The sequence below is a fragment of the Anabrus simplex genome, chromosome 1 (assembly GCF_040414725.1).
Source record: "Anabrus simplex isolate iqAnaSimp1 chromosome 1, ASM4041472v1, whole genome shotgun sequence".
NCBI classification, from domain to species: Eukaryota; Metazoa; Arthropoda; class Insecta; order Orthoptera; family Tettigoniidae; genus Anabrus; species Anabrus simplex.
The window spans coordinates 561182620-561467153 of record NC_090265.1 but is presented as its reverse complement, the minus strand read 5'-3'; the positions used below and the strand labels follow the sequence as shown (position 1 = coordinate 561467153).

Genomic DNA, 284534 nt, shown 5'->3' with positions numbered 1-284534 from the left:
TCTGACTTAAGGACATTCTGAGAAATATGATGAAAATTAAGTAAGACGACGTACTAAATTTAGTATCTGTAGTCCACCTCTGTGGTGTAGTGGTTGGTGTGATTAGCTACCAATCCCCGGAGGCCCGGGTTCGATTTCCATCTCTGCCACGAAATTTGAAAAGTAGTACGAGGACTGGAACAGTGTCGGGTCCACTGACCCTCGGGAGGTCAACTGAGTAGAGGGGGTTCGATTCCCAGCTCAGCCATCCTCCAAGTGGTTTTCCGTGGTTTTCCCACTTCTCCTCCAGGCAAATGCCGGTATGGTACCTAACTTAAGGCCACCACCGCTTCCTTCTTATTTGTCTATCCCCTCTAATTTCCCATCCCCCCACAAGACCCCTGTTCAGCATTGCAGGTGAGGCCGCTTGGGCGAGGTACTGGTCCTCCTTACCAGTTGTAACCCCGACCCAAAATCTCACGCTCCAGGACACATGACATGAAGCGCAACTATCCGTAGACTATCCAACCATTCGCGATGACCTAATCTAAGAGTGGATACGAATAGGTTCTAAAAGAGATTCTCAACTTCTAGCCACCAAATTGAACAGCTTTAAGCGTTTGCATCTCCTGCTCTAGGTTGTGATATTCAATCATGGAACAGTCGGCTGTCATTTTAGAGTGCTTAAACTTGGATACGTCTATAATTAATTTTAAACCAAGCGAGTAGGCTGTGCTGTTAGCTGTGAGCTGGCATTAGGGAGATAGTGGGTTCGAACCCCACTATCGGCAGCCTCGAAAATGATTTTCCGTGGTTTCCAATTTTCACACCAGGCTGTACCTATTAAGGCCACTGCCGCTTCCTTCCAACTCCTAGCCCATCATAGCCATAACACCTGTGTCTGTGCGACGTAAGACAAATTGTGAAAGAAAAACATCTTTCCTATCTCAAAAATCGCATGGCGTCAAGAAGGGCATCCGGCCTTAAACCCCCGGCTAAAACCAAAATGAGCTTGGATGACTCCAGAGACCCAAGAAATAACTCGGCTAAGGTGAAAAGAGTTTGGGGGGGAGGGGGGCGTGATTAGCTCAGTTGCTAAGCTGTTGGCTAGCTGCCTCTGTGGATCGGCGGTAGAGCGTCGGCCTCCGTTTCCCAAGATAGCGAGTTCAAACCCGGCAGAGGTTGTTGGATTTTCGAAGGATGGAAAAACATCCGTTCCACGCTCCATATGTCAACGGCCGCAGCCGTGTTGAAACACCGGATCCCGTGAGATCTCCGAAGTTAAGCAACATTGGGCGTGGTCAAGATTTGGATGGGTTGCCACGCGCTGTTGGTGGGGATAGGGGAATGGAGGAGCGAAAATGAACTGACCACCCTACCGTACGTAAACTCTGGCTCAGGCACACCTCTGTGGAGGTTCGGACCTGCCTTCGGGCAGAATAGACCCTTACTTATCTACCGCTCCATGTCGTACGATGTCGGCATATAAAAGATATCTGGAGACACATTTCCTGTTTATCCGAAAAATAAATTAAAACCCAGAAGTGTTCGTTTATAGGAAGAGGAATTGGAATAATTTACCAAGGGAGATGTTCGATGAATTTCCAACTTCTTTGAAAGCATAGGCTAATTAAGAAAAGATAGGTAAACAACTCATAGAGAAGCTGCCATCTGGGTGACAGCCCTAAATGCAGGTCAGTGGTGGTTAATTGATGATTGAGCCATCGTTGACGGAGGAGTTTTTCTAGTCGAAGTAATGCCATGTAACGGAGATACATGGCAGCAGAAAGGAAAAATCACACCTCAACCAACAACTATAATCAGACGTGTAATGTTATTGTCGATTAGTTTTAGGGACCGAGTAGAGTAGACTTCGACTTAACAGCAGCTAGGTTTCGGCTAGCCTTGCAGCTCCACAATCGTTCCCCACCGTCGGCAGTCCTGAGAATGGTTTCCCGTGGTTTCCCATTCTCCTGCACTAAGGCAAACTAAGCTGTATCAGTGAGGGCGCGGATTACCTTAATTAAATCCCAGTACCGGTTTCGCTAGTGCGATTCTCACCTGGGCTGTTTAGGAACATAAGAATAAAAATAATACATATAAGTGGAGTGATAGTAATAATGATAATCTATATAATATAAAACAAGAATTCTGTCTGTACATTGCTCAGAATTTAAAAAGGACGGTATTTCTGTATCGGTCGTATCTACAGTAACAAGGGAATGCACTTTTTAATTTTACGTAATTTATGTCTGTCTGTCTATCTGTCGGTCTGTCTGTATTGTGCCCTGTAGCATCTGATTCCTGTCAAGCTTTCGCTGAGAACAAACCAGAAATACTATAGTGGGCCAATTTACTCACTTAACAGTGCGTAAACCCTGGCACATAGCTTACCTGAACTCCTGATTTCCTCTTCCACAGCTCAAGGTAACTCAGCCGGTAGATGATGTGGGTTAAATAAGGGCGTCGAATAATTAAATTGAAGAGGAACAGGATAATTCGGGTTTAAACTACCTCAAACTTACAGAACACTGTGAGTTGCGAACAAATTTATACCATAATCAAATAACAAATTTTATTTTAAAAAATTGAGAGATGACATTCCAATAATATTTAACTGGCGATATAATCATGTGAATTTATATTGAATCTTCAACATACAGAAGGCCAAGAAGTGGCATCTTCGATCATCGTCAGCTTTCCATCAAAGGAAGTCCTATGTATTCTTCTTTAGAGCCGTTTGCTGAATATGTTCTCATTCTGCTTTCACATGGTGCAGACAGATCCTACGAGGGTTTTTCGTATCTTAAATTCAACATTAAAATATGAGTTAGAGGTGAATAACTTCGCGCAAATTAACCTAACAATTCCCTATATTTAGAGGTATTTACATTAAGCTACTGGACATTTTCAACTATAAATAAGAATTTATCACTATACATGCAAATCTCGTCGCTTCACGTCCGAGACATGAACCTACGACTCATCATAGAGACAGGCAATACCTCAAAATAAATCACAATGCTGAGCCAATATAATGACAACATGCAGAGTAGTTCAGGTATCTCCACATTCCTGTAAATTAATATACAAAGAGAAAGACGTTTTATTTCAACATTTAAAGAGTGCAGAAACCAGGATAAACTGTTGGGAGGCAACGACCTTCTTATCTGCTCGGTGAAAGAAACAGCGAACCCAAACAAATGACGTTAGAACTCACCCCTCGACTTCTCCGTACGAGTGGCAGGGGGTTTTAGCGACCATCATGCATTTCTGAGGTGATTTACGAGTCTAACTCGCTGGTAGGTTAGCAGTCCCGACTAAAGGCAAAATTTCTTTCATACAACACAGGCCCGTACAATAATAATTAGATGAGCTAGCCCTTTCATAACAATGATTCGCGTGAAACTATCACTCTTATTTTCAAAATACAAGCCATTATACGTCACATTAACGCGCTTATTCTCACGTTCCTTACCACATTAGGGCTCATTTTAGCATCATTGGGCTGATTAAATACATTCATCTCGCCTGGGCCTTACTTTTCTGCATGCATGTTCTGCCGTTCGACTCCCGCTTATCGTCTGAAGATGCGTTAAAGGGCTATTGTGAGGATCTTACAGCTCGTACAGCTGGCAACCAAAGGAAATTTTTCTCTAACATGCTCATGTACTTGTCTAACTAATGCCTAAGACATCCGGAGTGTCATTATTCACCTCAGCGACCTCGAAAACTATGGACTGTACATGAATGTTGTTATCTATTTGTTATATTTCACCCGTCTTTCTGTGTTTTTTATAAGTCACCCTCGCCCCTAGGGGTGCTAGGTGTATTTGACCCCCATAGTAATGTTTTCCATATAGTAAGTCATGTGTATACTAAGTTTGGTTGAGTGGTATGCTAGAACATACACACATTCGTCTTTAAACTGTGTCCCTTTGGACATTTTCTTTTCTTTACCGGTTCTCACCCGCCTGCCGATTAGGACTGAACTTTACCTTAAACGGCATCCAGAGTGTCACAGTTCATCTCAGCGATCCCGTAAGCTATGGATTAGACACAGATATCGGTCGTTTTCGGTTGATGTTTACATTTCACCCCTACTTTAGAGGCTAGGGGTCTCTTACCTCAAAGGTATTGTTTCCAGACAGTAGGTCCAATTTTCGTTGAGAGTTATGTTGGACTATACACATATACGTCCATTATCTCGGTCATTTTGGAAATTTTGTTTTTCACTTCTTTTCACCGCTAGGCGAAAGGGGGCAGAACTTGGACTTCTAAAGAATTCTGAGCGTTATTATTCATCTCAGCGACCCCGAAAAGAATGGATTCGACACTATTTTCGATTATTTCTACATCTCATCCCCTCGTAGGTGTGCTAGGGTTGTTATATCTCCACGCACTTTGTCTCCTGATAATAAGTCATAAGTGACAAAGTTTGTTTGAAATCGCTCTCGTAGTCCCGAAAAGTATGGATTCATTAGTCATAATTATATTTCGCCCCCTTATATAAGGCTTCTAGGGGTGTCTTTCCCACAGATAGTAGTTAATATTTGTACCAAGTTCAGCTGACAGTTATATTGGAACATACACACAAACATCCTTAATCTCGGTCATTTGGATATTTTCTTTTCTTCACTCCTTCTCACCCGCCTGCCAATTGGGGATCAACTTGGACTTAACGACAAACGGAATGTCACTATTCATTTCAGCGACTCCGAAAACTTTGGATGTGACCCTATTTTAGATTATATTTATATCTCACCCTCTCCAACACCTGCCTCTAGGGGTGCTAATTTGTTATAACCCCAAGCAGGTTATCTCCTGATAGTAAGGCATAAGTATTAGTCCGACCCCGCGGTGTAGGGAGCAACGCGTCCGCCTATCACCCGGCGGCACCGGGTTCGATTCCCGGCCGGGTCAGCCGTTTTTAATTGTGATTAATATCCCTCACATGGAGACTGGGTGTTTGTGTCGTCCCTAACGTACCTTTCCTCACATTCACTTCCGCCATTTCCACATACACGCAGGTTCACACTTACGGTGCAATGTAGGGACAAAAGATCTCCTTAGGTCGACGTCTCGAATAAATAGCATTTAAAAAAGTCATAAGTGTACCAGGTTTTGTTTGAATTGCTCCAGTAGTCCGGAAAACTATTATTGTTCGCTTTTAGTTACGTATATAAATTACCCCTCCTCTAGAGGTTCCAGGGGTGTCTTATCCTAAACAGTACTTTCTCCAGATAGTAAGTCATACTTCTATCAATTTTGGTTGAAAGCTACGCTGTAACACACATAGGCTACGTCCATCATTTCGGTCATTTTTTACTATTTCTGGGCCGATGACCTAGATGTTAGGCCCCTTAAAACGACAAGCATCATCATCATCTTGACAATTTCTGTTTTATCCCTTCTCCCCCTATGCGAAAGGGCGATGAAATAGTAGTCTATTTATAAAAAATCCGGAGTGTCATGATTAACTCAGCGACCCCGAAATTATGGATTCGACACTGTTTTCGATTATTTTTATTTATCACTTCCCCCGTGCCCTCCACCCCAAAGGGGACTGAACTTGGACTTTAAAAAATCCGGAGTGTCAGTATTCACCTCAGTGACCCCAAAAATTATGGATTCGACAATATTTTCGATTAATTTTTATATCTCACCCCCTTCAACCCCCACCACAAAGGGGCCTGAACTTGTATTTTAAAAAATTCGGAGTGTTACTATTCATCTCAACGACCCAAAAAACTATGGATTCGACACTATTTTCGATCATCTCACTCACCCCTAACCCCCACCATATAGGGGGATGAACATGGGCTTATGAAAAATTCGGAGTGTCACAATTCACCTCAGCAACCCCGAAAACTATGGATTCGATACTATTTTCGGTTAATTTTATATCTCTAACCCCCTCATCCCCCCATAAAGGGGCGTGAATTTGTACTGAATAAACCGAACTGCCGCTAATCATCTGAGCGACCCCGAAAGTGTGAATTCGACACTATTTTCGACTATTTTTATGTATCACTCCTCCCTCACCCCCACACCAAAGGGGGCTGAACTTGGACTAATAAAAAAATCCGGAGTCTCACTATTCATCTCAGCCACCCCGAAAACTATGGATTCGACACTATTTTCGATTATTTTATATGTATCTCCCCCACCGCCCCCACCCCGAAGGAGGGTAAACTTAGACTTTAAATATTCTGGAGTGCCACTATTCATCTCAGCGACCCCGAAAAGTATGGATTCGACAATACTTTCGATTATTTTTATATCTCACCCCCTCGCCCCACCACCCCTAAGGGTACCTCGGGTGTCTTAACCCCACATGGTTTGTCTCATAATAATAAAAACCTCAGCGACCCCGAAAACTGTGGTTTCAGCACTATTTTCGACTATTTTATATATCACTCCTCCCTCGCCCTCCACTTCAAAGGGGGCTGAACTTGGACTTATAAAAAGTCCGCAGTCTCACTATTCATCTCAGCCATCCCGAAAACTATGGATTCGATACTGTTTTCAATTATATATATATATATATATTTATCTCCCCCAACACCCCCACCCCGAAGGGGGCTATACTTGGACTTTAAAAATTCTGGAGTGTCACAATTCATCTCAGCGACCCCGAAAAGGGTGGATTCGGCACTATTTTAGGTTATTTTCATATATCTTCCCCCTCGCCCCCACCCCCAAAGGGGGCTGAACTTGGATTTTAAAAATCCGGAGTGTCGCTATTAATCTTAGCGACCCTGAAAAGTATGGATTCGACACTATTTTCGAATATTTTATATGTCACCCCTCTCGCCCGCCGCCCCAATGGGTACATGGGGTGTCTTAACCGCACCCGGTTTGTCAAAAGAAATCCGGAGTGTCACTATTCATCTCAGCGACCCCGAGAAGGATGAATTCGACACTATTTTCGGTTATTTTGATATATCATTACCCCCCTCGCCCCCACCCGAAAGGGGCTGAACGTGGACTTGAAAAAATCCGGAGTGTCACTATTAGCGACCCCGAAAAGTATGGATCCGACACTATTTTCGATAATTTTGTTATATCACTCCCCCCTCGCCCCCCCCCCCAAAGTAGGCTGAACTTGGACTTTAAAAATTTCCAGAGTGTCACTATTCGTCTCAGCGATCACGAAAAGTATGGATTCGACACTATTTTCGAATATTTTACTCCATTTACCCCCACGCGGTATGCCAAAAGAAATCCGGAGTGTCACTATTCATCTCAGCGACCCTGAAAGGATAGATTCGACACTATTTTTGGTTATTTTGATATATCACTCCCTCTTCGCCCCCACCCCAAAGGGGGCTGAACTTGGACTTTAAAAAATTCTGGAGTGTCACTATTCATCTCAGCGACTATAAAAAGTACGGATTCGACACTATTTTCGAATATTTTATAGTTCACCCCTCGCCACCCCAACCCCGCTGTGGGTACATGGGGTGTCTTACCCCCACGCGGTTTGTCAAAATAAATCCGGAGTGTCACTATTCATCTCAGCGACCCCGAAAAGGATGGATTCGGCACTATTTTTTGTTATTTTGATATATCACTCCCCCCTCGCTCCCCTCCCAAAAGGGGCTGAATTTGGACTTTAAAAAATTCCGGAGTATCACTATTCACCTCAGCGAATCCGAAAAGTATGGATTCGACACTATTTTCGAATATTTTTATATGTCACTCCCTCGCCCCCCGCCCCTAAGGGTACTTGGGGTGTCTTACCCCCACGCGGTTTGTCTCCTGATACTAAGTCGTAAGTGTACCAAGTTTGGTTGAAATCGCTGCAGTGGTTTAGGAGATGAAATGAAATGTCGTATGGCTTTTCGTGCCGGGATATCCCAGGACGGGTTCGGCTCGCCAGGTGCAGGTCTTTCTATTTGACACCCGTAGGTGACCTGCGCGTCGTGATGAGGATGAAATGATTATGAAGACGACACATACACCCAGTCCCCGTGCCATTGGAATTAACCAATTAAGGTTAAAATCCCCGACCCGGCCGGGGATCGAACCCGGGACCCTCTGAACCGAAGGCTAGTACGCTGACCATTTAGCCAACGAGTCGGACGTTTAGGAGATGTAATACATACATACATACATACATACAATGACATTTATAGATATATAGATTTGCTAAGCTATTCTACTCTATCCCATGCTTATAAGTTAGAATCTGTCTGACCTTCATTAGTTGCTAGAGTCAACGATCCTCCATAGCGGACGGCCGGTTTATAACACATGTTACTGACGTGGGCACTGGGCAGCAGTCCTCGGCTCGATACCAGCAACATCACCATGGTCTTCTTTCTTCTAACGGGAACCTCGTACTGGTGACTCGTACGGGCGTGATGATCAAACGCTGCTCAGTAATGGATCTTCTTCTCCCAGCTGCTTAATGTTGTCTCGATCGGACATGATGACAAACGCCGCTCAGTACTGGATCTTCCTCCTCCAGCTGCTTAATGATGTCCACTTTCAGCTTCTCGTTCTACAGGCACGCTCCGTGATAGATTTGCACTGGTGGGCGATTGTGTGTGATCTAAGGCAACTGTAAGGAAATGCAGTGCTATCATACATAACTGATTCAACTGATTAAACACAGACTTCACTCACAAATAAAGTTCTGGCTTCCTGCTTTCTTACACTTATGCCACACAAATTAACATTTTTACAGTTATGGCATTTATTCAAGTTAAGCGCCTAATGTTTCCGCAACTAACTTTCTGCCCACTTGAAATAGTTCATTCTAAAGCAATTGAGTATATTCTGTACACTCCGAGCCTACACCTACTTAGAACAAATTAGCGTCAGGCTACCACGGATTTACTTATTACCGAGCTCGAATGCTGCAGTCGCTTAAGTGCGGCCAGTATCCAGTATTCGGGAGATAGTAGGTTCGAAGCCCACTGTCGGCAGCCCTGAAAATGGTTTTCCGTGGTTTCCCATTTTCACACCAGGAAAATGCTGGGGCTGTACCTTAATTAAGGCCACGGCCGCTTCCTTCGCACTCCTAGCCCTTCCCTGTCCCATCGTCGCCACAAGACCTATCTGTGTCGGTGCAACGTAAAGCAAAAAAAAAAAAAAATTACTTATTCGAAGAACCATTGTGACAAAAAAATTCTCACTGGTGTTATTTTAATCAGCTCAGTGTTCAAATTTAAGACACACGGTTACCATAATATCTGCTGTTCGCTTGACGCACAGACAAAGGAAGTTCTCTAACTTCGAATCATTAGTATGAATGCTTTGTTCTATCAAAGAGCAACTGATACACAAGACGCACCTCACGGACTGAGTTGATCGTAAAGAATGATCTCTGCGTCCCCTCAGCTCAGTATTTATTGGAGTGAGTATCCTAAGCGACGCGATGTTTTTCTCCACGTTAGCCACTTGAGTTCCTCCCCTGGACTGGAATTCTTCTCCCGGTACTTGAAATAAATGCCAATTAATTCGAATCACTTGGAAAATTGCTTTTATTAATCCTATCGTTTTATAATTCTTATATTCAATCTGTGGATGGAGATACCTCTCAAGTTATATTTCCTTCAGGCCTGGTTTCTCCCGCTATTTCTTGCAGAGATACTGGCATCAAAAACCCCGAAGTGAAGAGGTTGGCTTGGCTTTATCTCCCTGTCTGGCTGAGAACTACACCACAAACTGACGCTATGATGTTTCAAAAACGCGCAATGTTGCGTCATTTTGCACCATATTAGCCAACATTATATCATCTTTGTGGTCTCATCTGCATATCGCAATTACCTTAATATCGCTTCTAATGGGCCATGAACGGAACGGTTCAGTACGTATGTATACGCATCACGAGAAAATGGCTGAAAAGAATTTGATGAAAGTCGGTATGCAAAGTCGGAGAATATGTTGCTACAATCTAGGACATAATTTTATTCACGCTGAGAAAAATTGTAGTTTAGGGGAAGGCCTAAAATTTAATTCTCGAATATTTATGTTATTAGTGGTCCTATCTTCCGTGGTGTAGGGGTAGCGTGCCTGCCTCTTACCCGGAGGCCCCGGATTCGATTCCCGGTCAGGTCAGGGATTTTTACCTGTACCTGAGGGCTGGTTCGAGGTCCACTCAGCCTACGTGATTAGAATTGAGGAGCTGTCAGACTGTGAGATAGCGGCCCCGGTTTAGAAAGCCAAGAATAACGGCCGAGAGGATTCGTCGCGCTGACCACACGACACCTCGTAATCTGCAGGCATTCGGGCTGAGCAGCGGTCGCTTGGTAGGCCAAGGCCCTTCAAGGGCTGTAGTGCCATGAGGTGGTGTGTGTGAGTGGTCCTATTTAATAACAATCGGTATGCAAAGTTGGGAAATAAGTCGCTACAATCTAGGCCATAAATAATTTTATTCATGCTTAGTGAAGTGGTAGTTTAAGGGAAGGCCTAACATTTAATTCTCAAATACCGGGTCTTTATTTATGTTTGGCGCGGACTTTCTCGTTCGACCTTGGCCGCCAGTGACGGTTCAGTTGCCGGCTACCGCGCGTGTGTATGTACGGCAGAATACGGTGCTCAAAATCATTATCATGCATTTTATTCACCATGTTTACAGTTTATACTCAAAATCATTATCATGCATTATCATGCATTTTACTCACCATTTTTACAGTTTATGCTGAAAATGTTCCCCATGCGCTGCCAAACATAATCGGCATCTCCTAATGAAGTTTTCGGTTACTCTACCAAGTTCTTCAGCACTGATGGACGCAACTGCAGATCTTATATTGTCTTTAAGTTTATCTAGTGTGCGAGGCTTCTTCCCATAAACTACATTTTTTAACATTCCCCACAAATAAAAATCACATGCCGTTAAATCTGGGCTACGAGGGGGCCACAGATTTTTACTTATGATCCTCGTACCAAACACACTTCAGTAAGGAGATAACGACCTTGAGGCCTACGTCTATTTTTATTGTTTACTGAACCTGTACGTTTGAATCTCTTGGCCAGTTGTTTTCTTGTCCGATTGATAGGAATGGGTCTCCCTGGAAATTTCGCTCGAAACTTTTGTCTTGTCCTAGCGCACGATTCTCTGTACTTAATATAAGTATTGTGCAGATATACATGTTCACGTAACGAACATTTCACATGCATTACAGAACTATACACAATCACAATAAAACACTATACAGTACGACATACAGTACGCAGTAGCTTCACTGAACACCCTACTATCTCGGAGCTCAGCTCTCAGCAAATGCAGAAGTGCCGGAAACCGCGCGCGCCAGCGGCCGATAGCGGCCTGTCATCGGTGGTCAAGGTCGAGCGAGAAAGTCCTTGCCAAGCATAAATAAAGACCCTGTATTTATGTTATTAGTGGCCGTATCAATAAATACTACATAATTAAAAAAGTTATATAGTATTAAAATTCCGATCATTTATGTCGTAAACATTTTTACCGTACCGACTATGATCACAGAGATATTAATGAATTTGAATTTTTGTTTGTGAGTCCATATCAGCGCCGAGTCAGGAGAAAATGGGTAAACAGAATTTAATGAAAACGGGTATGTAAAGTCAGAGATTAAGGAACTACAGTCTACGATATAAATAATGTTACAACACGCCCTAATACCACAGAATCGAAAGAAAACTAAATGTGAAGGCCTACATTAGAGAAAGGTCATAAATTTGATGAACAATAACGTTCTATTGACCATTATTTGTTGTGATGTACTTTGTGTCTTCTGTTACCACTCATCCCCGATAGATAGGATTACTGCTGCAAACCGAGTTTTTTAAAAATTCGCTTTACGTCGCTCCGACACAGATAGGTCTTATGGCGACGATGGGATAGGAAAGGGCTAGGATTGTAAAGGAAGGTTTCCGAATCCACTATCTCCCTGATGCAAGCTCACAGCTGCGCGCCCCTAACCGCAAGGCCAACTCGCCCGGTGCTACCGAGTGTAACAGCCTGCCTGAATATTGGCGGCAAGTAGATGGGGAGTTGGATAACTTTCTTCTTTAGCATGCCATTCCTCAGTTTCATAAATTTTCTGATACTACTGGTACGTAACACTCTGGTTCATCATAGCATTCGAGCTATTCAATCCCTACTCTGAAGCACTGAGTGGAATGAGCAGCGTGCATATTTAACGTGCCAGACAAGTGTTCACGGCTGTCTGCGGCCTGGTCACTCGAGCTCTGGAACTTTGGACTATTAGATTTTTTTTTTTTGCTTGTTGCTTTACGTCGCACCGACACAGTATGGCGACGATGGGACACGGAAGGTCTAGGAGTGGGAGGGAAGAGGCCGTGGCCTTAATTAAGGTACAGCCCCAGCATTTTCCTGGTGTGAAAATGGAAAACCACGGAAACCATCTTCAGGGCTGCCGACAGTGGGGTACGAACCTACTATCTACCGAATACTGGATACTGGGCGCACTTAAGCGACTGCAGCTATCGAGCTCGGTACACAATTAGATCGACACCGTAGTACTGTTCGTTAAAAGAGAGAAAATGTGCGGTTTTTCATTTGATCGAGTATTTTATATGATACCGGTAACATTGCTTTTAATCGCTACATTTTTACTGACATTTTTGTAACGATCTATGTTGACTTCAGTTAGGAAAACCACAAAAACAGTCTTTCTGAGAATACCGTAGCGAAGCACGGGTACATTGGCTAGTAATAAAAACATAATTTAGTATCTGTATTAGTGGGTATCTGTCTTAGAGTTCATTTGGTTCATGTCGCGCACACACAGTGTATTTGACCATGGCTGGGGTGTTAAGGTAGCTTAATGTGTGTTCCAGCAGCATGTGTTAGACATGTATGGTGACCCATCCAGTTACTGACCGCGCTCAGTGCTGTCTTCGGTTTTGCAGTACTGGACCTTGCCGGTGGATTTCGTAGCAAGATTACATAGTTAGTCTTGTGTATCGGTTGTTGTGTACACGTAATGTAAATTTTGAATAAGCATCGTGTTGTTACAGCTTTTAGTACAGCATCGCCTCGGCGTTTGCTGACTTCTAGTGCTTCGGTAGTGATGGTGGTGATTACTGTTTGTAGGAAGTGGCATTTCAGTTGAGATTTTGGTGGTGGTGATTGTTGTTTGTTCGGTGGTGGTGTTATCAGTTTAGGTTTTTTTAGGATAGTGAGAGGTTGTTGGGCGGTGTACTTGGTGGGGAAGCCTGGCAGTTAAGGAAGTGAGAATAATTTAGGGGAGGAGGGATTTGATTGGTGATTTCTGGTAGAGCCTTGGTGAGTAGAGCTTAGGAAGTAGTAGCTTGTCGGGGATTTGTTGGTTTGATGGGGGAGAGGGGGTATTAGAGGTGGGGGGAGGGAAATGTGTTGTTGTATTGCATAGGGGCTGGTTGACTTGGGAGGGCCTGGGTTGTGAGAAGATTTAAGAGAATGAGCTTGAGGAGGTTGTTGGTATCTTGATTGGGGGTGGGTTAGGGGTGTGAGGGTCGGTGAGGGTAGTTAGTTTGGGTGTCGGGGTCCTGGGTTCGGGCGGGGGTAGGTTGGGATGTTGAGGAAAGGGGGGAGGGGAAGGTGTGTGTGTGTGTGTGTGTGTGTGTGTGTGTGTGTGTGTGTGTGTGTGTGTGTGTGTGTGTGTGCGCGCGCGCGCGCGAGAGAGAGAGAGGTAATGTGATCGTTTATAGTGTACCTGAATTGACATTTTTATGAATGGGCAGCCAGAGAACGAAGCGGTGTGGCAGTTGGCGAACTTCACCTGGTCCCGAGGCACCTTGCAATCAATGTGGCGGTGTGGACCGACACATCTATTGCAGAGGGTGGCTTGTGTGCATATAGCAACATAATGATGCAGTTGATGGCAATTATAGCACTGGGTGACTATGCGTGGTGTAGTGTGATGTCTGGGGGCGGGGGGTTTAGGTCCGCCTCCATCTCTATGTTGTATGGGTGGGTGTGGGCTCTTGGCAGATTTTTTAGGCCTGGTCTGGGAAGTGTGGGATCGTGGCATAATAGAGTGGGTTGCCGGACAGTTTCTTTTAAAGTGCACGGCCACAACCCCCTCATCTTCTCCGCACCTCATCTCATTGGCCTGATAGAGGACAGTCGTAAGCCTAACCCTTCAGGGTACGAAATAAAAGCTTGCTAAAGAAACAGTTTTAGGTTGGCTACTTAGACATTGTAGGCCATCAGATTTTGTTTCCTTCCTGCTTAGTGATATTTAAACATTCGAGGCCTGGGCTTCCATTCCCCTCTTTTATGATCCCTCCCCCCCCCCCCTCATTCATCGAGTAATCTTCTCATTTCGGTAGCCTTCGTCGTTATCTTCCTGATCAATACGGGATTATAACCATGCTGTTCTTCAGCTTACATAAAACTATTACAACAAGCACTGGTATTGCCAGCTTGTTCGTTACTATTACGGCTGTACAATATTTCTACGTCAGCGATGCTCGCCGTTGATAGACTTGGCAAAAAGAAATCAAATTAAAATTAAATTCGCGAATATCTCCATTGTTGCAGCTAAAACGATACAAACTAAGGAGACATAAAAGGTAAAACTTCCGTACCCGGCGGGCGAAAGTTAGCTTAGAGCTCTAACATGGCGCGGTTCGGACGACGCTGCATAACACTTAGGAGGCTTGCCAACATCGGCGTGCAAGTTATATAATATGAAGTATAATCAGAGCCATCTACAGTTAAATCCGGAAGGTACACTTGGCAACGCTGTGCCTATCTGTCAAGCGGAGGCCGAGAGAAAATGGGGCGTGTCCGACTTTGAATTACTTCACCCATATTCACCATATTTAGACCAACACGATGATTATGATAAATGTACACTCTTCGTAAAATGGTACTAAGAAACACACACATCAGTAAATGCATTCACTGAAGTTTAAAATACACATTTTATATGAATAAAAACAAAACACTTAAGAACAGTACTCTCAAGCTCCGTTATTGTGGAGCGTTGACGGCTCCCTCCGGTTAATGTTTTTATCCTCACTGCTGACATAACTCGTGTTCTTCATCTGCTTTCAACACTTATTTAACACGACATTGGAAAATGTAGACAATACACAATCTGTCGCACCATTATTGGCATGCCCACAATGACGGCGTTCAAACCAGAACTGTTGATTGCCATCTCTTCCTAAAACAGCTCAGGATAGAGAGAACAGAAATTCTTTATAATTTTCACAATCCAGGTAGTCTTCATATACCACTGTTCTGCAGACACACACAATACAATGTGATGGCACCACTAACCCGCCTCTCTGAAATACTTCAAAATAGGGATTACCTGTTTCATTACACTGCAGGAGACCTGAACAAGTGCACGGCTTATCCTTCTGGTTATTGTCCTCAGTGTATACCCAGAAATGTACAGCATATCCACCCCTGACATCTCAAAATGCCCACACACAAAAAAAAATCATATGATAAAAGTGAGTCTAGCTTGTTTATTACTTCCGTATTGAGCCCAATCGCATCTGTCTTGATGGAATCAGACATTTCTAATTGGCTACAGCCGAACCTCATTTTTCCATACCATCACCAAAACCACCGCAACCCTAGAACACCCTTAACCCTAATTTTCATCTCACTTTCTAGAACTTGAAGTGCAGCAACATTGTAGTTACAACTAATAAGCCATAAGTACTGGCTAAACCTTCTTTCTAAGTTATCACTTTGAAACTTTATTGACAGTAAATAATTTGCTTTCACAGTTCCAAGCGAAACTTTTTTGAGTAACTCTTCTTCCTTTTAGTGCAAATAATAATAATAATAATAATAATAATAATAATAATAATAATAATAATAATAATAATAATAATAATAATAATAATAATAATAATAATATTTGCTTTACGTCCCACTAACTACTTTTACGGTTTCTGGAGACACCGAGGTGCCTGAATTTAGTCCCTCAGGAGTTATTTTACGTGCCAGTAAATCTACCGACACGAGACTGACGTGCACCTTCAAATACCACCGGACTGAGCCAGGATCGAACCTGCCAAGTTAGGGTCGGAAGCCCAGCGCCTCAACCGTCTGAGCCAGTCATTGTTCCCCTAAAAATATGAGGTAATTTTTTTTTTGCTAGTTGCTTTACGTCGCACCGACACAGATAGGTCTTATGGCGACGATGGGATAGGAAAGGGCTAGGAGTGGGAAGGAACCGGCCGTGGCCTTAATTAAGGTACAGTCCCAGCATTTTCCTGGTGTGAAAATGGGAAACCACGGAAAACCATTTTCAGGGCTACCGACAGTGGGTTTCGAACCTACTATCTCCCGAATACTGGATACTGGCCGCACTTAAGCGACTGAAGCTATCGAGCTCGGTAGAATATGAGGTAAGACAAAGAGTGTGATTTCACTGCTTACCTCACGATACTGTACGAGATTGTGAAGCATTTTAATAGATTTGTTTGTACACATTTAACACTAACACTACAAGAAGTAGTTCCTACATAATTTAATAAATATGCATTTAGTTGAGACCACTTAGATATTTTACCGTCTGTTAAAAATGTCATTTCTTTTACCAACACCTGATAACTATTAACATATACAGTGGCATTCATATCTTGGTAAATTTTGAGTAAATGGGTTACATTTGGATTTTCATCCATCTTCTTGTTTACCCTACTCTACATTTCCAGGCTCCTACCATCAGGATCTTTTCTTTTAATACTTTTCGATGACAAATATTTTGGCAAATTTTGGAAAATAATAGGACATGCATCAGGGAGAAGCTCATTCTTAGGTGGTAGTATGGTTACGTTGACTTTACTATCGCAAATCTTATCCCGCGTTCAAAAACTTTCGTGTGTGACATGCATACGACTGAATCCTTCTCAGGTTCCCAATCATCCCGTTTAAAATGACAAATCCATTCTTGTTTTAATTCGTCGTCTGGAGGAAACCTAAACGAGGTCACAAAACCTTTTTTAATGCTATAGTTGTTACGATACATGGGAACACAACATTTTTTAGGCATCTGCAAATACCGTACACAAAACGTTTTATTAATAAGTCAAATTCAGTCTGCAACTTCAAAAATAATAACGTAATTGATTTAACGTCCCACTAGCTACTTTTACGGTTTTTGGGAGACGCCGAGATGCCCGATTTTTTTCGGAGGAGTTCTTTAACGTGCCAGTAAATCTACCCCCACGAGGCTGACGTATTTGAGCACCTTCAAATACCACCGGACTGAGTTGGACTTAGAAAGCCAGCTCTACAGTCAAAGCTACTCAGCCCTGCTTAGCTTTCACATTATTTCGATAATAGGCTCTACGTATGCTTGTTCTATCACTTATCTTCTCATATATACTCGAACATATCCGTGAAAAATTAAACGAAACACGAGACGAAGTTCACTAGACATCAACATGCACGGATAGATCCCGCACTTTCACCTTGGCCTCCACTGGACGTTGCCAAACTTACATGACTACGACTTGTAACTGTAGTCGGCTATGAGTATAATACAATGAAGATGATGGTGATGACGAAATGGCTCAATAAACAAACTACAGCCCACAGCAGTTTTCAAATATGGATGAACATGCTTAGTGCTCTCAACAAAACAAGTGTAGCCTACAGATGCTTTCCACAGAATGGCACATCTTCTCACGAATGATGACGAACATGGATTCACCTGACCCCTTATAAATGCCCAAAATGGGTACCTTAAACATTAGTAAAGCTGAATTTTCTCGAAAACCGTTTGGGTTGCGAAGAAAATGAAATTTTAGTTGATTTAGAACAAAAATTGCCCAAATTTGGGACATGCCCCTCTAAAAGCTTTCACTAGTTCGAAACGGTGAGATATGTCAAAGTCAAAAGTATCCCTTGCAAGACTCGGGATATCAAGCTATACTGCAACCTTTTCACCCCACGCCATTTGCCGCATAGAACTAAATGACTGCATGATAATCCCTAAAATGTCGGGATACCGCCATATAGCACCATACGCCAATGCTCTTGATGGAAAGGGACCTTTTTAGTCTAGAGTAAAATGCCACCTCATCAGGAAGGAACGAAAAAGAAAAATTTTCAGAATGATGGGTGAGCAAAAGCTCTTCCCACCGTGCAAGGGTCTACTGCACCCTTCCGTTCCATAGAATCAAACCACCGACCTCCCAGGGCCATAGTGCGTTCGCGGCAAAATATCAAAGAAAATAACACATAACTAGCTTAAAGGCATAAATGAACGGAAGGAAACTTGGGATACAATGTTATTCGGCAAAATGACAGGCAGACAAAAGTTTAAATACCTATTTATTGAGCCTTGATAAATCAAATTAATTAAAAGTTGACCCTGAATATTTATAGTTTATCATAGTTGAATATGCAATGTCCAATGGACTAAATACAAATTGTAAAATGTCAAAATTTTATTTCTCCTTTACCTCTTTCTTCTTCCCGACATGATGATAAATATTACATTATAATTTGTATAACATACTCTTTTAAAAATCAGAAATATCCTTATAAATGCGACGGTTATCATTAAGAACTTTCTTCACTATCAGAAGAAACAATTATTTATACAACAACAACAAAAATTGAAGATAACTTGAAGTGGTCACCTAGCTAAATTAATTATATTACAAAAGTAAACAAAGAATAAGTTAATACTAGTCGATAAAATCCTAATCAAAATAAAATGACTGATGTCGGGTACAGAAATCGAACCCACATCCCAAAGAATCCATTGACAATAATTAAGAAAATAAAACTCGATTTGTCATCCACATAAAGAGTGAAACATGACTAAAAGAACGTATAAAAGAGGAAAATATGTACACATAATATGAAAAGAAACAATAAACAACATACACATGCAATTGGCTGTATTAAAAAAGTGACAACAAAAATCCATGGTTGCCTCAGAACTCGAACCGATGATATCCAGGATGGCATCGACAAACGGGTCTATAAAAACTCCCTTTCTTAATTAATCATAGGGTCAACCAATAAATAATAATACTGGCGTTCCAGTTAGTTAAATATTATTATAAAATCTTACATGGAAAAGTAAAAGAATCCTTTAAACTATAATCGGCGTCGCGCTGCCTTCATTCTAAGTGGAATAGCTCGAACAATACAGCTTACAATAATCCTCTACAAGGGGCAAGCCCTCTTCCGTCTCCCCTCAGGTTGTAAATCTCTGGACGTCAATGCCCTAGCAAATAATGGCCCGGTGTGGCAGAAATATCCTTTCAACATCTCAAGGCGAAACCAAATCGTTTCCCTTGGAACACATATTTGTTAAATAATCTCATTCATTACGTATTCTCATATCATATTTCCAAAGCTCCACTGGCTTATTACTTCACTGCCTTATCACAATTCTTTAACTCAATATCAGGCCACCTTTTATCTTATCATATTCACATCCTCAGAATTAGAATGACCAGGTTCGCTTCCATCCGATTACAGAATGCAGCCTAGGTTATATCTACATTTTAAACTCAAACCAATAAAATCAAATATGGATTTTAAACATATCCATAATGTTATTGTCATATATAGAAAGGGAAAATATTCGACATTAAAGGAAAACGCTAATCTCAATAGGAGGGCGTTTGTTCGATGTCCAGGCATGTCACAAGTTACGCAAATAATTAATACAGCCATCTACAAATATTATCATGCAAATTACGTGAAAATAAGAGTGCCTTCCTATCCTGATGTTAACAGCCGATAGTCCATATTTGCAAGCATAATCACCATGCATTATCATAATAAGCTTGGATATCACGTAAATAAATTATACAAAATTACGGTTTGGCTCAGTGCCAAAACAAATCTACATTCTATTACTTTTATCTAATCTAAGCACTCTCAGACTAACTAATATTTTATCGCCACATCAAATACATGCATTACGTTAATTATATATATTTAAGCCCATGGAGTAGACTATTAATACCATGAAATGAATATAAATGAATATGAAGACCACTCACAAGTTCTCTCTCTAAATCAAAAATACATGCAATTTACATGTCTAACCTAATTTATGTGATCTGCATAATGAATAACAGCGCATTTATTTTTTTAAAAATCATTTTAGTACTTATCATCATGTCGTAACAATCCAAGGTTCGGGTCCTGGGAAAGACCCTCATTTTTCCTTTTTAAGCTTCCATGGTGTTGACGTTGGTCACGGGTTCATGTCCGTTGCTACTCCCGCTGAGCGCGTTCATAATCCAATGGTTATCTTCTACACTTATAACAGCTTTTATGAGATTAACACTTGTTGCGTCACTTTAACACAAAAAATACAATTATAACACTTTAATGAAATTAACACTTGTTGCATCACTTTTAAAAAAATACAATTATACCGTTCTTGCGGTCACATAACTTCAACTTTTTTAAATACTATTGTTTGTAGACAATTATATATTCTCGAAGATGTAAACTGTATATTTGCAGTCTGAAACACTAAATAAATCAGAACACCATCAAACCGTAGTTCTGCCTTGGATCCTTCACGTCAAGTGGATACTGTGTCATCACCGCCCTTCCTTTTATAAACTTTCCCCCACTCATGCAAGAGACAGTGGCAAATCCCCACTACTTTTTTAAATTAATAGTTCCACGTGTCGTATGACATCGGTAATACACTCAAACGTGTGACTCAGATTCTTAAGTAGTCTGGTTATGTGCGGAACCTGGATTGTTCGGCCATTTATTTAAAATTAATTATCAAAATAATGCCCCTACAATGTCCTCCATGAGGGTGCTGCGTACAAAGGAAGCGTCCTGACGCTTAGCGTGTTATATAATGTAACGATCGCGTATTTTTTCACACGTTAATATATTATAAAGAATTGGAATTTTGGCAGATGTCTATAATGAAATCATATAACATCCCGAGGTTTCCCATATTAAATATTATGCATGTCTCGAAATCTCATCATACAAATGCAACTTGCGAGCTGGCGACATTGTGTTTCGGCCATTTTTTTCAACGGGTGAAGGTATCATTATCGATTTTTCTGGCTTGACATTTTCTTCTCTCTCTCTCTCTCTATCTGTGTATTCTTTTAGTTAAGACGGAGTGGTGTTTAGCAGGCTAAAAAGGTTGTGTAAGCAGGTGCAACCTAATGCAACTTTTTGTAACAAGTACGAGGGAGCTTTACAAAGGTTTTTCACTGCCAAATAAGTAATAAATAAATATGTACATGAACGGTAAAGGTCACAATACCATTACCAAATTTCAACCCAATCGGTCCAGTAGCTTTCGAGCCTATCCGGAACAATCAATCAATCAATCAATCAATCAATCAATCAATCAATCAATCAATCAATCAATCAATCAATCAATCAATCAATCAATCAATCAATCAATCAATCAATCAATCAATCAATCAATCAATCAATCAATCAATCAATCAATCAATCAATCAATCAATCAATCAATCAATCAATCACCATCTCATTTTATTAATAGTATATATAGTATAGGTGGATTTTCTAGTGTTATTTTATACGCGTTTTAGAAAGAACTAATATTTTCGGAGATATCTGACAGTTTGTCAAAATGTAATAATCACGAATATATTCGTTATTATTATTATTATTATTATTATTATTATTATTATTATTATTATTATTATTATTATTATTATTATTATTATTATTACCGTGTTTTCCGTGGTACGCAGAGGGAAGGAAGCTTGTGGGGTAAATGGCTGGTCAAAGGATTAACCAAACTTTAAGTATTGCTAACAAAAACCAAATTTTAAACTTTATTTCCTTATTTTCTAGTATTCGCATATTTAAAACTCAAAAAACTCAACCACACCTGAAAATACCATGAACGCTTTACCAAGGAGTTCAGAAGCTCGAGAAATTACAATTGAGAATCTCGTAAACTCAGAAAAGTATACAATATCAGGAGCTCGTAGGCTCAGAAAATCTTTCAAATCTTGTTGAGCTTAAGTTTCGAGTGGAACCATCAAAACCTTTGACCCGCAGGTCTCCAGAATTTTACACTGTGAGAAAAGGTGAGGCTAGCTTTTGTACATTCGGCACTGTACATATTAGTGAAAGAAGCCTTGGTTTCCAGAAAGTTTTACAAGACACGAGTCTCGAACACTGGAGCTTAATTTAGATTAATTTTACAAAGTGCCCCTTTGTGGGCCATAAAGTTACACACGTGACCACACCAGTCACCTAAAAATACTTGAAGCAGTAAATACACTGCTGTGCACTTTACCCCTTAAATACCTTTGCTACCCTCGAAAGTGAATATTCAGAGGCACAAGGCCCGCACTACGCGGCCATGAAAAAGAAAAAAAAGGAAAGTTACATTTTTCAAAGGCCGAAAACCAAAATGAAATGGAGGCGGAAATTCAAGCATTCTAAAATTAATTTAAATGGCAAACACCTAAATGAACGTAAGGCCCAGTGATTCACTGGCTAAGTCCACACTACCAGGTGACAAAGTTAAACAAAAGTAAAGCCGAAAAGGGTGAGATAAACTAGAAGATAGAAAACCTTGGTAACTCAAAATTAACTTGGAGGAAGGTTACGAGGGTAACGACTGCTTCCTTACATTTTAATAAGTTCCCATTATGGAAGAAAAATTTGAAAGTCCGAAGACTGGCAGAAGAAACCTACATTTAATTAAAGTGAAAAAAATAAAAACCTACATTTACATTTAAGGAAAGTTGGACGACCTAGCAGTTACATGTTAATGGGACGTAGGACTTTTCCCTAGCTTCACACGCAGTAGTTTCACGTAGATTAAAATTCTGCCATACCTTTTTCATTTAACGCCTCATGATGGCGCGCCCCCGCCTCACATCTCCCAGAGGAGATCTCCTCTATCCTCGTCAAGTAGAACACGCAATAATGCTGCCGCAAGATCAGACAGCTTGTGCTCAAAATTCTCTCCTTACATAGGGGGTTGGCAGAATAATATAGATGTTTTAGTAACCACCAATTTGATTGTGCCAAAGGATTTTAATATCAATATTTATGATAGGTAGATCAATTTAATAACAAGCCTTTGATAGGCGGATTAGTTTAATGACAGGTTTGATAACCTCGGAGAATAAAAAGATAACAGAATGTAGATAGGTTGCCCAACATCCAAAAACAATTTTCTCAATGACTAGTAATGACGTTGAACCCCAGATAGCATTAGGAAGAAGATGTCAGAGACATCTAGTCTCCAATGGATAAACTTCGAGTATTTCACATAGTTCCTCAGTTTTTATTAGAGACGGATTCACAGGAGGAGAAGGCGCTAATTTGAATTGACGGGGAGGCCTTACTCACAGTACAATTATTATTCGTAAGCCCACCTCATGGCCATGATCGTTAAGGCGCCAAGTCTCTATGGTCTGATACCGTGCTTAGCCAGTTCGAATCCCATTCATGAAAAAAGCCACCATCAGAATGCTGGCTGGAAGGGTAGGGGAGGCGCTGTTATTTTCGTCCGTCAGAGGGAAACGTTAAGCACTTAGCATAACGTATCCACAAGGACGCACACGAGATGCTGTCAGTTGGTACAATTATTTTATTTTCACATATTTACAAATTAAACACACACATAACCTTGATCACTGCTGTCACAACAAAACACTCACATCACCAAGGCGCCATTTTGACAAAAGCCAATGGCTGCACATGGAGAATACAACCTTGGAACACGAATAAAACAGTTGACCAGTTGACTGCTTAACAACATGTCCACACACACGTAGTCACAAGTATAATCTTGCTACACCATAATTCTACTGAACAATACCTCACTTAACAGTAACTAACTTCACCGTCAAGATCGTCTCTTTATATATATCCTGGCCATGCTTCCAGAAAGATACGTTACAAGCAATACCTTCCTGAAAATTCTAGAGTGCCTAATACAAAGATTTTAATGTGCAGAATATTCTCAGTCGTTCTCGTGCCTGTTACCATTCTGAAAGTTACAGTGTGTTTCACAATTATGGATTACATTTTATATATACAGGTAAGAATAAATTATAATATTAATTTACAGATATTTACATTAACTGAACTGATATGAATTTTTATATATAGTACATGTTTCATAACATAACCTCACAAACAGCGCGATCATATCATATGTACATATGATGTAATAATAATAGGCCTACTAAATGGATGTGACCCGTCATAGCCATACATACAAGTACAGTAATAATAATAATAATAATAATAATAATAATAATAATAATAATAATAATAATAATAATAATAATAATAATAATTCGAGCTCGATATTTGCACTAGTTACCCATGGGTGAGGGAACATTGTTTTCAAGTTATACCTGTTATCGCACTTGCGGCAAGCAGACCCAGTGGTTTTCACCTCCCTATCTTATCATCATCATCATAATCATAATCAACTTCTTCTTCTCCTTCTACGACTTTTCATACCTAGATGAGGAGGTCACTCATGATCGTGAATTAGAAAGACCGAGCTCGATAGCTACAGTCGCTTAAGTGCGGCCAGTATTCAGTATTCGGGAGACAGTAGGTTCGAACCCCACTGTCGGCAGCTCTGAAGATGGTTTTCCGTGGTTTCCCATTTTCACACCAGGCAAATGCTGGGGCTGTACCTTAATTAAGGCCATGGCCGCTTCCTTCCCACTCCTAGCCCTTCCCTGTCCCATCGTCGCCATAAGACCTATCTGTGTCGGTGCGACGTAAAGCAAATAGCAATTAGAAAGTCCTACACTAGGCCTCTCCCGAGGCCATATATCATCAATCAATATATGAGAAACGTTGTTAAGTTGGAAGCGGGGGAGATGGGGTGTAATAAGAGAAAATGTGAAGGAAACCAAAGAAAATACACTTCAGAGGCCCTTAAAAGCGAACATGCTGCTGATCTGTTATAAGTATAATATACTTATATATTATTATATTACTAATATTACCTACAGCTGTGGGAAATGATGCACTAATTGCTGGGGTCTTTGGCCGCGTGGAAAGGTAAACAAGTCGCGGCGCTGCACGCCGCGCTGTAATCCTGCCATGGTAAGAGCCTGCTACTGCCAAACGGGAAACATTGTCTGAGTATCACAAGCAACACACTATACAGCTGCCCACTCTCCAATAGGACTTCTTCGGAGCTGTCCGTAGTCACGCAAGGAAGTAAAATGCCCCTCTCTCCCCAGGAGAGATTCTATGGCATCATCAGCCATCAACCAATCGTCAACGATCTGCACTTAGGGTTGTCACTCAAGTGGCAGATTCTCTATCCGAGTATTACCTAATTTTTTCTTAAATAACTTCAAAGAAGTTGGATATTTATCGAAGATTCCCGTGGTAAATTATTTCAACCCCTCTTTCTTTTCCTATAAACGAATATTTGCCCAAATGTGTCCTCTTGAATTCATACAAGCCGTAGTAATCGTCGTTGACTGGACAATCATATATCATGTGCAAAGTTATCTAACTCCCCAGCTACATTCCGCCAATATTCAGGCAGACTGTTTTACTCGGGACGCAGCAGTAATCCCATCTGTCGGAGATGAGTGGCAGCTGAAGAGATAAATCACGAATCAATGGTCAATGTAATGTTATTGTTGATCAGTTTTATGAGCTTTCGATATTGTAGGCCTTCACATTTAGTTTTCTTCCGGTTCTGTGATATTAGAGCATCTAATGTAAAGGGAGTCCTACATTCTTTCATCACTCCCTCTGGTATTAATCTTTAGGAGATCGTTCCTTCACCATTTTCTCTCATTTTTACAATCATCTTCATAATTTTCCTTGTCGATACGGACAGATGAACATGCGGTTTTACACCTTAAGATAAAACTTTCTTCATCTATTTCTGAGGTCGCTGGAGCCACCTAGGCTCATTTTGGTTTTGGCCGGGGGTTTAAGACCGGATGCCCTTCCTGCCGTGACAAAAACCATCGCCAGTTAACACGATTGAACCATATTTCCATGTTAGCAATGCTCGGCGTTGATATGGACTAAGCAAAAAAAAAAAAAAATCTAAATTCGTGAATTATATTATCGTATGTTGCCACTGATGCTTTCACGGCCCGTACTTAAAGACATGATACTGTGTAGGCTTTTGGGGTTATGCCGTTTCAAGAAAATAAGGTGAAATTCTTTACGTTTCGCAGAGAACTGTGCTCTGCGTTATCAGAACAAAATCTCGACTGTCCACAAGAATTGCTTCTTAAACAATGACTTCTTGAAATTTAGACGTTATAATGGAAGTGGAAATGGTACGTTCATTCGTCACCAGATGGCTCCCCGGACGTGGTACAGTGCTAGAGTTCGAAGCGGCCCAAAAGCCTATACAGTATCATGTCTATATTATCATAGTCGGTACGGTAAATCTGTATAAGACATAAATTAGTAACTTGTATTCTCTATAACTTTTGTTAAGTAATTCGGTATTTTTCGGTAGGACAAACATAGGTATTTAAAAAATTACAATTTAGGCCCCTTCCCCTAAAGTACTATTTTATCCAGCGTGAATAAAAGTTATTTATAGCCTATACTGTAGTACCTTATTCTCACACATTTTTCATACGGACTCTCATTAAATTCTGTTCACCCATTTTCTCGTGGTTCGGTGTTGATATGGACTTAACAACAAAAATCGGAATTCATGAATATCTCTGTTATCACAGCCGTTACGGTAAAAGTGTATAAACCGGGCGAGTTGACCGTGTGGTTAGGGGCGCGCAGCTGTGAGATTGAATAGGGGAGGCAGTGGGTTCGAACCCCACTGTCGGCAGCCCTGAAGATGATTTTCCGTGATTTCCCATTTTCACACCAGGCAAATGCTGGGGGTGTACGGCCGCTTCCTTCCCACTCCTAGGCATTTTCCGTCCCATCGTCACCATACGACCTATCTGTGTCGGTGTGACGTAAAACAAATTGTGTAAAAAAAGTGTAAAAGGCATAAATGATCGGAAATTTAAAGTCATATACTGTAGTATATATCGATAGGACCACTAGTAACATAGATATTTGAGAATTATATATTAGGCCTTCCCCTAAACTGCCATTTCACTCAGCGTGAAAAAATGTAGTGCCTCTTTCTGCGACATTACGTACCGATTTTCATTAAATTCACTTCAGCCATTTTCTCGTGATGATCGTACAGACAGACAGACAGACAGACAGACAGACAGACAGACAGACAGACAGACAGACAGACAGACAGACAGACAGACAGACAGACAGACATGACGGAAATTTGAAAAGTACATTTCTTCATTACTATCGACACGACTGATGCAGAAATACGATTATTTTTAAATTCTGCGCAATGCACAGACAAAACTCTTGTTTTTATTGCACCCATATCCCTTGATAGACCTTACATGGGACAATATACAGTGGTGGTCAAAATAATAGAGCCACCTGGCAAAGGTTTAGAATAAAGTGCAAATTTATTACTAGACATGTTTGTACTATGATGGAAACAAAATTTTACGTTGTACAGGAACCATTACAACAGAGTCACATTGTACCACAGTCAGTTATATAGATAACACAGCTGAAACTAATCAATAATATTCAAAATAATACCAGACCACAGGGTCAAAAAAATACAGCCAATTGACACAAATATTTCGTACTTGATCTAAGTCTTATGAAATTAACAGGAACAGTCGTTTTTGCATAGGAGTGCATTAGTACTTCGTGGTGTAACCCTTACTTTTTAGGATTTCCCTGCACCTCTTACCCATAGAGTCGACTAAACGCCTGCATTCGTCGCTGCTGATCGCATACAAGGCTCTCTGGATTTCTTCCCAAAGTTTATCTAAAGACGTAGCTTTTGAGCGGTCAATTCTCTTGTCTACGATCTCCCATAAGTTCTCGATGGATGATGTGTCAGGGGATTGAGGTGGCCACTCTAATACTTCGATATGGTGATATTGAAAAAACTGCCTTATGATCCTTGCAGTATGCTTTGGATCGTTATCGTGCTAAAATTTCCATTTCAGCGGCATTTCCTCTTCAGCATAAGGCAGCATCACATTTGCTAAGATGTCGTTGTACATTTCTGCGTTCATTATGCCGTTGATACCGTGTATTGGACCAAGGCCATACCATGAAAAACATCCCCATACCGTAACACTTCCGCCACCGTATTTCACAGTTTTTAAAGTGTACTTGGGATTAAATTCCTGGTTTGGTGGGCGGCGCACATAGACTTTTCCGTCTGAAGCAAACCTATTATACTTGGATTCATCGGACCAAAGGATGTTCCTCCACCAAATATTGGGTTTGTGTTCATTTCTCCGGGCGAAGGCCAACCTTTTCCGAACATTAGCTTTTGAAACATGTGGCTCCTGTCTCGCAATGCGCCCATTCAGTTTTGCGGATCTCAGTCGTCTTTGAATCGTTGTAGTTGATGGTTGAACATCATTTTTGTCGCTAAACAAAATGGCTTTCAGTCGTGGTGGTGACAAAAATGGGTTTCTTTACTTCCCTAGTGATGAGTCTGTCTACGCGAGGAGTAGTTACACGAGGTCGCCCCCTGTTCCCCACCTGCGGCTTTGTTTGTTTTGCCAGTCTAATGGCGTTCTGGACTCGTTTTCGCAAAACGTGTAAATCTTTGGCTATTTGATTCATGGATATCCCACTTTTGAACATCCGGAACATTACTATACGACCATCATCACTTGTATGTTCTGCTCTGCCCATCTAGAAGAATGTAAACAAAACCAAACGTCAGTTTACATACAAAATAATATTGAGTGGAGGTTTGTTGACAAATAATATCGCTAGCCCCCAAAACAACTGCAAAAAATCAATTTGAACGGGACTTCTGTAAAACGGCTCTATTATTTTGACCCATAAGATTCTTACCTTTCTGCCTCTTTTCGAACGTCTAGCTCAAACGTTCCTTTCGCACGACTACAGACAGCAGCGACGTCTTCCCTGATATTGTCTAAAAGGGACTGACAACACGGCATTCGTGGAGATTTTGCGAACTAATAGATATCCTAGTTCTTAATCTCGTCAATATAGGTGACTCTATTATTTTGACCGCCACTGTATATATATATATATATATATATATATATATATATATATGTTTGCGTGTAAAGTGTCCTTAAGTCGGATTTTTCATTTTTTTGTGGTTCTGGAATTGGTATAAGGTACCGAACATTAAAAAAAAAGAGTTCGTACTTCTAGGTGCAATACTTCAGAAGATAATAATTATTGACTGTTGCAATTAAGAAAACTGAATTTTGAGAAAACGCAATTACAACTTTCACTAATTTTTTTACCAATGGCAATGAATCAAGGTGCAGTAAAACTAATACAGTGAGCTCCCAGTTGCGATCAACAGTATTCTGTAAGAAAGAAGTCAGCTGCCGGACAAAACTATCTTTACATCGGTCTATTTTCAGACCAACTTCGCTTTACGGGAGCGAAAACTGGGTGAACTCAGGATATTTTATTCATAATTCGTAAGTTAGAAGTAACAGACATGAAAGTAGCGAGAATGATTGCTGGTACAAACAGGTGGGAACAATGGCAGGAGGGTACTCGGAATGAGGAGATAAAGGCTAAGTTAGGAATGAACTCGATGGATGAAGCTGTACGCATAAACCAGCTTCGGAGGTGGGGTCATGTGAGGCGAATGGAGGGGGATAGGTTACCTAGGAGAATAATGGACTCTGTTATGGAGGGTAAGAGAAGTAGAGGGAGACGAAGACGACGATGGTTAGACTCATTTTCTAAGGATTTAAATATAAGAGGTATAGAACTAAATGAGGCCACAGCACTAGTTGCAAATAGAGAATTTTGGCGACGTTTAGTAAATTCACAGAAGCTTACAGACTGAACGTTGAAAGGCACAACGGTCTATAGTACAAAATTTTCGTGACATCGAGTGGCGAAGACTCGAACTGTTGCGTAACTTAGTTTGTTAAGGAGACCAATCGGCAGCGCAAGAAGTAAAATGAAATGCAATTTTTACACCAAGGACACTTTTGTTCAGCTCTGCTGTAAAATTTCCATTGTCGACTTCGGATCTCTTTCCACGCAACGGGTCACATATTGTTATCTTTCCTACTTAAAAACTCCACTCAACTCTATTCGTTTACTGATGTCATTCCACGCCATCTCTCCATTGACAGTTCGGAACATACTCCTCCTAGCCCTTTCCTATCCCATAAGACCTATCTGTGTCGATGCGACGTAAAGCGAATAAAATAATGAACATACTGCTTGGTCGAACAGTTCGATTTCTCATTCCCAAGTCTTTCCAGACCAAAATTTGCAACATTTTCATAACTGTCCTTCTGTGGGCTATCACCCAGAACAAATCGTGCTGCTTTCCTTTGGATATTTTCCAGTTCCCGAATCAAGTAATCCTCACACACTGGAATGACTTCTCCCCTTGGTGAAACTTACAACCTCACTTTTCACCCCGTTTACCATCATACCATTGTCTGCTGTCTGAGGTCTCTTTACAGTCGCTCACAATAAAATATCCACAGTCTGTTTCAAATCATCGACCGGGCCAAGAATGAAATGAATGAAGCCTCATCTAGCGATGAGGATAGGAATTGTGCCGGCTGCCGAGGCCTATCGCACTCCTCTGGGGCAATCATTAATGACTGACTGAAAGATGAAATGTAACTGGAGAGTCTTGCTGGAAGGAAAGATAACAGGGAAAACCGAAGTACCCGGAGAAAAACCTGTCCCGCCTCTGCTTTGTCCAGCACAAATCTCACATGTAGCTACGTGGATTTGAACCACGGAATGCAGCGGTGAATTGGAGAGCGCGCTGCCGCGTAAGCCACGGAGGCTCCCTTCGCTCACCGTCCTGTAACTTATTTATTACTCTATACATCAGTGGCGTGCGGTGAACATATTCATCACCCCTGCTGCAAAAAAGGTTTTTAAATATAAACAATCGTTGCCCCACTACACTCTCTAGAGTCAACATTACCATTTTATTAGGTTGCATTTTTCGTGGAAAGGTCCACTTGAGAAAGATCTTTCAATATTTTCAACCACACGCTCGCACATACTTCCAAATTGATATTCACGGCAGAGACGACACCATCCTAACTTAATCTATAGCAGATTTTAAACAATTAGTACTTTTACATGCAGAATTCAGATCGATCTGAGTACACTTCCCGTATTGAAAACGCCATTTAAACGGGGACTCAGTTCGGAATGAGTCTCAAGGTCGACACGGTAAAATCTGGGATCGAATCGTACTCGGTCCGAATTGAGTTCCATGTAAACGCGGATCGTACTGAGATCGTATTGAAAACGACTGCGCACACACACCATGTTTGTTCTGACAAAATCATCATCATTAAAGTTCTGTCGAAATAACAAATATAATCAGCCAGTAAATATATTTAACTGTATAAATGATCAGCAACTGCAATCATGTTATAAGACGCCCAGCCCTGATTATTAAGGAAATCGCGATAACCTTCTGTTGGAGGTAAAATTGGAATGTGCGTGCCATCTATTGCACCATTTACATTTGGAATACCACACATACTTTCAAAACTGAAAGTTATCTCCTGGGCTTCTGCTTCTACTTCATTTGGCGTTTTTAAATTCTAAGAGGTGATATCGATTTTACTACAATTCTGCATCGTCTGTATACGTCGACGTTGCCTGGCGGATTCAATACTGAACCCATGACCTTTGTGCCCTAAGAATATTATGCATAAATTGTCAATTTAATAAGAAGTTCGATTCTTGATAGCATGGAATTGACACGTGGCAAGGGGGTGATTACCTTCGGTCCCATGCTCTGGGATACGTGACGTCAGTCGCATGTGTCAACGGCGGAAGAATCAAGTCATTTTTGTGAACTATTTCAAAGCGCGTGTATATGGCGTGCCCAAGCCAAGTCGAAAATATAGTGCCTATCAAATGAGGTCATTTAACCAACTAATTGAACATGTATAAATTTTAAATGTCCATGAACACTACCGCCGTCACCTTCAGAACTCTTGTAATTACAGTTTAGTTAAATCAGAAAAGTTACAGAAATTTTCTTGGCGGCAAAGGGAGATGCCCGAAGAGAGGGGGTAACTGCTATAAATATGAAGGGACGCCATGACGAAGTCTCCTTCCCCTGCATTTTGTGTTACGAAGAAGACGACAGAGGGTTGAGCTGCTCTGTGAAAATCAAACAACAAAAGTAGACTAAGTTCAACCAACATATTTCGGCCGATGTGGCTGGGGTCTTGACTCCATGTGGAGATAGTTTTCTTGAGTGGAAATAGTTGTACCAGATAGGACGGTCAAAGTACCGAATACAATTTGATGTGATAAAGAAAGTAATTCGTGTGCGGAAAGAAATTACAGTCCATCGTGTGCGCTCAACAAAAACAAGTGAAGGGCATTTTTAATGATTTATTTCCAGGAAACCTGAAGAAATATAATGATCCGTAAAGCCAGAAATGTAAAAATGGCTAAATAAAAATGCCAGGGTCGCTGGTGAGCCCAATGATGACCGATGGCGTAACATAAGGTATGTGACTTACCATCTTACTACCTATTATATCTTGTTTCATGATCTCTTGAATGTGTATTTGAATAGGGTGTATACGACGCAGCTGGTCACCCTTATGAGGTTTTTTTTTTGTAAATGTTAGAATACGACTAAAAAAGGGTCATTTGTTTTATTTTCCACTTGGATAAATTTTGAAGTCTTGCGAGTGCCGTATGATGTTGTAAAAAAGTTATTAAATAGGGTTTCGAAGTGATATCACGTCCAATGTAGATCGTCATTTACGTGTGTTTACTGCCTGTATTTTGTGATGTCAAATTAAGATGTTCATCCGACGTAAAATTTTTCTGTCTGAAATTTTGACGTAAATAATATAAGAAATCCATAGTTACCCATTTCAATCGAGTGGAAGCGCACTGTCGGGTGAGAGTATAGTGTGATGAATTTGGTCACGGAGTGAAATGTTTTGTAGGCCCATTTAAACTGTGTCTGACTGACAATAAAAGGATCTAGTAGAAATTTTCAGTAATTTCGTGAAAATCCAGTTATTAAAGTACGATATCATTTTATGCGAAGTTATTCATTATTAATGCATTGTGCGTTATTAGGCGTCATTGATTCTAGTAAGGATTTTATTCCAGTTCCTTTGTCGGTGATAGTTGTGAGTTGGGAAACAGAGGTTAGTTTTGTCGTGTGAGTCGAGATGAGATTTGTGAATCAGGTTAGAGCCCTGTCAATGAAGCCGGAGTATTCGGGAGATAGTAGGTTCGAACCCCACTGTCGGCAGCCCTGAAAATGGTTTTCCGTAGTTTCCCATTTTCACACCAGGCAAATGCTGGGGCTGTACCTTAATTAAGGCCACGGCCGCTTCCTTCCCACTCCCAGCCCTTCCCTGTTCCATCGTCGCCATAAGACCTATCTGTGTCGGCGCGACGTAAAGCAACTAGCAAAAAAAAAAAAAAAAAATGAAGCCGGGACTTGTGGAAGCCCGAGGAAGATTTTATAATGTTAGGAATGGAAAGCAATATACAAGGAATCCGCGCTGGTATTAATTTGCGACGTGTATAATTATTGTGGGCATTTTGAAGTATAATCTACGTGCATTTTGTTGGTTAGAATATCGTATTTGTTTAATTATGTCGGCGGAGTTTAAAAGGGAGCATTCAGAAGCCAGTCAGGTAGAATGGACCAGGTGTCTCATGTAACTGCCAAGCGAACTTGGGGGCGAGATGCCGTCAGCTGATAGGGGAACACAGCGGGGATATAACGGGACACGCGTGGAATTGAGATTGTATTTTTCGGCCGGGGAGAACGTTAAATGTTGGATTTAGTTGAAATTTTCATCCGGTAATAACCTGAGTATTATTAGATACTGTAAAATTTGTTTAATTGGGGACGTAGTGTGCATTTGATACGACGGACTTGGAGTATAATGAACAAGACAAGCCAAATTCAGGGCTGTCCAAAATGTAGAGCGATGGTAGTGAAGATTGTTTGTCAGTGAGGGGTGCGCAAACTTTATAAAATGTTATGACGAGATATGACATCGTAATTATATGGCGAGTTGCTTTTGGTTTGTACGTAGATTATTAGGGTATCCACGTGTTAATTATGGCTAGAGTTAGATTAGACTTAAAGTGTGAGGTCATGAAACAAGATATATAAACTGGACATGAATGATATAATATTCTTTTCCAGCCATAGGAATGGACAGATAAACATCACAGGATTTTAAAATTGTGAGAACACAGTTGCGTAGGAATTTGTGAAGAAACCAGAGTCCGCGGAGATAGAATTTGTTGTCCTTTAAGATTTCATTAAATCATTTAAATTTATTTAATTATTAAATACAGTGAAACCGCATTTTGAAATAACTTTAAATCAAGCGAATAACTTGGAGATGCATTCTGGAAATCTTAGTTTGTTTTCTGGGGAATGTGTAAATATTAATGTAACGATTAAGGGGACATATCCGAAGGTAATGGATTTTACTGCCACAAAGTATTGTAAGCATTGCTATTGTTGTATTATTTAACTTTGATTGATTGAGCAGTGAATGTGCTGGGAATAGTAAAGTGGAAACTTTGGTCATCAACCGATGTAACTTAATTGTGTTTAGCCTTCAGCCTAGAAACTTGGATGGTCAGGGGTTCATCAACCTCAGTGACTTAGATTAGGGCCATATGCCACTCTAGCGTCATTTTCCTTGCGGTCATCATCCACAATGACTTTAAAGTAACTCAGAAGTTTAGATGTCGGTCCATGACATAGACGCAGGTCACATCGATTCAATTAAGGGCCCATGTCGTATAACCACTGTGTGGCACACACCGATTGGACTGCCTTAATTATACCCAGAGTCCAGAGTTCGTGTTACGAGGGCTGGACCAAACGAATCACTATGATGGTACATGTGGTCTCACATGGAAGCCGAATTTAAGGATTTCCAGACTTTCCTTTCTTTAATAAAAAAATGAGACAATGGTTTCTAGTAAGAATGCCCATCAGGCAGTTACGTCAAAGGCTCACACCAGTGTTCTGACCTTATATGTAATACAAATGATTGTGGTGTCCAGTGGACACGATTAATTTCAATGATACCGTTGACAAATCAGAATGCTTCACAATTTCATGAATAAATAGGAATCTTTTAAACAGACCTTTCATTTAGTAGATAGATTAGAATTACTGAACCCTACATTTACCTCAGCAAGTGACGAAGAACCCGATACGACCCAAGAGACAGATCTCATGAACTTTGCTGATAGGTAAGAAAGGTAGGTATCCCTCAATATGGACCAAAAGGATTCAATACGATACTCAAATACTACATTAAACGGGGATCGTATTCAATACGGTAAGTATACTCAAATCTATCTCAATCCCCGTGTAAGCGTACTAAATGTACTTACAGTTTCATCCGGTGACGCTTCGTGCTGGTACGATCATGGTTTTCACAAAAATGCACTGGGACTATTTTTTTTAACTTAAAAAGTCTAACCCAAACTCATCATCATCATCATCATCATCTGTTTAGCCTTCAGGTTCGGTTTTTCCCTCGGACTCAGCGAGGGATCCCACCTCTATCGCCTCAAGGGCAGTGTCCTGGAGCTTCAGACTCTTGGTCGTGGGATACAACTGGGGAGAATGACCAGTACCTCGCCCAGGCGGCCTCACCTGCTATGCTGAACAGGGGCCTTGTGACGGGATGGGAAGATCGGATGGGATAGGCAAGGAAGAGGAAAGGAAGCGGCCGTGGCCTTAAGTTAGGTACCATCCCGGCATTCGCCTGGAGGAGAAGTGGGAAACCACGGAAAACCACTTCGAGGATGGCTGAGGTGGGAATCGAACCCACCTCTACTCAGTTGACCTCCCGAGGTTGAGTGAACCCCGTTCCAGCCCTCGTACCACTTTTCAAATTTCGTGGCAGAGCCGGGAATCGAACCCGGACCTCCGGGGGTGGCAGCTAATCACGCTAACCACTACACCACACAGGCGGACTAACCCAAACTAATCAGCAAAATTTAACTGGTATTTTACCTTCGCTGAAGTTTTATAGTTTCACTCGCATACTAAGTGTTCGTGCACCAACGAAAAACGAGGGAAAATATTTGTCACAACGTACAGCACACGTTATATTCATTAAGAATGCCACAGAACTCGCGAAACCTTCACCTATAATCCAAGAGGAACACTACATAAATTCACTATATACCATCATCACAGACAACCATTCGCGCTTAACTCTGTGTTCATGCTGGGCAACCTAATTTTTTTTTCTGCTGCTATTGGAACACATACTCTACACGCGACATCAATGAATTGCCCGAAAAAACTGTATACATGCCAAAATCCAAGACTACAATATATTCTTATATATTACAATTGGTTTCATAAAATGGCTCTATTTTTATTAGCAAGACGATGTGCTGTACTGTTAAGATGTTGATATTTTTCTTGCAGTCTCTAGTGTGTGGTGCTGAAGACTTCGAGTGTCAAGTATTCAAACCAACATTACCTTACCTAAGCTAGCTGCCCTGTCGCCGTAAATTGCTGTCGGGGGAGGGCCTACAGCTCCGCCCAGCTCCCAGGACAAGGAAGCTTCAAGTGCATGCGTCACCCAAGCGACCTTAAATTTCGCTAGGCTAGATGGAGTTCAGTGCACGCCACTGCTATAGTACACCACCACTCGCGAAAATGGTTATCTGTAATTCCAGTTCTTTACTCGTATCATTTATACTGTGCAAATGCACATATAGTACGGCCACATAGCCCAGCAATTGACAGTAGAGGATAACGGGAGGGATACACATTATATTTTGCAATTTGCTTGACGTCGCACCGAGCGCGATAGCTGCAGTCCCTTAAGTGCGGCCTGTGTCCAGTATTCGGGAGACAGTGGGTTCGAACCCCACTGTCGTTAGCCCTGAAGATGGTTTTCCGTAGTTTCTCATTTTCAAATCGGGCAAATACTGGGGCTGTACCTTAATTAAGGCCACTTCCTTCCTACTCATAGCCGTTTCCGTTTCCGTTTTTTTACAAGTTGCTTTGCGCCGCACCGACACAGATAGGTCTTATGGCGACGATGGGACAGGAATTGGAAGAAAGCAGGCGTGGCCTTAATTAAGGTACCAAAAACCAAATCAAACCCCATGGCGCAACAGCCAAAGCCTGCAGATTTTGGGGTTTTCTATATACCGGGGCCGCTATCTCACCGTCAGTTAGCTCCTCAATTGTAACTCTTGGAACTCTAACCAACCCTCAGATCCAAGTAAAAATCCCTGACACGGCCGGGAATGGAACCCGGGGCTTCCGGGTAAGAGGCAGGCACGCTACCTCTACACCGCGGGGTACAGCCCTAGTATTTCTCTGAGTGAAAATGGGAAACCACGGAAAACGACCTTTAGGACTGCCGACAGTGAGGCTCGAACCAAATCTCCCGGATGTAAGCTGAGAGTTACGGGACTCAAACCGCGCAGCCACTCTCTAGATCTTCTTCTTCTTTTTTCTGTTTACCCTCCAGGGTCGGTTTTTCCTCGGACTCAGAGAGAGAGATCTCATCTCTACCGCCTCAAGGGCAGTGTCCTGGAGCTTCAGACTCTGGGTCGGGGGATATAACTGGGGAGGATGACCAGTACCTCGCCCAGGCGGCCTCACCTGCTATGCTGAACAGGTGCCTTGCGGGGGATGGAAAGATTGGAAGGGATAGACAAGGAAGAGGGAAGGAAGCGGCCGTGGCCTTAAGTTAGGTACCATCCCGGCATTTTCCTGGAGGAGAAGTGGGAACCACGTAAAACCAATTCTAGGATGGCTGAGGTGGGAATCGAACCCACCTCTACTCATTTGACCTCCCGAGGCTGAGTGGACCCCGTTCCAGCCCTCGTACCACTTTTCAAATTTCGTGGCAGAGTCGGGAATCGAACCCGGGCCTCCGGAGGTGGCAGCTAATCACACTAACCACTAGCCTACACCACAGAGGCGGACCACTAGCTTGATGAGAGATGAAATGTGGCAGAGATTGATCAGATATCTGTTATTATTGGACTGTTTACAATTATTTCAATCAGTGTTGAAATCCTATTTCTAATTCCGACGTCAAAGTCGGCAGATCTACAGTTGTTGCTAGTCTTATACAATAGAAATAGTTTAATTTGAATTCGTGAATAATCCTACTTTTCTGGCGGTACCTTGGTACTCTGCCCGCTTCTGTGGTGTAGTGGTTAGTGTGCTTAGCTGCCATCCCCCGAGGCCCTGGTTAGATTTCCGGCTCTGCTACGAAATTCGAAAAGTGGTACGAGGGCCGGGACGGGGTCCACTCAGCCTCGCGAAGTCAACTGAGTAGAGGGGGCTTCGATTCCTTCCTCAGCCATCCTCGAAGTGGCTCTCCGTGGTTTCCCACTTCTCCTCCAGACAATTGCCGGGATGGTACCTACTTAAGGACACGGCCGCTTCCTATCCTCTTCCTCGCCTATCCTTTCCGATCTTCCCATTCCCTACAAGGCCGAGGAGCGGCCGCCTGGACGAGGTACTGGTCCTCCTCTCCAGTTGTATCCCCCGTCCCAAAGTCTCACGCTCCAGGACACTGACTGCCCTTGAGGTGGTAGAGGTGCGATCCCTCGCTGAGTCCGAGGGAAGAAACAACCCTGGAGGGTAAAGGATTTAGGAGGAAAGAAAGGAAGAAAGAAAGAAAGAAAGAAAGAAAGGCCTTGATATATACAACACAGTGTTAATAATTCGTGGTGGTAGCGCGCTTGCCCCTTATCAGAATATCCTCGATACAATTCCCGACCAGTCCAGGGATTTTAATTCTGGACGGAGAGCTGAAACGTGGTTCACTCAGCCTCGCAAGGCCAACTGAGATTTTATCAGATACAGGATATCGTCACGCTGCCCAGGTGCCACTCTGCAGCTTTATGATCTGTTATTGTTTCGCCATATTGTACTGTCATTGCAACTGGAGGAATTACTGAAAAACGGGGGATCGTTTTGTATTCGAGATTTGGATAAGTACGGTGTGTCATACTGTTTAATTCGAATTCATGGTTAATGCGATTTTGTTCTAAACCCCGAAGTTCTACTGGTAATGTACAGATAGGATGTAACCAAGATACAGGGCTGTTGACATAAACGAAATATTCAAAATATCCACTCCTTGCCTGAATATATACAGTATGTATAAAGGCCTCAGCTCATCGTCCTATCGAATGCTGAGGACACTCTAACATTCCTGGCGTAGTGCATACAGTATTATCTGAACTGCCTGACCACAGTTCGCCCAGGGAGTGTTGCTGCTAATTCGTTCATTTCAGCCAAGACATTATGACATACCAACGTATCGGATTAAACCAGCCCCGTGGTGTAGGGGCAGCGGGGTAGCGTGCCTGCCCTCTACCCAGAGGCTCCGGGTTAGATTCCCGGCTAGGTCAGGGATTTTTACCTGGATCTGAGATTAAAATTGACCTGAAGTGAGTGGTTCAGACGGTTGAGGTGCTGGCGTTCTGACTCAAAATTGGCAGGTTCGATCCTGGCTTAGTCCGGTGGTATTTGAAGGTGCTCAAATACGTCAGTCTTGTGTCGGTAGATTTACTGACACGTAAAAGAATCATGCGGGACTAAATCCCGGCACCTCGGCGTCTCCGAAAACCATTGAAGTAGTTAGTGGGACGTAAAGCCAATAACATTATTATTAGATTCAAACTGAGGTGGTTTCTGATGGTGAGATAGCGGCCCCGGTCTAGAAAGCCAACAATAACGGCCAAGAGTATTTGTCGTGGCGACCTCGTGTCACCTCGTAATCTGCAGGCCTTCGGAATTAGCAGCGGTCGCTTGGTAGGCCAAGATCCTTCGAGGCTGTTGCGCTATGGGGTTTGTTTTTGGGCTTCAAGATCATATCTGGCAGTCGAATAACTCAGAAACTGAACATTTCCATATCCAAGTCCATCTCTTTTGTTTCATTTCCCAATACGTAAGTGATTTCTTTTCTCCTCCAATTTTTACACACCTCCTGGTAGGGCTGCAGGTGCTGTCTGTGTCACACAAGCGGATTTGGTCCTGTTTAGTGGGCGGATGCCCTTCTTGACTCCGACCCTACGTGGAAGGATGTATTCAACGTTTACTATGTTTTTGTGGTGGTTTTCAGTTCGGTGTGTATTGACGAAAATTAAGATGTACAGTCTGCGAGCCAGAGGAATTAATTTGACGCAACAAAATCACGAGTCCGGTCAGAAACTGCACCCGGACCTACTGAATCGATGGCCGCTAAACTGACAATCTAGTCAAGGAATACATTCTTGCTATCTGTCCGGGATTTTTGTTACATAGACAGGGTGCGTTGGATATTTGAGGACACACTGAAGGTAGAATGGGAAACATCCATATGGGTTCGGAACCAGTGATGCCAAATCATGAATACAAGATGTAGCTAAACTATATTAAAAATATAGTTAAAATGGCTAAAATTACCGACTAACATAGCTTTTTTTTTTTTTACAAGTTGCTTTACGTCGCACCGACTCAGATAGGTCTTATGGCGACGATGGGACAGGAAGGGGTTAGGAGTGGGAAGGAATTGACCGTAGCCTTAATTAAGGTACAGCCCCAGCATTTGCCTGGTGTGAAAATGGGAAACCACGGAAAACCATCTTCACGGCTGCCGACAGTGGGGTTAGAACCCACTATCTCCCGAATACTGGATAGGATAGTGGCCGCACTTAAGCGACTGCAGCTATCGAGCTCGGTAACGTAGCTTAAAAAAGGCTAGATGAACTCACCGAGCTCCGACAAGTGGTCACTAGCGCGTAGAGCACAATGTTCGGAGACACACATTGCTATTGTATTTTACTCTCTGCCTCACGTACGCCCTTATGAGCTTGTAGTGTGGAAGACTATTGTTCGCTGACGCTGACAGGTGAAGCGACTGGCGCTTTTTTATGTTTATCGCGTTGTGCACGTGACCTTAAATCAAACAACTTTGATTTTATTTCATACAGCATTTTCTGTATACTTTACTTTTATCATTAGAAACAGGTTGAAGCCATCCTTTAAATTACGCCAAAGATTCGCAATCTTTTCTATAAGCTGTTGCATATACTTAGGAGCATTTTCACTATTTATTAAAATACACTACTCAGTATTGTTAATGATGAGATCGATTTGGCTGAATTTGACAAGAAGAAGGGATAGAATGATAGGACACGTATTAAGACACCCAGGACTCGTTCAGTTGGTTTTTGAAGGAAGTGTAGGTGGTAAGAATGGTACGGGTAGACCAAGGTATGAATATGATAAGCAGATTGGAGCAGATGTAGGATGAAATAGTTACGTAGGAATGAAAAAGTTAGCACAGGATAGGATGACATGGAGGGCTGCATCAAACCAGTCTATGGACTTATGACTCAAAACAACACTTGAGAGAGAAAAGGAGGATCTTGAAAGTATTCCTAGCATTGTAGGGGGTACGTATCTACATATAAATTAAATATGAATTTATATATTAATAAATGTTACCTTTGCTTACATTTTACAAAATAACCTGTAGGAACTGAATGTCCTAGTCGAGTGCATTTGGCGGAACGGCTTCTTGTAGGAATACTTTGAGAAGAGTGCTTCAATATGAATTTATCTTTTAATAGCTGGCATATAACGCTGTATGAAATTTCCGTACATCCTGCATTGTCAGATCACCACAACCATAAATACACAGTTTTTTATTACAACTTGGAAGATTAGCGAGAGAAGTAGGCGTATATCTGGAAAGTAATAGCTGAGATGAGTGGCTTAGACGGTTGAGTTGCTAACTTTCTGACCCCAACATGGCAGGTTCGATCCTGGCTCAGTCCGATGGTATTTGAAGGTGCTCAGATACGTCAACCTCGTGTCGGTAGATTTACTGGCATTAAAATAACTCCTGCGGGACTAAATTCCGGCACCTCGGCGTCTCCGAAAACAGTAAAATGTAGTGGTACGTAAAACCAGTAACATTGTTATTATTATTATTATTATTATTATTATTATTATTGAAAATAAATAAATTAAGAGTAATTAATACTGACATTATTTTGTATTATTTATACCAACTATTCAATTTACTCGAAATTGTTTAAAGCATTAGGACTCGCACCCTCGCACTTAAAAATTATAGGTACACTTACCTCTTATATTTCTCTTTCTTTTTCCTCCATTTTGACGGATCATTCAGTTTCTTTCGTCCTCTACCAGGAGGTGATAGCAATATAGTTATACAGTGTTATTGTCCGGCTCCATGGCTAAATGGTTAGCGTGCTGGCCTCTGCTCACAGGGGTCCCGGGTTCGATTCCCGGCAGGGTCGGGAATTTTAACCATCATTGGTGTATGTGTTGACTTCATCATCATTTCATCCTCATCACGACGCGCAGGTCGCCTACGGGTGTCAAATCGAAAGACCTGCACCTGGCGAGCCGAACTTGTCCTCGGACACTCCCGGTACTAAAAGCCATACGCCATTTCATTTACAGTGTTATTAATTGTTGAAAACATGAAGTTACATTGGCCTGGTACAAAAAATTAAAAGAAGGATGTAGAGAGTTTTGGAACCCAAACAACAAATAATAGTAATCTTGCTGATGGATTTAAGAAGTTCTAAAAATAATGTAGGGAAAGAGATATTTTTGGAGCATTACACATGGTGGAAGGAGAAAGGTTTGAAAAATTACAGCAACTTTGAAGGTAAGTTATGCAGGGAAGAAACACGTTTCATGAAATATGTAACAGATTTGTTAGAAGAGTTTGTTGAGAGATTTATCGTGTCATTACCTCATTACTTAAATAAAGTGGAAGGAAGCAGTTATGGAAGAGAAGTCATCTTATTAAGAAATATCTTCATTGGGGTAATCACATAAACGGGTTTGTAAATAAAGGTTACAGATCTACTCCCATGGTTTATGAGGTTATTCAGGAGTTGTAGTAAGTATGTAAAAGAGAGGGTGTATAAGTCTCCGGTAAGACAATAATTAGTTTAGTTTAGGATTAATTCATTCGAGAAATGACACAAAAATCTGAAGAAAAGCAGCTCGATTTGTTGCGGGTGATTTCCAATAAAATAGTGTTACGAAAATTTTTCAAAGTTTGGGCCGGGAAGACTCGGATAAAGGAGACGAGTTGCTGGACTAAGTGGTACATTCCGAGCTGTCAGTGAAGAGATAGGGTGGAATGACATTAGTAGACAAATACGTTTGAGTAGTGTTTTCAAAACTAGAATAGATAACAATATGAAGATAAAGTTGGAATTCAAGATGACAAATTAGTTTATAGAAAGTGGAGTTAGGTATTTAAATTATTTATCAAGGGTGATGTTAGATAAATTTCCAAATTCTTTGCAATTCTTTAAGAAAAGGCTAGATAAACAACTGCTAGGGAATATGCCACCTATATGCCTGCTCTAAATGCAGATCAGTGGTAACTGATTGTATATAGTTTACATGGATGATTTGCTGCAAGGTATTCAAAGTCTGGAAGGGGTTCAGTTATATGGAAATGTAGTAAGTAGTTTGGCCTATTCCGATGAATTGTTGTAAATGGCAGACTGTGATAAAAGCCTGTAAAATAATATATTGGAACTTGAAATTAGATGCAGTGAGTATGATGGGAAAATTAGTACTCGTATTTTCAATACTAAAGTGATGCCAGTAGGAAAGAAACCCAAGAGGATTGAATTTCAGGTCGTTAATGCAAATCTGGAACAGGTAGATCATTTTAAAGTATTTAGGAAATGTATTCTCCAGGATGGTAGTATAGTAAGTGAGATTGAGTCAAGGTGGAGTAAAGCTAATGCCGTGAGCTCTCAGTTGCATTCAACGTAAGAAAGAAGTCAGCTCCCGAACGAAACTACGTATCTGTACGCCGGTCTGTTTTCATGCCGACTTTGCTTTTGGGGAACGAAAGGTGGGTGTACTCTGGTTATGTTATTCATAAGCAGGTCCCGGATTCTGATGACACGTCATCTTTTAAATGGTTCACCACAGACATTGCTAACTTATATACAAATCCTGTTCATGGCCCCATATTACAGAAATGCATTATTATTATTATTATTATTCGTCATTTTTAAGTATTTTTAGGTAATTTCCTCTCTTTTCGCGTCATTATTGTATCATTTTATGGAATTTATTAGAATATTTTATACCTCTTGAGTCATTTTCCCACATTCTTAATGGTTTATACTGCATTTTTTTGCACATGGTTCTGGATATTAATGAAACTGAAAGTGAGGATGAGTACGAAGACAGGAGAATCTTCACAAATTTGTTCAACCCTTATTTCTTGGAATATTCGTATTCCAGGAGCTAATCCGGAAGTGATGTTGAAATCGACGGGGTAGGAAGACAGACAACAGTAGGCCCACTAATGCTAGTCTGGTGAAGTGCCTCAGTGCAACCATACGTGTGTTAAGTGGATTTGTGTTATAGGCCGCGATTGTTTTTCGAGTGTATTTAAAATGCCGAAGTTAAAGCCATCTAGGGCTATTTATTTCAAACAAATCATTTCGGAATTCGGCGAGGATATTTTTGCCACAGATGGTGAAATTCTTCCTGCAAAATATGTGAAGTGAAGGTGGGAGGAGATTGGATATATACCGTTCAGTAACATATCGGTCGAGAGAAGCATATACGTGGAGTCCAAAATAGAAGCAAACGAAAAGTTTCTCAACTTTTACTCTCATAGTCATCCTGCGATGGCGGAACTTCCTCTGTGTTTTGTAAAGACTTGTGTGAACCGTTGATTTCTTCGAACATTCCACTCTGTAAATTGAACAATATTAAACTGAGAGATTTCTTACAAACGTATACGGACCGGATGAGTCTACTCTGAGAAAGAACTATGTATCCCAATGCTATGACGCCAAAATACGGAATATCAGAAAATAAATCTGCGGAAACAAAATATTCGTTTCAAACGATGAAACCAATGATGTAGAGGGCCGTTACATTGCCAATGTTACCGTGGATACGTTAGAATTAAGAGGGCAGATCAAAAAATAAGTTGCACTTCCCAGTTATGGCCATTTATTACACCACCTATACAACAGCGACACGACTATAACGACATACACTGTAACGTCACTTTTCCACATAGTTTCCAAGAGACCCCAAACATTTCTGCGAACGCACAACCAACTTGTCGATGCCGGATGCATAGAAATTTCCTCCAGCGTTCTGCAACCACTCGGAGACAGCGGCCTTCACCTCTTCATCGGTTTGGAAACGTCGACCACCGAGCTTCGTTTTGAGCTTAACGAACAGATGAAAGTCACATGGCGCTAGGTCGGGACTGTAGGGTGGATGATGCCAGACCTCCCACTTGAAACGCTGCAGCAGTTCTCTCGTTTGGCGGGCCTTGTGAGGTGTTGCATTATCGTGCAACAAAATCACACCGGCACTCAATTTCCCCCGGCCCTTCTCTTTAATCGCTTTACGCAACCGGTGCAACGTTTGACAATACGACGCCGTGTTGATCGTCGTTCCTTTCGGCATGAATTCTACGTGCAACAAACCCTCCATGTCAAAGAACACTGTCGCCATAACCTTACCGGCTGAAGGTTGAACCTTGGCCTTCTTTCATTGTGGTGATGAGGGGTGCACCCATTCCATTTGCGTGCAAATAATTCGTATTTTTCAAATAATAATTAAATTATATTAGGTACCTATTAAAATCATTTCAACATACAATGACGTAGTCGGTTTGCATTTTTGTGTGATGAAATTATGTCAGTTTCATTCAATTTTTTTTTTCTTTTCAGTTTTCGGGTCATTGTATGGGATATTTGCATTCATTTTATAGGTCATTTAAAAATAATTTGGTCATCAAAATCCGGGCCCTGTTCATAAGGCATGAAAGTAACGAGAAATATTGCTGGTACAAACAGATAAACAATTGCAAGAGGGTATTCGGAATTAGGAGACAAAGGCTAAGGTAGGAATGAATGCGATTTTAAAACTATACGCATAAACCGGCTTCAATGGTGGCTGGAACTTCCTGGGGAGCGGATGGAAACACATTAAGGACAACATCTCTGGCCTTAGTCTATTCTGCAGCAGAATACTGCTCTGGTGTTTGGCTTAACAGTGCTCACACACAGCTAGTAGATTCACAACTTCGTCAAACCATGCGAATCATAACTGGTACACTTCGTGCTACACCGACCCAATGGTTACCGGTTCTCAGCAATATACTACCTCCACATATCAGGAGACAGAAGGCCCTTTTTCAGCTATGGACCAGAATGCTAAAGAATGAACGTCTACCTGTTCATGAGGATATCAGACAGAAATGCACACGCCTGAAGTCTCGCCAGCCTGCTTGGAAGACAGCCGTGAAGATAACATCTAGTGAATTCAACCCCACCTCTAAATGGTTAACAGAGTGGTCTTTATCCCCAGCTCGGGCAATAGTGGATATTAATAACCCATCCACAAAGCTGGCAGGCTTTGATCTGCCACGTTGCACCTGTAGTAGACTAAACCGCATGAGATGTGGAGTAGGTAGAACAGCATCTACTTTACACACCTGGGGCTGGTCAGTTTCTCCATACTGTGATTGTGGGGAGGTTCGACAAACAATGAAACATGTAGTGCAGGAATGTCCACTCCGTGCTTTCACTGGCACCATGGAAGACCTCAACACAGCAACACCCGAAGCAGTGAAGTGGGTGGCGGGTTTGGACATTCACATTTAGTGACATGTACATCACTCGCACTCAGTGTGTATATATGAACTGTCACAGTTGATAGGTGGATAGCGATGTAAATATATTGTGTTTTCTTCTTGTACTTTCAAACTTTGTAAATTGCTTTCTTTGACTGTATAGATATGATAATTTGTATTTACTTTGTACTCATCTTTCACTGGTTGTGTAAATAGTTTATGGGTTGTCATTATTCATCATACGCCAAATAAATAAATGGTGGGGTCATGTGAAACGAATGGAAAAGGCTACGTTACGTAGGAGAATAATGAACTCAGTCATGAAAGGCTAGAGAAGGCCACGTTGACAGTGATTAAACTCAGTTTAGAGCGATTTAAAGATAAGAGTTGTGGAACTAAATGAGGCCAAAGAACTAGTTACAAATTGAGGACTGTGAAAATGTGTATCTGATTCGCAGAGGCTTGTAGACTGAACGCTGAAAGGCACAGTCGCCCATAATAAATATGCATCTATTATTATTGTTATTACTGATATGTGGTTTCCGTGATTTACAGAGGGATAAGAAGCGCCAGGGGTGAATGGGTGGACAAGGAATCAACTAGAACAAAAGTTAACACAATATATTTTGAAATGATATTTATTTGCTTTTTGAATTTAAAATGTGATAGGTAGAAGATCTGAATAAACAATAACAATCATATAATGAGCTCGTCAGCTCCAACAACATAGTGGACTTAGAAATCCGAATATCAGACACAAAACTTGAGAAAATTACAAATGAAAAATTACACAGAAGAGAGCTGAATTGCTCTTGGCAGGTACAAGATTTACAAGAGCACAATTTTCTCCTATCCTTCACACAACAGGGGAGTCTGCGCTCCAATTATATCATCGTCCAGCCTCACGGAGGCATAAGTTTCTAATTCCGTACTTGCAACCTATCGGTACACAGGGCAGCCCCGAGATGGGCTTGTCTATTGCTCAACAGTTTATAACTTTCTGTCCCTCAAGGGACTTCACACCAGACTCAATTCTACACACTACAATAGATTTATAGGGGCATTTTTGCCCATAAAAATGGCCTTAACGTAAAGGGAAAAGGTTGGACAAGATTGGCCATGAACAAAAGGCTAGGAGGCGAAACACCTGCACTCCTTCTAGAAATATGTAAAACCCTAAGTGGGCTTACGGCCCAATGATACAGAGGCTAAGCCTATTCTACATGGGGTGACTAAATGAGAACCATTATGATGATGATGCTTGTTGTTTAAAGGGGCCTAACATCGAGGAAATCGGTCCCTAATGGTACGAAATGAGACGAAATGGAATGACAAATTAAAAGTCTAAAATCCTCCACTGACCAGAATTCAAAACGTGAGGACGAAGAATGAATGGATGGATATGAATTTAAAACAATCAGTGATGCGACCTGCAATGCCTTACATCCACAGAAACTGACGTAAAAACTACAGTATTACTGACCAAGGGACTGATGCTATAGCATAACACTGAATCGATGATGCTTGCACTCTAAAGGGGTCCAATATCCAAGCCATCGGCCCTCATAATGGTACTTATCGCTAGGAAAGTAGAACCATGGTATTTGTCATGTTGTGGTACTAATCTAAAGTAGCGTAGACTCGCGGCATTCCACACAGTATGATACTACTCACAGGTAATGAAATTCGCATATGGAATAGAGACCTATGGTGTTTCGTACATTGCGGCGCCATTTACAGGTAACGCAACCCTATGGTGTTCATCACATAAGAGTACTAACCACAGGGACCCGCACTATCCCGTGGTGTTCCTCATATACTGGGTACTAATCATAGGCAAGCCAGAACCATGGTGTCGCTCCTAAAGTGGTACTAATCACAGGTACTGTAAAAATTAAATGGCGTATGGCTTTTTGTGCCGGGAGATCCAAAGACGGGTTCGGCTCGCCAGGTGCAGGTCTTTTGATTTGACTCCCGTAGGCGACCTGCGCGTCGTGATGAGTATGAAATGATGATGAAGACAACACATACACCCAGCCCCCGTGCCAGGGAAATTAACCAATGATGATTAAAATTCCCGATCCTGCCTGGAATCGAACCCGGGACCCTTGTGACCAGAGGCCAGTACGCTAACCATTTAGCCATGGGGTCGTACACAGGTACTGTAGAAGCTGGCAACGCACTCTGTCGCTACTAATCAGAAATTTAGTTTGTACATAACATAGTGGTACTACGCGCAAGTAAAAGCGACACATGGTGTTCCCCACGTGGTGGTACTAATCACAAGTAGTTTCATGGTCCTAATACAATCATCCCTTAGTCACCCCTTTTAGTCGCCTCTTACGGCAGGTAGGGGATACCGTTGGTGTATTCTTTGTCTGCGTCCCCCACCCACATGGGATTGTGTGTTTGGTCCGCGAGAGGTATTTTATTTCCCTCAAGTCCACCGGCAAGACGGTTAGGACCCCCTATCCGCCACCTGGGACGCGCCACGTGGGATTATCACCTCTCCCCCTGCTTCGCCAGCGTAGTAGGTTCGTGGGAGAAATATTAAATACCAAACTAAAGTTAAGAATATTAGAGGTTTATACACTTTAGTCACCCCATACCAGTTGAATGGGAATCAACAGAGGGTAATCACTCTTTGTTCCCTTTCATTACATATTTCCCAGTAGGGAATAGAACAAAGTCCTCAGACTGCCCGAAAATTCTAAATTTAAACCTCAAATTTAGAAATGTACATGAAATAAAAAACGTTGAAACCTTCCCCTCAAGCTATCTGCAGGAGCTGAAAATCATTAACTTGCTTCGCTGGGCCTTCCGAGCGCTGCCCGCGGCCCCTGCCTCCGTTAGAACACGTCGCGCTCAATTAACTGGAACAAGAAGAAGACGAGACGTCCCTAAAGCGCCCATCTTTTATAGTATTTTTGAGAGGAACATTCCAGAACTATTTATTGATAGGCTGCATTCCTGTACACACACCCGATTTTAATTGGCTATCGAAAAATATTTACAAAATTCTGATAGGTTGATTGCTATTTAAGAAGGCGCGGTATCAGCTCCGACACTTTGTCAGAAGTAGTTGTCAGTCCTTGTCCACGACCTCATATTTATACTTGTATCCCTTCTCTTCCGAGTTCAGGGGAGTTCATCCTGGGACGCGCAGTCCCGATATCTTCATACGACAATTTGCGGTTCGGCCCGTGGCTTAAATATGATATCCAATGATGTAATTATGTTCTCAAAGGCTCTATACCAATTCTCAACTATTATCGTTCGCTGGTAATGGATATATTTGCGAATTTAGCTGCCGTATCCCGGCCTGGGATTTCGCGCTCTATTGTGGCGTCCTTTGCCTCCAGCCAATCATCGGATAGCATTCATGAATTCTCAGAATTACACCATGCAATCTCCCGCAATTATTAACTTTTTATAAGTTTTATAATATAGTAAGGCTCCTAAATTCCACCTTATTCTGAATTGATAACTCACTCCCTTCTATCAGTTTAATCCGCGGAGTTAGCCACGCTAGTGCTTCTTACAATACGAAGTTGTCGCCTTGCTTTGGTCAAGTGAATTTTTCCATTGGTCCACCTAAACCACGTGACCGGGAAGGCTCATATTTTTTCTTCCAGTGCCAACCCCGCGTTCAACTCCCGCTAGTACATGGAGATACCCTGCCTCATTTCTTAGAAATCTGCACCCGGCACTCTGCGCTGTTGCCACTACCTATTCTGCCCGGGGCTATGAAAACTTTCCGCAACTTGTCAACAACTCGTGCCTTTCTCTTTCCCCCTTTCGTCACAATTTCTGAGAATTCTAATTCTGCCGTTCATTGTGTTTGTTAATTTCAGTGGAGACAATAGTCTGTGCATGTTTCACCATACCATCTCGGACTGGCCTGCTCTTACTGTATGTACAGTACGATCTTCTCGCTTCTGAAAATGAAATATATATTCCTCCATAAATAATTACAATTGCATGACGCTTATCACACCCCCACCAGGGCGCACTTCTCCAAGATGCGCAATGATTTCGCCTATAGAAACTAAACGGAACTGAACTCACCATATATATATATATATATATACATGCTCAGAATACTGTAAATAAATAAATAAATAAATAAATAAATAAATAAATAAATAAATAAATAAATAAATAAATAAATAAATAAATAAATAAATAAACTAGTAAATAAACATTAACTCACCAGTATTTACAGAAGTTGTTGAAAGTGATCTCCTTGAGCTGCAATGCAAGCTTCACATCTTGTATAGTGTATCGGGGTAAGATGGTAATCGGGGTATGATGCCTATTTGCTCCTGTTGCTTCACTGTGTCGAGTGAGCTCAGCACTGATCAGTCCACTACTTCCTTGAGTCAGTGTCTCGAACGGCAAGCGTTCAGTGCAGTTGTGACAGTCATTTTCCGCCTTTGTAAGCTTAAAATCGGTGGCAAGTATTAAAATTTACGCTGTGAAATATTTGCAGATGCATTTAAAAACAATAATAGTGATTTCTGTACCCCTGTACCAGTTGTAACTATGTGTTTATCATGTACTGTATATCTTGAAGTGTATGTGTGTCAAGTTACTACCTGTTTGCTGCCATATTGGATCACATATTTCAACTGGCATCTCACCCCGATCCCTGGGAAAGACGCCATATTTTCTTCGGGGCAAGATGGACACTCATAATAATTTACCATATGTATATTAATTTGCCTAGAAATTATGTAACAACACAAATAGAGGTCAGTGGAGTGAAAAGAGTCTCCATTGAGCAATGGACCGTGTAGAATCTGGTGGCATGAACTTTTTTTGAGCTTCTCAAGAGTATGACATTCCATATCGGACCGTGAAAAGGCGGATAGGGAAAAACAATGGCAAAAAACGAGGAATGGGACCTCAAAGTAAGACATTTAAACATATTTATTTGAGTTTCAAACCATAAATAAAAAAAATTAAAAAAATAAAAATAAATAAACAAATAAATAATAAAATAAAAGTCATAACTAATGACAATAATAATAATTATCATAAAACAATATTACTTTTTAGCAATAAATATTGTGTGTTGTTTCGTAGCCAATGAGCAGAAAATGAGAAACAGCTTACACTGTACAGTAAGAGACTACAGACTTCCGGATTTCCTGCTACTGGAGACGGTTTGCGAAGACTAGCATTTCAATTTGACGAAGCGAATAATATTCCTTATCACTTCAACAAAGGATGCTTGCACGGCAGGCTAGGATTGGTTGCAGTCATTCTTGAGACGTTTTCATGATCTTATGAAGAGGAAACCCCAAGTTCTTTCCATCGATAGGGTAATGGGACCCAACAGAGAAGACATTGGAAATTATTTCAAATTATTAGAGGATGTTCTCTTGCAGAATAACGGCTCTCAACAGCCTGCTCGGGAACTGAAACTAGTACAAGTGTTGCAGCTAAACCAGGGACCTCGTTTGAGAAGATTGCACCGATACCAATTTTGGAACCACTCGAAAAACGAAGGAAAACTAGATCTGTGTTGACAAACCAGAAAAAGCTAAAATGTTCGAAAGAAGCACAACACAGAACGACCGGCCCGAAAAAACTCCTCCTACCAGTAAACAAGAGAGAAAAGGAAAATCCACTGCTGAAGACAATAACTGTGTTGTGTGCAAAAGAAACTATTACGAAAGAAACGAACCACAAGTGGTCTGAATTCAGTACATTCACTGTAAGAAATAGCTTCATGAAACATGCACAGATGAAGCAGATATGTGTAAAGACTGCGGTAAAAACAGTAAACATCAACCGTAGAAGGGTTGGTAATTACAATGTATTATTGTTATTTTGTATTATTTGACCATAAATCACAAACTAAAATGGGTAACATTCATATATTTGTATCCAATTTATTTTGCCATCTTACCCCAATCTTCGGGGTGAGATGCCTAGTACGCTAACCTGTAAAAAATATTATACTACAGGATACAGATATTATGCTTTTAACATATACAGTGGTTTTCAGTTTGAAAAAACCTTGCCAACCATGTGGGATAAATCTCGTTTTGAAAATCGCAGTATTTCCCCTCCTAATTTCATGTGGAAACAAAAAGTATGGCATCTTCCCCCGATGTACTCTAATAAGATTTCCAAACACAGTTTGCAGTTCATGGGCACGGATGGAACGCACGTTGTTCCAAATTACGATTTTAAATTATTCTGCAGTTCGAGGATTATTCCTGTAAACTTTTCCTTTCCCCATACAGAAAAGTCGCAGGTACTTAAATCAGGAGAGCGAGGGGGCCATAAGCCTTTTCTGATAATCTTCCTGCCGGGCTGAGTGGCTCAGACGGTTAAGGCGCTGGCCTTCTAACTCCAACTTGGCAGGTTCGATCCTGGCTCAGTCCGGTGGTATTTGAAGGTGCTCAAATACGACAGCCCCGTGTCGGTAGATTTACTGGCACGTAAAAGAACTCCTGCGGGTCTAAATTCCGGCACCTCGGCGTCTCCGAAGACCTTAAAAAGTAGTTAGTGGCACGTAAAGCAAATAACATTATTATTATTATTATTATTATTATTATTATTATTATTATTATTATTATTATTATTATTATTATTATTATTATTATTATTATTATAATCTTCCCGCAACCGTCGCAAAGAGCAACGCGCCGTATGAGCCGTCGCACCATCCTGCTGGAAATAGCCGTACCGTTCTTCTTCAGTCAGTTCAGCAAAAAATGGCTCGAGAATGTTGAGACTATAATGATCGGAAGTAATTGTGTCCTGAAAAAAATATTGGACCGATAATTCGCCGGGCACTTTCACGTCGTACAGAGGTCTCGGCTGTAAAATGTGCGGGTTCTCTGTATCTCATATCCTATTATTCTGTGAATTGGCGTATCCACTCAGATGAAACCATGCTTCGTCACAAGTGAAAAGAAAGTTTGAATCCACGATACCATCGTGGACGCTGAAAAGCAAAGTCATCTCCGTACAGGCCCCTAGGAATTAACGTGGTACTCATTTTTCGTGTAGGCTGAGTGAACCTCAGGGCCATATGCACCTCATCGTGGACACTACTCATTGACAACCAAACGAAACCCCATGGCGCAACAGCCCCAAAGGGCCATGGCCTACCAAGCGACCGCTGCTCAGCCCGAAGGCCTGCAGATTACGAGGTGTCGTGTGGTTAGCGCGACGGATCCTCTCGGCCATTATTCTTGGCTTTCTAGACCGAGGCAGCAATCTCACCGTCAGATAGCTCCTCAATTGTAATCTCGTAGGCTCGGTGGACCTCGAACCCGCCCTCAGATGCAGGTAAAAATCCCTGACCTGGCCGGGAATTGAACCCGGGGCCTCCGGGTAAGAGGCAGGCACGTTACCCCTACAGCACGGGGCCGGCTACACTACTCATTAGCCAATTGCAAAATCTTAGCAATGAAATCTTAAGGCTGTATGTAATAGAGTGAATGAATCTGGTATGATCGTAAATATAATAATTTTGTTGCTTTACGTACTGATGAATGTGAAATACCCGTTTCCTGAGCTACTGTCCGAAGCCACTTATGTGGACTGACTTGCAGTCTTGGCTGTATATCTTCTAACCTCTCTTGTGTGAGACCTGTTCTCCTTCACTGTTCTTTCGTATTAGTTACGGAGCCAGTACTACGCCACTTGTGAACCAGTTGATGCGCGTAACGTTTTGAAGGTACTATAGAACTGGGAAACTGTCAACACGGAATTTTTGAAGGCACCATTTAACTGGTTTCTTCTTCTTGTGCAAATAACATTCGATCAAATGTATTCTCTGCGCTGTAGTGTACTTAACCATTGTAACCTTACAACACGTCTTAAAAGTCCAATCGTTACTGGGAGTTTACTCAGAAGACAGCAACACAAGCACTTGCGAACTTCGAAAACGAATTCACAATTTCTTAGAGGAAGCGAACATGATATATTTTACACGCACACACTTTAGGCACTATCATAAAACCATTCACAAAGTAGGGGAGTTTATTTACAAGACAACATCACTAAATTTTATGAACTTTGAAGTCGACACACACACAATGTGCCCGTTCGCATCTCGTAGACCATTTACAAAATTGGCGGCGTAGGAAGGTATGGCCCATGCGATCTATTAAGGCAATGAACTTCTTATTAATACAGCATATAGGAGACCATGCACGTCACGGAACGGACTGATTTGGAAGACACTGCAGGACAGTAGAGGCTCATTTTGAATTGTTTTGAAAAAAATATAGCAGCGGACTGATTGTTTAAAGATATACTCTAAAAATTTCAACTGCAGAAGTAAGACGCAAATACAAGCGAAGCTTTACATCTGAAGATTATCCTAAACTCCTGACGAAGATATTAACTCTTTACAATCGGCGATAACATCCGATAAAATAATTCACCTACGTATGTTATAAAGAGACGAGATATCATAGAAATAAATTATTTGTGGTGAGATACGTCTGGCTTGGGTCCGGTGAGCAACCACTCTGCGATTGAAGAATAAGGACTCACCATATTGCAGAACCGACAATTTCGTATGAGAAGAAAGTTACCCTTGTGGTTATAAACTTAATATCTATATACGGAGAACTTATTCCAATCGAAGAAAACTTCGTCGTTTAGAATAGCAGTAGAACTATGGAATATATCATGACTGATTGCTCCGCAAAAGGAATTTTCTACGCTGTCTGCAGATTTGGAATGATGACTGTTTGCTAAATCTACATGATGGACTGAACTGGGGATATGCACCGGCGAGCCAGAGGACCAGCTGATGATGATTGGACCGGCCAGCCAGAGGACAGGATGATGAGGATGAGCATCGGCGCTCCAGAGGACCAGCTGATGATGATTGGACCGGCGAGCCATGTGACCAGCTGATGACCAGGAAGACGTTATCCAACCAGAGATCCAGATCCTAACAGAGGGTCTAACCACAACCAAGGAATGGAGCGACAACCAGACCAAACGTAGCATCTGACGAGCTAAGTCCATACATTTTTTTAGTAGAGTAGTTTCTTGCAATCTACACCCTCAATCTAACTTCGGCATGTGCTGAATAATTGGTGATATTTATGAATTAATTAAGAACGTGTGTGAAACATAAAGTGAAGTGTGAGATATTTAAGGCTATAAGATAAGATGGCAGTGTAGAATTAGAATTCTATTATATCATATACAGGCTACCGCACTTGCATACATACAGTAGAAACTAGCATGAGTAAATGAAAGAAGTGTTACTTGTGAAGACCTAATAGCAATGAGTCTATATAACTAGTGAAATTTCGATTAATCTCGTTTACCTGTACAAAGATTACGTCACGAATTTACCTGCGCGACACAGATGAATATAGTTAAGTTACGTATTCCTTTCTTCATAGAAAGAGGGCATTGAACTCAAACTGCTGTTTTTAAGATAAAAGGTTATTAAAATGCGTTTATTACAAGGCAATTCTAAAATGTTTGGCATATAGTTTTGGGTGTATTCGGCTATATGCGTACGTCAATATGTATGCCGGTGGTATGATAATGTATATTTGAATGGTGTTGAAATGTGGTTATTTCTTGGAGCATATTAAGGAATACTTGAAATATAGATGTTTGTTTATATTCTGCGGTAAGAGAAAGAATTGCTATTCGCCGAGGAAACGTTGTGTTAGATTTACATGAGGTGAGTTTCTGTGTCAAATGGAAAGAATATGTCAAAGTGTGAAAATCGCGCAGATGACCATTTTAAGGTAAGATTGACATGTATTATGGTAGAATTGTGAATCGTGACAGTTTTTTATCTGACATTGGTAAATGGCATGTACCGAGTATAAGAGAGTTCTTTAATATACGGTTTACTAGGCTCATGACTAAGTATACATGTGATATTCTTTGGTGTGGTGATGTTTCAATATAATACGTATTAATTTCATTCTGTACTGTCCATACGAGTTGAGTAGCTCGTACACATAAGAGATATTGAGTAAGAGCAGTTAGCTAAAGCACATTGAGCCGTTGGTGGAGGAGTGTGTGGATCGGAAACTACTTGAATAGTTAAATAGATGTTCATTTCTTTTCACGCAGATATGATTTCAGTTGAAGTGTTTTAAATATAAAGAATAGGATAATGGTTAGTTAGGAGCCATATGTCGTAGGCTCTAGGGAGGTATTGTCTTAGCCCGTAAGTTGTTATTTATGCGTATTCAAGATAAGTGACCAAATAATCAGAGTTCAGATTTATGAATGGAAAATTTGGAGAGCAGTTTTACGATTTCACACTCACGCAAGAGTTTGTTTGGGAGATACATACGTAAAGATATGATCAGATTTACATTCGCAATCTGACTTTATCCCATTTAATTTTTATTACGTTTCAATTTAGCAAACCATCCATTTTTATCACAGTGAGATGACTTAAATGTGGTGAGAATAATTTATATAATTAGCGTGACAGTATTCACAACGAGTATTTATATGGAGACCGTGATTGCTCAGTGATCTCTTGAATATAATTAGAGAAAATCAAATACACTTCGGAACATGGCTACGAATATAGAAGTAAATAACTAATATGAACTTGAACATTAAATGAGAAAGAATGTAAATAATTTAAAGCTTAATTATTTTACTTTTGTTTGAGCCAGCGCTGACTCTAATCCTTTATGCTTAAATATTATTAAGATAATACTACCCAGAATTCACATTAACTTACATTGAACATGATTTATTCAATAAATTTTCTTATATTTTTCTTTTAGAAAGTGCCTGTGTTTTGAATTCCTTTTGGGTAACGGCTAGTTTGTAAGTTAGCTAATAAGTTTTGTAGATATAAGTAATTGATGAGTTTGACAAAAAGAAAGAGATTCTTTTTGAGGTTTTCGGCCACAGGTCCTTACTTGAGCGTATAGGTATTCCCGCGATGTGCATCTCAACAGACCGAGTCTCTTGCGAAACCACGTAAAAAAACTAACCATATAAAATCACAGATTTTATGAGCGATAGATGGAATACCCTGAGAAGAAATCGAGTTACCGGGAGAACTTTGCACTGACCGCTCGATAGGCGGGTGCAACAATGTCTTTAAGAAAGTGAACATTAATAGTTTAAGCGCACATTTATCTACGTACGTGTATGTTATATATTCTTACAAATACAACGTTAACTAAGGACATGCACATGAATCTTGGGCAACACCATAACTTGCATATGTCTTCCAGCATTCATCACGGTTCTACTTAGGCCTACTCTGAATAATAATGCTCGCTGCAATTTTCTGGGTCTCAGCTGGGGTTGGTTTTGTCAATAAATCAATCAATCTATCAATCAATCAATCAATCAATCAATCAATCACTACTGATCTGCATTTAGGGCAGTCGCCCAGGTGGCAGATTCCCTATCTGTTGTTTTCCTAGCCTTTTCTTAAATGATTGCAAAGAAATTGGAAATTTATTGAACATCTCCCTTGGTAAGTTATTCCAATCCCTAACTCCTCTTCCTATAAACGAATATTCTGTTTTCTAGTAGAAAACAGTCACTGCCGTGGTATGTTTTTGTTTGCTGGAGAGACATTGTCGGACGGCACTAATTTCATGCTTGGGTCCTTGGTTTGTCGAAGTGCGTTTAGAACAGCAGGCAAAGGAGCAATGTGTTTTGCTAGTGCATTCAGTTCTTCTTCCGTCTCAATGGAATCAATAATTTCTGTCACTTTCGATATCAAGGACGATTTCTTCGTTGCCAAAATCTGCATTTATGACCCCTTTTCATTTGCTTAGCTCAGCTGTAATTACTTCCGTTTCTGCTGTGCTCTCATTGCAGTCAATAACTAGAGAAGGGGACGGGCCACTCACTGAAGTTGACAGTCGTGTAGAAGGCTTAAAACCGTGCTCGATAGCTGCAGTCGCTTAAGTGCGGCCAGTATCCAGTATTCGGGAGATAGTAGGTTCGAACCCCACTGTCGGCGGCCCTGAAAATGGTTTTCCGTGGTTTTCCATTTTCACACCAGGCAAATGCTGGGGCTGTACCACTGATCTCTATACCTGGATGGCTGGTAGCTTGGGTAGCAGTAAGCCGAATAGAAGATGACTGGCGTAGTAAGATGGCAGCGAGCGCATGGTGCAGTAGACGACGAGGAGCGCGCTTGCTTTGTTTATACTTAGTTCAGTGACGCCAGGCCTCTTGATTGTAGTTCCACGAGTGTTCTGTGCAGTGTTATTGCAAAGTAAAAGGTAGTGTATTTTACGAATCTAGGTTCGTTGCCTTGTAGTATACTTGTGGATTACAAGATTCAATTTAGATATGTACGTGTTTATCTGAAATATGAATGAAGAAACATTCTACGGGGTATTAACATACCGCAGTGTTCAGCTTATGGATGTACAAACAGAACCGATCAGGAGAAGGAGAAATCATTTCATCGGGGACTTTTATACTGTACATAAGAATCTTCCTAGGGTAGTGTTTTGAGTTTTAGGTTTATTGTATCTTATTTCGCATATTCTGGGAGCAAAATGGCAATTAATTTTTGTAGGTTTCCTTTCTCGAGACCCGAACATCTAAGATCATCGAATAGGAGTATCAGGCGGGAGAATTGGGAGCCTTCTGAAACAGCTGTTCTCTGCTCGTATCACTTAGAGGAAGACTGTTTTGATAAAAATGGACAAATTGTACACCTTAGAAGTGTTGTACAGCCAACTGTTTTCAATTTTACTGAACATTAACTGCAAGTAAAGATTTACTTATATTTTTTTATTTCTCATAATTAAACTGACTGTTTCGATGAAATAATTGACGTGACCTTATAACAATCTTAGAAAATTAAGTCTGGAGGAATTCTAGACTTATTTACATCAGTAATAATTATGGGTTTCAGACACTAGAGTGGTGGGAGAAGGGGAAGTGTGGTGGGTGTTTGGGGCTATCCCATTATACTATTCGTGGTATTTGGGACTCTTTTAACTGGTGTTACATATTTCTGATGATGACTATCAATATCGCTTTGCTAGCTGAATTTAATTAAAGAGGTCTGTAATAGTAAATTAAGCTGCAGGTAATGTGATATATTGACAAGTTTTGAATATTTGCTGGTTTTATAAATGTGTACATTTGCTTCAATGATATTTTAATTTGATAATATGCGCGTTATTTCATGGAAACAGGAAACAGAAATTCATTATCAAGCACCGATTACGATATATCGAATCTAGGCCTGTATAGTGAGCTACGTTTATAGGTAGCCTACATAATTTTAACCGGGCGAGTTGGCCGTGCGCGTAGAGGCGCGCGGCTGTGAGCTTGCATCCGGGAGACAGTAGGTTCGAATCCCACTATCGGCAGCCCTGTAAATGGTTTTCCGTGGTTTCCCATTTTCACACCAGGCAAATGCTGGGGATGTACCTTAATTAAGGCCACGGCCGCTTCCTTGCAACTCCTAGGCCTTTCCCATCCCACCGTCGCCAACAGACCTATCTGTGTCGGTGCGACGTAAAGCCCATAGCAAAAAAAAACCATCATTTTAAGAATGCATAATTTCGTGGCATACACGTATACAATGTACAGCAATGTTTCCAGAAACTGATTTTCACTCGTATTGTGTTACCGATCGCTAATTGCATGTATTCAGCACCTAAGTTAATATTTGTCGGCCGTTACTATACACTCATGTTTATTGCTATCCCGGAGATTTACTGAGCTCGGAATGACGTGTCAGTGATCCCAATGTCCTTATGCTTTGAGTGAACATGTCTCTATATTTTTAATTATTCCAATGCGCCATTAATTGCGACTTAAAATTGACTATATTATCATTGCTTGACCATAAGGATAGCTCTAGGTTGGGTACGCCAACATGGCGAACCGCGCGCTCAACTTGGCGTACTTTCTCCTGCAGCGGAGACCTGCCATCAGCGATCCATGTATAGAGATCAGTGGGCTGTACCTTAATTAAGGCCACGGCCGCTTCCTTCCCACTCCTAGTCCTTCCCTGTCCCCATCGTCGCCGTAAGACCTATCTGTGTCAGTGCAACGTAAAGCAACTAGCAAAAAAAAAAAAAGAAGGCTTAAAAGTACGACACAGCAAATGAATATGTTTGCACATGTTCCATTTAATAGCAGAATCATAACAACTGCATGCAAATATGTGAATGCAAGCGTTGCACTCTACACACATACTTTTGCAGTCACACTGAGAGAGTACCTGCCTGATCTCATACAGTTCCTTCACTTGCGAGCAGGAAATGATTTGCCAGTACCCATCTTGCTGAGTGATGGTGTCAGCCTCCAACTGTAAACTTGTCCTGTGACGCTTTCTCAAGTCAGCAATTTTCGAAGTTATTTTACCCTTGTGTAAGACAGTTAATCTGTCAATGAGTTTATCTCGCACAAAACTCATAATTGCGTGAATTGACTTGTCTAAGCGTTTTACATTCTTCCCTTTTAGATAAATGTATTTAATCGTCCTATGCATTCTCTCAATATGCATATTGGTGTTTAAGCCGCAATGCAGTCTATAACAGTACGCCCACATTTCTTTACACGGCACATAATGCTGAAGAAAATACTTTCCGTAGTCAGAGGTATTCACACATCATTTTCACCCCTGACTCTAACAGAAGTGAGAAAGACTCGGGATCTCGTTCCTCCAGTATAGTCCTTTGTCTTTATTTTTGTTAAATTTTTCCTCCAAGCTCTGTCCACGACGCCATTTTAGCCCAATGCTAGAGACAATGAATAGTAACAGCAAAGTATTACTCTCTAATGGTTCTGATTATAGGTAGCCATGATTCACTGAGGTTGTAACCTGTATCGCGGTTGAAATTATCTGGTTGTTTACGTATTTCAACCGCCTCCCTGATAATTCTTGGACGATATTGCTTTATACGAGCAAGAACATCCACTTCTTGGAACAAGACGTCATGACCAGGTGTTAGGGCATGATCAGCAACAGCTGATTTATCAGGTTGGTTGAGTCTGATACATCTGGTATGTTCCTTGATGCGAGTACACACCGTTCTCGAAGTCTGCCCAATATAAACCTTGCCACAAGTACAGGGAACTCTGTAGATACCAGGTTGTTGTAATTTAGGCAAATTATCCTTAGTTGGTCGCAGGAGTTGCCTAATCTTAACTGATGTTCCAAAAACAGTTCGTACATGGTACCTACGTAAGATTTTAGCAATACGATCCGTCGTGTTATGTATGTAAGGTAGGTAAGCAGTTCCTTTTACATCTTTTTTCTTAACAGACGTCCGATTATGTGCCGATTTCAGAACCCTTGAGATCAAAGCTCTGCTGTAACCGTTGCTCTCAAAGGTGGTTCTCAAGGTGTTAATTTCCTCTTGTAGATCTGACGCTTCACAAATCCTCGGTGAATCATGGCTACCTATAATCAGAACCATTAGAGAGTAATACTTTGCTGTTACTATTCATTGTCTCTAGCATTGGGCTAAAATGGCGTCCCCTATACATCTTTGGGCACCATTTGAAGCTTCCTTGTTGCTTTCTCCTAGCAGCCATCAATACGTCGTTTCTTTTCTCTTTTGTCTCCTGATGAAGAAAGGCAAGGTTCCTTTTGAAACGTTGAGTGTGTTTACAATTATTTACACGGCATAAGCCCAAAAATACAACTCATGAATAGTTACACGAGCCGTGAAAGTCTAAATGATAATATTTTCATTCCATCTCGGCATATTTTTACCCCCACATTCCTGACGTAAGAAGAACTGGTCCCTAGTTCATTTTCTTCTTTCCAAGCCACAAAATCAGAATATGTATTAAATTCTTTCCTCTCACGGTGAATTTGAATATCATGGGACGATTGGAAATGATCAAGAATAGCATTTCTTACTGGTGAAGTATAATCACACATAGTACACTTAAATGAACACCTTCCTCTCTCGCTTTCACCACCAACAGTATCAGAGTGCTGGTTACGCTGATGTCGCTTCAGGCACGATTGCTGAGCAAATGTTTTATTACATACGTTACACGTATGAATCCCACTGCCCTGTGGTTTCTGTGAGTTTGGCGCTATCTCTTCCAGTTTCAGAGGATGTTTCTGTTTTGCATGCCTCCACAAAGTAGTTCTTGCTTCGTACACACTACCACACTCAGAGCAAGTAAACATACTGAACTTATAGAGTAGGCGTATTGCCTATCTCCCTATCTGCTTATTCACAAAACCACACGAAATGAAGAAAACAGAACAATAACAACAACGAAAGAAAAGAAAAAGGAAAGATCAAAACGAAATAAAACCACCGAATAACGATAGCCACCTTACAATAATAGCACTTGTTAACTCCCACAGGTACATTAGCGCGGTCTCGTTCAGCTAGTGGTACAGCATGGAAGCGCGCATGCGTGTCTCGTGTTTGGTTCATATTACGATCCTGTCACTAGACGCTTGTGGTGCGGAACACTCGCCCAGCGCGTCATGGGACGGTTGCTAAATCACAGGTTTCCCGCATGGTAAGAAAGGCTGTAATTGTCATCCCGCACGTCGTGTAAGTCCAGTGTACTAGCCTTCGAGCATACAAATAGATAGAGGGGGCGCTGCCAGCAGAACGTGGCGCCAAGATACAAATCAGCTGATGTTGGGCACCTATCGTAAATTGCGCGGGCCATCGGCGTAAGCGGAGCGATTTCAAGGATTCATTGTCGACAAACCAGGCTTTTTCTATGCAATTTTAATGTGTTACAAACATAAAAAACACGTATTTTCGTTTATGTGATAAGTGAAATGCACCAGTCTGAAAGAATATAGCAAAAATTGTCATATCTTGCTCTGCTTACCATTGCAGTCAGAGACTTGCAAAGGGGAGTAAGATATCTTTTCACGGGCAAGGATTAAAATCTGTAACTCAAAATACACTCCCTTGATTTCATACAGTATCTAGGCTGCCAAGGAAAACGAATATAAGGTAGAAAATGACTTGTACTCTTTTCGCATAGATGTTGTTAACATGTTTACCTGTACCGTTGGGACCAAATGAAATATTAGGCCAAGTAGGCCTACATATAGTTTAGTTCTGACTTATAACTACATCGTGGACTTATCTTACTTAGAACTTTTTTGACATACTCGTTTTTCCTGGTAGCATAAATTTATTTCTGGACCTCACAGCATAGCCGTAAGTCGCGCACCATGACCACGCGGCTGAGCCGGATGTCCGGGTTTTCCAATACTCCTTCCAGGAAAATGCCGGGATGGTACCTTGTTTAAAGCAACCCCCCTCCCCTACTTGAATCCTAGACCTTAAAAACTAGTTACATACACAAGGTTACCAGACAAATTCAACAAACACCTGAGCATAAGGAGATGATGGTCAATATGTCCCAAGCCACTCAAATGAAGTAACATCATAATTTATTTAATGTAAGATATAAATGTTGGAGGAGGGGGTTAACAATGGGTTATTGTGGGATCAATTGGTGGATATCACCCTCTAAGCATAACTGATTATGTTATTCACTTATTTAAGTTTCCCTTCGGATCCCGAATTGCTGAAGAAATGGGCCATAAATATGAAGAGAGAGGGTTTTCAGCCATCAAAATTCAGTAAACTTTGTTCAAAACATTTTGAACCGAACTGCTTCGACAAAGAGAGGTTTAGCCATCCAGTTCCTCTGAAAGGATCAGTTCCGACTGTTTTTGAATTTCCAAGACACCTCAACAAATATTCCAGGCATCGTAAGCCACCTAAAAGTCGAAACAGCCCTTGCACTTCATCTTGCCTGGTATGAAAATGGGAAACCACGGAAAACCATCTTCAGGGCTGCCGACAGTGGGGTTTGAACCCACTATCTCCCGAATATTGGATACTGGCCGCACTTAAGTGACTGCAGCTATCGAGCTCGGTAAAAAAGAAGCTCTAAAGCTTAAAGTGGAAGAAGGTAATGCCACAGGTAAACCTGTCCTTTGTAGCCTTATCACTGATGAAATGTCCATCAGGAAAAGATAGAATGGGATAGAAAGGCCACATGTGGTTATGTGGACATGGGGGCTGATGTTGATGATGGTTCACTCCCAGAAGCAAAGGAGGCCCTTGTGTTTCTGGTAAATGCCATCAATGACCATTGGAAGGTTCCCATAGCTTATTTTTTAATTGATAGCTTGTCAGGAGAAGATAAGGCAAATTTACTAACCACTGCTCTGACCATATTGCATGACACTGGTATTCATGTAGTCAGTTTAAAGTTTGATGGGGCAGCCAGCAACTTGTAAATGGTAAAATTTCTGGGCCTGGATATTCACCAAGCCAATGAGAAAACCTAATTTGAGCACCCAGTGATGAAAGAGCCAGTGTTTATTTTTCTAGATGTGTGCCACATGCTGAAATTGGTGAGAAATTCTTTGGCTTTTTTGGGCACAATTTTTAACAGTGAAGGTAGTGCCATATTATGGACATATGTAGAAAAACTAGTGGACATACAACTAGAAGAGGGATTAACGCTTGCTACTAAGATTCATAAGTGCCATATTAATTGGGAATCGGAAAAGGTGAAAGTCAGATTAGCAGCCCCAACTTTGAGTAACAGTGTGGCTCAGGCACTCAGGTGTTTGAAAAATTCAGGGTATGATTTATTTAAAGATTGTGAAGCTACAGCTGAATTTGTAGAAATTTTTAATAACATATTTGACAGTTTGAACAAAAGGGATATAAGTGCACATTCTCTCCCACAACAGAGGTTTTTATAAAGGATTTCCTCAGCAAGGCAGAATCATACTTATGCAGCTATTAACATCAAGTTCATTACTCTTCTGTTCTCCACTCAAGAAAGAAGATTGGATTTCTTGTATTTTGGTGTGCATAAGAAGTTGCCTTGGCCTCTATAAGTATTTAGTAGGCCTACTCAGTGAGCAGCATAAACTGAAATACTTGTTATTGTACAAATTATGTCAGGACTACTTGGAGGTACCGTATTGTTCTCTGTCATTAGGAGAGGTGGTGATAATAACAATAACCCTACTGCTGCTCAGTTTAAAGCTGCATACAAAAGATTACTGGTTCAACATGAGGTAAAAGGAGCATATTCAAGTAACTTATCACATAAACGAAAATACGTGTTTTTTATGTTTGTAACACATTAAAATTGCATAGAAAAAGCCTGGTTTGTCCCCATTTGTGAGTGATTTTGAGACGTATATTGCTGGATTTGTGGTGTGGAAGGTGGAATGCCTTATCAAATGTGCAGTATGCTTGAGAGCTCTGAGGAGTGCCAGAGAGAACTACACAGACTACACTTTAATCAAAGAGAAGATGTACTCTGGAGATGAGGGATTAATCGTGCCCTCCTAAGATGTGATAGTGTTGTGTACGTTGACTGAAAGTGCACTCAGAAATATCAATGTACTAAGGAGCAAAGAAGTTTGTTGAGGTCAGTGAATGGAACGTTGTTTTATTGTATGAAGGACCATTTACTTGAGCAAGAACCATCGCAGAGCCATGAAATGGACTTGGTTAAGTTAACTGTGAAGTGTTATGTCAATTCCCAGAATGCGACATGAATGTGCTAAGGTAGATGAGGAAAGAGACAGAAAGAAAGTAAGAAGTGTATTGAACAAGTACATATTGTTCAATCATCAGTGATTTAGGACAGTACTGTGAAGACATACAGTTCTCTGGTTTTCAAAACATTCCTGATCTTCAAGCTGGAGAAGAGTGGTGAATAAATTACATGTAAATATTTGTTTCCTGTGTTCTATCATACATTTGTGTATTAACTGGCTGCAGCTGTTTTGGTGAGTTGTAGCCTACATGGCTTCCTGTCTTTCATCATATTGTAAATTATGTTATTGTACATTTTTAAGGATGCTTTTGTGAATGTTACATCTCATTAGGCTTAACTAACTCAGTTATAGTTTGATATAGCCTGAGTATTTAGAACAGTTGAACAACTTTTGATGTGTGTGTACTTATTCATATCTGATAGTGGCTGCTAACCTAGATGGTAGGTTGTTCTTTGTGCGTTCATGCATGATAGTGGCTGATAACCTAGATGTTAGGCCCTGTAAAACAATAGCTATCATCATGCCTAAATGTACATCTGTAAACTAAATCTGAAGGTCTGTGAATAAGTGTGATGATGGTGACAGCTGTTCTTTAATAACAGAACCTTGAGGTTATCACCTGCATTAAGTATTGGTAAATTCAAACTTTCTTTGGCCGTAATTATTATAGGTGTAGTGGAGACGATTGCGTTATTATAGGTCACGTTTCTTGATTTATAAGGCTTAACCAGCATAAAATCGGCATTATTAGAAATGCAGGTTATTGACATGTTTTGTTGAATTTATTATTTACAGCACTGTGAAAATATTTTAAAAATAACTATTTCAGACGAATATTACGGAGAAAAATTAAACTTGTGAAATTAGGAGAACTAAAATAAGTTAACAACGTGTGAGACCTATTCACGTCACCGCACCGCTTAACTGATACATAAACACATCAGAATATCACACATATAAAATGATACTTAACATTTTTCATACAAAAAGGAACAGAAATATTCCTAGGGAATTGCATTTATCACCATCTTCGATAGTTTAAATAAATTAATCATAAGGAGCACGCTTAAATCAGGATTTAAAAACACTCCGCAATGCTGTTCTTATGGAAGACCGCCTTGTTTTGCCCTACATCAGCTGATCGCTCAGAGCTTGATGTTGGTGACACGCTTGGCCGGTAGAAACATACGGAGCGCCCTCTCTATCTATTTCTATGCTCGAAGGTACTAGCAGATTCATCCGTAGCCATATTTGCGCATGCGTATTCCGTTTCCCGCGCATTTCCTCTCCAGAGTTGTCGTCATACGTCATCATTCATTTACGGGATCTTTGAGCAGCACGACCACTTCAATGCGAGCTAAGACACTGCATTTTATGTTTATTAATTCTTCAGGAGAATTGAATCGCTAATTGCAGAAACCACCTTAGTGCACTTTCTCAAACTGTTGGGAAAATGAATAAAACTGTGTGGAAGTATAAGTTGAAGTCTGATCTCCTTCCAAATTTGTAAAATTAAACTTTAATATGCTAGAAAATTGTAGTAAACAAGAAATAAGTTTTTAAAAATTGTAAATGCCATAAACAAAGTTTTTAAAACATTGCACTTAGGTTTTTTCTGAAATAAACAACTTTTCCTGTTAATTTTTGTAGCAATTATTAAGAAAAACAGCTAATTGATTAATATGTGCAAGTTTTAAGATGAAAGGTTACGTAAAAACACCGTTCTATTCATACAAAATTTAACAGACATCAGTTAATGAACCACAAAATACAAATTAGAACAGTAAAACCCTGTCTGGGTTTACTCAGCCTCTGACATATACTCAGCAGGTTCTCTCTCGGTTGTTGGCCACTGAATGATGCTGTCATAAATGTCTTCATAACCAACGGTGTAGTCCATTAATTTTTTCAAGTCTTCTACTTTTTTTTTTTTGATTGGAACCTAAAATCAAAAATTGCGTTGTGCAGAACCCATTAAAAGTTTATAAAGTTATTATAGACTACAAAATGTTTTTACTTGCTCAATAATTGTATATCCCTTTAATAATACTATTGTAATCAACTTACCTTTCCCAAAGGATAAGGCTTCTCGGAAGGTAGCTCAGGAGGGCAGTCAGTTTTCAGTTGTGCGAAAGTAGATGAAAATCCTCCAATAAACGCCTTTGTCACAACTTGTCCTGAAGTATCTTTATAGTACAGAAACTGTTTGTAGCTAGAAACCTTGAATGGCTTCTTACGTCCTCTTGGTACTTCCCTGCCCGATGTTTCATTAGAGTTTGTTATTCTCCTGTATGATATAGGCCACCAATGTTTAAAACTTAAGACATCGTCCGAGGTAAGATGATAAACGGTAAAACGTCCTGACACACTTGCCTTGCTCAGCATACTCATCTAGAGTATAAATTCTGACCGCCTTCCTCAAGAGCCGTTTAATACTTCCAAAATCCCTGTCACAAGGCAAAAAAGAGTGGCCACGGGCAGGGAAGTTATGCGTAATCGTCACAAACTGACCTCTGTCACAGAGATTCAATAAGAAAACGCACAACTGTGTGATTTTGTGTGAGTTACAAAACAGGTTATCCTAACAGGGCCACCAACCGTCATGAGTGGAGGAATGAATTTACCGCAGAAAGAACCTAAGCGACGGTTCTTTCTGAAATAAACACATTATTTACACAGCTGCCTAACAGCATTGCTTGTATGGAATAGTACAATCCCGTCAAAAACTCAATTTTGATAAAAGCGTCACTTAGGTGGTTTCTGAAATAAACGATTCAATTACGAGTAGTTCCGCTTTTGAAATAAATAAATTCCACTATTGCAATATGTTCAGTAAAAGAACTGAACTTGTAATTGTCGTTTATTCTTGCATAATATATGTGTATAACACGAAATAACTTCTAATTGTTATTTATTCCTCATCACATTTATAAGTAGAAAGAAAGTGCAGTAATCACTTTTGACTGCGTCGTGATGCTTATGTTATAATTTTATTTATATTTTTTCTGATGGCCGACAATGTGGTTCCTTCAACATCACGCGACCCACCCAATTAGCCAAAGTATTTCATTTTTGTTTGTCAAATTCTGTAATAGAGAAGTGTAAATATGAAGATATTTATGTCTGTAACATACTTTATGCATTTGCTTGCTATCCGCGGTAAATAATGCACAGCAATCTACCAATGCGCGTGGCGCGTGATCCGTTTGGTGACCAGTATTACTTCTCGATTTCAACCACCGTGCGGGTCATGCACCAGGCGCGTGAGTGGGATATGTCCACAAGTTCGATAATTACAACTTTTAAAGAGTCCCACACAAATATTTTGCTCAGGTTGGTGGGTGTGTCACGCTCTGCTAATACGCAGTGAACGTGTTAAGTGCGGCCAGTATCCAGTAATCGGGAGATAGTGGGCTCGAGCCCCACTGTCGGCAGCCCTGAAGATGGTTTTCCGTGGTTTCCCATTTCCATATCAGGCAAATGCCGGGGCTGTACCTTAATTAAGGCCACGGCCGCTTCCTTCCAATTCCTAGGCCTTTCCTATCCCATCGTCGCCATAAGACCTATCTGTGTCGGTGCGACGTAAAACAAATAGCAAAAAAAAAAAAAAAAAAAAATTGCAGTAGAGTTCCGCTCATCCGACGTAAACGTACCGGTGGACCGTTGGATTACCGGGAATGTCGGTTAATATGTAAAGAGAAAAAATAATATCGTGAATGCTTACAAATATCTTATTAATGATACAGTTGACATTTACATTCACTCTACAATACGATTAAACATTTGAGCATAAGATGGCATTGAGACAAATTAAAATTTGTTTAAGCAAGTTTGTGAAAGTGTTTTGCTTGCTTTCTCTCGTTACCATGTCACGCATTCTGTGAAGAAATGTCATTGCTGGAGATTATTTCTTCTTCTTCTTGCTGTTCGTATTTCAATGCTCTTTCGAAGGGTTTGATCTGCTTTATATTTGCACCACCTTCATAAACTACGTTCTCGCTTTCTATTTCATTTTTCACCGTTGTTAACAATGCCGACAATGTCTTCCTTACTCACTTCAAACTGGTCATCAAGGGCAAACCACTCAATGAGGTCTTCACCATTCCAATCTGGGAATAACTTCCGTGCTAATTTCTGCATTCTCAGATTTTTTTTATTTTGTGTGAATTCTAGCCGATTTTTCTTCCGAACGTGTCGAATAAAACGGATTGTTGTATAAAGCATAGGTTTCCAACTGGTGCTCCGTGGCACCCTGGGGTGACCTTGAATGACTTCCAGGGGCGCCGTGGAGATTTCCGTATTAGCGGTGAAGAAACCAGCTGTATCAAGTCACAAAGAAAATTGAAAAGAAAAAAGTATTTTGTTTTTGTGAATTGGGTCGCGCGTGTGCTTGCCTCGGAAATCTGCACAGTGTTGATTGAATGACTTCCTGCAGGGTGGCAGTTATCACAAGTTTTAGTTTTTAACTGTCAAAATAGGGCCGATGACCTTAGATGTTAGGCATCATCAGCATTATCATCATCATAACTTTCAAAATAGCTTATTAGGAGAAGAAGATTATCTGTTCTGTTTCTTAAAACTTAGGCTAGTAAAGGTTTTTCATACCGACTTTGTGTGTACGCGTGTTTTTTCTTGTAAGTTGGTTAGTGCCCGCCTCTGTGATGTAGTGGTTAGTGTGATTAGCTGCCACCCCCGGAGGTCCTGGTTCGATTCCAGACTCTGCCACAAAATTTGGAAAGTGGTACGAGGGCTGCAACAGGGTCCATTCAGCCTCGGGAGGTCAACTCAGTAGAGAAAGGTTCGATTCCAACCTCAGCCATCCTCGAAGTGGTTTTCCATGGTTCCCCACTTCTCTTCCAGGCAAATTCCAGGATAGTACTTAAGGATAAAACCTCTTCCTTTTCTATCTCTTCCGATCTTCCTATCCCTCCCGACAAGGCCCCTGTTCAGCATAGCAGGTGAGGCCACTTGGGCGAGGTACTTGTCATTCTCCCCAGTTGTATCCCCGATCCAAAGTCTTGCACTCTAGGACACTGTCCTTAGAGGTGGGATCCCTCGCTGAGTCTGAGGGTAAAACTAGCCCCGGAGGGTAAACGGATTAAGAAAGAAAGAAAAAAGAAAGAAAGAAAGAAAGAAAGTTGGTTAGTATACTTTTTCATAGATTCTTATAATAAATGTCAAAATATCAATAGTTTTTACTGGACATCCCACAGAGAAGCCTCGGAAAGATTGTTGTTGGTCAGGAAGCCTTAGGTTCAAGAAAGTTGAGAACCTCTGGCATGAGGAAAGGGCGATTAATTGGAACTCTGCTGTCTTATATACAGGATTATTCAACAACGTTGTCCACCTCAAATAGCTTTGGATCCGTTAAAGATAGAGACATTCTGTTCTCAAATTCTTAAATTGTATTAAGGAACTGATAAAACACTGTCCAATTCGTCCCCATCACGTACGTAATTACCGAGAAACCTGTAGCAACATTTTAAAATGGGACCGAACTAATTTCACCCGTTAGAACAACTAAGAATCTTTTTTTTTTTTTTTTTTTTTTGCTATGGGCTTTACGTCGCACCGACACAGACAGGTCTTATGGCGACGATGGGATAGGGAAGGCCTAGGAGTTGGAAGGAAGCGGCCGTGGCCTTAATTAAGGTACAGCCCCAGCATTTGCCTGGTGTGAAAATGGGAAACCACGGAAAACCATCTTCAGGGCTGCCGATAGTGGGATTCGAACCTACTATCTCCCGGATGCAAGCTCACAACCGCGCGCCTCTACGCGCACGGCCCAACTAAGAATCGAGCGACAAATTCTGAGATGTACTTATTTGGAAAAATCCGACGAGTACTTTTAGAGATATTAAGGGTAAATGTGTAGGCATTAGATAGAAAGTGGGATGTCTTGCGTGACTCACGCCTTGTTGATAAATACAAATGCCTCGTCCTTATCTCGAGCGGGCCTGGAGAAACAACAGTTATAATGTGCAGCATTTCGGAGTTACGAAGCTTTCGTATCCTTCACGTTGAGTGGGAAGGAGACGAGATTATTCAAATGCTGTGTTGTTCTTCTCATGAGTACTGTACACAGTATGTGAAATGAAATCAATAACTTAAAAATTCCTCTATGGCTGGGGCCGGTAGAACAACATCCACGGTATTCCCTGCCTGTCGTAAGAAGCGACTAAAAGGGGCACCAGAGGCTCTTATCTTGGGATCGGTTGGTGACCGCGGGGCCCTTATCTGAATCTTGGCATTGCTTCCGCTTACTTGTGCCAGGCTCCTCAATTTCATTGGGCCTATTAGACCCCTCTTGGTCAACTCTTCCTCTTAAAGCAATAATATCCACCACCACCTCAAAATCCAAGGAATGACACGGTCATTAGAAAGAATGGATGCAAAAATTAACGGAGAGGGTTATTGTTGGACTCTTTGGTCTTCCTTAAAGCCAAAATTTCAGACGATGTACCTTAACAGGTAGTGGCCAAGTAGGGAATAAATTATCGTGGTGGTGGTGGTGATTATTGTTTTAAAAGGAAGTACAACTAGGCAACCATCCTCTATATAACACTAATCAGAGAGAAAACAATGAAGGGGTCCGACACTTCGAAAAATGAAGATATCGGCCAAAGGAAGACAAGGGCAACGAAGGGCGTGAAAATGAAAGACTCCCTAGCATTCGCAAACCCAATACCGTCGAGGTCGGAAAAGAAGAAGAGTTGATCGAGGGAGGTCGGATAGAACAGACGAAAGTGAGGAGCCTGGCACAAGTAAGTGGAAACTCAGCTGAGGGCGTCGTGGTCGCCAACCCACGCTCCCAAGTTGAGAGCCCCTGGAACCCATTTTAGGCGCCTCTTACGACAGGCAGGGGATACCGTGGGTGTTATTCTAGAGCCCCCACCCACAGGGAGAGACTAAATTGCCGCTGGTCACTTGTGTGCTAGCATACTCCGCTGTTTAGAAAAATGGTTCAGGTATATTCATTTTTAGTTCATTCTCCCTCTTTCCAACCACTTCTATCGCGCAGAGAAATTTACAATCGCTACAAAAAAGTGGAGCACATCTAAGCTTGTGTTAAACCATCTCGCTCGGTTTATTCGACTATGTGTTATTTTTCACGAACATGTCAATCAAGCGAAGTACTTTTTGCCTAGAAGAGACTTAAATAATACCATGCACTCAACCACTTACTGAGCGACTATACATTTCCCTACGCGATGGAAGTTGTTGAAAAGAGAGAGAGCATGAAACCATGTTCACAAAAATTAAATTACTCGAACCGTTTTATCAAAACACCGATGTATGCTAAAATACCCGCGGTAATTTATTCTCTACTCGACCACTGCCTGCTGTTGCTAAGGCACGTCGATCTACATGTTGGCTTTAAGGCCTTTTTTTTTTTTTTTTTTTTGCTAGTTGCTTTACGTCGCACCGACACAGATAGGTCTTCTGGCGACGGATCTTTAAGGACTAAAGAGTCCAACAGTAACATTCTCCGTTAATTTTTGAATCAAATCTTTCTGATGACCATATCGTTCATGGGATTTTGAAGTTATTGATTTCATTTCATGTACTTGGATACTCATGAGAAGGACAAGACAGCACATAAAGTATTAAATTCCACTGTGTTAACTCGTCTAGAAAGGGAATTGGGGCCGATGACTTTAGATGTTAGGCCCCTTTAAACAACAAGCGTCATCATCAGAAAGGGAATCACAATCCAAGGAGAGGAAATCAAAACCCTGAGATTTGCCGATGATAATGTTATTTTATCTGAGATTGCAGAAGAACTGGATAAATTGCTGAATGGTATTGGTGGAGTCTTGGGTAAGGAGTACAAGATGAACATAAATAAGTCCAAAACAAAAGTAATGGATTGCAGTCGTACGAAGTGATGTGATGCAAGTAACATTAGATTAGGAAAGTAAATCTTAAAGGAAGTAGAGGAATATTGTTACTTGGGTAGTAAAATGACTAATGATGGTATTTCGCAGTTAAAAAGCTTTTGTTTCATTGACAATGAATCGGAGAATGTTTGAGTCATCAATTTAATTCAGCTCTCCATGACACCCTATCCTGTTCTAACCTTTTCATTCCTACATAACTGCTGCATCCAACATCTGCTCGAATGTGCTTGTCATATTCATAATTTGGTTTACTTCTACCGTTCTTACCCGCTACACTTCCCTCAAAAACCAACTGAACAAGTCCTGGGTTTCTTAAGATGTGTACTATCATTCTATGTCTTCTTCTAGTCACATTTAGCCACAATGCTCTACATTATAATGTAGTTTCCCCAGGACCGCTCGAGATATGGGCGAGGTATTGTGTTTGTGTTTACCAACAAGACGTGTGGCGCAGGAGAATCGTGCATCTGACATTACAGTGAATGGCGCTTCGTTTTCTGTCTAAAGGTCTGCACACACCAACGCGGGACGCGGGAAGCGGGAGCGGGAGCGAAGTTTCTTTCTTTTCTTATTTCATCCCACAACATATCTTTCTTCCGTACATTACTCATGTCGTAAAGCTTTGGGTGTTTCTTAACGCACTCTGTCAACAGTTCAGTCGCCATTGCTACTGTCACAATGAATGCGGGGCGCGGGAAAACGCGGCATGCTGCGAACCATTTTCAGTTCGCAGCAATCCCGCCGTGTAGGCGGGAGAGTGACACACCGGTGTGAAAGGATCCATATCCCGCTGTACTCATAATAGTTCGCGACGGGATTGTTCCCGCTCCCGCATCCCGTGTTGGTGCGTGCAAACCTCAATGCCTTACACATAAGCAACCCTTTAATATCTCGAAAAGTACTCGTTGAATTTTCAAAATAAGCACATCACTGAACTTGTCACTCCATTCTTAATTGCTCTATTGGGTGAAATTTGTATGGTTCCATTAAAGAAACAACGGCCGAGAGGATTCGTCGTGCTGACCACACGACACCTCGCAATATGCAGGCCTTCGGGCTGAGCAGCGGTCGCTTGGTAGGCCAAGGCCCTTCAAGGGCTGTAGTGCCATGGGGTTTGGGTTTGGTTAAATAAAGAAAGTTGCCACAGGTTTCTCGGTAATTACGTATAGTATGTGATGGAGACGAATTGGACAGTATTTTTATGAGCTCCTTAATACAACTTTAGAATTTGGAAACAAACTGTTTATATCGTTAACGGATCAGAAGATATTTAAGGTGGACAACTTATCTGAATAGCCCTGTGTATAGGCACGTAAAGATTTCTAGTGATATAATAAACATTAACACAACAAAAGTAATACTCATCAATAGATCGCACAATAGATTTCCGTTTTTATTTGCCATATGGTAGTGTAACACGAGAGATCATAATTGGCGTTATATCATTGCGTGTATGTTGCGTACGATGATTATTATTATTATTATTATGTACGGCTCCATGGATAAATGATTAGCGTGCTGGGCTTTGGTCCAGGGGATCCCGGCCGGGTCGGGGATTTTAACCTTCATTGGTTAATTCCGATGACTCGGGGACTGGGCAATTGTGCCGTCTTCATCATCACAGGTAGGGCTCCATCCTTATAGACGATCAGGCCTATACGGCGTCAATTCGAATGATCTGCACCAGGCCTCTTCGGAGGCTACCCGCCATTAAATTAATAATGAAAATGAAAATTCACAGCCTGTTTCCAGTGTTTCGACCGGATCAGGAAAGGTATGAATGAAGCCCCTATCTAGCGGCGAGAATAGGAAATGTGCCGGCTGCCGAAGCCTGTCGCACTCCTCTGGGGCAATGATTAATGACTGACAGATAAAATGAAATGATATTGGAGAGTGTTGCGGGAATGAAGGATTACAGGGAAAACCGGAGTACACGGAGACAAACCTGCCCTGCCTCCGCTTTGTTTGGAGTGACCGGGATTTAAAGCACGGTATCCAGCGGTGAGAGGCCGCCTGAGCCACGGAGGATATATTAAATTAATAATAAATAGTAGTATTAGTAGTGGTATTCAAGTTATCCCAGGTATTTCTGAGGATTCATCTTCTTCTACTACCGCTTTTCCCACATCTGAGAGGTCGCGGGTGCGAACAGTGTCGCAGATGGGGACTTGGCCCTGTTTTACGGCTGGGTACTCTTCCTGATGCCAATCCTATATGGAGGAATGCAATCACTATTGCGTGTGCTGTGTGTTGTCGAAATATGAACAGGAACGTGTTGGGACAAACACCCAGTCCCCGAGCCAGAAGACGTCATTACAATCTCCGACCCGGCCGGGAACCGAACCCGGGATCCTCTGAACCGAAGGCCTCAACGCTGACCATTCATCCAAGGAGTCCGACATTAATAGTAGTAGTAGTATTCGGGTTATCCTAGGTATTTGTGGGGTTGCTGAAGACTCTTAGCTCATTCCGGGTTTTGGCAGAGGATTTTTCAGGTGAAAACGCCAACCTGAGATCGACCGTGAATGCTCGGTCGTCCAGGTTTAAAGCAAGTAGTTAAATCACTACACCGTTCAGGTCCCCCGGTATTATTATTATTATTATTATTATTATTATTATTATTATTACCATCTGCTGGAAAATACCGGTATTTTTCTTTATAATGTACTACTCTTTTCAGGACACAATACCACTTCTGAGCGGGTTATCAGACAGACTGCTCGCGAGTTAAGTACACAGAGTTGATGGCCGCGGTATATCAATTCATTTGCGTGAAACGTGAAAAACCATGTCAAGGACGGTGCGTGGTAATACTATTTTCTAAGACTGAATATAATGGGCTAGTTACCAATCATAAACTTTTGATATTGCAAATACAGTAGTAAAATAACAAAACATCCATTTAATCGTTCTTTCACTTTTGAATAAGAACAATATTTAGGTGAGAGTTGTGCCCCAAGGGCTCAGGCGATCGGTGCGCCATCTGTTCACGTCAAGGCCGTCTGAGATGCAGACCGGTTCGTTACTCAGTCGTTCGAAGAATTTGGTGGAGAGCAGGTGCTGTATGAATGGTCAGCGAAGGCCATGTTGTGGATTACTATTTTCCTTGTGGCGCTAACTGTTGTCAGCCAGCTACATGCGGTCAAATGTAAGTTGTATTTCATCTTGTCATGGGAGATCACCTGTAATCTGCATTAATTAGGAAAGTAGTTGTTTGTGAAGTAATTGACTGATTTACTTGCAAGCGGCAAAATATGGTATACGACAAGCACCCATGACTTAAAACTGCCTCATCAGAATGTTTATTATTTACGTATATGATATACCCAATTCAGTTAATATCCAGGAAATAGCTCATAATGATAAGGTTGTCTAACTTTCAAAGAATATGTACTGTAGCAGTACATTATAGTTTAATTAAGTACTATGACAGTTCGCTAGTTGGAATAAGTGTGTTACATTTCGAAAACGAACAAAACCAGTGACATGTGATAGCGGTGGTCGGATGGTCTCTCCCCCATGTTGCTGGGCATCCGTCAATGGGGGAAGGGGGATGTCTGTTCGTTGTTTTCTTCGGCCATATGTAGTAAAATTGTTAGATTTTTCCCAAAATTAATAATACTGGTTGCATGTGAGTGAAATGGTTGCGGCGGGCTGATGTTTTCTCCCCCGGTCGGTGGTTATCCGTGACTTGGCGGAAGGGGGCGTCTGTTCGCTCATATGTGGTAAAAGTAAGTTTGATATGTTTGAAAAATAGCAATACTGTTGCAATGATTCTCATCCCCGATTGTGAAGTAAATTGACTGGTTTACTTGTAAGTGGTGATATACGGTATATGACAAGCGCTTATTATTTACGTATACGTTGTCTTCGTCCATTCATGTATGGTACAAATTTGTATTATAATATGTATTGGGTGTATGTTACACATACTAGTGTATACTAACATTATTGTAACATTTGCCGGGCTGACTGGCTCAGACGTTTGAGGCGCTGGCCTTCTGACCCCAACTTCGCAGGTTCGATTCTGGCTCAGTCCGATGGTATTTGAAGGTGCTCAGATTCGTCAGCCTCGTGTCAGTAGATTTACTGCCACGTCAAAGAACTCCTGAGGGACTAAATTCCGAGACTTCCGCGTCTCCGAAAACTGTAAAAGTAGTTTTTGGGACATAAAGAAATAATAATAATAATAATAATAATAATAATAATAATAATAATAACATTTCAGAAATTGGAATATCTTCGGATTTTTTTGTAGTACGTTCAAATCTAACTCCATGTAACGATTTAGATTACAATAAAAGAATACGCTCTCCTCAGTTGGTCATCCGTGACTGGGAGAAAACTGTATTCATTCACAATTATTCTTTTGCTACCGCTTTTTCCCACACCTGTACGGTCGCGGGTCAGAACTGCGTCGTGCATGTGGATTTGGCCCTGTTTTACGACCGAGTGCCCTTCCTGACGTCAACCCTTTATAGAGGGATGTAATCACTATTGCGTGTTTCTGTGGTGGTTGGTAGTGTGGTATGTTGTCTGAATATGTTGAGGAGTGTGTTGGGACGGACACATACTCCCTGTCCCCGAGCCAGAAGAATTAATCAGAAGCGATTAAAATCCTCGACCCGGCCGGGACCCTCTGAACCGAAGGCCAATACGCTGACCATTCAGCCAACGAGTCTGACAACTGTATTCATTCACAATATACCCAATTATATAGAGACGGACAACAGAACACCAACGATAAACAGCACCGAATATTGTACAGTCGCTGAAAAAATAAAGAAATGGGCGCATGGTATGGTATGTTCCTCGCATTTTATATTTTTCAGACTTAATGAAAATATAATTCACTTTCCACGTAGATTTAAATCCTGTGGATAACCACAGCAAACATTATGTCTATAGGTTGAGTAAGTGCGCTTACGAGGAACTTCTACAGTGTTATGCGCTCATTCTTGTTCTGAGTGACTGTAAACCCTGCTCCCATTTTCAATTGCCACTCTCTTCCTCTCGCTCTTTCGCTGTGCAACTCTACACGCAATTCCTAAATGAGTCGTTTCAGTTCCTTCAGCCAAGGATTCAGACAATTATAGTAATAATGATGGTGATAATAATAAAAAAATTCAGCACTCCACACACGAGTCTTTGCTGAAAATATAGTCCATTATTAAAATTTGACAGTCGTATCATCACACACATTTAAGTTCATAACCAGTTCCAGGCTCTTAAGGTCCATCATCAACGAATAAAAATTGTTTAAAACATGTTAATCCACATAGGTTTGTCGTCCAGATAAAAATCAGCCAAGACGAAATATGTTTAAAAAATCACTGATGATGGATCTTAGTCTGAAAACGGATTCTGAACTTAAAATTGCGTGCTGATACGACTGACAAAGAATAATAATAATAATAATAATAATAATAATAATAATAATAATAATAATACAGTCAGCTCTGTTTTAATGTAATATCTTGGTTATTTTATGATTATAACTATATTTTCATTGCACCAGACAAGTTATCTTTAATATATTAATTGGTGTGTTTCAAGTGAAGTGGTGCAGTAACGTATTAGTAGTAGTCGTGGTGGTGATGGTAGGAAACATAAAATAACTAAGTTTGAATATGCAGTCTTGAAATTGACCCCCTCCCCCCGATGAAATTATACATGCGTCACTGCTACTATTAATTAAATACATATAGCCTTGTATTGTTCTAAACCCTTTCTGCACCGGGCCGAGTGGCTCGGACGGTTGAGGCGCTGGCCTTCTGACCCCAACTTGGCAGGTTCGATCCAGGCTCAGTCCGGTGGTATTTGAAGGTGCTCAAATACGTCAGCGTCGTGTCGGTAGATTTACTGGCACGTAAAAGAACTCCTGCGGGACAAAATTCCGGCACCTCGGCGTCTCCGAAAACCGTAAAAGAGTAGTTAGTGGGACGTAAAGCAAATAGCATTATTATTATTAAACCCTTTCTGCCGATCTGTTTTCACATCTCAATGTGTAGGCCTACGTCCATCCTCTAAGAAAATGTCCTCAGGTGATGTGCTCCATTCAACTCCAGTGCACCCCTGAGATTTGTTTGCACCTCTTACTTTAATCGCGCATTATGCTGGGTTATTCAGCTAAGTTGTCCATCTCAAATAACTCATGAATAGTTAAAGATACTAACATTCAGTTTTCACTTTCAGTGGGGCTCATAATCATACAGTACTTTTTATGATGTCATTATGTTCTGAGAATGCCTTTGCTGGCGGGACCTAGTGTTTACAGTGCACTATGTCTTCTGGTATGGGCTATATCAAATTTGTTACTTTCATTGACCTGTCTCAGTCTCATCCTTGGCTTTGACAATATGAAAGTGACTGAGGTATGAGCGATGCTAGTAATACCATTCCTTATGCAGGCAGTCCCTGTTATGAATGGTGTGAAAATATCGCTCATAGGGTCGGTTGGTGCATACATTTCAGTGGGCTTGGCAGACTGATATGTAATAGCAACTGCTGGCTCGGTGAGGGAAGTAACGGGAAACTACCTCACTCCTCATTTCCTTAGTACACCTCTTCAGTGACGCCTAGGCTATTTATGACAGCTGTTGGTGGAGCTGCAGAGGATCAAACCAGCCTTCGGGCTGAATACCCAACATGCATACATTTTCTGAGATAATGGTACTAACTTTATTCTTATAAATATAGCTGTACAATTTTCTATACATACAACATTACAAATTCATCACCGTGATTATTTTGAAAATCATTCCCTGTGGGTGGGGGACGCAGACGAAGAATACACCCACGGGATCGCCCGCCTGTCGTAGGAGGCCACTAAAAGGGATGATACATTTGGAACATGAGACAATCTGTGATTAGCGCCATAACGCGATGAACACCACGGGTCGACTTGCGATTAATACTACTACTACTACATGTGCCTGGTGGCGCTCCATCTTAGAGCAATAATCACTGGTACCTGAGGAACTCGTACCGCTACTGCCTCCAGCTGGCTCTGTGATAAGTATCATCGGGGGTGGATTACTATGGGAGTAGTACCATTACGTAGGGAACACCATTGGCCTGTGTTACCTACGATTAGTCCCACTAAGCGAGCAACACCATGGGTATACGTGGCCTGTGATTAGTGCCACTATATGAGGAACACCACGGATCTAGTTGGCGCCCGTGATTAGTACCATTATGTGAGGAACGCCATGATTCTTCGTTATCCATCATTAGTACTACTATTGGAGAAACATCATGGTTCTGTTTTACCAGTAGTTAGTACTATTATGATGGGCCAGTGACCTGCTTTTTGGACTCCTTTGGACAACAAGAATCATCCCAGAAAATAAGGCATTGTGAATCGGATTTACTGATTGGTTTTTTGGATTCATGGCCATTTTCTCATCATAATTCGTTTTAGTTTCTAGTTAGCGGATGTATTTTAAAGTTTTAATTATCGTTTCATTTCGTTGCACCTGGTATCATTAGGGACCGATGACCTGGCTGTTAGGCCCCTTTAAACATAATCAAACGTCATATTTTGAAAATCGGATAAGTACTTCTCGCGAAAATGTAATGTATTCAAATGTGCTTCATTTGCCGGCTGGGGACTGCCCTGTTCGATTCGCGCTACGAATGAAACATGAGCTTCACCGCATCATTTCTCTCTGGCCTGAGAGGGGAACATTTTAGTAGGAGCTGTGTGTAAGACTAACAGTTTACCCGTTTTCATCGAATAAAGGATGTTGTATAAACACTGAAAAGCATGTTAACATAAATATGTCTTATGGTTGGTGGGGAGGGTCATGTGAAAATTTGCGTATCCAAATTACCATCACAAAATGTGTGACGGAAGTGTAACCTGGATAGATGGTGAGACAATGTTACCTATCAACCATGCAGGCTATGTCTTATGGTTGGTGGTCATCTGAAATTAGCAGCCGATGATAGAATAGCTCTCAACCAAACTTGGTGCACATATCCCCACCTATTTAGAAAAAAATACTGCGGAGTTAAGACACCCGTAGCACCCCTTCGGTTGCGGTTTGGGAGGGATTGATACGTAACAATGGTCGAAAACGACCAATATTAGTGTCCAATCCATACTTTCCGGTGTCGCTGGGATGAATGGTGACACTCCATCGTAATGGGACTCAGTTGAGATGAAAAAAAAATGTCCAATATGAGCGAGATTAGTGTTGAACCCACAGTGTTCGGGTTCGCTAGGTTAATTGATGACAGTCGCAATACCACTTAGAATCGTGAAAATCATACCCGCAGCGCGACGCGAAAATGCATATAGTTATCACCAAAATGGCGTATGGCTTTTAGTGCCGGGATATGAACCGAGGACTTTGGCTCGCCAAATGCAAGTTTTTTATTTAACACCCGTAGGTGACCTGCGCGTCGTGATGAGGATGAAATGGTGATGAAGACGACACATACACCCAGCCCCCGAGCCAGCGGAATTAACCAATTATGTTTAAAGTTCCCGACCCTGCCTGGAATCGAACCCGGGACCGCTGTGACCAAAGGCTAGCACGCTAACCATTTAGCCATGGAACTGGGCAGGTATCACTTATTTACTAGCAGGTGACTTCGCTCGCGTTTATTCATTCAACCGTGTTAGACATTTCCAAACCCTTTAAATAAAAGCAAAAGAAAATTATATTAACATACATCTTTTTCTATTGTTATTTCTATTATTTTAATATTTCACACCCCTTTCTATCCCCCGCCCGTAGGGATGTCTTACCTCAGTTTTCTTTCCAAAACAGTAAGTCGTATGTTTGGTTGAAAGCTATACTGGAACATACACACATTTACCCGTAATCTGTCATTTTCAACATTTTACTTTTTGATACTTGTTTAAAGTGGCCTAACATCTAGGTCATCAGCGCCTTTTCTTTTTTCACCCCTTATTCCATTATACAGGCTGTATCTGTGATGTTCCAAACTTTCAGGGATGATGGAGGACGGCAAATGGATCAATTTGAGATAAGGAACCGTAGTCCGGAAACGATCGAGTCGAAAATTAAGCAAAATTCTACTAATTTATGTCAAATTACCTGCACACGTTCCACAAGCCGCTCCATTTACAACAAAATGTTCGAAATGGCGTCCCTTTGCGTCAATGCAGGCATGGCATGGTCTCAAAGTTCTGTCGTACCCGTTTGATTACTCCCGGTGTCGTTTGAATAGCGTCCCAGCGAGAATTCTTGCCAAGAGATCCTCTTCAGTCTTGACAGGTGTCACATGCACAAGGTTTTTACATGTCCCCACAAGAAGAAATCAAGTGGGGTGAAACCAGGTGAATGAGGAGGCCAAGAAACAGGACCTCCTCCTTCCTATCCACTTTGCAGGGAATGACTGATCCAGTTGTTCACGAACCCTCAGTCCGAAGTGAAGTGGGGCTCGATCATGTAGGAATCACATCCGTTGATGAAGGGCAAGTGGGATGTGTTCCAGAAACGTGAGTACTACATCTCTGAGCACCGCTGTATACAGTGCTGCATTTAGTCGAGGAGGAAGAAGAAACAGACCTATTACGTAATCATTGACTATGCCTGCCCACATGTTGACCGACAGTTTGTGCTGATGGCTCTTTACAACTGTAGCGTGGGGATTCTCATCGGCCCAAACATGACTATTGGGACTATTTAATATTCCGTCTCCCGTGAAACAGGCTTCATCTATGAAAAGCACATGCGCAGGAAAGTGAAGATTGACTGCTAGGCGTTGCAAGACCCATTGGCAGAACACGACTCGAGGTGCAAAGTCAGGAGGACTGAAAGCCTGCACTTTCTGGAGATAATAGGGATGTAGCTGCATTTCACGTAGTACTCGCCACACAATCATGTGCGAAATATTCATTTCACATGCAACTGCTCGCGTGCTGATTGTAGGCGCCCCATCCGCGCGAGCAAGCACTGTATCTTCTAAGTCGGAAGTCCGTGTAATTCGTCGTCCTACTCTGTCACTGTACTGTGGTACCAATTGCTCTGTTTCACTTAATCGGGAACAGTCGTGGAAACATGGCGTGAGTCGGATGTCTCCTACGAGGATATTTGGTCCAGAACAACCATTCCGCTTCTCTGCTGCTTCCGTTTGCTTGCCCATACACGAACACCACCTCTGCAGGTTCCGTAACCGGGTACAACTCCATTTGGATAGGGCTGATCAATGTACCACTTCAGCCCGTATAAACACAGACTGAGGCCTACAGCACAGATATCGCGCACAGACCACGTCAGTACACATTTCGCCATCTGCATTGGAGTCGTTGGGTTATTATCCTGGCCTCTTCTGCTCATCGGGATTGTCTCCCCTAGTTTTCTCTTAGCACATGTAGTGTACAGTACAGTCGGAGGTATCAGACCGACTTTTGCTTCAACTTTTGACTGCTGGCCGCAGTGGTGTAGTGGATACGGCGTTGGTCTACTAACTAATCCCAAGTTAACGGGTTCAAACCCGACTGAAGTCGGTAGCGTTTAAGGGTGTTTATAAATGACAACACCATATCGTTGGCTTCCAGCACGTTAAAGAATTACTGCGGGACGAAATTCCGACACCCCGGCGTCTGTTAAGAACGGATTGACCGTAAACAATTGGATTATTAATAACATTTGACTCGATCGTTTCCAGACTATGGTTCCTTATCTCAAATTGATCCTTTTGCCGTTCTCCATCATCCCTGAAAGTTTGTAACATCACGGATACACTCTGTACATAGAAGAAATATTTTGTTTCTTCTATGTACACATACTGTTGGTCAGGCAACCCACTGATCGGATATGTCTTGCGGTTTGCTTGCCTTCCCTTATCTTTTTCACCCCTTGTCACTCCATGGCTAAATTGTTAGCGTGCTGGCCTTTGATCCAGTGTGTTCCGGGTTCGATTCCCGGCCGGATCGGAGATTTTAACCTTAAATGGTTAATTCCCTTGGTTTGGGGTGTTTGTGCTGTCTCCAACATCACTGCAACTCTCACGCCACACATAACGCTATGCTCCACCACAATAACACGTAGTTACCTACACATGGCAGATGCCGCACACCCTCATCGGAGGGTCTGCCGTACAAGGGATGCACCTGGCTATAAATAACTACACTAAATTATCATACACCTATGCCGAACTACCGATCGGATTGTGTTCAAACCATTTCTTAAACCCTCTAAGGATAATAAGAACAAATTGTAAAATTGTCTGCGAAATCGGTCTAGTAGTTTGAGTATATGAAGGACACACAAAGAAACATTCATTTTTATATAGAGATGTGAAAGGATAACATACCTCGCAGACAATCTGGGCTGCCATAAGGACAAAGTTCCACGGTACACAAAATAATCTAAACCTAAAACTTTAAATTAAACGCACAGCAATAACTCTAAAACTACGAAAAAGTTCGGAAAATAACAACGTCACAATAAAGGAACCTACAAACATTAAAGTTCAGGATTATTGCTTAGGACTAGATAGCGCCCGGGTACTTTTCCCAAGGAGTTCAGAAAATCTATGAAATCCTTCATACAGGTAGGTTGGGGATTGTACACTAAGGATTCGGTGCAATGAAGTAAAGGTATCCAGCGTACGTCTGCCTTCTAGGCGCAGCCATCCTAGGTCAACGTAAGGCTGGATAACGTAATCTGAACATTTCAATTACATATGAATCCTACACAGGCATTCTGTGCACGTTGTAGTTTATCTCTTTTTTTTCGTCTTCGCAAACTATGTCACAATAGTCGAATATTGAAAGAACAAGGGTTTTGACTAGATTCTTCTTTAAGCTGAACGGACAAGTAAATTTGAAATTGTTAAAAGTGTGCAACATGACAAAAACTCGTCTACTCAGATATTGTCTGATCCGACCACGAGAGGTACTGGTCAATGATTACTCCTAGGTTTTTTCGTTCTTCCAAAAGGGCAAAATTTGTTATTGAAGTTGTACGTCAAGGATGGACATGCAGTAGTTACTGGAAATAAGTCTTGGGTGGGCAATTACTATGGTTTGGGATTTTTCGGGTTTAAAAGAAGTCTATACGGGAAAGGGCATTTGCTTACAGCCACTAGATCCATGTTAATTTGCTCGATTGCTGTCGAAACGTCTGTTAGTTTTGCGTGGATGTACAATTGCACTTCGTCAGCGTAAATATGCCCTTTACTGCATCCTTACTTATCGATAGTTATTATCTGCCTCTGTCTCTTGCAAATGTGAATTCTTCTATTGTCAGGGGTTCCGGGCTCTTCAGTCACTTGTTGACATAATCGGCGGGTAGTATAAGGAAATCTAATTACTACCTGAAATAAAATTTAAGAAGTGGACTAAAATGGATTTATTATTTTAAAAAATTAGTTACGTCCAATGGATGTGAAGCATAGAATAGTAAAAGAAAGTTTGGTGTATTAACAAAACAGCTGACTGGACCCTTAACCAAACCGAAACAACCTCAGGTTGTATGTGAACCGCTTAATTATACACAAGAAAAAACTAATTCGCATGTTAACTTGCTCCTTGGCAAGGCATGGTGCTCCAAAACTCACTGTTATCAAATCCCTAATATCTCTACAAAACCATCTTATACGAGAATATTAGTAAATACTTGGAATGGGTAGACATGAAACAGACAAGACGAACAAGAGATATAATCAAACACGACATCGCAGAAACACAGCCCAATCTCCCTCCTCCCTCACATGATATTTTAGATGACGACAAAACTCTACTTCCCTTCTCTCCAGAGCTTTGCATGAACTGTCCCTGTGTCACATCGTTACTTCACCAGGTCGCGCTCAAAGACAGACTCCCTAGACAGCGCAGAATAAACATCTTTTCCAAACAAGAACGAGAGGCAAGATGTCCTGATCTGATGACCTCCATTTTTTTTTAACAAAGGAGTCTCCAAAGAACTTTTATTATTTGTGCTTATTGTCTTAATGTTTTTATTTCTCAATTCTTTCTTTATACAGATGAAGAGGACCACTAAGTGGTCGAAACATGTCCTGTGTTAATTTATATTAAATTTTGCCTGAGGCAATAATAAAGTATCGATTAGGTGGTTATTTATACTAACTTCTTGATTTAAGTTAACACACAAATAACTTCCAGGTTATGTTAGTTTATAATAAACTAATTTGAATAAACCAATAAGCACGGATTTCTGAAAATTAATCTTATCGCTTGAGTGAATTAAAATGAAATTAATTTAATCCGGCCGTCTATGAACGGTACCAACAAACTGAACTGAAGAGTAACGTCGATGGACGGTGTTGTAATAATAATCACCATGCTATCAATAGCAACTAACGTGAACTTATTAAACAAATGGTCTTCATCAGAATGTAGAAAGCATACTCATCGCAATAATCATGACCACTACTGTGGTAAGGAACACGGATGAACGTCTCACTCAAATAGAGAACGATTTATTATTTATTTCAGTAATTACAACCATCATCTTGACCATTGAAGAAATGTGCTACTCAAACTATGACCAGTGCTAGCCATCATAAACTGAAATAATTTCTTTATCACAAACACTTGACTTCAGTGATCAACAGTAATAAAATTTAGCTAACGCACTATCATCGCAGACTGAACTGATCGTTATGATTAATTCACAAATATTAATTCTCACTCAAATAAACTAATCACAAGTCCTCGGAGACTGAACTAACCGTCTAATTGATTTCATAATGTTGGAAACAAACCGGACACTGATCATTGCAGACTGAACTAACCATCTAATTGATTTCATGAATGTCGGTAAAACAAATAACAACATACGCGGACTTTATAACTAGTGATATCTCTCTCTCTCTCTCTCTCTCTCTCTCTCTCTCTCTTAGTGGATGCATTTCTTTGCTGTTACAAAGTATGTAATACAATGACATGATATAATCAATCTGCATCGTTACGTTCTTTTAACCCTAAAATTATTTAAATTACCCACAACTACCCGTGAGGTCCACTAAACTACTAATAAAATTACGTGTGAGTCTAGCCGCAATCATTACGTCTATAACAGATCACTACTGTACAGCTCCAACAACCTGATGGTCCCTCAGACAACCAGAACTGAGGCGCTCTAATAATTAAACCAAAATCCCAATTGTGGATGCGTGACAGACGAGTGCCGTCATTTGCCCGTACCATTCGATAAATTCGCCACAACACACATTAACAATCTACTGCCACAACAACTAACTTTGTCAAGATTTTGCCGTAACAAACTCTTCCACCTCTCATAAACCATTAATCCAGTATACAAAATATCTCTATCACTTCCGAGATTTACAATATTTTTACATCTTTCGGCCGTCTTATATTTGTATCTTCCAGACAGTCGTCTGATAACGGGCTCGCAGTATTCTAAAAATATATTTCCCTTCCGGCCAGCGGGTTTTCAATCATATTCCGTACCACCTGTCGATTTTCTACCTGCGGTGAATCTACATGGATACAAGCCAGATTATAAAGTACTCAATTCAAATGAATTTATCTCTCATAAAATCTTTAATTATTTGAGCATGAAATACTAATTTAATATATTAACTAATTTCATCAGAAGTACAGTAGGTGTTACTATAAAATGGTTTAAGAGACCAATACTTACCTTTTCATCTGATGATGAGTTTATGGCATTATTGATCCATTTAATAAATGAGTTGATATTGATTCTGAGATCACATGATTACTAAAACCAAACGATTCTCAAACCCTGGACATTGCACATGCCTCCCACGGCATTCTAACACATTATTTCCTCGGGGCATCATATCCTCCCGGCATCAACACATCCTGAGTTCGATTGTCCCTCGGGGCATTTCCATCCCGGAATCCAACTGAACTCATCTTATTTTAACATTTTCCCTGCTGGTTCGTCTTTTCTCATCATGGCTATTGGATGTCTATATGATCTCAGATTAGGCAATGTTAAATGGCCTATCTTGATCTCCTTTCATCTTGTATTTCATTTTAAATTCGTGGCTTATTTCATGGGTTCGTCATCGTAATTAATTACGTAACTATTGAAACAAACTTTTAGTAAATATCAAACTTTAAATGATAGGAAAATAACGCCGATTTTGACTTAATTGAGATATTATGATACCCACAAAAACAAAAATTTTCCAACACTCAACTATATCTTACATTATGCTTTGACAGGAAATCTTGATCATTGAATTCAATCATGACAGACTGGCGTAAAACTTACCTTTACCCGATAACTTCTTTAATCCGATTTAACATAATCGTCGGAAATTTTGGGATTTCAACATAAAATGTGCGTAGACTTCTCATAACATCTCTGTGCCACACAGCACTTAATATTTAAACCAAACTATCGGCCTGAAACTTCGGCCCTTATGTACACAGAACATAACGATGCAAAATACACTTTAAAGAATACAAATCATGTCACCCACCTGGATTTCTGCTGAACAATAGCAAGTTCTCAGACATTGCCATTGGCCGAACGCCCAATTAAGGTTAACACACCATGTTGATACACACTATGGAAACTTCACATATTTCTTCTCGGAGATTAATTAACATTATTTTATATTATTTTATTTTATTTTCATACATTTTACACACATAATAAATATATGTTAATCTTCATGTTTATCTCACACGTTTCTTCTTGAATACTCTTACCTTTGCGTCATATTTACATGAAAAACTGTATATTTACCACACATAAATTATCAATTCACTTATTCCTATATTAATATTTACACCATCCGACACATTTAACAAGCAAAGGACTGTACTAATATCACCATGCCGTTAATTTGTCGTTTCATCACCAAACGTGGGCAAATGTAATATTCACACGAATATGAGTATTTATTTTATTTCACGCTTCACCAGTTCTTACCATAGACTATTTTACCAATAACCAGTCTTGAATGTGCAGTTTACCACCCGCACATGAATAATTGGCCCAGAGCGACACGGACCTGGATTCATGGCTATTGGCTTCTGGCCTCCCTCGTCATACTTAGTATATCTGCGTTTTGGAACGCGAAAAGTGGTAAGAAGATTGCACCACATTACACAATTTCAATTATGCCACGGCTCTCATCTCCGGTGTTGGTATCCATAAAGTTCAGAAAAATTCGAGGCGGGATTTAAATCTCATGATGTTTATAATTTTAATTTGCCTCTAAGTGGCCTAAAACACTGAAGCATGGGTTGAATAAATACTTTTCCCCTCTCCATGATGACATACACGTGTAGCTTCGAATTTTCCCACGGTCTAGCACAATATTCCCATTTTTGGCCAGAAGAGATTTGATTACATGACACCACGAACCAGCTACGGTGGCGTAGCAGGGGGAGAGGTGATACTCCCACGTGGCGCGTCCCAGGTGGCGGATAAGGGGGGTCCTAACCGGCTTGCCGGCGGACTTCAGGGAAAAAACATACCTCTCGCGGACCAAACACACAACCCCTGTGGGTGGGGGACGCAGACGAAGAATACACCCACGGTATCCCCTGCCTGTCGCAAGAGGCGACTAAAAGGGGCGACCAAGGGATGATTATCTTGCAAACATGAAACTATTTATGATTAGTACCACCACGCGGAGAACATCATGGGTCGCTTTTACTTGCGCGTAGTACCACTATATTAGGTACCAAATAGGTTTGTGATTAGTAGCACACAGGAGCATCGTGCGGTCGGCTTTTGCAGTACCTGTGATTAGTATCACCATATGAGCAGGACCATGGGATGATAGCTACCATGGTTCTGGCTTGCCTATGATTAGTACCCACTATATGAGGAACACCACGGGATAGTGCAGGTCCCTGTGGTTAGTACTCTTAAGTGATGAACACCATAGGGTTGCGTTGCCTCTCAATGGCGCCGCAATGTACGAAACACCATAGGTCTGTATTCCATGTGCGAATTTCATTACCTGTGAGTAGTACCATAATGTGTGGAATACCGCGAGTCTCTGCTACTTTTGATTAGTACCGCAACATGGCAAATGCCATGGTTCTACTTTCCTAGCGATAAGTACCGTTATGAGGGGATGATAACTTGGATTTTGGACCCCCTTTAGACTGCAAGCATCATCGATTCAGTGTTGTGCTATAGCAGCAGTCCCTTGGTCAGTAATACTATAGTTTTTACGTCAGTTTCTGTGGATGTAAGGCATTGCGGGTCGCATCACTGATTGTTTTAATTTCATCTCCATCCATTCATTCTTCGAGCTCATGTTTTGTATTCTGGTCAGTGGAGAATTTTAGACTTTTAATATGTCATTCCCACGAACCTACTGCGCTGGCGAAGCAGGGGGAGAGGTGATACTCCCACGTGGCGGATAGGGGGGTCCTAACCGGCTTGCCGGCGGACTTGAGGGAAATAAAATACCTCTCGCGGACTAAACACACTACCCCCTGCGGGTGGGGGACGCACGTGTAGAATACACCCGCGGTATCCCCTGCCTGTCGTAAGAGGCGACTAAAAGGGGCGACTAAAGGATGATCGAATTAGAACCATGAAACTACTTGTAATTAGTACAATCACGCAGGGAACACCATGAGTTGCATTTACTTGCGTGTAGTGCCACTATGTTAGGTACGCAATAGGTTTGTGATTAGTAGCGACAGTGTGTGAATCAGGATAGGGGTCCTGCAGTACCTGTGATTCGTACCCCTATAAGAGCGACACCATGGTTCTGCCTTACCTATGCTCAGTTCCCACTATGTGAGGAATTCCACGGGATAGTACGGGTCCCTGTGGTTAGTCCACTTATGTGAGGAACGCTATAGGTTTGCGTTGCCTGCAAATAGCGCCGCAATGTGCGAAACACCATAGGTCTGTATTACATGTGCGCATTACACTACCTGTGAATAGTACCATAATGTGTGGAATACCGCGAGTTTCCGCTACTTTAGATTAGTACCGCAACGTTACACATAACATAGTTCTACTTTCCTAGCGATAAATACCATTATGAGGGGCTGATTACCTGGATTTTGGACCCGTTTCGACTATATGCACAATCGATTCAGCATCGTACTATAGATGCAGTCCCTTGGTCGGTAATACGTTTGTTTTGCGCCAGCTTCTGTGCATGTGGGGGCACTGTGGGTCGGATCCACTGATCGTTTTAAATTCATCTCCATTCATTCTTCGTCCTCATGCTTTGAATTCTGGTCAGTGGAGTATTCTGGAATTTTAAGTTGTCATTTCATTTCGTCTCATTCCGTACCATTAGGGGCTGATGACCTCGATGTTAGGCTCCTTTAACCAACAAACATCAATTTGTCATTCCATTTCGTCTCATTTCGTACCATTAGGGGCCGATGACCTCGATGTCGGGCCCCTTTAAACAAGCATCATCATCATCATGATTGCATGACAATTCCTTTGTTTACTAGGCGTTCCACTGTACCAGTCCAAGTTTTAATTTACTTCTGGATAATTATCGTATATTAGAATTCTTCCGAAATTCTAGCCTAGGATCTTATAAATCTGGATTCTTTCCTGCCAAGAGAGATTGTAATTTAACTTCAGCGCTCTTGTCACGTGAGTACAAAACATGAAGAAGACACAGGGTGTTCATCAAGTAACGATGCAAATAATGGATGCTCCTTTCATGACAACGTATCTAGCGGCTAATTTGACTAGTCAATTTAGATATCCCTTTGACGACTGTGAACGATGAGATTCATTATAATGTGTCGGCTGTTTCGCTAGGTCATTGGTATAGACAGAAAATAACAAAGTAGCTGGGGTCGACCCTTGAGGGACACCTTTTTCACATATTGCCACGAAGAAAGGTATGTTGATTGACGACACGTTGTTGACGTTTGTGTAAATAGGCTTCCATCCATCTCAAAGTACTGTCAGAGAAATATGGGCGATAAAGTCTGGATAGGAGCAACTCTTGGTCTAGAGATTCAAATGCGTCCAATAATACTAGAATTGTCACTTTTTGCTCGTCAATAGTCTGTCTTATATCGTCAGTCACGCCTTAGTAAGGCAATAAATGTACTGTGATTGCGTCTAAAATCTGACTGGTGTGGGTCTAGTAGGTCGTGATTTTTTAGATAGTTGGTGATTTATGTACATTGTGTCCCTTGGCTACTACTGAGAGTATATTAATGGGTCACTGTGTAGTGTAGGAGATTTTGTCTTCAGTAAAGGATGTACCAGGGCAATTATCTAGACAGTTGGAAATACTGTTTTGAAAGGAGAAGGTGTATATGAATCTCAATACCGGAATAACAGCGTCGATAATTATCTTCAGCATTATAATACCTACATTGTCCACCCCTTTGCATTTAGTTTTGATTTGCAAAACAGCCGTTTTCGCTTGCATAGGTGAGACATAATTAAAATAAAATTTCTCTACCTATAGGTTGTGCTTTGTAATTTGCAGTTAAAATATTTTATTTAGCTTCGTTTAATTGTACATGGGAGGATACGAAGTGATCGTTCTGTTCATCAAGAGAAATCTCCAAATCTCCACCTTGCCTGGTTTATTTACTTCCATAAAGTAGCGGGTCATATATCAGAGTTTATAAGGTCATCGGCGAAGAGTAGTCAAGAGCCAAGCGTTTCTTACTGTCTGAGTCGTTTTATTACGCAATCGTTTATAGTAGATAAAGCTATCCTCTGTCGGGTAATGTTTATATTTCCTATGAAGTGCGTCCCGCTTAGCCATCATTGCTCTGTCCAACTCGTTGTCTGAATGGTCAGTGTACTGACCTTCGGTTCAGAGGGTTCCGCGTTCGATTCCTGGCTGGGTCGGGGATTTTAACCTTCAATGGTTAATTCCATTGGCCTGGAGGCTGGGTGTTTGTGCTGTCCCCAACATCCCTGAAACTCACACACCACTCATAACACTATCCTCCACCACAATAACACGCAGTTACCTACACATGGCAGATGCCTCGCACCCTCATCGGAGGGTCTGTCTTACAAGGGCTGCACTCGGCTAGAAATAGTCACACGAAATTCTTATTATTATCATTGCTCTAATGTAGTAAACCCCTGGGGGGGGGGGCAGACGGGGAACACACCCACGGTATCCCCTGTCTGTCGTAAGAGGTGACTAAAATGGGCGAGGGATGATAGACTTGGAATCATGAGACAATCTGTAATTAATACCAATACGCGAGGAACACCGTGGGCCGCCTTTACTTGCGAGTAGAACCATTATGTTAGGTACACAATAGGCTTGTGATTAGTAGCAACAGAGGGTGAATCAGTATGGGTTTTACAGTATCCGTGATTACTACCATTATATGCGGAACACCACGGGCTTACGTTGCCTTTGATTAGTACCAATATATGAGCGACTCCGTGGGTTTGCGATGTCTGTCCGTATTACATAACCTGTGAGTAGTATACGTGGGGACAAAACATGACGGCCTCAGTTCCTGGAAGTGAGTTGGAAGCTAGCAGTCAATCACACCCCGCACCCTGCTAAGTTAACGAGTTCTGAGCACTTATCTCTACAAAACGCTAGTAGACACTGGTCTGCCGCTGGAGAGTAGTGGTGTGAGGCGCGGTCATGTTTTGCTCCCAAGTATACCACAATGTGTGAAACACCATACAGTAAGTCTACGTTACTCATGATTAGCACTGCTACATGAGAAATACCATGGTTCGTACTTTCCTAGCGATGACTACCATTATGAGGGGCCGTTGACCTGAATTTTGGTCCCCTTTAAGACAGCAAGCGTCATGGATTCAGGATTGTGCTTTGGAAGCAGCCCCTTGGTCAGTATATATACTATTGTGTTAAGATAGTTTCTGGGAAGGTCGGGCATTGCGGGTCGAATCCACTGATTGTTCTAAACTCATTGTTCATCGTCTCTTCTTTTTTTAAATTCTAATCAGTGGATTACTTTTGGAATTTTTAAAACCTTCAGTATTGTGAGTTGGATCCGCTGATTATTTTAAATTCATATTCATCCATTCGTTCTTCATCCTCAAGTTTTCAATTCTGGTCAGTGGATGAGTTTTGGACTTTTAAATTGTCATTACTCATTACATTTCGTACCATTAACGGTCGATGACCTAGATGTTAGGCCCTTTAAACAACAAAAATCCTACAATATCATTTAACCATGGGGAGACTCTTTAACACGTTCGCAGACGCTCGGATGTAGGTATCCGTTCCCGCGGTATCGAAATACTTTTTTTTTTTTTTTGCTTAACGGAGTTTGTCATCCGTTTTAGATTATTACTGAATTATTTACATAATTTTTCTCTGCGTGGGAGCCGTGACGCAGCGTATGCATCATGGCAGGTAATGAACTGGAATCAGGGAAATGTTTTGTTCGGTCGTAGATACTCAATAACGTTCATACAACGGATAAATACGTTTTTGAACATTTCTGGCAAAAATGCTGCGTGAAAAAATCCGTGTTATTGCTGTGTGAACAATCGCTGTATAATGGAATTATTATTATTATTATTATTATTATTATTATTATTATTATTATTATTATTATTATTATTATTATTATTATTAAATACATCGAAATTGGTAGCAATGGTCACGTACAGCGGTATGATGATAAAGTAAAAACATAATTAAACAACAACAACAAAACTGCAAGTACAACAAGCAAGTCCATGGAAAGAAAATATTATGAGAAATACTACTAGTTTAACGTTCTAAATCCAGCATCATCATATAAAATATTCTCACACGACTTCACCGTTAAATGCACAGCATTGCATATGTGCCAAGGTGAATATACTTGTTCGTTATATCTACTTAATGATTTTTACAATTATCCATTTACTTCTGCCTTGTATACGAACTCGCTAGGGGTCGCTAGTGTATTGAAGTGAACAATATATTATTTTATGACTTTTCTTGCCAGTCAGCTGGCGTGGTGTAAACTTTAAACAGTTAAGGTAAAAAAACATGTTTACCTCAGAAAATTCGTGAGCCAGGATATCTTTAAGATTGAAGTCTGGCAGTAGATACAGTAATCGTACACCTTTTCACTTACCGATGCGTAAAACATTTAAAACTCGTAACATTTTGACTGATGCAAATAAATAAAAACCACGAACCTGCTACACTGGCGTAGCAGGGGGGAGAAGTGATACTCTCACGTGGCGCGTCCCAGGTGGCGGTTAGTGGGGTCCTAACCGGCTTGCCGGCGGACTTCAGGGAAATAAAATACCTCTCGCGGACCAAACACACAACCCCCGGTGGGTGGGGGACGCAGACGAAGAATACACCCACGGTATCCCCTGCCTGTCGTAGGAGGCGACTAAAAGGGACGACCAAGGGATGATTATATTAGAACCATGAAACTCCTTGTGATTAGTACCACCACGCGGGGAGCACCATGGGTCGCTTTTCCTTGCGCGTAGTACCACTGTTAGGTACAAAATAGGTTTGTGATTAGTAGCAAACGAGAGCGCGACGGCTTTTATAGTATCTGTGATTAGTAGCACTATATGAGCGACACCATGGGATGACGGAACCCATGGTTCTGGCTTGCCTATGATTAGTACCCACTATATGAGGAACACCACGGGATAGTATGAGTCCCTGTGGTTGGTTAGTACACTTACGTAATGAACACCATAGGTTTGCGTTGCCTGTCAATGGCACCGCAATGTGCGAAACACCATCGGTCTGTATTACATATGCGAATTTCATTATCTGTGAGTAGTACCATACTGTGTGGAATACCGCGAGACTACGCTACTCTTGATTAGTACCGCAACATGGCAAATGCCATAGTTCTACTTTTCTAGCGATAAGTACCATTATGAGGGGCCGATGACTTGGATTTTGGACTCCTTTGGACTACAGGCAGTATCGTGCTATAGAAGCAGTCCCTTGGACAGTATGCTATTGTTTTACGCTAGCTTCTGTGCATGTGAGGCACTGTGGGTCGGTTCCACTGATCGTTTTAAATTCATATCCATCCATCTATTCATTCTTCGTCCTCACGTTTTGAAGTTTGGTCAGTGGAGGATTTTGGGTTTTGAATGTGTCATTTCATTTCGTCTCATTTCGTACCATTAGGGGCCGATGACCTCGATGTTAGGCCCCTTTAAATAACAAGCAGCAGCATCATCAATAAATAAAAACGTATCAATTTTGACAAATAATTTTTAAAATATTTTTCTGGTAACAATCTATTATTTTGGAATGAAAACCGTCATATTTAAAATACACAATAAATTGTGCACTTAAGGGTTACGTATTTTCAGTGCTTAACACTACGGCTTACTAGTCATTGCAGTAGCCTTTAATAGTGCGCTGCAACAAATACAGGTAGATATGGCATTGTACTGAGTCAATTGTCTTTTGCAGAATTCCACGAAATATCCTATCGCTCAAGATACTCTACACTAGAGCATGCAGTCCTGAGCCGCCTCCCCCTTGTAACACTGTCTGCACGGCTTCCGCGATCTACACCCGTTCTGCTTAGCCACGCATTTACTGGCAAAGTGTGAAAATGTGTTCCTATAGGCGATGTGATAGATTTTGGGAGCCTGCGAGACGGTGTTTCTTCACTAAACGGAAACTAAAAATAATTCATGTAGTAGACAGGGCCTCTCAAACGCCCAAAATTTCACGCGTGCAAACTAAGGCGCAGAGGTCCTGTGCACATTGCGTCCGTCCCATTCGGCTTGGCTCTGACCTGCGGGTCGTCTTGGAGAGACTCGGCTAAGTTCGGCTCAACTCGGCTCGGATTTGGAGCGCTACGGAGCAGGTGAGAAAGAGGGAGACAGGCGGATTGAGCGAGACAGGCGTGGGGAGAGAGAGAGAGAGAGAGAGAGAGAGAGAGAGAGAGAGAGAGCGAGCGTTATTGCTTCAAATCGAGGTCTTCACTCTGGTCAACCAAGCGAAGTCGTCTTTTGCACCTTGCAGTGCGCAATGCACTGGTTCATGAACCCTGAGAGGCCCTGCAGTAGAGGGTTAACTACATATTAGCCCTCCTGCCATTCTTACATTTCTGGCAAGACCGGGAATCGAACCCGGGGCTCCGAAGAAGGAAGCTAATAGTGCTAACTGTTACGCTACCGAGTGATGTGGATGCTGTAAATCAGTCCTACAAATGTCAGGAGTAATACTAATATTACAAGCAAACGTTCCTTCATTACTGCCAGTTACTCTTGATGGAGCGATAAAGAACCAATTCAGAGTAGTCTACCTATCGGTTCATCAACAGAACTAGCATACAGTATTTTGAACGTATGGTATGTGCCGGTTTCAACTCTATGAAAACAATGCAAATAGCACGTCTATACTTAGTATAATCAGGCTCAAGTACTGGATAAGGAACAGTCAAATGAAAATTGAACACCCGCCATAACACACATTCCGCGCGACAGATGGCAACACTGTTGTGTCGTATCGATACTGCTATCGCTATGGTAGAAGAACTGCATGGTGAAAACTCACAAGAGCACGCAGTTGTTGGGTTATGTCTTTGCTGGTGCCCGGACTGGTCTAGTACGTTCGTCCACCTGTAGAAATGGAGGCACGAAAATAAGAGCAGAGAACTGTGGCTCGTTTTCTGGTGGCGCAGCATTATGAAGACACTTTGCACAAACTGCGACGCGCCATAAAGTCAAAACGCCCTGGAACGTTGACGGACGGAGTCATCTTGTTGCATGATAATATTCGCCCCCATACTTCTAACCTGGCAAAGGCCACGCTTGAGCGATTTGGTTGGGAAATACTTCAGTATCCTCCGTACAGCCTGGATAATTCACATTGTGCTTTTTTTGGACGGCCTGAAGAGACATTCGTGGACGTCGGTTTTAGTCGGACGAGGAAGTGCAAGAGTGTGTGTGGTTGTGGATCCGTCAGCGACCAGTTGAGCCAGAGGTGGATTTTGACGGGGTGCAAGGAGTACCTTTGGTTGTAGGGCTGTTTTGTCATTTAGCATGTTAAAAAATAAATAAAAAAAAGAAAAAGAAAAAAAGAAAATAAAGGCATCACTGGTATGTGTTTGATTGACTGTACAGTTGAAGGTGCGCCGTAGAACTACCTCTGTCCACAAACTGTATCCATTTACAGGCGAAAAGAGCTGTACCACTTCGGGACGAGTACACGAGTTTACTTTACCACGGGCAGAATCTTTTAGACAGGTGCTGTTCGTTGATCCTTGCCCCATACAAAAAGCAAATTGCCTTTGTTCGGCTCTATCCGGTATGGAAGAACAACAAAATATCTATCAGGACCAAACTTCGCATTTTCCGAAGAAATGTCAAGACTGTTCTATTATATGGGTCCGAGACCTTGGAAAGTGACTAAAGCGATTACCCCCAACTTGCAGACCATTGTCAACTGCTGTTTAAGGAAGATTCTAAACATCTACTGGCCGGAAGTAAACTCCAGTCATGAACTATGGAGAAGGACGGGTGAAACCGAGATGGCCATAGAGATAAAGCGGCGGAAATGGCAATGGATAGGGCATACGTTGAGGAAAGGAAATGAAGCCATTGAGAGAGAGGCACTGGATTGGAACCAGCAGGGTAAAAGGAGGAGAGGAAGGCCCAAACAAGCGTGGGGAAGATCTGTACACATGGAGGCAAGGGAAGAAGGCAAGACCTGGTGAGAGGTGAAGAGGTTGACTGGCAACAGGATAAAATGGAGATGCTTTGTTGATGCCCTGTGTTCCACAAGGAACAACAAGAATTGTCAAGCTGTTCGTAGAGGGGTGTGTTTGTCAAATACGTAGCACCATGTTATTGAACATGGTGACCATATCGTCGATATTAGCTTTATGTGGTACCTCATGCCACGGCATCAAAAAAGCTATAACAATTTTCCCTTCAAGTCAAAGAAAGACTAGACGCGGCCATTAAAGCAATGGGTAACATCAAACTTCTCAGCAGCTTGTCGCTGACGACGGCCATAGAATTATTTCATCTCAAAGTTAGTCCAGTTGCGTCCTACGGGATAGAAAACATATGGGTGCATCTTACCAAGGCACAATTGCAAAGTTTAGAGAATGTAAAATCAGCATTTCTTAAGAGATCACTTTGTCTATCCAAGTACACTCCTTCACGCCTAGCTTACGTGCTGACAAGAGAACTGTTCTATGCAGAAGAGCTGCATCTGAAGTGCCTGCTCTCCACCACCACGGCGTATAAAAAGGCACTACTGCAGGAACTTCATCAAAAGAGGAACAACATATTGGACGATTTTTACGTCAGTGACGCAATGATTAACTTAGAATGGAGGCAAGGACGTTATGAATTAAGACATATTAACAAGGCTCGACGTGCATGGATTTCACCATAAACTGTGTGAATCCAAGCAATTCCATGACCCCTGCCATGAATGCAAGTGCAAAAGATGTGGTGAACTCTGCGAGAGATACCATGTACTAAAGTGCAAATTGAGAACAGAATCTCTGAGACACTTTTGTGAGACAGTGTAATACTTTGTATACTTGCATTCATGCACATCGTGCAATTAAATATTTGGTAGTATTCCGTTGTCAATACGGCTTTGGTCTCTCTAAGGCACGTTTATGTTTGGGGCATTGTAGTGCGTGCAAGGGTGTAACGAATGTGATACGGGTCCGCCTGACAAAATAAAAATTCGGGCCCCCTCCAATGAAATGTAAAATCTTTGAATAACTAATAAAAACCTAATTACAGCAAGCAGAACTAACGTAGTATATTGTCAAATCACATGAACAAAGGGATTATTCATTATTGTAAGATTAGTTTTTAAAATGTTTTGGGCCAATGACCTTTTAAACAAGCGTTATCATCATCATCATCATCATCAAAAATGTTTGACTGTCTCCATGGTTTAGCGGCTAAGCTGCTGAACTGCCAACCGCACACCACTTACATATTCATATTTAAAATTGGTTTAATTTTTCAGTAATTACAGAACTATACCCTGTAACCGATACTGAAGTCCCAGCTACAATTATTTATTCGATTAAAACCCAGAAAAATATTAGAACAAAATTAAATTTTAAAAAACTGTTCAAAGAAAGTTTGGAAAAATATCAAACTGCACAAGTGATAATTGCCCCTGGTGTAAGTAGGCCTACATCATGTTATTAGCGTCGCACAAAGAGAGCTTGTTCGAAACTGAGTTGATTGATTGTTACTGTATCAAGTTATTGTTGGAATTATACATAGGTGTCCAATGAAATGTGAAAAAAATATAAAATGATTAGCAAATTTTGTGCATAATACAATAAGATGCACTACACATCAAGAATATAATTTAAAGTTACATTGCTCTAATTAATTTTGAATAACTTAGTGCAGGTGTTTTGTGAGGAGCATGCCGCGGTGTTGCAAGAGACAGCCCTGTTTACAGCTGTGCTGTGTTACACTCAACACAGTTACGATAACTGCTGCTAGATACAACCGAATGGCAATTCCTCTATATGTCTTTTCACGAGAGTTTAATCCTGATGTAAACATGGTATGTCCACGCCTCCGCCAAAGAAAGAGTTGTGATTCGCTGAGCGTGCAGTACCTATCTCCACCCCGTCAACATCTCTTGTTCGGACGTACAGGGCTGCGCATCCCATACAACAGTGCGAAGATCTGAACTTCTGAATAAACGGCTAAACCTGAATTCTGTTAACTTAGTTTATTGAACACAGTGCACTGCCTGTGGTCACTTCTGAGCGGTTTTCTTCTTTTGTGCTTCACTGCACGCAATGGTCCTACCTCGTGCTCCATTTCTCTCACTATGAATGCTGACAGACTGACTGCTGCTGCAAGATGCAACTCCTTATCTCCACGCTGTACAGCTTGGGGCTTTCCCTCACTACGAGAAGACGACTTCCTGTATTACACCACGCCTTGTGCCTTCATTTCTCGTTATTTAATCACTATTTCATTAAACAAAACCATACATACATACATACCGGTATATATGACAACCATTTGATTACGTAATTTTCCAAACTCTCTGCATGTAATAAACTAAACTAAAATAAAATTAATGCGGCGTACTACTTTTTGTCGAGCTCGCGTACAGTCGAGAAGTGCCACGGTTGCTTTTCCAATCAACTACGTCTATGTCCACGAGGAAAGGCAAGGTGTTCAGCCTATTTGTTTACATCAGGATTAAACTCTCGAATTGTAAAAACAAACTATTTCGTCGTGATCTGACCATTTCCGTGCAGAGTGACATCAGGCTAGATATATATTACTGTTATGTTTTGGGCGGAGTTTACGGGGCTCCTTGAAGGCCCGGGTCCGCCTACATTGCACGCCCTACAGGCCCTAACGTTACGCCCAGGAGTGCTTAAGTAATAGTCTAATAAGGTCAGTCTCTTAAGTTATTCGGACGGCGAGATTTGGGCAATTTGTGCACAACACCTACCAAGCATTTCACGCTGGAGGCCTGAATCTCTATTAGCATGTACTCAGGTTTTCGCTCATATTCTTCAGGCGACTGGCAGATAATTTGAGGTTTCAAGGTCGAAGAGACAAAGGCACAGACCCTACAGGCCCCTTTGCCAAGTCTGTCATTCATCAGAAGGCAGTAGCCAGGTAATTCCAGGTTCTTAGAATGGTGTATATATTCTTTTACAGACACAGATAGGTCTTATGGCGACGACGAGATAGGAAGGGGTTAGGAGTGGGAAGGAAATGGCCGTGGCTTTAATTAAGGTACAGCTCCCCAGCATTTGACTGCTGTGAAAATGGGAAACCATGGAAATCCATCTTCAGGGCTGCCGACAGTGGGGTTCCAACCCACTATATCCCCATTGCTGGATACTGGCCGCACTTAAGCGGCTGCAGCTACCGAGCTCGGTAGCATGATATTTGACTCTCAGCCAACTTCCACTGCATAAGATAATATCAAAGGACAGTGGAATGAAAATCGCTTTTAGTTCATCTATACGAGTTTGAGAAGCTAAACTCTTGAGCATCGTGACATATGTGAAGGGCGCTTTTATTTCTATTTATGGCCGACTGCACTACATGCCCTTATGTGTTTGTAGCATTGAGGAGTGGGGTGCGGGTCAGTGGACAGAAGAAGGTAGTTGGGTTGAAGGGATGGAAGGGAAAGTGTGACAAGGAAAAGGTCAGAGGGATTTCGGCTGTTTGTGGTATGCATTGCCAATTGTAAAATGAAATTAACTAGCATTAGGAAAACACAGCATGTGACTAATTCCAAATGAATAACTAGCAGTTGATGTATGTGAGAGAAATTGTCAATAATAACAATTACGTGCAACAGCAGGTTAGGCGTACAGAATAACTCAAATAGCAGCTTATTCTACACAGTGTTGATGTTAGATCTATGTAAGAGTAACGAGGCCCTGACTTAAATTAGAACCAGTTAGGAAAATGATTAAAGAGTAAGCAGATCGACAGATGGCTGGACAAGAATACAGATAAACGAATAGATATTTGGATAAATAGATAGATACTGCGATAGATCAAGTTACTTAAATGAACGATAGCATCTCAGCTGTGACTTACGGTTAAGGATGGGAACGGACTCACGTTGTCAAATGATAACGTAGCACTGGAACATGAACTTACGCCATAGGAAGTTCCTTTAACTTCAACCCCAGCGGGTTCTTGATTACGATGCCTCCTGAATCAGTCAAAGTCCAGGATGGATATTCTAATAGCCGTAAGATCTTCATATTGTGGATGATCCTTTGTTTCCTTCATCGTGGAGACTTCTTGCCGTGAACAATAGGACACAAATTTAACTAGGTTAAGTCGTGTTTTCCCTAGAAATCGAGGCTCTTTTCTCTGACACCTAACCCCCTCTGGGTGGGGGACGCAGATGAAGAATACAACCACGGTATCCCCTGCTTGTCGTAAGAGGTGACTAAAAGGGGCCCAAGGGGCTCTCAACTTGGGAGTGTAGGTTGGTGACCACGGGGCCCTTAGTTGAGTCTTGACATTGCTTCCACTTACTTGTGGCCAGGCTCCTCGCTTTCGTGTATCCCGTCCGACCTCCCTTGGACAACTCTTGTTCGTTTCCGACCCCGACGGTATTAGAGCATTCGAGACCTAGGGAGTCTTTCATTTTCACGCCCTTCGTGCCCCTTGCCTTTCTTCGTCCGTACTTCAGTTTTCGAAGTGACGGACCCCTTCTCTTTTCTTTTTTCTCTCTGTCTACCCCCTGTGGGTGGGAGATGCAAACGAAAAACACACCCATGGTATCCCCTGCCTGTCGTGAGAGGCGACTACAAGGGGCGACCAAGGGATGATTGCATTAGAACCATGAAACTACTTTTGATTAGTACCATCTCGCGGGGAACACCATGGATCGCCTTTACTTGCGAGTATTACTACTATATTAGGCATTATCGGCACACTTTATCTTGGTGCATTTGTGTACGGGGGTGAGGAGTAAAGAGGGAGCTGTCCCGGTCCCGGTAGTGCTGCCAAATGAATGAAAATGAAATCTGAAATGAATCGAGAATATGATCGATCGATCGATATGAAGTTTCTAAACCGTTATTATCTTAAGCCAACAACTGTGTCACATACACATTATACAACATTATATAACATTTCTCGATGCTAATCTTGTTCCTAGCATGAATTCTATAGTTTTGCTTTGCTGTGTAAACAACAGTACTAGTACGTAAAGTGTACGCCAGATGTCGCACAACCATACTTAAGCGATTCATAGTTTGTGTTTCAAATGTTGCCAGTACGAATCTCGACGATTGCCGAGGTCGACCGATTCGGCACTAGGGTGTAAATGCACCAAGATAAAGTGTGCCGATAATACACCAGAAGTTTGTGATTAGTAGCAACAGAGAGGGGTTCACTGTGGGTTTCCAATACCCGTGATTAGTATCATTGTGAGAAACACCACGGGTCTGGGCGTTGCCTGTGATGAGTACCACTATATGAGCGACACCGTAGGTCTGCGTTGCCAGTGATTAGCACCACGGGAATACCGGCGTCCGTGATTAGTACACGTAGGTGAGGAACACCATCGGTTTGCGTTGCCTATGAGTGGCGCCGTTATGTGAGAAACACCATAGGTCTGCGTTACATGTACGACGTACAATACTTGTGAGTAGTACCATCATGTGTGGAACACCATGAGTCTACGCTACTTTTGATTAGTACCCGAACATGACAAATACCATGGTTCTACTTTACTAGCGATAAGTGCCATGATGAGGGGCCGTTGACCTGGATTTTGAACCCCTTTGGACAACAAGCATCCTCGATTCAGGATTGTGCTTTAAAAGTGGTCCCTTGGTCAGTAATACTATTTTATGGTAGTTCTTTGGTCTGATCCAGTGATTGCTTTAAATTCATATCCATCCATTCATTCTTCATGACATTTTTTTAAAAACTTGGTCAGTGGATGATTTTGAATTTTTAATTTGTAATTGCATTTCGTACCATTAGGGGCCGATGGCCTAGATGTTAGGCCCCTTTAAACAAGCATCATCATCATCCTCCTCCTGTGACACCTATCCAAGTCATTTTGTCTCACATCTGCGCCTATTGCTCTGCACACGTTGAGCACTTGTTCATCAGTTTTCATTCACACTTTCAGAGATGCCGAAAATTCTTACACTATTTCTCCTGCTACATTACTCCAATGAATCACACTTGGCGTCCATGTTTTCCTTCAGTTTGCGAAATTCCGCCTCCTTTTTATCAAGTTTTTCAGTTAACTCTAAAATTTAATAACGAAGCATTGTCAAACTCTTTTCGAGCTCTATTTTGTTATGTGGGTTGACATGGCCTACACAACTTTTTGTAAGGAAGCTGTCAGAGTTTATGATGTCGTTCACGAGGCGGTCTACGTTAGTAGCACTCGTAGTGGTTGGACGTCAAACTCCCTTGTTTCGGCGACCGAGTTTCTTTACGATATGAACTAGGAAGAAATAAGAGATAAATACAGACAAATAGTGCAGGTATATTGATTCGTAAATGCAAACTTGAACAAGATGGACAGCAGGCAATGGTATGTTGATAAACGGGGTTAAAAGTCAGGGTGTGAGTACACAAATAGGAAAAGTCCTCTCAGTTTTAATTACTGCGTTGATGGAGTGAAACTTCCTTTTGGGGATCATTGTAAGTGTCTAGGTGTTAATATAAGGAAAGATCTTCATTGGGGTAATCACATAAATGTGATTGTAAGTAAAGGATACAGTTCTCTGCACATGGTTATGAGGGTGTTTAGGGGGTTGTAGTAAGGACATGACGAAATGAATAACAAGTGTGATGACTCAACCGTTATAGCGTGGTAGTTTGTGAACCCGCCACTGGGAGCACTGTAAACGACGGTGTCCAACACGTGCTTCAGCAGACCGGCAAACCATGTGTAGGAAAGTGCGGGAGATGTTATTGTGCGAGATATTTCAAGTCTATAAGTTGAATTTTCTTTGTTTTCAGTTCCTAAACTCAGTTCATTGTGTGTTGTGCACTTAAAGCACGTGTGTTATGTGGCTTGATTAAATTAATAGTTCAACATGCCGTACTGTTTTGTGCCTGGCTGTAAGTCAGGCTATGGTAGAGTAGTTAATGGTATTAAGATTCTTTTCACCACCGAAGGATATAAATAAATTTGAAAATGGGCCAGAGCTATCCACTAAAGGATACTGTGTTAACGCGTAATAGTAGAATTTGTCCAGTTCATTTCTCTGATGATTTGACAGTAAAATCATATTATTTTATAGTGAATGGTGAAAAAGTGGTTATGTCTCGTGTGAGATGGAAATTACGTCCAGGAGCAGTGTCTCACATTTTCCCTATTTTTCCGAAATACCTTTCAAGTGAGATTAAGTCCCGTGAAACTACCAACAGGAAAAAGGATATATACACCACTAGGAAAAGAAGAAATAAGATTGAAGATGGGAGTGCATCAGCGAATGGAGAATTAAAAAATCAGTCTAATGTTGATCAACATTTGGGTTATTATTCTAGTGTGCTTTCTGATGCCGGAAAGACCTTTTCATCACCATTCGTTTTAGATTCTAGTCGATACATTTTGAAGTTTTAATTTTAATTTGCATTTCGTTGCACCTCATACCATTAGGGGTCGGTGATCTAGCTGTTAGGTCCCTTTCAACAATAATCATCTTTCTAATACCTATATCAGTGTTCGAAGTGAGTAAATTTCTTTTCTTAAGAAAACTCTTCCTTCTCATGCTAGTCTGCATGTTATTTTGTCCTTATTTCTGCCACCGTTAGTTATTATTTTACTACCCAAGTAGCAATATTCGTCTACTTCCTTCTAAGCTTATTAAGTGTTCGCCCTGTGCCCATTCTCTGCGTGATAATAATCAAAGTACATTCTCAGTTCTCTCCAAAATAACATACTACGGTTCAAGCAATAATGAAGTGTTTTTAACACACCCTTCGAAAAGTATGTGTGATATTCTTTTCCAGGCCGAGAAAATAATTCGTGAAAAACTGAACTCAAAATCGATGTGGGGTGAAATACTTTTTGATTGTATCGATTCTATAGACAAAATTTCAGTTGATCCTTCAGGAGCTGGCTGTTGTCTTCAACATGTTATGGATATAATCCCCAGACTTGTTTATCATTATCTGAAGTGCCGATTTTTCTTCAGAATGAAAGAAATCCGGCGAGATTTACAATCTCGAACATCCACCAAATCTTCACGCGAGATTTCGAAAGTTCAGTAACCGACAAACTGAGTTGGTGTTCGTTTTAATATGCTGGGAGTTATGCGTTATTTATGTACAGTATATGTACACTCGAGAAACTTGTGCTTTTCGCAACATGTGATGAAGGTCGTAGCTCTTATTTCCGTGTATAATATTTTTCCATTGTTCTCTGCCGTGGTATTTTAATTGTAATCTATCATTTTTTTAAATAAAAGACAATGGATATACTTATCAGATACGGAGTAATACGTTTCCTGTGTCACCATTCCTAAGACCAGCTGATGGGTATTGTGGAGCTACCACACTCTAGTGCTGCCTGGCGGGGCGCGCCTGAACTCGATGAGTCATCACACTTTGTTCTTCTATTCGTCATGGTAAGGATGTAAAGAAGAGGGCATATAAGTCTCTGGTAAGATCTCAACTAGAGTATGGTTCTAGTGTATGGGACCCTCACCAGGATTACCCGATTCAAGAACTGAAAAAAATCCAAAGAAAAACAGCTCGATTTGTTCTGGGCTATTTCCGACTAAAGAGTAGCGTTACAAAAATGTTGCAAAGTTTGGGCTGGGAAGACTTGGGAGAAAGAAGACGAGCTGCTCGACTGAGCGGTATGTTCCGAGCTGTCAGCGGGGAAATGGCGTGGAATGACATTAGTAGACGAATGAGTTTGAGTGGCGTCTTTAACGGTAGGAAAGATCACAATATGAAGATAAAGGACAAATTGGTGCAAATATTCATTCATAGGAAGGGGTGTTAGGGACTGGAGTAACTTACCAAGGGAGATCAATAAATTTCCAAATTCCTTTGAAATCATTTAAGAAAAGGCTAGAAAAACAACAGACAGGAAATCTGCCACCTGGCGACTGCCCTAAATGCAGATCAGTATTTATTTATTTATTTATTTATTTATTTATTTATTTATTTATTTATTTTATCACTTTCACAGCTGTATAACGCCTTCAAATTACTTGATACGCGGGAGGCTCACTCACTCACGTCCGTCACCAAGCATATCAAGCATGGAAAAAATCATTGTAGTTCTGGAAAATGGCTGGAATTACTTTGTTTCTTGGGTCGCTGAATCCTAATTTTAACTTCCCCACCAACAATTCCCAACTCCCGAAATTTTGTGAAAACCTCCCAAAATGTGGATTTAACTCTGGATGAGTGATGCTAACAATGTTAACGAAAATATTTCTCAATATGTTAATCAAGTTTTGTTAACAAAGTTCTTTAACATTTTGTCCACACCAAATAAACTTTTGTTAACAAACTTCTTTAACATTGTGTCCACACCAAAAATCTGTTTGTGAGGTTACGATTGATAGGGTCAGGAAGAAGAAAATACAGCTGCAGCTTTCATTATTTTAATTAGTGCAATTAGAGAAAAGAGCAGGCGCAAAGTGTGGCAAAGAAAAATATTGGTAAAGCGTTTAGAATTAAGTTTGGAGAGGACACTTATGTGCAAACCGAAATGTTAACGAAAACACGAAATGTTAATGAAATGTTTCATTTACAGAAATTAAAGAAATTTTGTTTATCAACATGCTCGAAAAGATAATGAACACGCTATTTTGTTTATTAACAGATAGAAAAGAATGTTTATTAACAAAGTTAACGAAAACATCTTGGTGTGGACGCACCATGAGGTGTAATTGTTACAGCACTCTAAGTAAGGTGGGGTATGCACGAACACCATAGGCTACATTGAAGTTCAAATATATTGAGCCGAAATATTGTGAACTTTCCTTCAATAAATTGTTTACTAACCTATCATTATATTCTCAATTCAATACAAAGAAAATTATGTTCTTTAAAGATAGAAAAGAAAAGGTCGCAAAAGGAGGTTCCAATATTTTATTTTCAGAACTGATTTTTTTCCCCACACACATTATGCAGCTATTGCAGATGATCACTTTGTGTTCCTGACATACCGTCCTAATACAAACACCACAGAAAACTTTAGTTTTGCAGTCTTCACTTCTCGGACAGGCATAGCATCTTGCTTGAGATACAGATCTAGAAGGCCTCTGAGTAAGGGCTCTGACTGGAACTTCCTTGCCTAGCTGCTCTGCAAGTGCAGATAGATATATTGGATAGGTTTAATCAATTAATTTCTCCATCCATGGAATGGAGAAATTAATTGATGTAGCCATTTAGACTAGCTCCATAATGCATACAAGTAGTTCCATACAGTGGCCATCTCTGTGTTTTTCTACCGCAGTTGTATGTGCTGCACATTTGATCATAGAGATCATCACCTTTGGTTCCCTAATAATCAATCATTTCTGGGAATTACGTGCCTATAAACAATGTTATTCATGTATGCATACTGGAAAGTAAAAACAAACTTTCTCCTCTTTGGTACATACGACAGCGAAGTTAGATCATTATCAAAGATAAGCATACTACTTCTTGGATCTCTTATCTGAATGTTCATCAGTTCTGTTGGAATATGAGGTTTACTTTTCCTGATGGTTCCCACCATTGTCAACTTAAATGTTATTTTCTTGAAAAGTGGGACAGACGAAAACCAGTTGTCAACTATATTTCTGTTGGTGCCATGAACCGGCTCTGACAGTTTCAACGAAGAAATCGGCAAGGCCTTTACCGCCGGTTTTAATTTTCTTGCCATCTGTACTAATATTATAAAGAGGAAAAATTTGTTTATTTGTTTGTAACGGATGGACTCAAAAACTACTGAACCGATTTAAAAGATTACTTCACCTAGAGAAAGCTACATTGCCAGTGAGTAACATGGGCTGTATTTTATTTTCAAAACAATTCGAGGGGAGCGACGGGGGAAGATATAAAAATATAAAAATAGTAGCTAATATAGGCGAAATCGAATTTGTCGTACAAGGACGAGACAAAGCTCATTTTAAGCCACTTGACGCAAAGAACAAAACTCGGCAAGCCCTACGAACCCGAAAACCATATTTTAAGGCCCTAAAACCAACCGTTACGGAGATATTGGCACCACACTACCCCTGCTCCAGGGATTGGATAAAGAAATGAACTGCCGTAACCATGGCAACGTCAGGTCCAAGATTATACAGCAGCGATATTATCTATCTATCTATATCTATATATATACTAGCAAGTCGGTCTGGAGCGATGTATATATAAATATTTAAAAATGAAAAAAAGACGTGAATTAATGAGGCACATCCAGAAATCTCAGCAATTTGAAACTTGGTATGGGAGAAGCTGATAACCCCAGGATGCCTAGAAAAATAGAAAATTCTCAAAATTCCATGAAGGGGGCACGCTGGGGGGCCACAAATTTTGGACTCAGTATAAGAACGCAGTCGTATAATTTACCCAAAGCGACAACCTATAGGTTTCGTGGGCTTATACATTTTTCAGGAATTTCCTTATTTTTATCCCCCGTCCCCCAAATCAAGATGGCGGCCCAATCTGCCAAACGAGGTAGAAAATTGAAATTTGGTGAAATTATAGCTTTTAGTCCCTAACCGACGGAAAAATTCTAAGATGTTCAAAATTTTCACTTTTTACCCCCAAACTTATCGAAATATTGAGGCAATTTTAATGACTGTGCAGACTGAGGTATTTGTTGGCTAAACGGTAAGTCGTATCACAAAACGGATGGCACAATCTCCGTTCAATTAGGAGTGATCTACAACTTTGGTCCTATGACTTTTTTTCGTATCTCTGTCCCTTATACGTTAGATTTGGCCGTATTTCTGAATTTTTAGTAAATTTGGTGATTTTACAAGTATATTTCATTGTTTGACACTCTTATAAGAATGATAGGATCATAAAGTTATGTACACATATTGGCACGATTAGTGGCCACATGTGGACCAAATTCCATGATTCTAGCTTATACATAAGTATGCAAAAAGTAATGTAAAACGTTAAAAATGTACTCAAATTTCCCCCTATTCAAATATTTGAACTCAATTTACCCCCTAAATATGGGAGATACGAGGAAATGATTTAGAAACAAACATGTAGAGTGATAAATAAGGCGTCTGATGGTGCAAACCGTTTGTTAATATCATGCACCGTTTAGGAGTTAAGAATCTCGAAGTGGAGGTCTGCACTTTTCAACGTGCTCATGCTTATCCCTCATCTTATAAATAAAGTTGTAGGGTTCCGCTGTCTGTAATTCCTTTTGTTTTGCCAAATTTTCAAATATTTATCCGTTTTAGGTCAGCTCAAGACCGAATCGGTGGTTTTTACTTTTCGTGTCTGTCTGTACTTTTTTTTTTTTTTTTTGTCTGTTCCACCATCACTTCGGAACGGCTGGATAGATCTCAACCAAACTTCATATTTAGAGTATACTCATCCCGGGGAAGGTTTCGATATGCATATCATTTTAAAATCTTTGAAAAGACGGGGGTTTTTATAGGAAAACCACAACGGTTTTCCCCCATTTTCTGTTATACTATTGATTTCATGTAAACTCTGCGGACCGTATGTGAAAGGTCTCTTCATTATAAACAACTTTCGCTATGTTCATAATTTACCTTACTCTTAAAGTGATGGAGAAATTTACTATTTTCTGCCGATACCATGCTCTGCATTGAGCGACCGACAGACCGACAACGAATATATGGGTTACCATGGCAACGTATCTGACTGCTTGCCAGCACTGAAGTAACGTATTGCCATTTTCCTCATCACTCCTCTAAATTCGTGGTTGTTCCTTGGGTAGAAAGCAAGAGAGTCGTCAATCGGCCATTCTTCGGGATATTGGCGGAATATCATTGGAGGTTATAACCGTCCTCGAATAGCTTAAGTCATAACACAAATATTCATCTTCTTATCTGATTACCTAAGAAGCCCTGCGCCTAAATTTCTATCCGATTACCGCTTTCTTATATCCATAACTCACACCGGCATAATTTATTGAGGAGCGTTTGATTTTCCAATACATTCACTTGGTATTTGCATATTTGTCGTTATCCGAATGTCCTCAGTTATAATCCATTTTCAATTAATTTCAACTTACTAAACTGCATTATTTTCTTCCTTAATTACCACGTATGTATGCGAGTGCTAATCCCGAATGCTGGACACTCTTTTCTTTGAGGAAATATTCTATGCTATGCAAATGTATAAATTTTGGCCCAGGAAAATTCCGAAATATGGATGCAATTTTAACGACGGTGCAGACCTTTGTTTCGGGGTAATTGGTGGCTAATCAGTAAGTCGTATCACAAGTCAGAAAGCAAATGGCGTTTCGTTTTGGAGAGATCTACAACTTTTGTCCTATAACTTTTCGTCGTATTTCTAACCCTAATACGTTAAATACAGCTGTATTTCTCGATTTCAAGTCGATTTTGTACTTTTACACGTATGTTATCATTTGGTGCACTCATAGGAAAGGTAGAATCATGACATTCGGCACGCACATTGACATGACCATTGGCCATGTTATAGCCAAATTTTATGATTCTAGCTGTCACATGAGTATCAAAAATATAAAGTAGTATGTGGAAACTGTACAAACCTTCACCCCATTCAATGACTCTAACTCAATATAATCCATAAATATAGGAGATACGAGAAGATGTCATAGGACCAACCATGTAGAGCACTGAAAGGGGCATCTGATGGTGAAGTCCGTTTGTAGATACGTCGTACAGTTTCAAAACAGTAACTATCGAAATAAAGGTCTGCACTTCTAGAGTGTGTCTGTACATTGACAATTTTGGCGAAATTTCCGTACAGTTATGTTTCAGGTGTAATAATGACCATCTGCATATATTCAGTTTTGGTGTTTGTTTGTTTGTTTGTTTGTTTGTCTGTTTGTCTATAACTGGGAAACTACTGGATATATTTCCACCAAACTTGATATTTAGAATCCACCTGTCCTTTGGTAGGTTTTAGGGTAAATATTGTTTCTAAATCTCTGAACTGACTGGGGGATTATACGAAACCGAAACCGTGATTTTGTATTCCCACAAAATATACACAACCAAACTTAATGTAAATTTACCTGCCTTAATGGAAATTAATTCCTAAGCCTTTTTCCTCACGTGCATCATTTCAATACGAGGATTAATAAGGGAGATATCATTAACGGACCGTTTTCCGGTACAAGTCCCACTGGACTTAACCCAAGAGCGGGTGCGTGTAAAGCGTATTTTTTACAACTTGAAGACTACTGAAGATATTTGAGTCAAACTTTACATTAACATCCACCTGTCCAACGGTAGGTGTTAATCGTCAATAACATTTCACGTTCCCGGAATGGACTGGCGGTTTATAGGGAACCGAAATGGTGGTTTTACTCTCACACAATATATACAGTACAAGACCAACCTGACTGGAAATCGACCAAACGTGATGGAATTCCATCTCTAAAACTTTTTTTCATGTGCATTTTTTCGACAGAAGGATTAGTAAGGGAGATATCATAAACGGTCCGTTTTTTAGGTTAAGTCCAGCGGATATAGCCCAAAAGGTGTTGTACGTGGAGCAGGTTCCTTATCTATCTATGTAAATAAAATCGTAACGACTGTGTGCCTGTACATTGACTATTTTGGCGAAATTTTCGTACAGCTACACGTTTAAGGGGTAATAATGACCATCTGCATATTTTTTGGTTTAGTTTCTTAAAGTCCTAATTTTGACATTCCTCACCGAAAACCCATATTGGGGCATAATCTGCCAGTCGAAGAAGGATATTGAAATTTGGCAAAATTATACGTTTTAGCCTGTAACGGACGGAAAACTTCCAAGATCTTTAAATTTTCCCCTTTTTATCCCGAAGAATATCGAAATATGGAGGCAATTTTAATGATGGTGCAGACCTTCGGGAAGTATTATCACATAACGGATGGCACAATCCCCGTTCAATTTGGAGTGATCTACAACCTTGATCTTACGACTTTTTGTCGTATTTCTATGCCTTTTACTTTTGATTTTTCTCTATTTCTCGATGTTAAGTAAATTTGGACTTTTCACATACATAATTCATACCTTCCATCACTTATAGGAAAGATAGAATCATCAAACTCCACACGGAAATTGGTCCACCCAGTAGCCATATGTGAGCCAAATGCTATGTATGTAGATGTCACTTAATTATCCGAAAAGCAATGCAGTGTGAGATAATCTAACACAAATTTTACCCTATTCCACGTTTCTAACTCATTCTGACCCATGAATAGATGAGATATCATAACACCAGCAATTTAGGCCGCTGAATCGTGCGTCTTATGGTACAATACTTTCTCGATATGATGTACCGTTTAGCAGCAGTTAATCTGTAAATGAAGGTGTGCAATATTGTAAACAAGCACATACTTTCGTATGTCGAACTATATGTATTCACTGATGTCGATTTTGTAGCGATCGAGAAAGGGTGTGTCTGCCATTGCAATCAGTACTCCCCACACCGACTTTGACTGGCAGTAGGAATGGGGTCCTTCTCCAATTCCTGTGTAACTGGCATTAATAAGGCAGGCCTACCATTGTAATGAATAATTCACTTCTCGATTTGACTTGCAGAAGGCAAGGGAGCATGCAGTTTTGTTCAAAACCCCCCTTACCCGATTGTGTTTGGCTGTAGGCAAGCGTTTCCGCAGTTATAAACAGATGTACCCATCTAAAATGTGATTGGCATTAGGCATACTGGCCTGCTATTTTGATGGAAACTCACCAACTTGGTGTGACTAGCAGTAAGCTGGCTGGCAGTTGGAAAAGGGGCCTGTCATTATAATGATAACTGCACAACTCAATTTTGACTGGTTGTAGGAAAGGGGGGCAGCCATTGTGACGGAAACTCCTCAAATCGAGTGTGACCGCGCAGTAGGCAATGGGGCCTGCAATTATAATGTAAACTTCCCAACTCGATTGTGAATGGCAGTAGGCAAGTGAGCCTGTCGTTATCATCAAAATCCGTAACAAGCACTTTACATTGGAAACAACGTATGGGGACCTCTCCATGGTGTTTCTCGGATAACGCTAAGAGACATGCTATTTTAAAACAATCTTATTTACTGCATGTACAGTATTTACTTCAATATTTGTATACAATGCAGAATACCGTAGCGAAGCACGGGAACATTTGCTAGTCTAAAATATATCACACCGGGCGAGTTGGCCGTGCGCGTTGAGGCACGCGGCTGTGAGCTTGCATCCGGGAGATAGTAGGTTCGAATCCCACTATCGGCAGCCCTGAAAATGGTTTTCCGTGGTTTCCCATTTTCACACCAGGCAAATGCTGGGGCTGTACCTTAATTAAGGCCACGGCCGCTTCCTTCCAACTCCTAGGCCTTTCCTATCCCATCGTCGCCATAAGACCTATCTGTGTCGGTGCGACGTAAAGCCCCTAGCAAAAAAAGGAAATATATCACAAAAACCTAATATGATACATATATGAAAACTGGTATCTAGAATCTCCTTTAAAAATACAAGAAAACAAGTTTTTGTTTTCAGAAAATCCACATAAGTTTTGTGGGGGTTGGGGGAGGTGAAAAGGAGTAAGGAAAGGTTTGAATTATTTATATGAGGATACATATCAGAAACTGAAGATGTAACAGACGTTAAAATTGGTACTTGGAATCTCCTTTAAAAAGAAATGAACACATTTTTTTGGAAAAGGGGGTGAAATAAAAAAGCGGGTGAATTTTTAAAATGAGTATCTTCTCCTACCACTTTCGCCACACCTGTGGGGTCGCGGGTGCGAACTGTGTCGCAAAGTGGATTTGACCCTGTTTTACGGCTGGATGACCTTCTTGGCGCCAACCCTATGTCTAGGGATGTAATTACTGTTGCGTGTTCCTGTTGTGGTTGGTAAAGTGGTGTGTTGAGTGAATATGAAGAGGAGAGCATTGGGACAAACTCAAAAAACCTGTCCCTGAGCGAGAAGAATTAATCACACGCGATTTAATTCCCCGACTCGGCCAGAAATCGGACCCGGAAAGCTGTGAACCGAAGGCCTCATCGCTGACCACTCAGCCAAGGAGTGGGGCTGTTTTTAAAATGAGTATGTCTGCATATCTTATATCTTAACATGTTACAGACGTGAAAATTGGTATTTGGAATCTCCTTTAGAAATAAAGAAATCTTTTCTTTTTTTCGACTTAAGAGGACTGTTTCTCACATGTAGAGTTCCATGTCGCATGTTCCAGATTCAGCTCTGCCAGTAGCCTGGTCATCTTAGCCCCAAATGGCAATGCCACAAAATGGGGTTTACAAAGAAGTTCTGGGGTAAATGAAATGCAATTTTTCTGCGAGTTTTTATACTTTAGGGATTTTCAGATAATGTCTTAGTGCAGTACCGAGGAAAAATTAATTTTTATGAACTTATGAAACCATCGCGAGCGATGGAGTGGGTAATAGCTAGTTATAAGATATTAGAGTCGCACATCTATATACAGTCCAGAAATTATAATAAACAGTTCAGTGAAGTTGCACAAGGAAAAGTATCACTTTCAGTAATGTGGCATGAGAAGTTGCTCCAATGTTTATACAGACAACTGATAAATACACACGCACACACACACACACAGAAGGTCACAGTGACCACCTACTAGCCAGACAAAGTCAAGGAAGATGAAAACAAAATTGGTACCAACTTCAAACCACCTCAAAAATAAAAACTCTCATCCAGGGTTAAAATTACTGTGTGTGTGTGTGTGTGTGTGTGTGTGTGTGTGTGTGTGTGTGTGTGTGTGTGTAAATACATAGAAATATGGAAGGTAGACAAAATTTGCTACAAAAAATGCCTTCTGACACTTTGACGTAGGGCGAATGGAATAAGTTTCAATTCTTCTTCTGTGCCGGGCTGAGTGGTTCAGACTGTTGAGGCGCTGGCTTTCTGACCCCAACTTGGCAGGTTCGATCCTGGCTCAGTCCGGTGGTATTTGAAGTTGCTCAAATACGTCAGCCTCGGGTCGGTAGATTTACTGGCACGTAAAAGAAGTCCTGCGGGACTACATTTCGGCACCTCGGTGTCACTGAAAACAGTAAAAGTAGTTAGTGCGACGTAAAGCCAATAACATTATTATTAAATTATTCTCCGCTTGACTGCAGCCAATAGCCCAGGTTCATCTGTGTTATTTGATCACTATCAGATCCGTCAAATGTTGCTCCATGGGTTTTACGCAAGTCTGAAACGGAAATATTTGCCAGTCAAACTGAGTAATAAGTTCATGCGTGACGAACATGTAATTTGTATCAAGTCCTATTTAAAAGGTGATTGATCGATCGAATGATAAGACAACCGGATTTAATGATTGCATAGTTGACAAATCTTTCCGTAAAATGCAAAACAAAAAAATATGTTCGAAAAATGTTTAGTTTTCGACCAAACCTGGCAAATTCGATTTATTGAGCGATTAATTGGTTTGTTTGATACAGAAAAGGAGATTAAAACATGAGGTATAAGCGACTAACCTATTTTTTCCTTTTTTTCTTTCCGGGCTCTGTACAAGCTGAACCTCCAAGTTCGATGATATCTTCGGGGATATTCTCGGACGAATTGTTGCACTCGAGGCATTGATGGAATATTTCGACCCGCTTGGAATATTTCTACCCGCTTCTCTTTAAACTGACTTTATCCAGAAAAACAAACTCAGATTTGTAATATTTTTCTATTTTTTCTTTTTCAAAAACTTTTCATTACAAGGGAAAAGTTTTTTCCAATCCATCACGTAATGTCGTAGGATCCTAATTTTAAGAAAAAAGAGGTCATAGGGCCTTTCTTGTTGCAAAAGTAGTCTACTTTACGTATTTCTAGGTATTATTTTAAAAAATACACGCAAAGGTCTTTAAATCCACATTTGTTTTGAGTAGGGTGACCAGACGTCCTCTTTTATCCAGACATGTCTTCATTTTTAGGCCGTTGTCCGGGGTACTGCTCAATGGCGTCTGCTGGGATTAAAACGTGGGCTACCACTAGACTTAGGTTTACCGGGCGAGTTGGCCGTGTGGTTAGGGGCGCGCGGCTGTGAGCTTGCATCCGGGAGATAGCGTGTTCGAACCCCACTGTCGGCAGCCCTGAAGATGGCTTCCCGTGTATTCCCATTTTCATACCAGGCTGTACCTTAAGGCCACGGCCGCTTCCTTCCCAATCTTAGACCTACGTCGCCGTAAGATGTGGTCGGTGCGACGTAAAGCCAATTGCAAAGACTTACGTTACCCCTTTTCGATTGTTGGTTTAGTGAACGCGAAGCCTTCAGCATTTTGAGCTGCAGCCAATAGCCAACGGAGAAGCCTGCTGTGTTGTCAACACTGCTTCACAAGCTACTGCCCTGGCCTCTGCTACTGCCAAGCCTGTACAGATGCCATGCATTATTATTATTATTATTATTATTATTATTATTATTATTATTATTATTATTATTATTATTATTATATTAAACATGTTGAATTTTAAAGCGGTCGTATGCATCGTTCACTGGTTAATTAGCTTCCTCGGGAGATCAGTGGTGGTGTCCGACCCATGATCACGGGTTCGATTCCAACCTACAAAAGAGAACAGTAAACCTGAAAGAATGCATTTCATTTTCGCAGATCTACCTATAAAACTAAAACTATATTACTCTTATAACAGCAGCCCTGCAGTGTGTGCTCTGTTATCTATATAATTAAGACAGAAGTATGAGGTGAGGAAGTACACTGACTTAGCAAATGTCATGGGATAGTCGCCTAATAGCGTGTGGGGCCTCCTCTGGCCCTGCGAACTGCAGTGAGACGCCGTGGAAGTGAGTCAAGTCCCTGGTAGTCCTCTGGACGCAGCTGACACCAAATCGTTTGCAGAGCGGCCGCCAATGCTGGTCTGTTCGTGGGTGCAGGATCCATGGCACGGAGCCTGCGTTCCAGGACATCCCAGATATGCTCGATAGGGTTCATATTGGGGTTCCTGGGTGGCAATGGCAGTCGTTGGACCTCTGCTGCATGTTTCTGGAACCATTCCCGGGCGACGTAGGAGCGATGTGGGGGCGCGTTATCATCTTGAAACACCGCAGAACCGTCTGGGCGCTGGAAGGCCAAAACTGGGTCTCCGAGCAGCTCAACATACCGCGTACCATTCAAAGTACCATTCCTCTTTTTACCGGCGCTGTCCTCCTTTCTAAATAGTTTTATCCTCTTTTTATCTGTTTGCACCTGGTCAACCTATTTTTTTGTGGGGGTGGAGAGGTTTTCAAAATTTCGACGGGTTGCGGGAGGAATTTTCGGTGAAAAGTTAAAAATTCGGTTTCAGTGATCCAGAAAGCATAAGGTAAGCCAATTTCCAGAACTACCATGAATTTTTGCACGTAAAATTCTCTACTGCTTGATCTAGTAATGAATACTGAGAGAGAAGGAAGGAAGGAAGGAAGGGTAAAGGGAGGGCGCAATAAATTGTATCCTCCAGAAGTGGAGCGCGACATAAAATGTTTGCGGAGGACTACTCTAGTGGTGTGTTACGTGTAAATGAAGAGGAGTGTATTGGGACAAACATCTTGTCCCAGTATCAGATAAATTAACCAGACGCCCCTAAAATCCCCAACTCAGCAGGGAATCGAACGCGGGACTATCTGAACCGAAGGCCTCGTCAAAGACCATTGAACATTGTACCCAAGGAGCTGGAATCGTTATCATTATAACCTATTCTGGGTAATTCCCCCGTGTATGGTAGCATTGCACTCATTTGTTTTGTTTTCAGGTAGACCTTGCTCTAAATACTATTACCAACCGTAAATTATTAACTACGGCAGCCCAGTATACATTTTTATAAATGATTGAAATTCGTTGGAAATTAATATCCTTTGACTTCCAAATATAGTAAAAGATAAACATTGTCTCTATCTTAAGAGATATATTTCATGGGGTACATTTAGTTATAATTTTAGTACTAATAATCTAATATGTTGAAATTACGATTGTACAGTTCATAACAAGCAGACAACGAAAATGTTTCCATAAACGTACCATGGAACTGTCCACAGAATATCTATATGGAACTACCTGCTGCTTTTAATCAAGACACGCCGTGTGGCACTTGACGACCATTAGTTTGTTATCTCGAGAGCTTAGCGAACTGCGGTCATTCTGTCACTTGGTGTCCAGCGTATTGTCCAATTTTGATGTTGGCTGCACTGTCTGCGCCCGCGCATGCGTGTTTTCTAACAGGCGTGATCTCACATTCTTTGTTTTGATGATCAGCGGGAACAACTGAGAGCGAGAGAGACGATATCTCGAGTGTTCGGTCCGTGGTCCAGACTTGGTCCAGACATTACTGTTGCCGGTATTCGCTGTCTTACGGTACTATGCTTTATTCGCACTATGTGTAGAACTCTTATTGATCGCTTGCCGTTTCGCCCTGCTCTGAAAGAAAAGGTTTGTAGTTGGCTCAGGCCTGTACCTATTGCAATTGGGGTAGCCAACCTTATCGTTTTCTATTTTATCGCGGTTACGGTGTTGGAGCCTTCTAAACAGACTGAACCACTAAACCAGCTTGTGAACGCCTCTAATAGTAACAGCAGTCATCATTGCGATCAACATGACCATGAGCATCTCAGTATACGTGAGTACATTACCTGGTACATACCTAGCCTCCTAGTGTAGACCTTGTTTAGTGATATCCATGCCTTTGCTGGCGGGACCTAGTGTTTACAGTGCACTATGTCTTCTGGTATGGGCTAGAGCAATCTTGTTACTTTCATTGATCTGTCTCAGCTTTATCCTTGGCTTTGACAAAATGAAAGTGACTGAGGTATGAGTGATACTAGTAATGCCATTCCTTCTGCAGCGAGTCCCTGCTGTGAATGGTGTGAAAATATTGCTCATAGGGTCGGTTGGTGCATGCATTTCAGTGGGCTTGGCAGACTGATATGTAATAGCAACTTCTGGCTCGGTGAGGAAAGCAACAGGAAACTACCTCACTCCTCATTTCCCTAGTACGCCTCTTCAGTGATGCCTAGGCCATCTATGACAGCTGATGGCGGAGCTGTTCAGGATCCAACCAGCCTTCGGGCTGAGGACTAAACATACATAGTGATATCCATTGACAGTTCGTGGGCAGGAAGTGGGAGGGGAAGTTGGAGTGAATGTTAATCTGTATATCATCTCGAAAGGGCTCTTTGGATAAGACATATTTGTAATAACGGACTACATTCATTAAAACTGTAACTACCGTGCCGTGATATTATAAAGAATTATTTGCGAGGAATAAACCATGGATTAATTGTAAATCTTTGTACTAAGTGGTTGCACGTGGTGATTAGACCTAATCAGTAGCGGCGATTGGGAATTAGAACTGGGAGGGGGGAGTTACAGACAACAAAATGTACCGGTGGTCTGGGCAATATAGTGTAGGGTAGACATCAAAATTGAAAGAAAATAGCTACAAGTTTTTTGTGCTTTCCGAGCGGATTTCGACAGAGAAGTAAAGGCTTACAGTTTACAATCTTAACTGCGGTAATAATAGTTTTGTGACATTTTGATTCAATTCTATACAAAAAAACTTTCACCGAAAGAACAGTTGCAAATGTGCGCGTCTAAGGTTATATGCCATCAGATAATAATAATCACGCTGCTGTGCGAGTCTCCACTACTTTCTGTGGCGCTGCAAAATCCGTTAGCAGCGTCGAATGGCATTTTAATCAATTTATTTATTCAGGATCAGCAGCAGCATAACGCCGAATTGCAAAGAACAGAGCTACGTACAATAGATATTAATCTAAAATGAAAGACATGTAAATATTTACAAAATACACGAATATACACAATGAAAGCTGTACAATCCTATATAACACACATTTACATAAACGACATAAACAAAGAACAATACATTTGAGTACAAGAGTAGAAACAGGCAAGAACAAGTAGGAAAGTTAAGTTATATGAGGAATATGACAGAAGAGAGGAAACGATACGAAGATATCTAGGTTCTGCTTATTCCTGCTTTTATAAATTGAGTTCGATTCCGACTTCAGCCATCATCGGAAGTGGTTTTCCGTGGTTTCCCATTTCTCGATACTTAATAATAGGCCACAGCCGCTTTCTTCCCTCTTCTCCTTCTATCTGTTCCGGTCTTCTCATCCGCTCACAAGGCCCCTGTTCAGCATAGCAGGTAAGGCCGCCCACTTGTATACCCCCAACCCAAAGTCTCACGCTCCAGGACACTGCCTTTGAGGCGGTAGAGGTGGGATCCCTCGCGGAGTCCGAGGGGGAAAAACCCTGAAGGTTAAACGGATTAAGAAAGAAAGAAAGAAAGAAAGAAAGAAAGAAAGAAAGAAAGAAAGAAAGAAAGAAATAATTTTTTTAATATTTAAAGAAATTTAAAAAAATTGTTGTGTAAGAGACAACAGGGTTTTCATACCATTGGTTTTTTATCATTCCTTGTTTTCGGTGGCTAAAATGGAATTAAAATTTAATTTATTATCCACAAAGTGGGGGGCGACTGCACCCCCTCGTCCTCTTTATCGCCGCTACTGGGCCTAATAATAATAATAATAATAATAATAATAATAATAATAATAATAATAATAATTTAGTGTGGCTTTTCTGGTCGGGGATTTTAATCGCTTCTGATTAATTCTTCTAGCTCGGGGACTGGGTGTTTGTGTATGTCCCAACACTCTACTCTTCATATTCGGACAACACATCACTCTACCAACCACCACACAAACACGCAATAGTGATTAAGTCTCTCCATATAGGGTTGGCGTCAGAAAGGGCATCCAGCCGTACAACAGGGCCAAATCCACATGTGCGACGCAGTTCAAACCCGCGACCTCACAGGTGTGGGAAAAGCGGTAGAAAAAGAATAATTTAGTGTGGCTTTTGCTAGCCTGATTCAGCCGTTGTAAGACAGACCCTCCACCAAGAGTGTGGGGGCATGTGTGGTAGCTACTGTATGGGAAACAGCGTGTTTTGTGTGGTGGAGGATAGCATTGTGTGTCGTATGAGAGTTGCAGAAATGTTCCAAAGAGAATAAATACTTGGTTCCCAAGCCAAAGGAATTAACCGTTTAAGATTAAATCCTTCTGTTTGGCCGGGAATCAAACTCAGAGCCCCGAGGATCGAAGGCCATCACGCTGATTAGGGTGATTACTCACCCATGAACAGGACGTAATATATACTGAATAAACAGAACACTCTTCTCTCCCAATCACGGATGATGAGAAATTATAATTAGAGCCCTGCGGATATATCCGCGACGTTAGTGTTTTGGCGGATGCAAACTGTATCGCAGTGCAGATAATTTTGCTGATAACTTATAAATAATGTTTACTGATTTTCATCCAGGTATACTATTGTTTTTACTTTCAGTTAAGCGACTCCAAATACAGTAGAGTCTTTACTGTATTTGGCGACTTTTGACATTGGTATGGGAAAGCAATGATATATAAAGAGCCTTGAGACCATAAAGAAGTAAATTTGACCGAAATCTAACTGGCTCCTGCCCACTATTGATGGAAGGAACATGTGACGTATGGGTTCTGGTGGTGCCAGGTGTCAGGCCTATTGTATTATGTTAAGAGATCTATCTGTTTCAATACCTTGGGTGTAATATACTGTACGTGAATATTTAGAATATCCGCGGATAACCATTTTTCGGATGCGGGTAACCATTCGCGTATGCAGGTGCGGATGAAGGAAATGCGGAGCAGATGCGGATATTAATCTGTGCAGGGCTCTAACTAGAATGCATGTGGTTACTTGTTTATATGGTAATAGTAATACAACATATTAAATACATTCCAGCTAACAGAATGTTACAAAAATAATTTTTTGCCTTTGCTGGCAGGACCTAGTGTTTACAGTGCACTATGTCTTCTGGTATAGGCTAGAGCAATTTTGTTACTTTCATAGATCTGTCTCTGTCTTATCCTTGGCTTTGACAATATGAAAGTGACTGAGGTATGAGCGATGCTAGTAATGCCAATCCTTATGCAGCCAGTCCCTGCTATGAATGGTGTGAAAATGTTGCTCATAGGGTCAGTTCGTGTGTGCATTTCAGTGGGCTTGGCAGACTGATATGTAATAGCAACTCTGGCTCGGTGAGGAAAGCAACAGGAAACTACCTCACTCCTCATTTCTCTAGTACGCCTCTTCAGTGATATCTAGGCCATCTATGACAGCTGATGGCAGAACTGTTGAGGATCCCACCAGCGGCATCGCTGACGGACTGAACATACATACATACATATGAAACAAAACCTTCTTAGAGCTATCTTTAATACCGCAACTACACAAACTTGACCTTTGAGTCATTTCCTGGACTTGAACAACATTATGGAGTCTTCAGAAGCCTCCTCACGTATATCATTACTGAGTTACATACATCATCTCTGTTTTCACATTCCTTAATTTCTTTTCCCATATTCCCACATTCCTCCGCTGTGGGGGAAAGACACCTCTAGAACACCTAGGGGACGTGGTGAATTATAAGTAAAATTAAAACCACCGATAATCTAATATTGTCGAATCCATAATTTTCAGGGCTACTGGAACGATTTGAACCAAAATTGCTACATTTGACATACTATCAGGAGACTAAGTGCGTGGAGGTAAGATACGCCCTTAGGGGTAGGGATGAGGGGGTTAAGATATAAAAATAATCGAAAATAGTGTGGAATCCATAGCTTTAGGGGTCGCTGAGATGAATAGTGACACTCCGGATTTTTTGAAGTCCACGTTCAGCCTCCTTTGGCGTAGGGGGTGAGAAAGTGTGGAAGAGAAAATTTCCAAAATGGCCAAGATAATGAACATGTGTATGTTCTACCATACCTCTCAACCAAAATTGATGCAAGTATGACGTACTACCTGGAAAAAATACTCTGGGGGTAAGAAGCCCCTACCCCCTAGGGTAGGGGAAAAATGTATATATAATCGAAAATGACCAATATTTGGGTCGAATCTATAGTCTTCGGGGTCGCTGAGATGAACTGTGACACTCTAGATGACGTTTAAGTCAAGGTTCAGTACCAATTGGCAGAGGGGGGAGGGGTGAGAGGTGTGAAAAAAATTAATGAATAAGTGGCCACCGAGCTTGATAGCTGCAGTCGCTGAAGTGCGGCCAGTATCCAGTAATCGGGAGATAGTGGGTTCGAGCCTCACGGTCTGCAGCCCTGAAGATGGTTTTCCGTGGTTTCCCATTTTCACACCAGGCAAATTCCGGGGCTGTACCTTAATTAAGGCCACGGCCGCTTTCTTCCAATTCCCAGGCCTTTTCTATCCCATCGTCGCCATAAGACGTATGTGTCGGAGCGACGTAAAGCCAAAAAAAAAAAACCAAACAAATAGAATAAGTGACCGAGTTTATGGACGTATGCGTGTATGTTCCAGCATGCCTCTCAACCAAACTTTGTACACACATGACTTACTGTCTGGAAGAAATTGTTATGGGGGTAAGATAGTCCTAGAAACCCTAGGGGTGGGGAGAATAAAAAATATACAGAAAAAGGGGTGGAATATAAAAATAGAAAACGGCAAATGTTAATGTACAGTCCATGGTTTTCGTGGTCGCTGAGGTGAATAATGGCATTCCAAATGTCGTTGAAGTTCATGTTCAGCCCTCATCGGCATGGGAATGAGAAGGGGTGAAAAAGAAAATGTGCAAAATGACCGAAATTACGGATGTAGGTGTGTTTCTTCAAGCATAGCCCACATCCACAATTGATACACATGACTTACTATCTGGAAAAGTTACTGTTGGGGTAAGACATCCCTAGCACCTCGAGGGGAGGGTTGAAACTTAAAAATAATCGAAGACAACCAATATTGTCTACTAAATCCATATTTTTTTGACATTGCTCAGTTGAATAGTGCCATTCGCTAATCCATTTTCGTCTCCAGTCAGAATGGCGGTGACAAGAATGTGCTTAAATGACCGAGATTATGGATGTGATCTGTGTATGTTCCGGAACAGATCTACCGAACTTCTACACATATTACTTAATATCTGGGGGTATGACTCACCCCTTGCACCCCCAGGGTATGGGTTGACAAAATAATTATCGAAACCGACCAATATTAGTAACGAATCCACAGTTTTCGGTCTCGCTCAGATGAATAGTTACACGCCGGAGGTATTTTTGGTCTAATTGCAACCCCCAGCAGCATGGAGGGTGAGATGGGGTGAAAAAGAAAATGTTCAAAATAAGTGTGTATGTTCCAGCATTGCGCGTTTGGAAAGGGGTGACGTATAAAAATAATAGAAAGCGACTATTGTAGTATCCATAGTTTTTGGGGTCTGTGAGATGAATAGTGGTAATCCGGCTGTCGTTTTTGTCCATATTCAGTCCCCATCGGCATGGAGATTGAGCAGGGTGAAAGAAAAAACGTCCAAATTTACCGAGATTACTGATGTTCAGTATGTGTATGTTCCATAATAGTTCTCAACTAAACTTGGTGCACATATGACTTACTATTTGAAAAAAATCTGTTGGGGTAAAGCATACACATCGTTCCTAGGGGAGGAGGTGAAATATAAAAACGAAAACGACTGATATTAATGTCTAATCCATGGTTTTCGAAGTCATTGATTTGAACTGTGACTCTCTGGGTGCTGGTTAAGTCATACTTCAGCCGCAGTCAGAATGGAGGTTGACGAGGGTTGAAGTAAAAATAACCGAGATTATGGATGTATGTACCGGGCAAGTTGTTCCTGCGGTTAGGGTCGCGCAGCTGTGAGCTTTCATCCGGGAGATAGTGGGTTCGAACCGCACTGTCGGCAGCCCTGAAGACGTTTTTCCGTGGTTTCCCATTTTCACACCAGGCGAATCCTGTGGCTGTACCTTAAGGCCACGGCATATTCCTTCCAACTCCTAGCCCTTTCCTGTCCTATTGTTGCCTATCTGTGTCAGTGCGACGTAAATAAATCTAAATAAACAAATTTATAAAGGATATATGCGGGTATGTTCAAGAATAGGACTCAACGAAATTTGGTACACATATGACTTATCTGAAAAAAAAGCTACGGAGATTACACATCCCAAACCCCGCTGGGGATGGGGAATGGGAGGGGATGACATGTAAAAATAATGGGAAATAACAGATATTAATGTCGAATCAATTGTATATGTGTCGCTGAGATGAATTGTGACGCTCAGGGTACCGTTTAAATCCACGCTCAGCCTCCATTGAGACAGGGGGCTTAGTGTAGATGGGCATAAAATAGTGTAAAATGACCGAGATTAGGGCTGAATCAACTGCTTTTGGGGTTGCAAGGCTGATCGATGGCAATCTCGATTACAGTTGAGATCGTGTCTTTTTTTTTTAAAAAAAAAAGGAATCAAATACTTCCCAGTCTATTCGAACTTCCACTTCTACTCGAAAATTAAATAATCTAAAACTTGAAATCAAATACATCTATATAACTCTAAAAGTATATAATAGATCGTAAAATATCATGCAACTTCTCAATAAGGATTTCTATGAAAATGAAATGTCGTATGGCTTTCAGTACCGGGATATCTTAGGACGGATTCGGCTCGCCAGGTGCAGGTCTTTCTATTTGACTCCCGTAGGCGACCTGCGCGTCATGATGAGGATGAAATGATGATGAAGACAACACATACACACAGCCCTCGTGCCATTGGAATTAACCAATTTAGGTTACAATCCCCGACCCGGCCGGGAATCGAACCCGGGACCCTCTGAACCGAAGGCCAGTACGCTGACCGTTCAGCCAACGAGTCGGACAGGATTCCTATGAAAAAATCACCACACACTATCCGGGCAACGCCGCTAGTCGGTATGTGTAAAAGTTGGCATATGTGAGATTAATAGATTCAAAAACTATTTGACCGATTTAGCTGAAAATTTCACAATTAGTTCTTATTAGTCCTGGGAGAGTTTACGAAGTGGTTTGAACGAAATCTGAGGGTAGTTCGGCATAGGGGGTGAGAAGGGGTGAAAAAAGAAAATAGGGGAAGGTAAGCAAACCGCAAGACAAGTCTGATCAGCGGGTTGCCAACAGTATGTAAAGATTATGATAAAAACCTACAGCCTGTTTTCCAGTCATTGACCGGGTCAGGGATGTACTGACGGAATCGGATATAGGCTATTAGTACGATGGGGTCGCCACTCCCAAAGTGATTTAGTAATGGCTGATAGATGCTATGAAATGAGAAGGGAGAGTGTTGCTGGAATGAAAGAGTACCCGGAGAAAAAACCTGTCGCGCCTCCGCTTTGTCCAGCACAAATCTCACATGGAGTGACCGGGATTTGAACCACGGTATCAAGCGGTGAGAAACTGACACACTGCTGTCTGAGCCACGGAGGCTCAAGGTTATGATATGTTTCTTAAAACTTACCTTCTTCTATCTTATATACAAATGAAATGTAAAAATCCGAAAATAACCGATATTAGTGGCGAATTCATAGTCTTTGGGGTAACTGTGATGAACCGTGACACTCTAATCATTTCAAACAAATTATGAAAGCAAGTTATAACTGTATGCATTTACGCCTCGCGTACTAGATTTGATGTACACGATTCTGTCAGTGGGACTATCACCAATCAGCCAAGTGAACCCGAAAAATGTTGGATGGGGATTAGAAGGGGTCAAAAAGAATGCCCCAAAATGACCGAGAACGTGGATGTAGGTTTGTATGTTCCAGCATAGCTCTCAACAAAATGACACACACATGACTTAGTGTTTGGGAAAAAAACCTGTAGGGTAAGACCCCTACGTCGGGGGTGGAAAGGGGGGTGAAATATTAAAATAATACTGTATATAGGAGGATGGAAACACGCCACCATGTTTTATGAAGTACCTTTCCACATCTCCTCCGAAACCACCGGAGCAATTTCAATCAAAATTCGCACACTTACGACTTTTACACTGTGGGGGTAAGCCATCACTAGCATCTCTCGGGGTGGGAGTGGGAAGAAGGTGGCATATAGAAGTAATCGAAAATACTGTCGAATCCATAGTTCTCGGGGTCGCTGAGATGAACAGTGACACTCAGGATGCTGTTTAAGTTAAAGTTCAGCCCGCATCGGCATAGGAATTGTCGAAAAATGACGGAGGTTATTGATGTATGTGTGTGTGTTCTAGCATAGCTCACAACTAAAATTGGTACAAATATGTCGTACTATCCGAAAAAGAAAATACTGTGGGGACAAGACGCCGCTAGGGAAGGTGGTGAAATATAAAAATAATCTAATACGACCGATATTAGCGTCGAATCCACAGTTTTCAGGGTCGCTAAGATGAAATGTGACACTCTGGATGGATGCCGTGTAAGTTAAAGTTCAGCGCCAGTCGGAATGGGGATTAGAAGGGGTGAACAATAATGTCCAAAATGACCGAAATTACTGTTTAATTTGTGCATGTTCCTGCATAGCTCTGAACCAAACTGGCTACACATGATTTACTATCTGGAAAAGTTACTGTGAGGGTAAGACACCACTAGCAACCCTAGGGGAGGGATTGATATGTAAAAATAAGCGAAAACTACCGATATTAGTGTCGAATCCATGGCTTTCAGGGTTGCTGAGATGAATTGTGACAATTTGGATGCCGTTCGAGTCAAAGTTCAACCTCCATCGACATGGGGGTTGAAAAGGGGTAAGCAAGAATATGTCCAAAATGACGGATATTTTTGTTGAGTCCACATTTTCTCGGCTTCGCTTGGCTGATTCGTGACAGTCCCAGTGACATTTGGAATCGTGTACGCGCGGCGTAAATGCATACAGTTATAACTTGCTTTTATTATTGTTTGGAGGGATCAGCTACGTCCCTGGCTATCTGGGCTGCCACGAGGAAGTAGTTTAATGCGAAATGATAATCTCAAACTAAAACTTAAACACGTAATAACTCTAAATTTACAAAAGAGGTCGTAAAGTATCCGTCAGCGTTACAATAAAGAAATATGCAAAACAAAATCATTTCAAACAGTTAATGACAACCCTCAAATGAAACATCCAAAGAAAGTGCCCGAGCAGAGCCGGGTCCTACAGCTAGTTGCATATACAAATAATACGTTGATTTTCCTTTTTTTTGCCATAACTATGTCTTTGAGGTGGGGATCATCCGAAAATAATTTATTTAACGAAATTGTGTCACGTAAACGAGTATGTGACGGAAGTGTAATATAGCAACCGCGCAGGCTGTGATGTTACGTACGGATGGATGTCCATGATCGAGATACATACAAGGTGGTCGGAAACAACATGAACCGGGTATATTAGCGTTGGAGGGTTGGGCATGCTGATAAATAATTTGAAATAAATAATTCGGTATCTCAGTAGAGCCTCTGTGGCTCAGGCAGCAGAGCGCCGGCCTCTCACCGCTGGGTTCCGTGGTTCAAATGCCGGTCACTCCATGTGATATCTGTGCTGGACAAAGCGGAGGCGGGACAGATTTTTCTCCGGGTACTCGGGTTTTCCATGTCATTTCTCATTCCAGCAACACACTCCAATATAATTTCATTTCATCTGTCGTTGATTAATCATTGCCCCAGAGGTGTGCGGCAGGCTTCGGCAGCCGGCACAATTCCTATCCTCGCTGCTAGATGGGGGCTTCGTTCATTCCATTGCTGACCCGGTCGAATGACTGGAAACAGGCTGTGGATTTCCATTTCCAATTCGTATCTCACACCGTTGTCATTTTATTAGCTGCTGAAGTTAGCCAGTCAGATCGCTTAGTGGGTGAATTCAAATGGGCTTTGCGTGGTACTGTTCCTAAAGACTGGCATGTGAGCACCAGTCGAAGAATAAAACTTTGCCGGGGGAGGGGTTTGAATAAATACCTCTGAGCTGACAGGATCGCGCCAAAACAAGTGACACTGGCTGAAACAAACTGTGTGTTCGTGTTTCATGCTGATGGCGTGGTTCTCAAGCCGTTTTTAAGTCACGTGCAGATTTAGAAAATGTCCCGCACAAATCCCATTTGAATTCGCCCGCTAAGCGATCTGATTGGCTAACTTAAGCAGCTGATAAAATGAAAAAAGGTGCGAGATATCGAATTATTTCTTTCAAATTATTTATCAGTATGACCAACCTTCTAACGCTCAAATACCCGGTTCATGTTGTTTCCGACCACCATGCATATGACATGTTTATGATAATTTGATTTTTCCATAGGGAAATTTGACACCATTTTCTTATAGATTATAACTTACTCCCGCCAACCACCAGATTATCCCTTTCATTTCCCTTTTAGCTAACATTATAGTCCTTACTGTCATACTTTTGCCGGACTGAGCGGCTCAGACGGTTGAGGCTCTGGCCTTCTGACCCCAACTTGGCAGGTTCGATCCTGGCTCAGTCCGGTGGTGTTTGAAGGTGCTCAAATACGACAGCCTCGTGTCGGTAGATTTACTGGTGCGTTAAAAGAACTCCTGCGGAACTAAATTCCGGCACCTCGTCTCCGAAAACCGAATAGTTGGTAGGACGTAAAGCCAATGACATTAATTATTCCTGTCATACTTCATATTTTCCGTAATTCTACTATTGTTTTATTTCTATTACATTCTGTCCGTATTGTTTGTCCCTTCATGCATTTCACTCTTTGAAATACATTTTTTTTACACATTCTCCTGTAATTTCTTGGTAAATTTATTTCCCATTGCCTATTTTTTCACTCCTATGTCATTTAGTAGTGTCTTCACCCCATCCACCCAGTAGCCTTCATTTTGATTTTTCATTTGGGTTTATTCTGCTACCTAGTAGGCCTAGAGTAAAAGAACTCCTGCGGGACTAAATTCCGGCACCTCGGCGTCTCCGAAGACTTTAAAAAGTAGTTAGTGGGACGTAAAGCAAATAACATTATTATTATTATTATTATTATTATTATTATTATTATTAAACATACCGTCGAAATTAACGAGCAAGCAGCCAGATGGAGTCAAATTAAAATGCTTGCACATGGTAGCTGAGGCCATACGATGATGATGATGATGGATGATTGTTATTTAAAGGGGCCTGACATCTAAGTCATCGGCCCCTAATGGTACGAAATGGAATGACAATTTAAAAGTCCAAAACTCATCCATTGGCCAGAATTAATAATTTGATGATAATGATGAAGTATGAATGGATGAATATGAATTTAAAATAATCAGTGGATCCAACTCGCAATATTGAAAGTTAAAAATAATTCCAGAATTAATCCACTGACTAGAACTTTAGTGATGATGAACAAGGATTATGAACTTGAAACAGGCAGTGGATTCGACCCGCTATGCCCTACCTTCCCAAAAACTATCTTAAAACACTAGTATAGGCCTATAAGGACCAAAGGGCTGCTTCCAAAGCTCAATCCTGAATCGATGATACTTGTTCTCTAAAGGGGTCTAAAATCCGGGTCAACGGCGGTACTTACCGCTAGGAAAGTAAGAACCATGGTATTTCTCATGTACCGACCGGTACTAATCGTCAGTAACGTAGACTTATGGTATCCCACACATTGTGTTACTACTCACAGGTAATGTAATACGCACAGGTAGCGCAAACCTATGGTGTTGCTCACATTACGGCGCCACTCATAGGCAACGCAAACCCATGGTGTTCCTCACATAGTGGGTACGAATCACAGGCAGCGCAGACCCACGGTGTTGCTCATATAGTGGTACTGATCACAGGCATCGCCCAGACCCGTGGTGTTTCTCACACTGGTACTAAACACAGGCAACGTAAACCCGTGGTGTTCCGCATATACTGTTACTAATCACAGGTACTATAAACCCATAGTGACCCACCCACTGTTGCTACTTATCACAAACCTATTGTGTACCTAACATAGTGGTACTGCTCGCAAGTAAAGGCGACCCATGGTGTTCCCCGCGTGATGGTACTAATTACAAGTAGTCTCGTGGTTCTAATTCAGTCATCCCTTGGTCGCCCCTTTTAGTCGCCTCTTACGACATGCAGGGGATACCGTGGGTGTATTCTTCGTCAGTGTCGCCCACCCACAGGAGGTTGTGTGTTTGGTCCGCGAAAGCTATTTTCGTAGTATGTTCGTGGCGTTCCAGTTCTCGCACCATAAGATCTGAGATGGTGCGACTTAAAGCCAATAGCAAAAATTTTCCGTATTTCCCAGAGGTAAACTCCCAGTGTCGTGGATATAGTTGTTCCAGTAGGAGCTAATATTGCTTATTCCAACTAGACGCTATGCGATGCTATCTTCCCAGTCCTAACAATTTCCCATGCTAGCGTCTCCGAAAAACTTCGATGTGTTCGAGCGACGTTAAACCTCTAGGAAATTAAATAAATAAATAAATAAATAAATAAATAAATAAATAAATAAATAAATAAATGCATTTTCTCTCCAGATCTCGAAGTGTGTTTATTAAACAAATCCCTAGTTGTAAACCGGTTATTCAGTTGATGAAGACGCGTCTCCGGAAAGATTCTTTTTTCTTTTGCAATTGGCTTTACGTCGCACCGACACAGATGGGTCTTATGGCGAGGATGAGAGAGGAAAGGCCTGGGAGTGGGAACGAAGCGGCCTTGGCTTTAATTAAGGCACAGCCCCAACATTTGCCTGTTGTGAAAATGAGAAACCACGGAAAACTATCTTCAGGGCTGCCGACATTGAGGTTCGAACCCACTATCTCCCGGATGCAAGCTCACAGCTGCGCGCCCCTAACCACACGGCCAACTTGCCCGGTTCCGAAAACTTAAAACGTAGTTTGTGCCTGAATGTACTGTATGTTGACTCCTTGGTCTACCCCTAAAAACACAATTTCACTCACGTTTACATTTGTAAGCAGAGTAGTTACTGCGCTGATGCTGCAAACGATGCATGATATATGAGCCTCTCCGCGGAAGTGCTTGAGTGAGTTTATCTCTTTCTATCCTGTTAATCAGGGAGCCTCACTGGTTCAAAATACTTATTCCCAACAGTGGCGTCAGCTTCGGCTGCTGCTACTCTAGTGACATTTATTTTTATTAATATAGTACCGAATCGTAATCCAGTTATTCAACTAATGATGAGGCGTCTCCGAAAAGTATAAGAATTTAATGCCATTTATTTATTTATTTATTTATTTATTTATTTATTTATTTATTTATTTATTTATTTATTTATTTATTTATTTGCTGCTAATACTGTTGCGATCAACGGTCTTCTAAAAGAAAGAAGTGGGCACTTCGTCGAAATATTATCTTTACATTGATTTTTTTCATACTATGCTTGCTGTACGGGAGAGACAGTAGGGTGGACTCAACGAATTCTTATTCATAAGTTGGAAGTAACAGATATTTTAATGACATACCCACAGGTCGTTTCAAAGAGACTCTTAAAAAGTGGGTAACTTGAAACTATACGTAGGTACAGCTCAATTATCAACAAGTGATGGTCTACTATGAAGGACTATGAAAGGTCAGAGACTTCCTGAGATGTAAACGAAGTTAATTGTCTTTCATTTCTGCACCAAAATGAAAAATAATATAAAGAAAAAGAACACTGTTTAAATTTTTTTTTACAAGAACCAAGCGAGTTGGCCGCGCGGTTTGGGTCACGTAGCTGTTAGCCTGTATTCGGAAGATGGCGGATTCGAATCTCCCTCCCCGCCCCCCCCCCGCCCCCGCGTTGGCAGCCCTGAAGATGGTCTCCATGAATTCCCGTTTCCACACCAGGCTGTACCTTAATGTCAAGGTCACGGCCAGCATCTTCTTACTCTAGCACTTTCCCATCCTAGCGTCTCCGAAAACCTTCGATGTGTTAGTGTTACCACTGGTAAATAAATAAATAAATAAATAAATAAATAAATAAATAAATAAATAAATGTTGGAATTACGTATATAGGATTACGTGAGCACTGCCTAGTTCTTAGGTTATACCATTGTGTGTTATAAAGGGTGTTTCCGTGATGATTACAGACTTCTAGAAATGCTGGAGAAGGTCACATGTATCAATTTCAGACATGGAATTCCGGTCCGGAACTTCTCAGTCTCATCTTATACGCCAACGCTATTTCTCGTAGGTTGCAGTTTTGTGATCGCATGTGGGCTCAGCATGATGCGGCCCCAGCCCACTTTTCGCATGCTACTCGAGAACACTTTAATCATACGTTCCCGGAAAAGAGGGGGAGGGTAGGTCCTTTTCCGTGGCCGTCTCTTCCGCCTGATCTGATCCCACTTGATTTCTTTTTGTGGAATTATGGTAAGAGTCTTCCTTGCCTGCAAAACACTTGTAGAGACTGAAAGAGCTCCTAGCAAGAATCCTCACTGCTAGCGACAATGCCAGAATGACGCCAGAGATATTCGACTGGATACGACAGAACTTGCTGCGAAGTTGTCGAAGATGGGAGACGCTATTTTGAACAGCTGTTGTACATGTCTTCGTAGCGTGCGCATGCAGTGCAGATCATGAAAGGCATTACATCACCACAGGTTAAAAAAAATCCACATTCATAAGTATGCCACGACAAATTTGGTTTACCCCCTGTGGGTGGGGTACACAGACGAAGAATTTACCCACGGTATCCCCTGCCTGTCGTAAGAGGCGACTAAAAGGGGCGACCAGGGGATGTTTGTATTAGAAACATGAAACTACTTGTGATTAGTACCACCACGCGGGGAACACCATGGGTCGCTTTTACTTGCGCGTAGTACCACTATGTTAGGTACCAAATAGGTTTGTGATTAGTAGCAACAGAGTGCGTTGCCGGCTTCTACAATACCTGTGATTAGCACCACTTTAGGAGCGACACAATGGTTCTGGCTTGCATGTGATTAGTCCCCACTATATGAGGAACACCACGGGATAGTGCGGGTCCCTGTGGTTAGTACACGGCACGTATGTGACGAACACCATAGGTTTGCGTTGCCTCTCATTGGCGCCGCAATGTTCGAAACAGCATAGGTCTGTATTCCACGTGCGAATTTCATTACCTGTGAGTAGTACCATAATGTGTGGAATACCATGAGTCTACGCTACTTTTGATTAGAACCACAACATGACAAATACCATGGTTTTACTTTCCTAGCGATAAGTACCATTATGAGGGGCCGATGACTTGGATTCTGGACCCCTTGAGACTAAAACCATTATCGATTCAGTATTATGCTATAGACGCAGTCCCTTGGTCTCAGTACCTACAGTAATAACTATTGTTTCACGTCAGTTTCTGTGAATGCGAGACATTGCGGGTCGGATCCACTGATTGTTTTAAATTCATATCCATCCATTCATTCTTCGTCCTCACGTTTTGAATTCTGGTCAGTGGAGGATTTTGGACTTTCAATTCGTCATTCCATTTCGTCTCATTTCGTACCATTAGGGGCCGCTGTCCTAGATGTTAGGCCCTTTTAAACAACAAGCATCATCATCATCATCATCATATAGTTGAAGATTTATGGCTGTTTAAAGCCTTCAAAATAAGTTTAAGTGTAGTTTATTTAACTTTAAATAAAAATACTTTATTTGCAAATGATACACAAAAATACATTATTCTCAACAACTACATTTTAAGTTTTTTGAAAAGAAGACATTTTTCCTAAAATGCAGTATTATACAATTTACAATTATACAATTTACATCAACATTTTTCTATTAAAAACACAGCTCATTTTTAATAAATTTATATTATTTACAAGATCCTACTCATAATATATTCTGTACTTACACAGATAATCAGCTTATACAGTATGTGGAATCATTTCAAAAAATACTACACAATCTATAAAATAATTTGTCCTGACTGACTGACTGACGGACTCGTCATCACCGAGCCAAAACTACTGGGCATAAAGAAATTAAATTTTGAGGATATATTCACATTGCAATGTAGCTGCTCACTAAGGGAGGATTTTTAGATATTACGTCACCAAGGGGGTTAAAGGGGGGATGAATTTTTAAAATGAGTGTATCTATATCTCGAAAACTAAAATTGGTATTTGGAATCTCCTGTAAAAGTAAACGAACATGCATGATTTGTTTTCTGAAAATCCACTTGAGGAAAAGTGTTAAAGGGGGTAGATTTTTAAAATGATCATATATACCATATATATAAAAAACTTAACACGTTGCAGACGTGATAATTGGCATTTTTAATCTCTTTAAAAAATAAAAAGTAACTCGTATTTGTTTTCGGAAAAACTCTTTACTTGGGGGGTATAAAAAGGACTGAAAAAGGTGATTAATTCTTTTCATGCAGATATTTGTATCTCAAAAACTGAAGATGTTACAGACATGAAAATTGGTATTTGGAATCTCCTTGAAAAATAAAGAAAGACATTCTTTCTTTTCGGAAAATCCACTTAAAGGGGTGGGGTAGGTGAAGAGAAGTGAACTTAGTTGAATTATTTTTATGGGGAGACTTATGCATCAAATACTGGCTATGTTACAGACGTGAACTTTGGTATTAGGGGTCTCCTTTAAAATTAAGGAAACACGTATTTTTTCTTTAAAAAAATCCTCTAATGGTGGTGAAAAAAGGTGAGAAAAGGCTTGAATACCTTTTTGAGGATACTTATATCTCAAAAACTGAAGATGTTACAGACATGAAAATTTGTATTTGGAATCTTCTGTAAAAATAAACACTCCTTTTGTTTTCAGAAAATCATATTAAGGGTGGATAAATTAATTAAAAATGGGTTTAATTTTTTGTATAAGACTAATTTTATCACAAAAACGAAGGATGTTACGGACGTGAAAATGATTTGGGATCTCCTTTAAAAAGAAATAAGCACGCATTTTTGTTAGGGGGTGGGGTGAGGTAATTATCTTAAGGGGGTGTAAAAGGAGTTCAATTCTTTTTATGAGGATACAAATAAGAAATGGACTTAAAACAATACACCGCTGAGGGGTTTAGACTGGGAGACGAGGAATGATGACAAAAATATACGTTTATATGAAACCGTTTGAATTACGAAGTTAAAATGTCAAATGATATCCTAGGTGTTAAATAACAGGTTTGAAACAAATTTAATCCCTCAGAGTTAAATGGGGGTTAAGATCCAAAAACAAATATATTATTCCTTCCTCCGAAACGGTTTAACGTATGAAGACAAAATTCCAAATACTGGTAGCCTATACTATATTTTAAATCCTAGGTGTGAAATAGGAAATATTTTTAAACATTCCACCATTAAAGTGTCAAATGAGGTTAACTCCGTAAACTAAATTATTCATCCCTCCAAAACCGTTTGGCGTACAAAGTTGTAATTTTACGAGAAAGGTCTTTTTTTATGTCCTAGGTGTAAAATACCATATACTAGAAAACATTTCTTCCCTATGAGGTTTAGATGGTAGTTGACTCTCAAAAACACAATATCCATTCTTCCGAAACCGTTTCAGGCATGAACATAACTTTCTTTATAAAGAGTGGTCTTCTATATCCTAGATGTTAATAAATATTTCAAAACATTCACTCCTTAAAAAAAGGAATTAATTCCTCTGTTACTGTTCCACATACAAAAACTAAAATTTCACTGGTTGGTCGCTTTTACGTCCTAGATGTTAAATCAGGTATGGTTTAAAACATTCAAACTCTTCCGTACGTGTTTAAGTTAGTGGTAGGGCCTAGATTATAAAATAAATAATCATTCCCCCAAAACCGTTTGACGTACGAACTGAGGACGTATTTTACAGGCTCAGCTGACAGTGCACTCTCCAAAATGTAAAAACACTGAATAATAACTTCCATTTTAACGCCATAGCAAAGCATGGGTATCTTGCTAGTATTGCTATAAGATTTAAATGTACATTGCTTTCTTGTTCCCCCTCATTTTGGTACCTAATGTGCACAACGGCCTGCTGCATCTTAACCAGTGCCCTTGTTGCCACTGCTTTTCAGAGTTCCTGAAGGGCCTTCACAGCTACCGTTGCGGTCCCAGGGCCCTCAAAGTCCCTACTGTACTTCATCCCTACAGGCAGTCCCCTACTTCAGCTGTCCAGTCTCCATAGACAAGGGGATGAGAATTAATTTATTTTCACAAAAATTCTTTATTACAATAACCTACACACATAGAATGCCCTCTAACATTTCTTTTTCTCTGTTGCTGTTTATTCTTTATTCTTTTCTTGAATATCTGTACAGATTTTAGAAAAGGATCAAACACTTCCCCAGGTAAACTTTTCCACTCCTTCACACCCTTTCCAATGAATGAAAGCTTACCCCAATCATTTCTGCTAAAATATCATCTAATTTTATACTTGTGATCAGCCTTGCCAATATAATTATTTTCCAACTGAAGCTTCTCGTGGATTTCTCCCCATGCTTCCTCTCATGTATAGGCTCTATATAATCCTGTAAGTCCTTCTCTTACTTAAAGCTTTCCACCCAAGTTTCTGTAATATTTCTGTTCTTTTTTGTATATTTTTAAAAATAAAATGTGAAATATTCCCTCTAATTTTCTGAAAACCAGGAGAGTTGGCCATGCGCGTAGAGGTGCACGGCTGTGAGCTTGCATCCGGGAGATAGTAGGTTCGAATCCCACTATCGGCAGCCCTGAAGATGGTTTTCCGTGGTTTCCCATTTTCACACCAGGTAAATGCTGGGGCTGTACCTTAATTAAGGCCACGGCCACTTCCTTCCAACTCCTAGGCCTTTCCTATCCCATCGTCGCCATAAGACCTATCTGTGTTGGTGCGACGTAAAGCCCCTAAAAAAAAAAAAAATAATAATAATTATTCTGAAAAATGTAATATAAATTCTGCCATGTTTGTTCTTCGTGTTTAAATATGAATGTAATTCTAATTGTTATTCAGTAATGAATAATGATTATCGAAAGAGTGGCCGGAGTTACCCCATGTTTTGGGGTAACTTCAGCCGCCATAAAAATAACTCAAGAAACGAAGTTTTCTTCAATGTAATGTTACTTTGGCCACCGTGAATGTTTTTTAAAAACCTTCAAAACGCCCAGTATGAACAATCACAAACAAATTAAAATGATTTATGGTGAAACAGACGTATAGTGATCAAATTCACTTTTTCCCCAAAGAAGAAACTATTTTATTTAGCCTAAGTGTACAAGCATTGTATGATATTACAAATTACATGTTGCATTGCACAAATATTTGTAATGGTACAAAAGATAATAAATAAAAGGTACGGAAATCATAAAGCTCCAATTGTATGGAGAGAAAAGGCGGTCAGAAAAGAAGCAATCTTGTAGACTGTCCTCATAATACACTGTCCTCTAAATTAGAAAATATCTGGGCCGTCATCAAGTTCTCAAATGTGTATCGTCCATGTCAACTGATAACAATCTATTTATCATTGAAACTGGAAACTGTCTTTCCCCTCCCTGTCGGGATAAACTTCCCTGTTTATTGTTATTGTGACTTTATTAATCTCTTCTAAAGCATTCTTGAAGTAAACAGGATTGTAATTACAATATCCACAGCCGTGTAATGTTTTTCTGTACGTTCTTGGCATGGCCGAAGTTACCCCGGAAGAGGACAACTTTTATCACAAAACTATTCCCTGAAAAACCTATTTGAATAAAATGCATCAAATTGTGTTGATCAGTTACCAGACGAACTTACATTTTGACCCCATAAACCACTGGAATGGAGAATTGAATGCTGGGGCTAGAGAACAGTTTGTTTTCGGCTGTTATCAGACAAGACAATAGTCGGGGCTGCGAAAAAATCAATTGACTCAACAATGAGCCCGCCGATGTTATTTGGACTACTGAGTGTTGATAGAGCATTCTATTGTATGTGCATTTTAGTTGTTGCAGGTGGTTCATCTTTTCCAGTATAGGAGGCAGGAGAAAATAAGTGTCGCTATTCATCAGCGGCCGAAGTTACCCTGTATGGGCGAAGTTACCCCACTTTACGGTACACTACTTTTTCTCCCGTTACAAATCTTGCTGCTTTCCTCTGCACGCCATCTATTTCTTTTATTAGGTATTCCTGGTGAGGATCCCTAACACTGTTTGGATATTCCAATAATGGACGAACCATACTTAAGTAACTTTTCTCTTTTAATTCTTTGTTGCATCCTTTAAGTAGCCTCATTATGACATGTAACAATCTGAATGCTTTCCCAGCAATGTCATCAAAATGACCCTTCCAGTGCAGATTACTTTCAAATCTCATACCTAAGTATTTGCACTTGCCATCTTTCAGGACAATTACCTCATTCAAAATAATATATTTAAATTCAGTTTTTAAGCTCCCGGTAGGGAACTTAAATGATGGTCTACATGATTTCTGTTAAAAATCATTACTTCCTTATATTTTATAAAAGAAAAATTAATTTCTTTATAATTTGGTTTTATTTTGCAATAATTGTTAGTGTAAAACAAAACTAAATGTTTCCCCCTATTCAATACTGTTTGTTCTAACCTTAAAAAAGTTAATATATTTGTTGAAACTAGTTTTGGTCTCACCAGAGACCATCATCAGTCAAAATCAAAGTTAAGGCAAGACGTGAATATAGATAAAATGAAGAAAGCGCGAAATTCAGTGTAAGACAAAGATTTGAAACACTCGTCACACACACATATCCTGTGCAAGCAAACATTTTGCTAGGCAAACGTGTTAATAGAAAATAAAAATGAAATCCCAAAATATATTTTGTAGTTGTTACAGAAATAATGCAGTCCCCAATTCTGTGCCCGTGCAACTATGTTCTGATTAAAGGTGTGTACTGAGAAAGGTTAAGAATGTTTTTTCGTGCATTTACATTCAATTTGATGTTACCCTTCAACCTTGTAGGATGGGTATTAATGATCTTGGACCAAATTAAAATTGTCTGTATTACCACCGTAGTCTGGGAATTAACATAATATATTTTTGCCTGATCATCCAGGGTTCAATTCCTGGCTCTGCCATTAATTTAAGGACTGGTTTGAGGGAATGAAACACTTAAGAAATGGGTCAAGTCCCATGCCCTGATATCACACCTTTCCCTATCATAATATTTTAAAAAGTGTTATACATGACAGAGTGTTAGTACTGTATACTTCTTTACAACCTTTGAAATACTTATCTGCAAGACTTCTATAAACTCCTTGTATGTTCATTACACTATATATGATTACTTCTTTTTCCAGATCGCATTTGTGTCGTTGATGCTGAGCGTAAATCTAGAGAAGCACTGAAATACTGTCCTATGCTGAAAGGAAATGAAAGCAAAGCTGAATGTGTTTTTGGAAACAGCAGGTAATTGCTTATAAATAGTAATGTTAGGTATTAATGTCCCCTCAAATGCTATCATTTTAAAGGGTTACTGCTACAACAACTGTGGTAGCAGTTCTTCCATCAAAGTCTTTGTATACAGTTTCAGCATTTCAATAAATTAAGCTTCATTCTTTGAATGCCATGAATTCTGTGTGAAAGAATTAGTAATGCTTGGATGTCTGTTTCAACAATTTAAAGTGATGGATGGATAGTAACTACCCAATATTAGATGTGTTCAGTGGTGAAGATAATAGTTAATGAATGGATAGGCAGGAAACCTTACCTTAAAGTTTTTTGTAGAGCAGTTCCAAACATCAAGTTTTCTTGGTTGCAAAATGGTCAATCACATGGTCCTTCAGTATTTGATCATTCATCAATTACTTCCCAAGTTTTTTTTCGATGGAAATTGTACTACGACTGCTGAGTCTTCCATTGTTCATTGTATTACACAAGTATGTCTTTATCCTTTTCAGAGTGCTCATACTCCTTTCAGAGGAAGCTGTATTCACAGGAAATGTTAATATTAAACGAATCAATTTTGACACTTCGAGGAAATTGAGGACAATATAATATAAACATTTTTGAGGGACAACTGTTTTTCTATATCGGAATAAATGTTAATTCATTTTCCAATCTTTCTCTATTAAAACAGGAGTAAATGTTCATAAGACTGTTCAGTTTAATAGCAGGGAAGCTCTCTTTGTAAACTATGAAGAGAGCTGGATCCAACAACTCAACTAACTGAATGCTTTCAAAATCGCCAGACGTATTTAACTCCATAGCACTACAGCCCTGATGGGTCTTGGCCTACCAAGCGACCGCTGCTCAGCCCCAAGGCCTGCAGATTACGAGGTGTCGTGTGGTCAGCACGACTAATCCTCTCGGCCGTTATTCTTGGTTTTCTAGACCAGAGCCTCTATCTCAACGTCAGATAGCTCCTCAATTCTAATCACGTAAGCTGAGTGGACCTTGAACCAGCCCTCAGATCCAGGTAAAAATCCCTGACCAGGCCAGGAATCAAACCCGGGGCCCCTGGGTAAGAGGCAGGCACACTACCCATACACCACAGGGCCGGAAAACCGTATTTCCATTTGCATAATTCAGGTGTCAAGAAATTCATATGTGAATATTTTTGAGCGTATGGAATGTGAGGTCATGTACATTTATCTGACTACAGTATTTATTTTGCTACATTTTTCAAGACATGAGGATACTGTGTTTTCTGATTGCATGTCCTTTAGGATACCAGTGGCTTTTCTAATTTCAGTACTGCACAGAATTACGTCAGATGTGCTCGTATGTTGCAGTAGAGCAAGGAGGTGGTCAATATGAATAAAAATATCTCTATACAGACAGAGCAAATAAATGAATTGGGTCTTCTTGAGTATGGTAACCAACCCAACAGCTGAACTGTACGACTCACTGTCCCAACCCCCATCATTCTCTGCAATGTCTTCAAAAACCTGTCATAGATCAACATAGTGTTGAACATATTGTGTGGACTGCTCTGAGCAAACTTGTTTAACATAATGCTCAACCCCCCCATGCTTTCCTGCCATTGTGGAGCACCCGTCATATGTTTGACATATGATTTTATCAATCATTCCCTACTTTTGCAGAATGTCGACAATTAATTCTGATAAGCCTGATGCAGTCTTATTAATCGAAACATCATAACACCCTATGAATCTTCTTGTGCGACCCTGTTTTGAGTAGCACCGGAATATTACAATAACTTAAGATATGTTTGATACATCCAAGGTCTCGTCTGCCTGCATATCAATTAAATCACAAGAATCTAAATCTGCTTTGATTCTCTCCTGAATTATGACAGCTACAGACTCAATTAATTCATTCTGTATTTCGCTTGATCTGCCTTTTTTATATTAAGAAATGCACACAAGTTGTGTATATATGTTACATAAGTTACCTAAGTTCTGGCGGTACATTTTACCCCGCATTTTGATTGTACACATTTTAATTAAGCACAATAGTCTACCAGGGGTATTACTCATTTTTTACAAGTGGTAATGTGGTAACAATCACAAGGTTGATCGCACAACTCACATATACAGTTATTCCCGGGATCGTGAAAACGCTTGTTTGCATACTTTGTGGTGGTACCCATGCACAGCTATTGAGGTCACCAGGTGTCGGAGGTCTTGATTCGTGTTGGCCCAGGATCTATTTACCATGGCTTCTATAGTATAAAAGTCCAGCCAAATTTCTCTTCATTTCTTTTGTCTTTCAAGGAGCAGTTTATTCGAGCTGTCGGTAGATGGGAGTCTCATACGCAGTTCTTCTATAAAGAACGGTTCTCTTGTGAGCTCGTATACTAGCCTTGACTTTGTGTGTTTCAAAACACCTAGAGCGGCTTTCAAGAATCTTGATTTAACTGCTTCCAGAGTCATTAAATCTTTTAGACTAAACTTATTCCAAATAATATCTATTCCGCCTTTAAAGCCCGATGTGGAATGGAGATGATTTTGAATGTACTGTCCTGTTTTGAAAGATCTAACAACTCTAGGTAATTGCCCCTGTTGATCAAGTCTTCTCCTTCAGAATGACCTCTACATCCAAGCTCCTGTTTCCCAAGGAAACACTCAATGTCAAGAAGTCTCTCAACAACAAGCCGATTTTGTTTCACTACTTCATTATGTTTAACGGCTTGAATTCTTGTACCTTCAGATAAAGAATGCTGTCTTCCTGCGCCTCAGTAAACAGAATCTCTTCATTCCAAATATATTTATTTGAATTTTGATACTTCTCTGCTTTTTAAAGAAAGTTTTTTTGTAATGATTACCCCATTTAAAGTCCATTTCTTTTTACCACCAAATAAAACACTGTAATAACATAAAATCTTCTTGCTTTTGGAACAGGCTGTTAACCATGAATATCGTGTATACCAAGAAAATTAAAATTTCCTCGCTACTTTACCGTCAAAATACTTAATATCCAAATTAGGCATACATCTTTTGCTTTTGGCTTCACACTTCTCTTGTAGGTCCAAGATGAGAACGGTTTACGTTTTAAAGAGTTTAAAGCCTTGTTAAGTTCCTGAAAGGGGCCTACTTCACTCTAAACAGCTTCAACCAGATGATATCAGTCTTGTTTTACTAACAGTCCATGTCTGAATTGTCGCAATTAAAGCCAATAATGCATTGATTGCCTACTAATTCAGAAGAATAACATGCAATTAACAATACGGTATTTCCTTTTCACCTTCACGCGGGGAGTTTCTGCAGTCTCAAATAACAGATGAGGCATGCCTCTCCGGGGTCTAGACCTTGAGGAGAGAGGGGCGCGGGTGGTAACCTATGTTCCCTCCACCACCCTGCTCTGGTCATCAAGCTGAAGGAAGGGAAACAAAACAAAAGGTCCTGGGTGAGACAAGTTACAGAACTGCCTCCCTGTTAGAACAAGACGTAGTCTGCTGTCGCCATCTAGCAGGGCGTTCAGCGAACCACATCATCTGCTGTCGTCATGTAGCACATGGTAATATTAAATTCCCATGAAGGGAATTAGATATCTTTCCACCATTTGGAATTGCTAGGCGGGCATTAATTCCATTGTGGAGTTTTATCTCCCGTATGCAGTTATCAGACTGTGCCACATAAGAGGCTTCTGATAAGTTCACCTGCATACACCCCAGCATCAGTGGGTGGGGTCTGACACATCCCACTCTGACGAGTCTAGTGTCAGACCTAAGACGAAATGCTGGTTAATAGAGCAAACTCCTGAAAAGCCATACATCCAATTTTTGATGTAGCACATATCAAATAGAGATTATTGTTGGTTTAACACCATAACAACAGCAGATAAATTTGTTACGATATTTGTGTTTAATCGTATTTCTTAGGGTACGCATTGCCTCAAATGACTCGTAGTTTTGCCACTGGATGTCTTACTGATAAACCTTGGCACTGTATTATTATTATTATTATTATTATTATTATTATTATTGTTGTTGTTGTTGTTGTTGTTGTTGTTTTGCTGCTCTTGTGGATTCATACCAGATGGGTATGTCTTATATTTCCCTATAGTCTTCTGGCACTTCTCAAACCCTGAACAGGATAGAGTCCATCGTCCCTATTCTTTCTTTGCTAAATGATTCCCAAGATTCTCAACTAAGGTTGAAAGAAAAATCCCACCTTCCAATTCTTAATGTTTTTATAGCTAGTTCATGAAAATACAAACACAATCCAGCTTAGTCTACTTAACTAAAAGATTAGTACATGTTTTGTTCCTAAAATATGGAACATCTTCAACTAAAAAATGTAAGTGCAAAAATTAACACAGAGTTTTAAAACAGTTATGATAAGGATGAAGTTGAAAATGTTTATGCTAAAACACACAAAATATGTCTATGTTGAAGTTCATAATAAAATCTGCACCCATGAGCGAGACATGTTTTGCAAAATAGTCTTCTTTTCTTCAAAAACGCTGGAACTGTTACTGTTGTTGCTTTATATAAACTTCAACAATTCTCATTATGTTGTTATTTAATTGTTCAATATAGGTTCTCAAGTAGAATTACGACATGAAAGCAATGTCCTTCTGTGCTAGGCACACCATCAACACAGAATATTGCTCAACATAAGAAGATGGTCTTATGACATTTCAACAGTCCCATTAAGTTGTTCTCGAACTGTTCAAAATAGGTGCTCAAGTAGAACTACGACATAAGTATAACGTCTTTCTGGGCTAGTTACAAACTAAAAAGAACTTATTTGATATCTTTTGAATAAGATTATATCAAGTACACAGCCAAGATCCAATATTATGTAAAAATGGCACAGTGTTGGAATGCATTTCCTTACAAAGTTGTTATATAATCAATTTTATCTTTGTTCTCTACTCATTTTCATCATTTTATAAACAATATTTTAAATTTTCATTCATATTCAACATTGACCATGGCCTATGGCCATCAGTATTGTTAATTCCACTTGTATTTAAATCAACTTACTCATATATATGACTGCTTTTTTAAGGGAAGTTTTTTAATGTATCCAATTTTGTAGTAGATTTAAAATAAAATTTTAATCGGGTACTTGATATGGTTTGAGGTAATGCTACGGCTGATGATGTCCCATAGGAAAGGGCGAAACATGTACCAATTCTTATTTTAATTAGAATTTAACTCATGCTTAAATACTGAGCTGTATTGAATAGGTGAAAGAAAAATAAATTTCTTTCATTTTTCATAAGTAGAGCCCGGATTTCCATGCACTATCAAATCTCAAAATATGCATGCATTCACGCACTGTCATATAGCAAAACATGCACAATAAAGTGGAAAATATGCACTATTAAAATTCAGTTCAACATGGTTACATTTGTAGTTCCTTTTGAAACATTGTACGACAACTAATTTCTCCAAATTGTCTTCACTTAAGCTCATCCATTTATCTGTCAATACATTCTTAAACACAGAAAATGATCTTTCTTTGTCACAAGAAGTGACAGGTGCATACTTAAATGAGGACATTTGGGACAAAGTGAGGTCAAATTGTACATTTTCTGCATTTTCACCACACAATATGTTTTTTATAAGCCTAATGAATTCAAAATCAGGATTTGACTGGATGACTTTGTTGAGCTTATCTCTAGCTGCCGCAGCTACTTCTCCGTGCAATGATTGCAGACTCTTTGAATGTCTTCAATAACAGTTAAAGATTCTACAAGGGGTAGATTTGTAGCTTCCAGCTTCGTTATTGCTATCGCTGCAGGCAATCTGCCAAAATTTGATTTTATATACAAGTCTTGCTGCACATTCCTTTTGCCGAATTCCACTTGCGCATCTTTAATGCAAGCAACGTCATTTACTGGAAAACTGTCTACGACCTAAAACCAGAAAAAATCAATTAAGTGATATTACGTGTAATCAGTGGCATTAAGTTCATTTATGGTAAATTAAAAAATCATTACGTTTGCCATTTTTAACCAATAGCCAGATTAATGATTTCTTACCGACATACCTGCTTCGAAATTATTGCAGTAAAAGATTGCATCATTTAGCCAGGTACCCCATCTCGTTAGAATAGGCTGTGGTGGCAAAAAAGGGAAATCTGGCAAGATCTCTCTGTATGCAGCAACATGAGCAGGAGCTCTTTCAGGAATATCTTTAATATGAAAATACTGTGTCAATATATGGTTCAGAATATTAAATTATCGCTTTTCAGAATACAATTTAATTAATATTCAACACTATATTTTATGCATTTTATGCATATATTTACCTTCTTTGTGGAAGAAACCGGTCCCATTTAAATAAGAATGTAATTACTACATTTCTTTCTTTTATGTATTGAATTGGTTGAACTTCAATTATTTAATTTTTAATGTTCTCATACTAAGGCGTATTGTTTCTGCCACACGATGCAGCGCATGGGCTAAACATGTAACGTGCTTTAAATTGGTGTAAAATACTTTAAGGGTTTTTCCAGCCTTCACCATATATGGCGCAGCTTCACTCAACAGTAGGAGAACCCTTTCCTTATTTAAATTATTTGGCCACAAAATTGAGATATCAGTAAAAGTACCTATTAGAATTCATTTAAATTTTAAAACACGATATACATCATTTTGTAAGATCATTTACTAAAATGAATGCAGCTGTCCATTCATTTGGTATAGCTACTTCATGGAAACGATAATCAAATACCGGTAAGTACTTCAGATATGGTACTATATTCCAACCCGATTGTCTTTAGTATATCCCCAGAAATCTTATCAATTCCAGGTGCTTTTTTAGTTTTCAACTTTTCAGCTTTTGTATCTTACTGTAAATGTCACTGTTATCATAGGTAAATTTAAGTACTTCTTTAGTAGTAGTCACCTCCTCTATCTGGACATTATCCTTGTAACCAACAATCTTTACTTACTGTCCCAATGGGGACACTTTTTTAGCCTTTCTCCCCAACATTTTAGGCCTGGGTGACTCACCTTTGAAATTTGTATCACTCTGGAATCTTATTCCAACTCTGTTTTAATTTTATTTCCTGTGCAACTTTAGTCGCTAATTGTAACTGCATCTTCTCCGTTAGCGGAGGAACTGCCATAGTTTATATACAATGTGTTTTTTTTATTTTCTGATCTCCTGTCTCTTGTCGACTGGTCTAATGGAGGGCCAGCTGAAGAGCGAGTCTCAATGGTCCGCTCGCTGTACTATTCTCTTTTGCTGTACATCGCTTTGCTGGTGTGAGTTTAGTTCATTGTCGAGGTCCAAGATAGGTGGAAGCCTAGCGCTTAGGCCCTTTGTAAGAGCCTCTCCGCATCGCAGTAACCCTGGTTAAAACGTAAAAGATATGGGCTAGGGCCCTGAAGTGTGTTTTTTTAAAATTATCATAATCTTATTACCAGAATTGGATGCCTGCTATTTATCCTACTTATTTCAGTGCCGCGAGGATGTAAGTAAACTACATCTCAACTGACACCATGCATTAGTTTTCTTCTCATCGACCAACATAAGTCTACTAAAATTTTTGCTTTTCTCCGGGAGGTGGATTTCTTTGTCTCAAAAACCTTAATTAAATTAGTGGATCTTATTCTGTTCTACGATTACCGTTTCTGGTAGACCTTCATTTGAAATGAACTTAGAAATTTAACAACATGAAAAACCTTCGGCCTACTGACTGTGCTGTTGAAACAGACTACGTGTGCGAGTAATTTCTTTTTCTTTCGGCAAAATGTTATTAGGACGTATAGATCAATTTGTTTTGGGTTAAGTTAAAGAAGTTTGGTGTAAATTAAACTTAATATGTAAAGGCATCTCTTAAAAGGTTTGAGATCGCGAGATTATCTCCGTGGATCGGAGTCTAGTTCTGTTTTAATTTGATCTTTCCTGTCTATTTTTTTTCCTTTGGTAAATTTTTATTTCTGCTTCAGTAATGTTAACTCTTGTTGACGTTTCCATGGCAACCGTTGCCTATGGGAACTATTGTTTGGATAATTATTAATGTTTTGGGGATGATTGACGATTGACTGATTTTGTGACGAGCGTGTCTTCAAGTTGGGAGCTGTTGGCTCTTTATTTCTCTCCTTAATTGATTCATGATTTAATGGTGGGAGTTTTTCCTTGGTGGATTGTGTTGCCTGGTGATTTATGCCGATCTGATTTTGTCTGCATGCTCTGTTATGATTTGGGCCACTTGCTCTGATAAATTATGATCGAATTCTAATTTTTGTTAAGGGCGTTATCCATTGTGCTATCTTGTTCTTCCATTCCGAAGGGCGGTGAATTTTTGGAGTTATTTGGTGGACTGTTTCGTGTCAATTATTTGAGTGAGCGCCTTCTGTTTTTGAAAATGCTTTCTGTGCACGTTATTTAATTGGAAGTTGCGCCTATCGTGATCCGGCTCAGGAGAGAATCTCGCGGCCTTACTTTAACATATTTTCACTTAATGTACAAAATAATTCCTGGAGAAATAATTTTTTAAAAAAGAATTATTAATATACAAGTAAATTCTTGTAAGTTTAAGGTAATTACTCGAGCTTCTCTGGGGAGCAGTTAAATTAGTCCTTGGACATTATTGCAATTAATTATCCTGTAATTGATTTGGTTTCAAGTTTATTGGTTTTCAATTAATTTTTTCAGTTAATCAATTTATTAATTGTTATTTAAGTTCAAAGTTTCTTATTAATCAATTTACCACTCATTAATTAATCTTATGGGTTTTGTGAAGGTGCACCTCTTTATCTAATGGTTTTTAACTATCATATGTAACCTTTTGTCACAGTAATTAAATAATTTAATTCCCTTAAAAGTAACAGCATTTTTCTTTCACGTTTTCTGATATTTACTACCGTGAAAATCTTTAGGTTACGATCTAGTTGCCTCTGATTTATGGGTCGTTAGTGAACTTTGGTGAGTATTTGCTGTTTCCTTTTAATGTTTATCATGGATTTTGTTATCTCTTGTTCTTTGTTTACTCGTACCAGTAATTGCCGGTACGACTGGTACAATACTGCTGACTACTACTGCTTTTTGAAGATCCTCACATACACACTTCCTTTGTTCATTAATGATTCCTGGAATGTCTTTCTTGGAACCTGTTTCTGCCTTAAAGTACTTATACATACTCTTCCATGTTTCACTAAAATTTGTATGACTGCCAATTATGCTAGCCATCATGTCATCCTTAGCAGACTTCTTTGCTATATTCATTTCCCTGGCAAGTTCCTTCAATTTATCCTTCCACAGTCATTTCTAACTCTATTTCTTTCCATCCTGCACCTCCTTCTTAGTCTCTTTACTTCTGTTATAATATAGTGGATCTTTACCATTTTTTACCACCTTTAAAGGTACAAACCTGTTTTCACATTCCTTAACAATTGCTTTAAACCCATCCCAGAGTCTACATTTTTATTTACCGTTTTCCACTGATCATAGTTACTTTTTAAAACTCCCTCATGCCTGCTTTATCAGATTAATATTCCTAATTTTAATACCTTCCTTTACTTCACATTTATTTTTAACTATGACAAAAACAGCTTTGTGATCACAAATGCCATCTATTACTTCAGTTTCTCTATAGAGCTCATCTGGTTTTACTAGTTTTACTGGTTTTTCTTCCCTCTAACTGATTCCATCACTTTCGGAATCAGATGCCCTTCCCATATTAACTTATTTGCCATTTGTTAGTCATGCTTCCTGTCATTCGCATTACCTTCCCAATTGACATTTGGTAAATTGTGATAACCCGCTACTATCACGTTCCTTTCCATATCGTTTCCCCACATAGCTGATTATCTTATCAGATAATTTTGAATCGGCGTCAGCGCTACCCTTTCCCAGTCTGTACACTCCAAAGACGTAAAGTTGCCTATTATCATTAGAGATGAGCCTCACACCTAGAATTTCATGTTTGTCATCTTTTTCGTAGCTTACAAATTCTTCTTTCACCAGAAATAATACTCCCCTTCCTACCATTCCTATTCTATCTCTACGATACACACTCCAGTTCCGTGAGAATATTTCTGCATCCATTATATCATTTCGCAACCATGATTCAACTCCTATTACAATATCTGACAAGTATATATCTATTAAATTAAATTCTGTTCCTTTCTGTACAGTGCTTCTACAGTTGAGCACTAACATTTTTATGTCATCCCTACTTGACGTCCAGTTCTCTGTACCCTTATCACCACTACCTAGGCCACCCCGTTTCCCTGAATGTACCTCCCTATAACCCTTCTAAACAAATTTCCTAACTTATATGTACCAGTGCAGTTTAAGTGAAGGTCATCTGAGCGCAGATTCCTATCTCCTACCCACCCATTAGGACCTAGAAATCTCACTTCCAGTTTCCCACATACCCACTCCCTAGTCTCATTTAAATCCCCAGTCACCTTCCAGTCAGTATCCCTTCTACACAGTATTCCACTGATAACAATCTCTATTTCCTTAAACTTCACCCGTGCTGCATTTACCAGGTCCCACACATCCCCAACTATGTTGGTACTTATCCCTGCTTGTCTTAATGTTGTCAGTACCAGTGTGAAACACTACCACCTTCTTTCCCTCCTTCTCTTCTACTTTCCTCAACATCTGCCTCAACCTAATTCGTGGATAACACTCTATCCTGGTTCCCTTTTCTTTACACACTTTCCCACCTGTCTAACAATGGAATCCCCCATGACCAGTGCCTCAACCCTACCCACCTCATTTGATCCCCTCCCCTCCTGGTCAGCCCTATCTTTCCTGACAGCTGCAGAAGCTACTTACTCCTCCCTTTTCTCCCTCCCATGACCCTGTTCCACCTGTCTTTTTCTATCCACTATTCCACTTGTCCCTTTCCTACCTTTTCCCTTCCTCCTACTTCCACACTTATCAGCAACAGTTTCCTGTTCCTCGTCATCCTTCGGTTGTTCTACCTGCAGTGACTCCTACAGGTTTCTCACAGACACCTGTCCTGAATTCTGATCCTGAATCGAGCCCTTTGCGTGCAATCTCCTTCCTCTTAAAACATTAGACCACCTGTTTTCTACAATTCCCCCCTTTCCTTCCCATCCCTCTTGTACACCTACTGTATCCTGTACATGTTTTGAAGGAGGTCTACTTTCCTTCCTGTCCTCTGAGAGAATGCTAATTCTCCCTCAAACTCTCAAACTCCACCCTTATACTCCTTAATGCCTGGCCATACCCACAGTTTCTACACTTGCACTCCTTAGCCATTCTTTATGGAATAATGAAAAGAAAAGGAAAAATAAGATAAATTCTATGCAAAATAAAAATGAAAGGAAAGAAATTTTGTCTAGGATAGTTCACAAAGATCACACGACAATAAGGTAATCAATATAGGCTACTAATACACTACATACAGTACTACTTAGTTGTACAATCTTTTTTTCCTACAACTCCCTAACAGATCGTGAACCATGGGCAACGGCTGAGTGGCCTAGTAAGTGGTCCTGAGAGTCGGGATACCAGTTGCTATGGAATGGGAGTGAGCATCTCGGACATATTCTGAGTCGTGGCCCTCCTTGTGCTCAGGCGGCTAGGACTATACAATTCACCGGTGGTCCATAACCCGTTAGAGGAGAGATCCTCACTTGGACTATGTGCAAGTAGGGCAGCATCCTGCTTCATGAATTTACCGAGCTCAGAACACGTTAAGCAAGCCTCGGACCTATGGGAGTAATGGAGTCTTACTCCCATTTGACAGGCGAGGGCCTCCTTGGAAACAACTTGGCGAACAAAATGGAATTTGATGGGGAGCTATCAATATTAATGGGGCTTATGGAAGAAAGAAGGTAGAACTGGCTGAGTCAGCAAAGAGGATGCATCTGAATGTGCTAGGAGTAAGTGATGTTCGGGTAAGGGGAGATAATGTGGAAGAGATAAGAGATTATAAAGTGTACTTGACGGGTGTTAGAAAGGGAAGGGCAGAGTCTGGGGTAGGGCTCTTTATCAGGAATACCATTGCACGCAACATAGTTTCTGTTAGGCACGTAAATGAGCGAATGATGTGGGTAGATTTGTCAGTGGGAGGAATTAAGACAAGAATTGTGTCCGTGTATTCACCATGTGAGGGTGCAGATGAGGATGAAGTTGACAAGTTTTATGAAGCATTGAGTGACATCGTGGTCAGGGTCAACAGCAAGGATAGAATAGTGCTAATGGGCGATTTCAATGCGAGAGTTGGGAATAGAACTGAAGGATTCGAAAGGGTGATTGGTAAATGTGGGGAAGATATGGAAGCTAATGGGAATGGGAAGCGTTTGTTGGACTTCTGTGCTAGTATGGCTTTAGCTGTTACGAATACATTCTTCAAGCATAAGGCTATTCAGTGCTACACATGGGAGGCTAGGGGTACCAGATCCATAATAGACTATATCTTAACAGACATTGAATTCAGGAAATCTGTTAGGAATGTAAGAGTTTTTCGGGGATTTTTCGATGATACAGACCACTATCTGATCTGTAATGAACTAAGTATCTCTAGGCCTAGGGTAGAGAAAGTGAAATCTGTCTGCAAACGAATAAGAGTAGAAAATCTCCAGGACGAGGAAATTAGACAGAAGTACATGGATATGATTAGTGAGAAGTTTCGAAAAGTAGACAGTAAGCAGGTTCAGGATATAGAAAGTGAATGGGTGGCATACAGGGATGCTGTAGTAGAAACAGCAAGGGAATGCCTAGGAACAACTGTGTGTAAAGATGGGAAAAGGCGAACATCTTGGTGGAATGAAGTGAGAGCAGCCTGTAAACGTAAAAAGAAGGCTTATCAGAAATGGCTCCAAACAAGGGCCGAGGCAGACAGGGATTTGTATGTAGATGAAAGAAACAGAGCGAAACAAATAGTTGTTGAATCCAAAAAGAAGTCATGGGAAGATTTTGGTAATAACCTGGAAAGGCTAGGTCAAGCAGCAGGGAAACCTTTCTGGACAGTAATAAAAAATCTTAGGAAGGGTGGGAAAAAGGAAATGAACAGTGTTTTGAGTAATTCAGGTGAACTCATAATAGACCCCAGGGAATCACTGGAGAGGTGGAGGGAATATTTTGAACATCTTCTCAATGTAAAAGGAAATCATCATGGTGTTGTTGCAAACAGCCAAGCTCATGGGGAGGAGGAAAATGTTGGTGAAATTATGCTTGAGGAAGTGGAAATAGTAAATAAACTCCATTGTCATAAGGCAGCAGGAATAGATGAAATTAGACCTGAAATGGTGAAGTATAGTGGGAAGACAGGGATGAAATGGCTTCATAGACTAGTAAAATTAGCGTGGAGTGTTGGTAAGGTACCTTCAGATTGGACAAAAGCAGTAATTGCACCTATCTACAAGCAAGGAAACAGGAAGGATTGCAACAACTATCGAGGTATCTCATTGATTAGTATACCAGGCAAAGTATTCACTGGCATCTTGGAAGGAAGGGTACGATCAGTCGTTGAGAGGAAGTTGGATGAAAACCAGTGTGGTTTCAGACCACAGAGAGGCTGTCAGGATCAGATTTTCAGTATGCGCCAGGTAATTGAAAAATGCTACGAGAGGAATAGGCAGTTGTGTTTATGTTTCGTAGATCTAGAGAAAGCATATGACAGGGTACCGAGGGAAAAGATGTTCGCCATACTGGGGGACTATGGAATTAAAGGTAGATTATTAAAATCAATCAGTCATTTATGTTGACAATTGGGCTTCAGTGAGAATTGATGGTAGAATGAGTTCTTGGTTCAGGGTACTTACAGGAGTTAGACAAGGCTGTAATCTTTCATCTTTGCTGTTCATAGTTTACATGGATCATCTGCTGAAAGGTATAAAATGGCAGGGAGGGATTCAGTTAGGTGGAAATGTAGTAAGCAGTTTGGCTTATGCTGACGACTTGGTCTTAATGGCAGACTGTGCCGAAAGCCTGCAGTCTAATATCTTGGAACATGAAAATAGGTGCAATGAGTATGGTATGAAAATTAGCCTCTCGAAGTCTAAATTGATGTCAGTAGGTAAGAAATTCAACAGAATTGAATGTCAGATTGGTGATACAAAGCTAGAACAGGTCGATAATTTCAAGTATTTAGGTTGTTTGTTCTCCCAGGATGGTAATATAGTAAGTGAGATTGAATCAAGGTGTAGTAAAGCTAATGCAGTGAGCTCGCGGTTGCGATCAGCAGTGTTCTGTAAGAAGGAAGTCAGCTTCCAGACGAAACTATCTTTACATCGGTCTGTTTTCAGACCAGCTTTGCTTTACGGGAGCGAAAGCTGGGTGGACTCAGGATATCTTATTCATAAGTTAGAAGTAACAGACATGAAAGTAGCAAGAATGATTGCTGGTACAAACAGGTGGGAACAATGGCAGGAGGGTACTTGAAATGAGGAGATAAAAGCTAATTTCGGAATGAACTCGATGGATGAAGCTGTACGCATAAACCGGCTTCGGTGGTGGGGTCATGTGAGACGAATGGAGGAGGATAGGTTACCTAGGAGAATAATGGACTCTGTTATGGAGGGTAAGAGAAGTAGAGGGAGACCAAGACGACGATGGTTAGACTCGGTTTCTAACGATTTAAAGATAAGAGGTATAAAACTAAATGAGGCCACAACACTAGTTGCAAATCGAGGATTGTGGCGACGTTTAGTAAATTCTCAGAGGCTTGCAGACTGAATGCTGAAAGGCATAACAGTCTATAATGATAATGTATGTAACGTATGTCCCTAACAGAATTAAAATTGCTGTTAATTACTGAAAACCAAAAATAATACACAAGAATTTCACAATTCTAAACTGCAGTTCATCCTACCCTAATTACAACAACAGAATTCTATTAAGAGAGTTAGACTACTACAGACACCACAGATACTACAGATATTATACTACACAAATATTTCACAGTAATGGAATAATAAACATACTAATTTCTAATACGATGCTATAATACACTACAATAATTTTAAACTACGTTCAGACTTTGTTCAGGTACTACAATACACTACAATAATTTATAAACTACGTTCAGGGTATCCTAATTACAATAGGTTATTACTAAGCACAAATAGAAATGAAAATTGCTATTAGGTTTACAGTTTGAAATTCACAAGAACTACTGAAGGGTTACCTACCAACAAAGTTAAACGCCTAGACAGATTATTATTAATTTAGTACTACTTTATCCTACTATGCTCTTATAGAAATGAAACGTGCCGTTTGGTTAAATGCTAAAGTATCGAAAGGGTTACCGTACACAAAGATACACACAAATACTGCAGGCAAGATACTATCTAATGTACCATATGTACACTACAATTCTCAACTGAAATGTGGTTATGTGATTATTACAGCTGGTGGATTACTATTATTTTTCCCTACTCCACGGGATGGAGAATAAAATTGTTCTTAAATGCTCAGAAATACTAGGTTGTCTACAATAATTTCTCAAAAATACTTTTGTCAGAACTACACCAGGGACTTGAATTGCAATTATTGGGATATAGGAACTTTATTATTATCAGCTAACCACTCATAAATACTAAAAGATCGAGGGTGCAAAATATAAATTACGGATATGGTAGCTGGAGCCATATGGTTGTGGTGGTTGTTGTTCCCATCAGCTGAGCATATCTCCATTATGTACAGTCAGTAAAAAAATAAAATTCACTCAGGGGATAAACAGTTTACTGACAATGTAAACTAACAGTTAGTATCCATATTTGTGAGTTCTTTTGGCCAAATGGAAAGCATTTTGGCATTGAGGCTACTCAGAATTATCCAAACAAGCACTTACTGTTTTGTTGCATTATCCCACCTACTGAAGCTGCTGCACTCTGCAGAAAATTTTACTCTGTTAAACAGAGCACTTGCGCCAGAGTAAAATATTTTGAGTTTTTTAAAAATGACTGCGCAGAGAAAAACCTTCCCATCTGATGCAGACTGTAGGCACACGTTTGCTTCAGCAGCTGAAGGGAAAGGAATGAGTGCACGTGGAAGTGCACAGAGGAGCACATCAAGCAGGGGGGGACTGTTGAGCCACTTACAGCCACATTACTCAAGGCATTATCAGAAGGAAAGAAGTGTGAATTTGATATGCATTGCTGTTCTCCTTGGTTCATAATATGCATTGTCTGCTAGTGTGAGCTAGAACAAATTTCTTACTTTCACTGAAAGGCCTGTCTCATCCTTGGTTTTGACAACATCAAAGCGACTGAAGTATGAGCTATACTAACAATGCCATTCCTTATGCAGCCAGTACCAGGTATGAATTGTGTCAAAATGTTGCTTACAGGGTCAGTTTTTGTCTGCATTTCAGTGCAATTGACAGACTGAAATGTAATATAAACTGCTAAATCCATGAGGAAAGCAGCAAGAAACCACATTGCTATGCATTTCCCCGGTATACCTCTACACTGTTGCTTAGGTCATCTATGACAGCTGATGGCAGAGCTGTTGAGAATGAAACCAGCCTTCAGGCTGAATACTCAGCATATATAACCCATCATAGTCATTTTAAAAATCATATTAAAATTGTTCATTCCATGTTGACTTGGCCCATTATCTTTGTAGCATCTCATTTGTACTTTTGATCTGTATAAATGTGTCGTATGATGGTGGTGTTTTTCTTTTGCTATCTGGAATTGGTTCAAATAAATATACCATTCTTCTTTTCTTTTCAGACTTGACTGTCTCAGGATGGTAGCAGATGATGAAGCAGATTTTGGTGTATTTAATGCAGAAGACTTAGTTGTAGCACTGAATTACAAAACTAATGATTTCTCTGTCACACATGAAATTCAGTTTTTTGAGAAAGGTAGATGAAATTCACTACCGTACATATAATTTTATTTCTGCTAGTTATCTTGCGAGTAGATCTTCACAGGATCTTGCATACTCTGCTAAACTTCAAAGAAACCTTTACTTGGTATGGTATGAATGGGTGAGGTTGTCTATATTGATGGAGCAGGTGGTGGTAAATATTTGTACACATAAGATTTTAAACTTGGGAATCAAAAAGTTTCCCTTTGAGGGTGTTGCTGCAGCGGACATGCAACTTAGTGTAACTCCGATGCGGGTATATAAGTTCGGACATGAGGCAAAGGGATTAGTGTGACAGTCATGTCGTGCCAAGGTGTGTGCATTAAATAACTGTGGCGACGTTTTTACCAAATGCATCCATATAGGACCAACATGCTGTTATTGAAGTTCTTGGCTGCCGAAGGTCAAACACTGGTGGGCATCCATCAGAGAATGAAGACTGTGTACTGGGTAGAATATCTGTCAAAAACCACTGTTGTGGAATGGTGCACCAGGTTCTGTACGGGTTGCGTTTCGACACAAGATGCCGGTCGATATGGGAAGCCTGCCTCAGACTACGGACAGCAACACAGAAGGTATGCCACCTCAAGTGAGACACACTTGAGTACCCGCCCTATAGTCCTGATCACTCCCTATGCGATTATCATGCCTTCGGTCCCCTCAAAAAGGCCTCGAAGGGTCGATGCTTCCTGTCAGTGAAGGATGTGCAGCAGGCGATTACGGACTTATTCACGCAGCAGGACACGGTGTTTTACCACACAGGGATCTTCAACCTGGTGTGTCGGTGGGATGAGTGGCTCAATGCTCACAGCAATTTTGCCTGATTGGCATCCTGATTCAAGACTGTACGGCCGTCGAATGGAAACTTTTTGATCGCCCCTTATACTAACAAGGGAAATGTTGCACTCTTCATGCCAATATGAATGAATGAATGAATGAATGAATAGGCCCAGATTTTGATGACATGTCACCTTTTAAGTGGTGCATCATACACACTGCTAACTTACACATAGATCCTGCTCATAGCACTCTAATTACCAAAATGAATATTTATCAGATCATTTTTCTTTGTCATTTTCTGCCATTTTTTACTTAGGTCATTTTCTCAGTTTTGCCTCACTTTGTCAATTTCAGCAGTTTGTTATATGACTTTTTATTTTAAGTAATCCTTTGTTCTGGTTTATTACTTAGTCATTTTTATGCATTTACTTTGGGTAATCAACATACCTGAATAATCATCTGAGCCTTCAGTTTTTGAGAATATTCAAACATCAAAATTTTCAGTATGAAAACAGTGAAATGAAGTAACCTCCTACAATTCTTTCTTTTGCTGGTTGCTTTACGTCGCACCGACACAGACAGGTCTAATGGCGACGATGGGACAGGGAAGGGCTAGGAGTAGGAAGGAAGCAGCTGTGGCCTTAATTAAGGTACAGCCCCAGCATTTGCCTTGTGTGAAAATGGGAAACCACGGAAAACCATCTTCAGGGCTGCCGACAGTGGGGTTTGAACCTACTATCTCCCGAATACTGGATACTGGCCGCACTTAAGCGACTGCAGCTATCGAGCTCGGTCCTACAATTCTTACATCTCATTGGAAATCCACATCCCTAGAGTGTGATGAGACATTGCTTTTAATCAGAATGGGCTTGCAATGAGAGGGGGAGGTATTACTTTAGTAGTAGGTACAAAATCGCATTTTAGCAAGATGTTGAAGTTAACATTGATGCTTTCACGGTCCGTGCTTGTATCGCAGAGAACTTTGCTCCGTGTCTTCAGAAGAAAATCTTGACTGTTCATGAAGAAGACTTCTACAATAATGAGTGTTTAAGAATGCATTACCATTGGACCTGTAGTGGCACACTCATTCGTCACCATGTGGCTCGCTGTACGTCAGCACAGTGCTCCAAGCAGGAGCTGATGAAGACATTAAGCTCGAGTTAAGATGTTCTATCACTCCGTGTGTGTGTGTGAGAAGTAACATAGAGGACACGGATGAATCAGGGATAAATGTAGTAGAAGAAATAAATAGAAACTAATAAAGTAAAATAAAATTCAATGAAAGACAGCAGGATAGAATAGAACAGAGCTGAAGAATGGAAAGAAAATATGTGGTGAAAACCAGAGGATGAATAATGATGAGAGACGGTGTGGAAGGGTGGTGCATAACTGGTGTACACATGTATGAAAGTATGACACTTAACACATAACATAAAACACATAGCTTGGAATGAACCATCTGGCAATGATGAACATATGTGATTTTCTTCTGAAGACACAGAGCAAAGTTCTCTGTGAAACCTTGTTTTCTTGACATGGCATAAGCCCAAAAGCCCATAATTAACATGTCCACAAGATATTAAAGTGTTTGAGATCTAATAAACATATACGTGGCTGTTAGTTTCTTTTTACACAGAGCAAGTTTTATTTCTTCGTGTGTGATTCACTTCAAGGATTAGAAAGCCAATGAAGGAAAATGATTTAACAATTTGTGTAGGTTGGTCAGCTACCTTCCTGAAAAATATGCAAAGTGAACGGGCCAACAGATTAAATATTCACCATTCAGCAACATGTAGGTTGCGACAAACAAGTGCTGTTTAGAATATCAAAGGATTGCATAATATCCTAATAATGATGATATATAGATGATAATTTATTTTGCTTGTAAGAACTGCATTTAAAAAAGGACTGAAATCTTATTCCCTCAGGTCTTATGGTGGCGAAGGGATAGGAAAGGGCTAGGAGTGGGAAGGAAGTAGCCATGGCCTTAATTAAGGTACAGCCCCAGCATTTTGCTGGTGTGTAAATGGGATACCTCGGAAAACCATCTTCAGGGACGCTGACAGTGGGGTTTTAACTCACTATTTCCTGAATGCAAGCTCACAGCTGTGCACCCCTAACGGCATAGCCAACTTGCTCGATTCACATATTTATTATTTTGGGTAAATATTATATAGTCCTTCATATTTTTGGGTCATTTTCTTGCTCATTTTAAGTCATTTTTCAGCATTTATTAGGTCATCAAAATCCAGGCCCTTATCATTATCATCATCATCCCCAAACTCCATTTTTCCGAGTGTGATTCACAAGCACTCGGCATTTGTTCCTGTCATTATGTACAGTGAAATCTCAATATGATACCATGTGGACAGAAAAATAATTGTTGTGGAGGGAGCTATCGTTATAAAGAGGGATTTAGAATAATGGGTTCTGATGTCAATTGGTGAAAATTACTTTTGAAAATTAAATTACCTTAATTAGGTACCTGCCATATATCATTTAATTCCCACTAGTAAGAGGTTTGCAAAACCAGAAAAGAAAAAAATCCACAGTTTGGACAAGCAAACATTGAAAATGTTCTTTCATGAAATGCGGAAAAGGGAACTTTCAGAATATGAAGAAAAGCATGAGATTACTTACAATGTACACAATATTTATTACTATATTTATATACAAATAGATACATTTTTTGTCAGATGTATTTGAGTTCATTTCTATTCAAATGATTTAGCTTGCTTTTCGAACTCTGTGATGTCTATAAATGTGGATGGTTTCTTCAGCTGCTGGACTTCTGTTGATACATCCTCGACATGTGGTTTCTTTTGTTTGAGTACGGTACCGATATGAGTATCACTCTGTGAGTGGTAAAGTATAACATATAATACATCATTTCAAGTGGTGTCATCTTGCTGAAAACTACATCGAAAGTCGTTCAGTTATGACTACTGGTCCCCGAGTGTTTACTATTATAGTATACGTTAAAGGATGCTTCTTGTGTAAATAATTAGTGGCTGTTTGCGCAGCAGGATTTGACCTGAAGTCAAAGTCGAAATCTCCACATAAAATCGAAGGACGCAAATACAGATGTACCTTCCTATTAATATGAAGTTTCATAACGCCAATATAGAAAGTAATGAGAGGCCTGTCCATCAGGAGCATCAATAGATCTGCACTAATGTTGGATGTACAATAAGACCCTATAACTGCAACTCTCTGTTTCACACCATGTTTATCGAAGTATTTGATGAACGTCGAGCAAACATCACCCTATGGAGCACCTTGTGATAGTACGAGAAGACTGATTTTAAGAATTCACAAATGGCTATACCTCCTCCTCGTCGCTTCTCTGTAATGCCTAGTCGAGATATTGTGATACATCAATATCCATAAGATATAGTTCCACTTGACATGAAGTTTGTGCATACATATTGTACAAACTTGGAAATTCAACAGTCAGGGATCATAACGTATTTTAAGAAGGCAATTCCACTCGACATTGTAGGCTTCACTTTTTGGAGTTGATTCGTCCACCATATACATACGTTCACACACATGACAGAATTCATCGAGACTGACCAAGAAGAAATTGGTATCCATATACTATTTATACAATGCAATTCTCATTTTTTAATCCTGTCGTTTTGGTTGTTTTTGTTGATGAAGTTCATGTTGCTTCTGCACTTCAATATCATTTTAAGTATTTGAAGGTCGATTATTTTCATCATTTATCTTTGTCGATCGCTCTAGCATCGCAACATCATCTGAACAACCACTCGGTCCTGGCTCATCACTATATTTCACCACTTTGTTTTTTCCACTTTTCTAACTTATTATTTGCAACCAAACATCGTTTATGTATTGGTGGCATAATGGAACATAACATTCTCACGTGATTCATTGTTAGATAACATTATCTCAACCTGGAAACTCATTGGTTGACCAACTCTACCACTAGTAACGCTATTGTAGATGTCAGAGAACTGCTTAAAACCAAAAACCACAATTCCCTTCAAATCAAACTTCATACATCTTCTGTTCTAGTACATCCTCCCATTTGTATCCTCTCTCCTCCACATCTGATCTTAGTCTCTATCCAACGTTTTCTTGGTCTTCCTGTGGTCTTCTTCCTACGAGATTAAGGTCAAAATATTTCCTTCAAGGTTTGTAACTGTCCTGAAGTAAGGTGTAAGGCACTTCATAATCACCAGTAGTCATCAGTGATGGATTTTGATTATTTAGAATAATTTCTGTGTCCAATTATAAATTGTTTGAGTCTTTCATCCTTCTGGTGTATGTGGCGAGTCATTGCAGGTCAGTGCAGTCTATGCTAGTATGGTTATATACCTGTAAATTGACAGCAAATGCGTGCTATTTACAACAAAGAAGTTGGGAGGAGATGTCATTAATATGTAGGCTGAATAACAGCGGTCTCGGCACAGATCCTTGAGGGATGGTGGATAATCTGTTTGTTGAGACACATTGACGATGATATGTGAGATAGGATATCAAGAAATAGGATTGGTATTCTGTGTGGACTGCTATTGTTGCTGGGTTTTTTTCTTTTGTGCTGGGTACTGAGTCAGCTGACATCCCTTTTATCAGAAATTTGTTGTATTATTTTAGTTGTGCAAAAACCAATTGATATTTGTGGACATCCTCTTAGGTTGATACGCAACATTCCAAATTCCTAAATGACTTTACAACACTGTCATGTATTTTGTGTTAGCCTAGTTACTTGTTAAAATCCATTGTAATTGACCAATCATGCAATAGCTTCACTATCTAGCAATCAATTTCAGCAATATCTGAGAAAGTTTCCTAAGAAATACTCCTAAAATTTATCAGTAGTTAAATTCAATAATACCGATCTCAATAGCTGCAGTCGCGTAAGTGCGACCAGTATCCAGTAATCGGGAGATAGTGGGTTCGAACCCCACTGTTGGCAGCCCCGAAGATGGTTTTCCGTGTTTTCCCATTTTCACACCAGGCAAAAGCTGGGGCTGTACGTTAATTAAGCCCACGGCCGATTCCTTCCCATTCCTAGGCCTTTCCTATCCAATCGTCGCCATAAGACATATCTGTGTTGGTCCGACGTAAAGCAAAATAGCAAAAATAATAATAAAATTTCAATGATAAACAAATGTACTGCTGTGGCCATAATTCAACAAATCAGTACCTTGACCAGTATCTCCTAGTTTACAAGTGACTAGCTTTAAAAGCTCCTATATATTGTCTAATAACATCCATCCCAGATAATTGAGGTTTGAATTGCAATGGATCCTGGTTTCAAATTTTCACCTAAAAGAATCCTGTGATGTTGAGAAGAGCATCCAGCTTTAAACTTATTGTCTCTACTTGCCAGCATTTGTCGGTTTTCAGATTCCACTCAGTGGACTTAAAGAGACCTCATCTTTCCATTGCTTTATCACTGGTTCCCTTTATATCATCTTTCTCCCTTTATATCATCTTTCTGATGGTGACTAAGTGTGATAATTGCTGTTCCCTATATGTTGAACACGTCCATGTTCCTTTAATATTTGAGCATCAGTTTGTCACAAGTTAATGAGCATCCATCTTTGCTCTTACAAACATGTTCCTCAGTTGATCCAGGAGGGTATCTCTTGTGTTCCACTGTAAGCCATCCATTTAAAATCTCTTTGCCTGATTTTCAAATCTGTATGTCAATATATCTGCTGATGATATCATGATTTGGGGTGAAACAGAAGAGGAAATACAGACCAGACTCAACGTATGCAAATCACATTTCTAGGAATATGACCTCAACATCAGCAAGACCAAGACAGTGGTGAAGGCAGTGAATGGAGAAGAGCGTCCAGCAAGTGTAAAACTAGGAGACCACCAGCTAGAGTGTGTGGATAATTTTCATTACCTTGGAAGTGTAATCTCCAGTGATAATTTGGTCAGAAAGGAAATTACATACAGAGTGTAAAAGGGATCAGAATTCTACCAATAAGTAAGAATACTTTTATGGGATGACATGATTCCAAAACCAGCCAAACTGATGATGTTTAACAGCTATTTCATACCGATATTGACCTATGGTATTGAAGCGTGTACCCTCACAAAAAGAGATTCATCAAGACTGCAAGCATAAGAGATGAAATTTCTTAGATCCACCATCCAGAAGACCGAGGTGGACAAGTTAAGAAATGAGGAGGTGAGGAAAGAAGCCGGAATAAAGACATCCCCATTAAATCGAATCAGCACATCCAGACTACGGTGGTACGAGCATATGATGAGGATGGAGCCTACAAGAACAGCCAGAATAAGTTTGAAAAGACTGGTGGAGGGGAAAAAACCTGCAGGAAGACCTAAAACCTGATGGATAGACATGATAAAGGTTCATCTAGTTACCAGGGGATAGACAGTGGATGATGTTCTCCGTGACAAGTTGAGTATGGACAGGTAGAAGTGGAAGAGGCTCATGAACAGTACCCGGGAAACTACAACTGTACAATGATGATGATGATGATGATAATATACCTGACTTGTTTGCTTTGATATACATCAACTGCATAGAATGTTATGATATATCAGAACCACACTGACCAGCTTTGTTCATTACTGACCCAAAGGCATTAACATTTCTCATTCAATGAGACTAAAGATTTCAAATACTTCCCACAATCATATTTATTCCCAAGATTTGTTCATGTCCACTAGCTCGCTCAGTATTAACAAATAACATCATATCTGCCCAGAGCAAAATGTACCTTAAACCTTAGGCCTAAACCCCTTGCCAAATCTCAAAATGAGCTGTACTGGATCCAATGCTCCCAGAATTGCACTTGGATTCAAGAAATAGTAGGTCTGAACCCTATTGTCAGAACTCTGAAAATGGCTTTCTGTGGTTTCTCATTTTCATTCAAGGAGGTTATTGAGGTGTACCTTAATTAAGGCTACAGATGATGCCTTCTCAGTTCCATCCCTTTCTTATCTCCCCCCTTGTCACCAAAAACCAGTGTGTATTGGTGCATTTTTACCAGACAAAGAAAAAGGTAACCATGCACAATACTGTCATATAAACCATGGGACTGGGAAGTTTGTGTTTAATACCTTGATTCAGATCACAACAAAATTCCAAATGTGTTCATTAATTTCACCTTGTGATAATTGGTGGAAACTCAAAATTATTCTGTAAAATGGTAAAAACAAAGCTTTCATTTTCTTTCCAGAGAAATACGAGTATGAAGTTATGACTGTGGTGAGAAAAAGTTCCAACATAACTAGATTGTCTCAACTTCGAGGTAAGAACTTCTGTCATCCAGGCTTTGGTGATGATAGTAACTGGACAGAAATTATCCTCAAGGTATGTATTACTTAAACTTGTGAAACATTTATTTATCATTGCAGTAGAATGCTTTTAAAACTATGCTGTTATTTTTCTCTTGTATATCATAGGAAAAAGGGGTAAATTTCTGTTACCTTGTTTTGAGCAGCAATGTAGCCTTAGCTTTTGAAATTGAAGTTTGCATGTGGAATGTGCCAGTGATACAGCATTCAGGTGCACCTGGGCAATGGTTAAGTACTAATGGCTTCTTTTCGATCCTGTAGCATATATTTTATATTAGTTTCATTCTAATGCTTGAATAAAGGTGTAAAATTATATTTTCAGTGCATGCTCATATGAGGAGATGTATGTTATACAGACATATTTTCAGTACATCAGATTATTATAAACAGAGAATGTATGGTAACCAGTGGCAGCTGGTGCAGAAAATCAGTTCTGTGCTGTAACCCATCCCTCGTCCAAAAAATAAAAAAATATTTAGAAACATATGCGGTTTTCAAGAGGCTCTCCACTGAGTTTTCCATACCGAACAAATATGAAACACACATATGCATTCATCATACAAAACTAATTAAACACACAGTAACACCTGCAATAACAAAACATTCACGATCTCAGAAAAAATTGGTGTCAGCGCGCAAAAATAGAACTTCTCAATGTTACCAAAATCATTGAAATAAAACCAGCAACATCGTAATGCAAAATTACATGTTGTTATAGTGAAATTTATAAACTAGACATTTTGTAATTAAAGGAAGGCACATTATCATGTTCTTATTTTGACAAAGTAAAAAGTATAGTTTTTATAGTTATTTGATTTACAAATGTGGCTATGGAATAGGCAAGTTGGTAGTATTAAAGGACCATGCAGGAACAGCTGATGGTTTCCTCTACAGTATTTTGTTTTCCCGTTTGCTTTGAGCGATCCCCTCTTAAATAATACTGCTGAGTCAAGAGGGTGCCACCTGCCACGTTATCATTTTGGTCGAAATGCAGGTGTGACCAGTGCTGCCTCTCTGTGGTCGAACAAATTGCTGTGAAGTGAAGTCTTGGTTGTTCTTTCCACAGCACATCGGGAAAGTTGGGCACGCATGCACAAAAGGCAGAGTTCTTGCTTCATGGCAAAAAGCTTAGAAATCCTCACATTCTGCACAGCACCTGGTGTGGAGAACACAACTAGTTACCTGGTTGTGGGGGGAGTTGAATGATTTCCTGTTCTTTGGCTGATGTCTTTTTCAATGCACTGTATTTGATTGTAGATAATAACATTATTAAAGTAATTCATTTTTCAAATAGACAATGTGCTGCAGCACATAAGGTATGGCTGCCCCCAATGGTAATTTTGATAGAGATATTCCTAACCCAGAAAATGAAGACACCAATGGAAGTATTAACCTCAAATTTGTACCCATTTCAGTATACAGTAGTATAAATCCTTTCATAGCTATTCAGTGTATCCTTTCCTTCTGTACATCAAGTGTTTCACCTTAGTTGAGTTTTATTCAATTTTGTGTTTTTCCATGCCAGGTGTAACATAAATGTGATGCGTAATGTAATTTCAGTAAAATTTTTGTTCCAGTTCTTTGAAGCACGAGTTGTCCCTCAACAATGTGATCCATCCCTCAGTCTAGAAGAGAATGCTATAAACTCATCATCTTCATTCTTTAATGCTGCTTGTAAAGCTGGACCTTGGGTATTGGACCCCAAATATGATGAGGAGCTGAGTGAGTATTCTAAACAAATACTTGTATTGTCAGTCGGAAGTTTGTTTATTACTGATAAATTTAAATTAATATATATTTTTTACTAGTGGTTTAACGTCACAATTAACACATCTAAGGTTTTCAGCAACGCATGAATAGGTGAGGGCTATAATTGGAAAGGTAGCTGTCATGGCCTTAATTAAGGTTACAGCCCCAGCAATTGCCTGGTGTGGAAATGGGAAGCCACGGAAAACCATCTTCAGGGCTGTCGACAGTGAGATTAGAACCTAACCAAGCTCACAGCTACATGATCCTAACTTTATGGCTAACTCGCTTGGTAATTCATTAATAAATATGCTGGTTAGAAAAATGATTCTTAGTATATTGAAAGTAGTGTCATGTCATATTTCAAGTTATAATAGATATTGTAGTTTTACGGTGTGGAACATTCTGGGGAGGCTTGGGAGTAAAGAGACAAACTGCTGGGCTAAGCAGTTGGTTTCAGGCTGTTGGTGGAGAGGTGGTGTGGAATGACATCAGTATATTAAAATTATAAAATCCTTTTAATCACAACCACCTACTCAATACATTATATTACTCATTGAATTATAAAACAATCATGAGGTGTCTTAAATAAAGGAACATGTTTCGTTCGACATAGCGAACATCAGCAGCCTTAATTTACAAGGATTAGGTCAGGGCCCTGAACTGAATGATAAAAATTATTAAAAAGGTGACAATACCATAATAAAAAGTAAAATGATAACATTAAACATGAAATTATAACGATATGTACAGATTAACAGCAAGAATGCAGAGGAATACTTTGAATGATGGTAGTCTATAGAGTTAAAACAAACATGAGGTTGTAAAAGTAAAAAGATACAGATGTAGTAGATCCCAAATTATAAGTCAATGTGTGAAGCGTGGACCAATCGCCGACCATGGAGCTCCTAATTGAGCAAACCAAAAGTTAAAATAGAGTCTACTGAACAGCGCGAGCCAAGCTGAGTCAGTCAAAAGGCGCAAAGCGACGAAGCTAAGGTTGAAATGACGTAAACTTCAGTGGTTAGGAATTCTGTAGGAGAGCCAATACAATGCCAGAAGGAAATACAGGTTGAACCAGTCCGTATTTACACGCTAGCAGTAGAATTAAACTTATACAACGTAGGACACCAATGTGGACTCGTTAAGTAACTATAACTTGAAAGTAGGGAGAGTTCCAGCAAACCAGATTGAATGGAGCAGATTATGGCACAATTGGAGTTAGAAATCTGAAAAGAAAGAAAAGGGAGGAAATATAAAAATATGTTATAATGAAAAAAAGGTTCAACCTTCAATAATAGAATATATCATCAAAAGGGCCTAGCAATGGGTGACCCGATCTCGGGCATTCTAGCTAATATCTTTATGGATGATTTGGAAAATAACAAAATAATCAATAATATTAATGGTCTTCAATTATGGTTAAGGTATGTTGATGACACTTTTGCCATTATAGATACACAGAAAAACGATAGTCATAGTGTGCTAACATCCCTTAATGAGCTTGACAATGATGTCAAATTCACTAAGGAAGATGAGATCAATGGTTCTCTAAACTTTTTGGATTTAAACATTTCAAGAGAGAATAATAAGTTCATTTCTCAAATATTTAGAAAGCCTTCTTGTGCCCCCATCACTATAAGAAACGATTCCTTACATCCGCAATCTCATAAACAGGCTGCATTTTTTAGTCTTGTCTATAGAGCATTAAAAATCCCGCTGACAACTGATAATCGCAAAAAAGAACTAAACTATATTAAGGATTTAGCCAGAATTAACGGCTATAACCCCTTAATGATTAATAAAATCATTAACAAGATAAAATTAAAAACTGCAACAAAATTGATTCCAGACAAGCCTAAAAAAACGAAATATGCTCCCTTCACCTACACAAATCCAGGCCTATTTCAAGTTACTAACCCTCTAAAGAAATACGATATTAATATCGCTTATAGAACCCGATATACGAACCGTAACATATTTTTCAATTCAAATATAGTTAACATTAATCACAATAAATTCTCGAACTCTGGTATCTATAGGCTTAAATGCACCCATTGTGGATTCTCCTACATCGGACAGACTGGACGTAGCTTTTTGACCAGATACCTTGAACATTACAACGCTTCGAAACATAAAAAGTATTCCGCCATGAGCACCCATATGGAAGAGACTGGCCACAGTTTTACTACAATTGAAAAAGACCTTCAAATCTTGAAATACGTCAATAAAAGTAAACTTATGACAGAGTTTGAGAACATTTACATATTCCTAGACCAGCATTTCAACGGGCATCAAAATTTAAATGATACTTCAGAAATTAAAAGTCCAATAATCGAGAAAATTCCAGAACTACTCTCTCTTTTCAATATAAATAATAATAACTTTACGAGAATCTTTAATTATACAACAGTTAATAATACAACAACTACTACTCTACTGCCCTCTCATGCGACACCCCCTCCACGATTACCCGACCCGCCTAAGGAATCAGTCACCCCTCCTCCTCACATGACTCACTCCCCGCCTCTACGTATACATACATACAATACTAGAAGCAGCAATAAGGTTACTCGCCAGTTTGATTCGCGCAGCCAACGTTAGTGAACACCTCACACTAGTCCCAAGGGTAAGCCTCCGTCTAACTTTTACTAACCTTTTTTTCATTATAACATATTTTTATATTTCCTCCCTTTTCTTTCTTTTCAGATTTCTAACTCCAATTGTGCCATAATCTGCTCCATTCAATCTGGTTTGCTGGAACTCTCCCTACTTTCAAGTTATAGTTACTTAACGAGTCCACATTGGTGTCCTACGTTGTATAAGTTTAATTCTACTGCTAGCGTGTAAATACGGACTGGTTCAACCTGTATTTCCTTCTGGCATTGTATTGGCTCTCCTACAGAATTCCTAACCACTGAAGTTTACGTCATTTCAACCTTAGCTTCGTCGCTTTGCGCCTTTTGACTGACTCAGCTTGGCTCGCGCTGTTCAGTAGACTCTATTTTAACTTTTGGTTTGCTCAATTAGGAGCTCCATGGTCGGCGATTGGTCCACGCTTCACACATTGACTTATAATTTGGGATCTACTACATCTGTATCTTTTTACTTTTACAACCTCATGTTTGTTTTAACTCTATAGACTACCATCATTCAAAGTATTCCTCTGCATTCTTGCTGTTAATCTGTACATATCGTTATAATTTCATGTTTAATGTTATCATTTTACTTTTTATTATGGTATTGTCACCTTTTTAATAATTTTTATCATTCAGTTCAGGGCCCTGACCTAATCCTTGTAAATTAAGGCTGATGATGTTCGCTATGTCGAACGAAACATGTTCCTTTATTTAAGACACCTCATGATTGTTTTATAATTCAATGAGTAATATAATGTATTGAGTAGGTGGTTGTGATTAAAAGGATTTTATAATTTTAATATATTGTCCTCAATACGGTTCCATTATGAGATTAATTACATGACATCAGTAGACGATTAAGCTTGAATGAAGTTCTTAAAAGAAGGAACATAAAGTTGGAATTCTAGAGGACAGATTGTGACAAATACTCATTTATAGGAAGAGGAATTAGTGATTAGAAAATTTATGATGGGAGAAGTTCAACAGATTTCCAACTTCTTTCAAATCCTCTAAAGAATTTATTAGGTAAACAATTGATAGAGAATCTGCGACCTAGGCGACAGGCCTAAATGCAGATTGGTGGTGATTGCTGATGATTATCTTGTACAGTCTTCAGTCTACTGCCACATTTTGTGCTGTTAGTAGTGAAGCACCAATTAACTTATAAAATATGATGTGTGCTAATAATCCACAAAACTGTTCTCGATATTTCCAAACCAATCCTGAAATTATATGTAAAATAACAAGCATAGAATACTTACTGTTTCGTTTATACTAATAATCATTGGTTTATAGTTTGTTTCCTCAGTCCTCTTGATAAGCCTCTTCACACTTTTTTTATTCAAGGGTGTCTTGTTTATTGAGACTCATCCAGTATTAGCTCCAATGTCCAATTTGAACATGTCTGTTTCGGAAATTCTACATCTTCCAACCCGGCGTTTTCCTTCTACCTGTCATTCTAAGCACACTCAGGCTGTTCTTGTAGGCTTCATCCCGAACACTTGTGCGAACTACTGTAGTCTTGATGTGCTGGCTGTGTTTAGTAGAGATGTCTCTCTTGACTAGAACATCTGGGTCTTCTGGATGGTGGAACTCAGGAGCTTCATCTCTGATATCTGAAGTAAATGAATGAACTGTTATCTAATTATCCTGTAATTTTACGTAAATAATGAAGGTTTGGAAGCTGATACGTATTTGAGAGTAACTGTAGTGTATTCTGAACTATAATTAGTTACTGCTATATGGAACCTACTAATGATGAATTATGATATTGTTTTAAAGTGAACTCTTGTCACTTGCAATCAAGTTGTGTAGTGCTATACCTCATTTTATTACCAGCTAGCTGTTCTGTACCCATTGTTGATGGGTTAGATTTTGTGAGATATTGTAGCTCATCACAATTGTTTTTCTTCCTCTCAGTGATACTAAGGTATTCAAGGCATAGAATTTTAAACAAGCTTCCATTCCCATGATTCCTCTTTCCCTTATTTTTTGAGTCATCATTTCTTCACAGTTTTCTTTTCATTTTGACAGTCAATTATCTTATACTGCCTGTTGACATTTCTTGATGGATGCAGTATTTTTGTATCTGTCTCTTGGCACAGACCAGAGCGAAGTGTAGCTTCCACCGAAGTCTCAATCTAATCCATGGCTGTGACAGTATGGAAGCCACTGGGAGTATGGGTGGTGCTAAGTAATGACATTTGGAACACAACTGGTGTAGATTGTTAAGAAAGGTGTTGCTCATAGGATCAGTTGTGCTGCAGTAACACCTTCTGATCCAGTGAGGAAAGCAGTGGCAAACTACCTAACTCCTCATCTTGCTTAGTATGCCTCATTTCAGCTCTGCCATTGGTTTTTGCAGTTTCCCCATAACTGCATAGCCTTTGGTGGTGCTATTTGAGAATCCATCCAGTCTCTGGGCTGATGACCTAACAGACAGACAATTATCTTCCTCATCAATAAGGGCTATAACGACCATGCAGTTTTGCAACTTACAAAAATTGAACAAGGCTGTGTCGGGATCAAGTTCGCAAGGTTGGATGTAAAATAGGTACCACATGATAGGTATTGTTAAAAATTAAGTTTGTAGTTTGGGCTTGAAATTTTATTTGTTTGCATTTTATTTCTTATTTCCAAAAAATTAACACATCTTCAAAACCATGAATTACAAATAATTTTTCACCACTGGAGTAAAACATGCGCTCGGCTGGCGCTCCAGCAGTGCAGAACTTGTTTCACAATGTTCGGTTGTCTTAACTTGAGACGCTCTTTTGGTGCTCAGCATTGATGATCTTGAGATTCTTGAAAACCTGATAAGGATTCTTATTGTTCTTATGTTGTGACATTTTACAAAATTAAGATTATTTTTGCAAATCAGTAAAACCTCGTTAAGACGTTTCTGCAGGGGACAAAAAAAATTAATGTGTTAAGCGAGAAAATGTACTATTGAATATACGAATAAAAACTATCCAACAGAGATCTGAAATGAAATAGCGTATGGCTTTGGAAACACTATACTCTGCACGGCCTTACTTCTAAATTGAAGTTTCGCAAAACAAATGAGCATCGTCTTTCCTTTGTTGCCAGCACGCGATGCCTGCGAGAACAGCTGATATAATACGACCGCGGTAAAACGCCCTTGTAAAATGTAATACCATACTCAGAAAACTAATGAATATGGATTGAAAACAAATTCACAAAAACTACACTTACTAACAACATCTGACACTAAAAGAGAATTTATTATTAAGAATAAAAGAGAATGAGGAAATAACACATCACTCACCGCTAATGGCTGGCACAGGAAGGCGGTTTTAGCCTACAAAGGGAACACTCCACTGATCTCAGTCACTGGAACCCTCCAACAATATGAAAAACACACTAATTGCTGAAGGAAAATGCAAAAGATCGCGAACCGTACCGAATAGCATACACGTTGAGCAAGATAGGTTAACCACGTGGTGAATGTAAATATTAGAGTTGGCAACCAACTTTCAAGATCGTGCTCTGCCGATATAAATCGGTATGAATGACAGCTTGGGATTGGTTGGATGTCTATGCTTCTGCGCATAACCACCAGACAGAGCCAAAATCTGCCAAAACGTCAATTTAGAAGTAGAGCCGTACGGAGTATAGATACAATTTTTTTTCTGACATGAAGGCATTTTACGTTGTGTATCCATGGATACAGCTAAAACAATATCTTACCATTTCTCAAAATGAGAGGAAAGTATTAAAAGGTGTGAAAAACTCGAGAACAAATATGAAAACCTTTTCTGCTGGGCCACATAGAATAAGTGCACTGAACGGTGTGAAAAACACCAAAAACAAATATGAAAATGTATGTATGGGGGCCAATAAAAATATCCAAGTTTTATTGCAGATTTATTTTATTTCGGAGCAGTGTGTTATAGAGATGGGAATTTGCCCATTTGCCTGTTTTATTCCTGTGTTCAGAAACGTAGGCTTTTGAGATATAACTCCGTTTTAGGGTCTTTGTAGCTATATTTTGTTGGTTTTATTGTGCCTATAAATGCCTATTTCAGGGGTTTGCGCCTATTTGGAGTGTAATTGCCTATTTCATGCCTTTGACTCTATTTTAAAATAGCCGATTTTCTTCCAGTGCTTTCTATTGTAGCTAGTGTGCTCGACAGAATTATCTTCTCTTTTCTCAATATCTGTTTACCCCACGAACAAAAATGGGAATTCTCTCAGAAGTCACCAGAAATAGTTCTAGGGAAATTTCCATCAGGAGAAACGAGGAACAATTTGACCTCGAAGCCTTCAACCCCTCCAACCTCCTAAGACATATGCAAGAACCTTGTCAACGTTGAACTACGTTGTACAACCCATATGCCCTGTACTTCCCTTTCGATGCGAACTGTTGTACGCGTACGCTTTATATTCAGAACGTGTTGTGATTTATTGTGAAGAAGTGTGTTTGCGGCAATGCCCAAAGAAAAATCATCAAAGTCCTACTGGCTGAAGGAGTGGTTCACAGGGGATCCCAATTTCACTACGGATGGAAGGGTAGTCTGTCAAGTTTGCTGTAAGGAAGAAAGTTTTTTTTTTTTTTTAATATTTTTGTGATTGAGAATAATGTTCGCATTTCATTGTAGCATATATAGGCCTATTAATTTATGTATTGTGGCAAGTTGTTTTGTTGCAATGCTGTATTAGTCATGAACTTTCAGTAATTTATATTGCTAAAATGTAAATAATCATTAAATTGCTGAACGAAGAGTTAAAACGCTGGTGGTCATTTGTCACAGAATGGATGAAAATTAAATCGGTGTCTTTAACTGTGATTAATTTCCTGTGAAAATAGAGGTTTACAACTGAAATGAGATTTCTAAAACTCTCTTTAAAAAATCGTGAATTCTATTACACTTTCGCTAAGCCTTCGCGAAACACAGGTTGCAGATCCAATGTAGCCGGGTTAGGAAGATTCCACAGTATGTTTTATAAGGTTGCCAAGATTATCTTTACAAGACTAGGCCAGCGAACAGACCGTTCGTCTGGATTGGTGAGGTCCGTTTAGTAAGCGTTTTGCTTGGGGGGAGGGGAAGCAAAGAGAGTCTGAGGGGCATAAGCTCCCAGGTTAGCACCGCAGTCACCAATAAGCCTCTAGCATCCCCTCTAAAGTCTTGCTAAAATATGACAAAAATAAGGTTATGGGCCCATGCCACGACAATTTCAAATTATGCAATTTTTAATTTTCAACGAGGGTGGCGGCCTTATGGGCACACGATGCAGGATCTATTGCAGGCAGCAGAATATAGTCTTCATGACGGCTGACCCGGCAGACCAAAGCCGGTGAATAGCAACAAATAAAATGTTCACACATCTGAGATTTATAGTGCCTCCGTTTTCATTCTTTTATATAAGTAAGAATATTGCTAGGTGGGTCCTTGGCAAGCACAAAGGATGGATCTCTCCTCTATGCTACTACTGTATCGGTTCACGTCTTTTTATTATATTTTTCACCCGGTGAACTCAACAAGATACTGCCAAGTTATAACTGAAAATCCTTGAGGACATATATCCATGTAAATGACTAATTCCCTTGTTCCTACTTTGAAGTTTTGTACTTCTAGAAACATCATCTCTAATAGTCTTTTTTTATGAAACAAATGCATGATATAAACTAAGCATTATTGCCAATTAGCCCAACTGTAGAAATTTAGGATACAGGGACAATGTAATTTATGTCAATTTTATTATTTTTCAGACCAAATGTCAAAAAAATACCACATAGATCAACTTAGGAATACTGCGATGCATCTTATACGCGTACAGAAATGTGTCAACACAGCCTTTTTACCAGTCCACTTTGGACAGCGACCAACAACCATTTTCTTTAGACCTATGCACTGCAATGTTGGAAGCTAATATGCCCCTGCATAAACCGGAGCACCTTCAAATTTCAACAAGCTGCCGGGAGCAGTCACCACGTTCGAGAAGAGTGGCATGCCCCTGGCGGAGTCATTTAGGACTGTAGAAGAATTCAGAGGAAGTTTCGACTGAACCTCTGGGAAGGCAGCCGCTGTCAGCAAAATAAAATGAGGTGAAGCGACTTAATTGAAGTTTTGTCCAATCACTTCATGTGATGTTGAGATCTTTCTCTCAGTACAAAAAAATAATGCTTGACAGGAGAACAAGAATGTTACTGGAAAACATTGAAACATTGCTTGTAAATTCCTTTTATAGTAATTCAGTATGTTCAAGTAATTTTTTCATGCCTATTTTGTTGCTAATTTTGCACGTTAGTGCCTATTTAAATGCCTATTTTGGCTAATTTAAGAGCCTGTATGCCTACCTATTTTAACTGTTTTTAGTGCCTATAATTCTCATCTCTAGTTAAAAAACATTATTTTCTGGTCACACTCATAGACAGTGAATTGGAGGTTATACTCGGCCATGTGCGACTGAGACAGAATAACTTTGGCCACTATTTTGAAAACTTTGACCAATTCTAATCAATCTAGTCGAAACTTGAAGGTACGAGTTCAACCATGACAGACTCCAGCGTCTTCGTTCAACATTCGTGACCTCTGCAGGCTTAAAGATGCGGATGCCAGTCCACTTACTGAAAAATTATAATGTTGTCTTCATTAAAAAGGAATTTCACTCTTTCTGTATTCATACCTAGGCTATCACCATACAAATATGCACCACACTAGTCATTTTCACACAAGTATATTCCTAATCCAGATATAGGCTACCATATCACATGAAAAAACTTTGCTGTACCACTTAACAAAAAAAAAAAAAAAAAAAAAAAAAAAAAAATTCTAACTTCTGAATGGAATACAAGCACAAATAGACTCACTTTTTTTGTAATCACGCAACTGTGGTGGCGGCTCTTACCTGATTTGTAAATCGCATTTCTTTCACAAGGGATGACAACATTTTCAGAGCTAGGAAAAATATGATTGCACTTGTAGCAAGCGGTAATAGCAAAAATTCGTGATGTGATAGGTATGTTTATATACTCCTAATCCAGATATAGGCTACTGTATCACGCAATAAATGTTCGCTGCACTTAACTGTACCACTCAACACAAAAAAATAATTTCAAACTTCTGAATGGAATGTGAAATACAAGCACAAATAGACTCGCTGTGTTATTCAGCAATCTTGCTGCTAACCGGCTAGCAAAATTGAACATTGCTGAGGCTAAGAGCTTGTTCAAATACTTTAATACACTAATACTGGACAGCTCTATCCCAACAGCATTGAGTGGAGTGCGAACAGCGACGGTGGTGTCATCTAGCGTGTTGGTGTGAACTGCATACTTGTCTATGCTACAGTTGAGAGGAATGCACTACACTTATTGGAAATATTTTTGTTAAAATAATTGAATAATCATAATAATTAAGAATGAAATTTTAAAATATGAAATGCCTCCTTCATAAACCTCCAAACGAGCATTATGTTAGCCGCACCTTTCGCTATGTCTTAAAAATTATAAAGGAGAATTTGTTTAAGGGTCCACTCTGGGGGAAATATTTAACAATTACTCTCTCCTCTTTCTAGCCTTTTCTCGATTACCTAGCGCAGGATTTTGTATGGACTTAGCCTAGTTTTCCGGCCGAATGCCTTTCCTAACAGCAATCGTATGTGGAGGGATATATAACGTACTCACTATTGCATGTTTCTGTGATTGTCTTTCGTATGATGTGTTGTATATACTTGAAGATGCGTATGAATACGAACACAAATCCTAAGCCCTTGACCTAATGGAATTAACAGACGCGATTAAATTCTCCGACTTAGCCTGGAATTCTACCAGGGCCCTCTGAATCGAAGGCCAGTACGCTCACCATTCGATGATGATTTTAAGAGGAAGTACAACTGATCAGCCATCCTCTATTATCACTAATCAGAAGGGAAATGGAAGAGGCCAAACACTCCGAAGAATGAAGGTATCATAAAAAAAAAGTGTGGGGAGGGGGGCACGAAGCGCTAACTATTCAGCCAAAGCGCCAGAGGAGGCAGATAACTTAACAATATCCATGATTTATTAAGATTTTGGGAAAGAGAAGCTGTAATTAAGGAACAGAATTTTTGGTCCATTATTTTTGACTTCTTCTTCTTCTTATGTTTCTTTGGTGCGGCCGATCTTCCCGAATTTTACAGGGGAACTCACCTCACGCTGCTATCTTGCTCTTGCTGTAATTTGAATTTTCTGTTTTACCTCTGAAGACAGAAATACATAATATATATAACACATACTGGGTTTGCGTGAGTGAACAACGATGTTCCTGACAAGGAAGAAGTGTTCATAATTTTGTAAAGTCTCTTTCACAAATTTATGCATGAAGAATTACCATACACACGTATTACATTTGTGATAGTACATATATCACACCCCTGAATTATATGTAGAAGTGAGAGATATTATTGTCAGTATTCGATTTTTTTATATTATTATTATTATTATTATTATTATTATTTCATTTGTATATTTTGTCATTAATCTTTGTAAGCTGGAAGGTATCCTATAGGTAGTATGAGTAATTTGTTTTGCACGAGTGGGAAAACATTGCTTTAATAACTCTGGTAATTTGGATGAGTCATGTGGCTACCCCAGTGTTTGTTGTGATGTACTTGTGTCGGAAAGTTCTATGAGTCATGTGTATATCCCAGCCTGATGAGATGAGCTTGTTGTTGTATTAGGGAAGTTCGATGACTCATGTAATAAACCCCAGAGTTTGTTTAGCTCTTGGGAGCAAGGAGAAGTTCAGGGCATGGTCTTGTTAAAAGGATCACTGATGATTGGCTGGCAAGGACCAATCCTGACGTATTATCTGAGAGGAAGGGGAATGCTGATGTTATAAAGGTTGATCAAATGGCGGGAACCAGACAATCACTACGGAAGAGGCCCACAACTGACACACTGTACGGGAAGGAAGTGGTGCTGATACACAGTACTGGAGTGACACGGCTGCAATGGACTGGACTTAAAACGTTCGTGGAGCGTAGTCTTGTTATGTCCATGGAAAGTGGCTGATTGTGAAGTGCTTGCGCATTAAGTATTGTAGCACTTGTGGTGGCCTGGCATTATATGTTGGTGAAAGCTATCTCAGACTTTCCATAATTTATGTTCAGGATCGATAAGCGTGTGTTACTTAAATGTATATATCTTTACAACAAGGGTTAAAGTCTGTGAACACAGTATTACGAGGTACAGTATCTGTGTGATGTTAGAAGTGCTGATTATGAGAATTGGCGAGTAGTATTGGTACAGAGACAGTGAAGGGTATTTATCTACATATATGTACATTGTTCATCGGACTATCTACAAATGGTAGCTTAGTTCTCGCTTTCGTTTTCCCACGGTTTTCGTTATTGTTGTTGCTGTAAATATGGAGTCTTCCAGCAATGTTTTGTGTGTGTAGTATATGTATAATTTTGTGTGTCGATGAGGTGCTCATGCACGGATTTTGTAAAGAATATAGTTAGCTATTCTAGAATCAGTGGAGTTATTGATGAACCTAGGTGCAGTTCCTACCTATTTAGTCGTTTTCAGGAGGTTAGGTAAGGACTGCTGTAGATGTACCAGTACGCAGCATTATGTACACGCCCTGGGATATAAAGTTTATCATGCTCTATCAAAATTCGAGGGATTCATTCTGGTGAACTCGGGCGCCCATACTACAAACATTTCGGTTAATTATGTTTATTAATTTTATTAAGTTTTATATATATTTTATTCATGATTTTATTTATCAGTATTCATCAAATAGTTACACATTAGTTGGACTGGTGCTCAAGCCTATGCCAATAATACACTGAAATAATTTTCTTACGCCGGACTGATTTGCTCAGACGGTTGATGCGATGTACTTCTGATCCAAATTTGGCAGGTTCTATCCTGGCTTAGTCTGGTGGTATTTGATGGTGTGTAAATACGTCGGACTTATGTAGGTAGATTTACTGGCATGTAAAAGGATTCCTGCGGGACTATATTCCGGCACCTCGGCATCTCCGAAAACCGTAAAAGTACTTAGTGGGACGTAAAGAAAATTATTATTATTATTATTATTATTATTATTATTATTAAAAAAGGTAAAAAAGTAAAAAAGGTGACTGGATTCAAAACTCATGGCCTTCAATTTTCAATTTCAAGACTATTGCGATAACCACTACTGTACACTACAGGCCCACAAGTTTTAGATTGTGAAATTTAACAATGTGGACGCTCTAGTGAGTATACTGAAGTTCCATATTTAATATTATTGGTTTCACGTCCCACTAACATTTCAGTAGAGTAACCCATTTGATTGATTTTCTTAATATAAGGGGCATAGAACGTAACCTCAACACAGATGCGAGGTCATTACTTTATTTAATACTTGGGGTTCTTATCAGTTCCCATGCCCATTATCTTGCTGGACAATTTCCTCAGCGCATAATACTTATCTTGGAATATAACTGCAATGCAAGATTATTTAGTGTCAAACACTGATATATTATAAACAACACGGCAGTGCACCAAGAATCATAAGATGGCAATATGTTATTGAAGAGTTGGTCACACTAAGCCATGTAGGTAGCAGCACTATCGACTTTCTCGCTGAAAACGGCAAGCTGTCCGGTATTGCCATATTCGAGTATTTGGCTTGTTCCCCAAATGTGCAACTTACCCTGCGAAGTTCAGGAATTTAAGCCTTCTTCCGTAATCACGCAACTGTGGCGACAGAATCTTACCAGAATTCGAAATCATGTTTGTTTCACAAGGGATGACAAATAACATTTTCAGGGCTGGGAAAAATGTGATCGTACTAAGCGGTAATAGCAAAACTTCATAACTCGATAGGCAAGGTATTTTTATATAGATTTAATACAATGAGAATCGGGACTTCAAATTTACAACGTACTAAGCGGGAAAACGTGTTCATGAGGAATGCGCTAACGAGGTTTCACTGTATTCTGAAATATTCTCAAATATTCACTAGTTCATTTGTTTGTGCTGTGTAGTTGTAAAAATATCTGAGACAAATCAAATGGCACCTGACGTAATGCGCTATCTTGCCAAAGAACAGAGCTACACTAATTGTTAGCCGTGCAACACAGGGATTTTTAGTTCCTCAAAATGGCAGCATTATTGCATAATCATCATAATGCTGAGGTCAGACTCTTGTTGCTACATACACTGGTCCTTCCTCTTTCCATTGAGAGATTGAACACTTCCGTTGCATGTGTTATCTAGAAATATAATTTTGATTTTAAATGTTCATGATTTTGTAATGTTCACCGACCAAAGTACAGTTACGGAACTATAGACGTATTTTTTTTGTCAAAAACCATCCTGATAAACACCACCATTGCTAGTTTTATCATTACCATGACAACTGAACATTTCCACTTAGTAGTAAGAATCTAAGTCCGCCTCTGTGGTGTAGTGGTTAGTTTGATTAGCTCCCACCCCCGTAGGCCTGGGTTCGATTCCCGGCTCTGCCATGAAATTTGAAAAGTGGCACGAGGGCTGGAACGGGGTCCACTCAGCCTCAGGAGGTCAACTGAGTAGAGGCGAGTTCGATTCCCACGTCAGCCATTCTGAAAGTGGTTTTTCGTGATTTCCCACTTCTCCTCAAGGCAAATGCCGGGATGGTACCTAACTTAAGGCCATGGCAGCTTCCTTCCCTCTTCCTTGTCTATATCTTCCAATCTTCACATCCTCTCCCAACAAGGCCCCTGCTCAGCAGAGCAGGTGAGGCCGCCTTGGTGAGGTACTGGTCATCCTCCGCATTTGTATACCCCAACCCAGAGTCTGAAGCTCCAGGACACTGCCCTTGCGGCGGTAGAGGTGGGATCCCTCGCTGAGTCTGAGGGATAAACTGACCCTGGATGGTAATAATAATGATGATGATGATGATGATGATGATGATGATGATAATCAAAACAGGTTAGGTAAGAAGCAATCCTGCTATCATATGTGGCTATGACTGTCTCTCCAAGGGTCAGGCGGTCAGTACCAAAACTGACAAACTACAGGACGAGTGGTTAATGGCGGAGGAGTTCTTCCTGATGAAGCGTTTGAGTAGGAGATGACACACACATTCATCTAAATGTTGCTGCCTTGTAGGTGTGGCAGGAGACTGTATCCATAAAATGGATATATATCAGGATTAGGCCTATTGTCTTCATTCTCCAATTTCCAATCACTACGGTTCTTATGCATCACCAGCCACACGCATTTGGAAGGACGTGGTGCGACATTTTCACTCTCACTTCTTTCAATGCTCTTCGCACTACCTTTGAACTCGGATTCATTTTCCAAAATGCCATTATTTCCATAATCGTCATCTAAAACACTGTCTACAAGCGCTTCCAAACTCTTATTTCCCTGATATTGGTTCTGCTGCATAATGAATACTGAATACCATTGAAAATAAACTGTTGTTCAACAATTCCAGTGTCGCACACAAATACAGATAGCATTATTTACAAACAGTATATGCCTCTAATTCCTTACAGTTTGTGTTGTGAGAACTTGCATTGCAAAGAGAATCTAATATACGAAGGGGAAGCGTGACACTACGTCATTGTGAGCTGAGCTCGTAATTTAATTCATGCACCAAAATGCTGCGCACGACCACAGCTCATCAAATGATGCAAATGAGTTTTGGACAGGTGCAAGCTTCGGATGTTGGGTTTGACTGAGACAAAGTGGAAAAGCTGTGGAAATAAATCCCTAAAAAATGGGTATGTGTTATTTTGGCATAGGAACATGAGCGAATCCAAAAATGAAGTTATTCTCCTCCTTCACGAAGATTTACGTGTATAGACAGATGTCAACTATGTAAATGATAGCATCATCCATGTGAGATAACGAGATGGAAATATGCATCACACTTTATTCCAAGTATGTGCACTTCAAGCAGGATGTACTGCAGATGAGAACAAAACAATTCCTTACCGACCTTGAAGAAAAATTAACAGGGGCGAACACCATAATTATGTGCGATCTTAATGCCGAAGTTGAAGAGACAAGGTTGTGATGGAAAGCTCAAGACCATGATAGACTGCATCATCACTGATGGCCAAGCTGGTCGGTATGTTAGTGATATTAGTCATACCCAGTAAGTGTCTAGATAGTGACCATCTTAAAAGATGTCTATGTCCCCAAAGTAAAGTGCCAGAAGATGCCAAAGAGCAAGATCTGGTTGTTGAAGGACTTGGAGAAGAAAAAGAAGCACCAAGAAAGGATAACCACCAAGTTACACAAAAATGAGATTAGAGGGGATAAAAGAAGAATGGATATTGTTAAAAGAAACTTTTATACAGGAAGCTGAGGAAATCTGTGGGGTAAAAAGTGCTCAACCAATAGGAAAAGAAATGACTCGGTGGAATAATCAGGTAAAAACAGCAGCAAAATTAACTGTAATTTAATTGCGATGAAGTGTGCACAATGTAATCCCACCATAATATAGGGCATTTAGTTGTTTGCAGCGCTGACAATAACTTCATAGAAGTGGTTTTCCAAACGCCCTTGCGTCTCTGATAATCATAATTATTTAATGCCAGGTTATTTTTACTTTGATTTTTGAGGATAACAATTCTTCTTCTTCTTCTTCTTCTTCTTCTTCTTGTTGTAGTAGTAGTAGTAGTAGTGAACAGGGCCTATATTGACAAAAATAAGGGTCATTCTTTCTTACAGCAGTTGAGCGCCATGTCCTTTGATAATGAAGTCATAGTCGAGACGCCTAACATTTCAGCCAGACCTAGCACACAAAAATTACAAAGAAACTGGAGAATTTGACCCTCGATGAGTTGGCATACAGATTACGTCTGTTGCCTTGAAGGACGCGTGTGGTTCTTCCCTTCATTGTGGAGCCAGTGGGACATGTGAGCAGGCGGGGAAGCAAGTACCTTCCCCTCTGTGCGTGTTTCATTCATGCTAGATATCCTCGTACTTCCCGTTTTCTCCATCTCCCATCACTCTTAAGATGTGTGCATGTGTTAATGCGTCTGATGGATGTGACCATTGAGAGAGTGTGTGTAAGCAGGTACTGGGTGGTTCTGAGGGTTGTACTGATTTCTTGCCTGAAATGAATATTTCTGGCCACAAGATACTAAAGATTTTGAGTGTACACCGCACCTGGGAAACTGGAGTTGGAAAATTATGATGATCATGAATAAGAATCTAAATACTTGAATATATCTGTTATTATGGTTCATATGATAAAAATGTCATCATTGGTTTGCAGTCCTAAGTCTGTTCACTTGCTATAAAACATTTCCACATCAACCTTTCATTTAAAACTTCCTTCATTGAAATATGATTCTATGCCTAGATGTCAGTTAGAATTTGTTTTGAACCAACTTATATGTACCTCACCTTGAGACAAAACTAAATAATAGGCAAAAATTTGAAGTATACAGGAAAAATAATTTTATTTATATACATTTTTGAAGGAAATTTAAAATGAAGCATCCTAATTTGTCCTGTTATTTCATGTCAGTGTAGAAATGTATGCAATATATAGATTTTCTGGTGTTAAATATTAAGTGCAGTGACATTACCGTTTCATTCTATAATAATGTATAATGTTGTAAATTACTGCAGTTACTGTGTGCTTACGACCTTGTATTTCTTCAGTGACATTTTATTATCAACCATATCATTGCCACTTATTTAGCTTTAGCCGAGCTCCTTCCACCATTCATTTGTAGTTCTGTTCCATTCCAGGTTCCTTCTTATACAGGTCCTGATCAAGTGCATCCATTTTTCTGTGGGTCTCCCTCTTGCTCTTTTTCTCTCAAATGGTCTCTATCATCTGTTTTGGTGTCCTTTCCTCCTCCATTCTCTTGACATGTCCAAACTATCTTTGTCTAGTCTTTTCAGTTTTATTATTCAACTTTTCTTCACAGTGTAATTTTATGTAATGTTCGAAAATGAAAACCTAAAACCTGTTTTCCAGTCATTGACCGGGTCAGGGATGTAATGAATGAAACGTATATAGGCTGTTATTACAATGGGGTTGCCACTCCCAAGGTGATTTTTATTAATGAGTGATAAATGCTATGAAATGTTAATGGAGAGTATTGCTGGAATGAAAGATGACAGGGAAAACCGGAGTACCCGGAGAAAAACCTGTCCCGCCCCCGCTTTTTCCAGCACAAATCTCACATTGAGTCACCGGGATTTGAACCACGGTATCCAGCGGTGAGAGGCCGACGCACTGCTGCCTGAGCCACGGAGGCTCCTTATGTAATGTTTATTGTACAATGATCATTTATTGTTACTTTAAGTTTTCTTGATTCATTGTTCCATAATAATTAATTTGAACAAGTAAAGTTATCTTGTCAATTATGCTTACTCTGTGGATCAGTGGTAGTGTGTCTGCCTCTGGATCCCAAGATCATGGGTTCAAACCTGGCAGAAGTAGTAGGATTTTTGAGACTCCACGTCATACAATGTCAGCATGTAAAAAGATCTCCGGTGACACATTTGATATTCACCTAACAAAATTAAAAACTCGGCCATAGATTACCTAGCAGAGGTGCAGTTTACTCTGCCAACTGGTAGAGTAAAATGGAACATCAAACTTGACATGCAGGCAGCCTACATGGCATCAAATAGAAATATATGCACGTGCTATCTGAGGCGATATCATCATCATCATCAATTATATGTAACCCCGTACGGCTCCATGGCTAAATGGTTAACGTGCTGGCCTTTGGTCCAGAGGCTCCCGGGTTGGATTCCTGGCCAGGTCGGGGATTTTAACCTTAATTGGTTAATTACGATGGCTTGGGGGCTGGGTGTGTGTGCCGTCTTCATCATTAGAATTCATCATTAAGTAGGGCCCCATCCTCATGGACATACAGGTCGCCTATACGGCGTCAAATCGAAAGACCTGCACCAGGCCTCTTCGGAGGCCACACGCCATTATTATATGTAACCCCTCCAATAAGATTGTGTCTTTGGAGTAGTATTTATAAAATACAGAAAAGTGTTTGATATTATTTTAAAGTTACAAATTTCATGGATAGGAGGACCCTTTCTACATATCTTTCTCTTGCTCTAGTCTGTGAGTGGATAATATTCATTATACTTACAGTAGGCTAATTTTGTTTCTGTGCTATTACATACTGTATGTAGATTCTTTCTCTATGTAGTATTATACGTCATCTAAGCAGTAGAGTGATCTGCTAAAATGGTCATTTCTGTCCATAATTGTTTAAAAATAACAACATAATCTTCCTGAATCACAACATAATTATTGAAATGAAGCCTGTCATGAGCATCACAGTTCAACACAGCTTTTCTGCTTTCATCAAACAGCTGTTCAATACTTTTAGTCCCCAAAGAGATCTTATTACCTAGGGATATTCTCAGTTTTCAGGAAAATAAAGATACCTAAGTAATGTTGTTTATCAGAGGTAAATGTTTCTGTATATTAAGAATTTGTTTACAGTGATTTCTCGTGATTTGTTACGTGTCCATGAGCTGCTTCTCTTACAGTTTACAATCATCATCATCATCATCATCATCATATGTTGCTCTTTTTCCAGAGGCCAAGTATCCCAACCTTTGCAAGTTATGTGACTCTCCTCAATCCTGCTCAACAATGGATAAATACTGGGGACGTGTTGGGTCTCTGTATTGCCTGACTGATGGTCTGGGTGATGTGGCTTGGGGAAGACTGGATGACATTAACCAACACTTTGGAGTAAGCATTATTTTGCTTGACTACTGCTTTTGAAAATATGTTGGCCTGTTGCTGACATTGTCAAGATGATACAGTTTGGTTTATTTGAGTTTTACATAAAGCACTGAGGGTGACAGTGTGGTTGTTTTTTATTTTTTTCATGTTAGAGAAGAATAATTCCCTCCTCTGCTGTATAGGATATAGCTCCATTCTTCATACAACTTTGCTCATAATTCTTGGCTATTAAACTGAAAGAAGCTATGTCATTCAGACATGAAACTCCGATATTTTACATTCTAGACTGTTTTGATGTATAATGATATCTTTTGGGAACTGTTTGGTATTTTGAATAGTAATTTCTTTACACAAAAATATTGAAGGTCTCACTAAAAATATTTATTGATATTTAGGTTAAAATTTTAAGTTAATTGTTCAGTCAGTGGTTAACTTAATAGGATATTGAATGCTTGTACAATTAACTTGAAATGGTAATATAAGTTGTCAATATGATTGTAAAAGGTTTCCTTGCTCTTCTTTCTTCATTTTTTATTTTTTTGTGGTACAGTGTTCAGGTTTTCTCTTTCTTTAATGGTCTTTTGTTGCATTCTTTATTGATTGTATTATTTTAATTCATTTGATAATATTCAGTATGTAAGCATTTTGTTGATGTATAGCTCAATTTTACAACACTGATATATATTTACAGTAATTTAATTCTGAATTCACAAAGTTCACAGGTTTTTATTAATGTTTTCTCATATTTACCGTTAGCAAAAGTATTATCGGAAATATCTTTAATATAAATTTCATATAAGGGGTCATCACCATTATTACTTTAATATTCACTTGACATCCAGAATCAGTATAGTGTAGTTTATTAATTTAATTTTTTTTTGTTTTTTTTAATTATGCCTTTTATGCTGCCACTGGTTGTAAGCCACTTGTGGCAGAAATACATACTTGCTTACTTACTTATTTACACTTTTATATAGTGATGGTCTACAAACCTGCTACGCTGGCGTAGCAGGGGGAGAGGTGATACTCCCACTTGGCGCGTCCCAGGTGGCGGATAGGGGGGTCCTAACCGGCTTGCTGGCGGACTTCAGGGAAATAAAATACCTCTCGCAGACCAAACACACAACCCCCTGTGGGCGGGGGACGCAGACGAAGAATACACCTACGGTATCCCCTGCCTGTCGTAAGAGGCGACTAAAAGGGGCGACCAAGGGATGATTGTCTTAGAACCATGAAACTACTTGTGTTTAGTACCACCACGCGGGGAACACCATGGGTCGCTTTTACTTGCGCGTAGTACCACTATATTATGTACCAAATAGGTTTGTGATCAGTAGCACACAGGAGCACCGTGCGGTCGACTGTTGCAGTACCTGTGATTAGTACCACCATATGAGCAGGACCATGGGATGATGGCTACCATAGTTCTGCCTTGCCTATGATTAGTACCCACTATATGAGGAACACCACGGGATAGTGCAGGTCCCTGTGGTTAGTACTCTTATGTCGTTGCCTGTAAATGGCGCCGCAAGGTGAGAAACACCATAGGTCTATATTAAATGTCGAATTTCATAACCTGTGAGTAGTACTATAATGTGTGGAATACTGAGAGCCTCTGCTACTTTTGATTAGTACCGCAGCAGGACAAATACCGTGGTTCTACTTTCCTAGCGATAAGTACCATTATGAGGGGCTGATAACTTGGATTTTTGACCCCCTTTAGACTGCAAGCATCATTGATTCACTGTTATTCCATAGCAGCAAACCTTGGTCAGTAATACTTTTGTTTTACATCATTTTCTGTGAATGTAAGGCATTGCGGGTCGCATCCACTGATTGTTTTAAATTCATATCCATCCATTCATTCTTCGTCCTCACATTTTGAATTCTGGTCAGTGGAGGATTTTGGACTTTTAATTTGTCATTCCATTTCGTCTCATTTCATACCATTAGGGGCCGATGATCTCGATGTTAGGCCCCTTTAAACAAGCATCATCATCATGTAGTGATGGTGACAGTGATGATATATTTCAAACTACTTAACATAAAACAAACTTTTTCTAATTCAAATGTCTATTAAACCCCATAACATGAGTCTTCTCCCAATTTTACGCAGCCTTAAAAAGCCCACTAACATAAAACGTATAATATATTAACTTATTTCAGTGAATACAGCTATTACAAAATGTTTAAAGATTGGGGAAAATAGGATACAAGACAGCATTTAAAGGGAAAACCAAAGCATCAACGTTGTTAATCAGGACAGTTTTCAAGTCCAATCTGCTACAGTATATGTTGTTACAAATCATTATAAATGTAAGAGCACAAAACAAGCTCAATAATTACTGCATCAGGGCTCAGATCTGCCTCCTCTTCTGTTCAGTCTATACATTGTATATATGCCAGAAACAGTTTATAGGAGGTTTCTGAATGCTTATGACTAGACAATAGCAACTGAAAAAGCAAGCATAAACACAATAGAAGATTCACAAGGTTTTAATTATACTAAGTTATTTTTCTGATCATTAAGGCATGAAACAAAACAATAGCAAGTTCTCACCTTCATTGATACTTATTTATTCCGTTCCATCATTTCTGTTGACTTGTTGCATTCCTGTAGTCTTTTGTGCTTGCTCTGTGTTCTTGGACTTCTACCATCTTTATTCATCATTATCTTTTTGTTCTTCCTCATAAAGAAAGCACAAATCAGGAAGACTCCGAGGATCGCCAAACCATGGTTCGACAAGGAGTGCTACACGGCCAGACAAGATACTCTGGACCTTTTACACAAGGCACGGAAAACAGGTGGGGAATCCACATATGCTGAGTATGCAGTGAAAAGGAAAACATATAAGGAACTACTCAGACAAAAGAAGGCGCACTACCTAGAAGAAAAGGCTAAATTGCAAGCTGAAGATGCTATGAAAGACCCTTACATTGCTCTCAAACAACGAGCTACGTGCCCTTCTCCAGAATTTCCAATAGCTACATGGGAGAAACATTTCTCGGAGATCCTTAATCAGCAAAATCTCGACATAGCCCTCCCACTTCGAGAAAATCTACATTGTACAACAAGACCTATTGATCAGGAGGAAGTCAAAACTGCTATCCAGTCCATGAAAAATAAGAAGGCAGTTGGCCCAGATGGAGTTTTCAATGAAAATCTGAAAGATACCTGTGACATTCTGCTTCATACATGGACCACTCTGTTCAACGCGTGTTTGACGACAGGGAAAATACCCGAAGGTTGGAGACAGTCGCATATCAAAATGCTCTTCAAAGGCAAAGGAGACAGGGATGACCCTGATTCGTATAGAGGCATTGCCCTCGAAAACAACATTTATAAGACCTATGTCAAGATCCTAGAGAACAGACTAATTGCAGAAACAGGAACTATGATCCCCGAACTCCAATTTGGTTTCATGAAAGGAAGAGGGACATTACATGCAGTCAAGAATCTCTTGGACAATATACGTGAATCAATGAGGTGGTCAAAGGGGAAATTTTATGTAATCTTTGTAGACTTTAAAAAGGCTTTTGACCTCTTAAACAGAGAAATACTCCTTAGAAAACTAGCGAATATGATTGGAGCAGACAACCCACTAACCATAGCCATAAACAACATACTTGCTTACAACAGGGTCACGATACAAGATGGCAAAGCGTCCTCAGCAGCCATTATACAAAGCAACGGGGTACTTCAAGGGGACCCCCTTAGTCCGATACTATTTAACATAGCCTTAGCAGATATCTCAAATATCATCCACAAAACATCGGTTGTGATGTACCAGTATGCAGATGACATAGCAATAGGATCGAACAACAGAGATGACCTACAAGCTGTAATGGATAAACTCGATAAGTATGCCGACATGAATAGTCTCATAATCAACAGAAATAAAACAGTGCAAATGGTTTTCCGGAAAGGAGGGAGAATAGCAGCAAATGACAAGATAACAAGCAGTGAAACAGCCCTGGAAGTTGTGAATTCATTCAAATACTTGGGAATTACGCTCCAGCCCTCTTCTACTTCTTTCAGAATTCATATAAGAGAAAGGTCATTGGCAGCTATAAGAAATATGTATGATTTGAAGGAACCTACTAAACTGTCTCTAAATACAGCCATGACGCTGTTCTATGCAAAGGTTCTACCTGCCCTGACATACGGTTTGGAGCTAATTTGGGAACATCTAACTCTATCTGACCTTAGAGTTATTGAGAATGTCAAGGCTAGATTCTTGAAAAGAATTTTGGGTATTTCCAAAATGTCACAGTCAAGACTTGCTTATGAGCTAGCCAGAGAAACCTTCCTTATGGAAGACATAAGAATGAGACTACAATTACCCTCCACACGACAAGAACAGGAACTACTTCATATTAGACTAAGAAAACGAGCGGAAATTGACTTGGAATTCTACGGGACGGACGCAATGATTAATCGAAGCTGGACTGGGCCGAACAACGAACTGAGGAGTGCTCTGAATAGACTGGCCATACATGGTTTCCATCACAAACTGTGCGTACGACCGGGTTTTCATGACCCATCTGTGCAGTGCGTGTGCGTGTTATGTAACAAACGATGTGAACGATACCATTTTAGTGTATGCAGCAAAAGAACAGCTTCCTTATTGGATTACTCTAAAATGTAATGCACATTTGTGCGCAAATTTCTTCTTAATTTGTTCTTCCTTTTTCCAATGTCTATCTAGCTTTATTCTTATCTTGCACTTCCCACATCAAGAACTGAAAAATAGTCAAGACAGTCCATCAGTGAGTGCTGAAGCTCTTCCTCCTGATGAAGCTAATCAGCGGCTGAGATGTATGAAGATGTACTCGTACTCCTGTGTTTATGTTGTTCCTTGTCTCGTTTTCTTTTACCTCCCTCCTACCATGCTAATGTGCCATTGTATTTTTTTATATTACCATATGTGTTTTATGTTCCTATGTTTCTATAAATGACTTGAAATATAATCTACTTGTTTATAGTAGCCTTCATTGCGTGGTAACTTTGTAGCTTAACGGTTAGTACTATTAGCTGCCGCCGTCGGGGGGCCTGGGTTCGATTCCCGGTACTGCCAGAAATTTAAGATTGGCAGGAGGGCTGGTATGTGGTTGAATTGGTACATACAGCTCACCTCCATTGGGGGTGTGCCTGAAAAGAGCTGCAAAACTCTGGGATGAGGACACATATTTACTTCACTTTTACCTTTCAGATAACCCCTGGTGGCCCTTCCAATGTTTCTCCTGATGATTACAACTTTCTGTGCGATGATGGTTCCCTGGCACCCCTTGATAAACCACAAGATTGTACGTGGGTGGCTCATCCATGGCAAAGTATCCTGGCCCGAAGGTAAGATTTCTGAATTCTCTACATATCCTACAGATGTGAGTGTTGAATAATTCTAAAGTTTCTCTCATGGAACATTGTCAAGCTGGGAAAGGAAAAAAAAGAAATAAGCAGCTGCAAGGTACATATACAGTCTGGAGAAGGACTATGCAAAGAAAAAAAAGGTCTTGTTCAGTCAGAAGTGACATAGGGGGCTATTAATGTTTGCAGTTATTGTATATGTGTGGTTGCAAGAAAAAAAGAGATGGGGAGAAGTGAAACAGTTGAATATGAGTGACCAACAGAGTTTCTTATCCCCTTCTTTTTTTGAGATTTATTTTCCCCTATTCCTTGTTCTTGTGGTGAAAAATATCAAAATATTCAGTTAACTTGAGTATCATTATACAGTACATTATAACGTATATTTTAAGGTATACCCAGTGAACTTACAATATTGCATAAATCTCTTAATTGTGATCATATGACAGTTGTTTCATAATCTATTACATTGTTATGTTTTCTGAAAAATCTTGTGCATCTGCAAGTGCTGCTGTTAAATTCAGAACACTGTTAATAAAGGAATACTTGAATGTGTGGATAATTCCACCACAGTCCAATGTCTGTCTTCAGTTACGCACTTTTCAATAATGGTCACTGATACCTGTGTGCAAGCAGACTCAGGATGCTCACTCAGTAACAGTTTAACAATTGCTATGCATCTATGTTTGAAGCTTGAAGGCCTTAAAAGTTTGATAGGGCAAAACTCTATCATCATCTTCTCTTAGCTCTGCTTGCCACTGATCTGAATTTCTGCTGCAGAGAACTGCAATTTTTAGGTATGACGGTGACCACTCTTGAACTTTGTCATCTTGGAACACAGCTGGTAGCATACTAACTTTCTCATGCATTGTTAACTAGTCACCAGTGCACACATATGCCATCAATTGATGACATTCAGTAGAGAGTGATACGGGTTATTCAAACATATACTGGACTTAGTGTTCTCACACGTTCAGAAGACATAACATGTTTGCCATGACTTACAGAACAACCTCCATATTACTGGCTTCGTTTGATATTTGCTTACATAACTGTTCCAGTAGAGGCATATAAGAAAGATGAAAGTTGTTCTAGGTTATAATTTTGCATGTGTATTGCATACATGTTGATCTTAGCATTGTGCAGTCTAAGAAAAAAAAAAATGGATAAATTGAAATGCATGTTACTGCCCAATTGGTTTTATTTGCGATAGTTACAAACTACTGTTAGTGATGGTAATTAATGATATTTGGAAGGAATATGGAAAAGAAATTCTGTTGATATTTCAATAGAAGTTCATAATGATTCTGAATATTGTGACAATTATTCATAGATCATTTCTCTGGTATCCCTCCCTTCGGTGGGACTACTTGTGACTAGTACCATCACGCGAGGAATACCATGCGTCGCCTTGACTTGCAGGTAGTACCACTATGTTAGGTACACAATAAGTTAGTGATTAGTAGCAACATAGAGCGGTTTACTGTGCGTTTCCAGTACCTGTGATTAGTACCATCATGTGAGAAACACCACGGGTCTGGGCGTTGCCTGTGATCAGTACCACTATATGAGCGACACTGTGGGTCTGCGTTGCCTGTGATTAGTACCTACTATGTGAGGTACACTACGGGATAGTACAAGTCCCTGTGATTAGTACACCTTTGTGAGGAACAGCATGGGTTTGCGTTGCCTATGAGTGGCGCCGTAATGTGAGAAACACCATAGGTCTGCATTCCTGAGCGATGTACAATACTTGACAGTACTAAAATGTGTGGAACACCATGAGTCTACGTTACTTTTGATTAGCCCCACTACATGACAAAATACCACGGTTCTACTTTCCTAGCGATAAGTACCATTATGAAGGGCCATTGACCTGGATTTTGGACCCCTTTAGACAATAACCATAATTGATTCAGGATTGTGCTGTGGACGCAGTCCCTTCGTCAGTAATATTCTTCTTCAGGGAAGGTGTCCGATCCACTGATTGTTTTAAGTTCATAATCATTGTATATAGTCATCTTTTTGAATTCTAGTCAGTGGATCAATTTTGGAATTTTTTAAAATTTTCAGTATTGTGAGTAGGATCCGCTGATTATTTTAAATTCATATTCATCCATTCATTCTAAATCATGTTTTGAATTCTGGTCGGTGAATGAATTTTGGACTTTTAAATTGTCATTACATTTCGTGTCATTTCGTACCATTAGGGGCCGATGACCTAGATGTTAGGCCCCGTTAAACAAGCATCATTGTCTGTGGTATCCAGTGTGGTGTTAAAATGGCTATCTTTATTAAGTTTTGTATATTATTGTTCAGATTATCTGTGCAGTTTGTTTCTTTGCCTTCCACAAATGTTATCATGTATCTGAGTATGCAGGAAATTTTTTTTATAGGAGTACCTGGCCTTCAAAATGGTTCTGCTTTGGATTTTATATACCCTATTAGATTATTTGTTAGCTTAAGCGGATCATTTTTATGTAAAGCATGCACTACACCTTTGGTTAATTTAAAAATGAAGAATACTTTCCTACAAGATATCAGCTGTTTTAATTCGGTTTTGACTGAGAATTAATGTGACAACTTGCATATAATTTTATTATTAAGTTTAATCATAGTGTGGAAACCATGGCAACAGTGTCTTCTGTGATGTTGCCAACTAATCATTTCCAGTTTCCTTTGCTCATACAATGGTCTGGAGAATAGGATAGAAGAGACTTGCCAACCATGAATATTACATGTATCTGTGCTACAGCTTAAGTTACTTTTTAAAAGATCACCTTGCAAGTTATTAACATTGTCCGGTGCCTAGAGACTGATCTTACACACTCGACAAGGAAAACACTTGGAACATATTCTAAAGATATGCCACATGTACAGAATCCCTTTTATTTGGCAATAACAGGACTGGACTAGTGCTGGTTAATTAGGATTCTGTGTGGACTAGCTAAAAAATGGATAATGATATACTATTACATGTAACATATCTTGTAAAATCTCAATGTTTAAAGCATTTTAAAAATCTTCCTGAGACTATAAATAGTATTTTAATAGACAAAAAGTATTTTAGTAGGTAACTGTTCAAATTCAATTCAAAGGACCTGTGATAATGTATTAATTTAAAATGTGTTTGATATCCTCCTGACCGGGTGAGTTGGCGATGCATTAGGAGTGTGCGGCTGTGAGCTTGCATCTGAAAGATAGTGGGTTTGAATTCCACTGTCGGCAGCCCTGAAGATGGTTTTCCGTGGTTTCCCATTTTCACACCAGGCAAATTCTGGGGCTGTGCCTTAATGAAGGCCACGGCTGCTTCCTTCCAACTCCTAGGCCTTTCCAATCCCATCGTCGCCATAAGAGCTATCTGTGTCAGTGCGATGTAAAGCCACTAGCAAAAGTAAAAAAGATACCCTCCTGTTTTCTTGGCTTTCTTTGTCTTTGAATGAATGAATGAATGAATGAATGAATGAATGTTTTTAATACAGTGCAACTTTATCATGTTGGTAGTCGACATGTCTGAACACTGTGATAAAATGTCTCCAGTTCTTTTACCCATCCTCTGTGAGGAAGAGTGTGACGGGAATAGAGTTGTCGTTATTCAACCATTCGCTAACCCGTGTCTCATTAGACTAAGGTTTCTTAGATTGTAGCATATTGGTTATTTCTGATACATAGTAGCATGCATGCCTTTCTGGTTAAGATGGGAGGCCTAAAATTTCTTTGTCACTCTTCTCCTTGAACATTACCATGGTCCATACGTTATGTGAGGGGTTTTCAAACTCGCTTAGCTCTTAAGCATTTAAAAAAGATATAAAGTGAAGACCAAAAAGTTATGATATTGTATTTTTGATTGCATTACATAGCCATGCTGCAGCAGGCTTTTTATGTGCAGTTGCTGGTATGAAGTGCTCTATAGATGCTGTGCATAGGTCTGATAATTGTGCTGGTGGCACCACGCTATACCTCCATGACTAAATACAGATGGTAGGGGCCGGTGACCTTCGATGTTAGGCCCCTTTGAACAACAAGCATCATCATCATCATCAAATACAGACGGTGTTGATCGCATTCATTCGTCAGTTGTGTACAATATAGAAATGACCTATGGCTTCCTGTCAGTATGAGCTTGAAATATTAGTGAGAATGAATTAAAAAGAATAAATCTTGTTAGTGGACATGTAATTAATTTGAACAAAATAAGGAGGGATATTTTTCTATGATACAAGCAGAAGCGATTGGGCAAACATCTGTAAATCTCCCACCTTACCAAGTACAGTACTGTATGTAGTGAGGAAAGTGTTTTGTTGTTCATGGTTTACATTGTACAGAAAATTTTTCCACAGTTTTTCTTATCTATTTCTTTTGCTACAGATTGATGGTAATAGAAATATTATTTATAGCTGTTGTCATTGACCAGCAAGAGGTGGAAAGTCATCTAAACATGATGTAGCTGCACCCCTCTATTTTGTTAATGATGAACGAACTACTTCAAAGACTGAAACACCACAAACCTGAGGAAGACTAAGGAGAAATATTTTGAAGGCAGGAGAATTAATAACTTGCTTCCGAAAAAAGAAATTAAATTCCCCGTAACAGCTACACCCTTAAATTTAGAACACTGAACTCATATTTCATGCCTTTTATGACTAATGCTGACAGTGCAAAACAGAACCAAAGTGGAGTGCGATTGGAAAAGTGTTAAAATTGGTAGACAGCACTGTACTGCTGGAGGAGTGTAAAAACTCAACTCACTTAGAAGATTCCTCAACACATTTTCTCAAGTATTAAAGAAACTTTGTATTACCTCATTTTGACTACTGTGACACTGTGTATGACAGCCTGACTGTTACTCTTAATGACAAACTACAACACATGTAAAATGCCTGTGTTTACTATAAATACAACCTATGTTACTGTGACCAGGTGACACCTGCCTATGATGAAGTTTGTTGGCTAAAACTCAAACAGTGCCATAATCGTCATGCTTTATACCTTCTTCATTGAATATTCCCCTCATGCTCATCTCCCTACTTCTACTGTCAATTTTACCACCTCTCATCCAATCGCAGTTTTGTAATACTGTCAAAAACCAGTATTCTCTTTTTGATATCACCTCATCGCATTACAAGATACACACTCATTTGATATTTTTTCAGCATGACAATTGAATACACTACCTGCCTCTGTCAGAAGGGCCTTCATCTGCTAGTTTCAGGCAATGTTGTCTCTAATATCTACCAGGTAATAGAAGTCCTGGATTGTTGTTTGTATGTTACATTAATGTGGTAGATTAGCTTTTTTTCTTTTTCAAGCTATACACTGTATATAAACAAACTATTATTATTATTATTATTATTACTATTATTATTATTATTATTATTATTATTATTATTATTATTATTATTATTATTATTATTATTATTATTATTATTATTAAGGATAATGGACATCAGCTAACATTTTGTGAATACTATAGCCATGTTATAATTGCGTACATAGTCATCATTTATTTATTTCCTTGTTTTTCTATTGTTTAGTAGCTACAAGATATTTCATTTGTTGTCTATTTTAATTATGCACATGTAAATATTGTATTTTTTGATTAGATGACCTTAATCTTTTCAGACAAAATAAGTACACTAGATATATCTATATAAAATCTGTTGAGTTCTGTACAGTTATTTGCTTCATAACAATCTGTGGGGTAGAACACTGGTCCATGACAAAGAAACAGAAGTAGATCCTTCATATGATGGAGATGATCTTAACATAGCCACTGGGAGTTGCCTGGCTGGACCATGTCAGGGATGAAGACTTTGGAATCGCCTTCCTCATCACTTTGATACTGGCCAAAATGAGAGATGTTACTGTTCTCGTTTGGCCACATGGCTACAGCTGATCGAAAATCCATTTCAAAATGGACTCTCAAACTTAGCTCTGATAGAGGATGGACTGCTTCAGAATTACATATGATGTTCAGGTGTTATATGAAGCTATATACTGGGTGATATAAAGTCGAGATTTGTCGTGGAGGTGTCTCCTTCTAATGCTGCAGATAGGTTGATGCAGAAATCGAGTTGCAAGAAGGTGCCCTCTGCAAGCTTGGTAGAGGGTGACTAAGAAAGCAGTGGATGAATTTCTTTGGGATTATGTGTGAATGCAGGTGTCTGTCCTTTTGACCCTGCAGATTGGGTGCTGTGCAGGTTAAGATGCATGAAGGTGGACCCTACAGGGGCAGGAATAATGCCAGCAAAGACTGATATGCTGTAGATGATTTGCTCTACATATTTGACAAATTAATTCCCATAAGATTATTTCAAAACTTAAATACACCTAAGCTAACTGTATTCAGTGTGTGTCTACTTCTAAAGTCTGAGAAAAGGTTCTGTTGCTTATTTGCTACTGTTATTATGTGTTCAACCTTCCTCGCTCCACCTGGACTACACTTAAGGCGACACTCCGGAAATAAAAAAATATTTTTACCTAATGCATAGATTTTCATGAAACTTTGTGGGAATGTCACCTACATAAAAGTAGAGATATTGCGAACATTTCATTCATATACAATTAATAGTTTTCAAAAAAAAAAATTTTGAAATTTTTAATTTTATTTTTTCATGAATTTAATTAACATGTTAATGTAAATTTTTAATTAGGTAGATAATACTTCTTTTAAAAGTACTACATAACGATTTTTCTGTTCATAATTTGTATAAAGAGATATATCATACTGATGTTTGTGTAATTTTTACGTTCTAAAATTTTGGACTTAAAAATCTCTACTACTTGAAAAAATACTGCAATCAAAAATTCCATACGCAGGTTTATTAATATAGCTGTGATACATATACCGCACAAATTTTGTTACAATTGGCTCAATATTATGGGAGAAAAATGGGATTTAAATGTACAAATTACAATTGGCGGAAAAATTAAAGCAATGTTTTCTTCCTGATTCATTACCTGAAAGTCACCAGAACAGTATGTTTTTCCTTCCATTCCTTTCTTAGCAGCTTCTGTACGAACACTGGTAACTCTGGAAGCTTGTCTCTTCTTCTCCTTCTCCAAAGAATGGAAAATCATTCACCTGCATTTTGTTTTTCACAATGCAACCTTTCCTGAATCGAAGTAATGGGGATTGTAGTTTCTGTCATGTCATGATTATAGGGTATAGGTGCAGGACTTGCATGGCTTGGAAGTTGATGCGACACTTTCCTGATGAGAACAATCTGATTCCAATAACATTTTGTGACCTTTTTTCCCTGATTTTTTCAATGGAGACTCCTGTTCGATAATAGCTGATCCCCACCTCTTTCCTATCAAAGGTTCAGCAATTCGTCACTTAGCTAAGGCTGATTTATGTTTACACATATTGTTTATTCCATTGAATACAAGCTATCAGTTATTACAGTACACTGTCTTTCAATAATAACAGTATCTTGATACGCAACTACCTGCGTACCTCATGAAAGTACACAGGCTGGCTACCACCACAGAACCTACGAAAGAGATTAAACATACGAGAATAACAAAACTTATAGTTGTCGGCACTATTGTAGTACCATCAGGATTACCAATACAAGCATAAAATGTTGTCGATGACAGTCGAGTACTGAAATATTAGTCCGTAACAGGCTTTATAAATTCATTCAGAAATATGGTAGATCTTACAGCTTGAGTCTGTACAAATATATCAGGAGAGTGGGGGGTGCTTTTGCCCATCCCATGGATGCATAAGTGCAAAGAACAGGCATATTTGTTTGACTGGAAACATGACAATGACATCATTACCTAACAAAGCAGTTCAGCGGATGCCACGCCCATTTCTGCTGTGTGCAGACTGGCAAACAAAGCATTATCAAAGTGATAAATGGCTTAAATTCAACAAAATAACTTTGCGACAAGAAAGAAGAAACTCAATCCTTTCAATTTCAGTCATTAAAAAAAATTGCCAAAATGACCAAAATATTGCTTTTTATCTCCGGAGTGTCGCCCTAACAGGATAAGCTGCAGAGTCGGAAGAAGAATTTCTGGTCTGCATCGGTGGGGCTGGAAAGACTCTCCAGCTTGTGACTGTAGTGCTGAAGTGCAAACCATTGTGCACATTCCGAAGGACTGCCCTCCGCGAGCTTTTGCTGGTTCCATCGAGTACATACATTGTGTGACCGCAGAGGCATTCATTTGGATGGAAGAGCGTGACATTCGTCTATAAGAGACTGAAAACCCTCCATGTATTAATGTAGACTTTGTATTTGTATATTTTTAAAGTATATATAGAGTCGATTGTGTATTTTTTGCGTGTGTCAAGAATGTGCACATTGTCAACTGTAGCATCATACACTAAATAACAATAAAAATGATGTATTTAGTAATATCTAGAGCTAATTTTAGGTGCTGCACCTTAATTCTTTTTTTGCTATTAAAATGCCAAATTAGCTTGTCTTTCATAGAAAACTGTGTTTTAATTTTTTTTTTTTTTTTTTTTTTTTTTTTTTTTTTTTTTTTTTTTTTTTTTTTTGGCACCTTTTCTCAATGCAAGCACCTTTTGGCACCTTTTCTTAATGTCAGCACCTTTTTCCACTTGTTTACTACTTTTTTGGCCATTTGGCACATTTTATTCCTAAAAAAAATTAAACAAGAAAAACAGAAAAAAGCTTGGTTTTATGTAGTTCCTCAATTTGCCACTAGGATCGTAAGCTCCCTATACTGCACTAATCGGGAGCTTAAGTACAGTACGAACCTGGTGATTGTTGAACTATCAGCTTGCAGTTTTGTGGATGGGTGATTTTAATAACATTGTGTTCTGCAACTTGTTTTAGATGGATTTGTAATACATGATAATGTGAGTGAACTTTGTGTCCATATATATATGACATAAAATTAGTTTTGGTGATGTTTGTATGAATATTTACATTTAAAATTTGCACCTTTTTGCACCTTTTTCAACTAAATTAAAGCACCTTTCTTGCACTTTTTTAACCAAAAATTTGCACCTCAAATTCCTGGCTATAGTAATATCTGATACTATCAAGTTTACTGCTCTTTGTGACTGGCTGAATCTACAGTAAATTCACACATATTAAGTAACACTGGCTGTTTTCTAATTCTGTCAGATTGTATTAACTACCAGTACTGTGTTAATGATAGTAGTTTCTGCTTTCATATTTCTTAGAGCATGTGTATTAATTATTTTCAGGAAGTCTGCAGAAGGGGTTCAGAAAGTTGTGTCATTATTGAAAGGAACTTCAACTACTTCATCAACTGCATCTGCATGGAAAACAGGTCTCCAGCTCATCCTGCATCCATCTTCACATTATGTTCTGCCTCTTGATACAGTGGTGGTACCTGAAGACTATCTCTCAAAAGGTAAGATAAAATTGAAAATCAGCATTGTTATGTAGGTATTCTAGCATTAAAATTGTGCTAAAAGATTTCCTAGGCCTATCAAATCTGACACTTTCAGGCTGGAAGAGAACAATAGTTTACCAAGCAAGGTCAGATTGAACATTTAAAATATGCATCCAGTAACAAGTATGCGGAAGCAATACCAAACTCGGGTGTGGGGTCACCAACCCACAATCCCAAGTTGAGAGTCTCTGGTAGCCCCTCTTTCAGTCACCTCTAACTGCAGGCAGGGGATACTATGGATGTATTCTTTTTTTGCTTTACGTCGCACCGAAACAGATAGGTCTTATGGCGACGATGGGACACCAAAGGCCTAGGAGTGGGAAGGAAGCAGCCATGGCCTTAATTAAGGTACAGCCCCAGCATTTGTCTGGTGTGAAAATGGGAAACCATGGAAATCCATCTTCAGGGCTGCCGACAGTGGGGTTCGAACCCACTATCTCCTGGATGCAAGCTCACAGCTGCGCAATCCTAACCGCACGGCTAACTCACCCGGTAATGGATGTATTCTATGCTACCATTATTACACATTCAGTTGTCTCTCTAGTGTCATGAGGTTGGCAAGTTCTTATTAGTGTATATATCACATCAGAATAATAGGAAATAAAATATAATTAAAAAAAGGTAAACTCATATACTCGTATTCTTCAAGGAAGATCTTGAGCTTAGTTGGAAAGTGCATTGAGACATTTGCTGTACAAGCCAGTACTAGTGGGAAATGACACAAACTTATTAAATGTTACGCTGCGCATATGAAACGACTGTGGATTTTATAAGAATATTTTAACATAAAAGCATAAATGTAAACATTCCTGTCTTATATTAGGACCAAAACAGTAATAGGCAATCCCAAGAACTCCCATGGCTTTATATAATGTATGGTACAACATCTATTCTGGTCTCTAGAACACAATCATATATAATGCCTGACGGTGTCAGAAGCTTAAGTGCATCATTGAAAACAGCAGCAACTGTGAAAGGTTCATCTTGGCAACATGACAAAATGAGTAAAAGTTCTGAGAATGCACATTTTGTAAAGAATTCATTCTACTCAGGAAGTGAGCCATGGCGAACCTCAGCGATAAAAATATATCAAGTCGTTAGACAAGAGAAAGCTTTCAAGCATATTGCAAACTCTTATGATGCAAGTAAGGTATCCAATCATATTAAAATACTAGACTCTTGTTAGGAAGGAGCAAGTTCAATTCCTGTCTGAAAACCCAACTATATAGTGCTCTGAGAGAAGTGCCAAAAACCTGTTCATTGATACAATTGAAAGAATTCAAAAATAAACATCTGACTCTGGACATAATTTACATGTTTTACAAGTACGAACATTTGACAAAACTCGTTCTTTCTTCAAGTAGAGCTGTCAGAATATGTCAGTCTCCTTCCAATTGTTGAGGTCACTCTGCTTTATAATTTCCGAGATTTCCCTAAATAATACTGGCCAAATGATAGGCGAAGATGGTCCCTTATGAAAGTTCACTGCTGATTGTTTTCCGAGTATGGTACTTGTTCTATTACCGCAATGACTGGATGTTGATGCCTAGATCCATGGGTATGTCATGGTGGTCCTTTTCTGGGATAATGTTTCTTAAAAAAAAAAAAAAAAACGCTTAAGGATTTAGCATTGATGGGACTGAAATTTCTGGATGATTGACGCAGAAAATAGTCAATGGATAATACGGGATTTTTAATACAAGATTTACTTAGGACGCTCACAGGACCACGTAATTTCAATTAATAATCCGGAAAAATGTTTCTGGGAACATACAATCGAACTTCCACTGTACATCTGAAATGCTAACAAAGTCCAAGTTGATAACTGTGTTACATCCCTTGAACAGAAGAGAAATTGATCCAATTCATTGATCCAAAAGACTTATCTAATGAAACACTTTGTAAAACTTGTTTATAATCATTACCAAAAAAACTAGGGTAATTATATTTTTTTCAGACATTCCCCAGGCAGAAACCAAGATGTGGCTACTTCCCAGTCTGAAAAAACAGATTTACGTCAGCTCGCTGTGATGCGTGCAGACGGTCAATGTGCAAAGAGCACACTGGACTAACAAAAGTAGTATGCAGTGAATGTTTTTCACAAGAAGTTGAAAGAAATGAGTGAACAGGACAATGATAGAAAATGGTGAGGTTTACAAATCTGTGGTACTAATGGAAGAACCCGATATGTCAGAGAACTTGATTTTTCAGAAGATTGCAAAGAAATTGGAAATTTATTGAACATCTCCCTTGGTAAGTTACTCCAGTCCCTAACTGCCCTTCCTATAAACAGATATTTTCCCCAATTTGTCCACTTGAATTCCAGCTTTATCTTCATATTTTGATCTTTCCTACTTTTAAAGACACCACTCAAACTTATTCGTCTACTGATGTCCTCCCATGCCATCTCTCCACTAACAGCTCAGAACATTCCACTACCGAGCTCGATAGCTGCAGTCGCTTAAGTGCGGCCAGTATCCAGTATTTGGGAGATAGTAGGTTCGAACCCCACTGTCGGCAGCCCTGAAAATGGTTTTCCGTGGTTTCCCATTTTCACACCAGGCAAATGCTGGGGATGTACCTTAAGGCCACGGCCGCTTCCTTCCCACTCCTAGCCCTTCCTTGTCCCATCGTCGTCATAAGACCTATAGTGTCGGTGCGACGTGAAGCAAAAAAAATGGTGTCTTACCAGAGACTTATATGCCCTCTCCTTTACATCCTTACTACAATCCCCAAATACCCTCATAACCCTGTGCAGAGATCTGTATCCTTTTGTTTACAATCATATTTATGTGATTACTCCAATGAAGATCTTTCCTTATATTAATATCTAGGTACTTAAAATGATCCCCAAAGGGAACTTTCACCCTATCAATGCAGTAATTAAAACTGAGAGGACTTTTCCTATTTGTGAAATTCACAACCTGACTTTTAACCCCATTTATCATCATACCATTGCCTACTGTCCATCTCACAACATTTTCAAGGTCATTTTGCAGTTGCTCACAATCTTGTAATTTATTACTCTGTACAGAATAACATCATCTGCAAAAAGCCTTACCTCTGATTCCACTTCTTTACACATATCATTGATATATATAAGAAAACAAAGGTCCAATAATACTGCCTTGAGGAATTCCCCTCTTAATTATTACAGGGACAGATAAAGCTTCGCCTTCTCTAATTCTATGAGTTCTATTTTCTAGAAATATAGCCACCCATTCAGTTACACTTTTGCCTAGTCCAGTTGCACTCATTTTTGCCAGTAGTCTCCTGTGTTCTACCCTATCAAATGCTTTAGGTAGGTCAATTGTGATACAGTCCATTTGACTTCCTGAATCCAGGATATCTGCTATATCTTGCTGGAATCCAACAAGTTGAGCTTCAGTGGAATAACGTTTCCTAAACCCAAACTGCCTCCTATCAAACCAGTTATTCATTCACAAACATGTCTAATATAATCAGAAAGAATGCTTTCCCAAAGCTTACATGCAATGCATGTCAAACTCTCTGGCCTGTAATTATCAGCTTTATGTCTATCACCCTTCCCTTTATACACAGGGGCTACTATAGCAACTCTCCATTCATTTGGTATAGCGCCTTCATGCAAACAATCAAATGAGTACTTCAGATATGGTACTATATCCCATCCCATCCCATCCCATTGTCTTTAGTATATCCCCTGAAACCTAATCAATCCCAGCTGCTTTTCTAGTTTTCAACTTTTGTATCTTACTGTAAATGTTAACACTGGAATTCCAATAAACAAACCTAACAATCACTTTCCAACCATCAGGTAAGAATTTCTATTATCATGGACAGGTTTATCTTTCATAAGTGTATCGCAACCAACAGAGACTTTTATTCTAGCGACATATATTATGAAAGTACATTCTTTTGTGGTTACAGGTTCTGCGAGTAAAGTACCGTATTTATGTAAATAATACCCACACTTTTTTTAAAAAAATTGGGGCACGAAATTGGGGTGCAGGTTTTATTTGCGTCAATGTTGGCATTTTTTTTTTTCAAAATAAGCCTTCCTAAATTTAGGGTGCGGGATTAAATACCCGTATTTATGCGAATAATACCCACACATTTTTAAAAAATTTGAGGCACGAAATTGGGATGCGTTTTTTTTTGCGTCAATGTTGGCATTTCTTTTTTTTCAAAATAAGCCTACCTAAAGTTAGGGTGCAGGGATTATTCGGTGGCTGAGATTATTCGCATAAATACGGTATTTTGAATGTTGGCATAATCCAAATATGGAATGATTTATATTGTGGGGCTATTGTGAAATATGGTCTGCCACGAACTTACTACACTGGTGTAGCAGGGGGAGAGGTGATGCTCCCACTTGACGCGTCCCAGGTGGCGGATAGGGGAGGGTCCCAACCAGCTTGCGAGCGGACTTGAGCAAAATAAAATAGCTCTCGCGGACCAAACACACAAACCCCTGTGGGTGCGGGACGGAGGCGAAGATTACACCCACGGTATCCCCTGTCTGTCGTAAGAGGTGACTAAACGGGATGATAGAATTAGAACCATGAGACTACTTGTAATTAGTACCATCACGCAGGGAACACCATTGGTCGTGTTTACTTGCAAGTAGTACCACTATGATAGGTACACAATAGGTTTGTGATTAGTAGCAGCAGAGTGTGAATCCGGGTGGGATTTACAGTACCTGTGATTAGTACCATTGTGAGAAACACCTTCAGCAAATGCTGATGAAAGTTACAAACTGAAGGTACTGCATCATGCTTCAATTGTCTTCTGCAAAATCACTATCTTTAAAATGTTTGGGACATATGAACTGATGCTTGGTTGGAAACCAGTTTTCTTTTCTCATGCTCAATACCCACCATTTCAGCATTTCCTCCCTGTGCAGAGGAAACCTGTGGATAGCAATACCAAAACTTCCATTCATTCGGACAGGAAAATTTTTAAAAATCAGCGCTAGTAGGCCACCCGGGAGGGCATATATAGCAAGTGGAGGTTCAATTCTTCCCTAGTACGTCGGCATTGCATTGTGCTTATCACATGTATAGCTTGCAGTTGCAATGTAACCCCCGAGTAAAACTACAATGACGTTACACACAACAAATGCCATAGGGGTTACGAGGACGATAAAGAAGGAAAGGTGAACAAGCAAAATATACAACACACCAACAAAATACAAGAAAATCAATAGTAATAACTCAAACACCAAAAGAAGTAACACAAGAATACACAATAAACCAACCGAAAAATAACAAGAGAGGGAAAATTAAATTTGGAAAAGCAAAATAATCAGTTACCGGTCAAACATTGTAAAAGTCATTTAAATATCACCAAAATGGTGCACAAATGGCGTAATAGAAAGAGAACGCAAAACCAAAAATCTCGCCACTAACTCCACATAAATAATTAATTTCCATATAATACAACAAATTACATGACTTAACAAAAGTTGTAGTACTTACAAGAGGGGTAAGAAATCCAATAGCAACTTACCCGTACTGACCCATACACTGGTAAATCACTGACAAAATAAACAGTAGTAACTACTAGATTTACATTATAAATAGTTTTGAAATATAGATAAATATATGGAGTAATCCCTAAACAGGATTCCTAAATCGGAAATATCTGATCGCGACAGAACCTTCCTCCATCTTAGCAGACGATGGTAGACACATAGCTAGATAATGTCCGCACTCAGGTCAGTCTAATGGCAGACAGCCACTTTCAGAAAGTGACTGTACTGGCGATAGTATCGGGTGAATTACATGCGCTTTAGCGGTAGAGTCCGTACACAAGACTAGTAAGTTTATTCACTGACTGATAGCGTCAGAGTCCACAACAGCCACACACAGCAGATACGTGCCACAAAGATAGAATCTTTCACAATAAACACACGACGAAGATATCCTGATATAGACTCAATTTTAAAATGAGCAGAAGAAAATGTAGACAATGTTCAATTCATTTCAGAATTTAAAGATAGATATGCCGTCCAGACACATAATTTAGAATACAAAGTTTATACAGGAGATATTTTTTCCTGATAATTATCTATATCACTTAATAATGTTACACAGTGGTGTCGCCACCGGCGTGCTAGCCGGCCAGTGTCTTGGGAAGATGCGGTATCCAACTGATGAGCCCATGCCGCACTGGGGTGAAACACTGGTCATTTTTGACCAGTGAGTTTCCTGAACTTTATTGCTTTGACCTTTTCAATTTTGATTAAATCTCTGATTGTAAGATTTTTTTATGTGATATGAATTCTGTAAGATAATGAATAATGACATGCTGATAGAGAGATTGGTTATTCTTTTTATGTTGTTACATGGCTCTGATAACTGCTGCTGACCTCTCTTGTATACGAGTACTGAAATATGTTGCAGTTGTGTGTGAAGTTATTCCTAAGTATTTATATATCTTTACAATTTCTAGTGGGTTACCTAGTAGTAATTTATCTCCAGCTGGAGTTTACCCTCCTGTCTTGAAGTCATCTGCACGGTGTTCTCCTGGTTGACCATGAGGTAATTTTCCCTAGCCCATTTTTCGAGTTTGTTGATTGCTACTTGTACTTCCTTCTTGCTTTTAGGGCTGATCACCATGTCTGCATATAAGATTTTAGTTGCCTTCGACTCGGCTGATTTTATTTTCGTGATGTCTGCTATGTAGATATTAAACATTGCAGGACTGATTGGGTCTCCCTGTAGCACACCATTTTTTTGAGTAAATGGCATGTGGCCTCCGAAGAGGCCTGGTGCTATCTTTCTAGTTGACGCCGTTCAGGTGACCTGTGTGTCTATGAGGATGGGGTCCTACGTATAATGAAATCTAATGATGAAGACGGCACACACACCCAGCCTCCGAGCCATTGGAATTAACCAATGAAGGTTAAAATCCTCAACCCGGCTGGGAATCGAATCCGGGACCCCTTGGACCAAAGGCCATCACAGTAATCATTTAGCCAGGGTTTTTTTTTTTTTTTCCCCTTGAGATTTCAACATTGTTATTTATTGGGACGTGATTACACACCAGAACTTTCTCTAGTATTCTTGTTACAGGGTGGTCATTTCCAGTCATTCCTTTCAATTTCCTGTTTACCAGGTTTCTTGAAATCTACAAAGACCACGTAGTACTTTTGTTTGGGATGTGTTATCACTTCCCCTATTTGCTCCAGTAGGTATGAAACAACTTCTTCCTTTCCTGAAGCTGAGCTGGCATTCTGATATACAGGGTTTCCATAAAAGAACTCTGGGGTTTTGAGGCAAAATATCGTAATGAAGTACAAAACTTATATTAATGTTTAATACATGGTTGGAAAGGTTTATATTAATGTTTAATACATGGTTGGAAAGGTTGCATTTTCAATTTTTTTTAACAATTTAATTTTTTGCGCCCCTTTGGTGGCACGGCACACAACGTAATGGTATTCCACCTCTTCCCATGTCCTGGCCAGCATGTCTGGGGGGACGGTTGCCACACAATTGATTATTTGTTCCCTGAGATGGCCAACATCACAAATTTTCTCAGCAAACACAAGATTCTTGATATGCCCCCAGAAGAAAAAGTCCAACGGGGTCATATCAGGGCTCCTTGAAGGCCATGGAATAGGTTCTTCCCTTCCAATCCATCTGTTGCCGAGTAGAGCGTCAAGTGCCTCACGCACACACAAACTGAAGTGTGGTGGTGCCCCATCTTGTTGGAAGTAGACTAAACCCTTCTCCGCCTCAATGTCGTCTAACTGAGGAAAAACATATTCCTCTAACATGCCACAATAGACATCACCATTGATATTTCTTTCAACAAAAATGAAGGGACCTATTACTCTATCATGCATAAGACCACACCAAACATTCACTTTTGGCGTGTCACGTTCATATTCTACGAACTCATGGGGCGGCTCTGATCCCCAAATTCTGCAATTATGTCTGTTTACAGACCCGTTCACATGAAAAGTCGCTTCATCACTAAAAATAACATTTTAAAAAAAATCGTTATTTTAATCGATTTCGTTTAGCATAGAAACAGAAAATTCAAATCTCTTAATCTTGTCTGTCGGTTTAATGTGGTGTAACAGTTGAAGTTTGTAAGCAGTTAAACGAAGTCTTTTATGAACTACCTTATGAACTGTTGATCTTGGTAACCCCAACTCCAGACTGCGTCTTGTCAATGATTTCCTAGGGCTTCGAAGGCATGAAGCTCGGATTCTGTCCACATTCTCTTGTGACACACGCGGCCTACCCGGTGACTTTTGTTTGAAAGCACTTAACCATTGGCGAATGGTTTTAACTGTAGGCGGGTCAACACCATAATTACGTCGAAAGTTTCTTTGTACCGTAACAACAGAATAAGTTTCTATTAGCCAAGTAACACATTGAGCCTTTTGTTGCGGCGTCGCCATAGCACGGCAATCCAGACAGCACTGACTGCCGCTACGTTGTTTCAAGGTCAACGTTCCGCAGCGCTGCCAACTGTTGATGAAAACATTCCCAATTGGTATGAGTAAAATTTGATGAGCTACTCATTTCAGAGAAATCGACTACATTTTGCTATCTGCTACAGTTATTAAGAAATGAGTTTTTAAAACCTCGGAGTTCTTTTATGGAAACCCTATATATATATATTGGTCAGTCATTGCTAGAAGGCTCTTCTTCAGGATTTTTGTAAGCAATTTAAATGTAGTATTTTCCAATACTAGTGTGACAGGCTTCAGCAGCCAGCACAATTCCTATCCTCACCGCTAGATTGGGGCTTCATTCATTCCATTCCTGAACCGGTTGAATGACTGGAAACAGGCTGTGGATTTTCATTTCATTTTCCAATACTATGCCTCTGAATGAGTCTGGATTATACAGGATCTTCATAGTTACTGTGTTACAACTTTCAGGTATCTCCCCTACTTCGACACTTATTCATTAAATCCACACAGAGATCTTGCATCATATCTATTGATTCCATTGTGATCTGCGTAGATATTATCTGATCCTACAGCTTTCCTATTTTCCCTATGTTTTATTGCTATCTCTACCTGTTTTGTTGGTCATGCGTATGTTTATAGTTCGTTGTGAAGATGTATTGAGCTTCGTCTCTCTGCTGTTTAATTAAAATACTTCTGAAATGTGCCTCCCATTTTTCCACTGGTATTTCTCCTGTAGTGAGTGTGGTTTTCTTCTTAAGTGCTGGTAGGGGATCAGCCTTAGCTTCTTCCACCAGCTTCTTTCCCTCCTTCTCTACGGGGTCTATCTTTTCCTCCTGAATAGTTATTCTCTGCATAGTAAGTTAGGCCTTCTTGCTGTTTGTGTTTTGGCTTTATCTAGAGCCCACGGTATTTTTTTTTTTTTTCTCTCTCCATGTACTGGAACATTTCCTGTCGAACCATATCTGTGCATACCATCTCCTCCTTGGTTTGGTGGTTGTGCGAATTCATTTTATTGACATGTGCATGGCTTCATCGAAGTTTCCATTTTCTACCAGTTCTCTTGCCTTTTCAATTTCTCTGGTGGCTTGTTTAAATATGTCTTCATCCAGCTTCCTGGAGAGTCGGTTTTCCGATTCTCTAAGATATATGCTTTTAACATTGTATCTTTTAAGAATTAGACTAAGATAAAGTGTTAAATAACAACCCTTGATTCAACCTGGTACGTATTTGGAGATAAATTCCAACTGCATTTTGCAGGTTGGTGAAATAATAAAGGATAATTCCTTTGTCAAGTCACACCTATCATAATAATAGCCTGTACTCATGACGGTACAACAAAGCCTTCCTCAGTAAGAGTGGAAGGTGAAGTGCCACTCTTTCCCACGAGTTGCAGATTAGTGTACTCGACCTTCAAACAGACTTCCTCTGCCATCTGTCTACTAAAATAATTTCTTGGAACTAGTGAATTTCCTACGCTTTCTAGATACAACTGACATGCACAGAATGCTAAAATAAAGTGTTTTTGTATACGTTTTCTTAGACAGAACAGACAGCTGACTGAATATAAACACATTGCAGCAACATGGCTGCACATAACCAGTTGAGTGAAGAGGATATTTGTTACAAATTAGATTAATATGTTGACGAATGTAATGGTAGTGAGTTTGAAGTTGTAGGTATGATAATAAAAAAGGCGTGGGAAGCAGTTGTGACAAAAGATGAACCTAAGGGAAATCGAAATATGGTATACTGCACAGGACGGGAAATGCTCATTCAAGTACAGTCTCCCTTTAAAATATTAGGCCTACTTGGACAAAAAATAATTATTAGTTTTAATCCTCCAGTTAATTCTGTTTCAGACTATATAATTAAATAATATTCCAACTAATCTCAATTTATCTTCCAATCCCATTCAGTTAAAAATAGTTTACAATTTGTATGTCAGAGTGGCAGTAAGATTTGGTATCTAAATATCTTCAACTGGCAGATCTCAATAATGAAATAAATTAAGAAATTCAGGGTGAAGTCCTGTGTTCTCTGCATTACCAAGAAAATAAGAGCCCCATCAGGTCGAGCAATTCAGACTGACTTTGAGAACAAGCAATTTAACATTAACTCGCACCATGTTGGATGTTTCTTGATATAATTAGGTGTAATTAGGTGATCTCATTGTTTCATTTTAGAATAAGCATGGTGTATTTTCGTATGTTACAAAATTTGAAACCGATCTCGTAAGTGGTCTTTACAGAATAAATTATTTATACCTGAAAAGCAAATTATTACTCTAGGTTTTGCTAGATAGTGAGTGAAAGATAGTCCTCTGGAGGCGGATAAGGGGAGATTGATGATGATGATGGTGAATGATTTTTCCAACTTTATCATGAACTGCATGTAGTAATAGTGTAAAATGTTTGCATTTTTCAGCCCCTGGGTTTCGGAGTGCCAACTCCATGCACCGCTGTGGCAATGTGTTGCGAATGTGCACACACACCAGTGCAGAGCATACTAAATGCAATTGGCTAAAGAGGGCAGCTCAGGTGTATGGTGTGGAGCCTGTCTTGTCCTGTATCCTGTTGCACAGCATGGAGAATTGTCTGATGGCTGTGCACAACAATTTGGCTGACGTAGTGGTAGTAACCCCCGAGTGGATGACCATAGCACAAAGGTATGTACGTTCTCACTGGGAGAGACCGAATGACATATCCTATTTGAAAAATAAGATATGGATTTGCAGTTTGCATTAATTAGAACTTCTTTTATTGCAAGTGTAGTAAACTACAGGAGTCGATAAAGAATGAATGAGGTTTTTAAACACCTCTTCCTTTGATTAATCAAAATGAACACAAAACTATTTTTCTACATAGTCTCCCCTAAAATATACACATTTGGTTCCTTCACACTGGCAGTTTCTTGATTCCTTCCTCATGAGAATTTTTTGGATGGGTACATAACCAATTACACACAAAATCTTGTACCTCTTCATTGTTGTAAAATTTTTCTTCCCCTAAGATGTCTCTTTACAGGGGCCAAACGTCACTTGATGTCTTCTGGCCTCCAGAGAGGTCTGGTCCAGGCTGCTCTCTACTCTGTGTGTGTGTGTGTGTGTGTGTGTGTGTGTGTGTGTGTGTGTGTGTGTGTGTGTGTGTGTGTGTGTGTGTGTGTGTGTGCAGGGGGTTGGCACATAGCCTACTTCTGCATGGATTAAAAGAAGGATGATCAGAGCTGTTCCGTGCATTTCTTCTTCTCTTTTGTTAAGAAGGAAGCCATTCCTTTCCAGTTTCACTCGGTTAAATAACTTTAAGTTTTTCCAGTGTGTTGAAGCATAAAATACCTGAGAACACTGTAACATACCTGTTAAAAAAACACACATTAGTAACAGAATGACACATTTCGTTCTACAAGAACATCATCAGATTTTAGCAGATCACTTTTAACCTTGTGTGTATATGTACAATATTGTTTGTATTGCCTGTTTGTCAATGATTTTGAATGGGTGTTATTATGAACAAGTGTGACAAATTATATGAATGCTGGAAGTCCTTAACATAAAATAAAGGAGGCAATAGAAATATATATAGCAAAAAATTCAACCAAATCAACGTCACCGATCACACATTAATTCATTCAAATTTTAGTACAAGAAAATTCACACGGTTTTTCTTTAGCTCTTAATTAATCCTACTGGAGGTTACACTGCTGTGAAGTAAGTCTTAAATGAATGTGGGTTACTTTAAACATATATACACTAAATTCTATGCATTTAGACAGTGGTCCACTGCTTACAACCATTTTATAGGCTTCCATTTTATCACTACAGATAGTCAAACTGTTCTCTTCTTTTTTTTGTTTTTGTCTTATGTTTAAGAAGGAAGCCATACTTTTCAGTGTTGACTCAGTTAAAAATGACTTAAAAGATTTTAAGCTTTTCAATCTGTCAAACACACAAGTTCAATATAAATATTGCACTAGGCTATAACATAACTTTAAAAAACCATGTTATTGTTTAATAGTGTATTTTTATTCCTTGTTCAATAATGCTTTTTTTTTTTTTTTTTGTACAGGTATGTTATACACTCAACTCTCGATTAACTGAGATAATGTAGGGTTAAGGCTTCCCGGATAAGTAAGATCGTGGATAACCCACAAAAAATAAAAAATAGAACAGGCTTCCTGAAAGTACAGTTAAAACAAAATTAAATGATACTACTGGAGTCCCTTGAACTTGCTGCTGTGGAAACCACTCCAACATGCATTGGTCAAGCTCCTCAAATATAGATTTCTTCATAGATTTTCGGTTTGCCATACCACTGTTTGCATCGGATGAACAAGCAAATGATAGAAATTTGTCTTTGTTGCATAAAATATCCCGCACAGTAGAATCACCAACGTTATATTGGACACACACCTGTTTAACAGTAGAACCTAGTTCTATATTTTGTACAATATCCAACTTCTGTTGAATCATCGAAATGACACGTTTCAGGTTGGTTGTCATTATTTGCTAATTGAACTGAACTGCACTGAACAAAAACAAGACAATGACTGAGAGTGGGGTGGTGTGGGGTAGAGCAAGTGCTCGCGGCCGGTGACACACCAACTACAAATAGCTTCTAGGTCTCGCCATCCCTGTTGTTATTACAACTCGGCAATATTATCCCGACCCTTCGTGGTTCTGTATTACTTTAACTCCTAACACTCGTGCATTTTTAGTGTTTTTGATATTGCGGTTAAGCCGCAGTGCGGTTGATCCGATTATGGTAAATCGAGAGTTGAGTATAGTGTAATATTTATATTTGATAGACTGAAAAGCTTTTAAGTTACATTTAAGCTGTTCTCTAGTTCATTGCTGCACATTAATTTCCTCCAAATATCATTATCATGCATACTCACGGACACAAATGAACTATAGCCACGTAGCACTTCTCTGTTTCAGCTGAACAGAGTAGTCCCCTCCTCTGCCGTCTCCTACCTCCCCTAAACAAATGTTTTCTTTAACATGCCACAATTGAGTCTGAAAATGAAAATCTACTACCTGTTTTCCAGTCATTGACCGGGTCAGGGATGTAATGAATAGGGCCCGGACTTTTTTAAAAATGCATATGCGCATATGCAAATGCATATTTTGAACATTAGTGCATATTTTTTTTTTTTTTTGCTATTGGCTTTACGTCGCACCGACACAGATAGGTCTTACGGCGACGATGGGACAGGAAAGAGCTAGGACTGGGAAGGAAGCGGCCGTGGCCTTAATTAAGGTACAGCCCCAGCATTTGCCTGGTGTGAAAATGGGAAACCACGGAAAACCATCTTCAGGGCTACCGACAGTGGGGTTCGAACCCACTATCTCCCGAATACTGGATACTGACCGCACTTAAGCGACTGTAGCTATCGAGCTCGGTAGTGCATATTTTGAACCTTAGTGCATGTACAGACATGTTTTTCTCTTATGTGCGATCGATTATTTAAGATCTCTGAACAAAATGGAAAATTTAATGAGCTCTGTACGTTGCACATCACTTGGCAACATGAAAAACCTTCCCTGATCAAGGAAAGTGCTTTCAGTGTCGCAATACAAGTAGGTAGATGGATAATGACGGTTTTCACAACAGCAATTTCCTTCTTTTTGACATTTCTTTCTCCTTTTCCACGTCACACTCTTGTCGAGTAAACTGTAATCTGTAAACTTGTTCTTCGTCTATTGCAGTGTTTTACCAGATTAAACTGTAAAAATGCCTAAAGTCTTTGCCAGAAGAATGTTCCAAGCAGTCAGTGCCAGTGTGCAAGTATTGCCCAGTAATGTCCATCGACGTAGAACGGTCAGTTTCAGCGTATACATTACTTCTGTCCGACAACAGTAAGTCATCGACTCCTGACAACATTGAAAAATTGTTGAAACCTACTGCCATGCATCATTTTTCTAAGGAATAAAACTTGTTTATCAATTTGACACTGAGTTAAAATTAAATGATGCATTTGATAATTGTATTTTATTTTTACTGCATATGTACGTGCATATTTTCGGAGCTTTTAGTGCATATGAATCCGTGCCCTAGTAATGAATGAAACAAATAGGCTGTTATTACAATGGGGTCGTCACTCCCAAGGTGATTTATTAATGAGTGATAAATGCTATGAAATGATAATGCCGAGTGTTGCTGGAATGAAAGATGACAGGGAAAACCGGAGTACACAGAGAAAAACCTGTCCCCACCTCCGCTTTGTCCAGCACAAATCTCACATGGAGTGACCGGAATTTGAACCACGGTATCCAGCGGTGAGAGGCCGACGCGCTGCCATCTGAGCCACGGAGGCTCTCCACAATTGAGTCTAGTGACCTGAAATCAGTTAAGGCTCAGACGCTGGAGATAAGATGTAGAACCCAAGCTGGTTTTAAGTATAGAAAACCCAAATTTACTAAAGTATAAATAACAGACTTCAACACACTCTTTATTTGTCACACTTCTTCATAAAATCACCCATTTACAATCATCAACAAGTTTATACAATGTAAACAATATTGTACTTACTCTGAACATCCGATCCATTACCACACCACAGTCCCCATAATGCATGAAGGTTAGTAAGTGAAGGGTCCAGAGTGCGCAAATCCTTCTTGACAGCATACGAGGTGCGCTGAACAGGATTGATGTCATTTGACCTTGGGGTGCCTGGCAAGCATCTTGATGCACGTGGAGAGTACACTGAACCAATTGGCCACAATTCAGGAGGGATGGGGTGGTAGCTTGTCTTCCTGCAGGTTCAGGGCTCCTGCAGGATGCTGGAAGCGAACAAATAGATGGACATGATCGCATAGCAGGTTTTGGTGTTATTCTCCAGTGAAGGATGATGGCAGATGTATTAGGGGCTCAATTTCATCCCAAGTAAACAGTCCCCATTAGAGAATATATCACCACTGGCCTGAACTCGAGCTGTTGGTAAGGGAGATATGCTTAGTGACTCATTCATAGCCTGCCATAGGCATTTTGGTAAGAGGGGGAATTTTTTTTTGTAGTGTGTATTTTTATTCCTTGTTTAATAGTGTATTATTTTTTTTACAAATATGTTATAGTGTAATATTTATATTGAGCTTGTGTGTTCGACAGACAGAAAGGCTTTTAAGTTACATTTAACCGCTATCGGCATGCACAAACTGGTACATCAACTTCTGTCTCTAGGCAACCTTTTACCATGCTGAAAGTCCAATGGCGTTGTTCCTTTCCCCATATTGATCTTTCTATCTTATGACATGCAGTGAACAGAGATACCCTAGTGGGATGGCAGCTTTTGTACCCCTTTGCAAGGTATGGTGTTGTATGGTGTGGCTGCTCACACTTTGTTACTGTCCAGCATAGAATTTGTGAGTGATCTGCTACACTATGACCTGTTCACCAGCTCTTATCATCTGAGTTAGCTAAGAGCAACTCCCTGTCTTTAATACGTTGTTATCCATGGCAGTTCACCCTAGTGCCAGAAGTTCTTCCTGAATCCATATACTCGTGATTTACTCGACAAGAGTGTGACGTGGAAAACCCATTGCCTGAAAAAATTAAAAAGTATAGAATTTCCAATACTTCTGGTACAAAAAATCTGGCTGCAATCAAATGCACAGATCTCATGTATTACACATTCTGTGTTCAGTTGTTACTCATAAAGCCAGTACAAGGTCTAACATCATCACAGTAAAGTGCCATGCCTAACTTCTACATTCACCAGGCTGACCACAGCATTAGTTTTCCAAAACATCAGCTATCTCTAATTTAATTGTTCATTTAAATATATACACATGGTTAAGTACAGGAGATGATATAAGTAGAATTTTGTAAATGATATAAATTTATTAACGATGAGCTGAGTGTTTAATAGAGAAAAAAAAAAATTGTTAGCGTAAATTGTATAATATTGTATTCTAGGAAAATTTTCTTCTCTTGTTAATCTAAAATTTAGTGCTTGACAAAAATGTATTTTAGTGTACCATTTGCCACCAAGGTAGACACTCATTTGCAAATAAAGAGATTTTGATTTGATTTGAAGTGATTTGGTAGAATCTGAGAATGTTCTCATAGAATGAAGCATGTCATTCTGTTATCAATGTATTTTTTTAAGAGATATATTGTAGTGTTCTAAGTCTTATATTTTGCGTTTTGACAGACTGGAAAAGCTTCAGTTATTTCACAATGCATCTCTTCCAGTTTGACTTTCATAGCAGTGACACTGTGGAAGGAGGATGCTATAGGTCAGAATTTTGTATCTTTTGGAATGATGCCATATTTCAGACACATGCTCTTGATGAATATTGTATTTTCATGACCAGAGAGGTCTGGTCCAGGCTGCTCCAAATAAACTTTCAACATATTAGGTCGGGTTCATATGTATAGTACATATTGAAGAGATGTTCATGTACAGAACAAAAATGGCCAACCAGACACCAGTGGGATCCGAACCCACAACCTCCCGATTTTGCATTGATTGCTGGCAAGTTAAAGAACTCCTGTGGAAGAAAATTCTAGCACCTTTACATCTCTGAAAACCATAAATAAAGTTGGTGGGAGGTAAAAACAATAATATTCTTATATTCATCTCTGTATGGGAGAGTGTGAGTAAACTTGCAAGTGAATGAAGCTAGTTGGAAGTCTTCTCTGCAGTCATTGTATGTCACTGGGTGTGATGCCAGGCTTGATGGTTAATGTGTTAGCATGCTGGCCTTTGGTCCAAGGAATCCTGGGTTTAATTCCTGGTCGGTCAGGGATTTCAGTCTTGAGTGGTTTATTCCTCTGGCTTGGGTGTCGAGTGTTTGTGCCATCTTCAACATTAAACTTCATCCTAGGTGAAGTCCCTAACCTCACAGATGCGCAGATCGCCAATAGGCGTCAACTCGAAAGATGTGCACCAGGGCCTCTCCAGAGGCTGCTCACCATTATTGTACTGGCTATGATGAAACAGTTTCTTATTTGGAAGCCACTGTCATATGCTCCATTTCATGGGAAGGAAGTGTCTTTATAAAGTACTGGAAAAAATCCGAGGACATTGCCATGCTGAATTACAACTGATGGAAGTTAAAAGAACCCACATCTATGTTATTTCCAACAGCAGAGATGATAAAAGAAGTTTCCAGTCAATTTGCCAGATATAATAGATTGTGAACATAATTGCATGCTCTTCATATTTCTATATATTTGTGTGTCTTTTAGTCCTTCATTTCCTATCTAACTGTATACATTTGTCTTCTAATGCACATGTTTTAGTATGGATTATGTTCCTTTGCTTTGAAGCAAACTTTGTTGTTCGTTCGTGTTCATTTTATATTCACTTTCTTTTTTATCTCTTTTTACACCATTGCTGGGCTCCTTTCATGTTCTGTACTTCTGTTAACTTTTAATGTTTAGTTCCATAGCTCATTTTATTTATAGCACAGCTGTATCTATATTATGGTTCATTGTCTCATTGATACATTTCTTTGAAAGTAAATGCCTGATAAGGACTAGGAGATTTCCACTGAAATTGCCTTCAAAATTTTCTAAATGAAATAATTTGGGTAGTCATGAAATTTTGCACTTCATTATTAAGAAGTTACGGCATGCCTGTGAAAAATGGATTGTCCTTGTTAAGTATTTGCTCCGCAAGGCAATGCTCTTCTCCTGCCTCTTGTTCAACTTCCTGATGCACTGATTAGTGTGTTTCTCTGCCTAGGCCCTGAGTCCAACCTTCATTTCAGTAACCTTGTCCTGGTTGTTTGAAAAACAACATCCAGAAAGTGGGTTCTTCAAGTTTGGAAATGGGAAGAAGTTCACAATGCTACAGTCAATGGTTATATTGATAGGTCATGATGTCATAGCTGCACCACTATCAAGGAAAATGGTTGGTAGTAATCATTGATTTAATACCCAGTGATGCCCCCAAAAGATAATGAACATAACCTTCCCCCACGGAGAGTTCTTTGGGTAACTGGAATTTTTTCGTTGTGATGGTTTTGACATGTGAGGTTGCTCATACGAAATATTCTCTGTGATCCCATGACTTAGTCTGCATTCAGCAGGTGCAGAAATTTAATTACCAAAAGTGTCCTATTTAGTCCAATATTAGTGATTGATACACATGTGCACTGCCAATTTTTCTTTCATGTGGCACCCTATGCAGTGTTCTCATGCAGGATATTTTAACCATTAGTATGTCTTTACAATGATGAACAGCATATCCATCTTCCTCAGCGATTTCTTAGTAAAAGTGTAGATCTTTTCAACTGTCCCAACTATTTGCATCTTATTATGAAATATAAATTTATGATTTGTATTTTGATACTATTACAGGAAATATGATTTGAAATCCTTGCTCTATGAATTCAGCAGAACCCCTGCCAATATGGTCAACGTTGCTGCTGTAGTAAAATCTGACTCTCCTATCAAGTCGTTGACTGATCTGAGGGGAAAGAAAGCATGCTTCTCTCAGTTTGAAGGCATAGGTAAGTCAAATAGGCAAGATAAGTTTGTGAAAATTCTTCACTTCCAAAAACTGTTAGTGTATGAGGAACAAGGCCGGCCTCACGTTGTAGGGGCAGCATGCCTGCCTGCCTCTTACCTGGAGGCCCAGGGTTCAATTCCCAGCCAGGTCAGGGATTTTTACCTGAATCTGAGGGCTGGTTCGAGGTCCACTCAGCCTACATGATTACAGTTGAGGAGCTATCTGACAGTGAGATGGCAGCTCTGGTCTTGGAAGCCAAGAATAACAGCCGAGAGGATTCGTCGTGCTAACCACACCACACCACACCTCAAAATCTGCAGGCCTTCGGGCTGAGCAGCTGTTGCTTGGTAGATCATGGCCCTTCGGGGCTGTTGCACCTTAGTTGTTGTTGTTGTTGTTTTTTATTTTCTTTTTACGAGGAACAAGGCCTGGATATGGTCTTCAATCCCACCAGTCCAAGCCAGATTACTAGTTATTATTAGAATGAGCAGTCTTTCTGATTTATTCCTGGTAACAAGAAAGGAAGAATTATTTGCCTGGATAAGGATTCAGCACTCACGATATAGATGAGGACATAACAGGAAAACAATCATTCCAACATAAAAATCATCACCAGCAGGAGAGGAAGAATACTTCAATGGATCATTGATTAAATTATTGCTTGACGATCTTAAATGATGATTTTTGCTATTGGTTTTACATTGTACTGACTTGGACAGGTCTTACGGTGACAATGGTTTAGGATAGGGCTAGGACTTGGAGGGAATCAGTCATGGCCTTAATTAAGATAGTGTGGAAATAGAAAACTACAGAATACCATATTTAGGGCTATCAACAGTGGGATTCAAACCATTACCTCCTAAATGGTGATATCTGTAATATATCTGGACATATTTTGGATTTTTTGTTTGTGGTTAATCTCCGTAATTGCCCTATATGTGTTTCTGAAATGGCATACAGAGTGCAGGAGACAGATGGCAGAGAGTAAAGAAAATCTAACAGTAGTAAATTTGTTTTGAAAAGTGACAAGACTTCGGTTCCCTATCAAATTGTCTTTGAAGAAGCATACTTTACTTGATTCTGTTGCGTTTTCCTCCACTAGTCTTGAATTGGTTTCTAATTTGATGATCTTCACTTGAAGGGTAGAACAGTCACTACTGGTCTGCATTACGGCTGTGGCCTGGGTGGCATATTCCATATCAGTTGCTTACTTAGAAGTTGGAATATTATCAAACTTTTTCCTTAGTAAAATATTCCAGTGTCTAATTCCTCTTCCAGTGAACCAATACTTTCCCCAATTTCTCTTCTTGAATTCTAACTTTACCTTCATATTATGATTGTTCCTACTTTTAAGAAGCTTATTTGTCTGCTTATGTCATCTCTCTACTTACAGTTTTGAACATACTGTTTAGTTGAGCAGCTCATCTCCTGACTTTCAAGTCTTCCCAACTCAAATTTTCATACTTTTTTTTTTAAACACTGCTCTCTTGTCAGAAATCACCTAGAACAAATTGTGTTGCTTTCCTTTGGATCTTTTCCAGTTTTTGATTCAAGTGATCCTGATACGGGTCCCATTCGCTGGAACCATACTCTAACTGGTGTCTTACCAGTGACTTATACCCCCTCTCCTTTACATCCTTACTTCAACCCTTAAATATGCTTTTAACCATATGAACAATATGAAGATAAAGTTGGAATTCAAGAGGACAAATTGGGGCAAATATTTGTTTATAGGAAGGGAAGTTGGGAATTGGAATAACTTACCAAGGGAAATATTCAATAATTTTCCAATTTCTTTGCGATCATTTAAGAAAAGGCTAGGAAAACAACAGATAGGGAATCTGCCACCTGGGCGACTGCCCTGAATGCAGATCAGTAGTGATTGATTGATTGATTGATTGATTGATTGATTGAAGAGATGCGACTATTTTTAAATGTGAAGAATGCTATGAATATCTTCCCTTATATTAACATCTAGATTCTTGCAGCAATGCCCATGAGGTACATACACCCAATCATTACAGTAATTAAAACTGAGGGGACTTTTCCCCTTAGTGAAACTTACAACTTGACTTTTCACCCTGTTTGTCAGGACACCATTGTCTGCTATGAATCTCACAACCTCATCGAGGTCTTTTTGGAGTCGCTCATATTCCTGTAACGTACTTGTTACCCTGTACAGTATAACATCATCCACAAAAGTTGTATCTTTTATTCCAATTCTTTACTCACATCGTTTATATATATACCGAGTGGCCAAAAGTCATGGGAAGACACTGAATGTGATGTTAATGAGTTGCTCCTCCGTGAGCCCTCAAAACACCAGCAATATGGTGGGGCATTGACTCTACAAGGTGTTGGAATTGTTCTGGAGGGATCTGGACTCGCGCATCTTGCATTGCTATACACAATGGTCTTGTGTAGTTGGTGCGGGGTTCATGGAGCATACACCAGCATTGGCAGCATCCCATAAATGCTGGATTGGATTAAGATTGAGGGATCCGGAGGGCCAATCCATGGTCGTAACTTCACTGGAGTGCTCCAACTACCTGCGTGCCACTACAGAGCGGTGACATGGCACATTGTCCTGTTGAAACAGGGTATCTTCATCAGGGTACTCCAGGGCCAGAAAGGAATGCAGATGGTCTGAATGAATGACCACATAACATGCACCTGTCAGCACTCCCTGCAGTTGGACAATGGGGCCTAATTGCAACCGTGAGAATGCTGCCCAGACCAGAACTGAGCCTGGACACAACATTGTTGACACGCAAGATCCACAGCTTCATGGGGCATACGCCACACTCTCACGCACCTATCAGCTCGACACAACTGGAATCGGGATTCATCGGATCATACCACACGCTGCCACTGTCTCATAGTCCATTGCCGATGTTTGCGGCCCATGCACGTCGTCGAGCTCTGTGTCGAGGTGTCAGCAAAGGGACACGAGTTGGTTGTCAACTGGTGTAGCCTATGCAGTGCAGTTGCCTCCTTACAATCCTGGTAGAAATGGGTTCCTCACTCCTAACATTCAACTGCGTGGTGATCAGACTCTCAATAGCCCATCGAGCGCCCAGTATGGTTCTGCGGAGGCGATGTGATGTCAGTTTGTTCAGTACCTGTGGTCTTTCCGTGCGGCGGTTTACACAGGTGGTAACATTCCCTCTGCGATATTGAAGATCCACCCTTGACACTGTTGACCTCAGAAACCTGAATTCATGTGTAATCTCCGCAATGCTATGACCATTGCGCCGTGTGCCAATGATCATCCCACGTTCAAAGTCAGTTAACTCGTGTCGTGTTACCATCTTCATGACAATGGTGTCTGTGACAGACAGCTCAGCTACACTACAGCTTGCCGCAATGCTCAGGGGTCTTACACAGCACATTTTCTAATGGGGCACCCCTTCAAGTGACTTTTGGCCACTCAGTGTTTAATAAAATATAAAGGTCCAATAATACTGCCTTGTGGAACCTCTCTCTTAGATAATGCTTCACCTTCTCTTAATTCTCTGAGTTCTGTTTTCTGGAAATTTAGTCATCCATTCAATCACTCTTTTGTGTAGTCCAGTAGCCCCCCTTTTCATCAGTAGTCTCCCATGATCTACCCTATCAATAGCCCTGGATAGGTGAATAGTTATACAGTCCATTTGACCTGACATTTGAACATAAAATATCTGCTATATCTAGCTGGGATCCTACAGGTTTAGCCTCACTGAATAAGCTTTTCTAAACCTGAACTGCCTTCTGTTGTCTGCTTTACGTTTATCACATTACTAGATGAATAAGTATGAGTGGAGATTTTAAAAGTATGGAGAATCATAACATGTTGGAATTCAAGAGGACAAATTGGGCCAAATATTTGTTAATAGGAAAAGGAATTAGAGAGATGTTTGAAAAATTTGCAATTTCTTTAAAATCTTTTAAGAAAAGGCTATGTAAACTGATTGGTATCTGCCATCTGTAACACAGCCCTAAATACAGACCAATAGTGTTCAATTGATTTCTTTGTACACTGCAGCTATTATAGCAACTTTCAATTAATTTAGTATAGCTCCTTCATGCTAACAGTAATCACATAAATAATTTAGATATGGTACTATATCCAAAATCATTGTGTCTAGAATATCCCCATAAACCTTATCAATTTCAGCTGCTTTTGTAGCTTTCAATGTTTGTATCTTTAGTATTCTTTGACACAGTATTGACAGGAACATGAACAGGGACACAATATATAAATTCCATATAATGTGGAGACAAGGACAAAGATGGAAACACAAAATGATGATGATGACAATCTCCACATCTTCATCTCCTGCCAGCTTTGCATAAATTAGCTTTCTCCTAAACAGTCCAGATGAGCTCTTTTCTAATTCCCAGCTTCATCAGGAAGGCAGGCATTAACACTCATAGAGAAGCTATTTTAAAAGGCTTTCAGTGTAATATGTAGCATAAACCGAACACCAAAGAAAAGCTTGATACTGATTAATACATCGATCGCAATTGGGGAAATAAGGCAGGCTGAGTGGCTCAGACGGTTGTGACCCCAACTTTGCAGGTTCGGTCTAGTCCAGTGGTATTTGAAGGTGCTCAAATACGTCAGCCTTGTGTTGGTAGATTTACTGGCACGTAAAAGAACTCCCAAGGGACTAAATTCTGGCACCTCAGCATCTGCAAAAACCATAAAAGTAGTTAGTGGGAGATAAAGCCAAAAATATTATTATTATTATTATTATTATTATTATTATTATTATTATTATTATTATTATTATTATTGTCGTCATCAGGTCAGGTACATCCTGCTACTGTATGCGACAGTAGACAGTACTACCTGCGACTGTCTGGCTGAGGGTTGGGTGGCTGTTACCAAACCTGACAAACTAAGGGAGAAACAATGGCTGTGGGCAGAAGATTTCACCCTTAGGGGGCTTGTTGAAGCCATTATGTAGGAAATGACACATGAATTCAATTGGAAGCTGCTGCCTTGCAGATGTAGCAGGGGACTGCTAAAGGCTAAGGGAGATAACCCTGAGAGAAAATCTTCTCTAACGTTAGGCCTAGCAAGTCAGTTGGAGAGTAACTGCAATTGCTTTCAACACTTATACGAGCCTCAGATGCAAACAAAGAACTCAGACTAGACAACAGCACCCGCAGACCCACGCCAGGTATGATGGCCTACAGCCTGATGATAGGCCAAGCCTTTCGATTGTGCAACAAGCCCGGAGAAGAAAACACACTCAAATAGGAACAAGCAATGTTTGACTGGGAAATGTGAAGAGTTAATGGACAGCTTGGAAAGAAGGAAAATATCAATCCTAGGATTGAGTGAAACTAACTGGAAAGGTAAAGGGAAGAAAGAGTTGAGGAAAAATATACCCTCTACTGGAATGGTAACAACAGAGAGATGAAAAATGGAGTGGGATTGACATTGTCTAAAGAGTTAGATGGTTTTACAGAGATCCAGTACCTCAATGAGAGGATTATAAAGGTAACAGTTCACCTTGGGAAAGAGAAGCTGACACTGGTGCAAGTGTATGCCCCTCAGACGGGTTTCTCGAAGACCTAGAAGAGACAATCAGTGAAGAGAGGGCAATCATCATCGGGGACCTCAACACACAGCTCGGGATAGACAGGAATGGCTATGAGAAGGTGATGGCACCGTGTGGCAATGATCACTTACAGTAGTGTGATAATAAAGTAAAGTTAAAACGCGAATAAACAACAACAACAACAACAACAACAAGAGTACAGCTACAGCAAGCAATTCCATGGAAATAAAATATGACAAATACTACTAGTTTAACACTCTAAATCCAGCATCATCATATACAAATTCACACACAAATATTTCCAGTGCTTAACACTATGGCTTACATTACTATAGGTTGGGCTTCCTACTAGCTTAACATTACAACCCCATCATATACAAATTCACATATACCTTGAATAATTCAGATGCCTTAATGCTACAATTTACAGTAGATTAAGCGTTGCATTAAAATATGACACCATCACTTTGAAATTTACACACAATTTACAGAATGCTGGAGTCTGTTCTTGAAGCATCCTACATTTTTGGAAAAGACACACAGGACAAACACAGGAGGAGGAATGGAACCTAAGTAATGGAAAGGAACAAATAAATGATGATTCAAGTCATATACAGTAGAAGTCTACTATAGCGAGTACGGCATATAACGAGAACCCCGTTATAACGACAGTTTTTGTATGTCCCTTCAAAATTTCTATGTTATACTGTGTATTATTCTTTGGTTTCAGTGAGAGCCCTATCACTGATGTGTCCATTATTACGAGCGATTAAGCGTGCGCAATTTTTTCCGTTATACCAGTACAGTTGATCCGTTATTGGACAATATAAATTTTCCAGCTAACTCATTCCTGTTTGCCAGCGTTTCGCACCAGTGTGCTGAATTGGACTCATCAGTTGTTAAATAGCACACCCACCAAGAGGCATGGCTAGTGCATACCGCGGAGGCCACTGCGTAGGCAACTTGGAGACACAGGCAGTGCCACTTTGTCCCTCTATATCACTTTTTCCGTTACCGATATTTATGCATCCCAGGGATTATGTTACATGCGATCGATAACCTTCGGTATAGTTTGCTCGCTATGTCCACTAGTGAGCTCTCTCGTCGACATTCGAAGGCGATGTTGCAGACGTTTAGTAATACCTGTGAACTGCTATTCTGTAAAGAAAATTAGAAATAAAAGAAGAGAACATGTTTTCGTAATAAATGCGTAAATAACGTGGCCGAAAGCAGTTGTTAACTCGTTAAAAATAAAGGTTGAAGTAAACGATCGCTTAATTTTAATATTATATACTGAAATTAAGTAAGAATGTGATACACCTCAATATATGGCACATCACTGATTTCAGAGAATAGTTTGTTTTCTCGCATCTACTAAAATTTCGGAAAGGCTGTTCTCATGTAAATTTTTAGCGAGGAGGTTATCGTTTCTCTACATGTGTTTGAAATATGTTTTCATGATACTTATACAGTTAGGTTAGGTGATGCTGTTTGAAGAAGACTGAAATGTTTGTCACAGAAGCCTCTGGAGTGATACTATAACTTTTTCGGAATGAAATTAAACACACACTTTCACATAGTATTGTATTTTCAAAAATAAAAAACAAGTAAGCCGTAGTATGGACATCATTTGCAAAAACTCAAGTTTTGAACAAACTCATTGCCGTTTCATACTGATTTTAATGTGCATGGGGGTTTTTCCCAAATTTTACAAAAATCTGATATACGGTAATGACAGTTTGCTATAGTGAGTAAATTTTTTGCCGTTATGAATTCTCACTACAACATTCTACTGTACATAGAAAGAAAGAAAGAAAGAAAGAAAGAAAGAAAGAAAGAAAGAAAGAAATAATGGGAAAAATGCACTGACAGGTCACGGTGGGAAAGGGAGCAATAGAAAGAGATGATGTGGACAAGCATGGAAATACAAAAGGTGTATGAAGATGTGAAGATTGTCTTTGACTTAATAAAGTCTTCTAAATTAGGATACAACAGCATTGTTATGCAGAATAGTGTGTTTTATTCATGATAACATGTACTTTCTCTTTTAGGCTGGAACTCTGTTGTTGCTGTATTCCAGAGCAAGTCATTACTTCCAGCTGTCTGCCCTTATGAAGCTGCCATAGGGCAGTTTTTCTCTGAAGCATGTGTTCCTGGGTTGAATGAATCAGTTTCATCCCTCAAGAATATGCTTTCCCTATGTGAAGGTATGTATTAATTCAGTAACAAATTTCAAAATTACCTTCTGGGATAGATTTACCGGAAGATCTTCATATGGTCTTACCAAGTATAAGTGCCAAAAAGACAGTATTGAAAATTACATGCATCACACAACACATTCAATTCATAAGTCATTGTCTCTGAAACTAAATGACGTGCTTACTCTACATCAGCCATGTGCAGATGCTGGGAAACAGGCAGCGAGATGCTACACAGGCAGCAGGCACATTATATCAGCACAGGGGTGTGATGTCATGGTACATAGTGCTCTCGTGCACCGTATGACTGTAGGGTGCATTTGTAGTTAATCTCAGTTAACGTAATGGTGCTTACTGCAGAAGGTTCAAAGCGGAGACTCTCATAATCAAGGTAATTTCAACATGAATTGGAAGTATTGTACTTATTCATGAATGCTAAAGGGTTGGCAAAGTGTTTAATTTGTCATAAAACATTGAGCCAATTGAAAAAATTCAACCTAAAACAAAATTATTTTGATATACTGTATAGGCTTTTAGGCTTATGCCTATACAGTATCATGTCTATAAGTACGGGCCATGAAAGCATCAATGGCAACAAAATTATATTGTTTATTATATTAAGGATTGCAATCAATATAAAGATGATCGTCTAGCACTAACAAAGCTACTAAAGGAGGAAATGATCAACCAAGAGGAGTATTATATTCACATATTTCAGACTTTGTGATTAATTTATGTCTAATCACATTAGCATATCAAATATGGTTCAAAAGTGAATATGCACTAACTATGAAGATATAATTCTGTTACATGTTATTAGCGGATTGCTAGATGGTTCGTAAATGTGATTATTAAAAGAACCTAAAACCTGAAATTTTTATATATAAGAATTATTTGATGTAAAGGTAAGTCAAGTTTACATCACTCTTTACTCTCAGGACAATGAAATTGTAAATATAAAAATGAGCCAGCCATTTGCCTCTCCTACAGAATATCCCTTCAATTGGCAAAATGATTACAATGTTCATCAGATGGAGGAGATATGATAAAAGATAGTTTAAAAATGGGGGCCAGAAGAATTTAGTTCAAATCTAATTTTCGAAAAAATGATTTGGTAAACCTAACAAGATGGACTGTGAATCGATGAATTCAAGATCTTAGCGACGACTTACATAACTAACTTGTACAACTATGAAGCAATTTTATTGTTTTACTCACTGGCATTGGATGATAATACTGATGAAACTCACATGGCACAACTAACCGTCTTCATTCACGGCGAAGATGCAAATCTTCTAATTACAGCAGAACTGTTGAATCTTGTATCAATGAAAAGTACAACTACAACAACAGTGTGTGTTGGCCTCCCATGGGAATTGCTTGTTAACATTACTACAAATAGAGTACCTGCAATGGAAGAATGGGCTTGTTGGACTATTCAATATAAAAACTGAAAAGGATTCATTTAAGTGTGAGCTTTGTTTTTATTCACTGTATTCTATATCAAGAGAATCTGTGTGCGAAAAGTGTAATACTGAATAACGTTATGAGTGCTGTGTCGACAGCAGTGAATTTTATTGGATTAGATCTGTTGGGCTCAATCACCGTTAGTTTAAGATACTGCTTAATGACCTTGATTGTGAATACGATGAGTTACCGTATTAGAAGGAAGTACGATGGCTCAGCAGAGGGAAAGTTCTTGACTGATATTTTGAAATTTGCAAAGAAATAGCATGGAAATGAAAGACAAAGTGACACCAGAACTCCAAAATAATAAGTGGTATGTGCTTTGGCTTTCAGGGCTGATATCACTGGCTATATGAATTAATTGAACAATTCTTTACAGGGAAAAGGTCAGATAGTACCTCAAATCTGATAAAATAGTACTCTTCAAATTGAAACGGCAATTCTGGGGACGTCAGCTAAGAGCAAGGAACATCACACACTTCCTAAAACTACCTAGTGTTGATCATTTGGTGCAAGAATTATATTACGAGTAATATGCCAATATTATGGACATTCTGCATGAATGGTTTGAATCAAGATTTCATAATCTTGGTGCTCTCAAAACCAAATTTAAACTATTTATCATGCCATTTTTATCAAATGATGATGACATGCCCCTGGAATTAATGTGATAGGGATTTAAAAGACAAATTAATCACAAAGACAAAATTATCAGACTTCTGTCACAATTTCCCTCCTGCTAGATTTCCACGTCTTCATACTCATGGTGGGAAGATGTTGAGTGTTTGGATTGACGTACTTGTGTTAACAGCTCTTATCAATGTTAAAAATACATAAATCTGGAAAGAAAAATAGACTATCAGATGTGAACCTTAAACATGTTTTGAGAATACATTCAGCTCAAAACATAACACCAAACCTTGAACAACTTACTCACAAAAATATTATCAATAAAAAGTGTTTTCCTGTTGACTGAAGAGTGGTATAGTTTCTTGAATATTATTAAAAATGGTGTCATAATAGCTCTTGCAGCTCTAAGAGTAAATTTCATTGTGGAAAAGTAACAGTAATAATAGTATTAATAAAAGTAATCACACGTAAAAGAAAATCATATCATCTATATAATACTCATTGTACGCAGAATACATTAAAAATATATGAATAATGAGTACTATAACTACTACTTAAGAGAAAGTTTAGAAAATATATACATTTCTACAGTATACTGAGATATCGCCTTTGATTGAGAGGTGAAGAGGAGGATTAGTAAGAAGAAAATCTGTGAAAGGAAGAGGGAAATAATGATGAAGAGGCAGTAGAAAGAGGTGTTTTCAAGTCATAACTTGATGATTCATGCATGTTTACGTCGTATTTCGAGACAGGCATGTTTAAAAGCTGAGCTGCTGGACATGCTTCTGACGTCCACTGGTAAGAGATTCCATTGTTGGGCTGTGGTAACGGTGAATGATTTCGTGTAGATTGCTGTTCTGTGTACAGGAAGGGATAAGCACATGGTGCTGCAGGATCTGGTATTTTTGTTATGGTCTGTGATGCATTCATGGAGATAGGCTGGTTGAGAAGTTTTAAAAGCAGAGTATGAAGTGTGCGTCATTCTTGCAGGCGAAGCCACCCGAGCCGTATGCAAGACATTGTGACTTGGTCAGCATAACGAAGTCCACAGATAAATCTTACGCAAGCATTCTGAGCACTCTGTAATTTCCTTCCCCAGTCTACTCCTAGGTTGTTGTAAACTATATTGCAATAATCAAAATGAGGTAGTGCGAGTGATTCAACAAGAATATTCTGTAGTTTAAAAGGGAAAGTGGGCCGATTACCTTTGATGTTAGGCCCCTTAAAACAAGCATAATAGGGAAAGTGAATTTGAATTTACTGAAACAGTGTAGCATTCCATATATTTTTCTACACACAGATATAGTTTAGGCAGACCAGGATAGAGGTTCATCAAATATTATACCAAGTTTTCTTACATTTTGGCTATACTGGATGGGAGCACCACTTATGGACAACTGTGGTAACGCTGTTTGATTGAGTTTGCGAAGTAATTTATGGTAACCAATAATTATTGCCTGGGATTTTGTTGGGTTTAATTTTAATTCATGATTTTTGGCCCATATATCTATGGTCATCAAGTCTTCATTCAGGTGAAGTGTTTCTGAGTGTAGGTTTTCGGGTTTGCTGTGTATATATATGTAAGTCATCTGCGTATAAGTTGTATTCACAGTGTTTTAATCTGGAAGCTATACATTTATATACAAAGAAAAAAATTGGGGGCCCAGTACAGATCCTTATTGTATTCCTGTGTCATCCATATGCCAATTTGAATATTCATTGTTGTTCTTAAGTACACACTGCCAGAGACCAGCGAGATAGGAACTGATCCACTGGAGTGCACTCGCAGAAAAATTTAAACTACTTAATTTGTATATAAGTATGTCTCTGTCAACAGTGTCGAAAGCTTTTCTAAAGTCCAAAAATGCTAGAACTGTAAGTTGTTTGTTGTCCATAGCTTGCCTTATGTCATCAGTCACATGTGTTAATGCACTGCAAGTGCTGTGTCTCAGTCTAAAGCGAGACTGGTGGATATCGAGGAGATTGTGTTGAGTAAGATAGTTGGTAATTTGCTTGCGAACTATGAATTCTAAAGCTTTTGACAATATGCATAAGATGCTAATCGGACGATAGTGACTGACGTCCTTTGCCAGTCTTATTTTTGAAACCAGGCGAACTATGGCCATTTTCCATATTTCTGAATAAGTCCCCTGTTGCAGTGAATAATTAAAGATATTCACCAATGGATAAATGATGTGGTGGAGAATTTTCATGAGCATTTCGTGACCTACATTGTCTATACCCCTAGCCTTGGTCTTGATGAGTTTTATTGAGTCAATCACTTCTTGCGGTATGATGTGACTGAAGTAAAATTTATCTCTGTGTGGAGGTGGTGTATTATCATATGTATTGTTTTCTCTTTCACGACCGGATAAATTCCAGTTGGCGAGATGAAGTAGTGGTCATTTAATTCATCTGCGTTAACATTTAGTTCTTCGTTAGATTTCTGGTTATTGATGCCAAAATATTTAATAAATTTCCACATCGTCGCAGGGCGTTCATTAGGTCTAATCAAGTTATGGGCGTAACGTAGTCTAGCGCTTTGAATTTTAGAGGTTGTTTCATTACGCAGTGTTTTATAAGCCTGGTGGTTTACTTCCGTTGGGTAGTGTTCGTATCATCTATGAGCAGTGTCTCGTTTAGCCATTAAGTGGCGAATTTAGTTATCTATCCATGGTTTAGGAACTCTGGAACCTTGTCAATCATGTCTGTAAAAAGGTATCACGGGTCTCATATCTTATGTGGAAATAGAGGGAATTAGTAACAGCAGACTATTTGAGAATGGCATATTTTGGACTTTTTCAGTCCCATATTTCATATGGGCTGCTATTGTGGGGACTTTAATCTTATGTCCATAAAGTATTGCTAATTCAGAAGAGGCTTGTTCGTGTAATGTATAAAGCTGGTTCTTCTGAGCACTGTCGTCCCCTTTTTATCAGGCTTAAAATATTAACAGTTATAAATCTGTATATTTTTATCTCATTATTGTATGTTAAAAACCATCTGAATGAATTTACCATCAGGGAAAATATCCATCAACACAATACTCATAATAAGAGTAATATTGATGTCTCAGGGGTAAAATTGTCATGGTACATGCTTCGAAAATATTACAAAACTGTCGAGTTGAAACTCTGTACTGTCTAACAAATTTGTGTTGAAGTCTCCCATTATAATGTGTTCATAGCCTGGAAGACGGTTTAGTATTTCAGTCTCAAGGTCGGTCAAATACCCTACTTTCAGAGGCTTCTAAACCAGTCCTAGGAAGCATTTCACTCTAAACAGTGTTATCTCTACAAACAAAAACTCTGGTTCACGTTCATACTGTGAAGGTGAATGGCTAATTACTTGAGGGTTGAGGTCTCTGGCAACATAGGCAGCCACCCCCCCCCACCGCCTTTACCCTTGCGGTCATTTCATAGGATGTACCCGTCTATGTCAACAGCTGAGCTGGAGCACTTGTTGCTCAACCACATTTCAGACATAAGAATTGTATGGAACTGGCATGAAAAAAAAAAAAAAAAAATAGGTCATGCATTTCATTCACGTGCGTTTGGGAGAACAAAGACTGCACATTACAGTGGCAAATGTTAAGAGCTCTTGGAAATTGTTTCACAGTTTCCTTCCAGATAGTAGCGGCTGAAACAGGACCTGGGTTTACTCTAACAGGTATGTGTGTGAAGGGAGCGGTTAACAGAACAGGGGGGTAAGGGGATAGAATTAAAGGAATGCACTTAGGCCTGCAGTCATCAGAAGCATGTCCTTGTTGTGTTAAAAGGTATGCCAACTTCAGAACAGAAAATTAAAACTAAAACAGAACTAACAAGAGGACTACATTTAAATACAGTTCAAGCAATACTGATTACTGCAGAAATAAGAGAACACGAAGCTAATAACAATGACAGAACACACTACAGACAAACTATACAAGGTAAATCACACAAATGAGTCTAATTTTAAAATAGAAGGTTCTAACTAGCGATGTTATACTTGGAAAACAGATACCTAATATAGTAAAAGATGTGATAGGAAGTGTGTTACAGGAGAGAGTGAGGGGGCGGGGGGGTGAGGTAGAAAGGAAGAGTGAAAGTTAACTGTAGTGTATTCCTACAATAAAAGCAAGGGAAGACAATATTTTGGTACTCACATTAAAAGCTAATGTAGTTCTGTATTGATGTTTGCAGATTACAATCTCGGAATATCACACGTGGTTGATACGACGCCTTTGTACAATCTGCCAACTTAATTATGACATCCCCGTGATCAGTCAAAGTGTCCCTCAGTCCATGAACAGTGATGGCTGCCTTCAGAATTGCTAGACGAGTTGCAGTCAATTCTTCCCATATCGTGGTAGGTGTTCCTTTTGGTTGGTGCTTGCATATGAAAACCTCTTGCCTGGAGCGGAAGGACGTGAACTTCACAGTGATGGGCCGAGGTTTTCCAGGCACCTTCAGTCCTACTCTGTGGCTCCTGTCAATGTCAGTTTTGGTTACCTTGGCCTTCAGTGTATTGCAGAGGCTCACAACAATGTCGTCTGTGTTCTCACCCTCGCTTTCAGCAGTACCAAACAGACGTAACTTGACCTCCTTTGGTACTGTACCAGGGAGTCTCACTTCGCCTCAACTTCGTATTTGAGATGTTTTATTTCTCTTTCGCGGCACTCAAGTTTTTTGTTTAGTTCATTCACCAATTCAGCATTGAACTGGAGACTACGCTCAAGTTTTTCACCACAATTTCCATCACCTGTCTCGCCACTGCACTTACAATACTGTCTGTTACGGAGTTTCTGTGGAACAGAGAGAGGTGAAAGAAGGTGTGGACTTGAATGGGTCTAACTATGATATCAAAAATTAATTTAAAACTTTAAATGAAGGTTATATTTCTTTTCAGATCTCAAACTTAACATTCTTCACTTTGTGAAGAGAAACCAATGTATTGGCTACAATGACAATTTTGATACCAGAATAGAAAACGCCAGAATAGGGAATTTAACAGCTGTGGGCTTCAAGCCCCAAATTTACAAGTTTACAATGTCGCTAAAGTAGTGTTTTAATTAGACACAAAATTCCAGAGCACATTGCTCTAACCGATACAATTTACGGCCTTCCAAAGGCACCACTCATTATTACACAAATATCAGAAAAGAGCTTATATGCTCTCCAAATTTTACCAAGGAGATTGAGCTCCCAATTCCATACAGCCTACACAAGGCAACTTTATACAAAACCTTATAATCTCAGGCGCCTCTAGGTATAACCTATCATTTACAATACCATATGGTTTACACAGGGGTATCTAGTACCCATGCTACCGGGCCTTCGTGAAAAGAAAGAACAAGTTAATATTACTGGCCCAAACTCAAAATGCATGGAGGCGTACACTTGCGCTCCTTGAAAACCAAGTTTTTAAAACCCTACTTGGGCTTGTGGCCTGATGATGCAGAGGCTAATCCCACACTACTGAGGTGACTAGAAGAACAAGTTACTTGTAATTTACAGGAGAAATCGATTACAAAATCATAGTCACCTCAAGATAAATTGAAGGGAAACTCGAGAGGGTAACACACTCTCGATCCCTGATTTATAGTTTTAAGTCGTTATGAAATTTTACATGAGAAGTAGATTACATTCTTAGGAAACGGATGGTTACATTGTTTGAAATTAGAACCTTCCCCTCGTGTAAGTGTGCGGAGATAGCTACAGAGATATAAAACTGGTGGCCATTACCTGGGCTGATGTTCTGCCTGCCGAAGAATGAGGCACCCGCCTTCTGGCTTAACACACACTCTAAGTAACCCGACGGTCAATAATACAAGGTAGCTCGAAAAAGCCGCAGCTTATATCCCCGAGGGGAGGGTTCAAGAAGGCTCTGGACTAAGTCCGGACACAACCTCTCATTTTTATTGGCAGAACAGAAAGCAACGAGAAGCCTATAATTGGCTGAAAAATAATTACAGAAAATTTGTGATTGGCCAGACTCAAAAGCTGGCGGGAAGAGAAGGAAGTGTTGCAAACCTTGAAGTATCAAAATAAATGAAAGTCAATTTAGTTGAGAAAACCTATACACACAAAACTTCTTTAAATCACTCATTCTTCCACCTTGCACCAGAGTGCATGACCTCAGTTTATGTAGGAGACATCTATGGAAAAAAGTTCAAACTTCTTGATATACACCAAAACAAAACAAATCCAATCAGTTTAAGAAACTTTAAAATAACATATTACTCAATTATACAGTAGTGACATATTCTGATCAATGTCCCAACTTTATGCATTAGCGTTTTCCAGAGTTGTTCAATAGATATTGTTTCTTAAGGCACTTCTTTTAAATGTGCGGGGTTGAGGTGTACCTCCCAGTACACTGTTCACAAAGCGTTCGGAAAACACGGCCTCGACCAGTGCCATTCTCACCGCCTGTTCGATTTTGTTGGCACCACTGCTGACACTACCACTACTACTAAGGTGATGATCCATTTTTAATATTGTTTTGAAATACACAAATTTATTTATTTATTTATTTATTTATTTATTTATTTATTTATTTATTTATTTATTTATTTATTTATTTATAGCATATAGATTGGGCAGTCTGTGAGGATGCGGACATTGTTCTTTTGTGTTCATGTTTTCAGAAACAGAATTAAAACAGTGACTTTCCTAACAAGGTAGATTCATTCCTTCTTTCCAGTACTAAAATTAACTTTGAAAATCATGTATTATGCAAGGTTACTTCTCCTCTTTGCATACTAACCACTTCTTACATCCTTAGTAAATTAGATTAAACTAAATCACACCATAGTGTTCAGGTAGTCATCTGTTCATAAAACATACTGCTAATAGTTTTCTATGGAAATATTGGCACTGTAGCTGGGTGATTCTCTTATACTATTCTATTATGTTCCACACTTACCAGAATGGCATTTATTTTCAGGAAACACTCACTTTGATGAAGCTGATGCATTTAAATGCATAGCTATAGGTAAAGGGGATGTAGCGTTCGTTACCTGGAAGACTGTGATTAGCAACACAGGTAAGAAATAAACAAATTTGTTCTCATTGTGTAATTGAGGAGTCACTAACTCTGTTGATTTACAGTTTGGAGTGTGTGTGAATAACTAGGTATATTCTGCAGATTCATATTAGAGGCTTGGAATGTCTTTCATAATTAACTCGATAACATTATTGTTGAGTGTTCTGTATTAAAAATTATAATGGTTGGGGAGATTTACCAAATCAATACAGCCTTACAATCACTCTTAGCGACTGATTATATTCACAAAAAAAAAAACACAGTACATGTTACGGCTCCTAAGAGCCATATTCACCTGGTACAAATAATCTAAATTAGAATAGCCATAAATAAGACATTGTCTACATGATGGTGTGCACAAACATAATAAACATTTAAAACAAGGTCAAACACGTTAAAAACACTGTACACACAGAATGTATGAAGTACATTCAACTTTAATTTTAAAATAAGTTCATAGTCCAAATTAAAATCGAAAATTGAAACATGCAGTTTCTTCAAATTACAACAGTCACATTTTAAAAATTCTTCTTGAAGTTAAAACATATGCCTCTCCTGCAATGTTCGTTAAAAAAAAAATATATTTTGTTGGCACACGTTAATGGAGGAGGGAAAGACTCCTCAAAGTTGAATCCTATGGCTGTATTGAATTGTGCAGAACTTTTTCATTTGTAATAATCTAGTACAAACATGTATTCTTGTTTTGTTCCTTTAGAGCAGACTCCCTTTCTAAGTAACATGGCCAAGCTTGGTGGCCGTTGCTGTGTGTCTATTGTACCTACATAAGGGCTGTACCTTAATGCCACGGCCGCTTCCTTCCCACTCCCAGCCCTTTCCTGTCCCACCATCGCCATAAGACCTATCTGTGTTGGTGTGACATAAAGCAACTTGTTAAAAAAAGTCTTACTGAATAACTTGCTTTCTGGTACAAGGAGAGTTCCGCAGGATTTGCCATCCTTCCTACCTCGTGTGTGTCAGTGAACGAGAGTTTGGTCGCTGTCACACCATTCCTGTTTGCAGGATTTGCCATCCTTCCTACCTCGTGTGTGTCAGTGAACGAGAGTTTGGTCGCTGTCACACCATTCCTGTTTGCTCTTCGAAAACCCATCATCTTTGTTGAAATGGTTAATAAGATTGAAAAACAGACCATGATTTCACTAAGCAAGCAGGAGGTTATTACATCATCCACTCGCCCAGATATGGTATGATTGGGAGCATGGTTAGCGTAGCGGCTTAGCTGCTCCCTGGATGGCTGAGATTCGCATCCTGATCTATTCCAGCTTGGAATTTTCATCTGAAATACAGTAAAACTTTGTTTATACATTTTTCCAGGGGACCAAAGGAATAAAACCATGTAAGTGTGAAAAACGCTTAAATGAAATACTGTAAAAATGAAGCCGAGTTATATTCCAAAGTATACATGGCAATATAAAAAATATAAACAGAAATGCACCCAAATGAAAAAAGTACGAGAAGGAAGAGAGTCACTTTACAGAATAAAGTAATCCATTTTTTTTTTGGCCACGGCATGAATAGTATTCTCAATCCGGTACAGTTCGGCCATTATTTCCTCAGAAACGTTATGGTGCATCACAAAATGTTTGATAGTCCATAGAGCATTGACACCATCATTAAAGGTCACTGAAATATGCTGCGGCTCTTCGGTATCATCATCATCATCGTGATTACAGTCTCACTTAGACACCTATGTGCGTCTTCAGCAATCTTGGAGATAGTCATGGCTTCTACAGTGACGAGGTTAGCATCAACATTTACATAATCGTCGAATGATGCCTCCTCTTCTAATTTCCTCCATTTGCCATCATTATCAGGAGCTTCGCCATTATCATTGATGATATTACAATCATCATCAGAAATACCGGTACCTCCAAATCAAACTTTTCAGAAATAATTTCGAACTCTAAGTTCTGAAACACGGTGCCATGACTCTGCAATGTAATGTATTGCGTATCAGAAGAAAAGAAAGTAGTATATATTAATTTATTGGTTTTAATTTGTTTGAAGACACAAGATTATAACTACAACTCAGAGAATCGTGTCATTCAGGGCCGCTTCACACTAGGTGACCGAAATCTGTTAGAGCAGCTCATATGAGTTCTGCGTCACTGAGCGGTAGCCCGCCATGCTACTTAGCTACGTTCACCGGCCTACTGCCAGTTTTCATTTTCTTCTTGCCTCTTGTTATTGTCGAAAAGAAAGAATGTCGTAGGTTTCATTTCACATCCTATGTTGCAAAATCATTTGGAAAAGGGACTTTTCTATAAAATATTTGATTATTTATGTGATGACCAAATTTATTAGTTTAGGATGTCAAAGAAACCTTTTGATGAACTCTTTCGAAAGTGTGAAAGAAGATATTACGGAATTGGATACCAAGTTGAGAAAAGCAGAAAATTAGCCTTTGCTTTCAGGTAGTTGAACTGAGATGGTCATTACTTGAGACTTGTTACTTCTCAACTCTATTGCTACATTCATCACACTTTAAGTTCCAGATGGTTGTATGATTTGTATAATGATATCTCCCGTGTTTATTCGGTCCACTTGTCTAGATATATCATACTGAATATTTTTCTTCTTCTACCGTGTCTCCCACAGTGGTGGGGTCGCGGGTGTGAACAGTTTGGCCATGTGAATCTGGCCCTGTTTTATGTCCGAATGCCCTTTCTGACGCCAACCCTATGTGCATTCACTATTGCATATTTCTGTAGTGTTTGGTAGTGTGATGTGTTGTATGAATATGACAAACACAAACCATACCGTACACAATTTCTGGCCACACTAGGAATCGAACACGAGGCCCTCTAAACTAAAGGCCAATAGGTTGACATTTAGCCAAAAAGCCGGCCAGACATACTGAATATAATTTATTTAGTACAGTTTATAGTATTTTGAAACTAAATCCATAACATGAAGGAACATGAAATGAACAATGACACTAAAGAAAGCAACTGAAAAATGTGAAGACCCTAGTGCACAGCGATGGTTTACCAGCTGTCGCCAGTTGGGGTTGCGAAATCTGCCTTGGCTGCTGGTAGCGAGAATGAACTACTTTAACGTCGGTCACCGAGAGACCGAGAGAGAGTAGCCCTAGCCCATTGTGAAGAGCTCCATTTAAAATAATGTTTCACAAGCACAGGCAGCCGGCAGCCGATTCCTGTCGCCTGCTGTGAAACAGCCCTTAATGCATGGTACTGCACGAAGTCCTAGGGAACATATTTTACATAAACATGAATAAATGTACAAAAAAGAGGAAATAAATGAGAGAGATCTTACCTGTAATATGTTCATCTTCATTTCGTCTTTCTTTCCGACGTTTACACATCTGATTGCGTGCTGCACCTGCCTCTTAAGGTAATACAACTTGAAGTTGTGTATCACTCCAAGATCAAGCGGCTGCAGCTCGCTCGTGCAATTCGCGGGAAAAATTTCCACAGTTACATTCTTCAGATATGAAGTAATAGGAGAATGTGCTGGGCATCGATCCACAAACAATAAGATCGTATTACCTTTTACTCCCATTTTGGTGTCCACGCTTCAAAGCCAGTCTTCAAAAACTTTCGTAGTGACCCAGGATTTCTTACTGTTGGTGTATTTCGTGGGGAGCGTAGCAACATTTTTAAAACAACGCAGCTTTGAAAATTTGCTGCTTGTCAGTAGAGGCAGTTTTTCACTTCTGTCACTATTGGCACATAACAGAACTCTTACGCGTTTTTTGCTTAGTTTCCCGCCGTGACATTTTTTCCCCTTTGAATGCCATTGTATATCTAGGCATTAAATTAAGAGTGGTCTATCTTGTCCGCATTGAAAATGTTCTTAGGAGCGAATTGAAATGTCAGTTCTTTCAAATGATTTTTCTTCCAGTCTTGCACAGTCTCTGTATCGACAATTCCACTTTTCCACACGCATATTATGACTGCCGATACTGTGTCTAACCTTAAATTTGTGTAGCCAGCCTGATGAAGCTCTAAAATCTTCTACACCAAGTCTGGATGTTAGTTCACTTGCCTTTTTCCAAAGCATTGGTCCGCTGATTGGAATGCCTTCTGCCCTATGTTGCCTGAACCACTGTAATAAACAGTCTTCCAGGCGTTCATATTTTTTGCCCTGAACGCAGGTCCTCTTATTTGTCGTAACATCTAACACATGTGCTTTCTTCAATTTTTGCAGCCTTAGCTACAATAGTATTTAAGTTAGATGGAGCATTCCCCAATTTCTTAGCAATTTAAACTCATTTCATGTTGCCACTTTCCTTCACTACACAAAAAATTCGTTATTTTTCAGCTAATGCTCATTCTTTCTTTCACCCATATTCACTACTCACGAATCTCGTGATGCTAATCACAACTCGGTCGCACCTGAAGCACAGAACACCAAAGAGTATGCTCAAAAATAACTTCCAGGTCGCTCATGCTACCAAAAATGCATGTAGAGGTAGGATTGCCAAGAAAAGTACAGTGCTAATCATAAGTTTGTGTTTAGAATATATCTTGTGATTTTGAAGACTGAAACCATCATAAATGTGTAAACGAAGCATTTTGCCTTCAAAGACTCAGAATATAAGTGTATAAGCATAAAAATTGTGTAAGTGAAAGATGTAAAAATGAAATAACTCGCCGTTATACGTATAGGATTTTGGACATTATAAATTTTCCAGCTAACTCATTCTGGTTGCCAGCGTTTCGCCCCAGTGTGCTAGGTTGGATTCATCAGTTGGTAAATAGCATACCTAGCAACACGCATGGCTAGTCCATACTGTGGAGGTCACTGCGTAGGCTACTTGGAGCCACCGGCAATGCCAACGCACTATGAGAGACTTTCTCATTTTCAAAAATATTTTGGGTTCCCTATGGGAATCAACATTTATCATATAGGATTGTGTCGGGACTTCTGAAGAAAATGTGTAACTATGAAATGTATAAAAGAAGTTTTACTGTATTACCTGATGTTCAGAAGGGCATCTGACCTTAAATCCACTTCCATCAATTTCAGAAATAACTGCAAAAATCAGAAGAGTTTTTATGTGTAAAAGCTAGCAACAAGAATTTTGAAGGATTGAAGAAACCTATTTTCACGTTTAAGGAAGTAATTGCTTACATACATACATACATACATACATACATACATACATACATACATACATACATACATACAAGGATACAAGTTATAAATCTCATTTTACAACCGTATTGGAGTTCAGAGTAATAAATTATTATATTTAGAAAACTTTCCAATACACAAAATCCTTATAATTAGGATGAAACAATTTTAAATACAAATTGGACATGTTTCGCTCAATCTTAGTGAGCATCATCAGCAATAGGTAACATAAATCATTGGTGGGTCAGGGCCCTGATCCTGTCGTATATCACAAGAGAACGTCTGCTATACATTGATAAAAATATATAAATTTAACACTTTAAAAATAATCAATAAGATTATTTGTATCTATTAAAACAAAAATTGATCATTAAAGCTGCTTGAAATGTAAAAATGGAATGGATGGCTTGAAATGTTAAAAATAATATATAGTAATTAGATGTTCTTAAAAAATCGTTGTGCAATATATCTACGCTCGATTGTATTAGACTGTTTATGATAAAATCAGTTTTCATATAAGAGTGAGCTCTTATTATAAACTATGTTGCTGTTTTTTAAGAATAAACATGATGATAAACGTTAAAAATTCCATATGATGGTTGAAAAACGAAGTTCACTAGTGATAAAACATCGTCTAGATTGGCGTAAATTAGCCTTTATGGGATTCGTTGCGTTGTGTTTCAGTTATCATTTGTGCAGTAGTGTGTTGACATTATTCTCCTAACGGAGAATTACTGATCTAGTATGTGAAATTTAAAACGGATGTATCCTGTAAAAGAAGAAAAAGGGGAAATAATATGAGTGTCAGCTATTGGAAATTTAAAGACTGTAGCACTGTAAGGAGATGATAACGGAAGATGCTTACCCGTGTGTGAACTGGTCCCTTGGTTGTTTACTGAGATTTGATGGTAACTGACTTAATGCTGCGTGTGTTGTATGCATGCGGTCGTGGAGACGGGGAAGGTAGCGGTGAGGGGAAGGGAGGCGGGACATTGCGCGAGTTGTCGGCCAATGGGGAGGATGCAATGGTAGGAAGCGTTGTGGGTGTGGCTGCTGTTGCTACGGGAGGATTGAAAGCATGTTTATAATGGAAAATCTTCATGACATTATTAGCATTAATTCCGAATTTAGCAATTAGTTTGGGGATTTGCTCAATTATAGGGCTGTTAATGTCCGAGACTTCATTTAAATTACTATTTTTATTAAAGTATTGGTCCAAGGAAATGTAAGCATTTTCATACCCGGTCATTAAACTGCTTTTATTTACGTATTTGATTATTTGCATATCTTGATCGATAGTACTGAAATTATGCCCTGTGTCCCTCATATGAATACTCATAGCGGAATGCTTTTTGTGTTTCAGGGCATTATAATGTTCTAAATACCTTATTCTAAAACTGCAGCCAGTTTGCCCTACATAAGAAAAATTGCACTGTGTGCATTTAAGTCTATATATTCCCGAGTTTGAGAATTTGTCGTAAAATGTATTGATGGAATTGGAATTAAAAAAGATATTACGGTTGGTGTTACAGGTTCGGTATGCAATGTTAATATTATGCTTATTTAATGGTTTAGTGACATTGTAAATAGCTGGGTTGGTGAAAGTAAAAATAGCAAATTTTTTTTGTTTTTTTTGTTTTTTCGGGAACTAGTGTAGTTGAACTCTTTAATCTAATTTTACCTATGATTCTGGTGATCATATCAGGTTTATTTTGTAAAATTTTTTATTTTGCTATTTGCTTTACGTCGCACCGACACAGATATGTCTTATGGCGACGATGGGATAGGAAAGGCCTAGGAAGTGGAAGGAAGCGGCCGTGGCCTTAATTAAGGTACAGCCCCGGCATTTGCCTGGTGTGAAAATGGGAAACCACGGAAAACCATCTTCAGGGCTGCCGACAGTGGGGCTCGAACCCACTATCTCCCGATTACTGGATACTGGCTGCACTTAAGCGACTGCAGCTATAGAGCTCGGTCATATCAGGTTTAAAACCATTCATCATGGCTAGTTCTTTGATGAAACGTAGTTTTTTTTTTCTCGATTAGCTTTAGAAAGGGGGATGTTCATGGCCCTGTGAATCAGCTGTAAAATGTAGCTTGCTTATGGGAGTGAGGGTGCAAGGATTCGCTTTTTATTGTTATAGGGGTGGCAGATGGTTTCCTGTAAATTTGGTAAGTGAACTTATCTTTATCTCTAGTCAGAGTTAAATCTAAAAAGTTTGAGTTGTTGATCTTGTCCTCTTTAGTAAACTGAATACTAGGGTTAAGGTTGTTAAGAAGCGTAAGTACGTTGTCACTATTATTCAATTGTTTATCTATGATTACGAATGTATCATCCACAAATCTCAGCCAGAGATTTACGCCGTTAATTTTATTAATTATTAATTTGGTTTCCATATCGTCCATAAAGATGTTGGCAAGAATGCTGGAAATTGGGTCTCCCATTGCTAATCCTTTTTGATGATATATTTTATTATTGAATGTAAAATAGTTATTGTTAAGTACAAATTTCAATAAATTAATGAAATCGTCTATTTCGTATCTGCTTATAATGTTATGTTTCATAAGTAGGGCCCGGATTCATATGCACTAAAAACTCCGAAAATATGCATGCACATATGCACTAAAATTGTTGCAAATATGCACGAATATATGCACTAAAAATAAAACAGAATACAATTACCAAACCCATTATTTCATTTTTACTCAGAGTTAAATTGTAAAACAGTTAATTTTTTGCAAAATGATGTATGGCAGTAGGTTTCAACAGTTTTTTTTTATGTATTCAGGAATCAAAGACTTTCTGTTGTCGGACAGAACTCATTTATACGCTGAAAATGATAATTCTACGTCGACGGACGTAAATGGGCAATACTTTAACACCGGCACTGACTGCTCAGTACATTCTTCTGGCAAAGACTTTAGGCATTTTTACAGTTTAATCTGGTAAAACACTGCAATAGACGAACAGCAAGTTAACAGATGAACGCACTTGTTTAAGCAAACCATGCGAGGGTACTATAAGGAGAAGGAGAAATGAATATCAGAAAGAAGGAAATTGCTGTTGTGAAAAACGTCATTATCCATATACCTACTTGTACTGCGACACTGAAAGCACTTTCCTTGATCTGGGAAGTCTTCTCATGTTGCCAAGTGATGTTCAATATACAAAGCTCATTAAATGTTTTATTTCGTTCAGAAATCTTAGATAACCGATCACACATAAGAGAAAAATATGTCTGTTTATGCACTAACGTTAAAAATATGCATTAACGTTCAAAATATGCATTTGCATATGCGCATATGCATTTTTTAAAAATCCGGGCCCTATTCATAAGGTTAGTTTTTACAATGTTAATTGTGTCAAATACAGGTATGTTCGAATACATGTTAGTGATATCATATGATACCATAACGTGATTATCTGTTAGTTTGAATGTGGACAATTTGTTGCAGAAATCGACAGAATTCTTTATGTATGCTTTATTGTTGAATTTATAATGCTTGTAGAGGAAACGATGCAAAAATTTTGAAACGTTATATGTGGGACTATTTCTACAGTTTATAATGGGGAGCATTGGAATCCCTTGTTTATGTATTTTTGTTTATCTATGATTACTAATGTATCATCCACAAATCTCAGCCAGAGATTTATGCCATTAATTTTATTAATTATTAATTATTGCTGATGATGCTCACTAAGATTGAGCGAAACATGTCCAATTTGTAATTAAAATGGTTTCATCCTAATTATAAGGATTTTGTGTATTGGAAAGGTGGTTTTTTAAATATAATAATTTATTACATACAAGGTATCGGCCAAAGAAAGATGAGGTCCACAAAGGGCATGAAAATTAAAAATTCCCTAGACCTCGGAACCTAATAGCATCGGGGTCAGAAAAGAACAAAAGTTGACCAAGGTAGGCGAGATAGGATAGATTATAGGCTGTTAAGCCTTGCAAGGTTAAGTCTACAAGCCTCTTGTGAATTTACGAAACACCTCCACAACCAATATTTTTGTAATTAGCTCTGTGACCTCATATAGTTCTGTACCTTTTATCTTTAAATCAATAGAAACTGGAGAAACTGAGTCTAACCATATTCAGTTTGGTCTCCCTTCATTTCTCTTGGGTGGTGGTGGTGGTGATTGTTTTAAAAGGAAGCACAACCAGGCAACCATCCTTCCTCTATATAACACTAATCAGAGAGGAAAAAGGAAGGGATATGATACTTTGAGAAATGAAGGTTGGTCAAAGAAAGACAATGGCACGAAGAGCGTGAAAATGAAAGAATTTCTAGCCCTCGGAACCAAATAGCTTCAGGGTTGGAAAAGAACAAAAGTTGACCAAGGGAGGTCAGATAGGATAGATGAAAGGGAGGAGCCTGGCACAAGTAAGTGGAAGCAGTGCCAGGACTCAGCTAAGGACCCATGGTCATCAATCCACACTCCCAAGTTAAGAGCTCTTCGGGCCCCTTTTAATCGCCTCTTACAACAGGTAGGGGATACCATTAATGTTATTGTACCACAGGGGGTCTACTTCTCTTACCCTCAATGACAGTTCATTATTCTCCTGGGTATCTCATCCTCCTCCATTCGCCTTATATGACCTGACTACCGAAGCCAATTTATGCGTACAGCTTCACCCATGGAGTTCAATAAGATATCCTGAATTCATCTAGCGTTCATTCCCGTACAACAAAGTTGGTCTGAAAACAAATGGCGTACATATAGATTCATCTGGGAGCTGACCTCATTCTTGCAGAATACTGTTGATCGCAACTGCAAGTTCACTGCATTAGATTTAATGCTCCTTGATTAAATTTCATTTACTATTCTATCATCCTGGGAGAATATACATCCTAAATACTTGAAATGATCTACCTATTCCAGTTTTTTTTATTCAATTCTCTTAGGTTTCTTCCTTACTGATATCAATTCAGTCTTGGAAATGCCAATTTTCACAGCAAACTTTGTTGCACCTATTTTCAAGTTCTGAGGTATTAGACTACAGGCTTTCAGCACAGTCTGTCATTAAGACCCAGTCATTGGTATAGTCCAAGCTGCTTACTAAATGTTCACATATACTCATCATCATCTTCATTTCCAGTTTCCAACTTACCGTGTCGGGTTGTGAATCAAAGACCTCCATTGCTGCCTGTCTTTCCACCATTCTTCTCCTTTTTTAAGTATATCTTCTGGTTTTCCTCCTCTCTTCTCTATGCACTCCCATACTGAATCTGTCCACCTCTTTTGGGGTCTTCCTCCTGGTCTCTTTCGAGTTAACTTCTCTGAAAAAGCTTTTTTTTGGCACACTCTCTTCTCCCATTCTCATCATATGCGTTCTATCCTTTCTAGTCTTGCCCTCGATACCTCTTAGGAATTTCATCTCCACTGCCTGTATTCTACTCTCCCCTCGTTGTGTTGTAGTCCACAATCCAGCTGTATAGGTTCATAATAGGTTGAATATACAGTACTTTCTTACATTTCTTTGGGACATATTGGTTCCACAAAATACCCCTTACACTCTGGTAGAAGCTGTTTGCTTGTTGTATTCTTTTTCCAATTTCCTTGGTAATCTTTCCATCTTCTGTGATCACACTTCCCAAGTACTTGAGACTTTTACCACTTCCAGAATTTTACCATTCAGTTTTATCTTTTCTCTTCCTTCCTTCCCCTTGTCATCACTATTGTTTTACTTTTTTCTGTGCTTACTTTCATCCCAAATTTTTCTATCTCTTGATTCCATACATCTACTTGTTTTTGCACTTCCCTTTCATCCTCACCCATATCACTGTATCATTTGCAAACAACATGGCTTTTCTTGCCTGTCTTCCAAATCTCTGTTTAATGTTCTTATGAATTTCATCATTGACTATGATGAATAGTATGGGGGATAGTAAACTTCCCTGTCAGAGACCAGTTTCAACTATAAACCATTTTGTTCTTCATACACTAGTCTTCACACTACTAACACAATTTTTGTACATAGCTTTTATCATTTACACTTCCACTCTGTTAACTTGTTTTTTCCTTAATGTGTCCCATACAAACTGCCTGGGCACACTGTCGTAAGCCTTCTCAGTGTCAATAAATGTCATCACTATATCTTTTCCAAACTCCCATCTTTTCTCCATCATATGTCTTAATGTAAAGATCAGGTCAAACGTTCATCTATCTTTCCTAAAACCATACTGTTCTTCTTCCACTTCTCCTTCTAGTGCTCTCCTCAGTCTTCCTTCAAATATCTTAGCTACATGGGCAATAAGGGTGATTCCTCTGTAGTTATTGCATCCTTTTTTATTACCTTTTTTAAATATTGGGATAATTAAACCCTTTCCCCACTCTTCTGGGATCTCCTTCTTCCTCCAGATTATTCTAAATAATCTACACAGCCACTGTAGCCCTATTGGTCCTGCTGCTTTTATCATTTCCATGGTTACCTCATCCACTCCTGCTGCTTTACTGCTCTTCATCTTTTGTATGGCTTCCTCTATTTCTAACATTGATATCTCCTTTTCTTGTTCTTCTTTCCCCATTGTTTCTTCTTGCTCCTTCTCATCTACCAGTTCACTGTATTTAATATTTAGCAATTCTGAGAAGTATTCTTCCCATGTTTTTAGTATGTCATCTCTTTGCATCAATATCTGCCCTGTTTCAGTTTTTACAAATTTTATATCTTATTTTGTAAACTATTCTTCACCAAACCATACAAAACCTTTTTACTTCCCTTTATAACCTTCTGTAAAGTTTCTGTGAAACTATCTGAGCTTTTCTGTTTCTCTTCTTGTACTATTTTCTTACCTTTTTGGCTTCTTTATATTTCTGCCAATTCTCGGGGATACTGATCAATGAAATATCTTTATAGTTGTTGCATCCTTCCTGTTCCCTTGCTTATAGATAGGTCCAATTAATTGCTTTCTTTCAATCAGAAAGTATCTGACTAACATTTCCTGCTAATCTTATTACTCTTTGAAGCCATTTCATCACTGCCTTACCACCATATTTCATCATTTTAGGTCTAATTGCTTTGCGAAGAAAATTTCAACATTCCTTATCATCACCTTTTTTAAATATCAGGATAATTAAACCCTTTCCCAACTCTTCTGGGATCTTAGTGTTTTTATGGATTCAAGGCTCAAATTGGTCAGTTCCCACACACTGTCTATAGGGGTTCCTCTGGTGTTCAAAGCTCATAGTTATCTTTCTTAGGGCACACAGTTAAACTGTGCTAGTGATTTCTCATCTATTCATTTAGCAGTGTGAAAAGTTTGCACTATTCTTTCTTAAAAATAGCAATTGTGCATAATACAAAATTAATCTTGACTTGATATCCAACTAATTCAAACTTGAAACTGATTTTCAGATGGTGCTAACAATGAGTCATGGGCTGCAACACTCAAGTTTGGAGATTTCCGATCACTCTGTATGGATAGCAATAGTGATGATAAATACTGTTATCTCAGCTGGGCTTCCCCTGGTCAGGTAATGATCATCTTCCAAAATTTGTAGGTATCGGTTGTATTAACCCTCTCCCGCCCATAGCGTAGTAATGCGTACTTGTACTTCTAGTCGCATGTATGAGCCATCTATCGGCCGATAGACAAATATAACTTACTGTTACTAGCATGTGCACTTCCTAGAGACCAAAGATATTAGTTTTCTTCTTTTAAAACCTTAGCAGGCGTATTAGAACACGAAATACGGAAGGCAGCGACATATTGTAAACAAACACGTCGACGTTTAATTCGCGTGAAAATATTTTATGCGATAACGACATTGAACGTTTGGTGAACGATAATTCTGACTGTGAAACTGTTAGTAGTGGCTCAATTGAACTCAGTGAACTGGAAAGTGAAAATGAAAGTGACGATATTTCAGGAAAAGACGACGTACACATGCGTGATGACATAGATTGTAGGCCTAACTTTCAGTGGACAAGTACATTGTCTTTCGTCGAACCGGCGGGCTTTACTAAAGAGGCAGGACCTTGCCATTTTCTTCCTGTAGCTAGTACAACATTAGAGTATTTCTCCCTTATATTTGATGAAAACATTTTCGATTTAATTGTTCATTAGTTTTTGTACAATATACATTTTTATAAATATCTGCATTATCATAATGATGGCTGAAAAGAATTGCTTTAATTCTGGGGAAAAAATGCATTTTAATATGGGTGGGAAAGGGTTAAAAAGATTAACTCTGCAAATGATATAATGTATGCACAGTTTTTCTAAATTGTACAGGTTTCTCAGATCTTCTCAGTGAAGCGCATTCGTAGTAAAATAAATTCACAACTATGTACAGGATACAACCTAAGACTGCTGAATTTTGAACAAATTTTAAATTTCTCTGAAGATTAAGCTATATCGCAATTCCTATTTTATTTTATATCTATTAATTTAATCACTTAATTACACAATGTTTGATATTCATTGGCAAATTCCCTTTCCTTGCTTTTTTCTCTTCCATTTGTTACTTTATGGACAAAAATGAGGCTAACAGTCTCGTACTTTCTTGAACTTAATGCCCCTGCTTAAACCTAGACTTCATTCTTTGAGTCAGATTTTTGAAGCACAGACGTACCCTACAATTCAGATTTTTTCACATTCATAAATAAATTCCATTACAAATCGCTGTGTACTGGCACCTGGTACAGTGTATTTTAAAAAATGGGCTACTTATACATGAAAAAAGGTGAAAAATTACTCAGTGGACTCAGTGTTAAGTAACAGTCTTCGCACTGGCAAATTGTTAACCTGGTTCTTCTTTTGGGCTAATTTTGTTGAGTTTGTCATCCTCAAGATGGAAACTCTTATAATTGTAATGAAAGTCCTGTTTTATAGCAGTGACAGGACATGAGCCAAGAAAATATAGGAGTATGGATGAGGGGATCAGTAGACCAGTATTATTCTTTGATGGTATGTTTGTTTGCATGACCCATTAGCATAATCATTTCTAAAAATACCCACATTCCTTTCACAGTTACATCGGCCCATTTTTGTACTTGCACTGAGGGAGGAATCGGTGGATTATTGTTTTTCCGTGAACTGTGCACGATGAAGGTTTTTTGCCTCTTTGTCGAGGGTGGTTGCGATTTTTCTTTGTCACTATCACTTAGTAATGTACCATTACGTTACATTTACGGCCGCTAATGTAACGTAATGGTACATTTCACCTCCACGTTAACTTTAAATATGTTGGATACAACATATTTAATCCGCTCTTCCATATACTTGTATAATGGACCTTTACGTTACATTATCCTCATTCTTTGTATCTCATTTCATGTTTATTTCTTAACCACTTTGATATGATTCTTCCTAATTTCTTTCGTACAATCACTCTTGATCGTTTTCATTACCATTATCTGTTTGACATTCAATATAGGGATCATTATCTTTCTCACTGATTTCTAAAGTGTTATTTGGCATTAATTCTTCGTTTTCTCTGTAATAGTATTTGAGGTTCGCTGCGTTATATACCCCTTTATATGTTCCTGACATATTTTCGATCTGGTATGCGTTGTTTCCAAACACTTTCTTAATGACATATGGTCCATCATATAAATGTGCAAATTTTGCAAATACCTTCCCTATAACGTTGGAATTGGGCGTTTTCTTAACTAATACAAGATCATTTACTCTCAATTGACGGTGAAACTTTCTGTTTCGCAATCTTTTGAGCCTCTTCCGTGATTGCTCCTCCAATTTTGCGCGTACCATACTATTTAATTCCTGTTCACTCAGTCTATCCTCCACTAGCCTTTCTATCACTTCATCCCATGGCCTATGTGGGATTTCATCTCTATGTAGAACACATGGGATCTGTCCGGTTGATTCATGTACGGTATCGTTTATACTATGCTCAATTATTGGTATTACATCAATCCATCTCCAATGGTTGTTTCCGCAGTAAATCCGACAAAACTTCGAAATCTCTTTCATACATCGCTCTACTGGATTTGACGATGGGTGCCTAATTGAACACATTACATGTTTTATATTCAACCTCTCCATAGCTTCACGGAATTGTTCTGACGTAAACTGAGTACCATGATCGCTTAGTATTCTCTCAGGTTTTCCCATTCTTGGTATGACACCATTAATAAACGCGTGGAGGACTTGTTTTGAATTGGCTCTCTGTATTGGTCGTAAAACTATATATTTAGAGAATATATCCATCGTTACTACGATAAACTTTCTTCCTTTACTAGCCACTGGAAGTGGTCCAAAAATGTAGATTGCAAATATCTCTTTTGCTCTATCTGGTAGTATTGCTAGTGGTTGGTGTGTATGTTATCTTGCATTATGCTTGGTTCTCTGGCAGATGTCACATGTCCTAACCACTTTCCTTATCATTGCCCTCATTCCTTTCCAGGTGAATCTTTCCAAGACAGTATTTAGCACGTTGTCAATGCCCCCATGTCCAGTGATTCGGTGGGTCAACCATATTAATTCCCTTTGTAACTGGGTTAGCACCCCAATTCGTGCTTTCCTCTGTCCCTCAAGAAGATACTTATTTAACCTTCCATTTATAATCCGGTATGTCTGTGCTACGTTCGCTTCCGTAGTCTGTCCTTCCAATTTATCTAGTATTTTAGTTAGATTCGCATCTGCCCTTTGTAATATCTCAATAGTTCGCAGCCTTTCAATGATTTGCCTGTCTCGGTCATCCAACTCTATTTGATGTATTAATTCTTCCGTTTGTTCTGGATTTCTACTCAAAGCATCGGCCAAAATATTATCCTTTCCTCTACAATGTTCTATTTTCAACTGAAACTGCTGTGTGAATAATATCCAGCGCGTTACTCGTTCGCTTGCCATTGCGGCCTTCAAACCAAAGACTAACGCCTTATGATCAGTGCGTATGGTCACAGGATATCCACTTATTATTTTCGCCCATTGCTGCAATGCGAATACTATTGCCAAGAGTTCCTGCTCGGTTGTCGTGTAATTTTGTTCATGCTTTCTTAATTTACGGCTTGCAAATGCCAAATATGTTCGTTTCTTTCCGCCTTCCGATTCTTCTTGGTATAGGCATGCCCCGATTCCAATCCTGGATGCATCGGATTGTATTATGAATTCTTTCTCGTAATCAGGATAACCCAATCTGATACTATTCGTCATTAATTCCTTCATTTGTACGAAAGCCTTTTCCGCTTCATTTCCCCATTTCCACCTATTATTTATTTTGAGTAATTCTTGTAACGGTGCTGCCACTTCGGTATACCTATCACAGTGATCTGCAAAGAACTGCGTCATTCCAAGGAATTGTCTAATCTGCTTTATCCTTGTTGGCCTTGGGAAATCACATATTGCTTTGATTTTAGCTGGGTTAGGTCGTATTCCTTCTCCGTCGATAACATGTCCAACAAAAGGGATCTCAGACTGGCAGAACTTTGATTTGGCAAGATTGACTTTAAATCCAGTGTTCTTCAAGTTATCCAGCAACTTTTCAAGTCTCTCACAGTGCTCTTCGTATGTTCTCGTTGCCAGGATCAAGTCGTCAACATAGGAAGTCACATAACCCTTTACTTCTGCTGTCAAGTTTCTATCCAGAGCCCTGATAAGAACTGCACAACTGTTTTTCAACCCAAATGGAAGCCTGCAGTAAGCATACGTTTGATTGTCGAACATGAACCCAGTCAATAGTCGTGACTTCTCCTCCAACACAATATGATGGAATGATGATGTGAAATCAAGGCTAGAAAAATACTTCATGTTCTTGAATTTCTTAATGATATCCTTAATTTTTGGTACCTTATCATATTCTGGAATTAGCTTCCCGTTTAGACCCCTCGCGTCTAGGCAAATTCTGAGGCTACCGTTGCTTTTCTTTACGATTACCAAAGGGTTCAAGTATGGTGTAGCTGTTTTAACTATTATCTCATCATCCAACATTTCCTGGATTATTTCTTTCACTTGCTGGAAATATTTTTTCAGGTATATCATACAGCTTTGCTTTATACGGTGTCCAATCGTTAACCATCAGCTTGTATTTGAAATTGGGGATTTTTCCTGGTTTGTTCTTAAATATGTCTGAATACTTCTTCAAAATTTCGTACAACTTGGTTTTCTCCTCTGGCGAAATCTTAGCTTCCATAAGGCTTTTCCATATTTCTTGATCCTTTTCTTCTTCCTCTAAACTTAATATTCTTTCAATAGTGTAGGCTATCTCTGATTCTGCTGCCTGATTTGGGCTTTGTTTTATAAAATTGCTCTCCTGGTCATGGCCATTTGTCTCCCGACCTACAATTCTCATATGTTTTGAAAGATCCTTCTTAACGCTTATTCTGAGTTTTTCTGTCGTTTCCTTCCCACGATCTTCGCTAATTGGAAACCTAATTTCCTGTCTTTCCATATCAATGACCATTTTTGTAGCAATCATGAAATCCACGCCTAAAATGATATTATATTTTATTCTGTTCATAATTATAAATGGGTGCTCAAATCTTTGGTTCCCTATTCCGATATTCAAATACGTTTGCATTTTGCATTCCACAGTTTTATCTGGTATAATTCCTTTGATTTTTATTCCTGACACAGGTATCGTTGGTAACTTCATTTTTCTCTCTAACTCTAAAAATAACATGTTCGAGATCACACTAATACTTGCCCCTGAATCAATCAGACAATGCGTCCTCATAATTTAATGCACCTTACTTACTTACTTATCCGGCGCTACAGCCCAGTGTGAGCCTTGGCCTCTTCTACGATATTCCGCCATCTACTTCGATCCTGAGCGGCTGGTCTCCATGGGCGGATGTTCATTGCCCTCAAGTCAGCTTCAACTTCATCACTCCATCTATTACGGGGCCTTCCTTGTCGCCGTCTTTTGTCTACTCGGGATTTAACTACTTTTCTTGGCATTCGATCTTCCTCCATTCTTTCCACATGGCCAAGCCATCGCAGTCTCTGTGCCTTAATAAATCTAACTATATCCTCCTGGTCTAGTATGTTTTGTATTTCAGCATTCGTCCTTATCCTACAACCATTCTGGTCTTGAATTGGGCCATATATTCGTCTAATAATCTTTCTTTCAAATATCTTTAACTTATTTGCGTCATCAGATAAAAGGTTCCAGGCTTCTGAGCCATATGTCACTACAGGTCTAATAAGGGTCTTATATATTTTGAATTTTGTAGGTTTAGACAATAGACGAGATTTAAATAATGTAAGATTAGCATAATAGGCCCTGTTTCCAGCTATTATTCTACGATGTATCTCCTCACTTATTCTATTATTATTTGTCAACATGGTTCCCAAATACTCAAAACTTCGTACATTCTCAAAATTATGTCCGTTTATTGTCAGATTATCTTGACTTCTTCTGCCCTCTATAACAGTCACATGCATATACTTAGATTTACTGTCATTCACCTCTAATCCCATCCGTTTTCCTGCTTCCTCCATTTCAAGAAACATTTCCTTCAAATATCTATCATTCCTGGCCATTAACACTACATCATCTGCATATGCACAAATTTGTTTAGATTTATATACAATATTTCCTGTATCCATTATTTTTTCAAGGACTTGGTTAATTGCCAGATTAAACAAAGTAGCTGAGAGTGCATCACCTTGTCTGACTCCTGTATTAAGAGCAAACTCATTTCCAATTCTTCCATCCACCATCACCTTTGCCCTTACTTCTCCTAAAGTGATTCTGAACATCCTAATCAGTTTCTGTGGTATTCCTATTGTCTCCCTGTATTCATATAGCTTATCCTTGTATATACTGTCAAATGCTTGTCTAAAATCTACAAACAACATATGTAGATCTATATTATGCTCATAACATTTTTCCATCGTTTGACGTACCACGAATATTTGATCTACTGTGCTCCTATTTCGCCTGAAGCCACACTGTACTTCATCCAATCTTTCTTCAGCATATGGAGTCAGATATTGTAATAGGATATTTGAAAATACTTTATAGATGATATTCAGTAGTGTGATTCCCCTATAATTAGTGCATTCATATTTATTTCCCTTCTTATATATTGGGAAAATTATTCCTGTATTCCACTCATCAGGTATCCGTTCTTCCTCCCAAATCTTAACAATCAGTTCATGTATCTCTCCTAGCATTTCTTTGCTACTATTTTTAATCAGTTCACTTGTTATTCCGTCTTCTCCTGCTGCTTTATGGTTATTTAATTTTGCAATAGCATTTTCTACATCTTTCAATGTGGGGGCATTTATCCATTGTTCTGGTCCATTCTGCTTCATATGCCGTTCACTTTCTTCCACATCTTCTCTTTCCTTGTTAAGGAGCTCTCGGAAATATTCGGTCCATCTTTCACTTATTTCCTCTTCATTCTGTAATAGCTTACCTTCTTTATTCTTACAGCCATTCAATCTTGGCTTATACCCTTTCCTGAAATAATTAATTTCATTATAGAATTCCTTTGTCCTCTTCTGTAACCTTTGTGTCTCTATACTCTCTAGTTTCTTCTTAATCATCTCTCTTTTCTTCTTCTTACAGATGTTATTAGCTTCACGTCTGCATTTCTCATAATTTTCCCTATTTGACCTTGTATCTCTCTGTAACATTTTTGCTCTTGCTGCATTCTTCTTTCCAATCGCTTCCTCACACTCCATATCGAACCAAATATTTCTTTTCTTTTTGGTTATACCCAGTGTTTCTTGTGCCGCTTTTTGTATGCACTTTTGAACTTTTGCCCACCTTTCCTCTATTCCAGAAACTTGTCCAATCGTCTGTAAAGTATTATTCATTTTTGACTGGAATTCTTGTTTTCCTTCTGGTTGTTGTAGTTTTTCCAAATTCCATTTCTTTCTTTCCGTAGGTTGTCTCCTCTGTCCTATTGCCAACTTTTGCCTCGCTATTGCTTTTACTAAATAATGATCAGAATCACAGTTTGGCCCTCTGCATGTCCTTACGTCAATAATCGATGCTGCATGCCTCGTTGTTACTAGTACATGATCTATTTGATTTACCACATTGCTTCCTGGCATCTTCCACGTCCCTTTATGTATTTTCTTATGATCAAAGCAGGTGCTTTTAATTATAAGACCACTCGTAGTTGCAAACTGTCCCAAGTAAAAACCATTCTCATTTGATTCTTCATGTAGTGTATATTTCCCGGCTATTGGTCTCATACACTCTTCCTTTCCCACTTTGGCATTAAAATCTCCTAAAATAATAGTCATGTCATATCTTGGTCCCTCTTCAACGGTTTGTACTAACTCATCATAAAATTGTTCCTTCCTTTCCTCATCCGCATCTTCAATTGGTGCATGTGCTGATATAACAGTTATGTTCCTAAACTTCCCCTTAATCCGAAGCTTACATATTCTATCTGAGATCGGTTCAAATCCTATTACACTCTTCTTCAATTTCCCATGTACTATAAATCCCGTACAGAACTGTCCTGTTCTTTCTTCCGGCCCACTGTAATAGAGGTTATAATCTTTCTTTTCAATACATCCTTGCCCTTTCCATCTTATTTCCTGAATCGCTACTAAGTCGTATCCAAATCTTTTTGTTTCATTTACAATTTCTTGCATTTTTCCCGGTTTCAACATTGTTCTTACATTCCATGTCGCCATGTTTATATCCGATTTCCTTACTCGTGTCCTTTTCCTAAGCTTTTGTCGTCTTCGATTTCCATCCGGTTTTCTCGTAGAAGTCTTCTGAACAATGCTTTTTTTACAAGGTGAGGCCGTTAACCCCACGCTCAACCCTATCCACTGGCTGGGGACATTGATTTTGGAGCATCCTACTCCTAGACAGGTTGTCTTCACCACGACTAAGGAGTCCCGTCTACCCCATCTTACATCCTCAACTAATTAACCCCAGTGAGGATGGGTTGCCTCATCCGCCTTTTCCACCATTCCGAAGGTCTCCTTCTCTGCTGGATCCGTCGTTAAGGTCTTCACCCGTAACCCTGGGCAAGGGTTCCACGTTATACCCCGTGGGACTGGGTCCCCACCTGAACTTAGCCATCCTTTTACACCGGCCTACTGGAGTAGAGGATGCCCACCCCCGCAACGTGGATGCGCCAGGCAGGAGTTACTCAAGTGGGGAATAGGGAAGGTGGCCCTATCTCCCTTGAGTCGGGTTAATGGTTGTGTATGGTACCACAACCAAAGGCAATTTAATGCACCTTTCGTCTATTAATGTTCCCGCGGTGACTTCCTCTATTACGCCGCGTTGGAGCATTAACTGAATATACACCTGTTTAAATATTGCTCCGGCTACAAAATTCAAAGCATCGGGTCGAAAATCATACCTAGACTCTGAACTGAGATATCATTTATGAACACGAGCCACAACAACATGGTGCATATTCGTTTCTCAGGGTAAATTCGCTTCATTATATTCCCATATGCTTTAGACAAATCGTAGATTCCGTTGAAGAGTATCTGTCCGTTCAACCAGTCATTCCGTATCCATACGTCAAGGAAATTATCTGATCATCACCTAGTATTTAGCATAAATTAATTCAATAGATCCGTATATTATCATACTACTATGTACTACAAGTTACTTAAGGAATAGAAACGCAAAATCAAAACTATATCTAGTTTATTAGCATGCTAATGTATTATAAAATTGAATAATATGCATCCATCGGCAATAAAGAAAGGAAAATCGTGTGAAATTACAAATATCATTCTCAAATGCTTGACTTCCGAGATAAACATATTTGAAAAATAATTTAAATTATCATCATATTTGCTTACATTTTCGTTAAGTTTCAAAAATATACCATATCTTCCATGTTTAAATTGATACAAGGGGAAGAATAGGGACCAAAACTTTATTAATCCAAGGAGGAGTGGAATATCTTCCTTTTAATATTGTTTGGGATTTTCTTTGGGGCATCATTTAGGTTTCATCTTTCATTTCGGTCTGTTTGACCAAATTTACTTGGATACATGTTTGGATTCTTGTTTGGATTTTCACTTGTGACTCATCACGTTACGAGATAAGCATTACCATGTTTAAATCTGGGTTCAAAACACCCATGCAGTTATTAACATTCCTATCATAACCCAAAATGAATAAATTAAAACTGTACATCACCGTATGTACAAAATAAATCAAATAATCTTACTACAGAGTGCCATAGATATGATAGTACGTCAGTCTAACCTGCGAAAATCGTGCCGTGCATTCCTAATCATGTGCCAATATATTTACATATTCTCAAATATCTCTTCGCTGTGCCAAGATTTTGTCAAAGAAAACCATTCTTCATACTAGCGTTGACGCGCTGACCTTCAAATATATAAATATGCGAGACTCCATTCTATTCTTGAATATTTATATTACGTAATGTATAACAAACACGTAACCTATCAATATCTTCCGCTGAAAGTTACTACGAGACACATTATGCTTGGTTCAAGACATACATTCAACTTAACATGGCCTAAATCCTTCACTTGCAGTGCTAATCCAAATATAAATATAATATGTAACACAGGAATTCGCAATTCAATCATCTATCCCATCTCCTCACTCTAATTACAACTTGCCACATTAACAGTCCATTTCCTTCATATTTAAAAATATATTCATTCAATTCCACTTAAATAACCTCTGTGTTATGGTAGCAATACTTAATAACCTGATTATTCTCTCATACACTGCAACTTCGTAATATTTCAAACATTTCCTTACAATACAATTATCGTACTGGCCATGATTGCAACACATATTGACCTGAAGTTTTAGGTTACGTCCCATATCTCGCCTGCATTTTCTACAACCACAACTGGTTAAACGTTTCACGGTCTACACGTATGGATTGGCACTAAACATGCACGAATACTCGATTAGATCTAGTTTCCATTAACCTTAAAATTATTACATTAGCACCATAGTTATATTGCAGAAATTGGCACACATCATCGGCTAATAATTGGCATTTATACTCTAATATCTGTTCATTGGCACTAACTCTTTTACTTCTAGCACTCCTGCACACATATAAATATTTTTCATCAATTGATTTCAAATTCATTACGATGCAACTCATAATACTTATCTCGTAACGGGATTTTGCTGCTGGATCTTTCCTGGTCTAGGACATCTTGGAGTAGGCAGCCCCTGCAGTCCAAAGATTACGTCATCTGCAGCTCCGGCTGGGAATCTTGGCTTGAGCTATTTCGTCTTGAGCGAACATTTCCATCTGTTTAAGCTGACTCCATCTTGTCACCAGTTCTCATGAAATCATAAAAGAACAAATACATAGTAGAATTCATATTATACTGGTGAATAGTAGGCTACTCAATACGTAATATTTGTCTTCAGAATCTCGTATTGGTCGAAAATATTCTTTTTTAAATTTAGAGATTTCTCTAATTTGGCCTACTTTTTGCTATTTCTTTTGCTTAAACAGATATTGTCTCCCTCCTGGAAACAATAAATTATGCCTTCCTTAGCAGGGATTTGCCGCTATAATACTAATTTCGGCAATGTATGACTCGGCTGTAGTTTCCTTTCGCTTCTGAGTTTAGGTGTTACAGTAACAAATATTTTCCTTCAAATCTACGCCTTTTCTGCCGATATTTTTGCAGATGTAATCTTCACTGCTGTTTATATATTAATACTTTAGTATTTAACGTTGCGTTGACCCTTTTATATCCTTCCGTAAGTCGTGCTGCTCCTCTTCAACTCGTAACTTCTTCTCCTCAAAGTAGTCAAGAATCGGTTTCATTCAAATTTTTTAGTCCATCATTATTTAATCTTGAGATTCCTTTTCCTTGCGGCCGGACGATATTGATTTACTAGATCTCTACTCTGTGTATTTGCACATTGCCTGAAGCTATTGTGCGCCATATTTGTCCACTGTTTCCATGACATTTACGGCCGCTAATGTAACGTAATGGTACAGTAATTTACCCTCGATTATGATATATTGAGAAAGGGAGTCATCAAATTCTTCATCTGTAAGGGAAAAATCAGAACCCCTATCACTCATCAAACTTTTGAACACTTTCTCAATACAGTTGAACTCTATCAGGACCAACTGCAACCAGACCCACTCCAGATAGTTAAATAATCAGATAATACGATAAATTGGCAAAGCCTTTCAAATGAGGCCTGTCTCATCTGCGTATATAAAAATTTCAGGCTCATAAAATTTTGTTTTTTGTTTCCATTTTTCAATAATATTTTGTACTGCTTTAGAGCTTGCTGCTAGCTTCTCGCCACTTTTGTCTAACTCACAGATGCTGTGCCTTGCCATAAAATTCTGAAGCCATCCATTACTCGCCTTAGAAGAAGACAAATCTTCTATTTTTGGCAAAAATGTTCACCTTTTTACAGATTATTGGTTCTGAAGGAGGGTTTCCAGTGCTTGTTGCTGAAAAAAAAAAAAAAAAAAACAACTTGAATACAACTTCTTCCAGTTCTTTGTTTTGTGCCATTTTCATAGCTTTTCTCAACGAACTCCCATCTCCACGGACAGACACAAAGTTAAAATTTAGGAACTGTTTTTTTCCATGTCCAACATTTTTTATGTTCCCACACTACACATCTCAGCTCACTGTTTACCAGTCATGCCTTTGTCTAATTGTTCAGTGGCTTTTATTTTGTTTGCCAATGATAAAGCAACACGTTTCCTTAAAACCTCTATTTTTCTTCAAAGTGAACTGGATAATTGATGTAACTGCTGATAAAAAATAAAATAAAAAGTAATTGTATGGCCTCAGTTACCATGTCATACCTGCCAACCCTTCAGATTTATCTGGAAACTTACCGTTTTTTAACTCTTCTTCCGATTTTCTGATTTATTCTCCTATTTTCCTATTTCCTATTTTTGACCAATATAACCTCCAGTACGGTCATTAATCTTCCCCTTGGAAAAAGGATAAATTCTTATGTGCTTGTGTAATTTACACAATCTCAATTTCAATCGTATTTATTTGATGCTTTATTTCGCGATTGTATCGTCCGTCGCCTTCGTGTATCATGTTTCCTGCCCAGTGCAGCAGCGTGTATGCTTTACAGCTGGCGATTTAGGATGGAAATCGTCCTACAAACAAGAGAGGCTAGCACGTGCTGGTGGCTCATTGCAAGTTATAAATCTCATTCCGTATTGACGGTTGTCACTTTACAAATGAAAATATTTATAAAATCCTCCTTATCAATACAAATCAAGTCATCTGTTAGATGAAGCAAAGTCTATACATGTTTCAGCCTAATCTCAAGGCCATCTTCAGTAGCAGAACAGTAATTACATAATACACAAACAAATTAAAAATTGTAATGAAGTGAAGTGACAGTGATCATGATTAGTGAATTACATATTGAGGTACAAAGTCCTCTCGTCTAATAGATCATTCTTGAATTGTCAAATAAAACTTGCTGACTGTTAAAATGAAAACACTGTGCTGAGGAGCGTAGTGAGACCGTCAATACTATGGATTAAAACTGTGTAACATCTGTAATGAGAAGAAGGAATTATGAGTGGATGAAAAACAAGTTACAAAATAGCAGTTGAGTTTATCCTTAATGTTCAATGTAGTGAAGACTGTAGTGTTGTAGTTTTTGTGCTTTTAATATAGTCTGATATGAATTTAAAAAGTTCTAGTGCAAATGTGTTGAAACATTTCAGCATGAGAAAGCCCAAATAAAGAATGGGGGCAGTTACACTCTGTAGATTCAGATAACACAAAAGCATACTGTCTTGAGTGTGAGGATTAACTCTATGCCAAATTCAGTGATCTTAAAAAACATTCTAAGACAAAGCACCAAATCAGATCAGTTCTGCTTTGCTCATCGAAACAAAGCAAAAGTATGAAAGTATGCTGGCACACCACGGTGGTTGAGGGAAGCTTGTTGGTGTTAATAGCCAAACATTGTTCAGTGTTGCTGCAAATAAAACAGATGATCTTGCAAAAAGTCTTGTAGCATTTTTAGTTTCTTCTTCCTTTGGCCATTTCAAAGAGCTAATAAGACTTATTCCGGTTAAACAACTTACAGGATCAGATTTATCAAAAATATGTACGGATGTTGGAAGAGAAATATATTTATGTGGACTGAAAACTTAGTGTCATAACTGATAAATGATAATGAATCATTTAATGCATTTTTATGAGCTTACTAAAGATTGAGGAAGTAGTTACTCCTTGTGCCATAAAAATTTTCTTCTCTATGATAGTGCGCACATATTTAAAACATTTGCAGCATTTGGTTGAATGTAGAGAACCCTGGGGAAACTTCTCAGATTCCCTTTTGGGGAAATCTTGAAAATCCCTTAAATACTGCAGATTTACAGAAAGGAAGTTATAACCTCTTTTTCAGATATTTATAGCTCACATGTTAAGGAATCTGACTTGCTTCTGAAGTCATCACCAAATCTCAAATATAAATGTCTTTATCCAAATACATTTTAAAGTCAAAAGGTAAACCTAGCTGTGGACATTTTTAATGAAATAACTGTCAGCTTTAAGGAAACATGGCTGTTTATATACAGCATATTTTATTTATGTAATTTTGAACTGGTGGTGTGTTGTTAATATTAAGAGACCTCTGATCCATGTTGTAAGCAACAACCCTCTAAGAGAACCTCTCTTTTTTACAAATTTCCTTCAAGAGTGGAAGGAGATTGACATTGACATTAGATACTTACAATGCCTTGTATCATTATAAGTATGTACTGAAATAATAATAATAATAATAATAATAATAATAATAATAATAATAATAATAATAATAATACGTCACCATAGTAACTGGTTGCAATGGTGATAATTATTGGTTAATGTTGTTTTGGTTTTTAATGATGTGTGCGGATATTGTCCTGCTATTTGGTGATATTTCATCTAGCTATCCTTGCTTTTAAGTAATTTCATTTATTCCTCTTCCTCTCTGGTGTTTATATTTTTCTGGCCTTCTGTCAGATTTAGCCCAGTCATTTTCTGATCTGTGAGGCAAGTACTAGTGGCCATATGGAATCTCCATGGTGGTCATTTATTCTGCCTAGGTGTTTCCAGAGTAATGAAAATGTTTGGATAAGTTAAAGAAATGAATGATGAAGACGTCATAAACACCCAGTCCCCAAGCTAGGGGAATTAACAGTATGATGGGGTTGATTCTGAAAATTAAACTGGGGCCATCGGACCAAAGGCAAGCATTACATCCATTTAGCCACAACGCCGGACTTCAATTTGCTAAACCTTAGGCTACCATCTCCACCGACATGTTTTGAGTATTTACAGTAGCAGAGGCCAGGGCAGTAGCTTGTAATGCAGCCTTGACAACACAGCAGGCTTCTCCGTTGGCTATTGCTCAAAATGCTGAAGGTTTGACGTTCACTAAACCAACCATCGAAAAGGGGTAACCTAAGTCTAGTGGTAGCCCATGTCTTGATCCCAGCATACGCCACTGGTGTTATAGGGTTTAATTTGTTTTTACTGTTCTTGGTCTTTAATATTTTCTTATCTATATTTGACTTCTACTGCGAGAGTCGATAAGGCGGTAGACTCTGTAACCACATTTTTTGCTTCCATCTGTTCGTACAGTCTTCCCTCGTCTCTGCTGTTCTTTATTGGAACCATGCCCAAAAGATCTTGATTTTCTTCCCTACTGCTTCTTTCACTTTGTCATTCCACCATGGTGTCTCCTTCCATTTCTTCCTTCCACAGGTCTTTCCACATGCTGTTACAGCAGCTTTTACCAAAGTACTTTTAAATCTTTCCCATTCCTCCTCTCCTGTCCTTGGTTTGTCTGTTGGTAATTCCTTCCATATTAGTTCTTGATACTCTTCTTTGGTTTCCTTCTCTTTCAATTTCCATACTTTTATTTTCCTTTCCTGGTCTTCTGTATTTCTTCTTTCTTTCAGTATTCAGAGATTCATTACCAATAGCCAGAGGTCACTTTGTAAGGCCACTGATGGTATTACCTTCACATCTGTGATGTTCCTTTTCAGCTCAGAGTCGAAGAGTATATAGTCCACAACCTATTTCAGTGACCAATCCCTGCTATACCATGTTATCTTGTGGCTCTCCTTAAACCATGAGTTTCCTACCATCAACCCATTCCTCCTGCAAAACTCCAGCAATTTCTTTCCTTCATCATTCCTCTTTCCCCAACCACAGCTAATATGAGCCCCAGACGCACTCGCACTAGAACACAACAAGCCTTCAAACACATCGGCACAAGACTTCCACAACAACTATAGTACGTACTCTTTCCATACACACACCAGGCATTCCTTCATACACACACTACCGGTATACTTATATCACCTTATCTTTACAGACTACAGCAACAAACGTAGACAAGAGACGTGTTGCCACCAACTACTTCTAAATACAAGCTCCAGACCTGCTGTTTGCTATATTGAAACTTGCCAGAGTACATCACAAGTTGGGATATATAACAGAACAAAATTTCTTCATGACAAAGGTCCATATCAATATGACGTATACCAGTTTCAGAACGTTCTCGAGGATTACCTTACGCAGCTAAAATCAACATAACTTAGAAGCAAAGGAACTGCACAGAGGACAGTAGAATGGAATCTATGTAGCATGAACTAAAAATTTTAACAAGTGTCTACCTATACGTACCATTTTAATGTGTTGAAACTTTTTAAGTGCTATATATTGTGGCCTGTGTGTTTTAATATGTTTTACATACTCATGTTCTAATTTTTAACTTTTTACCCTGACTACTGATATTTTAATTATATGCTATTGTATACATTTCCATTCCCCATTAGACATCTGGATGCCTAATACAATAACAACTTGTGAATTGTCTAATGGCTGAAACAAATCATGTACTAGCTGATGATGGCCGTTAAAGAGCCGAAACCGGTACTAGTTTAATATATTAAAATAAATTGTGTATTGATTGGTGGAAAAACACATTTCTTATCTATACTTTGATTCTTCCATCACCGAAACACTAACTAGATTTTATTTGAAAGTTACTTTTATTGGTTTCTTCTTAAGATATGTAATTCTTTTCCTTTAATTCTTCTTTGCTTCAGGAAACTATGGCTATGTGCTTATTTATCCTACTAAGACTTCCATTTTCTCTGCATTCTGCGCATGCGCTTTTTTTTTTTTTTGGGGGGGGGGGTGGTGTCTTTCAGTCGTACCTTTATGTCAGCTATGTGTTTTATTAGATTGTTCCTTGAGATGCCCTGGAAGAAAATAATGTTCTATCGTGTTTTGTGGAAAAGATAACAAAAAAGATATATTTATCTTTGACAAAGACTTAAGTCTGTAAAAAAAGGAATAGGTCCATGGTTTTGGTTCAAACCTGTCAAACATTGCTTATAAACAGAATTACCACGGACCTAAAAAAACATCATGTAACGTATTACATAATGCATTTAAACCAGTATTGTTGATTGGTTTTGGCTAGAGGTCTACAGAACTGTTTTCGTGGAAATTGCTGTGAGTAATCTTCATTAATATTATAATTGTCATTAATGGTTTTTCTTACGAGGGCCATAAATTCATTTTATTTCTATGATTATAAATAAACCATTTGCTTAATTTTAATTCTTGTTGGTGTTATTGACTTAATTGCCTCATTTGCTTGTTCTCTTTGGCTTATGAGGCTCAGGTTAGGTTCCAAACTATTTCTGTCTCATCCGGTCGGATCCATTGGATAACTTGTATTTCTTTTGGGTATAAACTATTCTTATGTTTCCTCTGCATGGTGTTTTCTTCTTAGTATATAATTATTGAAGTTTCCTCAATAGTCTTTCTCTTTGATATTTTATTGAGTAAGTGGGGAATGGTACACTTCCCGTCCAAATTAGTGTATGCATTCAGGCCAGAGGGGCTGCAGTGTCATACTGATAAGTGGGCTCGTACTGCTGAGTTCTTCATTAAGTTGACTCAATTTTGTAATCTCTGAAATAACATCACATACCCTCTCAACAAGTGAAGTTTGCCGAGCTGAGTGGCTCAGACAGTTGAGGTGCTGGCCTTCTGACCCCAAATTGGCAGGTTCAATCCTGGCTCAGTCCAGAGGTATTTGAAGGTGCTCATATACATCAGCCTTGTGTCGATAGATTTATTGGCACGTAAGAGAACTCCTGTGGGACAAAATTCTGGCATCTCGGAAAACCGCCAGAGTAGTTAGTGAGATGTAAAATAATATTATAATAACAAGTGAAGTTTAATTTTGTTTCCTCCTCCTCTTCTGGGTGCTTCACATATTTTGCTAGTGGTTTTACGTCGCACCGACACAGATAGGTCTTATGGCGACGATGGGATAGGAAAGGCCTAGGAGTTGCAAGTGGCCGTGGCCTCAATTAAGGCACAGCCCCACCATTTGCCTGGTGTGTAAATGGGAAACCACGGAAAACCATCTTCAGGGCTGACAACATTGGGATTCGAACCCATTATCTCCCAGTTGCAAGCTCACAGCCATGCACCTCTAACCGCACGGCCAACTCGCCCGGTCTTCACATTTTTTGTCAGGCAGTGTATTATTTAAAGATAAAAATTTCATTGTTCCGTATTGAAAGTATTAACGTTAAAATTGAATAATTGAAAAAGAGGTTCAACCTATTCAATACATAAGAGAAAGAAATGTAGTGATTACATTCTTATTTAATAGTAATTAGAATTGGGACCGGTTTCGACCATAGTCCAGGTCATCGTCAGCCGATCAAAACATAAAAAATATGAAAAACAATGCATATGAAAAAGAAAAAGATTAAGTGAACTCTGGATCGGTATAAGAGGCAATATAAAATGATGATGGAGGTAGAAACTGTGATTCACTTAAAAGAAAACAGTGCGTAATTTTATGAATGGTGGTACGGCACACGCAATGATAGGTAAAGTTTCACACTGTTTATACTCATTCAATTATACTGAATTGCGTTGTATGTATCTATATATACGTACTTCATTTCCCGCAACCGAGGCAAATACTGTATCTTCAGGATATTCTCCATTCTACTTTGGCGTTTGAGACTACAGCGCATAACCTTGAGTGTGCCGCGCTGATCACCGGGAACTGGCAGTTTGCTTCTATAAATCTATTCGTCTTCGACTTCAACATATTGATAGATCTTCATATGTTGTTCGGTAGTGTTGTGACTTTGTCCCTGACGGTGTGTAAAAACTGACCCATTTGACCGTTCTCCGCTGTTCATAAACATTGTGAGACTTTACCTATCATTGCGTGTGCCGTACCACCATTCATAAAATTACGCACTGTTTTCTTTTAAGTGACTCACAGTTTCTACCCCCATCATCATTTTATATTGCCTCTTATACCGATCCAGAGTTCACTTAATCTTTTTCTTTTTCATATGCATTGTTTGTCATGTTTTTTTAATGTTTTGATCGGCTGACGATGACCTGGACTATGGTCGAAACCGGTCCCAATTCTAATTACTATTAAATAAGAATGTAATCACTACATTTCTTTCTCTTATGTATTGAATAGGTTGAACCTCTTTTTCAATTATTCAATTTCAACAGTGTATTATTACTGAACAAAATACTAACAACATAGTTACTGTATTTATCTGAAATTTCCTGCAAATTATATTTTTACAGGTGATGGTACATTCTTCTCTCACGGAGGTGCGAGCTGGTGAAGTGTACACTGCCTTCAAGAAAATGAGTGTTCTATTTGGTCCCAGCTACAAAGGTTCAAGAGTATCATTCAATATGTTCGGTCCATTTAACGGACAAAAAAATGTTTTGTTTAATGTAAGTAATACTATACGTGTCTAAATGGTCTCTTCAGTGGCAGACAACTGAATTAATTCTGGATCTTTGTCTTATTATTTTAGGATTTCACTGAGCAATTTGAAGATTTTGAATCTCTCAGTTATGCTGGCAGAAGACCCCGCAATTTACAACACATGATGGCAAGCCTCAAGAAATGCTCCGTAGTATCTTCTGGAATTGCCTGGACAGCCAAATGGCTATCTATTGTAGCTGTGATATTTCATTCTGTACTTATCTGAACATTTAAACTAGCAATTTCACAATTGCAGTTAGGAGTCTCAGGGATGTTTGTTTCTGAACAAACAAAGATTTAGTTGCAAGATTTCTTTAAAAGTTTTTAGTGCCATTAAGTACACTTCTGAAGGTCTATAAATAAAAGATGGAATTAGTATAATCATTGGAAGAAAATTATCAATTTACTACAATGAGCTTGCTCAATTTTCAGCTATGTTAGGAACATCAGGCACTCGTAACTTTTATACTGACCGTTACTTCCTCACCGTATTTCATGTCTCTCCTCTCCTCCGAGCCACAGAGACTAGCTTTTTTCCTTGGGCAAACCCATTTCCATTCCTTATCAATCCTTTTTCTTCATCTGCCTTCTTTGCCTACTTTATACAACTGTATCATCTAGCCCTTATGTTCTGCCATTTTATTCGATGTCTGATAACATGGAAGGAAAATCAGGAAAATTTCAAGAGTCTCTAAATTTGGTATATATGTTTATAAACTGGAATATCAATTCATTTTAGAAACTTAAGTCTCACAAAAACTTGCACGTTTTCTGGCAACACTGAGAGGCCAGAATTTTTTTCCAGCAGAAGTTCTTTTATGTGTTAGTAAATCTAGTGACATGAGGCTGGAGTACTTCAGCACCTGCAAATATACCTCGACTGACCCGGCAATCAAATCTGCCAACTTTGCCTTTGAAAACTAGCACTCGCCATCTGAACCATCTGTTTTCTAAAAGTAGTTTATGGACTTAACACAGTGCTGTTCCAAGAGCCTAGCATATTGTAATTTTCCCTATTTTCCCTGATTAAAATGCACACTATCCTGGAGGCTTCCCATTTCCTTTCAAAACTTCCAAGTAATCAATTCATCCATAGAAAGATAGGAACATGATTATGGACATATGAGATAAAAAAATAGACAGATCAGAATTCAAAGAGGACAACATTAAAACAAACGGACAATGACATACAGATAGGCTCTCTTCCTCATCAGTCTCATATGTTGGCATACATTTCTTCTTGTCCCACAATGAGCTGCTCATTTCTGCTTTCCAGCTTTATCAGGATGGCAGATTTCAACATTCCCTGAAGGGCTATCTTGATGTGGGAAGTATAGGGTGACAAAAAAACTGAATAAATAAAGGAAAAGGAAGAGGAGCATAGGGGAAAAAAAAAAGAGGATATTGCCAAATGACTAGAAAGTTCTATGCTATCCTTTTCTGTGTTGTACTATTTCTGTCTGAGAATTGAATTGTCACTTGTTTGTTTCTTTCCATTTCTGAGTAATAGAGGATTAATATAAAAGAATAATTAAGATTTCAAAACACTGTATTTTCCAAAGCATTATAAATTCTCCAAGATTTCCTTACACACTACAAATGTCCTCTGTGTGCTAATTTGGTCACATAACATTCATATAATCAAGTTCATTCCTTAGATTTGGTTGCCTTCGCCTGTCAATGGTCATCATAACAGCAGTGGTGTGTTCCCAGAGATCTACCAATATTGGTGGGGGGGAACGTAAACACAGTTCTTAACACACTCTCAAAGGAAGTAGTCACATTGCTTCAGATCAGGCGACCTGGGGGGGGGGGGCAAGTGAACAGAATCGCATAATCCCAGAACACGCAATCCAGAGATGTGGAAGTTTGTCATTCAGGTAGCAACAATGGTGTTCAAAACACGTAGGGCGTCTTGCTCGAAGACATCATTTCTGGAAGATGAGAGAGACCTGTCAGTCGTCTCACAGAAGGAAAAACAGTCTATAAAGCTTTATCTATGACAGCAAGAGGTGTACAAATTCTGCTTTTAAGTTGCTCATGCTTGCTGAGAAAGCAGGCAAGCTGCAGCACTCTTGTTCAGGTCAAGCACAGTCCAACTGGGATAGGCTACAAATTAACTCACTTTCTTCTTCCTACTGTGCTAATCAACGCAGCTGTTTATTTCATTTTAGCTGTTCATTGTACTGATATAAGACTTGTGTGAGGAAGGGGGTTATATACAGGTACCTTAATGTATATAGGATTTTCTTTCAAAAAGGCATAAGTATATACACAGTTACAATTCTCAAAAATATTTTATATATATATATATATACATTTTTTTACCAAAACCTGGCCACATTGAAGGCATTCTTTGAAGCTTGATGTAGGTAATATTTAGTGACTGATGTTGGCCACAGTTGACACTGAAGCTTGTGCCTGACAGTCCTCAATCACATTCGAGGTCATCTTCAACGTAGCCTTATCTTACCTGTTCTCCTTGGACCAGCCAATGCCTGACCTCAGCCTATTCTAGGACATTCATACCAACCATCCTTCTTCATGGTCATATGATAAACTTTCAGCTACTTATTTCCAACCACACACATAAATATTGTACCCGTAAAAATGTGTTCATATCTTTAAGGCGCTTGATATTAAATGAACGAGCACAATTCTTAACTTAGGGAGTGGCTTTATCATTGGAGCTGGTACAGAGAGAGGTATAGTCATCAATTTGAGAGATTATTTTGATAAATTGAGTTTATTGATCATCAAAAGCAAGTTCATATCACCTTCGTACAGCAGCGTGGAAGTGTCGTGGCTAGTTGGTATCTCCAAGTCCTGGGATGGTGCTGGACATCGACTGGGCAGGGACCACACCTGCTCGGATGAGGAGTTCTGGAATGTCTGGAGGTTCTGGACATGTCTCGACGTTCTGGAAGTCTCGACGTTCTGGAATGTCTCGAAGATTGGCACACGTTCCTGGTGTTATTTATAAGTTTCATTTCCGTATTGATAGATATTACTTTACAGAAAAACAATATATATACAAATCTCCACCTTATCAATACAAATTTATTTTACATTAAGTAGGTAAATATAGTCAAATAGTCAAGACTAGTTTCGACCCCTAAGGGGTCATCCTCAGTTGACATGCATTAAAAATTGTATTGTTCACAAACATCACATATAGTGGTAAAAGTTTAGACTAATTTAGACTGATCATTAATGTTGGTATGTCTAATGCATGACTAGTGTGCATCGTTCATGAAGACACATATCACCTTACTGCTACTACCATCCAATTTTTAGGTTATATAATATGGAACACACATATGTTTGTGTAACTCAACAGTGGCAAGTTCAACTATATACACAATTGGCTATTGATTAGTCACATGAAAGTACAGAACACTGGCTTGAACATTTCTGATTGAGATATCAATGCAACACCTTACTTGCATACATCCTAGAAGCTAAATTCAGTTTGTAAGGCCCATTACTTCTGATTGAAACTTAGTATGAAGTTAAAATTTGAGTAAAAATATTTGCTAATGTAGACATTAAAATGTTGTTAAAATGGGCATATAGTCAAAAACAGTGGTATGTATGCCACACATGTCTAGTTAAAAATACATTACATTGATGTTGTTTATGTGTGGTACAACATGTACACTGATTTGGAATAAATGGGGTTTGTATATATAGTGTTCCAACAAAATGGATCCTTAAAAAATATTATATGTAAAGACAATTGGTATTATAATGATCCGCTGCAGATCAGGTAATACTATTTATTTATCTGAAGATATTATTGGCAGCTACAGATGTTGGAGTTATTAGAAATGTTAATGGAGCATGTTTTCTTCGTAGTCGCGATGTTTATAGTTGGTGGCATTAGTCAAATATGTTGAAAATTATGCGTCTTGGTGCACGTTGATTTGTCCTGGAAGCTTATATGTTGTAAAAAACAAGGTGGAGTGTGTAAAGTGTTGGAACCGTGCGTTCTTTGTAGCTGAGGCAGCTACAAAGAACGCACGGTTCCAACACTTTACACACTCCACCTTGTTTTTTACAACATATAAGCTTCCAGGACAAATCAACGTGCACCAAGACGCATAATTTTCAACATATTTGACTAATGCCACCAACTATAAACATCGCGACTACGAAGAAAACATGCTCCATTAACATTTCTAATAACTCCAACATCTGTAGCTGCCAATAATATCTTCAGATAAATAAATAGTATTACCTGATCTGCAGCGGATCATTATAATACCAATTGTCTTTACATATAATATTTTTTAAGGATCCATTTTGTTGGAACACTATATATACAAACCCCATTTATTCCAAATCAGTGTACATGTTGTACCACACATAAACAACATCAATGTAATGTATTTTTAACTAGACATGTGTGGCATACATACCACTGTTTTTGACTATATGCCCATTTTAACAACATTTTAATGTCTACATTAGCAAATATTTTTACTCAAATTTTAACTTCATACTAAGTTTCAATCAGAAGTAATGGGCCTTACAAACTGAATTTAGCTTCTAGGATGTATGCAAGTAAGGTGTTGCATTGATATCTCAATCAGAAATGTTCAAGCCAGTGTTCTGTACTTTCATGTGACTAATCAATAGCCAATTGTGTATATAGTTGAACTTGCCACTGTTGAGTTACACAAACATATGTGTGTTCCATATTATATAACCTAAAAATTGGATGGTAGTAGCAGTAAGGTGATATGTGTCTTCATGAACGATGCACACTAGTCATGCATTAGACATACCAACATTAATGATCAGTCTAAATTAGTCTAAACTTTTACCACTATATGTGATGTTTGTGAACAATACAATTTTTAATGCATGTCAACTGAGGATGACCCCTTAGGGGTCGAAACTAGTCTTGACTATTTGACTATATTTACCTACTTAATGTAAAATAAATTTGTATTGATAAGGTGGAGATTTGTATATATATTGTTTTTCTGTAAAAAAAAAAAAAAAAAAAAAAAAAAAAAAAAAAAAAAAAAAAAAAAAAAAAAAAAAACACGTTCCTGGGTTCGATTCGAGACGTAATTCACACTTGAATTTCCTGCACGGCACTCCACACATTCAGGGCACTGTCTGAACAGATATGACCCTTTAATTATGGTTACTGCACTCTAGATATTAAGTCAAAACGTTCTGGAATAATCACTCGTAGAACAAGTACTGGTAGAAATGCAAGTTCATAATGCAGGCTCACTATAAGTCAGAATGTTCTAGAGGATTACTGTCACTGCAGTCCTAAATGCATAGTTCTGAAGAAAAGCATATTGGCAATGAACTGAATAAGTAGCACTCAGAAACTGTCCTGTTGCATTAATAGGCGAAGTGAATAGCCATTAAAGAAAATAATATTTGAAAGAAAAAGGTCTGACTTCATAAATTATGGATCACTCAAAATACTGGAAAGTTCTAGGCTTTCTGGAAATGCGATATGCGTATTCTGAATTGTCACAGTCTTTAAGAATCAAAACACAAGTCCCTGTACAGCACTTGGAAAGCATTGCATATTTCACAATAAAACGTAATGTTGAATGTCCCCTAAGTTCAATGTTCCAGAAATTGATTCAAAAATATAAGTTCGAATAAGTTCGAAACGTAAGTTCAATGCGATACACAACACACGTGAAAATTCAATCGTCGTCGAATAAGTAAGTCCTTATGTGGCACTTCAAATAAAAACAAAGTTCCAATGTGCCGAAATGAAGTCCCAACACGACACTCGAAAAAAATAAAGTTTCGATGACAATGTTCCAGTACGTCACCTTAAGAAAATAATAAAGTCTTATCGCGACACTTGGCGAAAATAACTAAGTTCCAATGAGACGCTTCAGAAAAAAACGAAGTTCTTATATGGCACTTTAAGAAAACATCAAAGTCCAATCACGACACACGAAAAAAACAAAGTCCCAATGTGGCAATATGACAAAGTTCCAATACGATGCTCTCAAAAGTAAAGTCCCATTCAGGCACTTCAAGAATATGATAAAGTCCTGATACAGCACTTAGAGAAAATACCGAACTTGGATTTCGCAGACTGTCGACTAGAAGTTCGACACGCACAATACTTCTCCTGTCACCCGTGTCACAGAGACGGCGGAGTGACAGACACTGAATTCGTAGGTCGGGTGGGCCTCCTTTTATACACGTTCGCATGGAAGTGTCTAGAACTCGGGTACTATCTACCCTTATAACTTCTATAATACTCGGCGGATTTTCTTGAAATCTTAAGATATGATGTCCATTGTAAAGGCTTTCAAGTTGGCAGTGTCAAAATAGCGATGAATTAGCTCAAAAATGTACTTTTGAGGATGAGCTGGATCATTACCATATATGGTAGTGGATAGCTGGCTTACGGCGGCCACGTCACTCGCTGGGTACGTCACTGCGTTCGGCGGGCTGCCTACCTTCCACATCGCGCGAAGTTCAACAAACATACTTCGGACTTCTGTCGTAGCGGTGTTCCCGGTACAATATGTATTTATTCAAAGACCATTCTGCATTTATATAGTGTATTCCTTTGTAATTACCTGTCCACAGATCAGTGGTACTCGCATAGATACCAGACCGAATACCATGCACTCGATTGGGAATCATTTTAGTGCACACTTTGTCCACAAAGGTTTGTACGTGGGTATAACATTTGTAATATCTGCCAAGCCATATATTTGCCTGTTCAGACACTTTGCAATGTATTTGAAGTTCCTGAATTGAGTGCTGAGCAGCTTTTTATAACCTGCTGGCTTATTAGATACCTGCTCATGAACACAGCAAGATTTTCCCCATGTTAGACTTGGCCTCTTTCATTACTAGTATGAATTCACCACTTTTTTATGTCTCAATTTCATTTTCATTTTCCTGCTGCTTGCACTGCTAACAACTACTAAGATGCACTGGACGAAATACACAGCTACTCTAACATACACTCTTGTCACATCTGGAGTTCAAACAGGTCCCATAAAACATCTCAGGCTTAAGAAAACCCAGGTTTTGATCTTCTATGACTAGTGTGCTCAGTATGCATGCACTGACTTGCAAGATAAGCTGCTTTGTTTGTTGCAAAGTAGCTTGGGGCAAGCAAGCCTGAAGTAGACTTTGTACACCTTTGGTGACAGCGAACAAAAAATATTCACCTTCAGAGAATCTTGTACCATTAAATGTCACATTTTTTAAAAACCAGTCTTTGGGATACCCAACATGCAAATCAGCATTTTTATAATAATAATAAAGGAAGAACAGAAAGCTGTGTACTGACGGAAGAAACGAGGCATGCCAACATGGTAATGTTCTGTTTTTGTATTTTTTTTTTGCAATAAACTTGATAACCTCGTGTAATTAAACTTTTTTGTCTACACATTTTCACAGAAACAGAATCTTATATTATCCTCGTACAGTTCCCATCTCGGTTGAAGACAGCCAACCAGCCAGCCTAATTTTATAAGGAAAGGAGTGGAGAAAGTAGAAATAGCTATTAACAATATAAACCATTTAATATTGAAATTCACAAATATAAACCAACAATAACAAAATACATATATCTCTCAAATACATTTGTATTAAAATATTTCACCAATTTTTTCTGTGGAATGCTAAAGCGAGTATTACACATAGACTTGCTCAAGACTGAATAACGAAGTAGATAATGAACTAGTAACAGTTAAACAGGATGAAGAAATTATTATGATACAATGCTGTACAGTTCAAACAAGTAAATATTTTTTTTTTAGTAACTACTGCACATGCATTAACGATGGTTTATACTGAGAATTTTGTAACTATCATAGACATTCTTCATACTTTTGTAATTATTGAAATTATTTCTTACTGATACTCTCTGCGTAAACCAAACATTGTGAATAGACTTAAACTGATAAAATTTAGAAGTTGGAATTTTTTTGCTTAACTGTTGGAACACTGTCCCCTTAAACCATAGCTATATACATGTACAGAAGTTTGATCCACACAGGGAGAGATAGGGTGTGTTTTATTTTAAACCAATGATATTTAGTTCAAAATTGCTGCTTGAGTGAATTTCTGAGGAGCACACTTCCAGGTAAAAGAGAGAGGAATGAATATAGTAGGACGATTATAAGAAACTATTTTCTAATGGAGTGTGTCGGTTTGTTTCTGGTTACCTTTCATTAAATAGCTTATGAGTTCCAAGTTGCACACAACGATTATCTTGAATCTAACTGCTCTGAATATTTTTCTTCAATCTGACATCCTTTTCTGTAAAGTGATTCCAACTGTTAATGTGGCATTGACTGAAAAATGTTTGTTACAAAATTTTACAGTTTCTCAAATGATGTGATAGTTTTCTTTTATTAAAATTTACTTGATATATTTTGATAAAGGAATCTTGGAGATGATATTCAAATAAAATATATTTTGAACATAGAGCTGTGTGCTAGAATGATACTATTAAATATATCCATGCAATTTTCTGTGTGTGCATGCTACACTTGAGGTACCTGACAGATGGAAGTAGTAATTTAAGGTTTTGATGTCTATAAATTGTTGACAAGCTTATCTGAATAAATAAATATTCTGCTTTTCTTATTATTCACATGAGTCATCTTTATTTAGATGAAAAGAAAAGATGGAGAAAATTTGACAATATCCTAGTATTTTTGACACTTCTTGTCAGTACTACACAGTTTAAATTTGGAGATCTCTAATCAAACAAGTTGTTTGCTATGCAATGGGTAATATTCAAGAGAAATAAAATGATGGGTCAACATGTCATCATTTTCCTGTATCCAGATACAGCTAGATAGAGGAAAATGTGATCATCTCTCCAGATCACTCTTCATCCTGTTTCCTTAGCCCCTTCCTCCTGAAGGGACTTATTGTCCACAAGGTAATCAAACTATCCTTCTAGAGAATGAGGCTTCAACAAACCTTGCTAAAGGACTGTAGATAAAAGTCTGACAATGTTGACATTCATCTACAGTTCCTTATCCAGAAACCTGGAGGAGCTGCCAGACTTGTCTGTCATCTCAGCATGACTGAGTACATAAACATCCTTCAGTTTCACTTCCATGTCTTAGCTGATATTTATCCATCAAAATAACAAATACACCACTGAATTACTGAAAGCGTCTTGAAATCTAGCTTCACCACATTTCAATAACACTTCTACATCATCTACACAAGAAGTGAAAGGATACCTTTACTTGATTCCCAACAACAGATTCTGTTCAAGTATCGTTTTAAGACAGGAAGGGGTCATAGCAGATATACTTCAACACACGTCCATCATAGCTGATCTTGAAGATTTAGTGATTCAAATACTTACTATACCAGTTTTGGAAATTCACCTGAATCTTAAGAATAGCCATAACCCAAACCAATAATGTGCTCCAGCCTACCTCAGAGTTTACGTTACCATTGTTTAACACGTTGAGTGCCAAGCAACCCCATTTGGGTACATGGGAGTATTCAAGTTTTTAATCTTCACGTCCCCATATGGGGTCGTACGTTAGTTTGAAATTGAGAACGGTGCGCAGTAAATGCGTGTTTCGAAGCTGTATAAAGTCTCTTCCTGCCATCTGTTGGCCATCTATTGAAGTACGTGCACAGTCTACCTTTCATTCTTCAATTCCCGTTTTGGCGCGACCCCATATGGTTATGTCAAGAGTGGAGCGAGTTTCCTTTTATTTTAAGTCACTATGAGTAAAGCGAGCAGTAAAAGACATAGTGCAGATAGTCTGGACGATACATTGAACAAGTCGGACAATGATTATGTAGACGAAGTATATAGTTACAGTGATTTTGAACCAAGTACAGAGCAAATAGCGAGCTCGCACATCCATCCACATTGATGAATGGCAATCTTCAGCATACACTTCCCCACTGTACTCCGGGTTTCCACGCCACCTGGTGCAGCACTTTTAACCAACATCAACCGTCTTCAACGATATAGTCACTGGTTTCCCATGTTGCACAATGATCACTGCTACGTTCTCATACCCAAATTAAAAGTTATGCATCATAATTATATACATATTCAATATTACCTAACTATAAATTATTCTTATAATATTATTCTATTACATCCTAATTCACCAAATTCACATGATTTTCAGTACTTTATATAACAACATTTTATATGAAAATTTGCTAACCTAACATTGGAAGAACGTCATTTACAAATATTTCCTGACATAAAATCGGGGATCTTACTTTTGTACGGCTCTGGTATGAACAAGCTAACACACCTCTCATAATCAACGGCATATAACGCATCCCTGAAGAGGAAAAGGTAAGTATGGCCGAGCGTCGTGACAGTAACTACTGTATAAATGCGACGTGTACAATTCGTAATGACCAATACGATCCCACTTGGGGTCGTAATATTTTACCTAATATACATAATAAGTCAACCTAATATATCATAAATATACCCTCATTTCAGCGATCACTTGCTTGGTTAAGCCTGTGAACATTTTGGCATCAGGGAGTAACTCGATGTTATTAGCTCACGGCACTAGACGGCAATCCTATGAATTTTGGTCTGGCATTCAACGTGTTAACAAACCTAGATCCTGGTACTAGGAATCTGAATAACTTATTTGATAGTACGAAGGTACACAGGCTGAGTCCAATTATGTTCCTTCATGACATATAGGATTTAAACTTCAAATACATCAAACAAAAAGAATAACAATAGTAACAATAATAGCAAGAAGGAAAAGAAGGAAACTAATAAGCAGAGCACAATATTTAAAATTATTCTGCAAATGAAAAACATAATAATATAGGCTATACATTAGGCATAGAAAATTACTAAACAAATTAAAAAAGAACACAAACAAAAACTTATGAGTACCTAGCATTCCAGCAAAAAGGAATTTAATAATGATTATGATTTAGTAAAAAAAATAGCCTTTATTTGCTTATTGAACAACCTAGCACCAGCAAATAAATCAAATTGTGCAATAATTGAATTATAAACTGATAATGTTTTGACTAGTGGTGGATTAGGGTGATGGAACGTTTCTAGATCTTGGAATGTGAAACAGTATTTCCTGTTGTGATGTTACTTGTGGTACATGAAATGGGATGATGGTAAGTAATTCCTGACAGGCAATTTTTCCATTCAAAATTTTCCTCAATATCTGTAATGAAATTAATGTTCTCCTGTTTTTTAAAGACTTGAAATTGAACAAATTTCTTAAATAGCGGGTTGAAATATCAAAGGGACAAAATACATTGAAGGTTTTATTTTGTACAGTCTCAATGTGACGTGTTTGGTCCTTACAAAGGGGGGTCACAGATTACCGATGAATATTCTAACTTGCTTCGTACTACCACTGATGTGTTCTTTCATTGTTAGATGTATCCTGTCTGGAACCACATGAACTATTTCAACAGACACCCTGGGCCAACCCTGAAACATGACAGCCTCTTATCAGCAGACTGTAGTGCATCCTGATGCCACTCCAGGGTCCCTAGAAGCATTAGCACCAGAGTTTTGCATCACCTGTGGCCAGGCCATAGTGCCTGAAATGGTGAACAAGGCAGGATGTGCACCAACAGCAGGAGTAGCTTCAATAAGTGAAAAAAAAGAACTTCCTGTGTTTTGATACAGTTCCATAGATAGTGATGTGCCTATACCTTATCCTCAGGAACAGGGGGGCCCATATTATACACATGGTTACAGTTCCTGTGGGTCCACATCCGTAGCATAACTGTTAGCACTATTAGCTGCCGTCGTCAGAGGCTTGGGTTTGATTTCTGGTACTGCCAGAAATTTAAGATTGGCAGAAGGGCTGGTATGTGGGGGTGTGCCTGGAAAGAGCTGCATCAACTTGGGAGGAAGGCACAAGTTAACTAGTTGCTGTGGGATCATTCTAACATTCATTCAACACATTTTTACAATGAGCAGAATCCTTGTGTTCTGAACTGAGTGAGCTAATGTTTCACAACATTCAAAGCACTGTGAGATTTAGTTTTTAAAACCATATATTCTGGACCTACAAATGCTCAGCCTAGGACCAAGAAACAACTTCATCAATTTAACTAGAACTTCCTAACCATCTACTTATGTTTAATATCAAATGAATGCAATAATGACAATTTCAAAATATAATAAATAATAATACTATGAAGTGGGTTAAATTTTTCATAAAATAATCAGGAAAAAAGAATGCAACACTAAAATTGTATGAATTGTTTATAATGTCTATTAAAACTATTAGCAGTTAGTAATGGCAAAACTTTTCAAAATATCGATATATCGGTATAAAAATATTGATGTCGTTGAAATATCGGTCTTCAAAATATTGATATATTGCTGATATATAAGTTTTTAGAATAATGGTGCTGTTATCCATTATTGGAAGTCTAGCTTTACATTTAACACAATGATTAAGGTATTCATTAGGTTTAATAAGTCTTGACACAGATCTGAAAACAAGCTTAAAACAATGGCCAAGTAATACGACTTTTCACTGCAATGAGACATTATAAAAACATTTACAGCCGAAAGATGTTATGATACATAGAAGAACAGTATATGCAAGGTGTGTAGTAATGAGCTAATAACTTACACCGAAAAACCATATGAAAAAACTACAAACGTATAATTTGTGTACAAAGTACATCTGATAATTATCAGAGCTCTGTAAAATAATAAAACATTTTCTTCCCAACTTCTTCTTCAGAATTCCAATTCCATTTGCTCGTGAAAAAACATGATGATGATGATGATGATGATCTTAGGTCAATTTTCAATACCTCTTAGGTAAGCCATTTACTGTAGAAAAAACAGCTTGGATGACAGTTTTCCATTTAATCGGGTTCTCTCTTTCGTTATGGTGTTACCGGCCTTTGAAAACAGTCTCTCTGCTGGGACAGAGGTCGCTATAATGCTCAAGTATTGCCTGGCTAACTTATAAAGTTATGCATACAACGTATGCACGATGTACGAGTTGTGATATTATCGCTGTGTTTACCAAAGTGAATTGAGAAAGGGAAACTCAAATTTCGTATCTGTAGAGCGCAAATATTGAAAAGGTCTGAAAAAGAATAAAATCTTAGCCAAAAGCATTAAATTAGACAGAAATATCGATATACTGGGCACAAAATATCGATGTTGGTAATATATCGGACCTCAAAATATCGATATACAGATATTTCCATTTCAAAATATCAATATTTCCGATATATCAATATTCGTTTGCCATCTCTATTAGCAGTAAGACTAAGAACATTGTTAACAATATTTGGCATTCATTCCATACAATTTCTTACAGGATCAATTATAAAGAATTTGGTTGATGATTATGGCGGAGAGAAGATGGACCATGGTTGTACTGGCCATCTTTGCACACATTTTGTATGATCTTGAGACTGTCAAAGCCAATAAATTAAAACTTTTACAAATTTTAGGCCAAGTGACCTATATTTTTCTGTTCAACACCATTCAGAATTTTCTTTTAATGCGAACACACATTCTTCTGTCTTTCTGGGTTTGTTAGTTATTATGCTTCACAACCTATTGTTTAATGTTGGACAACTAATTATGTCACTTAACAGCCCATTTGTTTGAGGGTTCTGTCTAAGCAGGTAACAAGTGTGACAGACATGCAGGGCCATCTTAACGTATACG

The 284534-nt window shown here is 39.3% G+C and overlaps 1 protein-coding gene across 2 annotated transcripts; it reads left to right on the top strand.

Moving 5' to 3' along the window:
• Positions 1-77051: 77051 nt before the first annotated feature.
• On the top strand, positions 77052-272237 carry Tsf3 (Transferrin 3). 2 transcript variants are annotated; one of them, XM_067144871.2, is made up of 15 exons: positions 77052-77161; positions 142483-142591; positions 159218-159351; positions 167333-167466; positions 169028-169172; positions 188369-188526; positions 193734-193870; positions 203079-203248; positions 214134-214374; positions 222014-222165; positions 229768-229923; positions 238942-239040; positions 251523-251641; positions 270679-270834; positions 270918-272237. In XM_067144871.2, exons 1-15 carry the CDS (start codon positions 77098-77100, stop codon positions 271092-271094), a joined length of 2151 nt encoding a protein of 716 aa, XP_067000972.2. In that variant the 5' UTR covers positions 77052-77097; the 3' UTR covers positions 271095-272237. The 2 variants fall into 2 exon arrangements, with proteins under 2 accessions (XP_067000972.2, XP_067000971.2); XM_067144870.2 differs by lacking the exon at positions 77052-77161 and adding an exon at positions 120802-121092.
• The last annotated feature ends 12297 nt before the right edge of the window (positions 272238-284534 follow it).

What these genes read in the sequence shown, in the direction of transcription:
- Tsf3 (XM_067144870.2), top strand. Translation starts at nt 120,852, where the DNA reads ATGTGTAGAACTCTTATTGATCGCTTGCCGTTTCGCCCTGCTCTGAAA. An exon ending in TGTGTTTTTGGAAACAGCAG is followed by an intron (nt 142,592 to 159,217) that starts GTAATTGCTTAT and finishes TTTTCTTTTCAG; the next exon opens with ACTTGACTGTCTCAGGATGG. An exon ending in TGAAGACTATCTCTCAAAAG is followed by an intron (nt 203,249 to 214,133) that starts GTAAGATAAAAT and finishes TGCATTTTTCAG; the next exon opens with CCCCTGGGTTTCGGAGTGCC.